Genomic DNA, 287,106 nt, shown 5'->3' with positions numbered 1-287,106 from the left:
TCCATCATTTGTTACATCTTGTCAACATGAAAACAAAGAATTCTAAGAAAAGTAGCTCATTATTTAATGATTTTAAACCAAAACTCCTTATCAAATAAAAGTAATTTTTTCAACTGACTATGACTTTTGTGGACTCACCTCAACTTCAAATCCTAATGTGAATGCCTTGACAAAATCAGCACCTTTCTGTAATGCAGCAATATCAGTTGTCTCTTTACAAGTCTGAAAACAGAAGGATACATTTTGAAAAAAGTGAACTATAGCTTACAGGTGCATATGAATCTGTAAGCCTAACAGCAACTTCTCTTAAGCATTTAGAAATTTTCATCTAACATTCATTATTCAACTGTATGTTCATATTCAGTGTATTGGTCCATCGTCATTAGAAAAGACAGATTCGCTGGAATAGAAGGCAACCGATATAGAAATACAATGTAGATATTTAGTGTACAGAAAAACCTTTAAAATCCATATATTTGGAAGCTATTCTAATGTCAATCAACAAACCTTTAATTCAACATTTCTTGTTTTTAAGTTGAATCTAATCTGCAAGTGTAGATGCTCAACTACAGGAGTAAAGATCTTCATCCAATTCTCTTTTAATGGAGTATATCTATTCGCTGGCACAGGGACGCGTCTAAAATCTGATTTTCCACTCTGAAACAAAATTTTTGTACAGTGCAATAACATTAACAAAGCATCAACAACCTTTTGCATCCAAATAGAGACTGCAAATACAATTAGGCCACTATGGACATCATGTCGTTTGTCAGGTGACAATATATGGTTGTCGAAAATACCCACAGCCATTTTGAAACCACAAATTATTTACAACACGCATATTTGTTAGGACGTTAGGTTAATACCCGCTGGCCGTCTAACGTAAGTCATCTATAATTGCAGCAATGACAACCCAGAGAATAGGCAATGTGACATGAATAAGCCATGTCACAGCTTGGAGACAGTCATAAGACCTGTGGGCTGCAGGGTTGGGAGGGGGCAGAGCAGAGGTGCATGTAGTCATAGGCGTGTGGTCTAACCTAACCAACAGTACACAGATTTTGAATTTGAAGAGTTTGTTTCTCGTGACCACATCATCAATACTGCGATCCATATCATGTACATAAACAGAACAATCATAGGACACAGGTGGGATGCAGAATTAAGAATTGCACCACCCACAAAATTTTCGTGCAACGCAAAACAACAGATCAACCATTCTGAATACACACCACGAGTTTATCGCCACTTATCGGCGGTAAAGACGGTCTTTTCATCGGGATGTCAGCTGTCTGGACATCGCCATCATCAGCTGTATCGATTTGCATCTTTCTTTTTCGAGATTTGGTATTGGCTGGCTGAAAATCTGCCTCTTTTGAGACCGATTTTTCGTCTGACGAGTCCATCCGCGTGTTATTGTCCGCCATGTTGGATTTTAAAAGGTCAATGAAGGTCAAGGTCACCATGATTTTTAAACACTCCCTTTTAAAACTGCTGCAGGCTCTAATTTGAGACGAAATAGAAAGCAGTTTGAGCCAGAATATCACTTTAGTGTGGACAGACACATCAATATGCAATTAACTTCACAAAAGCCGAGAAATCGAAGAGACAAGAAATTAAAAGGTCACAGTCGTTTCATCATTTGAATACAGGGGGCGCTAAATTCAAAATGTCGCTGTCATGCAACTTGCGAGAGGCACATTTCCATAATTTACACTCACAAAGTAACGTCTACGGACTTGCAAAAATATGTTTAAGAAATGACGTCAATAAATTACTAATTGCAACACTTCGTGGCAAAGTCATGTCCATGGAATACCATCGACAATTCAGCAGAATCACTGCTAGGGAGGTTCACTTCACCTACATCCCAGGCAAGTTTAGAATAGTCATGGGCCTGTGGTCTAAAGGTGTTTGTTCATACCCTTGTTACACCAGTCTGACCTTAGAGAGGCTATATGGGAACAAGATTTGGGGATGTTGTCCCTCGCCCAATGCTTTCCATTAACAATCGACCTTTCTAAACTTAAAGAAAATTCTATCGAGATACGGTATGGATATATCACTGTCGGTCATTTTCTCTATTCTGTACTGTTATCACTACTTAATTTATATTATTGACCATTGTCTCTTTCTTCAGGCGATGCTGAGATTGTCTCCATCGATGCTTTCAGCAGGTCACAACAGTCCAATGCAGTGGTTGTAGGAATTACTTTTGTCAAGGTACCTACTGAATGAAAGATCAAACTTTCCCAACAGTCAAAATTGCCTATAGTCTGCTGACAGGTTGTACTTGAACATGCTTGTTAGATCAGAGCTGAGTTATTGATTCAGGATGATAACTTGGTCAGTCGTGTCAGTCTAGTCCCATGCAGAAAAGAATTATAAGATATTCTGGAAAGATTACCAGGTGCTCGGCTTCAAACAGCCAAGAAATTGTAGCCTAGCCTAAGATTTCAGTGTGCCAGCATAAGAGATAAAGATCCACTTGACTTCTTAATTTCAGAACAGCAATAACAAGCCAAGTCAGTTTCTCAACATTTATTCTGATTCAGAGCCAGACGCTGAATTTAATTTGGAAAACATAGCACGTAAGTCAACATTAAAAAGATATGATTAAAATGTGAATGGTATTGGCAATTACCATCTGAGTCAAAGCTATTCAAAATTGCAACAGCAGAAATCCATGTTGAACATGTACATTCTTTTATACACTTTATGAAATTGTCTGTTTCAGAGGGCTGTTTTAATCTAGAACTCAACTTTATCCCATTTCAACTGTGCCATACTGAGTGAGTACATGCACTTTGCAATGTTTCATTCTTTATCCATACACCATGAATTCTGTTTCTGTGCAGCACAGCAATGATGAGGATGATTTGTTATGTCTTTCCATTACAACGCTGATCACTGTGCTCAGCTGGGCCTATCGTTGAAGGAGCAGGAAGTAGTTTCGTACATTTTCACACTAACAGCTCATGAAAATACACCTTCATGGTATATTTGAATGGGGGATGAAGTCCTTTAAGAGTTGAACCAACAAACATCTTTCAGGGGCTCCAGCTGTGAACCCCTCTAGCTCTGTGTAACTTACCACTGAATCTTCATCATTGTAATCAAATGGTATATACCTCCTTTATTTTCCTTTTCAGCCTAATCGTTGACGGCAATAGAGAGACAGTATTTCTCTTGAGCGGGAGTGACTGTCGTGTTCACATGTATCGAGAAGTAGGTGTCCATTTTAAATTTATAACACTTTTCTCAGATTTTGTCTGTTCTTCTTTGGGTTGGCACTCCTTAAACTGTTTTACACCCAACATTTCTTACCCCTCTATGGAAGTAATATGTTACCATTATCTCATCCCATCTTTTGAGGTTTATTGCATGTTTCACAAGTTTGATATACCTGATATTTTCAAATGAAGTAGATGATTCCATCTTTGTCCAATGCGCCATTGTGTTTTATCTTTCTTTATTCAATAATCAAAACAACCTAAAACATAAATAACAACATATAACATAAATTTCCCTCCAGGATAAAGTCCTGCATATCTTCAATCAACAGCCGAGTGAAAGAATCTTCCCCGAGTTCTGTGATTTACCAAGCCCTGTGATATGGATAGAAATCAAACATATAGATGAATATAAGAGGCGACTAACAGCTATGGGATGCCAAAGTGGATACGTGAAATTGGTGCTAGTGAAAGTAGAAAGCAGAGGTACAGTATTTATTTATAATACCTCCTTGCTAAGTTTTAATTTGCTTAATTTCTAAAATGAAATTCACTGTAATTTGTTTAACTGTAATTTTTTTTGGCTTTCAGAGGTGCTACAGACTTGGGCAGTCCAGCATGATGGTCCTGTCACATCTGTCCGATTATTCAGTCTGACCACAGATGTACCAGTTCCGAATTTCATCCAATCAGGTAACCAACAAAACTAAACTTGGGAACCTGCTCGAAGTCTTGTTTAGTGTGCGTGGGGTGTCTTTTTTTAATTACGACTTGCTGTCAAGGTGAAAAACAAATTCCAGGGTTCCAATCATTTGGACCCTTCAGTTGATTGACATCTTCAGACAACGAATTGCAAGCCAAATGGTTGCCCTTCTGGCAAAATGTGTCCATACCTGCATTGTGTGATGTGACTGGCACATGTTACAAAGATCTGCTTCAAATTAAAATGATCAAGAATAAAATTGAATTGCTGGCAATTTCATGTGCAGATTCAAATCCTTACTTACTTTAACTGACTTCATTGTTAATCTAACTATATTTCACAATTGGAGCTGACTTGATCTTTCTAGGGCACAGTGATCAGGAATCTGTTGATGAAGAGGTAACTGAGTCAGAACCAGAAAAGAAGACGACATACGACTATAATCTGTTGGTGACTGGTGCTTTAGAAATCTCGGTAGTCTACAGGTTTGCGTCCGGCTTGTTTTACTTTTCACTTATAAGTAACCTGTCTCTTGAAAGGACAGTTTGGCTTAAAATTGCTGTGATTGGTATCAGACGTGGGCTTGTACCTAGAATTACATGTAGTGGTCAAAGCATCAAGCTTCAATTGATTGAATTTACCTGTCTCACTATCCTGAAATTAAAACTTGTTTTTATTTTTAGCCAGTGGGCACTTACATGTAGAAGGCGAACACAGGTTTCTAAACCTTTCAAAGATTAAGACCGTACTCATTCTGTCCTGAGTCCTGATGACAGAGATGTCGGTTGAATTTCTAGCACATGTCTCGTATACTTTTTTTAGACAAATGGCCATCAGTGTGAATTTTCTATTCAGTTCATGATAGATGGTCCAACTGACAAAAGGAATATTGATTAATGATCATATCTGTCTGTTTATTCCAGAGATGTGCTGAAAAGTGGTTTGAGTGATCAGATGGTGCTCGGTGAAAGTGCAGACTACGACAGTGTGTTATGCAGCTGTATCACAGACATTGACTTTGACGGTGAGAACGAAATTCTTTTGGGAACTTATGGCCAGGTAAGTTGTACTTTAAAATGCTTTCAAAATGGATACACCCAACTGTCTGTGATTTTTGCTCTAGGTTTGGACTCAGGAAGTATCGACTTTTGGCGTGATCTTGATGTGTCTTTAAAACAAAAAGTGCTCCATATCAGGTTTTGTCATACCACTTATCTTGCTTAATAACAAATCTCCTTCCAGGAACTACTTGTGTACAAGCATCACCCTAAGCCTCCAACTCCCCAGGACTGCAGCCCAGAAGCTGATAAAACACCAGATACCCAAATGAAGTCCAGGCTGGGTGGTCAATATTACCTGGACTGGCAAAGGAGCTTTTCGTATCCTCTGTTAGCGATGAACAAACTTGATATCACTCATGATGGGCTCAATGAGGTGGCTGTTGTATCTCTGAATGGGCTTCATGTTTTACAGGTGAGTGGAATAGAAACCAAAGTGCCTCAGGTTTCGGTCTACATTTTAGCTCCACCCACCCGGTCATGAATTCAGTACAGTGACCTGCCAGTGAGGTGTTAATTTAACACAACCTGTTGAAATATCTGTCCCGACATCAAAACTGTTCTCAAGCCATTTTCATGATCTTTTTTTAGAAAAAAAATAGTATTTTCTGAATATTCATGAATCTTATTTCCCCGTTTTCTTGCAGCACAACTTAGAAGCTGTCTCCAAGCTCTGTCTGGAGAGAATGAAGGAATTAACAAGAGAAAGAACGAAGGAAGACGCTTTCCAACAGTTGCAGTCAGAAAATCTGGACACAGAAAATGATACGTGAAATATCATTTGGAATCTATGGACTAAGATTCTTTGATGCAAGTGATGCAAACACTGTTGTGCCAGCCTAAGGACTGCTCCCGATTGTGCTGTGCCTGGCCTTATTACATTATTGATTGTGGTGTGCCTGGCCTAAGGACATTCTTGATTGTGCTGTACCTGGGGAAGGACATCTTGATTGTGCTGTGCCTGGCCTTAGGACATTTTTGATCATTTTGCACCTGGCCTGAGGACAATCTTGATTGTGCTGTGCCTGGCCGGAGGACATTCTTCGTCGTACCTTGCCTAAGGTAATTATTGGCTGTGCCAGCTCTTATATAATGGAAAAAAGTCATTCTTTAAACAGTAAACTATGAAAGGAACAACAAGAAATATTTTCTCTGTATTATGAATTTGAGACAAGATAGGTAGTAGGTAATACAACTTTATGATGATGTTAAATCCTTTAGACATGGAACTGAAACAATGTCATGTAATGATATTAAACTATGAGTAAACATTGTTTTATAGTCATGGGTATGGTGTTTGTTTGTTGGTGGTGGTTTATCTTCAGGTGAGACAGATAAGTGGTTGTAACTTCAAACTTCCAACTCTCTGTAATCATGCAACATGTATGAGGGAACACTGGAGGTAGCTCACATTTCTCATTTCGAAGACACTGGCTGTAAGCAGTTGATGTACTTGTTACATAAGTAGGCCAGATATTTTTGAAGACGCCCAGTCCGTCAGTTGTAGACACTGGTGTGTTGAGCAAGTTCCTCTACAGTACGAACAGTGAGCAACTGTCACTATCAAGTAACCTGCAGAGAAGTGAAGTTGTGGTTTCCTGAATCACAAGGAAGACAGTTTCTGTATGAAGATGCTTATATAGTGAGGCAAATCCCATTCATGGTTTTAGTGTCTTAGATTTTGTCTTGCACAAGATCATTAAAGGATGGAGCTTAATTGTGTCAATTGCTGGCATATCTGGCAGGAAGTTCACCAGACATCAGGTGGTGACCAAGGTCCAACTCTCAATCCAAAAATAACAAGTTTGAACCCATCTTGCTACCGCTATGTCCTTCACAGGTAAAGGTCATGCATCATGCAAGTGCTGAAATAACAGCAGCAACATGATCCCCCCCTCTTCTGCAGTGACCTATAAGAGTGACAGCTGTTGTGAAGTACTTCGATACAGACCCTAGTTAATTAAAAGTGCTATAGAACAGCCATCATAAGTATCGTCGTGAGGGAATCGAAACTGCACCACCGATCTTTTAAAGTATGTGCATTCAATTATGACCATGTGCCTTTCTTCATAAAAGGGTTAATTTCCCTCAATGGGCTGCACCATTCCATCTCCATTATCACCAAGATGAACCAGATCAACACAGCAGGTGTGGGTTGACATTGGAATGTCATTATTTGTTTTAGAGAATGGGTTTTCACCTTCCTGGTTCACTGCCAAGAAAGTGGAATTCCCAGAAATGCAGCTTCTGTGCGGTACACTGACATATACATCATGGCTATATACAGCCAATTGCAATGGGAATTTCCCCATTAAAATGTTACCACTTTAATTTCAACTACGCAGAAGATACAACATAGCGATTGTTTATTAATAGTACATTTTAAAAAACAAAAGTAGGACAATTCGTAGGCCCCGGGCCATTTCTGAACTCTAAAAAGTAGAGAAGTCTGCCTCAGAAGTTTCAGCACTGGATACTTAAGGAACAAAACGTAGCTAGGTAAGATATTTTTTCCTTGTGATCTTTACTTCTTTTGACTGTTTGTGCTAGTACATGCCAATGAATGCCAGTCTCCACTTATTGACAAGTCTCGTCACCTAAACTCCCAGTTGTTTATCAGCAGTTCAAATACTAGTCTAACCAGCATAAGCACAATGTAAAGGTTCACATGCCCACTGTTCAGTAATCACCATAGAAATACCGAAAATAAGAAACATTGGGATTTTGTATTTACATGCACCATATTGTTTGAAAGTTCAGTGGAACCTCCCGTAGCAGAAAGCTCTCTGTGAAGAACACCCTCTCCATTAAGGACATCTGTAGTCTGCTTTGGTCCTAAATTCGTTATTAATCTGTCCAATTCAGACAACTCTGAAGGCCAGTACTTGGTATTCCCCCAGGTTGTCCTCAGTAGAGAGGTTCTACTGTATTGCTTGAAGACATTCAGCCAAGGAACACATTGCAACTTCAGAGCCCAATCTTCCTTCTAATCTTACACTACCTCATACAGGTTTGGCCACCTGTTCTGGTGCTTGCATAATGGCATATTATCATTTTTCTGAAGTCTCTCCATTTTCCACATTAACCATGTTTACAAGACTCACTTGAATATACGATACCAAGACAAACTTCAATTACATTTACGTTTATTCACACTTCCATCTTCTATTTACACACAATTCATTTCACCTATACTAAAGTCATTATGTTAAAACATTGGTATCGTCCGTGGCTTTCATGAAATCTCTCCTTGCTTGTGATGGCATCTGGTTCCCGTATGTGTTATTTGAAACAATCAACTGAAATATACAACCAAGAAACAAATAAGACTAACAGACTGAGGCAGATAGAGTTATGTCTACATTACAAATGTTTTGAGTGTAAAATTTTGTTGCGATAAAATAAGTTTACATGGGCATCTTTAAAATACCTCTCATGAAACTCTAAATAACAAGACTGTCTTTTCTATCTACGACACATGGTAGGACCCGATGTGTTACAATCACCATTCAAACATGTGCTATTATAACAAAATTTGATCCGACTGTACATGGAAAGGACTGGACATCTTAAGCCTCTCTCTTGCCCCTTATTCACGAGGCACCTTACAAGGGGCAAAGGAGGTAAAGTACCAAACCAATGACTTCATCAAGCCTCAGCCATAGTGTGAACCTCCTTCTTGGCTCAGACCAGAGATTGCACCTGTGGCTGTCTTGTCATCATGCAATTGAGACAAAGTAACTTCGTGGTACTGTTTACCTTATTTCCTTCAAGAACATGAGAACTTTGACTAAGGACTGCATCAATAGACTGGCGCTGACTGAACTCCACAAACCCAAAGCCTCGACTCATACCAGTCTCCTTATTCTGCAGAGTAAAAGAAACAAAACCATGTGTTAATTTCTACCAAAACAAGGTTCATATAAACATGAAAAATTAGCCTTTTCAATCACCCTTATAGAAACTTCCATGCAGACCACCGAGGCATAGACACTCCCTAAATGTTGAATAGCTTTTTTTTGTGAGAGCAGCAATTATTTGCACAATGGACACTGAACAGCCAATCACAAGGCACAACTGAAGGTTTCCACAATCAACCAATAGCTACGTCAGCAATGATCCGTGCGCAAAAATCACATGATATTGGAATGCGGACACACAAATATCGAATAGAAGTTGCATCTTAAATTCTACTAACTGTAAGTAGTGCAGTTTTTTTTCTTCACAAGGCTGCATGAAAAATGTTTTTGCCTATTGAAAGTTTGATATTGAGCAAGCAATTGTATCCATGCAGTCGATCCCCACATCTCTTTCAGGGAAAATACATTGTTTTGGAAAACAATCCGACAACCAATCTCTTTGTGCACAATAGTTACTTGTAGAAATTGCCAAGTTTAGTCCTAGTTTCACTTGACCTAGCTCCTTTTTTGAATGAACTGGATGCCCCTCCCCCAATACACATATGCCACTTGATCCAAATTATGTAACCACTTACAAAAAGGACTGTGCTTGTTCTTACATATCCAAACTTTGCAAAATAGTCTTGGAGTTCTCCTGCAATGAAAAGAAAAAAACGACACAATATAATTTGCATGGGATATACCTATGGCAGCCAAGGAGGGTAGGACAAGGAGGCAGGATAATTTCAACATCATCAATATGTCTTTCTGTTGTAGAATAAATAACTTCATACCAGATGGAGAAGACTGTTGAGAGCCAAAACAGCAGCTAACAAAAATACAGTGAGGTTGAATATTCCAAAAGACCTTGGTCAATGTTGGCGATGAGAAATGTGCCAAGCCTTGTTTCGATCACAGCGGTTCTTTATGTCCCAACCAAGGAACGCCAGCTAGCATCAATTGCTCAACACCACATGTTTTTTTGTATATCAATTACACCATCTCTCTGTAATTCTGAATCTTCTTGTATCTTATCTTGCCAAATGGTTTGAAGGGTTGACCATTGGTACCGCCATTTTGGCTAGACCTCAAAATCCTAAAGCAATTAAAACTCTTTCCAAATGAATTGAATGCTCATTTAAAACCCTAGCTGGAGGCTGTGTTCTCTGGAAAACAAAGAACAGACTCCAGCCCTTTCTGAGCATTCGCTACGTTTTGAGGAAGTTCTAATTGCTTTAGTATTTTGAGGTCTAGCCAAAATGGCGGTGCCTATGGTGAACCCTTAACTTCTTTGACTTTTACATCTATTTATAAAAAGAAACATAATTACTATCATAATTATCATTATATACTTTAGAGATTTGCTTTGGTTCTGAAAAGTGAAAGGCCACCTCCAACTACTGGTAGGTACTGTGATGTAAATTATGGTCGACTTTCATCATGAGCAACTTGATATGATAGTTAGGGGGAAACACTCTTTTTGTTACACCCTGACATACTGGCACAGTGTGCATGCATGCATGTGCAAATGCATGCAGGGCCAGAAATGACCCAAAATATCATGAACGATTCTGCGATATCTGTAGAAGTATTTGGTATGGAACTTCACATATGGAATGTTGATGAAGTGGAGAATATGATGATGTCGTCAGATAACAATTGCGTACTTTTAGAGACCGTCCAGGGAATGTTTCCCACGTACAACTTTTGAAGCGCAGATCTCGCACGTGAAGCCATTTTGACCTTTATACGACTGCGCATGCGCGAAATGGGTTTTCCCCCAGAAATATGGGGAAAACCCAACACGGAAATAGACATTGGTCAATGTTGCATTTCTTCAGTCCTTTTTGCAAAAAACAGACCACCAAGCTAATTGATCGATGCGAAACATTCGTTTTTCTAATAATAGAGAGAAAGGGAACTGCAGCTACAGCCAAATGACAGAGTGGTAAGTATGAAGTATTAGTAAGTCAAAGCATGGACTGGAGGTATAAATATAAAATAAGAAAAATCTTATTTATACCTCCATGGTCAAAGTCAGTGCAGTAACTTGTTAGTTTACTTTTTTTATGTTGATTACCTTTTCACTCTGTAATTTGCATTGTTGTATACTACTACTGTACTCTGTTATTTATGTCATGATGTGATTTCGTGCCCCTTTTTCTATTCTTTGATTGTTTGATTTTCACCGACACACATTGACATCGTGCTGCCTGTGGGGACTGTGATTGGTCTCTGGTCTTTATTCTATGATGGAGGTATAAATAAGAGGTATAAATCTTATTTATACCTCCATGATTCTATCCAGCCTCCAGAGTTGCGACAGTCACAATACTCCGCAGAGGTACTGCACTCGCCCCAGAAGAAGAAAAGCAGGTTTCTTCTCCGAGGAACATCCAACGCGGTCTGAGGCTGGCTATGGCTTTGGAGACCAGAGAAAAATCACAGGCACACAGTGCTCACACTGCAATCGGTGACAGGGTGATGCATGTGGTTAACCCCACCCTTGTCCCTTGTTCCTCGGCAACACCGCACAAAATGATAGAGGCCATATCTGTGATGCTCGGGATGGCGTGACGGGCTGATGAGGAGATAGACCTTTATTGTTGCTTAACAGTTGTAAAAGACACCACAGAGAGTTTCATTGTCTTTGTGTCATAATTGCTTTACAAAATGGATTTTGACTAATACACGGTAGTTGTAGAACTATGTTGTAGGCCTATAGAAATTTGAGTCATTTGAAAAATTAGTTGTCGACTTGCCAGGTTCCTTGTTGTAGTATGCCTGGCATATACACTTATTCGTTATCATCCTAAGTTGGCCTAGTTTGATCTGGTCGGTCATCGAAGATGACTTATCAACAGAACAGAGGTGATATTTAGATTAGCCAAACAAACACTTCACCAAACATGATCTCAAACAATGATATAAGCAAAAACAGGGTACTTCGTGGTTGCAGACTCAGGTGTTGAATGAGACTTTTATTGAATTTCATGCCTCAGATCAGATCATGACTTTAGGACAGTTAAATTGAGGTGTTACATGTTAAAACTTGCATAGCTGGAGATGTCTCAACACAGGACTGGATCCTGCATTATTAACATTATGTTGAACATGCAATTTCTCATCAGGCTTAAGGAATTGATACCAAATGAGAGGTACTAGTTGTCTCACCTAAATCGTGAGGGTGTAACTAATATGTTTGTCTAAACCAAGGTGGATACCAAGTGACTTGCATCAGGCACATTTCTTTTCCTTTTTTGTGAGTTAAAACTTTGCTATATAGTTCTAAACTGTTCATTAAACTGTTCATTATTGCTGTTTTCAGATAAGACAAGACACGGGGACCTTAAACTGAAAACCAATAAACAGCGAAGATGGTCGGGATACTTGAGGATCATCACTGGGAGTATGGATTCACTGGAAGAAGCAAGAATCTGAAAGAAGCCCAAGATGCTTGGAACAAGGAAAAGAAACAAATCTTTGGCATCTATGGCTTTAAAAGCGTTGGAAAAACACGCTTTGGAAAGGAGCTGGTGCTGAGGCAGGGAATTACTGAGGGCAATTTGTATCAACTAGATTTCAGTGGCATAACATCTCTCAATGACTTGATCATCCATGTGGTGAGTGTCTTTGGACCTGCAGAACCTCTCCATGAGCGCAATTGGATCAGTGGGATTTGTCGTTGTTTGATGAGAAGCATTGCCGAGAAAGATGTGGTTGTGTTCATAGACAATGCAGAAGATGTTGATGAAGAGGAAGTGTTGAAGTCTGCATTCATAAAGATGTGTGAAGAACTCGTAAAGGTTTCGACGTTAGTGAAAGTTGTCTTTACGTCATGCTTGAAGTTCCGCTTTGCTCGTGTGGGCATGATTTATAAGGCGATTCAGTTGCAGCAGCTTTCAGCGGATGAGTCGAGAAAATTGTTGCGTGCTGTTGTCGATGGAATGGACTTGCAAGGACAAGAGGACAAGATCATTGAATTGTGTGCAGGGCTTCCCCTTGCCCTCATGATCGCAGGTATGGTTATGTTTTAGAGTGTGATGTTTTCTAACTGTAATGATATAACTACAGTCCACACTGGCAAGCAATTCCAAACTGTGTTTGCCTTACTGTTGGTATTCAGATAGGCCTGATTCCTAACCTGATTCTCATAGAGTAAGTTTGAGTTAGGGGCATAGTAAGCCCCAGTGAAGGAACCAGCCAAGATGATGTTACATGCAACAGTTTTCCTTAAATTTGAATCGTTGCCTCAGGCACCTGAGTGTTCATGGCACAAATTTTCTGGTAAGTTTGTATTCAGTATTGCCATCTCATGATTTGCTATATTCTTCTTTTTCTGTTTCCAGGTTCTGAGCTGATGGAGGATGAGAGGCAATTATCTCCGCCAGAGTTAGTTACACTGCTTGAGCAGTCAAGGCTACAGCCGATGAGCAGAGAACATTACGGGGAAGATGAGAGGATGGGTGAGTACCTCCATCATCCGAAGCTTACTGACTTTGAGGCCCCCATAGCCTTTGAATTGGCTGAATATGAACATCTGTTCCTTTGAGAAATTTACAAGTTTGTTTGTATACATCTAGATGTAAAACCTCTCATTTGATTTACAGGTAATGTGATTGGCGGCGCAATTACACGACTGTGTGACATTCTTCAGCAGTACTACGCATCTGTCAACTTCATCCCTGGCTCCTTCAGTAAAGCAGCTGCTGCCGCAGTGATGGGTAGGTTCCATAAAATCGTTGGCAAAACACTCGCAGACTATTCTGACTTGGATGTGATTAAAACACCATGCTATGCAGTCTAATCTCTAAAATTGAGTGATAGCATCAATGACCTTCTATTTATTTTTGCGAAAACACTCGCCCTTCATTAAGGGAGAATCCCAAAATACGTTGAAGCCTAAAAAAGACAATGATTCTTCATCTGGGGGGTCATCAGTTTTAACATCCACACTTCTTTTTTTCAAATATGATTCAGCATGTCACACCGCTTCCCAACATGAGACATGGCCCATTCGCTATGATATTTCGTTCAGAAACTGGTGATGCTTTTCATGACGATCATAACTCCCCTCTGTGATACCTGTGCTGGAAACCTTTGAAAAGTGCCAGATGGTTCTGCGGTTTTTTAAAAATGTGACAAGAGTAATGACTTTACACAATGATTACACATTTCAGATTTTGACAACAATGCTCAAGCCATTGATAAAGCGATGATCCCACTTGCCAGAAGATGCCTAGTTTCCTATGATGGTCTGACGGAACGGTTTGACATCCATGACATGCAGAGAGAGTTCCTCATGAATAATATCCATATCCGGGACTTGCTAGGTCAGTTATATTCTTCATGGTGGACGACTCCAATAGCAATTAAGTGAGACAACAACTGAACTCTATGCTGCCTGTGGGGAAAGACTTCATTGAGTCTGACCTGTCTCAACTCATTCAGGATTTCTTTAAGTTCCTTGGATATCTGAAGATGTTGATTGCGTACATGTAAGATCACCCATCAAAATGTCCAACATTTGTTACATGCCCTCTCACATTTCTTCTGCCAGTAGAATGTCAGCTTACATGTATGTTCTCTCTCAACAGGAGTCAGAACAAGGTTTTGCCAGTTCTACAGCCAATGCCTCTTACAACTACAGAAAACAGTGGATTCCAAAAACTCCGGCCAAGCCCTGGTTCCCATCAACATGGACTTGAAGAACTTCAAGAAGCTTCTAGAGAAAGCTGCTCATAGTGCCGGTGATGGAACGTTTGATGTCTTCATGAAAGCTGCTACTGAAGCTAATTACCTTATACAGTTCTATATGCCAGGTAGGTAGTCATTGAGTTGTACAGCACTGCACAAACTTGCTGAACAGATTCAGACTCAATTGAGGTTGGCAACGTAGTCGATGAGACGTGGCCCAGAACAGAAATAATGCTCATTGCATCAATCCTCTGAGTAGTTGGTATTTTTTTACAGAACAAGTTGTGCCCTTCTATCAAGTGATGTTGGACACCTGTATTGATCATGGATCAGAATATGAGACGGGTGTCCTTATGTCCATCTATGGTGAGGCGGTGTCAGAAAATAAGGTAAACTGTCAGTTTTTGTATCTGATGTCCAACATACATGTACAGTCCGGGGATACAGTTGTCTTCTGTTAGTAAATAGTGCCTCTCCACTGTACTTTCAGAAATGAAAGTTATGTCAAGTACTGTACACTGTACTGTACACTGAACTGTCAGAAATGAAAGTTATGACACATATCCTGGTTGGTGAAAAGTGCTATAAAATGCCACCATTATCATCATTATTGCTACTCACATCCCACACTACATTATTATGTGATAACTGCCTCAGAAAATATATCATGTTGTTTAATTGCGCTTTGTATTCAACAGGGCGATTACAAGGGTGGCTTGGAGTGGTACTGGAAAGCTGAACAGAAGCTCCTCCCCTATGGAGACAGTCGACGTCTTGCTGAAGTCTATCAGCACATTGGCTGGCACCATTACACCAGCGGCAATGGAGATGAGGCTGTGAAGTAAGTAAGCTTTAAGACCTGATTCAACCACAGGCAATTGCAAATAAGAGCTCAATAGACCCCCCCCCCAACAGTCCCCTCGACTGACAAACACACCCCAACTGTTGTCTATGAAGGGGGGTTGTTTGTCAGTTGTTGGGGGGGGGGGCTTGGGGCTATAGAGCTTTGCCACTGCTGTCACTTCTCACCATCCATGCTAGCAGGTAATTTGAATCACCAAATAACCGCTGGGCTTGAGTGGAATAAGACTTGAATGACAAAATGTTCAGTTTGTAAGATATTTCTTGGCAAAGACTTTAGCCAGGCTGGTAGTTCAACAGATAATCAATCTTCTTAAGAATCTCGCACTTTTTAAAGAGAACAAGTATTTGGACTAATATGCATTCAGAACCTATTGCTCACTAAAACATATTTTTACATGGACATGCAAAGTTACTCACAGTCACTGATTGTTCTAATCATTTAGGCACCACAAGAAGTCCTACCGAATGCTGAAAGCATTAGGAATAGACGAAGACCTTCAGTTTGCAAGGGTCATGAACTGCCTTGGAGTTGCCTACGTATACATTGGTAAATATTGCTGTAACATAATCGTTCTCCTGTTATACTCTGTGAACAGCACTGAGTGGTCAGAGTCAGAACATCCAAGCTGCTTGCCCATATTACCTCGGACAAAAATATTCTGATTTACAAGAAGAAAATAACAGTCCTTGGAGATTTCTGATGACGATTTGTCCACCACTGCCAGATAAGGCTATGAAAGACTTTTAATAAAAATGAGGGATGTCATGGACTTTTGGAAATGTTGTTTGGAGATTGACCAACTAGGTTGCTGGCTCGGGAATGAAATCTCAAGTCCACGGCTAGGTTGAACAAACAAGGACTGAATTTCTTGAGGCACTGACTTTTCTATCATATTTTCACTTTGATTTTCTCCTACATTTCTCTTTGCAGGGAAAGCCAAAGAAGCCGAGAAGTACCATCTGAGGAGTCTGGCGATGCGCCTGAGACTTGTTGGGGAAAAACACCTTAACATTGCAATGCACTACAACAATGTCGGGCTGATGTATGAACTCAAAGAGGACTATGAAAATGCTATTATGTATTTTGAGAAGTCTTATAAGCTTAAACTAGAAATTCTGGGGCCAAGTAAAACTGTCATCATTTCCATGAGAAATTTAGGCCTACAGTGGGTTAGAGTGGGACAGTACGAGAAAGCATTAGATCTTGTGCAAGAGAATCTTGAGACATTTGATCAGGTTCCTGATGACGACCATTCGTCTAAGTCTAATATCCTAAAAGTACGAGGCGCTGCTTATCTTGGGATGGGAGAGTACAGAAAGGCTGAAAGCTACTTGAGACAGTTATTGGCCATTCAGAAAGAGGTTCTCCCTGGGCACCGCTCCTTGGTAAAGACACTGACGCAGCTTGGCCGGGCTGTGAGGAAGCAGGGTCGCCCGGAAGAAGCCAGAGTTTTCTTGCAAGAGGCATACGGCATGAAAGGTGCAGCGATAGCGTGCAGGGGGAAATTTCTGTTTGAAAACTTACAAGAATTTGCCAAGCTGTATCTCGACTTGGGTGATCAACAAAGAGCATCCGATTATTACAGGGAAGCACTGTGTGAATTACATCGAGTCGGTGACCAGCTGATTAGAGAGGATGATGCGGACAAGTCTAGAAGCATTGCTGAAGAGATGCGGAATCTCCTGCAAGAGATTGATGCTGCTCAGTGTACAGGAATGGTTGTCCTCCCTCACCCGTGCCATGAGGCACACAGCAGTTGTTGTCTGAGAACCTTTGCTGATATCGTTTATGGATGCCAATATAACAGTAGGCCTACAACAAGAGTAAGTGCTGTGTACCCCTATCCAATGCATGGGTCTAAAGAAACGGTTATTAATAGTCCGACTTCAGCTGTCAGACAACCTGCACCATGTACGGCACCAGCCTCTGTCCCCCAGTTGCCAAACACCACACCTTACTGGACCACAGGACATGTGTACCCCACATATGTCTCTCGGCCTTACGAATTAGATGGAAATGGTTCAACTGACCAAGCAAATGAGAGGCGGCCGCAGTCGAGTTCTCAGCTCAGTGAACAGGCAGATGTTTTGAATAACACCACATGTAGCAGCCAATACTATGCTGATGTTTCCAACAGTGATGAGTGTCTGCCTTCCAACTTGGATAGCTGGATCATTGAACAGCAGACAGCATTGAACACCAGTCAGGTCAGTTCTGACAGTGCCGGACGACCTTTTCTTCATGATCCCTGTCAAGCCAGAGAAGCATATTTGCCATCAGATGCTGTCACTGTGTTGGATAATCAAAAGTTTGAAGATTCTGCTCATCCATTTGAAACATGTACTACTCCCTGTGGAGAAGTAGTCAACCAGAATGTTGATGGAAGATGTGATGAAACTGGGACTTGTAGTGGTGACGACCCCCCAGATGTTTTAACAGATTCGTCATCCACTGCACTTACTGTTGGTGATCATGAATACCGAAGTGATGAGTCGGTACGTTTTCCTCCAAGACAGAGAAGATCCAGTGACACCAACACCATTCTCTCTGAAGATCTGTACCTTGGAGCAAATGAGACTGAAGAAAGCCTCATGAACTCTCTAGAACCTGAAGCTCGCGGCCAAGACAATATCGCAGCCATGGAGAGTGATGTGCATCAATGCCGAAATCCTAGTGTGCCAAGCATTGGTCATCCTCCTTTAACCAATGGGATATCATTTGGGTCATACTTCCAAGTACCAGAAACCAGTTCCTATGGCCCACCGCCGTTGAATCCATACAGGGAACCTATACAACAGCCAGAGACAACCATGCAGGGAGACAGGCAAATACAGATGCATCATTACACACCAGAAAGGCATTTGTATTCTCCTCAACCAGAATGGGGAATGGGACATAGCCAAGATTTGACAAGGACTGCAAAGCCTTTGAAGGACACCACAGTCAGACCAACATTGAGGACAAATGGTCAATCAGATTACAGTGGGCAAAATTCTCTTGGGTCCAATCATTATGTCAGTCAAAGCAACATGCAAACACAGGGGCGAATCACTGCTAGTTCTAGTACCTATTCTGACCACAACAACATGTCTCAAACTGCGGTGAAGTCACTGTATACTCCTGATGAAATGCCTCTTCAAAATGGTGGCAGAAGTCAGACGCCATCTGGTCTTTTAAGTCTGGGGAGTTTAGGGAGTTGGTTTTCTGGTCGACAGAGAAAAACTTATAAGGTTCACCACCTCTAATGACCTCTATTGGCGATGTTCAGAAACAATCCATATAACACAATGTGATGGCACCATTAGAATCGTTGTTGCAGACTGACAAGACAATTCTAATGACCTCTATTGGCGATGTTCAGAAACAATCCATATAACACAATGTGATGGCACCATTAGAATCGTTGTTGCAGACTGACAGGACAATTCTCTTGTAAAATAAACTTACATGTGCTTAGTTTAGTTACACTCTGGATGCAGTGGACCAGCTGTCCTGCTGCCCGGAGATTGTGACGTCGAAGTTTAGTCAACCAGTTTTAGCTTTTATCCATCACCACTATTATCAGGAGTAGACCTGTTTCTTATTTTTACTATTCTTCTCATCATATTTTGAAGAGCTATAATTTCCCTAGAATCTCTTGCAGGTATTGCTGTATGTTACATTACAGTTGTGCGACAAAGACAGATTTCGTCAAATACTTGGCCACCACCATTCTCCTTCTCTTTAATGTTGTCCTGGGAAATATTTAGGAAAGTAATTTCAAGACAGTGATGTCTCATCTCTGTTGAATCTCCATCATGACTTTGTATGATGTATCCATTTTATTTTACTGATTGCTTATTTGTAGAGACTACAGTGTTTTCTTGTAAAAATCACTGGTGTTGAGTCTGCCTCTTCACATGCACTTTCAACGATGATTGGTACTGTAAACTTGATTCTGAAGCAGCACCACTTATACAAAACAGAACCTCTCTATTAAGGAAACTATCAGGACTGAGAAGTGATGTCCTTAATAGAGGTGTCCTGCCAAACTAGGAAAGTAGACATTAGCCTAGGATACATGAGCAAATGTGCTGGAGCGTAGGTCACACTTGGCCCAACTTGTGTTGTTCCAAAATGCCACCATGTCACAATGAAGCCAGATTGCAGCATTTAGTAAAGAAATTTGGGTGAGATTGAATTATAGTTGTTAAAGGAATATGTAACACTGTGACAAGTCAAAATGGGTGATTAACTAAGTCGGCTTGATTGCGTTCAAATTTTGGACTGGAGTACAACTATACTTGCATGTTTCTGGCATTGTATGTGATTAATGCATGGAACAAATTATGATATCTGTTATAGCATATACATGTATTGTGTCTATCAATGGTCTATCTAAGAAATGAGAAGATGGTTGTGATATTGGTGCTGCGGCAAGCTAACTGTCCACATATCAAGATAGAATCTAACTTGCCGAGCAATTGGCCAACTAATATATGTATTTCATTTGAACATTAAATGATGCTTGTATTGTTAAAATCATTGGTCTTTTTAGTTATTTCTGAACTACGCTGTAAACAAAAGGAATTGAGGTGATTTCACCCTGTTCTTTCCATCCTCGCATGATTTAGTTTAAACATTGCGGGTCAAGATGGTTGGTATATGACATAGGAGTGAAAAAAAAATGAATCTCAGGATGGCTTTTTCATGAGGAGGCCGTCATTGTTACCACGTTTCCATATTTTGGCAGCGTTTTGATTTCAGGCTGATCACATCATCACGGATATCTGTGACATCATTTTTCTCACCCCTGTCCCTGTCTGTGTGAAAGAAATGCAGTAAAACCTCTTTATAAAGGACTGATACATGCTGTCCTTATTGAGAGTTGTCCTGATTACAGAGGTTGTGTTCAATGGAAGTGACCAATTTGGGAAAATAATGCACAGGCTGTTTTTTAATACAGAGGTGTCCGGAAAGGGAGATTAATCAGTTTAGATTATCTTAACCCCTTGTTAGCTGATAAACCATTTCACTGGTAGTCATTAGAATTTCCCGCTTTTTTAAACTTTCGATTCATGTCCATATATGGGTGTTGGAATAGGTCACGTGACCACCCACCATACTGATAACCTTGACTGATAACTAAGTATCTCATTTTTAAGGGTTACTGGAGCGATAACACACTTAAGTTGTTTAGTTCCTAGCTCAGTTTACTTTATCTAACCTCTTATATCAAAAGTGCACAATAGTATGGATGAAATTATGTGTCTTAGTGACGTTTATCGAAAGATGATATCATCACTAATTTAATGATATTGTGGGGAAAACCCAGATATTCCAAATCATCATAAAGATGCAAATTCACTCCTTGTTTCTGTTGCCTTAACGATTAAAATGTGTGTTTAAGTCCCTCTGCATCAGTTTATTGATGATACTGAGGTAAAGCACTAACTATACTGATGCGTATTACGCAATTTGTGGTTGCAAATGGTGAGTAAAAATTGAAAAACAAGCTTGTTTCATGTTGCACATTCACACAAGATATGCGTTGGTTGATTATAGGCCTAGGGTACAATTATTAATGTGCATTATTAGTAGAGTTATGTGTATCAACTATTCGTCCTATTTTTGGAGCCATATTTAAAGGAAGAGTTGATCTCTTATTTAGTTAATTATGAGCCAATTAAATAATTCACTACAGTGGAACCTCCCTTAGCGGACACCTCTCTGTTAAGGACAACCTCTCTACTAAGCAGTTCTTGTCCCAAATTGGTTGTTTCCATTCATTTTGACCTCCCTAATCAGGACAACTCTCTATTAAGGACAGCACTAATGTCAGTCCCAAGAGTGTCCTTAATAGAGAGGTTGTGCTGTATATGCCTCAAATCCCTGTTACAAAATTTACCAAATAACTGTTGTACTTGTAGAGTAATCAGTAACAGTTCATCTTTTGGAGCCTTATGGGAAGGAAGAGTTGCTCTCTTAATTAGTTAATTATGAGCACACTTTATTGATGCACTCTATGCATCAATTCCCTTTGACAAAATTTACCAAACAACTGTTGTAGAGTAACAGTTCATATTGATACCAAATTTCGGTCACATTTGGACATTTGAGAAAATTGAAAAAAAGGCCAAAGAAGCAAACATGATCCCCTGATATCCTCAGGATGGTGTAATCTGGTCTAGTCTAAGTTGAATTGCATCGTCATGTAAGTTGTTTGAAACAAAAATATCCAATGGTATCTTGCCCATGCAATACCAATCAGGTCTAATTTTCTATGCACTTTAGAGACATACCCTAATAGGCCCAATAGTCCCTACCTACAGAGACAGACATAACATTACAACACCGGATGGCAAGCCCGCATGATGAGATGAAGTTCCCCAAATCAGTCATGTTCTCTTTTTCAAAAATTCAAATGTTGTCGGGATGAAGCTATGCTTATAAAGAAAGGCATGATCATCACTTTTTGAATCTGATACTGATAGGCCTCTATTGTGTAAACATCCTGTTACTTTGACTCTTTCCCCGGGAGTGACCACGATGGATTCATGTGATAATTGGAAGGTAAACATGACAAGACTTTTATATGAATTGTATTTGTCCACTGTGAATCATTAGACATAATACAACTGATAATGTGTCTATAAGTCTCATCCTCTGGTAATATTTTGACGTTTCTCTTTTTCAGATTTGATCTGATTCAAGGACAGCCCCCCCTGACAAACGGAATCTCAAGATGGCTGAAGCTGCAGGGAATCACTGGGAATGCATCTTTGTGGGGAGGGAGGATGAACTTCATGAGCTGATCACTGCATGGAATGACGGAAAGCTGATATTTGGAATCTTTGGGAATAAATCTATTGGGAAAACGCGCTTGGTTAATGAACTACTGCGCAGATTAGGACTATCTGATGAGAACGTCTACCGGTTAGATTATAGTGGAGTCAATACACTTAATGGAATGATGGAGGAAACGAAAAGGGGACTGCATATTATGGAAGATTTGCAGGAAAGAACTTGGACAAAACGAATTGCTGTTGAGCTCAAGAAGAGAGTTGAAAGGGATCCTCATAAAGATTTAGTTGTCTTCATAAAGCACTACGGGGATGTTGATGAAATAACTGAATTGAAAAATGAGTTTGTCAAATTATGCGACATAGTGAAAGTCAATAACAAAAGAATCCGAGTTGTCTTAACATCAACGCCGAAAATACGCTTTGCTCAACTACAAACACTGTACAAATCATTGAATTTGTGGAAGAAACTGTCGGACGATGAGTCAAAGATGCTTTTGAGGAGCTTGCTACGGGATAGCCAGGTGGAATTGGGGAAATATGAAGAGACGATCATTCGCCTCTGTGAAGGGTTACCACATTCTCTTATGATTGTTGGTAAATATCTTTATCAGTTTTTGTCATGCATCAACTCTTTCCACAAGTTTTCAATGGTTTATGCTGGTTATATCTCTAAGCTGGTAGTGTACATTTAGATGTTGATAAATATCGTGAGCACATTTGAAATCTTAGACTTAAATTTTAAACTGCTATTGCTAACTGCCAATGAAGCTTAAAAATGTAATAAACGTGAAACATAGAGTTAAGGGGGTCTCTGGTGCATCAGTGACATGCAACTCGCATCGCGTTGCGTGTAACTGAAACGAAGCAGGAAGGATGTCAATTATGATTTTGACTGTACTCTCTTTCATCCCTGAATACTAACTGAACCTTACTCTCTTTGTAGCGAACGACCTGAAAGAAGAGGACGGTATGGTGGAGCCAGAGCATATCGCGTTACTGCTTCAGTTAGAAAGGCTTAATAGTCTGAGTCCGGAGCATTATGCAAAGGACGAACAAATGCGTAAGTAAGAGAGACTCGCGATGTTGCAGAAAGAATGAAACTTTATACAGAAAAATCAAATTGCCTTGGGTCTGCACCTCAATACTGATTTACTTCCAGGGCACGTTATTGGAGATGTCATCTCGAAGTTATCTGGTGGACTGGGACAGTCCTTGGCAGAACTCAATCTACTCCCTGAATCATTTGACAAAACATCTGGAAAAACAATGCTGGGTAAGTTTATGTCTGAAAGTACTATGAAGTATCCTGTCTTTCTAGACATGCACTCGTTCTTCATTATGACTCTGTCCTTGAAGAAGGGGCATATGTAGTGTTGGGGTCTATTCGACCACCTAATGTGACTGCTGCATTTCCTTCTAATCTAATAGGTGGGAATACTGCTGCTGTTAATCTTGGACACAACCATACGGTTTCTGCTTCTACGGAAAGCTGAAAAACTGTAAACTAATGATGCCTTTATAGCCTATCATACTGTATTGGTGGATGACCTTAAGTGCTATAAACATTAGGTTTTAGATTTTACTTACTTTTCAAGGTCGTCGAGGTTAAGGTAAAAGAAGGGCAACTATAACCTTTCATGTCCAATATCACATCAAACTTTCCTTTTATGTGTTTTTCATTATCATATTAATATTCATTTCAGGTGCACCGAACACTGCCATGCTAATGCACCAGTATATATTGTCACTGACCAGGCGATGCATATTGAACTACGATTCTAAGACTGGGCGCTTTTACGCTACTGGAATGCAGAGGGAGTCAGTCTCTTGTCAGTTACCCATAAGTGAAGAGAGCAGTGCAGGTAAAAATTAGTCAAGACGAAAGGAAGACTTTCTTTCCCTTAGCCACACATGTAGAAATTTTAAAAAAGCTCTTCACATTGGTCTCCCGGAAAGCTTGTATGAAAGATTCAGCTGTAGACATCCACTGGTTTCAAATCCAGTAAGTGCTGGCACATCTCTTCCCTTCACTGGGCAGGGAGCCATGTAAAGATCTTGCGACCCTTACTATTTCTGGTGGCTTCGCAGATTGAGCTCCATGCTCGTTCTCATTTTCAAGTAGAGAGTTATTTGTTTATTACAGGAAGTATTGAATGACCTTGTTCTTTCCTTCATTTAGATGTCCACGCAAGATTAGAACAGCTTTACCAAGAGCGACTTCAGAAGTTTTTGGTGTTGCCTGATGTCGTACAAACAAGCTTGAGACGCCATGCCCATATGGCTTTGCACAGCTCAGATGTATTTCCCACCTTTGTTGAAACAGCAACCGAGACCAATCATTACTGTCGAGTACATCTCTCCAGTGAGTATTAAAAGAAAACATTGCACTTTTGTATCATTGTCATCTTCATCTCACAAAAATTAACATACAGGATTAGTTACAACACAGTAAAAAATGCAATAATAAATCTTTACGAGAATATTTTGTGCAGCGAAAATGTCAGTATAAGTCATTTGCAAAATGTTTGGTTTACTTTGTATGCTTCAGTTATGATGATGTCATGACTCACGTCATTCAATAACGCTTCCTTTGTTGAAGATAAAAAAATACTCTTTAATCAAATCAACGGAATGTGGTACCCTATGTCTGTTTCAGATGATTGCGTAGATATATCTGAGGTGATGTTGGCTCAGTGTGTGCGACCAGAAGGTGCAATTGATGAGGGGATCCCACTCTCTCTGCTGGCCAAAGTTATCATTGAACAGACAGTGAGTATTGGCCCCAAATGGAGGTTTACTAGAACCACCCATTGTGGACACCTCTGTAAGAAAGACACCTCTCTATTTGGAACAGTGATTCTGGGCCCAAATAGATGTTTCTGTACAATTTGACCTCTGTCATCAGTACACCTCTCTATTAAGAACTGCATTTGTCTGCCCCAAGGTTTTCCTAAATAGAGGCTTTACTGTACACGAAGTGCCAGTATTCTCATCGGACTTCATTATGCTGCTAGTATCTGATGTGGCACTGAATATATTTTCTGTTCTTTGATGATATCAGGTCTAGATAGTAAGCAAGTAAAGGGGATCAATATACTTGAATCAATGTTGGTATAAAGACTTAACACAAGGATCTATCACAAAATGAACTTCAAATCAATCGTAAGTGAGTTTCTTTATTTTAATGCAGGGAGACGATATCGAAAGCCTTCAAGCGCTTGAACACAAGGTGGAAACTTTGTCAACTGAAGATAGCGGTACTGGTCGTTGTAGAGAATTGGCTGAGCTCTACCAAGCTATTGGCAACCGTTACGTTTTCCGTGGCAACAAAGACAAAGCACTTGTGTAAGTTTAATTTTGATGTTGATAAAAAAGCTTTGTGAATTGTTATGTTTTGGTAGCCAGGTAGCCTCGTCCACACTGTACCACCTCAACTTGGTTTAGGCATTTGCACTAAAGACTGTCTAGCAAGTCTGTATTGCGATCTGTACTTAACAAAATAAAATGTATTGTAATTCTTGCATAAAGCTTTGATGCCGTCCATCTTTTCCAGTTATCTCAAGAAGTCCCATGACCTGCTGGTAAAACATGGTTTCACAGAAGACTTCCTGTTTGCCAGAAGCTTGAATTTTATGGGATTCACAAGTGCCCTTTGTGGTGAGTTAAGTGATTTGATATATCATGTTTCTCTTGATTATTCTATTTTTTAAGAAAAGCATTTTCTCACCCTACCAAAAGTTGTACATACTGAAATGAGAGGTTGATCAATTGCTCTTAAAAAAGCAATAAAAAACCAGTAATATTTACATTTTATTCAAGGATTCAGTGGAATGCACTGTTTTCTCTTACAGGGCCCAGTCGCACAATCGGTAAAGACATGTCAGCATCAGCACAACTGAGCTTTATCAGTTTTTAGATTCAATTTATGATATCAGGACTTGATGCCATGAGATTACTGCTAACACTGGGCCTAGGAAAGCAGATCCTGGAATTCTAAACTGCCGATTTATTGATTGCATTCTCTTTATTTTCTTTCCAGGTGATTGGCTGGAAGCTTTGACATACATGCTACAGAGCGTCCAGCTGAGGGTCAATATGCTTGGAGAGAGACACATTGCTGTTGCGATTCAGTGCCATAACATTGAACTCCTGTTTCGCAAAATGAAGGAGAGCAACAGTGACTACATTCCCTTCAAGCTTGAGAAAGACTGCACTAGTGTTCCAAGTAAGATCTATGCCATGTGTTTGTATGGTTTTGCCGAACTGTTTCTTAGGGTGAATCAGCCCGAGAAAGCACTCGATGTAGCCGCAAAAGGTATCGGCATCTGCACCAAGAATGGTAAAAAGGACAAAGAGTTGATGGGAATGTTTCATGATGTCATGGCCAATTCTTATATCCGTGTAAATAAGTTTCTTGAAGCTGAGTCATATTTGAACGCCATACTGCGCCAGCAGTGTGTTGCTACACCTTGGCTGATACGAGTTCTGAATCGGCGTGGCTTTGTACTCAGACAGTTGGGGAGGCTTCAAGATGCAGCGCAGTGTCTTGTTGAGGCCTTCAAGCACAAGTCTGTCATAGATGACCCCATGTCTAGGCTATACTTAGAGACATGCCAAGAGCTTGCTCTTGTATACATTAGCCTTAATGAGCTCACACAAACAGTTCGTTTTGACAGGCTTGCTGTTAATGAGCTGCACAGGCTAGGGGACGAGCATTTCAGAGTCGGTGATATGAGGCAGCTGCAGTGTATTGCCGATGAGATTAACCAAATTATCAACAATGCACTGCAAAGGGGCCTTGAAGTGCCTTTTCCCCAGTGTTGTCAAGACCAGCATCGCGTTTGCTTCCTCAGAGCTTCTAACAATGGTGGTATGGTTTACGCAGAACATGATGCTGATGAATTAGAGAGGCAAATCATTAGGGAAATGGCAAATGAACAGAACTGTCCACCTGAAAACTTTGCTTCAGAGACAAAGCCTTGTTCAAGTGGGATCACTCAAGGTCATTCAAATGAATTCAGTCCAAGTTCAGAAAGAAACCCTCGTCATTTCGAGAGGCAAGAAAGATACGAGTCAGATTTCTCGCCTTCTAGAAGTCTGAGTGGTAGCAGGAGTTCAAATGGTTTCCCCCAGCCTGTTGTCAGGGGACAACACTGTCGCTCGGTTCCTGACAGTAGTTTGCCTCAAGAATGCCAGGCAACATCTCACACTGGTCGTCAAGGTAGTGTTGACCTTGGCAATCACAATAATACCCCTCACACCCAGGTCACACACCAGTCAAATGATGCCGAGAGGAGGCGGGGGACTTCCATGAGAGGCCAAAGTGGTTTCAATGATCAGACTTACAAGTGGTGCCCATCAACCAATGAAAACAGATCTGATTCTTCTCAAAATCGAAAGATCTCGTCTTTATCTTATCCAACATCACATGGTACTACAGCTAATGAATCTGAGACTCTGTCTCCAGTTGAGAGTAGTTGGCCCTCGGATTCTCAAAATCATTCCTCAGATTCATCCACGCATTCTTCGGTTAGTTCGGACCTTGGTCAGTTTGTTCCTAATGGACGTCTTGCTCAGAGTGAGCCTCATGGGATCCCAAGCAGTCAAATGGGATTTGGATCCATTGCAAATTCTGTGGGAACATCCGTGTTCAACCTTGGTCAGTTTGTTCCTGATGGACGTCTTGCTCAGAGTGAGCCTCATGGGATCCCAAGCAGTCGAATGGGATTTGGATCCATTGCGAATTCTGCGGGAACATCCCAGTTCAACCTTGGTCAAACACAGGCGGATCCTTCATCTAGTCCTTTCCCTTGCCTCACTTCAGATGTAGATACATGTAGGTCATTCAGCCAACGAAGTTGCGGCCAGAATCTACAGTACGTATCTTCGATAGCTTCACAAACCTTGCCCAAAGAACCAGTGTCTACAGAAGTTGCAGGTTTTCTCTGCGACAGGGTAAATTCAGACTTGCAGAATCGTCCAACTCCTGATCGGTGTTTTCATGCAATTCAGTCCCAAACTGGACAAGGTTTTCAACAACAAATGCAAGCCTCAAACCACATGCAGTCTCCTTCCAATAACATCCAGTCTAGTCCACAACAGGACAGTAGGTTTCGCCCCCAAGGTTCCTCTTCCTCTTCCTCTTCCCATTCTTGCAATTCGCCGATATCAGCATCACAATCGGGAAAGTACTTCATTGACCCTCCTTATCCCCATGAGCAAAATCCCCAAAGACAGATGCTACATGGTGAAGATAACCAGTCTTTGTATCAAAATGGCCTCAGCAATCACCAAATTAATCATGGAGGGCAGCAACGAACTAGTGGCAATTCACCGTCACAGCCATTGCTTTACTATCCACCTGATACATCATGGCACCCAACGCCCTCCCAAATGGGAGCCAGTTCTTTGGGATCCTACCAACAAAGTTTGAACTCTGCAAACACCCAAGAGGGATATGCGGGGCAATTTCTCGGTGAATATTCTGGACAGTTTAATCAGTTGGCCCTACCTCCATCTGACACTTCCAACCCATCAGTTAATTCTAGCTCTGGACCTCGGGAAATGCTTTATGCTGCCACACCAGTAGAATCGCAGTTACATCTGTCACCCCCTCCGAATGAAAGCCAGGATGTGCCATTCTCTTCTTCTGCCTCCGTGTCTCGTAAGTGGAGTATCACAGGTGTTGCAGAAGCTTTTGCAGGGTTTTTCAGTTCCAGTCTGCCCTCAAGAGTTGAACACATTTAGATGAAGAAATTTAGATTGTCTTTAACTGCAGGCAATTCAACATGCTGGCAGATGGCCACAGTTATACTACTGCCAGTGTATTGATGGGTTGTTCAGTTCACCTGCCGGATCTGATACCTTATAGTCAGTTTCAGATGGGTTCGGAAATGAACTCGATTATCATTTGTAAGAAAGTGAGTGTGAATTTGTACAGCTTATATATGTCATCATGTGTTAGAGTGTGTTGTGTCACTTCTGTTGGAATTTGCTTTTTCTTTTTGTGTTGATAGTGTGCATTTCTGTAGCCTTAGATAGTAATCTCAGTACCTCCCCATCCCCAAACTACTCAGAGTTGGTCTCGTTCAGTTCGATTAAATATAGGTAGTCGGACAACATAGTCTGTTGCATATGTGAATGTAATGGTCACTTTGATGAGAGTTGGTTTGTTGCTGAGATTGAGCCTTGTTAATGTTATTACTGTAATTAATATAAGTCAAGAAATGTAATCATATGTTTTATGCTCTGTATGGTAGAATTGTCTTATGTTGATATCGTATTAGTTATCTCTAGTCTAGGGAAATGTAGTGTCTTTGAATCATCTGTGTGCTATTAGGCAATCACTGCTGCTTGTTACGTTGCATACTTCACTGTTTTATGTTTAAAACTGAGCATTGTATTATAAAGTGAAAACCCAAGTTGACTATTACTTCATGTTACTGAAAAGAGGGTGGGGTGAAGGGGTGTAGGGGTAGGGTTCGGTGGGGAGGGGAGGGGGCATCACAGTTGTCTCATGAATTTGGGGGGGGGGGGTTATCTTGTTATCTCAATGGGTGATGTATTGTGTTATAGTTGGCATTTTTGCACCTTGAGAATTGAAGAAGGGAAGTGCTTTGAGAAGGGTAAGTGTCCCTTTAATGTCAGATTGTAAATTTTGATGTCATTGTCTATTGTTGTTTATACACATGTACTAGTATATGAATTTAATCATGCCATGCATTAATTGTTTGATAATCTTATTTTAAAGGATGAGTGCCAAGAGATAATGCTTGGCCCGCTTTTATAAAGCCTCGGACCGAATCTGAAAAAAGCTGTTTTTCATGACAATAAAAATGCTTTTGTACATTTTTGGATGTTTCCCTGTGGCGTCTGTTAAAAACCAGCGTCCTCTAAAAAACAACACTGCATCACGGAAATGCGGGACCAGCATTATCTCAAGACTCTTATCTCCTCTGACGGCTTATGCAAGTATCAATTCGTGTCTTGTACCCCCCCTCCTCAAGGGTACGACACCTTATCACCCTATAACGACATCTTAAGGCTCAAGCATCACCCTTTTTTCACCAATGCTACTTTTTCTTTCGTCAAGACATCACCATCAACAATATATCAGTTATCACCATCATATAAAGTAACCGGACTAATTTTACTGGGTAAGGCTGTATGTTCGACAAGACATCGACACATTAGCATCCTTATTCTTTCCAGCTTCGCCAAATTTTCACTAAAGGAAAAATAAATACTACTCAAGCATCGGCAAAGATTAGTGGTGATAGCTTAACTACCCTTGAGGAGGGGGGGTACAAGAAACGAATTGATACTTGCATTAGTTCCACGCACAATTTTATTGTATATTATCAAAAATTTATAAGCGAGATCACCTTACATGTTGGCTAATATACTATAACAGGAATTCTCTACACGGTGAGCACAATGGCCGCTGGCCTTTTCATTTGTTTTTGATGTTATCCATTACTTCTAAAGGTCGAGCTGAGGGTAAGGGGTTTCAGAGGAAATGAATTGCACAAGCGTTTTAATGGAAAAAATCGGTCTGTACTCTTCTAGATATTTTGTGTCCCTGTAAAATTTAACTACTTGTGTTTTGAGATACTGTTGGAGTGGCACTTTATTCATAGAGTGTGTGTGTTGAGGTGGTTTCTTGGGTGCATTAGAAATGCACGTTTTTCTTATCGTTGCGTATACATTTGCGTATACCTGTTTATATACTGACTGGCCTATTTTACATGAAAAGCTGCCTCGCGACCAGTGTTAACCCACCAGTACAGTTTCTCTGGTGGCATGCAACCTAAATAACTTTAGTGTCAGCCAGACTGTGTCACTATTTTGCAACACTCATTCTTTTAAGGCCTGCGCTGTTCATTGAAAATTTAAAATTTAAGTTTCCAATTGCAAAAAATACGTACCGTTACTGAATATGTTTTATAACATTTCTGTTGTGTTGACACTGATATACAAATACTATACATACCAAGTTTCACCAAAGTTGCATGCATGATAATTGCATGCCATTGTGTATACATTGTGTAATTGCATTTCAGTTTTCCTGTCCCACGATTAAGTACGAATGGTGTATGCCTTTAAAACAAGTAATGTTACCAAAGGCTTGGCATGCAGTGTTGTGATGATGTATTTATACCATAGGTCATTGTTTTTTGTTTGCATTAGTCAGACGTTTTAAAGAAGGGGTCACAAGTTGCTGCACATTATTATTTTTAACCGCACGGCTGCATTTATTTGCAGACAGTAGATGGCATTTATATTTTCTCAACAAGAGTCATCATGACAAATTCATCGAGCATTAGAGTAATTTCAGGCAAGCCAATGTTGATTTTGTAAAGCAGCTGCATCAGCCAGCCAACTTGAGGGAGCATGTCCAAATCATATTGAAGCCAAAAAACTAACACTGCTCCTCTTTCACAAGGCGTTGGCCTCAAATTATGTGACATGACTCCGTTAGCATAATAACTACCCCCATCCTGAGGAAATCAGGGGTAATGTTCGTCTCTCCAGTGCGGGATCCGGAGAAGCATACATTAACCCCTCGATTTCCTTAGGTTGAACTGCCCAAAAATGCCTGCATTGACAGGCTCCTAATCTAAAGTTTCTCGTGGTAGTTATTTATAAACTCGGTATTATTTAGTTCAGTAATGCAAATCTTTTTGAAAAACAACAAGATGTTTTTTCTAAAGAGTGGAACTGTGACTGTTAAAACTTGTTCCATTACGGCAAACTGCCATCGAGATTAAGCGTTGTTACATACAGAATTTTATCAGCATATCCCTATAACGGGACCAAAGCATTTTAGGGCAGAAACTTGTCCATGTTATTGTTAGTCTTGGTTAGCGGCCATGTCAAAAAAACAACAAAAATCTTTCCTACTTAAGATTATAAAATTTTACAAAAACTTCTTTACATGTATTTTGTAAATTGCTATTAGGACCCAAATAAACTTTTAAAGGTAACTGTGTTTTCTTTGTACTTCCATCTTGTCGTATTCCTCCAGCTCACCAATCATTCAACCAGGCAACCTTATAATGGGGTGACTCATTATGTTGTTCAGACCTCAGAGGAAATTTTTCAATTTCCATGCTATCGAAAGTGCATAATACCAGAGTGGTGCTACGACCACCAGAAGTCTTCTGTTGTTCAAGAAATAGATACTGAAGAAGAGGTATTGGTTGTCTCACTAAACTCAGTGAACGTGGAGAGACTTTGTCAACATGGATGACTTTGAATCATGTACTATATGACTGCATGCTCCACAAAGTCCTCAGGACAAGGAATCTGGCAAAACCTACTGGACAAACTGTGCAGACAGGATGGAAATTGAAGACATCTGATGAATATGATCGACTGCCTTGGGAGTGAATGCAGTGAGGGCACTTGTAGTGCCCAAATCCGATTCAATCAATGAAATGGTCTGATCTCCTGGCATGTTTGAGCCGGACCTGGGCCCCAAAGGAATAATTACCTGATTACTGCATTATTATTCCACAGCCAATTCACATATTTACTCTTGTATGCACCCATGGGGATGTGCTGCCAAATGATGTTTGGGACCACACTGGTCACAACACAAAAGGTATACTAGTTTGTGTGATCGGAGGTTGTTGCTGTCCTGTCCTCTTTTTAGAAAGATAAAACACATGCCTGGTTGTGACTACTTGTATTCCAAAGAAATAAGTAAATCCACTAGGACGTCAGATTGTGCTTTGATAGGATGTGACAAATATCTCTTCCTTCTGCATCCAAGATGAAAAGGAACTTTGGGTGGTGAAAGAACTGAAGACTGCATACTTCATTTTCACATCACATCAGGTTTATTCATCATTATAATGAAACGGCCAGGGGCCATTGTGCTCACCGTATACATCTTTTAGTAGGCAGGATCATGCTTAGTTTAGAGGTGAATATGGTGAACACAATCAGGCATGAAGACTTTTTTTAGATGTGTATTGATGTCAAGTAATAAGACAGGGCAGTATATATAAGTTTATGATCCAACCAATAATTGTCTATGACATCAACAAGATCAATATCGTGTGATTGCTAAGAGTCCCTGCAATAAAAAATTCATCGAAAAAAAGTCATTAATAAGCAAGATATTGCATGTCCTACTTTTTCAGTTTTGACCCCCTGGTGGCCAAATCAAGAATCAGATGAGGCCAAAATTCGGTGTCAGAGATTATCTGATGTAGGGGGTTACATGTACCAACTTTCAAGTTCATAGCTTCAGCAGTTAAGAAACGTGCCATAGTTACACTCTAATGGCCAATTTACGCCATTTGACCTCTGTGACCTAGAAAAGGAGGTCAAATCCAAAAATCGTAGGACATGTGGTGTATCCTTGCTAGAAGTCCCTGCCATAAAAATTTTATCGAAAACAATTCACTCAAATAAGCAAGATATTGCACTTCTTCCTTTTTCCATTATGGCCCCCTGGTGGCCGAATAAAGAATCAGATCAGGCCAAAATTCGGCATCAAAGGTTATCTGATGTAGGGGGTTATATGCACCAAGTTTCAAGTTCATAGCTTTACTGGTTAAGAAACGTGCCATAGTTTACACTCCAACGGCCAATTTACGCCATATGACCTCTGTGACCTTGAAAAGTAGGTCAAATTGAAAACCCGTAAGACATGTGATGTATTCTTCCTAAGAGTACCTACCATAAAAATTTTATCGAAAACAAGTCACTTATAAGCGATATATCACACTTTTTAGATATCCACTTTTGGCCCCCTGGTGGCAAAGTTGAGAATCAGATCAAACTGAAATTCAGCACCAGAGGCTATGTGATATAGGGGGTTATATGTACCAAGTTTCAAGTTCATAGCTTTAGTGGTTAAGAAACGTGCTATAGTTTACACTCTAACGGCCAATTTACGCCATATGACCTCTGTGAACTTGAAAAGTAGGTCAAATTAAAAACCCGTATGATATAAGATGTATATTTGCTATGAGTACCTACAACGCAAGTTTCATCGAAAACAAGTCACTAATAAGCGAGATATCACACTTTTTAGATATCGACATTTGGCCCCCTGGTGGCCAAGTTGAGAATCAGATCGGACCGAAATTTAGTGTCAGAGGTCACCTGACCTAGGGGGTGCTGTGTACAAAGTTTTAAGTTCATAGCCCTAGCGGTTAAGAAACGTGCCACTGTTTTTTAAATAGGATACGACGACGGACGACGGACACTGCGGTATTACATAAGACTCCCCTACGGTGAGCCAAAAATCAAGAAAATGTAAGATACAAGTCAGAAAAGACAAAAGGGAAAAGATAAAAAATAATAAAATAAAAAAATATTTTTGGCCGTCCCTGACCGGGGTTTGAACTCACGACCTTTGGATTGCCACAACACGAAAAACACAAAACATGCAATTTCGGCCATATCTGTGTCTGCGTTGTGACCTCTGTGACCTCGACAAGTAGGTCAAATTAAAAACCCATATGATATATGATGTATCCTTGCTATGAGTACCTACCACAAAAGTTTTATCGAAAACAAGTCATCAGTAAGCGAGATATCACACTTTTTAGATATCCACATTCGACCCCCTGGTGGCCAAATTGAGAATCAGATCGGACCGATATTCAGCACAAGAGGTTATCTGATATAGGGGGTTATATGTACCAAGTTTCAAGTTCATAGCTGTTGCGGTTGAGAAACGTGCCATAGTTACACTGAAACAGCCAATTTACGCCATTTGACCTCTGTGACCTTGAAAAGTAGGTCAAATTAAAAACCCGTATGATATATGATGTATCCTTGCTATGAGTACCTACCACAAAAATTTCATTCCAAACAAGTCATTAATAAGCGAGATATCACACTTTTTAGATATCTACATTCGGCCCCCTGGTGGCCAAATTAAGAATCAGATCGGATCGAAATTTAGTGTCACAGGTCATCTGACCAAGGGAGTCCTGTGTACAAAGTTACAAGTTCATAGGCTTAGCGGTTAAGAAACGTGCCACTGTTTTTGAAACAGGATACGACGACGACGGACGACGACAGACGACGACGGACGACGGACACTGCGGTATTGTAAAGACTCCCCTACGGTGAGCCAAAAAGTACATCACAAAGGTTAACATAGTACTTCATGTATCATAATCATGATTCAGACCATTTTATTTTTCATACTCTTTGGAAGACGCCTTTATCCTAGTTTAGGATGTGATGATCCCCAAGTATAGTCTCCCACAGCAGTGTAGTCCTGTCAAATCATCAGTCTTTAGCTTTCTTCTTCCCTGAAAAGAAACCTAAGTAAATTCAGCAATGCCTTATCTATTGTCATGAAGCTTTGTAATAATCTCAGCAGGCACAGGAAACTCTGGAGACCTAATCACGACAGATTGCTCAGCAAGAGTGGCTAACAATAGTCATCTTGTGTACTATCACTGATGGTTTTATCAACATGGATATCCTGATTTTAAGGGGAAAATATCATGGAAACATATGACAATCTAGTGTGAACCTCTGAAAGATAATAAGCTAGCTAGTAGACAACCCCTCCTGGCAGTCAACACCCTGATGACCCATACACGAAGTCGAATTATACTGCCAGTGCAATTAGATCTTCATCACAAAGATGACTGTCTCATTGAAAATACTTACTTTTCTCTCTCTTCCGTTTGTCACCTTTGACAGTTATCTTTCCATCTGGCATTTTTTCCCTGGAGATTTTTGCTGACTTTCCCAATTTCTCATCCTGGTGTTTACGTTTTCTGTCCCTGACCTCATCAAGGTTATCCCAGAGGTCATCCTTTTCACCACCTTCTCCATCTTCCATACCTTCTTCTGCATCTTCTGCTGTCTCGGTGATTTCCTCACCACCGGGAACAGTTTCCCAACCGTCAGATTTCATCAGGAGGCAGTTCAATCGTGATTTTAGATAAAACTGAAAAAATATGACTGTGTAATTTTAATAGATGCAAAGGAATGACATTCTGCTTTCATTCATCAAATAGGCAAGGGTCTCCCAAGATTTAAGAGATGCATACTGTTTCTTTTACATGCATACATAATTCATTTGAAAGTACATGTGGTAGGTTACAAGAACAAGGACAAGAGGTGTTTTTGAACCCTGCTGCTGACTACCTCTGAAAGCCTTCCAAGAGTTAACCAGAGTGAATGTGTCCAAACACATGTACATGTACTTCTCAGTCACCACCAGGTTAAATCTTGAAGAAAAAGTAGGCATATTGTTTATCCAACAATAAGTTCATCATTTATCCAACAATACAAGATAGTTTTACCTTGTGGAGTAACTTCTTTGTGTTTAAATCGTGTATCCGTAGAAACCTGTCCAGTCCACATGATGCTATGAGTGGCAGGGTAGGATGGCACTCTATGGATCTGATACCACCAGCAAACCCTTTGAAACAGTGAAGTAACTTCCCTGAAACAAAAGACAGGGATTAAGCACAACTAACCACAACTGTGACCATCAAAGGTCTCTGAAAAGGTACTGCTTGGTATAAGGCAGCAGCCCATGCTGCAGTACCTTTGAGCTCAACATCGTAGGGGGCAAATTCGTATCAACAAGACTGTATAAGAAACCGTAACATTTGGATTGAGAGACAGAAACGTCAATAGAGACCTCTGCCACATTGTATAACATTGAACGGCTATAGATAAACAGAAACTATGGAAACCATGGAGATGACCACCAAAGTAAACAAACAGCATTAGCCTTTAATGATAACACAGATTTATCTTATTGCTACATACCCTTGCGAAAGTCCAACAGTCCCATTTTGCCATGGGTGTTCCCAACAACAACTTGACTGAAATAGACAACAAAAGTTGTTAGAAACTAACTCTCGACCCTGTCCACAAATTCTCCTAGGTGAATGTCCCCTATGGTAAACTGAATTATTGACAAGTCTGGCAGCTGCAGAGAAATATACTTACTATTCATTTGCAACAAGTCCCATGGCCGTTAGAGGATATTCATCAAACTCCATGCTTAAGACCGGTCGTCTTTGCGCAGATGGATCATAAACTCGAACCTGAATTAGAAAGGTGCAAATATGAGGAAACATTATTTGCAACATACAAATATATCATAAGCAATTTGTGGTTGTTTTTTATTGTGTTTTACTTTTGTAACTGTTACCAGTCAGCCGGACACGCTTCAGACAGACGATTGACAAAAAATGCTGCCCCAGAGGTGAGAGGTGTTTGATACTGGTTGAAATTCTAAGGGCTGTGGTGGAGGACTACAAGAAGAGAGATTCGTAAACCATTTCTAAACTTGGGGAGCTCTGCTATCTCATTGGTGGAGAATTTAATATTACAAGCAAACTGAATTTTTGAGAAGAAACATCGGATTTTTTTTCTCTCAATCTATACATACCTGGTGATGTCCAGTGGCCATGACTACTTTTTGACTATCGGGTAAGAAAGACATGTCTAAAATCCAAACAGGCACTCGCAAGTTTAACCAATCATGTTTCACCTGCAACGGAATGGATAAAAACAAAGTTTTTATCTACACTGATTATAAACATCTTCCTCTTCAAAGAGTATTCAACAGATAAATCTCAAGTGGAGTTGGAAGTTATGTCAACACTCAAACTAAACTGAACTGATCAGTACAAGAGATTGACAGCGTCTCTCTTGAAGTCTATTTCATAAAGTGCATTTATTGCATGTTCTATTCCCCTCATACTCACATTTTTCGCTTTAAACAAAACGTCTGTCGGATTTGACAAGTCCCACACTTTTAGGTCGTTTTCTTTTCCTCCTGTGGCAACCAGGTTGGGTTTCCAGCGATTCTGCACCAGTTTGCACACATTTTCTCCAGCTTCGATTTCAGTCTGAAAAGAATCGGACACTTATTGCAAAAAATGATCACTCGTCGGTTATCATTTAATGTGATGTTATTTCAATCAGGTTAAAGTGTGCTACGTTGTACATAAAGTTCTTCTGCAGAAAATGACTATGAAAATGCTTCGGGACACCCAGTAGACTGAAAGTTCTCTTACCTTAACAGCACCAGATTCATCCCAAACTCTTAATGCTCCGGATTCCACACAGCTTATGTAGTGACTGTAAATAGATAAAGGGATGTGCGAGTCGTATGTTACAGAATAAATCAACAATAATTCAAATCAATGACAAATTGGTGGTTTGTGACAAAGTGAGGACCCTTCTTGCGTGATGAATGACCTACTTGTCATAAACTTCTAATCCTGTCAGCTTTCCCTCTCCACCAGAACACTCCAGTTCATCGTCAACATCACCAGTTTCCACATCATACGTCTTCACAGCACGATTCTTCAGCGCATAGGAAACCTGGAATAGGAAAAGATAAGACTCTGAACAATATCATTAAAAAGCCAAATAATATGCACAATGGGCATGCAATCTCAATCTCACACTTTGTATTCTTGATTGGGTCACTTCAAAGACATGTGGTACTGGGGCTTTTAAACTATTACCCGAGCACAATGATAGCCTACAATGTCGACTGTTATGAGACAAAAATATTCATGAATCTGGAAGAAACTTGTTGCACACATTGACACTGGAACTCGTCTTACTTTTGTCTCACTCTTATTTTTCCAACACATGGCACATATCTCCAGATTTCTGTCCGCATTCTTGATTTCATTAATGTTGGTGTGGAATCTTTTAACAACATTTACACCTGTAAGGAATAGGAAAAGAAAACACATACAGGATAACATGTCACACCAGGGCTGCTGCTTTGGCAAGAACATTACCGAGAACAACCTGTCCAAAGGCAAATTCCTCTTTTTTGGGCTTTGTGAAGAGAAATGAATATTGCCATGTATTGTCCAATGGTACAATCTGTGTCATTGCCCTATTGCAGTGACATACATTGAGGATGAGTAAATTAGCCGAGGACTGCTGGGCCATTTAAACCCGTTGGGATCTTCAGTGTATTCAGAGACGTATACTGCAACACGGTACTGCAGAGGGTCATGATTGCTGATGCTGTTCCTAACACACTGAAGTCATAACAATGTGAGCCTTTAAAAAACACTCAAATACAATTGTGAATGATTGTCGCATCAATTTTTAAGATGGCAATTAATTTTTGGGCGCTGTTCGACAACAAAACATGATGCAACAACTCAACGACATTACAAGAGGGAGGCTCTGCCCCATCCTACAAAACAGGCCGGACAAGCACAGACTGCAAATAAACATTCTGGGGAAGCACATCCTAGTGTTTTGTCTCTTCTGTCTCAGATGTCTTAGTTCCACATAAATACTTTAGGCGGCGCCACCATATGGCATGCACATTATGCATTGGAAGAAGCAAGACAACAACTGGGGCTTTTCTCGCTTAGCTGTGGGCTGATGATCAAATCTATGATGCTTCTAGGTCGGAAACGATTCACAGAAATCTAATGGTGGGAAAGCATTTTGTATAAATAGGCCATAATACCTTTAAAAAGGCCTGTTTCGGCACCGCAAAACACGTTGAACATGGGCGCAGCCATGTTGGAAAAATATAAAATGTGACCTCAACCAACAACATCCACCTCGATAATATTGTAGATTTCTCACTGTTCATACAACTTATATCCCTTATTAAGATTCTTGTGTAAAATTTCTGCAATGGATTTACTTTACATTCTTATATATATGCATTTGACATGTTTGAATATTCTAGACCTACTACCCATGCCTCAGTAAAAAAAAATGGCGACTGCTTACTGATTTGTTCACGAAAGACCAGATTTTCATTGGTAATTCGCCTTATTTCTTTCTCTATAATGCATATATTTAGTTTTCCAGAACATCCAGTAGTAGTCTAAGCCTGCTGGATGCTTTTTATTTGATTTGCGTGCCCCTGAAATGTTATAACTGACAATATAAAGTAATTAACGAACTACATTTTTGGTCTAGAGGTGACCTGTAGGTGGCGACACCGTGCTATTTGAAAATGAAGCCACTGGTGCTGATGGCAAGGCCTTCTGCCTTTGGCACTTTACGGCAGTTGCATCTGACTGAACAAGTGGGAATGTATTCAACATCGATCCTGATACTATCATGATATCGATCACATCGTAGGCCTCTTTTCTAGTATCTGTGAGTGTCGCATGAGAACATAAAATAAATTCACAGTAGGCTACAATACACTTTGCCAAGTTGGCCTTGGGTTACATATTACATTACAATTTCTGTACTATATTAAATTCTAGAGTAGTGATAGTATTCACTCGTTACTTTCATATTTCAGGACTATACCTCGTGGTAGTATAATTTACAGCTTGACTAAATGTTTATATTGTATAATTTACTACAGCTTGACTTAAAATTACACCAGCTACATTCTTTTTGTTCATTTTCTTCTTCCAGATCTCGAGAAGATGAATCCCCTTCGTGCAGTATGCTCAACTTCACCGACATTTGTGAAATCATTGCTGCTCATTCCAAGTAAGTTGGAGGCATCGGGTCAGTCATTCCCCTTCCAAAATGTCACCTTTTTCAAACTTATAGCATCACCCCCAAAAAAGTTGCTACCTGACATCAGTCTTGTTTCATCAGATCAGAACCTGGGGAGGGACTCCAGAGAGATGAACATATGTGAGGTATCCAGCAATTTTGACATGATCCGTTACTCACGAGGTAAATTCACGCTGAAACTCTTCTCCCTCTCTCTATTTCTAGATCATGTAAAGAGTAATCCTCTTCGTACATTTAGTTCTACAATAACAGCCTTGGTGAGGTCTCCGCTACTCATTCAGAGTAAGTCAAGAATATTTTCTTTTTGGATGTGTTTGTTGAAGTTAAATTTCAGTCATTAGTCTTGCCTTTTACCAATGGGAGGCCAATGGACTTTGCCCAGAATACAAGAGAAAATATCAAAATACTGTGTAGTATAGGATCATACATTTATAGTTTGCAGTAGCAGCACTTCCCAAGAGGAATCCATGTGAGAAACATAAACAACAAGTGACACACTCCCCAGCCAAAGACACATTCACTCAAGCATGTTGTTAAGGTTGCAAAGTACTGTGATATTAATTGTTTTTAAGAAATTTATATTTTTGTTATTCCCTGATTTCAGACCGTTCAAGACAAGTTTGTAAAATGGAGACACCTAAACGAGACTTGTCGAGATTATTGAAGGGATTCCTACAGCCCAAAGATTCGTTACTTCAAGGGACTCCGTCTGTAACTGTAGAACAACCAGTGTGTGGTATGGCTTCGCTTATGCAAATGCATCGGAACGGCCCGCCTAAAAAGAAGATGAAAGGGCTTAGGCACCCTCTTGAAGGAAATCCTCAACTCAAAGGAGTAGTATTAAAAACACTTATAAAAAAGCCAAAGAAACCGAACTCTGCTAACAGGAAATGTGTGCGTGTGAAGCTCAGTAACGGAAAGGAAGTAACTGCTTATATTCCTGGTGAAGGACATAACTTACAGGAGCATAACATTGTGTTAGTCCGAGGTGGTCGCATGCAGGACCTGCCCGGAGTAAAACTTAAATGTGTACGCGGGAAATATGATCTTGCTCATGTAAGAAAGGACAAGTAAGAAAGATTGTGTTAGGAACATTTTTATATGAGGATTTGCCTTGATATCACTTGGAAAGATTCTTTAGTTGTGTGTGCAAGAGAAGTGCCCAGCCTCCGTCAGGTTCAGAATCCACTGCAAACTTGGTTTTGTCAGACTTTATGTGAATTGATTTGAAATAAATTGTAAAAATGACATGTGCTCTTCTTGTTAGTTACCCTTCTCGAAAAAGATCTGAATGGTATACCCTATTTCTCTAATCGGACTGGCTGTGATGTCTCCTGAGGCTAACTGATTGTGGATGAGACAAACCAGTCGACCTTAACAGCATGAGTGCAGGTCTTCCATGGCTGTAGCAGGAATAGCCATGACACAGCAACAGTCAGTTGGGGCATTACACAACATCTGTCATCTGACTTGGTAGAGACTGCATGCCATTTGAATGAATGAGACGAGGTCACAACCAGGAGGGAACTTATTATCAGTAAAGTGCATCCCATGGCCTTATGGGATGTTGTGAACTTGACCTAACCTATATGAATAGGAGTTGGTGAAGAGGTATAAGACATTCTTTTGACAGAAGACATGTTTCATATCACATTCGTTCCGATCAACCCAATTTATACCCACCCAGTTTGTTTAGACCGACCGCCCATGACCAGTGGTGAACAAATGCGCGTGGGCAGATTCTAAAGCACTTTTCTGTCCCAAAAAAGATGAATTTTGTTGATTTATAAACTCTGATTGTTGATTTATAAACTCTGATTGTTGTCAGAAGAAAGTGTGCTGATGCCTAAGACCTCAAAGACGAGGGGTAATCCCAGCAAAGAGAGCTTACTCCCTTCTAAGCATATTTGTGAACGTTTGAAATCTGTTAAAAATGGTGAGCTCTTTTCTGATCCACTAGTGACTAGTGCAGTGGCACCACCATGAACTTGCATCGTCTGCTACAAACACCAACTTATGAAGAAGGGCCAATCTCTTCATTTTTTATGTTGCATGTTCTCATCATCAAAAAGCGGCGGGCCGATTTATTCATCATCCATAGCCATACGATACATGGCCAATCAATGCCATGGGGACGTTCTCATTTCAGCCGAATCCTTATAACAATGACTTCCCTTGCCAATCATAGGCCCTTTTCCAGATACGCCGGTACCACCTAGGATCGGACCAACAAACAATCTTTACAATAGATCTTCACGGTAAAAGACGCCAGGCAATGGCTCGAGAGGGATTGTCTGGCGTCATGAAAAAAAAAGGAAAAAGTTAATTGGTTGAGACAGGAGATTCAGTTACTATGTTAAAATGTTTGTCTTGACTATTGCATACTTTTGATAATGCCAGGCTCTTAACTCCAGCTAATAAAGAATACTCTTCTTTTTAGATCGACATGTGTTGGAAGATCTGGATAAAATCTGCACAGTTTTGGATGGATCCACACAGCTTATTGCTGTCAAAAGGGTAAGATTTGAGATCGAGTTCACAAAGAGCAAAACTAGCCAGTTTCTGGTCCAGACTGGGGCTACCAGTTGAGCACAAGGTCTTTCAGTTTGGCCTGGACTCGGCAAAGGGTTTACAGAGTTATAAAGTACCGGTATTAGTTTTATCATGGAGGTACCTCCATGGTTTTATGCATTTCAGCAATTAGAGTAAGAGTCCTGTATTTTTCACTTATTACAGTTGAATGCATTGTGATATGTGTTCTTCTTGCTCTTCAGGTTGGGTCCTACTTGACAGCTGCACCAAGGTGTAGCGATGTTACCCATCTCTGCATTGAAGTTGTGGTAGATCTCTATTTCAAATGTCCCACAAGCTTTCCATTGAAGAAACTCATTACAAGGTAAAATGTTAGCTTACAGCATTCTTCTTTCCTAATCTGTCTATTCAAAATTAACTCTGCACACATCTTTTTTTTAAACAAGACCACAACAATGAGTCTGTCTACGTCTTCCTAAAACTATGAAAGTAACATTGATCCTATAAACTCTTTAGGTCTTGAACCTATAACTCGTTAGGTCTTGTTTATGCTGCTGGATCTCTCATGACTTTCAGTACCAATGGCCAGTGGACCCCTGCTCCCAACAGCACCTCGACCACCAATAGTAATTCCTTTTCTCTCTAGGGAATGACTTCTATAACAATAATTTCTTTCCAGTTCCCTAAATGGAGCCAGTCCAGTCCTTCAAACTGAAATCCAGTCGATACTGACAGAGAAGTTAAAGGATGTTTCCAGTCTCGAGGATGGTCAACCTGTGGTGAAGCTGGATGTCGAAAACCTTTTGATGTTGCTAGATACTCTGTCCCAAAGTAAGTCGAATAGTAAAGTAGTAATTGCATGTTCATCAATGTATTAAGCTAGGGGTCTTGTAACAGCAAAAATATATATGGCTCTCTTTTATATATGATAGTTATGTTGTTGGACATCTGCTTTGTGGTCAGAAGGTGAAAGGTTCAAGACTTGGAGTAGCTGATATCCTGTTTGCTTAGTGATAGTATTGGCCGTAAAAGCCAAATCTGGCATTTTCAGTGGTCGTTTCAATTCTACTTATCTTGACTTTTCATTGCAGTTGAAAAGTGTTTGGAACCGATCATTGTCGAAGGTAAGTTACTATTTATGCATTTGATTTGCATCTCTCATGAATAAAATCAACTGAACATTCCTTATTTCAATTTTATCATCTGGATTTGTTGAAGATATAGTGGCTCTTACCATTTTCTTTCAGTGTTGGGTTTCCTTGCTCGTGCAGTCAGCCAGTCCTCCCAAAGGAGTAGGTATGTATGTTGTTTCCTGGCCTTGCCTCCTCTTGCTTTGCTGGGATAACATCCCTGAGGGAGCAGTCCTTCTGTTATGATTCATTGACTTCCAGAGCCAGGTAGGGGGATTGTCGTAGTAATGCAGTGACAGCCCTGTAATCATAGCATCCATTTGTCCAGGAGTCCCACTGTAGGTAAACTGTGTCTCAACTCCGCTTTTAACAGGGAGACCAACAGTCCTGTTGAGAAGAATCAGGCCATGCAGCTGTGTTTAAAATCCATCCAAACCATCAACAGGATACTACAGAAGTTTTCAATCAAGTTGACAGATCTCTTTGCGGCCGGTGAACTTTCGGATCATTTCGGGAAAATCATCAAATGCATCCAAGAAATCTTAGTATCAGGTAATGTTTCAGGTTTCAACGTTTCTGGTGAAGCTGTTTTTGGATTGTGAATAGATTTGTATGCTGTTTCTGGTTTGATAGCAAAGCTGGGCAGAATCTAATTCAGCCACCAGGGATAAACTTAACATTGCTATGAAGAGGTCAATAGTCATTATAAAGTTTCATCTGTTGTTAGTTCTAAGTTTAAAAATCAGTTTGACTAGAGTTGTGATTTCTACCCTTCAGATTACTTCCTTCTTGATTGTCAAAGTACCAGTGGAATGACGCTCCCTCTCCTGTTCAACGTCATGTATGACCAGTCAGCAATCAGCATGGTAAGTATTGGATAATCTCAATATCGATTGATGTCACAGAAAATAAATGTATTTTGCCATTTCCTAGACTTGTCCAGGTTTCGAAAGCAGGAAAAAGTTGTGAAAAAAACGAATGTTACTATACTTGAGAAGGATGTATCCTATGGAATAAGTTGCAACTTTCTAAATGAATGTGGAATTTTCAAAGATATCCTGAAGATTTTCTCCCAATTTCAGATCTATCATTTCATACTCGGAGAAGACATCCAAACATTGGTAAATGCATCATTCACCCCCGAAGGAGCAAGCTACCCTAGTCTGTGTACTAGCTCACAGATCTGTCTCCTTCATGGCCTCTCAACCGCGTTAGGCACAGGTGACCTTACCAAGGAACCTGCTGGAAGACCTGGAACCAATCTGCTGATTACCGTCATCAACAAGATCCTTCTCATTTCTGAAAGGTCTGTGGACACCAACACTAACTTTATTCGTTCACGGTGTCTTATTGCTTGGACAGCAAAAGCCTGGTAAGTTTCGTTTATCGTCTGTAGAGAAAATTTATGTGGTATTTAGCCTAAGTTATTCATTACCTATTGTCTGCTTATGAAAATAGAAACATGTGCTGTGAAGGCTAACAATCCTTTCATGTTCAAGTGAACTTTAGCCCATTTGTGTAAGACTAAACAAAATGCTGCCTTTTGATAAATAGTTCAGTGAAGGCACACAACTTTTGCTTGATTTCAAATACGCTGTACTGGACTTTTTTAAGCCTTGGGATGATACTACGCTACACTGAAATTGAGACCAAGATGTTAAAAAAAGTAAAGTCAACTTAGACTTAATAACTTGTTTGGACCAACCAGGCCAACATCACTATTATTATTAATATCCTGTCTTACTCATTTCAGCCAGTGCCTTGATGAACAGCCTGATAATGTTTGTTTGAAGGATCACCTCCGAGGCCAGCAAGACATAGCGCAGAAAATCCTCTCCTATGTTTGGACGCACTGGGAAGATCCAGTGGAGGTAAAGTCAAAGTTTGATATCTTTCAATATAAATCTAGATTGAGTGAATTTGACGTTGTTCTGTCTTGCCTTAAGGTTTGTTCATCTTTCGAATATTTAATTTACCGTTCTCACTGATGCTTTCTTCCTTTTCAGCCTGTTCGACATCAAGCAAGGATTGTTTTTGTGAACACTGTTCAGATCCATCTGAAAGCAACTGGTGAAGGTCAGCAAGTATAATTTTGCTATGTCTCTGAATACAGATCTTCCTCGCTTATAACTAATTAATTTTAGAGACAGACTCCTTATTCTCATTGTCTGCCCTTATCTGTTTTGACACAGAGCCTCGTCCTGAATACACTAAATGCAAAATCACTAATTGACTGGATGTCCTCATGATGTGTCCGTAGATATCAGGCAGAGGGATGGGTAACATGTATCAGTGTGGTCTTGACCTCCTGAGGTAATACTGTCAGCCTATTATGACCTCACTTTACTACGACTCGGCATGAAACTCATCATAATACAAAATAACAAGTTTTCGAGATATGGGTTCCCTTTGCCTTGAATTTCTTTGTACTTTGACAGTTTGTGTTTCAGATCCAAAAGACAGCAAATTTGTGGAAGAGTTAGGCGTCTCCCTCCTCGGCATTCCGTGGACGTCTAAGGGCAAGTTTGGACCCCTGTGTAGTCTAGTCGACCATCTTGGTGCTGAGAAGTTCCTTCAGATATCACCCACCCTGCCTTACCAGATTTTGAATGTCATCACTGACCATTCATATGGTAATCAGGCAAGTTTGTTCTCCAATTTTGTCTATTGATATTGTCCTCTTGATGCTATGTAGCAGATGAAGAAAGTAATCATTTCAAAGTCAAACTCATTCATATTTATCGAATCATATTTTATGATATCTATGGCTTTCTGCATTACAATGTAATAGTGAATGAATTGTGTAATTTCAGGCCGGTGAACTCTATGACAAGCTTGCATCAGTTTCTAAGGAAGAACTTGGACTAAAAGGAAAGACATCACCAGAGAAGGACCTGGTGAATTGGCAGCAGAAATGGGTCGATCCTGTGCTTCAGGTGCTGTGCCAAGGCACCAAGACTCAGAAGGGCATTGTCATGGAGGTGTGTAAGCATTTTTGTCGATTTCATTCTTGCAGATTTTGCTGTCTTTCTGGTCACTGGTGGCATTAAGCAAGTTTGAGTAGTGCTGTGGGGTTGTTACATCATGGACTACCTGACATTACCAGGCTCTCTGCATCTGAAGAATTGAGCACTGTTGCATCATTTGAAAGTAAAAGAATGTAAAATGTGTGAAAGGTTTCAACTTCTTGTTATTTTCAGTACATGTTGCCTAAATTACTGAAGGGTACCCCTGCTAGTTTGAAATACATCACAAAGAAGATGTCATCTGATCCGTCTGGTAAGTCCCTCTTAGAAAATGAAATACATCACAAAGAAGATGTCATCTGATTCGTCTGGTAAGTCCCTCTTAGAAAATGAAATACATCACAAAGAAGATGTCATCTGATCCGTCTGGTAAGTCCCTCATAGAAAATGAAATACGTCACAAAGAAGATGTCATCTGATCCGTCTGGTAAGTCCCTCATAGAAAATGAAATACATCACAAAGAAGATGTCATCTGATCCGTCTGGTAAGTCCCTCATAAAAAATGAGGTAACATGAATGTCGCATGTGTAGGCTATGTTGTAAACTACAATCATACTTTCTTCAGACTCGCAAAAAAGGATCTAGAGAGCTTGATGATGAAACTCTTCAAAGGTTGACTGTTTTTGAAAACTCTTCAATCAGATTTTGATTGGCAGTGCTGTAATTGACTGCACTCGTGTTTCTGTTTCAGGCCTATCGAGTAATAAGCTGTGTGCTCTGATGTCCTGTTTGAAGAAGGCTCGGAGCTTGGGTCATATCCACCAAAGGGATGACGTGAAGGAAGAGAATTCTATGTGGAATGAAGCAGTTCCTATGGAGGTCCTGCGAACAGCCTTAGTTCACAATGATGATCAGGTTAGTTTATTTTGGATGGATAAATTTTGTTTTTTGTTCTACTAGAAATCTGGTATTATGATTGGAATATTTCAGTCACATACATGTAGTTTGGTCCTGGAGCTGATTCTCTACTGTTCAACATTGACCATTTATTGGAGTTATGCTAATTGAAAACGGTTTTGGCTAACTGGTCTCGTTAGGAGTTATAGTTGGCAAGCTTACTCCGCCTAGTGGAAGTGCAATCAAAGATATTTTACTGATTCATTTTTCTTCAGATAAGACTAGATTCCCTTGGTCTGATTGTTGAGAATCCCAAAATCACAGAAATAATCAGTGGCCAGGATTTTGAGCTTGTCAAGTCTTTCTTGCCTTGGAATCTCAGTAGCCAGTATCCTGCATTCAGGCAGCAGCTAGTTTCTTTACTCAAAAGGGTAGGTCTGCTTTTATTAAACCGTTTCAATCACACAACTTCATGCGTTCATTTAATTGCAGTTATTTACAATTCAAACAGCCGTTTTTTTTCATTTTTGATGTCAGTTCTGACAGATACTAATTCATGTTACTGGAAAGGGCTGGAAACAAGAGGACCAAGATTCACACTGGGACCATTTTGCACCTGTATTGGCTCACTGTCAGAATTTTTATCTTTTCTCTTCTCTGGTTACAGTTTTTCTTCAGACTTCGCGAAAGTGGAGCTGTTTTGTTGAGGAACTTGTCTAATGGTGCCAAAAGGAAGCCGGATATTGGAAGGAAGAAGATGGAGACAGCCATACAGTATAATAAGGATTTCCTCAAATGGCTATGCGATCTTCTGTTCAACTCGTTATACCCTGGAGTGTGCTTCCCTCGGATGTCTACAGTACTGTCGATATTCTCGACGTTACTCACAATACTTGAAGATGAGAAAGGACCGCAACCTGGTAAGACATGGAAAAGAAAACAAAAGCTGATGGGAAATCCTCACAAGGACTACAAGGAACTTGACTTAAAGCAGTTATCTTCAAACCAGTTACCAGCTGATGATCCTCCTTAAGACTTCTTGCCCACTTATTTCACATGAAATCAATCCAAGTTGAACATGTTCACCAAAGACTTAAAAGAGGGAGGGAGAGGGGTGGCATTAAATGCTCTTTTGAACCCTGCTCTTTGAAACCAGGGACAAAAGTTTCCATGGCCAAAAATTGTATGGTTTAGGTGAATAGTTTTCTATTGAGTTGTGAATTTGAAAATGTCTCAATTTGTCTTTGGTCTTCTTTCAGAATTGTTCCATTTGCCAGACCATGTCAACCCATGTAGAGCAAGAAGTCTGATCGAATGTCTAACAGCTACATTTGAAGACAACAAGAAACATGCCTTGAATATTCTCCTACACCTGCCATCTGAAGCTATAGGATTTGATGTAAGTAAAAAAACGACAGGAACAGGCTGCTGTAAGTCTTCTCAGGCTCAAGTTTGTGATGCTCTTAGATCCGATGTAGTCACACACAGCTTGCACTTGACTTTCTTGTCTGGGAGACAAACCAAACTTTGCACAAAATCTCTGGAGTCCAGTCACAGGGAAAGGTATTTTAAGTTTCCACTTAGAAATTGGAGGTCCTCGGCCAAGTTTATCTTAAACTCTGAGCCAGCTGCTTCTGTGTCCTTTCTCTTGTGGATGCCCTCTCGAAAGTTGCAGCTAAAAATAATCTTCCTTTCTTCAGAACAAAGATACAATCAAAGAATATTATGACGTCTGCACAGAGCTTATTTGTACCACGAAACCCCAGGACTGTGGTACTGCTGCCTACCTGCTGCAGCTACTCATACACCAGGACCAGTTCTTCTCCTTACTCGCCAAGGACAAGCAATGCATTGAGAACAGTTTAGAAAGTCGAAGGCTGCTGTGTTTGAATGAACTACTTACGATATACCAGGAACAGCTTGATACTGCCAAGATTAGCCTGCTACATGCGTCTGCCACGAGACCTATGTACCCGGTGCTGCATTGTATAAGATATATTCTGGCCACGATAGACCTCAAGTAAGTCTTCTTCACTTTTTGGAAGGCAAGATTGTCACGAAGTATGAGTAGCTACTTACTCAGTCAAATTCGATGCCTTTGGTCCATGACTTTACTTTTTAGACACTATCCTTGGGTCGGAGTGTGCATGTAATTGCAAGCTAAAAACTGATATCTCAAGTAACAGTGTTGGCTATGTAATCAGCTCAAGTCCCCTGCCTAAGTCAGAAGTGTTTGGTCGTAATTGGTACCAACTTGTAAAAGGAAAATTGATGCTCACTTTTGCCTGAACGTGAATGCTGAAAGAGGAGTGAAATAAAAAAAACAAAAGCTTGAGACTGAGAGAGCTTAACCTGTGCCTTGTTTTCATTGTCACATCTTTCCCTTTCCAGATCAGTGATACTTGTAGCTGAGTGGAGAGAGTACTTGGAGCAGCTGATCCAAGCCTGCTTTGACCTGACTACTGTTGTCTCTCCTGTCATCAGTCACTCATCACCGGAGGGAAATGTACCAATTGAAACATTCCTTGGTAAGTATTTGTTACATATGATTTTAATTTCAATGATGAGACTCAGTGAAGACAAATTTTTAATGAAAAACACACTGCTGGGCTTGAAACTGAAAGCATAATGACTGGGCCTAATATATACAATGATTTGGGGAGGGGGAATAGCCTTTTGATGGAAGAAATTTCACTGGCGCCAAGGCATTTGCCTCCGTTGTCTGTCATTTCTTCCAAATTTGACCTCTGTAATCAGGACACCTCCCTATTGAGGACAGAATCTATCAGTCCAATGTGTGTCCTTAAATGTTTTGTTGTACGAGTCAAAGATAATTTGCTACTAGATTCGTTTCAACTTTCAGAGAGTGACCATGAAGCATCTAAGGATATTGAGGAGAGTGTCAAATTAGTGCAGGACATGCCACAGTATTTGATTGTGTGCTGCTGGAGGAGCATCAAGGAGATCTCGTTACTACTTGGCCAGCTCACTCTCACCGCCCCCATTCATCATGACGGAGATGAGAAGGGAATGCTGTCGTGCAAGTTGGTGAGTTGGTTTGCTGAATGTTTAGTTTTATCATAAGAAGAACAGATAGTGCAATGGTAATATCAGCTGAATTACTGTTTGCCGATCTCTGTACCGTTCAGAAATTTTCATGGTGGCGCTGGCCCTTTAAATAACTTCTCAATTTGGAGTACTATCTGATTTTGTCTAAAGTCTTTACCTTCAGCCTGTCTTGTATGATGAACCTATAAGCCCACCTCACTGCAGAAGTACGCTACACAACTAAAGAGGTCCTCGGACACTCGAAGCATCGTGTAGTTTATTTGAATCCTCTATCTTGAGATATGAGGCAACAAATGTAGTAGGCATGCTGTAAAATAAGGTTCCTTGAATGTGATGTAATGCAGTAAGATTCTTGTTGTTATAAAGTTTATCCCTCTTTGTTTGCAGTTGTGTAGTATTGGAGACTACTTTATAGACCTACTGCTGGAATCCAGGCATCGAGGTGCATTTGAACTGGCCTATGCTGGCTTTGTCGGTATGTGCCAAATGTTGTGGAGGTGAGTGTCGATTTCTCTTGTGATGATTTTGATTTACCAAAACTTTAAACATTTCAATGTCTGTGGTGATCTCATCCTAAGAAAATGTAATGGTGACAGCAAATAGAGTGTGCAGATATTGGTTTTCAATATTTCCCTTAGCATGTTCATGTTTATATCAGTCATGGTTATGCTGTGTGTTGCCATTTCGTAATAAATACTAGTGGTGGCATGTTCATTTCAATTTCAATTTTGTTGTGCATTTCAGCTGTCCTATATCCTCCTTACATGTCCTGCCAAAACAGTGGTTGAAGCAGATCATGATTGATGTGAAGGATTCTGATGCGGAGTCTTCAAGACTCTGTGCCACACGCCGGAGTGCTGGGGTGCCGTTCTACGTCCAAGCCCTTGTCTCAACTGAACCGACTTCGACTGGAAGACTGTGTTTCAAGGAGACTATGAAAATCATGATGGAATTGGCCTTGAGTGAGGATACTGAAAAAGAAAACATTCCTAAAGTAAGGATATCTTAAAGTATTTTATGTCTCTACTAAACGACCCAAAAATGAACTTGCCACTTTTGTGACTGCTACGAAATTGAGAGTTGATTGACAATATCAATTGCTGAAGAAGAAGCTTTCAAGCTTTCAGTTTGCAAAAGGTGTATCTCCTTGAGACATGTGGAGAACATTCCTCGCTATACAATCAAGATACTGTCTTAAATCGACGTTGGTATCTAAGTGAATCATTCTGTTTACAGGTTCACGCATTGAACATCCTACGGACACTCTTCAGGGATACACGATTATCTGATGATGTTTTCCCCTTCATTGCTGATGGTCTCAAAGCTGCTGTTCTTGGTTTCCTCTCTCAGGACTGGGCAGTAAGTAAGACATAATCTTTGTATGTGATAGATGCTATGCTATAATGTGAACAAAATATTGATGTTGACGTGCTCATCCTGCATTGTAGGAGCATTACCCTTTAGAGAATAACACCTCAAAAAGCTGGCTAACACAGAAGAAGAACAAGGTTATACCAATTAAACTGAAATTCAGTCAAATGGGGAAATGAACAGGCCAACAGTCGAGTTGACATACTTGAGGAAGCCAATAATCTTCAGCACCTTTTGCACTTCATGAAATGATGTGCTGTTCGTGATAACCCTATGCCACTCCTTGTCAAGAGCTACTAACTGGGGCATTGGGTGCTTTGAATCAATGCTTCTTGCTTTCTTGCATTTAGATCTCATCTCATAATATTCAAATTTTCAGATCCGCAACTCGGCAACACTCCTGTTCAGTGCCCTTATGACCAGAATATTTGGTGTTCCTAGGGGCAAGGATGCTCAAAACAAGAAAAACTGGTAAGTCATTACTCAATGAGGCTGATTGTTGTTGCATTCAATGGTATTCCTGTCTTGGTCAGCAGGCAGTGGTTTTGTATTTTGCTCAAAATCATGTTGATTCTTTACACTTTTAATACTTCGTATATGTCAGAATACGAGTGTTGATAATCTGACATTCTGAGATTAATTTGATCCCCCAAGTACCAGGAAACAGCATTTTACAGAAATCCACTTCTATTTGCAGCCTTTCTGGGAGAGTTTTCTTCCATCGCTTTCCAACAGTCTTTCCCTTTCTCCTGGAACAGCTTGAGGTGGCTACTACAAATATTGGGTAAGTTATGTTACTAATACCGTTCGTTCTTTTGAATTGACAAGCAGCCAGGAAGTTTAGGAGTCTTTTTCGAAAAGACCGGCATTTTCAAATGAGGAGTTATTGCAATTAGGGTCAATTGTACCCATACCCAACCCTCTTGAATAGTCAGTGTTGTCAGTCAACTGTAAGGCTGTCGTGGCCAGGGCTTCTCTGGTTTCAGATGCAGGTTCAAGGCCTAGTCGATACCAATACCAGTTCTTTTCAATAGCATGGTATAGTCATTATCATTATATTTCCAGTGGCAATGGCCAGTTCAGGCTCCATCCTGGTCTCTATCCTGCTCTGATGATCCTTGGCAGATTGCTGCCTTCAATCTTAGAGGGAAAAGACACCAATCTCAACCTGGGAGATTTCGTTCCTTACGTTGTCAAGTGTGCCAGCAGTCCTGTCTTCAAGACCCGCCTGATGGCATCCAGGGCCCTCCAACCCCTAGTCTTTGAAGAGCAACTGGTGACCGTAATCATGGACCTCGTCCAGCAGCTACCAATTGAAGGCAAAAAGACATCACACAACCTTATTCATGGAATTCTTCTACAGATAGATGGCCTACTCCAGAATGTCGACCAAGGTTCTTGTAAACTCATGAAACGATTGTCGGCTACGCTGCCATGTTTTGCCAAGACTGTGTGGATTGCCACAAGGTACGTATATACAATAGCTTCTTGACCATTTTCACGTTTTGGAGGAACTCTACCCTGCCCAACCACGATAATGCTGAAATTCACTGAATAGGTCTGAGACAATGTTGAATGATATCCCTCAGTCCTGGGTTTGGTGAAGTCTGAATCTGCTCTGTCACCGGTGGACAGAGGCATCGTGGCAGGCTACCAGACTCCTGTCTACATAACTTTACAGGGTCTTCGAACAGCCAAAACGTAACACTCTGTTTGTCCTTATCTACTTCAGCGCAAACCAGGACTATGTGACAAGGGCGGCCTACCTGGCAATGCTGCAAGTCTTACTCTTCCTTGACTGGCCTCAGGACAGTGTTGAGGGCAAGGTGTCTCTTGATGAGATCTGTGATACCATCTTTGAAATGCAGTCTGAACTCGATGGTGCTACTGGAAATCACCAGTTCCCTTGCTACGTGGACTTCCTCTGTGCACTCGGGAAAATGCTCCTCAGACTTAGGTAAATTGTCTGCAGCTGTAATCCAAATTCCTGCAGTGTTTGATTTCTCTAGCTTCTGATTATATCGAAGAGAGGTTGCAAGGCAAATCACCAATGTTATGACAACCGTTAATCTATGGCCACCATAATAAATATTGGGTCAATAGAACTGTGGCAAAAGCCTTAGAATCTTTATTCTTCTCATGACTTTGATGGATTGGTTCCTTGCTTTACTCAAAACTTTTTCATTCCAGTCGGAGAAATCAAGTCAAGGACACAATCGATTTGGATAATTTGTATCACAGCCTGATTTCAAATTCTTCTTATGAAGTACGTCTGCTTGGTCTCCAAGAAATGAAGACCAGTGTGACAGGGACAGACGATGACGGAGACTTTGCTTCATGTGATCCTTGTGATTTCCCTGGGGAAGAGGGCGATTTCAGATGTCAACAGACTGGTGCTATTGGGGGAAAGGAGCCAGGGATGAGGTCTTCTACTGTGATTTTAGAGAAACTTATTTGTATGGCACTCAAAGAGGAACGGCACCCAGAATGTCTGACACTTGTAAGTTGAATTATGATTCTGATTGCATAACAGTTTATCACCGGATAATTTCTGCGGTAAAACATTTAGTTTGAAATATTGAGTTGAGACCTGGGCATCAGCTTTGAGGGTTTTTTTGGAAGTTGACATTGTGAGAGAGAATCGATATTGGTAGCACATGAGGAAATGGTTCTATCTGGAATCCCTAAGTTTAACATTCAAAAATTTTCTTCATCCTGAACCTGGACTGAAAAGAATAATATAATTAACAAGAGTCAGATAGACCCTGTCGTAAAGTCTCAAGTAGTCTATTCTTTTTCAGGTCCTTGAAGTCTTGTCAGTCCATCCTGGTATTGACAAACACACGTGGAAAGTCGATGAGAAAATGTACACCGCGTCTGAAGTGCTGCAGTGGCTGATAGAACTTGCCATATCTCACCCAATGGATGAAGTCAGATGTGCTGCCCTAACGCTCTCGAAGGCTGTAGTACCGTTGGTGTATGACTCCCTTCAACTTGAAGACTCACCGAAAGATGATTTGGACATTTTAAGGCGCTGGATCACCTTACTCCTAGAAGCTAGCTCAGATCACCAAAGTCTGGATTCAAGGGTGGCTTGTATTAGAGTTATCTTCAGCAGTTATACAGCGATCTTGATTGATCGAAAGTGTGTCCTTGGTGAGCTTAAAACAGGTTTTTTCTTTGCTTTTCTTGAAAGTTTCAGTACCTCCTGTGAACTTTATTATTTAGCTTTTTTCACCATTTACTTCTTGAGGGAGGAATCAATTAGAAGTGTTCTATTTGCTGTAATCAAAACACTTTACTGATTGAATTCTGTCGGGATAGATTTTGCTCTTACTGCACAAAGGGCAAATGAAAGTACAGTATATTCTAGGGCTGGTCGTCACTATCGGATATGAAATTCCTTTGGATACAGTTTCAAAATCTCCTTCTCTTTCATGATATCCAGATGACATTCCGTTCACAGCCTGGACAGTAGTTATCAAACTCCTACAAGACGATGATGTGACAGTTAGGGAGATGGCTGCAGATGTTGTCAGCAGGGTTCTGAAAGCAGTTGGCAAAGGTATGGCCGTCGCTTTCAGATTATGGATATTTTATCCTCATTTCTGCAAAGATATAAAACAGTATTTGACATTTTGTTTATGTAATCTATCAAGTGTTGTTATAAAGTACACTTACCTGTGTGCACAACCCAGTGCATCACCATTTCCTGGAGACACAACAAAAAGTCCAACTCACCTGTGGCTTTCTTTGTTATTTACCTTATCACCAAAGTCACCTGGAGAAATTGGGTCTTTGTTAGCTGTCAAGACTTTCCTGTGTTTACATTAGTAAATTAGTCGAATTTTCATGTGCAGATCCACCTACACAACATAGTACAGCACTGAATCCAGTTTGGCCATAACAACAAGTCCAGCTTCACCTGTAGCTTCTTTGTTTTTTACCTTATCAAGAGAGCGTCACCTTTTGATAGTGTTTCTTTGTTAACTGACAAGTGTCCCATGTTTACATTGAAGCCACCTGACTAGGGACACAGCAGGTTGGCTACAGACAAAGAACAATCATCTGCTATAAGATGCAGCAGTTTCGTAGTTTTTGCCATTCTCTCTCATTATTGGCTTGGGGTATCACTTCTGTCTCAGGAGGCTCCTTTGAGTTGGAATACTAGAAAGATTATGGAGCTCGGGAGAACAATGGATATGATTTCTTTGGATCCAGACTTATCGTCCAACCTACATTAACTACTTAATTCAGAAAAATCTGGTGGTGATCTTGGATAGCTTACTTTGTGGATATTCATAAATCAGGCATGGGATTTTATTCTCATTATGAGATTATCTATGTCTGTGGTCTTGTTTTCTGAATAATGTCTCTTTGGATCCCTCTGGATTGATTGTTGGATATCATCGACTGTCCCACTATTCGTGGATATATCTTGTGATTGGCTCACACTGCGCATAAGTTTAAGGAGATAATAGCGGAATTAAGTCAGGAAATGTCACAAACACGACACGATCAGGGGTGGGGGCCAATTTCATGACATCAGACAATGAGACCCCACATCAACACTGGCGACAAAACGTGTATACCTGAAAATGAAGAGGATTACAAATAATACAAGAAATTTCAATATATTGCATTTTATAACTGCTGGATTTAAATCTCCCTTCAGAATCATCCTACCAGTCGCTTCAGCAAACGTTTGCATTGGATATCGCAATCAAGATGATGGTGCTGCTTTTCTCGTGGAGAAACTGGACTGAATGCTTCCAGACGCTGGTCTCTTGGACAACTGGCGATTGGGAAAAAACCATTGCCGGTGAACAGGTGAGAATCTTTCAGCTCTTTACACGATCGATCACAGACTGATCCTTTCTGTAGCTGCTGAGAGGTGGTGCCCTCTTTTTCTCAATGGACCAGGTGATTACCCTGGAGAGTAATAGTGAGAAGCAAGTATTGGAGTTAGGGCTTCCGTTCTACCAAGTAGTGAACTGTGGGACTCGAGTTTTTTTGTATATATTCATAAACATTCGGTCAGACATGATATTTATCCAGCTGACCAGATAATGTTGCCGTCTATTGATAATATAGAATCAGATCCAGGGTCCTGAAAATATTGAACATCACAATTCACTTTTACGTTAACCAGAAGAATACACGGTAATCTTGCTTCCACTTTCTAATATGTAGGGGAAGTTATGGCAAAGTTGGGTGAAATTAAGAGATAGTTACATGTACTTTGTTTGAAATTTAGCAATATCTGGCTGGTTTTATATAAATTATAGACTTCTGGAGCCGTAATTAAGTGAAATGATTCATCTTCTCGTGGGATTTGATATGCAAAAGACTTAACTTATAATGCCATGAGAAACTCTTAAATATTACTTGGCCATTGGTCTGCATCAAAATTCCAGATTGGAGTGTTTGTTTATTTGGTTATATCCATCCAATATTGCATATATGGCTGATTGCAAAATAGTTCATTAACTTCAATCTTGTACCATGGAAGATAAAAGTGCACCTGAAAAACTGTTCATTGGGTGCATTTTAATTTGTTCAGTGGTGAAATGCTGACTAACGAAAAATGTACTCTTTGTGCGAAATTACCCATCTGAAATATCGGATAATTAAATCAGTCATGGTGCCTCTAATTACCGTCTGTGCACTTACTATTTTCTTGTCCATTTTTTTCTCAGGACCAGGGTCTATGTTTTGAAACTGTATCTTCTGCTTTACCTTGGTGATATCATGGTGCCTGGATCTACCTATCACCCTGGACAACCTCTACCCTTTGAACAACAACAGTTTCTCTAATCTTTCATACCTTACATGATATATTGAGATCATCACGATATTGGCTTCATAGTAACCTAAATATTTAAGTGAATATTAATCATTTTGCTATGCATTTTAGGGGAAATCGAGGTATTTTAGATAGGAAGATTTCAGGTGTGATCGATCTTGTTTGATAACTTTTCATCCAAAGCAAAGCGGTTGCTTGGAAGATTATTTTAGATGATAATTTTTGATAAAACATCAATTCATCAAATCTGACAAGGCTTTGTTTACTTCTGCTTTGTTTTGATGAACTTGGATATGTTGTTGACTGTTGATATGAAGTTCCTGCCTGGGTTTTATCAGGAGAGTAAAGTGATGTATGGTAGGGGGAGGCGTGCAATAAAATTTAAACAGTTTGATGATATCCCACAGAGCAGCAATGTCTAACTTTCGTTGCCAGTGTGCAATGACATCCTTACGGCGGGTGCTTTATCCTTTGGCAACACTGCCATCCTAAGGATATACAGATTTGTGCCAGTGGTCTAATACCCAATGGACCCGTAGCTGGTGCCACAAAATTCACCATGGCATAAAATCTATCATTTTCTACAAACACTGTAAACATGTCACGAAAGTGACCCCAATAATGCCAATAAATCTGATAATGGATCATAGATGACAGCGGGAGTATGGTTTGAATTGAGTTGTTTACATTCGTTTTGTTTTTTCTTGTTCCTCTGGGACATGAAGCAGGACTTCCTTTATTTTGATTGATCTCTAATAACAGCTGCATGAAAAATATCTCAGGTCAGCATCTGCTTGCAGCAATCTAATATCTTTTCATAGTGACTTGTTAAAAAACAAATTTTCTTCCTAGAATGAGTTGTTTACAACTTCTTTGGTCTTTGAAATAGAGTGGTGCAGGATTACTCCAAGCAAAGAAATGTGTTTTTTTGTATTTATGGGTACACTAACATTTATATGAGTACACATTTTAACTTTTCTATCTTCTCATTGCATGTGCTGCAGCGTGAATTGTTATTGGCCTGACTGTGGTGATACAGGTTTTCTGCATATGCAAGTTCATTCAAGCCGACCACCGGAGTAAATCACAGTGATCCCTGGCCTTGTTAATACTGTACCAGGCAGTGACATGAGAAAGTGAATCTTAGCCTCCTCTGTTGATTGTATCAACCCATAAACTTGTAACCACTTCATTTCCTAACACAGGAAATCTCCAGGTTGACAGTCAGTTGTTGGCCTGGGAAACAGATGTCTGAGTGCGGGGTATGACCTCCAGATTATGTTTAAACATCATTACAGCAAATGAGTTGATTTGCTCATTTATTTCGCACAGGTTTGTGGTGATACTGACATCTTTGCCCAGTTACTGCTGATTTGTTCCAGGTTTGCATCCCGGATATAAGTATATGCCTACTGGCTGTAAGTCAAGATATGACATGTGTCCTCAAGAAAAAAAGTCAAGTGGCTGGGCTTCTATCTCTGTCAACACTGTGTGTATGCCGATGTCAACTGTGATTTAGCCTGTTAGGGCTATCACAAGAAAGATATGCCTTTTGTTCAAGCGCTGGGCTAAATAGCATTGACACTTGATCACCCAGCCTCATAATTTGGCACCAGATATTGTATTGTTGTTCAGTTTAGTAATTCTACTGACTTTTGAACATAACTTGTTAAGGTTGCATCATTAAATCTTTGGCAATGAAATCTTAATTTTGCCTAAAATTCTTCGATCCCAAGATGAGTGAGTACTCAGTGACCAAGCATGAAAAAAGTAGTGGAAAAGTTCATCGATGTTTTTCCTTTATTCCTTTGGTGCATAACTTTTTGTTTGATGCTTTAGGCTTATTTCATAGTAAAAATAATAATGCATCTCCTGAACCTTTACACATCAATGCACAAGCATAGTCAGTGAACTTTTTCGTCTTAAAAATTAAGACATTTTGACTCCTCTATCCATGAAATACTTCTGCAGTTTAAATAAAAATAATAATTCGACTTATGATGTTAAACTCATTAACTTGTGAGAAAACTGTCTTGAATACTAAAAGTTCATGAACTGTTTTCGTTTAAAGATTACAGGGCTTACACCTTCGTCTTACCACTTCAGACCCAGAATCCCAGACTTACCTTTAAGTAAAAACAACATCATCTCTCATTAACTTAACTCAAGTGAAAATTACTCTCAAATTACAATCAGTGTGCAGTCCACTTGTGATATTGTTCTAAATTAAGCATAATGAGTCTGATTGGCTTCTGATTAGGGTTTCATTGATCTTATCTTGGTCATTACCACAGACTCCTCCAGTCCTTGGAGACATTCCACAACAAATATAAGAACCATCACCTACTTCTCTCTGTCTATCCCATGATTGGGTTTTGTAATCTGACCAAGGCTTGTTGAGCTGTTTTTGGGTCATATGTCCTTAATGAAACACCTTCTTGATATCAAAGTTTATTTAAGTGTCGCCTCAGGAATAAAACTTGTACATTGACGTGTTTCTCATTGTTTGTAGTCTCCTTTAGATATTTTTATACTAAAGCTGATACCTGAAATGGTTAACCAGATTTGTCATTTGTAGATTGCCCCAATGAAATGTGACTCGGAAGGCTTGAAGCCAAAAGAAACAATGTCTTGGACTATCATTTTACTTGAAGGTACTCGAAGCTTGTTTCAATTAATAAGAGCTATTTTTTTGTGTGCAAATATGGAGTATATATACTGCCTATTTCTACTGCCTGTCAGATGTCTTGGGTGAATGAAAAAACAAAATGTCTGACTGCTTGGATCAGTCTCACTCCCACGATTGGATCCTTCCTCTCAAAGTCCCCATGATGAAGTCACTTCACATTATTTGTTCCTGTCTCATTCCAGGAATGCAAGGGTTTCGATGGTTTTCTGAAATGAAAGACATCCCAGATTCCTTCTGTAAATTATCAACAAAGGAAGCTTTGCAAACAGATTGGTATGATTGGTACAGTCATTGAAAATATTTCAGGGAAAAAAATCTAAATCAGGATTGCAAAAGTTTTCCCACGGACTATGAGTCATTAACTGTACCGGTACCTTGTTATCTGGTTCTTTAATTTCTTAGAATGCTCACTGCTGCAAGGCCAATTAATCACCAACTGTCCATCTCAGCATCCTCAGGGGAGCCTCATCTCCAAGCATCGACCAAAATTTGCCATTTGTCATTTTTCGCAAAATACAGACATGTATTAGACCTGAAAATGGCTCCGTTGATCAAACTAAGTCAACTTACTTTGCTGAAACCTAACAACTGCAAGCATGAGGGCATTTTGAATTTACATGTAGTTAGCCACCAAATGCGCAGTAACCTTTCGGCAAACTCGCTTGTTGCAACGACATGCAACAGGCATAAAAAAACCAATCGGTTCTAGATGACATTTGGATCCGGTGGGAGCTAAATTGGTGCATTTGCATTGACCACATTGATTATACCAACTACCGTTACTCAATGTTGGTAAAAATAATAACTTCCCCACAGCTCATACCACCAGTGACGAAACTCAACAGCGACAGACTCTTGATTAGCTCTGAAAACGGCACCTTTGGCAAACTTTCCCACAGTGAGACGCCATCAGAGTTTTTGGTTGTAATTAATGATGCATTGAGGGTTTTATCATTAGGATAGAATGTTTAACCTGCAGCGCTTTCATTTCTAACTTGTGTTGGGTTACTAGGCACCTTGATATCTCTTACTTGACTGCCCCGAGATTAGATAAAAACTTTATTTTTCCCTACTTCACAATTTACCAGGTGCTACGTTTCATTCTAACGACATTATTTCAATTTAACTCGTTGATATTGGCTGAGATTCTCTGTAAATTAATTATCAATATCTTAAATTTTCAACATATGTACCACAGGCTATCTGTCATGACGCTTTCGCTAAAGTACTTCATACAGGCGCATGAAAATTTATGGCCTGCGTCAGAAATGATAACTCATAATTGTATATCAAACACCTAGGTTAAATTTAGTAATGTTATGTGCCATGCGGTCATAAAAGTTTTATGGCAGTTGGTGACTTGATTCCGAATCCATGTCAGTCTTTGAAAATACTGGTGCATGCAACATCACCATCAAATTTATTCAAAATTATTAAGTTCTGGTGCAGGCATGCATCGCCTAACTTGATATCTACATGAAAAATTTGAATTTGAGAATGTTCCTGCGTCCATATTATCATCAAGGTAACCATGGCTATAGAAATAAAACTTTTAAGATATCTGGTGTAAATTACTTTAGCAAACATCAGTTGATTAGTAACCAGAATGATGATTGAAATATGGAGGGAAGTTAATCCCTCTGCCAGTTATTGATCCCTCAGTCTAGACTTGGGCCCTCTACCTGGTACAACCCAGGGAACCCTTGGGGAAGGATCTGCCTCTCAATCATCGGGCATCTCCCTGGCAGTTAGCTAATCCTATGTAATTCATATCACCATGATCTTATACCCTGGGGTTGGTTGCTTTGCAAATGGTGAAATACTGCAAGGCTTGGCAACTTACGGGGCACACCCTGTATTCAGCTAAAGGATTCCCTGTAACCAATCCTGATTTCTTCTCCTGGGCCTGGGGGCTTCTCTACCCCTACCGTGGTCCTCAGCCGCATGCGGAAAGCGCAGTAACAGGGAGTGGAGCGCCCCCTTGAAAAAATTCTTTGCCACTGGGAATTTAAGGATTGCTTGGGGCTGCCCTTTTCTCAGCCAGAGATTTGTGGATCTGTCAATTTGTAAAAGCAGTTTGATATATTGTCTGCCCATCTTCTTGACTTTTTGCTATCTCTCCTGCTGCCTATATGCTTCATGCAATGCCTGCATTTAGTGAAAGGCAGCTATAAACAATTTGGTTGAACTGTACCTTCAATTACTGTAAAGTAGCCATCTAATAGCAACGCATGTCAACAGATGATTTGAGCGTGTAACCAGGTCGTCAACAACCACTTTGGTGACACAAAATTAAGCCCACCCTATGGGCCAGTGTTAGCTGCTGGTATACTCTACCTGTTTACTATGCTATTCTGAAGTTAATTTCCCAGAAGTTTGTACTGACAGAGACATGTGATGAACATTAGCTTCAGGATCTGTAGTGCAAACTCTTGTAAACATGACATGGGTTATCTAAAGTTCTGATAAATGTATGATCCCTATGGGCGGTTATTTCCGCATAAATAGAGGTTGTCTCAAATAGACATTTTATGTCGTGTTATGACTCGAATAGACGTTTGGTGGCGCTCGTTTTAACGGAGACGTACCTGAAATAAACATATTGTGTCGTATCTCAAATAGACATACACTCAAATAGACGTTTGGTGGCGCTCGTATCTCAAATAAAGTGCCACCAAACGTCTATTTGAGTGTATGTCTATTTGAAAAGCGCCACCAAACGTCTATTTGAGTTATACACAAAAATCAGAAAACACGACAATATGTTTATTTGAGATACGAGCGCCACCAAACGTCTATTTGAGTGTATGTCTATTTGAAAAGCGCCACCAAACGTCTATTTGAGTTATACACACAAATCAGAAAACACGACAATATATGTTTATTTGAGATACGAGCGCCACCAAACGTCTATTTGAGTGTATGTCTATTTGAAAAGCGCCACCAAACGTCTATTCGAGTCATAACACGACATAAAATGTCTATTTGAGACAACCTCTATTTATGCGGAAATAACCGCCCATAGATCCCTGTAGGGTAGGGTTGTTAGGCGGGGTCAAACACATAGCTGTTCCCATGTGGACATCAGGCCTTTTCATTATACAGTAGAACCTTTGTAGGGTGTTCATTAGCACAAAAAAGAACAAGAGTTTGATGCAAGAACAAGAGTTGTGTTTATGAGTACGACAAGAACAGAGTAGCTTACAAGTGTTGTTACTCCGGGCAGCAGTGAGAGAGTTTTTAGCTGATGAAGGTAGCATTACTTAATGCTCTATAATTGAATTAAGGAAAGGGCCTTAGAAATATCATAAAGCCCTCTTCCCCACTGATGAAGGGTGTTATCACTTTACCTGAATACCTGCCCATTTGCCCATCATCCCCCCATTACTGCATCAGACTGGTCAGCCAGCCAGCAAGATAGACTAAGAAAACTGTTGCTAGCCAGCTAGGATTCCTCTTGATTGATGCATGCTTGATTAACTCGTTTGCATAATTGATTAGGCATTTTACATAATCGATTGATTGAGTCAATCATTTCTTCTCTTCGTCCTCTTTTTCTCGATTTCTACCAGTCCTGATCAATCGGATGGCTAGCCATCACCTTAAGATAATATTGAAAATAAACTTCATTCAGTGTATTATCAAATGATTTAACGCCAAAATGAGTTCATCTTAGGAAAATCTTGGTGGGAAAATTACCAATGAAAACATGCGAGTGTTTCTTTGGGGTTAAATGATTTTTCTGGCTTGATGGTGGGCTGTTTTTAAAAGCATTACAGTTAATATTCGACCAAATAAGGGTTTAAAAGTCTTGTTTTGAGGTTTTTGAAGGCCTCGCCTGATCTTCCAAGGCGCCAATTCAAAATTTGAAATCAAAGTTTTCAACAGTACTATTCTGCTTTATTGACACACCTTTACAGCTGTATTTACCTGCCTGTAAAACCGTTAGGGCTTCCTTAACTAATTTGGACTCTATTAGCTTTAATTGGCAGAGGCTGACAGAAGGCGATCGATGCATATTTGACTTATGAATATGAGTGTTGCATCTTGTCATTTGTTAGTTTGAATAGTTCGAGAATTGTTTAAACTCAAATAGTTCTGTATCAACTCCTTTCACATCGGGTTATTATAACCAAATATGCCTATTACCGTATCAGAAATGCATAAAATCGCCTTGTCTCTTTTTGCTATTGTTTGGTTGAGGAAGTACAGCAGATCTCTCCAACTTGTATTTTTCAGGATCAGGAAGGGAGATTATTTGACAAAGGAGAACTCAACACTTATGAGGATGACGTTACTTTTAATCGGATGGCAGTCAGTCATATGCACACATTCCTCGAGATTCCTGAAACATCTGCCGATGAAAACCAACAGATTGGCAAGAATCCGATGCTGCAAGACACTCGTAAAAGTCAATTGAGTGGATCACCTCAAACATCACCTGGCAAAGTGCCGGAGGATTTCAAATCGTCCAATCAAAGTACTGTTTGGGACATTGTTGCCAAGGCGATTCCAACTGTTGTCGGTGTAGGTAGCAATCGAAAGTTACCTTTCTCCATGTTCCCAGCAGTATCAAATGATCATATGACTGTTTATGATACTTATGGGGGACTTTCTTTACTACTGGATGATAAGCTGTCCCTCTTGACTACCGTGCAGAACCATGCCCAGGTGATAGTAGACTTTCCGAGCTATTCGCAATGGGTGACGGATACCTACAGGATTCTTACCACTCTTTTTGTGCTGCGTGGGAGTCTGGAGAAGAGTGGCAACATTGTTGCCGACTCAACGTGGGACTTTTACGATCAGACTTTGAGCAAAATGAAAGACATAGTCGACAAGTTACATTCGGGACTTCTAAAGGAGGCTTTAAGTTAAAGAAGTTAGCTGTTCACAAGTCAGGGTTGAAGTGCATTTCATTTGAAATGTATCTTGCCTGCGACTGCCAAACTACTGAAAAGACAGAAATCTTTGCTGGACAACTGTAATTTATCCAAAACATTTCCTTGAATGTCTCTCATTGTCATTGTTCAGGCATACATATTGCAGTTTTTTTAAAGTTCCGGTCGTACGAAGAGTTTAGTTTTATAGTTTGTTTTGCTTCTCCTCGATAGCCAAGTGTTTTTTGCAGAGAGACATCCTAATGATGAACACATCCAATTGGGCGGGAACTATGAGTTGAGGTAGTGCTCTCTGGGCAGAGTTGTCGAAATCAAGCTATCAGAGAGGTGGGAGGGAAAGACCATAATGAAATACAATTTGCATTCAATTATTTCTTTTTTAGTTATTTCTTTTTAGTCATGCTTGGTCCTTTTGGGGAGCTATCAATACATACAAATCATGTCCTGCTATATTCCCTTCTTTACCAAAAAAAGTCCATTAGCTCATGATGGATTGCAATCATTTAGTTTGTCCTTCTGAATAAGGATGGCGCTGAGGACAATTACACAAATGAGTTTCAATTACTGAAAAACTAACGCCATTGCAAGTCGAAGTGACATCGCTAAACTGTGATCTTTTTCACCTGCACCAAGGTGTTGTTGGTTGTGGCACAGGTAGATGAGGGCAGCACCTTGGAGGCCTGGGGCATGGGAAAACCCACCAACATGATGGATTGTTAATCAAAGAGAGGCTTTGAGTAAACATGATGGCTTCTTTCTGACATCTGGAAAAGCCAAGAAGTGCATTTTCTGTCAAAACAGTGTTTTCAATGAATACTCTACTGTAACCCATGTAGCCTAGGCATTTTTTTGGAGTTGCGCCCTTGTGACAACTTGCATCCATGGTCAATTATTACAAGGTAGCCTCCCTCCTTCCTGCCAAAACATTCTCCTGAACTGAACCTGAATCGCTGTATGTAATGTGACATGTAATGTTGAACTGCTTATCTGGCTGTCAGACTCCGATTTATGTGCAAATTTTGGCTTTGACTTGAATGGGTTAATCCCAGGGTAGTGTTTAATCGGCAGGGAGAGTTCTGGCCACTCATCACCAGGTGAGCCAATGACAAACTAATAGACAAATAGACAAATAGCGATCATAGAAATTGGCAGTGTTAGTACTTTCCCACACCACTCTGGTATCAAAACTCCTAGAACCTCTGTCAGGTATTGATGAAAGGAAAACATCATGGAGCTATCATGAAAATAAATACCATTAATCTCAAAGCTGTCATTTGGTGATAAAATGACTGCCAAATTACCTTGGTGATCAGGCAAATTATCTTTATTGTGTTCTACTGTTAAAAACTGAGGAAAAGTCTCATTATTTTTTTTCGATTTTGTTCTAACTTTTTGGCTTCCAGGCAATAGCGTCTGCTATCTCATGTTATTACTCCCTCTGATTTAATTCACCATGAGGTCCATAACTCGACATCACCCCATTGAGGAGTGAATAAGGACAATCGAACCATCCTCATACATCCATGAAACTTTGCGTCGTCTTCTAAGGGCCTTTCTTTCGGAAATAATGGTTCGGAACCTGAAGACCAAATACATGTAGCTTGTCCATTCGGCGTCTAATTTATGTCATCCTCCAATATCGGAATCCTGGAGATTCTCGTGTCTCATGTTTTGGAGGACGGTCTATTCCAAAATGGGAATCCTTAAAGGTGATTCTCGTGTCTAATATGAGAGAACAGTCTCCTTGAAGTTGGGAATCCTTCCTGAAGACACTCGTTTGTACACTTGTCTCTTGAAACGAGAGGACAGTCTCCTCCAAGGTGTTAATCCCTCCTAAAAGTACTTGTATCTAATATGGGAAGACAACACTAGGGCCCTCTGAGCGGGTGTGTCTGGCTGACACTGACCACGTTTCCTTTGCAAACTCCTCTTGAAGCATGACTTGTTTGGTAAGTAGATCTTGAAGCGATAGTTGAAGACTCATTGCTCTGTGTGGGTGTGTGCTCCATTGAAGTCTCTACCCCACCATTGGTCGTAGTGTCTTTGTCTCTCCAAGATGAGCTCGAGGTTTACATCGTTCAACCAAATGAGGTTCATCGTCTTGGATGGTTTCCTAATGACAGGACCATTCAGGACATCTTTCCCTGAACTGGTAAGACGTGGTCAAGGAGTTGTTATTGGATCTGATAATGTCATTCATTATTGGTACACATTTTCGCTGAGGTTTTGAAATTTGTCGGGCATCCCTCTTTGTGAGGTGTTATTTTACCCAGAGGCCTGTCTAATATACCCGAAGGAGACTTGCATAGTTGCTAGTTGTAACCTATGGCGAAGGCTATTAAGCCAGCAATTTTGCAGCTTTACATTTGTATCCATCCTAACATAATCGGTCATTTTCAATATACACTCCACCTCTCGATATTGTTTTGTATCAAAGTAGGAGAGTCTCAAAAACCTGATCTCAGGCATTCTGAACCATCAGAGTTAATCGGTCCGTTACCTCCCTCTAACGGAGTCTGGGCCGTAGAAGCCCGGGAAGAAAATTGGGGGTGTCCGGAGGAATTACCTGTCCGGACACCTACGGCCGCAATCAACAATCCTGGGTACTCGCATTGTTTTTGGATTGGAAGGGAATTTGGTTAGAGCAAGACTAGCATCTTCAGAACATGGTATATAGCTGGCAGCACATGCTGATATTATTGCTGTAAAAGCGGAAAGGAAACGTCGTGATGGGTACAAAGAGATACAAGCTGCAACATTGCTGGCTTGCCTAGGCAGGTTATAACTAGCAACCAAGCAAGTCCCTCGGGTATATTAGACTGGGTAATGTAACACCTCAAAAAGGAGGATGCCTGACAAATTTCAAAACCTCAAAATAAGCGAAAATGTGTGCCATACGCACTTCGTCGCCATACCGTTGTCTTGCATGGCTGATCGCAGGGAGAGGATGGAACGCCTGAAATAAAAAGGAATTTAATTATTACAAGTAGCTGGGTAGGACAGAAACAGAAACTCGACTATGAACCCTCCTTTCTACGGTGGCTGGGAAAGGACATCGAAAAAAAAAAAATCTCGGCGGGACGACTTATTATCTCGGGGGGATGACTTATTAAGTCGGGGGGACGACTTATTAAGTCGGGGGGGACGACTTATTAAGTCGGGGGGACGACTTAGTAAGTCGGGGGGGACGACTTATTATCTCGGGGGGACGACTTAGTAAGTCGGGGGACGACTTAGTAAGTCGGGGGGACGACTTATGAAAGCGAGGGCGAGGCCTGGCTGTGACTGTCTCATCTCTCTCGCCATATCAATAACTAGGCAGTGCGGCGAAGACTGATGCGGCCTGGCTGTGACTGTCTCATCACTCTCATCATGTTGTCAACACGGTGGAGCAGCCAGGACTGATTCGGCCTGGCTGTGACTTCCTCATCTCTCTCATCATGTTGTCAACACGGTGGAGCAGCCAGGACTGATTCGGCCTGGCTGTGACTTCCTCATCTCTCTCACCATGTTGACAACTTAATAATAATATTGCCCTACTGCCTTTTTCATGAATCAATTTTGAGCATTATGTTTACAACGTAGTTGACAACTTAATAATAATATTGCCCTACTGCCTTTTTCATGAATCAATTTTGAGCATTATGTTTACAACGTAGTTGACAATAATTATAGTGAGAGAGATGAGGAAGTCACAGCCAGGCCGAATCAGTCCTGGCTGCTCCACCGTGTTGACAACATGATGAGAGAGATGAGGAAGTCACAGCCAGGCCGAATCGGTCCTGGCTGCTCCACCGTGTTGACAACATGGTGAGAGAGATGAGACAGTCACAGCCACGCCTCGCCCTCGCTTTCATAAGTCGTCCCCCCGACTTACTAAGTCGTCCCCCCGACTTACTAAGTCGTCCCCCCGACTTACTAAGTCGTCCCCCCCCGACATAATAAGTCGTCCCCCCGACTTACTAAGTCGTCCCCCCCCCCGAGATAATAAGTCGTCCCCCCGACTTACTAAGTCGTCCCCCCGACATAACAAGTCGTCCCTCCGACTTACTAAGTCGTCCCCTCGAGATAATAAGTCGTCCCCCCGACTTACTAAGTCGTCCCCCCCCCCCCCCCCCCCGACATAATAAGTCGTCCCCCCCGACATAATAAGTCGTCCCGCCGATATTTTTTTTTTTTTCGATGTCCTTTCCCAGCCACCGTACCTTTCCGACTAAAAAACTAATTTTTTCAAGAAATAATATAGTTTCTGTTGCAACAGTTTAAGTAAAACCGGGCCATTTCATTGACGATCTTTTTTGGCGGGAGGAATTTGTGCGGCATTTCCACGTGGCCGGGCTGGGTTTAATGAACTAAACGGCACATCATTGGTGTCTTTAGGAAGGGAATTTCATCAGCAATCCAGTCGAATAGATTTCTAATTCTATTGAACACATTAGCCGCGCGTACACCACCTGAAAATGGACCACCAATCTTGGTTCGCGAACCAATGCCGCACCATCTAAAATCCACCAAGCGCGTACACCACCGCTGCAGCTAGTTATAAAATCCGGCAACAGATGGCGCGCAAACAATAAAAAGCGCCATTTCGAAAGCGCCGCCTGTCGCCGAACCATCTAACTAGCTGATTGCCGATCCATTAGCGCGTACACCACGACAAAGCCGAGCTTTTAACAAGCCGGGCGAATTTGTCCCGTCAAGCTTATTTGTCCCATCAAGCTTGATGGGACAAATTCGCCCGGCAATTTGTACCGGTGTAGAAGTTTAAAATGTCCTAGGTTAAAATGTCCGGGAACAAAGGATTCTATTATGCGCTTCAATCTCTGAGCTATTGACGGTCAGGGTCTCTATAGAACCATATTGCAGAATACAATAGGGCCGGACACTTTTTCCAGGGGGGACACTTTTTACTTTTACACCGGCAATGGATTTCCGAACAAATTTGTTGCGGTAATGTGGTGGTGTACGTGCAATTGGTCCACCAATATTTCGTGGTGTACGCGCAACTATCAAAACCAAAGGAAGGACATTGTCATTCGTGACGTCGTGAGCGGGCTGATCTGGTCTGGGCTCGCTGTGAGCGATGTAGTGCATCTTAGCAGCAGTGTTACACTGCTGATGTTAGTGCATCCTTGACAATCCAGAGTCAGTCGTATCCTCCTCCCCTAGCACGCGTTACTGGAAGCTCGGTCGATAGTACCGAGTGTTGGCCTGAGCTTCAGGAATATACGTGTAAAAGGTCCAACCGTGGCAGGCTACTGATTACAGGAAAGGTGGCTATGTACAATGTACTTGTCTTTTTAAAAAAAATCTACCCCCGGAACGCCGCTCGCCCAGACGATATCGGGAAGCCAGGGCATAGGGAGCTCTATGGGGGCCGGAGGTGTGCGTGAGTCGGGGGGGAGGGGGTTAATTAGGGCATTCACACATGAAGGTAGGGCAAGGACAGACAGGACTGTGTACTCATGATGACCTGTTTGAGCATCCCAGCTGAAAGCATGAATGGATTTGAAATGACGTGACGTCATGACGCATGGTGGTGAATCCATTCACAAAATCTGATTTGAATAAAATTTATGAATGGACCAGCGGAGAGCGCGTCATTCATCCGTGACGTTACTTTTCATTCATAAATTGAGGCATGACGTGGCCAAACCAAATCAGGTTTTTTTACGTTTCACACGCGAGCCGAAAAATTCCGCGAAAAATCACAAATTACCCGGTAAACGTTGGTACCTTTACCGGGGAGCTTTTATGCTAATCAACGAACCGGCCTACATAGTTTTCAGTCTGAAAGATTTAGTTTTTTACATAATACAACAAATATTACCACAAACAAAGCACTGGTCTTGGAACTCGTCAAACCTCTCCCTGTGAGTTGAGGCGCATTGCGATAGACGGCGCCACTGGGTGCAATTCATGTCGAGACTTGACCATATCCCATGATGTTAATTAATTGGACCTCTCATCTTATTTTCTTATATTTATTACCACGATATACATGATGTCGCGTTGATAAGGATAGAAAGGCCTAAATGAAAGGGTTATTATACCGGGTACGTGTGAGGGACCAATATACGGCGCCTCCCCAATCAACACCTAAATTAATTCCCTTTTGTCCAAGGCCCTTTATCAATTTGATTGTTTTGATTATGATGTTTGTGCCGCTTGGGGTGAAGATAAGCATCCCCACCTGGTCACAGTGCAAAGTGCAGAGTACACTCAAGAGCTGAAACGCAAATCAACGCAAAAGAAAACATTGGCACACCTAATGGCCCTGTGCGTAAGATGAAAGAGAATTTACGAGGGAAAAGAATAAATTCGATAATAATTTTTCATCGTGGAAGAACTCAACATCAGCGGCTGGCGTGAAGGGATGAAAAAGAAGCCAATGCAGCCAATATTCAAGGACTGAGACAGAGTATCAGACACACTCCACGACATGGTATAACCAGTGGTGTTTTAATATACTCCGCCATGCAGTTGAGAGTATAAAAAGCCTGAAACACTCTGTCATCTCTGTTGGCATCGGATGCGACCCAGGAATATTAACACCTGCACCTTCGCAAGTCATGGGGGGGGGGGGGGGTACACGGGTGGGAAGGGAGAGGGGGTAGTGTTACGATACAGATATTAGTCATTTTAATCCCGTTAATGAAATGGCTCATTAGTGTCAACCAGTCGGAGCTGTCACGTTTAAGTCCTTTTTAGTTCAGGCCTTATATTTCTCTGACGTGTCAGAATATTGTAAGATTGGATGCCGACACCGCATCTGTTATGTTACCCGCACCAGCAGGTAATTTCGCGCTTTTTTAACCTGATTTTGAATAATTTCAATGATTGGAACAAAATAATGCAGGTGGGCATATAGAAGTTAAGTTGCAATTATCAGAATTTATTTCGCACAGAAATGGCCTACTCTGTTTTCCTCTTGCCCCGCTCAGTCATAAGCCCGAGGTTCCCGCCAAAACTACTGCGCTGTTGATTTCAGATCAAAGTTTATCAGCAGCACTGCTGCATCTCACCTTTCAGTAGCAAGACCTTTCCCATGCCCTCGCACATGTGCCACTCGCGTTTCATCGCATAACCCAGTACCACTCATTAATCCTAGGTGGCAGTAGTAGTTTGAAGAAAGGCAAAATGTTTAGCCAAATCAGTCCACAAGACAGGAAAACACATCCTGGATACTGATTTTTATTTAAGTTGACCCGTCCCCACTTTTCACATCGGTGGTTTTCAATATACATGTACTCCACCTGCCGTTATTTCAAACTTTCTGTATTTACTAGACGTCAGAGTAAAACAAAGCCTGATCTCAGGATACACCTTTCTGACAGTTCAGGGTCCTTGCCGCAAAGCCATATATTTACCCGATGGCTTGGACAGTGTAGTTTAATACAAATCACTTTTTGATATCAATTTGCCAAAGGATTCCATGCTACTCTATCGGCGTTGTTCGTTGGTAACCCTCTTCCAAAATCTGGCATATGAAGGGATTATACCATGATATATATCAGGAACCCCTTGGTCTTCCAATTCGCATGTTTAAAACATCCGTCGATGAATAAACCCCGCCAGAGTGAATGTCAAACCATGTGATATTAAGATATTTTCGACGTTACGTGCTACGTAATGCTGAAACTGCTGTAAACAAGTTTGCGATGCGGTAAAAAGCGTCAATAATGCTTTTGGCGCGAAAAAAGCACGTGGTGCAGAATGGCGGGAAACTGTGGACCACGTGGGTAAACAAGGTTGGGCTCAGCTGATTGACTGACGGCGGCATGCGTTCGATTCTGACAATCCGAGCGTGGTCAGGCATTTTCCTCTGTCAAAAAATAAAATTATCATTGTAAATGACTATGATCGTGAACAGGGAGGTGCACTAAAGTATATGATGTAAACAAAAAAGAGAAAACAAAGGAGCGCTCACACTTTTGTTGGATGACTTTCATGACTAAGTATCAAAATCATGACAAGCCCGTCAATGCCAAGTGCTCAGAGCATGATTGAATGTCGTTTATGACCTTGAAAAAAATAACGGGTTGAGTTCTCTCATGACGAGCCAGGTAATTGATTGATACGTTTTATTCTAAATATTCTTTATTTAGTGACCTCTAGTGTTTGATGTCAGTCCAAAGCCTATTTCCTTCAAAAATCCTCAGCAAAATTGTCAATAATATGAGGTTGGATGGAGAAATAATCCCTTATGTGTGACATTAAAAATCCAACAAGAAAACAATTTATTTCACATCACTGAAATCAACAAAGTATATTGCAATAATCAGTTTGCCCCATGTATATAAGTTGTTTGATAGCAAAATTGATAAACGAATAAAATTTAAAAGAGGGATAAAAAGTTAATTCCTCTCTGCCATCGGTCCAAAAACACGTGTTCGTTGAAATAGAGCCACTCACTCAAGCGATTTGTTACTGTGAGCGCTGATTGGCTAAAGCTTTTAGGCTCCGCCCACCTACCCGCTATTATATTCAGCGCGCACCGCTCAGTATGACAGATTGTGAGGTGTGCTTGAGCTAAGAAGGTCGTGAATTTGGATTATTATTATCGAATTGGATTACTTCAAGCCAACCTTGTGCGCTATTTCGACATCATGTCAACTGCTTTAGTTTCTGCTTTCTATGATGTTGGTGATGTTCTTTGCCAGGTAAGCTAACTTTCACATTTTACGATGATTATGAAAGGCAACTCGATTTCGGCGGTTTTCTCCAGACCACATGGTCTGATTTCGACGGCATGATTGGTGCAGCCATGTTGTTATGACATTTGAAATTTTCAGACTCGATCGCTGTTGTTAACTGTCACTTTTCAGTGGTGTTGGTCATCATAAGTTTCTACATCTCCCTTCTAGACTTGTGTATAGCATTTTCCAGTTATACAGCTATGTTTTTGTCAGATTTTCTCACGGTTTCCTTATTTTGTCTTTTCAGAATCGCAAGAACATTGTGGGTCACGTCGGAAAGATGTCCATCAACTATGATCGTAAGGTTGTGGGAGCCCCTGTCAACAGTTTCCCAAGGGCGCGTGGATTTTCCACCAGCGCTATTCCATCTTCTCCATCAAGTTCTGGCAAAATCAGCCCTGCCAGTTCTATGAGTTCTTCAGGATCGATTGGGTCGTTTACGATGCCATTCAACGTCAATGAAATGATGATGAATCGGGATTTGGGACTTTCCAAGAAGATTGACCGCAGCATGAGCGTAAACGACGCCACTGACATCAGAAATCGGGATAACCAGAGGAATAACAACATCAATTCGAGTCGTTATAAAACTGAGCTGTGCAGACCTTTCGAGGAGAACGGACATTGCAAATACGGTGACAAATGTCAGTTTGCTCATGGCATGCATGAGCTTCGCAATTTGGCCCGCCATCCCAAGTACAAAACCGAACTGTGCCGTACCTACCACACCGTTGGTTTCTGTCCCTATGGACCAAGGTGTCACTTCATTCATAATGAAGACGAACGCAAGTTGAACCACATCAACGATTTGAAACAACCAGCGCCAATGGGTCCACCAATGCCGTGTCTGCAGTCCATCTTGGAACTCCAAAACTTGCAGCGCCAGCAGCAGCAGCAGAATCAGTGCTACCAGCCGAGCCTGCCACAACAAGTCAGCCAGCGACCAAGGGCCATTGCTTACAACCAATTGAGCTTGTCCCTTGGCTCCACTGCCGATTCTCCGCCGTCCAGCATGTCGGGCAGCCCAACTTCCAGTCCAACTTTCTTCGAGGATTATCGCCAGCAACAGCAGCAGCAGCCAACTAGCAATACGGTGAATGCCAAGTTTTCAACGTCCATTCCATCTTCAGCTCCTCCTGCTAGTGGTACTGTCTTCAATTTCACCAACATCTCCAATGAACTGACCACAATTTATGCTCCTTTGGATGTGCAAACTACCCAACAACTTGGTCTTAGTTCTAGTGCTAACCATGGCGTTTACATCATAAACCAGCGCAATAACAATGACTCAGTATACCGAGATGATGTGTTCAATTCACCACCATCGCCACCAGACTCGCTTTCTGGTGACTCTGTTTCCAGCCTACCCTCCTCATGTGGTGGCTCACCCAGGAACACGTCAGCGATTAGACTGCCCATCTTCAGAAGGATCTCTGTCGATGACAAGTAGAGAACACCACCCGAAATCCTTATAAAGGGACTTGTACTTAGGGATTATAAGTTATTTGTATATGAAGTTTTATATATTATTATATTTAAAAAGCAGTATTTTAATACAGTGACATTTACTGGGCGAAATCTTTGAGAACAAGTTGTAATATGTGTAATTTCTATTGAGAATTATTTATTTTGATACACGTGAACAACGCAAGCTTCAATTCAACAGAATTAAAGATTGCATGTTCGCCACAAAGTGGCAACTGAACTCGCTGCTGCTGAAGTTGAGCGCAGATTTTCTAACCACTTTTTGTATAGCCATGTAAATTCTGTACATATGTATAATATAGTTTTTGAAGTTTTCTTGATGACTGTGCCTTTAAAGCACACTGAAGTCCCAAATATTTGTTTGTGGGCCCAGTGCCACTGTCTTCCAATGGTTCCCAAATTGGGATTCCTGTAAAGTGTTGAAGGGGTGCCTGTAAATAATTGATGACCAAGTAGGAAACAAAAATCAACATATTTTTATAATTATAGAGTAATTAGTTATAGTTCATTAGAAATAATCTATGCAAATCACAAGTCTAATTTTCTGAAAAAATCATGTGATTAATGAGTCTAGAATAGGAATCCCTTGGTGTTAGAAATAGTATTTAGATGACAAGTTCTGTCAGTTTTCTTTGCTTCAATCTTTTGCAATTCTTTTCATATTTACCCAGTTTGAAATGGGTCAAATTCGGTTTCTTACTTAATGATTATTATTATTGTGATAGATAGATGTTATAACTGTGTTTGCCTCTGCCAAGCTCTTTCTAGAAGTCTGAGTCACTGCCAAGTAACCGTAAAATTTGTGTTGTGGATCTTTTTAACTGAGTCTTGTACTCCTATTTGAAAATCCCATGTGGGTCTACCCGTGAAGGTATTGTAACCATTTCCATTTTGTTAATAAGACTAAAAGTGTAATCAGTTGACTGTTAAGACTATTGATGTACGAATTGTGCTGATAAAATCTTGATTTGTGCAATCGCAAACTTCCATAAGTCTAACATGCTCAACTTTTCTAATGAGAACTTTAACTTCCATCAAAATGTTCAACTCTACCAAAATTCAATGCAAAATTTGGATTTTGTTTCCCACTCCCTTGTGTTCCCCATTCCAATATTTGAATAATTCATATTTTACAGGTAGTCCCATATTATTTGGACAGATTAACTTTTTAATTTTATTTATTTGAATTTGGAACTATTAAATCATTGCATTTGGTAAGTTTATATACCCAGTATTTATATGAACGCAGATAGAATAGTGTATAATATTAATATTCTTCCTTTTATGTTAAATTATGACAGAAATCACCAAAGATAATATAACATGCAGAGAAAGTGAGAGGTAGAGTGAATTAAGTTGATGGAGACCGTTCAATTGCATTTATGTTTTAATCGCATGTTTGCTATCTCACTGTGTATACCATTATATTTATATGATCATCATTTCATAAAATTGAGAAAACATTGCGAAAAGTTTGTAAAATCATGTGTTTGTCAACGTTTCTTGTCTCTTGTGCGAGATGTGAAGTTGTTTTGTGACCTTCTACAAAACCAGACAGCCAAGCCTATTGTCTGCTGTGCTATGGCCTATATTCAGCCATATCTCCCACATAGATTTCAGTCCATAGTTCATGTCTGATGGAACTATGGTCATGTCCTAAATTCATGACATATTTGACTTCAACAATCGCACAGTACAGTCTGTTCTGGTGGCAAGATGATCTGGGCCCCAACCCAGGAAGACAGCTGTGCTGCTTTGAAGAACATTGCACGAGACCAAGCGCTGGACTTGGTTTTGGAATGGAGCACATCCAGCCAGACCTGCATTACCCTCCCCCCTTGTCAAACTCGAACGTTGGACCATTTCAGATGAAGGGTGCGATATTGAACCTTTCCATTTCTTACCCTGTGAGAATATCACCAATCGGTGGGCGAAATGGAGAATTTCTATGTTGCATCTGTTATCTTGGTATGGTTCTACAAGTATGAGTTCACTTGGCAATGTCATGGAACTAGTAATATAGTATCAAAGCACACCAAGGACTGCCCAAAATGGAACTGTCCCCGCTTGCTGATGAAGAGAAACTGCTGCTAATGTCAATGAACACCCCCCTTCTTTGGTCATTAACTTGGATATGCTACTGATGTCCATGAACACAAGTCGATTTCCCCCCCCCCCCCCTTCTCTGGTCATCAACTTGGATATGCTGCTGATGTCCATGAACACCAGTTGAATAGATTACCCCCCCCCCCCCCCCCTTCTCTGGTCATCAACTTGGATAATGCAGAGACCGTTCTTCCAACATACACGTCTAACACGTGTTCCGAAATTTCTAGGCCAAAATAGTAATACAATGTAGCACTCAAGTGATCAAACGTTTTGGCACTACGCCAAGACGTCGGCGGGAAGCAAGGGTGGCTCCTGAAGGGGGCCCCGAGGGACACGTTGCAGCACAAGTCTCCCGCACAAAAATCAGTATACATTATATATATATATATATAATAAAATGTCGGGCTTTGCCACTTTTCAATGTAACATTTTGGAGAAGTATTGCCGAAATAGACTTATCCAACAGGGAAATCCCTAAAATGTTTTGGCGGAATATAAGCTAATCTATCGGGGACTAGCGAGCGCTCGGAAAATCCCCTTCAGTATCCGCAGGTGTGAGCGGAGTTTTCCCGCCAATTTCCAGCGCGGTGCGTCAAAGGATGAAGCAATGTATTGTTCGTTGATCAGTTTTAAGCATCGATTCAGCAGCTTAATACTATGGATATTTAGACACGATCCCTGGGCCCTAATATTACACTATAAAACCTTGAAATCGTGCACATTGGCTTGGTCAAAAAGGCCTATATGCTTGTTAAATAGCATGGATTCACCAAGTATGATTGTGTGAAGATATCACTCAGTAAATACAGTCGCGTTACTCAGGGAAGTGAAGCCCGTGCTGATTTATATAGACCTGTGCGTATACAAGATATTGCATAGGCCTTTAGACACACCATATCCGCCTTTAATCATGTTTTTATAGGTCACTATTGTTCATGATAAACACGTCGGGCCAATAATTGATAAAACTTGGTAAACATTTCACTGACTGATAACATTGGGGGCCTTATTTATTTTCCGCGAAAAAAGTCGGGAGCTTTTATAGATTAGTGGAGTGACGCAAGTTGTGAGTCCAGTTTTCGAAGATTGTGTACCTGTTTCTGTTTAATAATGAAATTACAAACATCTAGGCTACGTTTATGTAATATTTGTGCGTTTGACGTAGGCCTGACGCTAGCTGTATAACACTAGGTAGGTTTCGCCGAACGACGAAGTAGAGGAACTCGGACATTGCATTTCCTTTTCTTTTTTATTTACGACAACGCGCATCGGAAAGATGTTGACTAAAAACCACTGCCCCGGGAGGGTAGCTTGCCCCCAGGCGCGGCATGCTTCCTGGAAGCTAATGACGTCACGTAGTTCCTAGCAATCCGACGCAGCAGACCAGGCCACCACGTGGTTTTTGGTTGCCGTGCGGCACGAGTGGCATTCCTGGAGTTGGGGGCCAAGCAAAATAATGTTTTACCTGGGTTCCATCTGTCAGGTGTGGATAACTTTGGCACGCTTTAACATTGCGTTGCCGGCGTATAAACAGCATAAACGCCATACCGTCATTTGTTGCTGGGACATAAGAGACAATGGGCCTCCATAATAAAACAAAAACGCGTCATCCAAATGTTAGCATCAATAAGTCATGTTGTGATGATCATTCACCTATATACTGTTGCCCGTTTAGTTGACAACCTTCAAACTTCCTAATTAAACGCGCAGTGTCACCTAATGACTTCCTCAGAATGGATGAGGCGACAACAAATGAACTATGACACTGTTATATTGGATATTAAATATTTATTCATAATAGGCCTAAGTACATAACGAGAGATAAACAGACCACCCGCAGTATTCATAACACTGAGGCAGGACCCTTGGATGCCATCTCCTAATCGCGTGTACTTTCATCTGCTCAGCAGTGGCCCTGCCAGAGGACTCCGGGCGTAGGGACAGCGATCCGTTTCCACCCAGAACTGTTCAACGGTCTTAGCAGTTACTATCCGTTCCAGCTACATGTCAACTCCGTTTTCAGCTAAGAAGGAAATGGATAGGCTTACTAGGATGTAGGACCCCACCCTAAAAGGCCACTTGAAGGGCCTAACTGTACTGTAACCATGTCTTAAGTTTTAAGACTGACTATCCAGTAACTCTGGTAACCCCTGGCTGGTGAAACCTGTCCAAAGTGGGGATAAGGGACACAGGAGTTGTGGTTTGTGTCTTCAGGGCACAGTTCAGGGATTGTGGTTGTGCTGTATTGGCTAGCAGATGAGACATGTTGTAGAGACACTGATGTTGTGACTTTGTCTCTTGATTATTTGTTTTGGGTTTCTACCCGGTCTTAAACGAGGACTTCGTTGCTGTAAGATGTGACAATGGGACGCTTCACCCTGCAGGGCCATATATGTCCTTCTGATGACTGTCAGAAAATCAGGACATCCTTTCAACTGTCTTCTCACCTTCTCCCATCTTCACCGTACAGTTTTTTAAGCCATGAAGGGCAAACTATGCAAATGAATGTTTCCATTTTCATTTCCTAAGCAACAAGCTAATGCTTAACTTTCATCTTTCTAAAGACGGTACACTTGCAGATCCCCTCCCCACAACTTTGATGTTGGTGCACGTGCAAGGCGTGGGTGGAATCCAATCAGACATCCAGTTCTCTCCTCTAACTACCACTTCCTCTTGTGGTACATCAGATAAGAAAACCCTCGCCAATTTCACCAAGCATAAATATTTTCTTCCCCTTTTCGGTATCACAGGGTGCACGTGGCACTACATGAATTACATTTATTATCTTTATTCATTTGATATTGGTGTAGGTGCCACCAGACTCGGAAACACTCCTTTTCGCGGTGTTATTTCTTGTGCTGGCACTTCAAATCTCAGGAGCGCCCTAAGTATGAATCGAGCAAGGACATTTAATCATACTTCCGTGTTTTCGATCGAACTGGGGGTTATTTCCTCAAGGTCTGTATGCACAGAGCATATATGCGTGAAGTTTGTCCACCAGTATAGCCAAACAGTGTAGAAAGTAATGTCCAGACTGGGCAAACAGAGACCTGGGAAAGGCTTTTCAAACACCTATAGGACTAGACTGCACGAAAGCAATATTTGTGTGTAGGAATGTCAATGTTTTGACATCATACAATTTCTTGCATTAAGGCAGGTGTTGAAAACGAGCTTAGGTGTCCAGGTAAAGATGGACATAGTGGACAACTGCCAAAGCCTCTTCTGCCTAGTAAGTGTAGGTGATGAGGAATGTTCAGACACGAGCTGCTAATTCACCAGATCTTGAAGTTTTATCAGACTCTCCGTTTGTTTGGGAGGGGGGAGGGGGGGGGGCACAATCTACAGGCCTGTTTCAAAATAAAAAGTATGTCTTCTTATAAGTTCATTATGAGAGGGGTCAACTTGATTTTTATAGGAAATACTGTACGAAGTGAAGGGTTAAAGTTCCATGTTGTGACACTATAAAGGAAACAGAGAACCTGGTACATGTACACAACGTTGTGTTTATGATCTGTACACATCCCCTGGGCACTCAAACTATCAAATAGAGTTGACATAGTTTAATGCTTCGCTCTCAAAGTTTTCAATTTGTATGTCGGACCATTTTGAAGATGCGATACAAATCTGAAATGCTTCATTGATTTTTTTCAAAGGTTGCATTTTTGTCACCTGCAACAAAATATGGTTGACTGTGACCTAACCAAGCCGTGGCCGGATTGTCATGGCTCAATCGCAGAGACAAAAATTGCTTGTTTGCAGAAGGCTAAAAATCAAACACACTGCATAACAACCCGCCAACTAATAATCTTGATAAAAAAAGAGGGGTCCCATTCCTCAGTAACTGGTTCATATTCATTTAATAATGCCAGAACTATGCATAATTAATGATGGTTTTTCTTTCAAAGGTTGAACACACCCCCTGATGCTCCAATCTGTTTTCATAATAAATGACTGAATAGTCTCCAATGTCATGGAATCTGCAAACAATATCCTGACTTAAATCAATAGGCTCTAACTCCTCCCCCATGACAAAAGAGACCAGGCTGCTCCCCCAGAAGATAAGTATTTTCCCTATTGTGTTGCGAGTTGTCATCATTAGCATGTGGAGCTATGTAACCATTGCGTTGACAATGCGAAATCCAATGCATCTAAGAGGTACAGGTGGCCGGGCATTGCAGCATCAGCAGCCAGAGGCTCCAAATACCATCATCCTGCGCAGGAATGGCCCTGCATGGGAAAACCAAAATCTATTGAAAACGTGGCTATTTATTCTGAGCATAATGCCCAAATAAATGGGGAGTATTCATCAGTGAGCCTGGAGTTGGACAATGCTCCCTTTGGTACCCATTGTACAGTTTTAATCACCGGCTCCTTTTGTCATACAGCTACCTTGATGATTTCATGGGCCAGGGAGCCATTGTGGCATCAAAATACCACAGGAGATATTTTTGAATTGATATTTCTCGAAAGATTGGTCGCATACCCCTTTGGATGGCAGCAGTGATGCAAACAGTCTAAACAATGCACTGGATGGACCATATCAGATTTTATGACAAGTCCACATTTAGAACATCAGATTTGAATACGCCTTTTCGCAATTAATTAAGAGGAATTGTTCCTTTTTTCATTAAGTCTGTATCGCCTTAGCCGTCCACACCCATGTGTTTTGCCTAGTGATGCTGGGTGAATCAAATCAGGTCTTATAGATTTCTTGCCGAGTTTATCCAAAATTGCAACGTTGAGCAACCACTCCTCAAATCAAGTAGGCATCCAACTCAAACAGCCTCATCATGGGAATAAGTCGATTTATAATTCCAATAAACTTCGAATGGTTATCATATGATAGCTTCCTGGCAACATTACATGTACAGAAGGTACTCCGAAACAGGTCAAATATTTCAGAGGGCCGCAAACAAAATGTTCTTGACTAACCTCCAGGAGCCCTATCCACCAACACAACGGGGCAGAAGTGGGAAGAACTCGAATAGAGGGTACAGCGAGGGTACTCTACCCAACGAATTGCACCAGAATTCCACTCCAGACTACTTGAACCAACTGAGTAAACATGAAATATCTGCGAAGTACAGGACTTGGCTACTTCTGAAATGGTTGCGTTATGCAGTTTAGATCTGAATTGGTAAATACTTCAAATTGAATACCCACAGTACCGAAGCACTAAGTGTACTGATTTGTATGCAGACAAACAAACCATAGCGTTCCCCCATACATAAATCATCGGCAAAATTGGTATGTTGATGCAATTTTTAATCAACAAAATGTAAATTTTATATTGAGGCACAACAAGTGGGAGGGAAAAATCACCACAGTCATTTCCCAGATCATGTTTTGGTTGTCCTTTGTGTATAAAGTAATGAATACAATTTTTTGCATTTTAAAATTAAAAACCTTCCATGAACTGAATATCAGTTTTGGAATCGTAACACAAGGTCTGGTGGCAAAGGTGGAATAGGATCAATAAGCTTTTGCATTTGGAGGGCGAGTTGTCAGTGTAGTCCCTTCAAGAGACTTCTTAAGATGGTGCATCTCTTTTATAGGGGGACAATAGGAAGGTGCTAGGTGGTCCAGTTGATGGTCTTCCGATGACCAACATGCACGGTTAAGGGACTGGATCATGAATCAGTGATAAATAAATTCCTTGAACAAGCGTGAACAGCTTTGATGTGCTTGGGATGGAGAGTCGGTCGTCACCCTTTAAGAGGTTGAACTTGTCTGATAGCAGTGAAGCCCCTTTAAGATGTTGTCTCCCAAGGCACTGCTGTGCAAGTGAAAAGGAAGGGCAATAACAAGTGGTTCTCAAACAAAATTTAATTTTCAACAAAATATAAAGCGGTACAGATAACTGAAAATGGTGATGTCAGTTCTTCATGCTGTAAGATGTGATTGCGTGATGGGGACTGCCATGCCATTCTTGCCAGAAATACGTTACTCTAATCCTTGGAGTTTGACGCTGCCCGAGTTCGACCGGATCAAGCATCACAAGCAAAGGAAGATAGACGGCAATGGAGACTTCCTAACTTGGTTGACGACTACCCAATTTCCCTGAAACGATAAAATAAAGAACATTCCGTAAATCATCAAATAAAATCAGAAATATCAGGGGAGAACTTGGCTATACTTGGAGTCAACCTCCTCTGAAGACGATGGGATCGATATACATGTGTACCATTATTTGAAGCCATTTCCCTGAAATATGAAATTCTTTATTCAGAGCCAAACTTGGCATTGAAAAGAGTACTTTGAGTTGTTATTTTTGGGAAGGGGTATCCATGGAGAAGTAGGGCATCCACAACAATTCCTTCGATACTTGGAGAGGGCTGTTTGGACCCTGAAAAGTGTAGAGTATTATTGTTTAGACTTAGCACCAGAAGCCCTAAGCGGGAGTGTATATGGCCCCCTGACCTGTAACAGGAAATGCAAGGTTGAGCCTTTCAGGAATGAGATGGTTGAATGATGACGTAGCCTAGAGCAACAGCTATTGTCTCCAGAATGTTGTGCAGTTCGGGTCATCCAATGTTGACCCTTTCATTCAGTAGTGCAGCCAGAGCCAAGATAAGCCGACATTAGCCTCAGAATTTATTCAGCACTGAATTACAAAAGGAATAATGCATCAATTTCTGTGAAATTCTATGGGTTTCTGCATCAAATCTGTGTATCATCATGAATGGAACTGTAATGGTTTAATCTGCATGCATAAAGTGCTTGGAATAGTCAAGGGGCGGTCCTTTTTGATAATCTATATTAACCGTTACTGAAATTGTGATCAAGACCCAGACGATGATATGCCAAGACTCAACCCATCTTACATGTACTATCATAAACTTAAAGGCAGAGTACAACCATATCTTCAATGTTCATAATGACCTTGCAGCAATTAAATGAAAACTTCACATGCCCACTGTGCAGAAATGATATCAATGAAATTTTGCTATCACAGGTTGTAGGAGCCTTTTTGACATTTTTACAACTTATATAGTGACAACTGTAAGAATATTTTCTTGTGGTTGATACATCTCACTTTCAAGGGTGCACTTTTAACCAATGACATCCAAATCACCATGCCAATAGCCAAGGGTAACTGATATCCAACAAGCAATTAAGCCACCGTTAATTACATGGCAACTCAAGAGAACTGCTAGCGTTACCCAGAAAGGTTCAAATCTTCTTTTTTCTGTCAAACATTGTGGAAAGTTGCCTGTGGAGCAGGAAAAAAGCCCGCAAACACTCCCTTACAGAAGATGCAATTTATATAAGTTTCAATTGAAATTAGTTTACCTTTCAACTATTCCTACAACAACACCAATTTGATTTGTAACAATAAGCTTATAATATGTTCTCCTTAAACCTTAAATGGGACTGGGATAATTTTTGTGTGACAAATCTTAACACCAAAGGGGGTGAATGAGAGGTAGAGGGACATGAAAAGGGTCAACCCCTCCATGCATTTAAGGATTAGGATAATACAGGGATATGTAAGATTAACTGAAAGAATACATTCATTTGTAAAGAACACAGAAATTTGAGTCATAGTAATCGTTCAGGTCTCAATTGTATTAAAAACCCTTCCAACAATAATGGAAAGGGACCTTCCCAGGGGGTACTTAACCATTTGACTCATAAATAAATGCTCACAAGTATTATTCATCATGAGTGATGTCATTTTGGAATAATAACAGTGAAAGTTTTTGTCACAATTTGGCACAATCCTGGGTGAAAAATGCCAGGTTTGAAATCAAGGATTCAGAGAATCTAGCTCTTTCATTTTTATGTGTGTTTTGAGACAAAAAGTGTGAGCAGTATGTCACAACTTTCTTAGAATTCCCTGATATCAGTGCCCCCCCTCCAATTTTTTCTTTTTCAAGCAATGCACAACACGTCTATTCAACCTAAACGGATCCCATTGTTTCTAAACTGAGACTGATATTGGAATGAATACTTATCAACTATTAAGTCAACTCGGTTATAAATGGACTTTATATCATTGTTATATGCAACAGGCAAATGCACCACCAATTACCTTTCTACATACAAGCATAGCCAGTCAAACATCACTGTTGTCTTAGCCGTCTTGTGTTGTTTAAATCACAATTGGTACTTAATTTAAGTGAACATGGGAAATGTAACTGGTATCTAAACACAGGAAAGGCCTGATTGGGTGGCAGGTTGAGACAGTGATCACTATCACTATGTTAAAGGGGGTGTTATGAACACATACGAAAGTAGAAACACCCTGGCGGAAATGCTGAAAAAACATCCTCTCCTAGGTGACAACTTGGCTGATGTTTTTTATACCTGGTTGACTGGTCCAAGGAAAATATCTTAATTGATGTTTTCAAAGTGATTAATTAACTGACAAACTTGTCCAAAACAGTCTGGTGCAAGACCTCGTGGTGTAAGTTTGTCAAAGGATTTGCAAGATTCGCTGTCTATAGGCTTTATTAATCAAACTGATAGATTAATTCAATTATATACACTGAAGAAGTAGACAGAAAGATGAAACAGTCTACCACAGGGAAACAGATAAAGCGTTATATTGTCAAAACCTCCACACAGTTCTGCTATTTCCAGACTGAAATCTCAAGTCTTTATCTATAGTCTTCTTCACAAGTTCATGATTGTCTTGACCACTGTTTTTCATTTGATCAGTTATGACCTCCCAACAGATTGTTTTCATGGGATTTCATCTGATTGCTCAACTGTACAAGAAGGGAAACCAAATAAACCCAAACTTTATGACCTTTCTCTCTCATCATTTCCATCACCTATGAAAACACAACAAAAAAACATCATTTAATATTCATTAATGTCTTTATAACCAAACTGGCATACTCAACAAATTCAACAAGGGATTTCGTTAATGCCCAGATACCAAATACGGAAATCATCAAACAAACCATTGGAAATTGCATCGGTATTCAACACAATTCAATTCAATCGCCATTATAAATACTCATACATAATTAATGTGAGAACCCCACCTAGACTGGTAACTGGGTTGTGAGGAGGGTATTTGTGAGGAGGGAACTTTGCCAGAGAAGTCCATGAATGAGACGACCAAGTGCTAAACAATGTCAGGAAGAGGTGGACAAATAAAATGAACGGAAATGTCAATGATTGTTGACTTGATTTAGTTATGTATCCACAGATAGGTATGTCCATTGGTAGCAACAAGTTTGGAGTCCAAAACAAATTGAAAATGTTAGATCCGTCAATAGATTTTAGATAACACTTTACCTATTCATATTTTATGACAGAAGTGATAAGGACATAAACTTAAGGCAGGCCTCTCTGTACTCACAACAACCTCTGCTCTAATTGTGATAAGAAGGTGTATTATGTCAAACTGAACTCATGAATGACGTTGGCTGGCAAGTTTTTAAGAATTTCCCATCACTGCAACTGCTGGATGCTACAAATGATAGATACAAAATTAGAAAGACATGGGACAACCAACGACAGAACAACTGTGCCACACCCACCTTTCAACCATGGTAGAAGAAGGAAAAGAAGGGAGGTACTTGATTTAACCAAATATGGACTCATCAACAACAACAGTACCGAGAATCTTGGCCGTGTGGAAGAGAGCCGCAGACACATCTCATTATTTCGCATTGAACAGATCTTCGATCACATGACTTTTATAAATTGCAAATTGAAATTACAAAAAATTCATAAGTGTTTATGACAAACTTAGTGGAAATGTTTAACTCGGGCACCGGCCCTTGAGAAAAGGAAGAGTACATTTATGACCAAGTTCATGGAGACTTCACCATACTCAGGTCTCATGGTACGAATAGGCCATCAAAATCGCTCTCAACAGCATAATTAAACTGAAAATGTATGTAACAATAACAACTGAATGGGATAATTATAACCATTATGTGGTTAGAGCAATATATTACTCACTCTTCAGAGAAAAAAGTTGGGCGTTTTGATTCAGTGTAGAGTGAGGAGATCCAGTGTTGTATACTTCATACATGTATCATGAGAGGGGAGGCGTGTTTTATTTGTTTTTATGTGATGTATGGGGGCATCTAAGCTCCTCTGCTATGGCCCAGCCCATTGTAATATAATTTTCATTTCAGAATTTTCCAATGACATCACCAGGTCTCCATCTAAATATAGACATACACTCCGTAGAATAAAATGAGATCGAATACTAAGATCCCGGAAACGATGGACACATTTACCGCCAATTTCGACCAAACTGTGAAAAACATTTTATACCCTCAACAACATTATGAAAACAACAATATTTTGGCGGTAAAGCCGCATTGTGATGAAAACAAATGAGTAGACAAATTGACGATAACAAGTTCACACATTCATAACACTTGATCATTTCTTGCATATTTCACAGGCGTGGGTGGGAACAAATAGTATACTGTAAACCTGTTATTTTGTTGCCTTATTTTTTCCGCGAGAAGGTCATCTACTATTGAACGACCTGACTGGAATAACAGAGTTTACAATTGAGAAGGAACCTAACTACTCCTTATAGGTGTTTCGTGACAGATTTCCTTTAACGTCCACCATCAACAAGTTGATGCTACAGAAAAGTAAATAAATGATAGCTTTTGGCCCCTGAAAAGGCATTGTCAAAAGAAGTACCGAAGTCAGTGAGCTATGACAAGAAAACCATTAGAATTCTTTGACAGATTACAGCACTGTCATGCACCCATTGTTAAATTCAGGTCCTCCACTCCCAGTCATCCCAGATCTGAAACAGAAACTTGGCCACTGTCCAAATTCTCGATGGATTTAGGACATCTACGACCATTTATAATGTGATTCAGAGGTGGACAAATACAACATCATTCAATCCCCAGGACAGCCCATAAACTTTTTATAAGTTTCCAAACCTCTTTTATCCACTGATGTAAAGGCATCTCAGCGCTAATCACTGCATCAAGTAGCCTGAAATGCTCCACTGCTATTCTCAACCAGCAGAGCATCAATAGCTCAGCCTAAAACCGGATACCAGGACAATAGGGCCAGCGGATGAAAAGACCCAGAGAAGAATGGCGAGATTTAAGAGGGTTATCAATTGGAAGGTGCCCCTGTTCAGCGATGTGCAGCAGCTTAACTTCCTGTACAGAGTTAGCTATTCAGCAGGACACCCCTGCAGTCACCTTACAGATCTCATTAAAACATTGAAGACATCATGCAAACTATTATTTTTCTGGGAGAGCGCATTTGGATAATGTAGGTGGGATAATTGTTTTTGGTAAATCAATGCAACATTGCAGCACAAACTACTTTACTGCTTAGTATATAACTTAAATAGAGACCAGTCTGAAAGGGGTTACAGCATAGACCATACGAAATACTAATGTAAACCCACTGTAATGCATCTTGACATACAAGGCTTGAAGAATGTAATGTCCTCCAAGGGACAGCTTGAATTGTGATCAAGGTGGGGATAGGACTTATTGGCAAATACTCTACTGCAACACCACCAAATTCTAATGTAACACCACTGACCTCAAATAACTGTTATAGAAAAAATATGTGCCAGCTCCTGTGCACATAATTCTGAAACCTGAATCACAACACATGACAAGACCAACCCTTCATTTTCTCAGGAAATGACATAACCTATCAACAAGAAATGTCACAAAGCACATACACAAAGTGCATGTACCAATTAAGTGATGAGAGCATGTTACAAAAATATACGCAATCAGAAAGAGAGTTATGTTCTAATTCCTATGATGCCATCCCAGATGAACTGGTTTGAAAATCGTGGGGGTACCTCCGTCACCTTTTGAGGACAAGAATAGAACCTATTGCTCTTTCCATTAATATACGCAGGAGGCGGTAATTGCTAATTTGACTTTCAAGTTGCAAGGTGACACCAGAGAAGCCTTGAAGGAAGAGTCACGTAAACACGTCATCAATGTGTTCAAAACAGGAGTGGAGAGTGGAGCACACAGTACATGTTATCATCAACACTGTTTGCCCGATCGTATAAAATGGGTGTGCTCCTGCTATTTCACAATCTCCTCAAATGACGTCATTTCATCACACGACTCCGCATCTCCCCAGCATCAATAGTCAGGGGGCATGTATTGTTTTTTAGGTCACCACCCGATGAATGAATGTTTGACGTTAGTACTCCTCAGGTCAGAAGCTATCATTTACGTTAGTTCTCCTCCCACCTATCACCAAGGGTGCCACGATGTCCCAATGCTGTATTATCTCGTCGAAATCACCATATTTTGGTCTTTATAGGATACGTCACAAAGTGATGCCAATGGGTTTGAAAGCCTGGTGTGAGGGCATCGCCTGAAGCAGTGACGAGAACTTGGAGGAGGAATGGGGAAATGGTAACACTAGAAGAAGGGTTGTCAAGGACAGAATCAGTCTTAACTTCCTTATAACGTAAAGTGAATATTGAAGTCAAAGATGGGCAAGGATTTTGAAAGAAGTTTTTTTAAGTTCTTGGGGCTGTGAGTGCCAGTACAGAAATGTGAAAGAGTCAGTGTGAAGTAGCTGAGGTGGGGTCGACTTGAATGACTTGATAAACCTTATACGTACTCCAGTGGAAGATGTAATCACTTGACCAGTATTGGAGACAACTACAAACTACAGTGGTATGCCCCATGCACGAGCATGCAATGCATACATAAGAAAACAAAAGCTGTTTAAAGCCGAGGTGCACCCAGGCCCCGTTAAACTGAAAGGATTTATGATTAGATGGAAAGGTCCTTGATTGGGGCTGAAAGTGCTGAAGCGCCCACCCAGCCTGGGTGTGTGATGAGCCCTAATGATGCTTGCAAGACGTGCCCTGATTACGGATTCATTCTTTCAATTTCGCTTCCAGTCAGGAAATGACAACCAGGCGCCATTTAAATGGTCACGAAATCTTCCCATCAAAGCTCTATTTTTTCCTTCAAACAATATTCCGGGTGAATGCTTCATCCACTTAAAACCAAGTCTAAAGACAATTATATTACCCCTGAATCTCTCACACTCCAAAGGGGTCCATGTTGATGGTCCAAGTTGCGTCATACTCCACCAAAGTTACATAATCCTGGCTAATGTACCATGCTAGATCAGGTGATACCCTAAAGCGTTCTATTGTCATAGCGGCTATTTTTGCAAGATGTTTTGGTCGGCAAAGTTTTATATTACCTGCCAAAATCAAATTGCTTTTGGGTGAAACCCAGAAATGACAGTAATTGTCACAAAAATTGCCCGACTCAGGATGCATTTGGAGATGCTATTTTCGAAAGTGTTATTTTTCAAAACTTGTTTTCAGAGAAAGACCAGCCACAAGGAAACTCCTGACGTCAGCAGAAGAAAGGCTTGGAATAGGCACATGGAAGTTTGCCCAAACAAAGAAGTGTTTTCACTTTTTTTGGTTTTCTAGGACTTTGTCAAATATAGCCATTGAACCAGAATGCCAGATAAGATAAGATTTATAAGTTGTGTTGAAATATTCAATTCCAATGTATTCAATCAATATGTTTTCAAAATCAGACCTGAAATTCAATAATTCTACCCAGCATATGTGATGAAATTTCAACATTCACTTGATATAATTAATCAGCAGATAACAAAACAAGGATACTAGAATCACATACAGATATTGAATGATATTTTAACCAGTGTTGTCTGCCACAATCGAGAGACTTCCTGTCTGTAAAGATTTATAGCCATTTACAGATAATGAATATAAATATCTATCAAGATAATAACTCGGCAAATAAAAGTACAGAATCATTACAATAAGGTTCACATATTGAATAATTGACTGTACACAAAGAACGGATCACATCAGTCGTTACAAGGATATATCCTATCGGCCATCTAGTCATTGGATGTAACTATCATACTTGATTGGCAGCGATTCCTAGTATCACATTTATGATATTTTGAAATCATACCACATTGCTTGTTCATTGATTATCGGAGAGCAACAAGTGTGATGTGAAATTGATGAATAAACAGAAAGTGACACAACATGCATATATGACATTGTGACAAATGTCATTTGTGACACTGTCTTGTCCTGGGCAGTGTGACTAAAATGGGTCAAAGATAGGAGAATAACTGAATGTGATACTACAGCTATGACAGGACATGGCGTTTAATGATTTTCTGAGAGCACCTAACGTGAAATGAATTGATTAAAATGGGGAAATTGGCATTATGAGAGTTGAGACATATAGGTTGGATGTGACACTGTCTTGTTATTGCCAGTATTTATATACCATACAGATCAAAGATTGCAGAATAACTTAATTGTTCCAATAATTCAGAATATGAGAGATAAACCGATCAGTATTTGAGGCATCAAATAGGATATTGGACTCAGATGTGAAAGTCTTAGAGGAAAATAGAAGACTGGGCGGGGGTGTCTCTTGCTGGCTGAATGGAGCAAGGTGTTCTTAAAAATGGCCCTCAAAACGTTGAGTACAAATGTCCACACAGTGTGGGGAAAGCGGCTAAGTCTATGATACTAACTTTTAGACTTCTATTTCTATCCAACATTCAAGCATATAGCAGATTGATAAGGAACTGTGCTTCAACAAACAGGGCTATTCACCAACGACATAAATACCATAATAATAACCGCAAGAGAAAAAAACCCTGCTCTATAAGTTTTGAAATTATGATTATGATTGCGATGTCAAGCAGAGAGCATTGAAATTTCAAAGGGAGAAAAAATGTATGGCGCTTTTCATGGTGTTTTTAGATCTTTCCCGGTGAGACTAAGTTTAACTTTGTCATGATAATTGATGTATATTTACAGTGGGACATGAACTTAAAGTGGACAATAGCGATATCATGATATTTTGCACTTCCGATACACAATTGAGGCAACTAACCCTGTAGGAATTTGATTATTTGGTGTAGATATCACTAAAACCAGCAAGGAGGCAAGTTTTTTATTCAACTCATTGAATGATAAAAGGCATCAGAAATTTAACCAATCGAGTTTCACTGAGGCTTCATATTGGTTGGCGCATAGTTGGTGTCAACAAGAAAACTTAGTGATATGCACACGCAAACTTAGACCTCAACCACCACCACTCTACAGTGAAGTTACGGAAAACACCCTGAGGCAAATTAGATCTTTAAGAGTAAGAATTAAACAAACCCCTTCAATCAAAATGCACTTGCAAAATAATAATTATCGCACAACACATGTTAGATTGTCCCATCACACCTCCACTAAAACTGTCCACCTACAATATTTCCTGAAAATTGCAGAGTTCAACAACGCACCTGGTCATTCCAGTATAATTATGCAAATCACACATATTCCCAATTGTTCTCATTTTGCACCTTTCATTTTTTAAACACATTAGTCATTGAGATTATCATCGTAACTGCTAATGTTACTTTCATAATATGAGCAACTCTGCCTCCTCCACAATTGTATGTGTTCCCCGAAAAGCCAAAAGGATGTGTCAGAAACCAGACTACAAATCTATCCCTCTCACACCCGAGGTGAAAAAATCACCCGCCCTTACAAAGACATTTACATCTGCTTTCTTCCAGGCGACAGAACCAAACACAGATTGTCACAATCTGTCCTCAGGACAAAGTTTCAAGACATTCGTTTATACTGGCACTTTTGTTTAGGACTTATCCAGGGTGCTTGATATGTCCTCAGGAACTATTCCAGTCAACTCAAATAAATTCATGGATAAGGACTGCAATCTGAACAGAGCTTTGGGGACTAGGACAAGTCATATCCATCTGCATGGACTTCAGAAACCAAAATCAGTCCACAAGTTACATCTTTTTTGTATGAAGTTGTCTACTCCGTCATTCATCATGTTGACGCGAGGATGTGAAACATTCAAGATGCACATCTCAGTCTGATAGGAACTGCATGTTGCCAGAGACAGAGGCATCCAAACTCAAGGCACACATCTTGTTTTAGTTGCTTCAATTTTGACATGCTCCATTATTTTTACAAACCAAGTAAAAAAGACGAAGGGTAATTGCATATCACATTATTTTTTGCAATTTTGTAAAAAAACCTTGGGGTGACAAAATTTATAATTGCGTGACAGAAAATAATGTAAGGTATCGTTTTTTATCTATACTTTGCACCAAAAACGAAAACAAGAGCGAACTTGATTTTGATCTTGGACAACAATCCTTGGAGCAATCTTTTTTCGACACCGCTGTGTCGAGGCCACAAAACAAACACAAAAACGTATACTCTTCAAGACACACAACACTTTACAAACCAATTTGAGACTCGGAGCCTTGAGCTACAACTAGTGTTGATTACTTTGGCCAAGAGGTTCATGTTTGAGAAATTAAGTCGTTTGACTTTCAAAACATGAACACGTTCACCTTGATGTTATGTTGCCCACTGCTTGAAGGGTAATGAACTGACCCAGTTCTTTTATGCTAGGAAGGACTTGATGCAATGAGATGCTTTTTTCCTTCAGATGAATTTGTTATGTCCCCAAATACAGAAACTTGATACTCAGTGAACTTCGTAGTGGTCAAGTCCATTCCAGAATTTCTTTCCACCACGACCCGATGGAAAGGAAGTGTACAAATCTCTACAATAGCTGGCGCCAGTGGTGAATTCATGCATCATGCTTTACACGTTGTGTGAAACTACAACTAGTGCCACCTGTTGGCAAAGCCATACACCAGCATTTCAATTGTGCCACTCTGTAAACAATTTGACCAACAGGTCCGGCCTTTAATGATATCAAGCTCAAATGAAACCCCAGATACTTTCTACATGACTGTTGAGACATCTATCAAAGCGGGGGTCCTGATTACAATACACTGGTCATCAATACATATTTATAAGCAATCTAATAAACCAATGAACTATTGTAAATGTTCCAGGCAATAGAAACCAGAGTGCCCAATAAACGGAACGTATTATCAGACCTGTGATATGTGACGATGTTTATGACCGCCTGATAGTTGAAAACCCACTCACACATGACAATCCCGGCACAACAATACCTTAATATACCAAAGATTTCCCCTGATATCAATTTACCCAAGTATAGATTGTAGGGCAAATGTCTTCTATATTGTAATATCGTGATATATTACTTCCAGTAAGATACATATCTGCCTTTTCCAACGTCATCACTTCAAACACCATAAAACACTGAAACCGTCAAAAAATTATCATGATGCAAATCAACCCCAATTAAGAAAATTAATTAATCACTATTTGATATTTAAACCATATCAAGGGAGAACTGACCTTTTCGTTCTGCCTTTCCTGCGTGCGTCATTCTGATCTGTAGTGTCACTTCATGATTAAGAGGTTCAAGGGTGTGATCACAGTCACATCATCAGGATACTGGAGAAACAACAATAATTTCCTTGACGAGGCATGTCAATTTCAAATTTCGTGGTTTTGATTTAAAACAGTGCTATATACATTTCACCTGAATATATCAGTTATCTACCAATTTTTAAAACTCAGCTTTCATGTTGGCCTCCTTCCGAATATAAGTTTATGAAATTCAATTAAGCTATTTCTATGTTTCTATGTAGATCAATATAATTCCATCAGACCCCCATGGCCTATACCGCAAAACAGATTGATATCAACAGGCAGACAAATTCAAATGAAGTTTTGAATTTTGAATATGTTGTATGTACAATTAAGTTTCAAAATGAACAGATGCTCAAATAATAATCGATATGTAGAGTATGACAAAACATACATGATATGATTGATAGTCCGATTCAAGCAAACATCATTTTCTGCTCTGTTGACCTGGGCTAGACTATCCATCTTGTCATCTAGGGGTGTCAGGTTGTGGACACCTCCATCTACCCCATCTAGACACCCATGTGCTGGGTTAGGTATGGACTAACTTTTGGACACTTCCATCTGCATCTTCCCCTTCACGTCACCTGGGGAGGGGGGGGGGGGGTGGGGGTGTTAGGTCGAACATACTTTCAGATACCTCCATCTGCATTCAACCCCAAAAAGACTTTTAAAGAAGTTATGACCCTAACACAGCATTGTATTGTGACTTTCCGATTTTTGCAATGGGTTAATTCTGAAGAAAATCTATTGGATGTGCATTATCATTTGACATTTACTATCAGATCAGACTGAACTAAATGTCAACACAACAAAGCCTATGACTGTGAAGGTCAGACATATATTATGACCCAGATCCGGGCTGCGGGAATTCCCAATATGAATTTCTATGCAATTTATAGACAGAATAAAGGTTACAGACACCGTTGAAATGTCAAGAGTATTCTTAAAATATTAATTTGGGATTTCCCTTTCATCTGGTTTTGCCATCGGAACTCATGACAATTTCTCGGCCTTTGGCCTTTGGGCTCAGTGCCATGTCCATTCTCATTTTCAGCAAGGTGAACAAATCCATAATTTACTACAAATTCACGTTTGTTGATGAATATTTGGTAATCACTAGACACACCTACGAATTACAATAATGTGTCATCCATGACTCTTGCAAAACAATAGGATTCAGGATTGGAGAATCTTGCGACACCTCCCAAATGACTCAATCCCAGATCAGAGAGAATCCAGCATTACTATATGACACACCCTGTATTGACGCAATCACAATTAATAGGTGTGTCGCAATCCCGATGATATCGCTTTTGTGCTACCCTAAATCCCATCCCAATTCAGTCCAACTGTACAATCTTGTGCAGTTCCCTTTTCTAATGCACAGGTGCTTCAGACAAGTTTATCTGAAATGGATCGGAACCACACTGGCTTTGACTCATCGGACCGATGCACACAAGTGAGGTAAACATCGGCTGCCGCAGGATTCAAGATGGGCCGGGCTTCAGATTGAGCAAGCTGGAGTCCCTGGATCTCAATTAGCCCCATGCAAGAAACCATAATGATGTTCTTTAACCCCAACATCAGACACATCAATTTTATTTTCAAAACAATGTACATGTATATCATTTCTCTCCAAATTTCCCCCTTGATTTCAAGAGGATAAGCAAGGTCCAAAAGGGCGTTGACATTTCAAAGAAGAGGTCACAAGAATGTCATCAGCAATGTCAACATTGGGTGTAACCATTGCACCTGAGCGTCAGTTTCAGATCCCAAAGAAAGACTGCCAAAACGACAAATAACTTCACTAATCCATGCGATATTGATCTACCCTCGCCCAGACAAAACATGATCAATACAACTCAATCATCTTCATTCTATTCTAATATAATTCTAATGAAATTTACTTGCATGTCCAGGTTCGGTTCTGCCTGAGTTACCCTTTGCATAACAAGGGCAGAGCACATTTTTGTGGTCGGTAAAGGCCCTTTCAACTAGACTTTGCATGAGGGGTCACAATTGAGTGAGTCCTGCAACTTTGAAAGGATGGCTTCAATGATATGGGACTATTGTCTCTGCTATAATAGGGGGTTAGAAACCATGCAAAGGCCAGGAGGTATCAGGGAGGTTTGACAAAGTACAAAGCCACCCTGGAGGAATGCAGCGTTACCATGCTGTATCAAAACTGAAAATTACAATCATTGAATTGTGATGCCTTATTAATATTCTAAATAGAAAGGGCTTTGATAAATTGTCACCAAGAAATTTATGTATGAAAGGGGCCAAGTTGTTATCAACACTATCATTGTTGAATTTGATCACATATTGATCACTGCAGAATTCAAGCCCAAACTTGCAGTGGGAAGGTGGGAAATTATTGTACAAATTCAGAAATGGTGTACAAAGAAATTATATAGACACAAAATCACTGAATTGAGCAAATTTGTGGAAGTCAAAATGCTGATGTCGTCCCCTTGAATAAAATTTCACAGAGGACCTAATTTAGAAACTGGCTTGTGAACTTATAATGATGCCAAATAAGGTGAAAAGCCATTCTGGGCGATGGAGAACTCCAAAAGATCTCCTTGCACTTCAAAGGCACTTTTGTCGACCAAAAGAACAGAATTTGACAGTATGTGACAGCAATGCTTTCAAAGAGCCAACTCTTGTCTCAAAGTTACATTGTTGTAATACATGTCTTTCAACTTCATGCAATTCATCCTCGGAGAGTTTCCGCATCACCCATGACGCCATTCGCCTCTTAGGCAGTAACTTTCCCCGAAACAAGATTAACATCAAATACCATACGTACTTTAAAGCCACCAAAACAAACGACAAAGTTACGCCAGCTGAATCAACCAGAAAAGAAAGACTCCAGAACATTCCGTTTGGATAAGATTTCTCATCAAAAACAAACTGCCATCCTTGCCACGCATTAAAAAGTGATAAAAACAACGCTAGGAAAAAAAACTGGTGACATGAGCGCTTCACCACAGTAATTATGGAGAACTATAGCTGCAGCTCTTGTTATGATCTAAAAATAGCCCAGTGACTCATAATTCCTGGAATACGATGTAAACATGACCCAGATTCCCTTCCTGGAAAATCACCGGATTTTCCTAGGATCTCAAGTCATGGGATTCAGAGATCTTTGACAGGTCGTTTTACAAGCATTGTTCAGAATCCATCACCAGCTGCAGGGGGACTACTCATATGCAGATGGCCATATTAAGATTCTGAGAATCTCACTGAATCATGATGACGTATTGGCTTTTGCTAATGAATACTTCCCTAGCCCAGGATTCAGGATTTTATATCGAATTTGTAATTCTTAGAAAGTTGTTACCTTCTGGCTTCGATGTTTTCATTTTTTAGGATTTACTCTTCATCCTGAATCACTCAAGCAAGATCTAATAAAATTCTGGGAATGTCATCACCATCTGCGTCCAGGGCTATTTTTCTCCTTAAACAGGATTCTCAATGATTCTCATTAGCTCAAATCATGATATATTAGCCTTTAACCGTGTGAATAATTAGCAGCACTAGCTGTAATTCGTGGGTTACAAACATACAATGATGTGCATTTGTCCAGTACAAAACGAGGGATCGGTTAGCCCTCACGAACAGAGCATCAGATACTTATAAAGAGTATGTATGAGAGCAAAGGCACTCATCTTCAAAGATGTACCGTAGCTATTTCTATGAATAGAGGACCCCCACACCGGACACTGGAATGTGACTAATCTGACACATACATGTATATCTCCACTTGACTGGACCAGGCACCCAATGCCTACTCCCGGGGACACATCTTCAAAACGGACATGACCGGGCCCACATTTTGTCTCAGTAGCATCCAACAATATAGAACTTGACTTCAACCTCGAGGAACATTCAGCACCACATTTTGCGAATGTAGTCTCTATTTCGAGGTAGGATTTCCAAGAATGTCATTCCTCCCCCTTCCCTTGACTTCGGGGAAAGAGATGACATTTCTGGGAAATCCTACCTCGAAATAGGGACTACACTCGCAAAATGTGGTGCTGATTGTTTCTCGAGGGTGAACTTCATCGCTTGTGTGCTACATGTATGTACTTTAAAACTGACATTAAAGGATTAAATGAAAACACAGTTTCTTTTCTGTGAAATTCCACTTGAAACAGCATGTGTAAGAGATACAGGGAAAAGCTTGTTTTGTGGTTGCAGACATAAGAGGGGCTGCTGAGTGTAAAACAATCACATACTGACATAACCAATTGTCTCTATTTTCATTTTCACATTCTCCCATACAAGGCATTTGGAAAGTCTCTGAAATAGGAATGATACAAAGGCCTGGCTGGCTGCTACGGAAGGATACATTTTTAAGGATCAGCATCCGACAACATTGGATTGCAATCTTCACCCAGATGATTGGGAACTGAACCGTGGACCACCACACAGTGGAATACAGACTACACTGGAACCTCCCTTAGCGGACACCTCTCTATTAAGGACAGCACTGGTCAGTCCCTAATAGAGAGGTTCTACTGTATATCACCACTGCTCCACACCCATTATGCAAGATGAACAGATTTTTAATGCAGCAAAATGATTACGCCTACAGAATGTGCAGAGATCTTAGACAGACACTTCACTGGCCTAACTCACAATCACTATACTACCCACGCATTGAAATTCTTTTCTCTTTTTGTATAAGATAATCACAAACCATCAAATCATATTTAAAACAGACTTTATTGAGAGGCAACCCCTGCTTCAAATAAAGATGAGGTTTTCAGAAATTTGATTCGCGATATCTACAAGTTGCTGTGAAAAAGTCAGTCAAATTATCACACATTTCACAGTTGTGAAGCAAGCAGCATTTGAACAACACACACCAAGCGACCCGAAATCACACCGCACTGAAATGCACATAAAGGGTTAAAAGTAATTTCGATGCAATGTACAAGGTAGTACATTTAATCATTTATAATTGCACCGGCATCTAAGTGAACAATACCTTGCGCTGTAATCACCATCCTAATTGGTACGACAAAGAAAAATCATGAGAACAACCCTCATGCAATAAATTATCCCAATTAAAATCAAGTGATTTAATTGAGTAATAATGAGCGAACTTATAGCGGTCATTGGTTCTTTTTACTGCAATCTGGTAGACCAGCATGCTGCAGCGGGTTACTGGTGGTGCCAGCATCCTCAGCATCTTCTTAACGAGTCAAAAATGATGAAACAAATACTGGTCCAGGGCCGAAGTTCAGATAGACAGCATCCAATGATGAAATTAGAACTTATGATCAGCCGCTGAATAAAATTACTGATTAAAAGTGGCCAAGGAATATGATAACCCTGATCATCAATTCATCTTAAGAGATGACCCCTACCCTGGATGCAGACACAATCACACCAATTCACTTACAAGCCCTCATTACCCAAACCCTTGTCAAAAACTTTCAAATCGACTTGGGCAGACACAACAAAAAGTGATTAGTAAGGCGTCGCTTGGAGTTATTGTCATCTGGTACACCTGAAACCTCAATTTGATAATAAGTTGCAGGTATGGTTCCAAAATATCCCCATCCCTTTGTTACAAACTTCGAAAAATCTTCCAGGCAGGGAAAAGTTATTAGCCTAACTTCCAGGTTTTGCTATGCACCAGTGGTTATCTTTGTCGGGATTCGAGAATTTGATGCCCAAGAGGTACGGCAGACATTGATAAGTGATCAGCAAAATCCAGGGTCGTTCTGTACCCAGAAATGACAAGATCGTTTTGGAGTCTCGATTCCTGACAAAAGCACGAACGGCAAATATCCAAGAAACACCGCAATTCACAACGGGACATTGAGATTTATGCGTCGGACTATAGCGGCATAATAACAGGTTTCAGAATGACGGAATATTTTTAGATGATGCTGGTGCCGAAATGGCGAGTTTTTCAGCGCATTGCTTACCCAGCGTTGGTCGCTTTTATTAGTTCCTGGTTTGTGGGACGGTATTATTCGGCGAATAATGGCCAAGATGAATGTTTGACAAGGCATTGAAATTCAGCCAACAAGGGCAGCTTCACGTGAAAGAATTCGGAAAAAATTTATGTCGGGCAACGTGGGCCGACTGCATAACGTCACATCAAAAGATCGGTGTATTGATTGAGAAGGTAGATAATAAACACGCTATTCAATCGAGGGACAATTGGGAGACAAAAGCCAACGTTGGTCTGACAAGGAAGAGTAGAGGGGCCAGCCTCCACGGTGATGTATGAACGTTCCTACAGTCAACAGGTGATGCAAGAAGCAGGTCCAGTTCCATGTCAACATAGCTTGGTAAAACCTACCAGTACGTAGCCATACAGTTTGTCTCTCAAATGTACAGAATATTTCATCAAGCTCCTACAAGATCAAACTGATCCACCGCAAAGGTAAGGTGGATGAAGGAATGCAGGTGCTCCTGAGGGATGCAAAATGGCTGCTGGGGAAAACATGCGGTTTGATTCTTATTGTCCAACATCTTTTTGTTGCTTTGATTCTGTGGTGAGGGGTAGGACCCAACCGGGGTATTCCTAGACTGACCTAGTTAGAAGTAACTGTCCAGTTCAGGTGGGGGATGCAAGGGCTTTTCCAGAACTGGTTCATTTCTATTGTTCAACATCTTCCGTTAGCTTTTTGCAGAGGTGCAGGACTTGATGTTCCTGAAAGGGCTGGGTTGAGGTTACTGTCCACTTCAGATGTTCGAGCGAGGGATGCTATCTGACTCTTGGGCCAACTTTTACATTTTATACAATTTTCTGCATCTTTGTGTTGTGTTTGATTCTCTTCAGAGAACACAACCTTACAAGGCCGTCTTTTCCTCAAGTGACTCAGTCCTCATCTCTGTTTGGAATTTTTTGTATCCAGGCTAGACAGCCAGTCAGATTTTGGTAAGTCAGCTGTCCTGGAGAGGTCTGCCACAGGGCCCCAGAGTTTCATGGTCAGGATGGTGTCCTTTGGGCAGTCTTCCTCTCAATATTTCTTTAGGGAGCAGGTCTGAAGTACGTGAGCTTGAGTCTGGTCTCCAGCTCCATATTCACATTGAGGAGTTCCTTCTAAAGTGATGCTCCCCTGAATAGGCTGCTTGGGGAAACCTGTGGTTTAGTTCTGATTGTCAAAATCTTTTTATTGCTTCATACATATTTCGAAGCATGTCAAACAGAGACCCACAGGTCTATCCATCATTCAACAAGACCGCACGGCCACATTTCCCACACCTTCCTAAGAGATGACACAAACTGGAGAAAAAAGTTTTGATTTATATACAATGCTTAACAAAAATATGACCACTGACAATAAAGAAATCAATGGACTGTTCAGTCAAAAGCATTAATACTTCCAATATGGGACAGCAGACAACTTCATCTCTGTCCACCCACTCATCAGGATATAGTTTGCAAAGGTGAAACAACATTTCTCCTGGAGAAAATTTCAATGAATTCCTAGTGTCATCGCAAAGAAATGTGTTACTGAGGAAGCATCAAGGAGCTGCATAAAAGATGTTGAAAATTTTTACCACCAATCAAAAATTGTGTGTAGCTGAATAAAATAATTTAAAGGCTATTCAAGGTGAGCATGAAGGGCCTACAATCTAATCTGAATCGAAGCCTGTTTGAATTTCAAGTTACAGAACAAACAGAGTTGCATATTGGCAAACACTTCGATGTCAAGTTGGCCCGCTTTCACGCAAGAATGCAACGCGCTGATAAGAGAATATGAATAACATGACCAACAAAATAAGCGGGGATGATTGTCAAGCGATGTGCAAACAGTAAGAACCGGAAGAGCCTCTTGAATGAACTTAACACTTTTCCAACCGATCATTCCATGAAAGTATATTTGTCCACCATTCAGTTACAGGACACCACGCACAATTCAGGGTCTTGGAAAGATCCCTTCTTGCACCTGCCACCTCTCAAGGTCGCTCTTGGCAGGAATTGGAGAGGATTGCCAAAGACAGAAGACAGTGGAGGAAAGTTGTTGGCGGCCTATGCTCTCTGAGGAGCGGAGGGCTTGACTTTTGTAAGTAAGCGTACATTTGCAGGAGAGGAGGAAAAGTACTTTCACTTGACTCTGTTCCTAAACTTTCGACCCCTTCACCAGATTCTCTATGCGGCAATCATCCACATGCTACAGGTGGAAATCGAGTGCCTGCTTGAGGGGGACACTTTGCTCAACACAATGCACTCGTTCATCATTGTCAACCTTCAGTCAGGTTTGAGAGGTCCTTCACGCTGACATCTTGGAAGTAACGATCAAACATCCCAGCCACACAGAAACGTCCCCACTCTGAATGGCAGGAAAAGAAATCTTTTTTTGACACACCATGTAGAGCAGCCACATGAAAGAGTTGCGACAATCAAATATTTGAAGCTCTAAATTTCAAGCAGAAAGTAGTTTCGGGTTTCAATAGTCTGAGATTGTAGACAATGGGCCTTCGGGGTGCTTTTTATGGAAGTGACAATACTTTTATATTCAACACCCGAAACCTGTGCTTGGCATAAGAAACAGGGGACACAACACTGGACTGAGTTTTACCACTAAAGATGCAGAGACCAACCCTGGTGGCAAAACCTAGGAGACAGACCTAACTGCATACTCAATGATACGCTTCAATAAGATTTGTCACATGATTTGGTCTCCTCGACAAGAAGTCAGACATGGGATTGCAAGGGAATCTGTTTTCATTACTCAAGCTCTGTCTCCTACTTTGCCACCTGTAGATCGACAGATTTGCAAAACATTGAAAAGAAGGGTGCAATCTGCTCATCATCAAGTATCCAAGACTCATTCAAAGCGAATGCGGATATTTCGGGAGTTTCTCGAGTACTCTTGAGGTATGGTACTTGCTGCGTACAGATGGAGTAAATATGCCCAGATCTCCTCACTGGTTTGGGCTTCCTTTGTTGAAGAATTTCGAGAGGGCTACCAGAGAGGCACGGGTCATTGTTGTCGCACAGGGGGAATCGTGTCAAGAGATCGAGTGACTTGCGGAGGTTCTGAAGTCTTGTGGAGGAATGAAACACAAGTATGGACTGATTGCCAAACATGACGTCAGTCTTGCCGAATCGGCTCCTGCATCCAGGCTTGTTAAAAGGCCAAATTTGGATCTGGAGCCGAGCAGCAACTTTTGTATGAAACTTGAAGTCGCCTATGTCTGCTTTCACATCAGGTATGCAAACAAAGCTGAAGGAGCATTCCATTCTGGTCTCGATCCAAGACATTCAGACTCGATTACGTCAAGTAATGTCAACTTTTTAACTTGTCTTGCGGAGGATGGTGATGTTGTTATATATGACAGTGTCAAGCTGCAGAGGAATTTGATTAAAACATACTCGATGTGGCCTGTCCAGAATTACTCAGAATGAAGTAATGAAGTAATGAGTCACTGTGTTCAGCCTGAAGTCAGAAGGCATCCAAGGACAGTCCTGTTTCGGGTAACGAACTCCACTTGAAATAATTGTAGACCAAAAAGAAAAGAAGAAATTACCGAAAACACCTTTTTTCTGATACCAATATGAAAAGAGTCATTCAGGGGCAGGTCAGAGAATGTTTGTAAGGAAGGCAAAGGCTGTTGCATAAACTTGCAATGTGTTCTTTACTTTTATGGCCACCTGGTCGCCGTTTGATCTGAGGTCCCTTCTAAGCTTGTTTAACCATAACTGCTCATAATATCAATTCGAAAAGCTTCTCGTTGACACTAAGGGTGCCTTATCAGCTTAAGGTCTTTAACAGAACATAGTAGAATGAAAGGCCATCGAAACTCAATTGAGATGAAGTTAGTTCTTGAAGTTTGTCAGGCACATTGATTGCATGGGGTTGCAGAGCCAGGACAAATATCTTAACCACCCTTTCATAATCACAGAAGGCTTTCTTCATACCTCACTGGACCCTGGACCAAACCTTTGTGACGAGGAAGAGGGTGACCTTTTGACTCCCCTTCAGCAAGTAAGTAAGCCAACAAATTAATGTTTGGGTGTAACTTCTTGTCTTCAGGTGTTTGGTAGCGCTGTGGGTCAGAAAGGCACCAATGGACTTAACTTAGCAGTGACTCTGTCATACGACGCGACTGCTTTTCAACAAGTGGTAAGTGGGAAACCTGTTGAATAGAAGATCCTGTCAAACCTGGGCTGAGTCCCTGCTGTGTCTACCCCAGAAATTGGAGGTCTTCAGAGGACTTGCTGATATCAATGCTATCAACCCAATATAGTTGAGAAATTAACATCTCTCATGCTCAACACTGTTGAATTGCTCTGAATCTACTTATCATCAACCCATTGTTTCCACCAACGGACAACAGAATTAAGCATAATAATTCTCATGGCATGATGTCCTCATATTCCAACAACTAGTTGACTTCATAATGCAAAGGTCTACAATCATATTTGTTACTCAACAGTGCTTAGGCATATATCTGTCACTAGGGATTGGTTACAAAGCCAATCTGATTCTGATGGGGCATACTGATTGTGTAACAGGTCTATATACCCCCATGATAATTAGCAAGATGAAGAAAACTTGAGTAAATGTCTCACTTGCATTCACCAAATATGGTTTAACAAGAGTCTGTATCAATACAAAAGTACATTGGTATTGCAATGGTGTTGAATCAGTCATGCCTTGGATTTTCACCTGTGCAAACTAATTAATTGAAATATTCACCTTTACCCTTAAGCGATAATTACACTGATCAAATAATGTCCAAAGACCTGAGTCAATGACCACAATGCTAGCTAAAGGAGAACCAAGCAAAGGTGACTTTGGCTTGGTTTTCATGCCTGGGTCAGAAAATACCCTGAAGGACAATGACCTCCATATTTATACTGGTATGCACTTACAGTCCTGGTGCAATGACGTCACATCTAAGATGAACATCTTGGACCATCTCGACATCTCAAGCGTGTCAGTGGGTCAGTGGGGGTGGAGAGTGGGTGGAATCTGAAGATTTCACTCCTTACTTGTAACTCTGATGAACTCTAGAGATAGTGATGCTGAAGGTTTCAGCTCACAAGATACCCTAATGCGCCTCAGTAATCTCATAATTCCATCAAGTTTAATTTCGGGAATTTATACCCTGGCCACTTGGGGCTAGTATTGTTTGGATACGATTCCTATGAAAGGATCTTGCATGGGAAAGAGTAACAAAGTGAAGAAATGCCTGAAGGAAACGGCAACCATGCGAAAGAATTCTCAGTCTCCAGCGCTGATGGCTTTTTTTACATCATGACCACACAAAATGACGCAGAGATTGGTATCTGAAACCTTTTATGGTGTGAGGCCTATCAAGGGACTGTCTTAACTCATCTTCTTAAGCATTTGCTTATTTATGACAGTGTCAAATATTGTGGTTTCTTAATAACACAAACTGTGGCCAAGAATTCATCTGTCCTTTTTCTCAACATCTTTGCTTTAATCCTGTCCTTCAAAAAGACTCAAAAGCTTAAATCTAAGAATTTCAAAGCCATTGGCAGCTTCCCATGGTTTTTTAACTGTTACAGAAGATATCAAACAGGGGCATACTCTGCTTAAGGCCTTTTATGAGTTTGCCAACTTGCTAATTCCTAAAAAGCTTTTCCCTAACCTGCCCACCAGTGGTTAAAAGCCTCTGGCAGCTGCCTTACTGTGTGACTTATCAACAAGAGCGATGGCAGTGAAAGAGGACCTGTTGATCAGCTTTATGTCTCCTGCCTCCAGAGGTTGACCTCTGTCTTCAGGAGCATTACTCATTACCGATGGTGTACACAACTGCCTCACTTTCCCACACTTTGGTAGGTCTGACGCAGCGCACCATAAGCCAGGTTGAGGCTTTTTTGGTGTTGGACAGATTTGGTACAGGATGCATGTCTCCTATTCATATATCTTTCTGTCATTTCTGTACTTTTTCTATTGGCCTATACCTTTAAAAGTTGACAGCATATCATCTGGATCTGCTCAACTTAAGTTGACCCACTCGGAGCCACAAGCACAAGCACATGGAAATGTGAGCTTAAGTCCATATCATCAACACATAGGAACTGCATAGATACAGACATGACATATGGACCTAATTGCAGTGTCACAAAGCCGGGCTTAAAGTTCACTCTAGGTGACACCCCAAAAAGTTTGTCATTCACATGTTCATCAGGACGAATCTAGCAAACTGATCTGCATCAGACTTTTGCACTGAGAAAGGTACATTTTCTCCAGTGATGAAAAAGTATGCCAAGAGCTGGTCGTGCGACATCCCCCTTAACTAGATAGAAGGGATAAGTAGCCATTTGAAGCCTTTTTATACTCAAACATTGCTGATTTTGAACTCTTTAGCTAAAGTAACCACTGCGACAACCTTCAACATGCTCGTCCATCTTCGACACAAACGCATAAAGAAATTTATTTTGTACTATTATCTCCCAGCTGAAGTTCCGAGCAATTATAACTTCCAACTGGGGAAAAAAGTGCAAGGCCTGTCAGCAGAGGAAGCGCTTCTGGATACAATGAGCCGATGACCTAGAAACCTGACTATCTTATTCCTACGCTTTTTTTCTGGTGATCTGAACAGTTAATGAGAAGTAGGCCTGAGTCATATATAAGAAGTAGCAGGCCTTTGCTTGGTACTTTTAACCCATTTATTAGAATCATAAGTGCAACATCTTAAATCAAAGCCCACATGTGACCCATAGTTCCAAGTAAAGCAGGGTATTCCTGACCTTTTTTGGAAGGAGCGTCCTTGTACAGTTGAACTAGAATGTAGCTCAAAAGATTGAGTATTTACAATAAGAAGAACTCGTAACAAAAACATTTACAACGAAACAATGAGCAGACAGTTTATTCATAATCTATGAGTAAAAGTATACATCATATAAGCCTAATTATGAGCTTTCATCTCTTCAGCTGTACAAAAAGATGATCAAAGTCATTGGTAGCCCTTCCTTGACATGAATTTAAACCAATTTGTAGATGGCATAATAAAGTTAGGTAGAACACCAGGTTCTGCCTCCTTTTCATATATTAGTCACAAAATCAGATTATCCTGAAATGCACATGCACACTGCATGTTCATAGCAAATTCAAAGTGTTTATTCCAAGGAAAATTTTCTCATGAATATCGCACCAAGGACCCAACATCTCAACAGGTGACACAACTGGGTATGAAAATATTTAGCATCGATTAATCAATAGAAAAATATTCATTAGTCCAAGTAACAGCGATGTTCCTCATCTAGGGTCTTGCTTGGTGTTTTGTTAAGGAAGGCGAGGAATTCTGTGGTCAGATTCAAATGGGTATTCACGCTGGGATCACGCACGTCTAATGCAGAAGCGGCCCCAGAATGCACGAGCAATGTTTTGGGAAAATAGCGGCGAAATGATTGAATCCTTTTTGTGTTGTTTTTATCATAATTATATTGAAATGACTAGCATTATTTTCATGCATCAAGTGCTTTGTCATTGCTATGATGAAATGACTTGCAACCTCATTGACAATGTGCTTTACCTCTCCATTAAGGACAATGTTTTTGACTGACCATTTCAAGCCAAGCCAAGATTTTCAGAGACCTAAAGAGAAGGTTTTTGTCAACTTCATAGCAAATGACATCAAACATGTATGAGGTGATTTGATTGTTTCTTTAGAAGTCTACAGATCGTGCCAAAACATGATGTCACCAAATTTTGTCACATTTTCAAAGTATCCAACCACAGATAAAAAAGGTTTTCGCTAAAAGGTTATTAAGGAAATCTGTTCATGAATTACGCCACTTTGCCAATGAAAGGGGTAGCAAAATGAACAGCAATCATAGACGGCTAATTGGCCCATAACAACAATGGCCTAGTTCTTACTCGACATTGACAACATTGGAAAACTATGGGAAAACCTAAAGGGAATCACTCATTAGAAAGTCTGAATTAAGAAAGGATCAATTCATCTTTTGGATCCAGCTTCATGGGGTTACAAAGCAAGTTCATGATTCATCCCTTTTTGAATCCATGATTTGCAGCAGTTAACTACAAAATTCCAACCAACAGTGAAAAGATGGTGAAATTTTAGCGCATTGATGGTATAAAAACACTGCCAACATTTCAACAGAAAACAATTTACTAAAACAACAAACCTCATACAATTTTCATGCAAACTTTCCGCTAAAGGGCAACATACCGCTGGAAAATTATCATCTTCGTAACAAGTTATCGATGCCCTACCATTGTTTAGCTGACCCAGCACTGTAGGTAGCCTGAACAATTTGAGAAGCGGCGATCAAATCGATAAGGGAATCTTACGACAATGGATTGTATCAGTTATACCATTACCACTTGATTGCTCTATTAGGTTCGAAAACAAAACAATTTGCGTATGGAAGTATTCCGATCAGATAAATCAGTTAACACAGTTCCTATGCAATGAGTAACAAGCCTTTGTGGTTAATTCCGCTATGATAAACCTAATTACCAACATCAACGAACAAGAAGCACGTACCAGCAGCCCAGGTTCCCTGAGACATCAGTCTAAACTGAACCACACCCAACACCAACTCACTTAAGTCAACATAACAAAATGCCTTATGCATGCCAAAAGGTTAATTAGGCTGCATCCAAGTGCACTGTTAGCTGGCAAGGACGGCACATATTTGTCTTTTTTCAGTCCTGTTTTGATATAAGTCATGAGATCAAATTCCAAGATGCTTGCTTGACCTTATAAACCACATCAGTACAAACAAGTTGATTTTTAGTCAGGATTCCTGGTAGAGCCGTACTTCCCTATTTCTGCTTCCCAAAGCTAATTTTTTCAAAGTTAAATATGTAGATAAACTAATCAACTGGTATATTCAAGCTTTTGACACTAGCCAGATAAACCTTATAGAAAGAAGCAACAAATACTCTTGGTCTTTTGTTTTCAAGGGAACATTACATTCTGCACAAAGACAGGTATCCAACAGCGATTGCGATATTGATGAACAGAACCAGAAGTTTGAAGCATTCTTGTCACATGCCAACAAAAGGGAAATGCAACAAGTCGAAACCAAATTATTCAAACTTATCACTCATCAGCATATTAAAGCACGTCTTCTAATCAAAACAAAAAGCTTTTAATCACAAATGCACGAATGTCATCTAATCAGAAGCTGATCAACAAAAGCACCACTCGTGTCGCAACTTATTAACTACTTCCTAAGTTATCACCGCCAAAGAGAACAAAGTGTCACCATTAGCGATATATACTGGTGCCATTACGCATAAATTAGAACCATTTGAACACTATGTAACTTTTTAATAGCAGTTTTTATTTATGATCATTGATGATTGCATCAGTGGGATTTTGCAACTTCTGTTTGCATTATAGGACACATCCTGTCCCCCTCTGAAGAAATCCAGTTATTGGCAAACCAACACTGTTTTATCTTGTTAAGATGAGAGTGTCCTCTCCATCAAAACTCTGTTGGATCTCATATCCACTAACCAGCCATGTGTTGATTTCATCCCAACTTCACTCAAAGGCTTTGACACTTCTTTGCCCTTAGTCGGCCAAGCCCGGAACTTTGAGTGGAAAAACCAGCTGTTTCCGACCAAGTATGAGCATCCTTGAATATAACAGGGTCATCAAAACACAATCACCTCAACTTGCATGTTATTTACACTCGTTCTGGCAAGTAGGCCTAATACTGAGTGAAAGGCCTATGCATCCAGGTGGGAATGTTGTCAGCCTGTCTCCAACACTGCTATACACCTTACCAAAAATGGGGTGCTGAGTGTCCGAAATAGTGATGTCATAAGGGGAAACTAGGCCTTATGGTGGAGGGACAAAGGAGATAGTCATGGTTGACCAACACACTTGAATGCCTTTATTGACGGACAAGGGGGAAAAAGTTAGTTCCAATGCAAGCCACCAATTTCAGGAAGCATGTATAAGATGCTGCATGTTGTCCTTCAGGTTCATTGCTGGGAAGGTCCCAGAACAACCTTGCCCACGTTCAAAATACCTATTTCTTATCATCATAAATCCAATACTTTAGTACATATTAATAGTTCAGGGAATCTGGTATTGCCCTGACCTCCCTTCAATATAATTATCATAACTTTGAGGCCAGTGGCCTGAACTTAGCGTGCCAAAAATTGTTATATAGTATTTTCTGAAGGATGGGTCAGTGGCCGCTGACAGAATTCATTGCCAAATTGGATCAAGAACCTTCTTAGAATATTTCTTTCATTATCAGTCAATAAATAATCCAAAAAGAAGTTGCAATTGATAGTATTCTTTGTATAATAAAAGTATAAGGAGAGTTCAACATCCTGAAGAAAATTATCTTTTTCGATTTCATAGAAAGTTTGATATCCTTTGAACGATATATCTTTTGATGACATAAACCATCGGCGTACTTGAGATAACCTTCGATCAGGATGCATCATAAATCGCCACATCCCGAGACCGCAATCTCGTAGACTTCCGCAAGCAATTTCCAAGGCTAAGCCTGTTCATTGTACAGTCATAGACATAGGCCCATCATAGGCCGATGCAATTAGTTGCAAGCTCAGACGGTGATGTCATGGCAGCACCACTAATGTACATGTACAATAAAATTGATTCTCTATCTCTACATACTCATGGATTCATATATCATACTTGGATTTTTTTTACCATGTAGTCATCACCAGAGTTGATGGGGGGGGGGGCTGTAGACTGAAGCAGCAATTCTTCAGGATGGTCCGCTGGAGGTAGTTTCCTGGGATGCTGCATATAAAGAAATGATAAACAAACAGCATGAAGGACCTACTGGTGAAATAAACACATGCTGGCAATGATATTTGTTTTATTCATGCCATTCATGAGATGCAAATCACCACTCCCAACAGGTGGTTACATAAATAAAAGGAGCCTCTTTTAATAGTAAAGAGACACATTATTGTCAACGATCATGGTGATATCCTGGATCTGGGCCAACTTTTCAGAGATAAGTCATTTTTTAAAAGCTTACTACAGTTGAGTTTGACAAGGGGCTACCCAGCAATGTCTTGAAATTAATGGCTTTGATCTGGTTCGACACAGAATCAAGAAGAAACTTTCCCAGATTCCATGCACAGCATATTTAACGACGAATAAGGACATGCTGACTATCAATTTCAACATTCCATACAATCATTTAAGGACCCAAAAGCTACATCTCACATCAAGAAGTCTAATCCCCACCTTGGGCAGTCGTATAGAGCTCGTTAAAGGGACTATGCGATTTCAGAGCATAGTCTGTCACAACGACATGAATCGGCAGTGATACACACCAACAAGACCAAAACAAAACCTCTGGCACCATGCCAACTGGGACACATCTTATTTAGAATTGTGGGCTAATGAAATTCAATTCAATAATGTAAAACTTGATATTGGTGAATTTGCATCTAAATAAGGAAAGTATCATCGATGCAAATTCAATCACAGGTGTATAGCATAAAACCACCTCTATAACCTGTATTTAGAAAGTAATTTAAAAATGGTAATTTGTCAATGATATCAACAATTGCATTTTAACATGACCTAACACATGTGAAGGACTTTTCATAAAAAAGTTGTTTTGATTCAAAAGTTGTTTTGGTTAAGCGATCGAAACCAACCTTTTTCCTTAGAAATCGACATTTGATAAATAATCACTATGATGCGATCCCTACCTTCGGTACTTTTTTAACTCCTAGAGAATAATAATCGAATAAATCATACATCAACATCAACTATAAGGGTCATATACTAACACTTCATACATTCATATTCAATTAAGCATCGGCAGTTTCAGGAACAACGGGTCCTTCAATTCTGAGAATGTGTACTTATTGACCCCGTGGAACGAATTCGGACTATGATCAACGCGGATCAAGGGTGCTTCATTTCATGAGTTTTGTTAATTTCAGAGAAATCATCATGATATATGTGGCGTTTCCCAAGCTATGCAATACTCCTACCAAATACATTAGATGTCAACAATCGGGGCTATTTATAAGACAAGGTTAGAACTGTTAGCATATTTTTCAACTGAGGAGAAAATGACTAGAGTCCTGGAGAATTCCATCAGGAGTTCCAAATTGTTTACAAATTAGAACTTTATATCAGCCCTATTCAGAGTTTACAACGTCAGAAATACATTTTATAACTCTTTTATCATCAAATTTAAGCGATGTATGGTGGTTATCAACATTGTTGTAACTAGCACTCGTCCAGCATAACTGCTTCAAAATTGCCGCTATTATTTGACGATATTTTTTCTCAACATCGAACAGCCACTTCCTGCATAGCGCTATATATTGGGGCAGGAGACAATTAGCCTTAATCACTAGGCAAACTACAGACAGAACTACAGTGATTATTAACTGATGTAATAATGGGCCCCATTCCTTGGTATATCGGATAGACCGATATTAAAAACATATTGGTGGCCGGCTGTAATCGTGGCCTGCAGGTCGTTTCCTAACATATCACTTCATCCTTTGGGTCTTTACAAGGACATCACCCTACTGAATGTTGAAACCACTGCGCTACTGTAAAGTAAACCTTAAATCTAATTGGAGGCTAAATGGGCACACACTTATCCAGTGAGTCGGAGTAGCAATCTCCAGAATAGAACAATTGATGGTTACAGAAACTCTCACAAGTTATCAATCATATTTTAGCCATTTTTATATGGAGCTTTATACTGACCAAGGTCTCTGACAAAGCACCTAACGAAAATCGTCTCCATTGTAAATGTAGTTCTCTACAGCAGCACTGGGAGATTGAAGCACCTGGGTTTTGAAAAGCAGCAACTGAGCTGAGTAGTAAAGGTATACTGCGACAGCAAAAAAGGACCACCATCATATGCATGGAAAAGAGGGATTGGATCATCATATCACTGTCTTTAGATAATCCAAGGAAAAGGCAGTAGATATCACATCAAAACAATTTAAGTCAAGGTCGCAATCAGGCATTGCATACCCTGCTCCATGGCGAAGGCTCCATGCAAATCAAAGCATCTATCGACCTTGTGCCTTAACCGAAAACGATTAAGCGGGCTAAATCTGGCCGAGAATTACTGCACTAATATCAGATGATGAGAGACCTGATGAGTGTACAGCACAGATCAAAGCAAATTAGCCCAGTTTTAGATCAACAACAACGTTATTATAACCATGCCATTCATAACTCATTTCATCTGAGCTGACTGTGACCAGCTAATGGGCTTCTGCCTGTGTACAGTCACATTTTTAGTGTGGTAAACTGGGTTTTAGTCCCGTATTTGGATATGATGGCGCCATGACTGACAAACCTGCCCCATTCATTGGACCATTCCCAACGCAATGCCACTCTGCCATGCTCAGAATCCCCACAAAGCTGTCGGCGACGTAATAATTAGTACAACCTGGCTCAATTTGAAATGTTGCAATCAACCCAAAATTAAAAAATTACCCAACAAGACAGATTTGTGCTATCAGTCTACACCAAAAGTGGCAATAGTAGATAGACCACAGATAAAACTTTAATACAAGTAGGCTTAATAAAATGACCGATTGAATCTACCTTATTCAAAAAGCATAACATGATCTAACTTAATGTGCAGTAGTGGTCACTAAAGTTCAATCTTATTATTTTAAACCACTTTGCGAGGGGAGTGAGGGGGCAGGCATCGGACACTTTGGTATCAAATATCTGAACCGATCATTCAAATAGACTACAGATGGAACGAAAATATTTTCAGATGAAGGCTCAGCTATAACACAACAAGGGATAGAATGCTTTGCCAATCAAACCATTCTTCTTTGCTGCAAATAACACGTACTTTGGTGGACAGGTTTAAATCTAACCCGAAGGGCACTCGTCGTGAAAAAGGGCAAAAAGGAATTAAGTGCTAGGAAAACAGCTTTTGACCTTGAGATTGGAGATCTCAAATCTGTTGACTGCTGAGGGGGATGCAGGAACTATGGAGAAAGTTTCACTTTCGATTCACTTCCACACTTGACCTCTGAATCAAGCTCACTTCCACAACAGGAACCTGGCAGGATGCAAAGCAAATGCGTTTCAATTAAAGGCAGGCTCCATTATGTCCAATGTCTTTTGTGTGATTGTTGAGCCTAGCGGCATCATCACATCCCATCTCTGAGAATTCAGAAATTTATCTTTAAGACTATTTTCAAGATACTGGCAACGGCAATAGACGCTTGGTAACCGCATTGCTAAGGAAGCCAAGGAAGTGTCCTCTTGAACCTCGGCGTTTCCGTGGTAATGAGGATGAGAAAGGAAGGCAATATCCTAAAGTTAGTTTTAAAATATGATGAGTTTTTCATTATCAGAAGGTGTAAAGAACTGATATTGGGTAAGTTTTTGGGCAGGTTGCTCAGCTGAAGCGAGAAGACAGGTCCCTTTTCATTTGGCTGGTGCCACAGAGCAACTTCAGATGGAGCAAACAGATCTGGTTAAAGAAGAGAATTATCAGGGCATTTGTCCATGTAAAAGTGATTTGGTTAGTGCAGGTCGTATTGCAGGTTGAGCTAAATTGCTAAGATCTTAATAGACCTCGCATTGGCGACAGCCCATGCACACACACCTGCATTCCTCCAATAACGGTACTGATGAATGCCCTCTTCAGTACGAGGGTTTCTTTTCTGCAAGTTGCAAGTTGCAAGTTAAAAATGCAATTTGCAAGTTAAAAATGCAAGTTGCAAGTTGAAAATGCAAGTTGCAAGTTGCGCAAGTTACAAATATATTCTCATAGAAATGACCCAAATATCCATTTGACCCCCATCCCCAAGGTACTAAGAAATTCAGATCTGTTTATACAAGGGTTTAATTCTAGAATGGATACCACAGTATGGTTACATAATGTAAGCATTTAATTGCCAAGATCAAAATAACCCACTGGCCGATATAAACAATTAGAATGTTGTTCATTGACAAGGTTCTTCATCACTTGGTTGAGAAACTGTTTACATAAAAAAACAAACCTTTATTTGTTGTGGGCTTTAGCTGGTTGAACTTTGTGAAAGGATCCTTGTAATTTTGATGAAAATATATTTGTAACTTGCGCAACTTGCAACTTGCATTTCCTACTTGCAACTTGCATTTCGAACTTGCAACTTGCATTTCCAACTTGCAACTTGCATTTCCTACTTGCAACTTGCATTTCCTACTTGCAACTTGCAACTTGCATATTAGCAACACTCCTTCAGTACACTGCGATAGCTTGACTACAAGACTGTCTCTTCCAGTATCACCCACCTTCATTCAGGGGCTCCCAACAGGTGGATTGCCTCATTCCCTGGTCATGGCTTGGTCAAGACTTCATCACACAATCAGGTGTAATCAAAGCCACTGGAATTCCTTCCATACTGAAATTAAATAGAAATGTCAGAGATCTATTTTCAATTCATCAATATATTCAGTGAGTTTGACACACTACCGGTAATAGGTAACAAGAAATTGTATATTTCTTTGAAACAATCGACAGTCAATTCCATTCTGCTTCTTTAGCAAATGCCAACATGACATTGTTGTCGCTGTCAAAATGGCACAGTTTAGCACCTGCCATCTCTGTGTTGTGGGTGCGATTCACAGTCCCTGTTTTGAGCATATGACATCTTCTTTCAGGAAGCAGGAAGCATCCAAGATGCAGGACAGAGAAAGTTTTGTTCTTTTCGCGAAGTGAGGTAATGACACATTCAAAAGATAAGTCATATCCGCTCACATATGTTTGGTGTTTAAGGGTTATATATCATTTCATTCTGACATTGTGGTAGTGGTGATGAGGTCTTTAGATTTAAGGCATTCATCTGAGTTCACTCTGCCCACACTGCTACCTATCCGAAAAACACTGAGTCCGACTTGCAATTTGACTGAAAATCATGATTGTTATTACAAAAATTTTCCTCGCTGACCCAGAAATCTCACATTAATTGGTTCAACTATAAACTTATGAGATACATGGTAAACATACTTGTATTATATGTCTATGGTCATATCATAGGCCTATGCTGTGTGTAGAAGGCATATACTGGTGATAATTAACCCACTGGTTCAAACTATCAGGAATTGATGCGAGGACAAAACCAATCTGCATCTCTAAATGAACCCTCTTCCTCGCTAGCAATCCATTCCACGGGGTGTCTTTCTGGAGGAGGGTCACAACCAAGGACAGGTTGTGCAAGAGATGGAAAAGTTTGTCTCCGATGTCTCATCCTGTTCCAGAATCAGGCCACAAAGACACTGACTGAACAAACCATTATCAATTTGACACTTTTTGGCAGGTTGAATCCTAACGACAATTTTCTTCAAACTGACCAGTGAACCGCCTGATCAAGCATTAAACAGTGACGCACAATTTATCGCCTGGAAAAACAGTGGGAGACAGCCCCACATACCCTATCCTAATTGGTCTCTTTATCATGTTTGAAACATGAAGGATTAAAATTTCCAGAGATTTGGCTAACATACTTACAAGATCTTAGGTGACATCACATGGGATCAGCTCACACCACACATAGGCTTTTTGTCTAGACTTCACCTTTTGTCACCAAAATATTGGTCTTTCGAGTTTTTCTTTGGAGGAAGTCTGGATCAGAAGAAGGCAAACAATTGATTAGTTGAGATCAATGGTTAACTAGAGGATTAGATCAAGTTGGTCAGAATGGTTCCAGGAAGGCTTCCAGTGGCTAATGCAGTGCCTAAAAGACTAAATATGGTATTAAACTGTAAACAACTTCAGAATAAAGGCTTTTTTTGGAGAAGCTTGGTCTTATTGTATGATACATGTATTTCATAATCTTGAAGCATAATACAAGGTTGAAGTGTTTGTTCTCCTTTAACAAAGAGGAATGATTTATTAAACTGTTCACGATAATATGTGCTTTTCCCCAGTTTGTTCAGGATGATTTTTAAAATGCCACACACAACTACCACAACCACCTGTTGATGATGCTACTAAACAAATCTCCAGCAGACAAATCTTTGCATGGAGATCCTTTCAATTAACGCAAAAAAATAACAAAACGACAGAAACTATTTGGGGAAACCCCATGAAAATATCTAGCGCCTACAGACACAAATTCTTTCACAGGACAGTAAAGGCATTCAAATTGTCCACATCGCCATGATGTTGGTTTTTCATGACGCAATGAAATTCAAGTTGTTTGGACCAGAGAGGAAATATTCCATTCATTTTTTCATTGACAAGTGTAGCAAACGATTTGATCGAGAAGCAGACAACCATTGGGTTTGTTTATCTTCTCTGTTGGACTTGCCCTCGAACTCTAGTTTGGTTTTGCCGTAAGTGCTGTCTAAACACAAACCCAGGCAAGACTTCCAAGTTCTTATTTGCACAACTTGAAATGCTTTTAGGACATTTTTTTGTGAAAACATTTGCAGAATAGCCAAAACGATGATATATTACACTGTGTTATTGGGAAAGTAGAGCTTTTCTTGGTCGAATTATGGAATAGGGTTCAAGGACTGGTGATGAAAGGCTCTCATCAAGGAATAAACCCTCAAAATATATCTATCACAGTCTCAGCTGTCTAAGCAGTTGGTTTTCTTCAAATATCTCAGGCTGGATGTGTCCAGCATATCCGTACAGTAGATCTATCTGATGATTCGAGAAATTCCTTGAGTTTTAACCTGGGAAGGACTAAATTTGAGACAGTGAATGAAATAGCTTCAGCCACTATTCGTAAGGAAAGCAAAGGACTTCATTAACTCTTTACATACGCTAGACCCGCGTGCGTCATAGCGTCAAAGTCCTGAATACACAGCGTCATTATTCTGATATAGTTTCCCGGGAGCGCATCACTGACGCGGCCGTATTTCAGGTAGTGTTTACATAAGTGATATTATCTCCATTGCTGTTCATAGTACAGGACTAAAATTTTGGGGAGTAACTAAGAATTAAATTCCGCATAAACTCATGTAATTTATTTTGAATTCTAACGAAAAGTAACCGAGAACAAGGCCTGCAAACTTGGAGAGAAAAAAATTTCTACAAATCGCCGTAAACACAAAATGTTTATAATAAAAATCTAAGTCCCAGTCACTATCATCACTTCCTACCGAAACATTGATATCTGAATCTGCAAAACCTTCAAATTCTGATCCGGAGCTCGAATCAAATAAATCTATCATAAATAAACCCAGCTGGTCCCGAACAATGCGGCACGTCAATCAAAAAAAAGATTAAAGAAACGTTTAAAAATGGCCGACGAGGTCAACTTCCTGGGGAATCCCGCCAATACATCGTTATTATTCATGCCTCATGAATACTAAATTAGAACGGAGTGACCTGAATAGAAAATAGAAGCTTATCTCTTATTGGCCATTCAAATAGGGTCACCATGGAGCCAGCCAATAAGAAATTACGATACATTAAAGTTGGAGTAGCTTGTAGTCGGCTTGCCGGAGTTTCGCACTGTTTGAATGGAGCCGAGTAATGGCGGCTCCTGGGAGAACAGCGTAAGTTCTTTGCGCCGACCAGCGGCGGCTAGCGTATGTAAAGAGTTAAAGGGAGAAATGAAAAGCTGGTGATGGACTCTCCTCCTTGAAGATGGACAGGGTGACTTGGTGATTAACATGAAACCGTATTAGGGGATGCAACCAAAATATGGAGTATCAAACAAAAACGCCCCCAATTTTGTGTAATTTTTTTGATAAATGTCTTAATTTCTCTTGAGAAAGACAACATTCCTGCAGTAGATAAGTGAACGTGTTACTCTTGGCCATCCATAAAGAGGAGCCTACCAGCACCAGTGCATTTAGTATTTCAGTCATGTCATGTCCCACAGACAGACATGTAAGGAGCCACTTTAACTGTTAATAACATCAGGCGGAAAACCCAAAGGCCCTTAACTCGAGTGCATTTTCATGCCTTGGCAAACAAGTCCATAAAGCCATTCAGACAATTGATACATTGTGTCATGAACTTTGGAGAGAATGTGGACCCTCCTCACAAGAACTTTATACGACATGTATGAGTCAGAGAGTGCTGTCATGAACTGATATTGTTAGTCTCTTATGCTAACATTAGCATTTGATGGAAGCGTTTTACTCAAGGTTCCAAGCAGTTCATGAAAATAAGATTACGACTTTCAAGTTTAATACTAAATGCCAAATGAAGCAAGTGGTTTGGTATAACAACCTAACAAGCTTAATGGTTACACATGGGATCACCTAGAGGTTTAACAATACGAGAAAACAAGTGAAGAGAGGAAGAAAGCAAAAACAAAATAAGCCTTAAGATATTCTTATTTTATGACTGGCAGTAAAGAACAATTGGTCTGAGGGAACCTTCTTGCAAGACCAGTGAAACCAAGAAGACATAGGTCAATGGCCACAGCCCAAGTGACTGCAGGCCTCCCAAAGAAGATACTGTTTATACTTCTGGGTGAGAGTGATCAGTGTGTATGTGCAAGGGGAGAGAGGCAAGCCAAAAGATGCCCAACCTCTGAGTAACTGAATACAGGACATAAAAGAGGTAACACCAAAGTGTTTATGGCTGTCAACACCCCATAGAATGGCAAGGAAGACAGGGTGGCCAAATATGGCACAAACTTCTTAACAGGAAGGCCATTTGGTTTGACAATTTCATCTAATATTGCATGATGAACACAGTGCTTGATGATTGCATAACGTTACTCCACAACCACTATTAGGGACCTAAATGGCTGGCTGCTTCCACTTAGGGCTATAAAGGGTTTGAAAAGAAACCAAGATTTCATCCACGATAAAACTCCACAATTGTGGTAAGTTGATAAGGGTTTTCGAAGCCCCATGCATAGGAAGCAAGTCTGACCTCCACTAGGCCAACTATCGCTACCACTGGGGGGGGGGGGGGGGTCGGGTCGTTGTCAAATAGTTCAATAGACTGATGCAATTGTTTGGATCCATTGCAAGCCTGTAACACATATCCATTCCCTAAATCATCAGATATAGCACCTGGATATAGTAAACCCATCAAACTTAAAAATACCAACACATACTATGCTTCATTTAACAAAATTCTTTGATGGTAGTTCTTCAAAACCACAAAATCTCAAGTCCAACATGAAACCTTTATATCCCAATTAAGGCAGCACAATGAATAAAGGTAGAATTACCACAAGTTGTGAAAGGAAGCCAATGGTCTGCAAAAATACAATGGTGAAAATACCAATCAAAGTTTTGTGGTTGGAAAGGTTGGTTATCCCACTGCTAAGGCTGCCACCAAAAGAGTCCAAAGGAGAGTCAGGTGTCCGGCTTACAATGCCTTACATAACGCTACCAGTGGCTGGAGGTAATCACCATTCTTAGAGCAACAATACAAGGGAAGCCATGGGGAGATGTGAAGGACAGGGGACCTGCAGTGATGGAATGGCACAAAGCCTTCCATCCTGGTGGTGGCCTCAAATTGAGTGCAAAGCCCCACGGGTCATTTTCATTAGCACTTCAATGCTAATGGGATACCCTTTTTTGGGAATGAGAATAGCCTAATTTAATGGGTGCTATGAATAGGTTGATCAAAGAGTTGGTAATTGGATGATTTTGGATAGTGGGTCAAGTTAACTGAAACATTGACAATGTATATCTCCTTTCTCGATAATTTTGCTGTCAACTAAAAGCACTATGATCAACATACAATTCCCTGCAGCCCTCTGAAAGGGTACCTAAAGAGGGGGGGGGGGCTGGAAGAGGGGGGGGGGGGCATGTGACAGCAGGTAAAGCTGTGCCAGACTCCTAGTTCCTAAGCCATTTCTATCTGATGCAGAATTCTGACAAATCTTATTATCAGAACCCTTATAAGGTATGAAATGATAAGGAGCACAAATGATGCTAGGAAAGGGTGGCACAGGAAGCTCAAGGCAAAGCCACTGTTGCTTCAGGAACCAGAAGTGTAATGCAATTGACCGTATAAATCTCGCCGATTAAGTGGCACCCTCCTCCACTCGAGATGTGCATCCGTTTATTAGAACAATACATGGCTTGTTGATAATCATCACAGCGTACATTATGAAAATAACAGCAGGATTCAAAAATAAGTTCTAATTGATGCCGTCACTCCCAAGTATGTCCACAGACCCAATTAGAGCTTCCGGCTCTTAAAGAGTATCCTAAATAGATCTGTTGGCCTGTTTCGTAAGTTTCAAGTAATTAACCTTAATTTGTGCGGAAGTATGTGCACAATTATGATAGACACCATGCAATAACTGATGGTTGACTTAAACATGGGAATGAAATTCGGTGGCATTGAATGCGGTACTAGCCCAAGCATGCCAATGGTACAGCTGGTGATATCAACACCACTGTTACTATTTTCCCACCATACTTGCACAATAATGAAGGGATGAAGGTTAAATGGCCTTCGAAAAGTGCGAAGAAAGTCTCATTACTGATCGATTCTCACTGCCCCCAGAAATAACACTGATATATGATGATGAGGTCGGCTCCTTCCATGACCCGACATTGCATCAAGAACCCCAGGGCCTCGGTCTTGTACTGAGTACCACTGCATCAAGACTCCAAGGGTCTTGTACCAAGTACCACTACATCAAGACTCCAAGGGTCTTGTACTGAGTACCATTGCATCCAGACTCAAAGGGTCTTGTACTGAGTACCATTGCATACAGACTTCCAGGGTCTTGTACCGAGTACCATTGCATCCAGACTCCAAGGGTCTTTAACTGAGTATCATTGCATACAGACTTCCAGGGTCTTGTACTGAGTATCATTGCATACAGACTTCCAGGGTCTTGTACTGAGTACCATTGCATACAGACTCAAAGGGTCTTGTACCAGATACCAAAGATGCAGCAATGACAAAGCCTTGAGTGTCAAAATAGGTGACATCAGGCCCTCAAACTATTGTGGTCAATCTCTAATACAAACTGGTTGAGATAAAATAACTGAACAGCTATTTCTCAACGATATCTCATTAAATACCATTATGAGGCGTCACCACCAAGGTTCTGGCCCGTTATATTCTGATGGTGTAGTGTTTCATTGCCACATGCTGTACCATTGCAACACCCTGAGGACTTTCTCATGCTCCCCCAGTCGCCTCATTCAAGAAAACTATTGATTTTCACAGTTTAACTAGAGCAGATGGGTTATTAGCAGAAAGCTTTGACAATCTTTGTAACTTGACAATAGTCAACTGCAGTCAGTTTGACCTTATCTGTTGGGAAATCTACACAAAATGATATGTAAGAACACTTAGCGATTTTAATTCTTGGGTAAAGAGATATAATCACTATGATTTTACTGAATTTTTTCATCTCGTGTAAGGAATATAAGAAAAAGTTGAAAACTCTTCCATCTGGTATTAATTTCCATGAAATTTAAGTGGAAAGATGCTGCAAGTTTACATTATAATGTAGTTTGTCATTGTACAACCAAATTATAGTCTTAGGATAGCAAAGCTAAAATGAAGATGCCAGAAGACACCTACTGGATATCAAGCTTTTGATACTTCATGACATTTTTCTGGGCTTCATATTAAAGTGAGAATCCACCAATACTCTTTTCAATACTAACATAAGAAAAAAATGATGAGACCTTAACAAAGATTTGTATGCCATTTTACTATTATCAATAAAATCAACACCATAGGGATCAATTAAACTGAAATTACTTCTCCTTAAAATGTTCCCACAGTCAAATACTGTGACATATGGGTAAGACCTGCAGAAGGCAAACAGACAGCGCATTACAATACAGGCATTTGTTTAATTATGGCGCTGGTTTCCCACAACGCAGTTGCAATCATCACCTCGCCACTTAATGACTCCACTCAACTGCTGGGAGATCTTGAGTGAGTCATGAAGTCCCATACCCACCTGTTTAATAGTTCGCACCTCTACTCTGGCCACGGTGTCAGGCAGGAGTTCTGCCCGTCTTGACGGGTACTCATTCTTGCAACAATAACGAGATGGTTCGATAATGTCCAAGTACGAGAAATTCATCATATAAACTTTGACAATGAAATATGTATCCGCTTTGGAGCTATTGTAATGTGGGCGGGAGACACATGTGATTAGGAAAATTGGCGGGAATTGTCGCCAATAAGACTTGATTTTATCTCTCGATGAATTAGTGGCTAAAAATAGAATCAGGTGCGACAATGACAGCAGTCTGTTGTGAAATCGTCAAACATGAAATGGGAAAATGGGCATGTGAACTACAACATTGTAACCATTGGTGGGTCCATGCCATAGAAATAACATGATAATGATAAAGACAAAAGTGCTACACTTGGGGAAAACACAAACAAAAAGATTAATTGTACCACTGGTGAAAGGATAATGTTGTCATCAGCACTATCAGCATACTGTCTATCTTACATCAGCAGTGTGTGGCCATTCGAAAGGCATGCACAAGTACTGTAGTGTCCTGATTGTCCCTTATGTCAGAGCTAATAACCCCATTCATAACCTATGACAAACTTATCAATGAAAACCACGTCAATGACCTTGCGTTCGACTCAGGCACGATCTGGTGAGACCACCTCATGTCTGCCGACAGATAACCAAGTGACGTCTGCCCTACTGATATTTTGAAATCAGAACACTTGAAATTATAGATAGATTTAGACTTTGATAGCAGATATTAATTTTGGGTGTCGAAAGCGAGTCAAGGGCACAGGTGCTCTAATTTGGCTCATATGATCTGGGCTGTATTCACCCAACCTAATTGGTCTGGAGGAAGCAGAACACCACGTTTTATGTAGACGTCTGAGGGAGCAGTTGCCCCTCTTTTGCCCTCCTACTAAATATGACCATGGGACAGTACTTCAACATTTGATATAGTTGAAAGTGATCCATCTTTGATGAAAGCACGGTAGAACAAATGGCTATTCTGAGTAGTGAGTAGTTTGACCCACCAAAATGGGTTGATCTCTTTCAAAGGTGGCCTCCTCACCATCTGATAGATTTGTTCACAAAATATGAACTGATGAAACACACAGTTTGTTTGATGTGCCGCAGTTTCAGCAGTCACAAATATTGGTTGACAATGACGATGACATTCTCACTATGTATTGTACTTTTGTTATTTCTAATGAGAAAACACTTGAGATAGGAAAGCCCAGAAAGCCCAGGACTCTAATTAGGTTACACCTACAAACTAAATTATTGAATTGTTACCGGTACACACAATGCCAAAAACCAGTACAGCGACCCTCTTTCTCACAGATAACTTCACCAGTGCGCACAGAGACCTCATGAGCCAGTATCGACATTTTTGACAAGTGCGCAATTGGTGTGACGTGGAATACTCTGCAAGACAAAAGATCAATTGACTCTTCTTCCAGCAGGTATAGCTCTGTATGGCAGGTATAGCTCTGTATGGCTGGTATAACCAAATACGTCAGCACACAGTGAAACCTTAACCACCTTAAATCATCAATACATCCTCAACCAGGACATTACCGAGTCTGAAAATAACACAAAGAAGAAAAGGTAGACAAAAAGGTCAATATTTTCGAAAGGATAAGTTGACTTTCCAGGAACTATTTATAAATGTGTCCCACTCACGTTTTGATGTATTAGTCAGAAAGGGGTTAAGACTCCTCCAAGTTGTGTGCAAACACCTATTCAATGAAGCTACTCATGCAAGCCCTGCCAAAATATTTGCTAAGACCTCCTATGCTCCTAATGCGTGAGGTTTTCCTAATTTCTGCCTTAACTATACATTATAGGCCTGGTTATTTACCAAAGGGTATCCCGTTTATTTACAATATCTCATAAATGTGTATGAGCAAGAGGGTTTTTGGGTAAAGTCTTCAGAAACGTGACTTCAGTGACATTGTGGACTTCTAGAGCTGTGTCTATAGGCTTGAAGAAGTTACCAAATATCACCTGATACTACGGGCTTAGAACACACAATTTACAGCCAAGCTTTCGGACAAAGGATTTCTACTTAGTTCCAATCATGGCCAAAATATAACTCATCATAAGGAAGTGTGAATGTTTATTTTACAGAATAATGCTAAGAGGGTCAATTTTATTCATCTTATTCAAAGACTTAATCGAAATTCTATGTACTTGGTTCAATTCTATCAAGGAACCAATCAAGCATGGATTATTTATCATTTGGAAGTCATTCTACTGAGCCAAAGTAACATGTTCATCCATCCTGAAGCACAGGGGCTGGAAGACAAATCTGTGGTTTTGTTAAATGTTTACCTCAAAAGGACCACGCATTCTAACAGATAAGTGTATAATAACATTTAGAATGACCACTGACCCAGAACATAACCGAGGACGGTCTTTATCAAAATATTTCCCCAAACTATAAACGACCTTGCCAGAAAATGACCATCTACCAAACTGAAAACCTGCAGATATTTTACATCAGATCAAACAGTTTCTACTCCACTGCCCAAAATCTCTTACATTATGAACCATTAAGGAAATGACCAACAGACCAGACACCTTATTTTTCTCTTTATGACAAGATTTCAGAAACTTCCAAGCGTCTTTACGCAGTTACGACCTTCACGATGACATTTCAATCAAATCAAATCTTTCATATTGAACCAGTGTCAACACGAACCATCCCACTGTCTTTGCTCCTTTCCTTTATGACTGGAGACGCTTCCAGATTTTTATCTCCCAAGATAAGGAAAGACCACACCAGTATTTGTATTGTGACTGAAACTCAGAAAGGGTGATAATGAGGTGGATGATAAAACTATTGAAGCATCGACCATCAAAAATTTGATGATTAATAAGACAACCTGTTGGTTTGGTACACCTCATGGTAAATGACTGTTCATTTGAGTCACAGTTGCTTTGGGTGCTATGAAGACATGGTTTATAGTACTTTATAGACAGAACAGAGTCATGCTAAAGTGCTTTAGAACCACTATTGTCTAATCAGGTCTAATATGAGGCGCTCTTGTCTTAGGTATCAAAGAGATGGACACCACATACAGGGCATGACATCGCAAATGATTGCTTTCGACATAATGCAGTCCAAGGACAAGGGTTAAAATGCCAATTATAGGTTCTGACAGAAGTATGTGGTTAAAGTGGTCAAATTTCTGTCCCATGGTTTTTCTAATTGAATCACTGGGCCAATAAGAGCGTATGTCATTCCAACTCTGGCGTAAGCGTGTAATTTGGGTTCCATCCAGAAAACCTCTTATCGATAAGAGAACCCTGATAATAAAGTTTAATGATGACCTAGGGTGCCCTGCTTACTGACACAGACAATAGGATAGCCCACCAGGCAGGAGTAATTGCACGCTTCTTGGTGTAAAAGGAAACCTTAGGTAGTCTGAATAATATTTTTTACCATAAGATACTGCTAAGGCACCAATGGAGTGACAAGCGGGGTGACAAGTCGGCCCAGTGCCACCTAGCAGCATAGGTAGTCTCAGTGTGGTGAACCGATGATGGCCAGTGGTCTCTGACATTGCATATTTACGGTAAAGACACAAAAGAATCAGGATGCTTTGATGATGCTGATGATGATGACAATTATGATGAAGAACATTGGTTGACACTCTGACTTTGTTACTTCGTCCACGTCTGAAACATGCAGGCCAATACCTTAACAAAACTCATTATTGGGTTTCAGCGACCAATGTTTTGGTGTCAACCACAGGGGGTTAACGTATCCAATCTGATCTGATCTAACTAACTATAGGCCTATTGATCTGACGGTATTCATAAAGCAGGATTCTGATATCCTTGTTTGTTGATAAAGGCCTGATATCAAGTGATAAGAGAGCAAATACCGAGGACAATACGGCTAGACTGACCAATAACCTTCACCTTATGACCTGCCTCCACAACAGTATGACAGGAACAAATATTGGAAAACCTCTAGATTAAGAACACTATATAGTATCATGTTGTCCTTTATGGTGAGGTGTCCTAATAGATGAAGTCAGACAAATCGGAAATGAATGATAAATTTGAAATAAATGCATATGGTAGCTTTTTTTCTAAACCATGAAGGATTGGAACTTAGGCCAGAGCTCTAACATTCGTGATGTAGGAGGAAACCAAAGCACATCCGGGAGGGGGGGGGGCACCTACAACTATCAACCTCAGAGATTACAGATTCTGGGATATAAATGTCTCTGTTTCGAGTTTGATTGCCTCAACTTCGAGACAGCTAGGGTGACTACACTCAAACGTAATCTCCTGATAGACAGTGTCTTCTACGTTCACAAGGACACAGAATTCTCCCAAGGCCATCCCTTCAAGTAGAGTCAATTCTACCAAGATACCTCACAGATATCAGAGTATTGGCTGAGGCAACTGACATTGAAATGCTCAGGGTTATCCAGGATGGGACTGAGGGGACATTATGTAATCCCCATAGGCAATGTCATCTTCATTCAAGGACAGTTCACAAAACAGAACCACTCCAAGGCCATCCCTTCACAGGAAGACAACTCTACCACAAATAAGCTTCCCTGATATCAGATTCTGATGTGTTTAGCTCAAGCAACCAAACAATGAAATGTTTCAGGGTTGTCCAAGATAGGACCAAGGGGACACTTGAGACACTGGCCGATGGAGAGAAGCCCCTGGGCATTTCGTGTTGACATTTCCAATGCCTCACAGATTGTCCAGAGTGACGGGACAAACAGGTTGTCACTCTCCAGAGAAAGGACTGTCTCTTTAAGGGTAAATCTTAAGCCGGAGCTCAGTGTTGGAGAATAATTGACAGCTAGGGTGACCACAATGGAAAATAGTTGAATTGGCATGAGTCAAGTCATATCTAATGCTGGTTGGAATGAGAAGACTATGTCAGATACCAAATCTTAGCTTCATTAGAGAATGGACAATTCCTTCTTGTCCTTGGTACGACCACTTTGTGACTACCCTCTCTCTGGAGAAGCGTACAAAGGCTTGTCCAGAGTTGAGACAGAAAATGTTGTCCAACCTGTTGCAAAAACTTTCGAGTCCTCTGTTCTCATTATAAAAGTGTTGATTCAGCAGTGACAAGTGATCAAGAGAAGAATAGGAGAACAGTATCAATATCCAATGTTATACCCTGGGCATTTCAATGTTCCCCTGTCATGCCTGTTGCAGTCCAAGTATTTGCTGACCTCTGTCATCCACTCTGGTCCTCAAGAGTTTGAACACTTACTTGATGAGTGTAGAATATGAGAACCAGGAGGTAAAATCAATGTAGACAAGTAGGTTCTCCATGCACAAAGTGGCTCCACCCTCCATCGAAGTCAAGCATTCGAACAGCAGAAGAAGAAACAAGTACCTCTTGATTACAGATACCAAGTTGTTTTCTGGAGGTACATGGTGTATCTGTTTGAGAAAGAAGTTTCCAGTTTCACTATTGACACCGGTTGACTTTTTTCTAACACAGTGAAAATACTGATTCAATTTTCCGGGCTGATACGGTCAACGGTAATGGTTTCTCATTTCATCTTTGAAACTTGCAAATCAATAATGGCATTTCTTCAACCATATAAGATATCTTGTGATATGTAATCATTCTTCTGGGTCAAGAATGAGGAGTGGACAGTGAATACTGAGGAAGTTTACAAAAGAATCTGTCAATGACACATTGTCACCCAGCTTGCTGAAAAGGAATGATATCATTGACAGCATTTTATGATATGTCCCACATATTGTCTCTGACCAGCAGAACAACAGAGCAGTGAAGGATCGCTTTGATGAGTGAAACCTGTGATTTGTTCAGAGACATTGAGCTTGTCCAAATGATGCGGATATTTCCTGGGATGACCATGTCCAAGATGAAAGAGATTTGTTGGGAACAAATAGCCACAGACAGTGATCTGTCATCGGTGGGGGCATCACTGACAAGAACCCTTTGAAGAAGATCGGCAAAAGAGATAAGGGTACACGGAGTGCGTTTGCATACCCATAGGAAGCAAGCCTCAGCCAAATGTGGGATCATTGTATTTGCTCTGGCCAAAAGGTGGGATGTTGAGTTACATCGGCTTGGCACAATTGAAATCTCAAACTTGGCTCCCATACCTCCGAGATCAGTAAAAGAGATTGGCCAGGCAATCTGAATTTTGTATATTTCTAAAGAGCCTTTACCAATTGCCCATTTTGGTGACTCTAATGTCAACCACTGACAACGCACCAACCAAACATTTTGGTCAAGCCTGATAAAAATGTCGTGCAGAGTGCGAGAAAGTTGTTTCCACATCGGTCAGCAAGAATGTATTAAAAACGCTGACAACAATTTCAGTAATAACCGACAACTATTTGAAGCTCTCCGAGTGAATAAACAACACCAAAGATTTCAATCTGTGGTGAAGGTACTAAAAGGCTGATTGATCGAACCACTTGGCTGTAATAAATGGTGACTCACTGAATTCACCGTCCCCCCTAGAGTGCCTAATCAGAAAACTCCCACGAATTCAGCATTCTTTTTTAACTTCACTACTGGTGTTTCCAGACAATATCTGAATGTCAAGGCTTTTCTCCCAAAGACGATTTCAACCTAGAAGAGGAAATGGGCAGACAACACTTTTTTGATGAAAGAGTCAATTTGATGACATCTGCTGAGTATAGTACAGGTGTTCTGTAATAAAGATCATCTGTTAATTAGTGTAGTTATAATGCCATCTGCTCATTAGTGTAGTTGTTTACTGTAATGCAATCTGTTGATTAGTGACAGTGTTTACTGTAATGCCATCTGCACATTGGTGTAGGTGTTTACTGTAATGCAATCTGTTGATTAGTGACGATGTTTACTGTAATGTCATCTGCTGATTTGGTGTAGGTGTTTAATACTGTAATATCATCTGCTGATTAGTCTAGGTGTTTACTGTAATGTAATCTGCTGACTGAATTGTCAGGTTTTTCATGTCAATAAGTAGGGTCACTAAAGGTGACCACCATGTCGCCTTGCCTACTGATAAGGCGTAGGTGGTCAATATTGTAGATAACGATCGATCGCAAAGGAAGGCAATAAAGTATGAGTATTGGAAACATGACTAAGAGACAAATTTTAAAAGACGAAGGACTATGCGGGCAATGGAGGCGTTTTTAGCAATGACTCTATAGCAAACAAGAAACCAAAACAAGGATACGATCCAGTGCCCTGAACCTCTAGTGATTTAAAATGCAATGAATTATAAATCTCCCGAAGAATGATCAACAGGCTTTGAATGCGCCTAAGAATAGAAGCCACGAAAATAAAGCCTCTGGCCCAATAATGATCTTATAGGAAATATTCTAAGAAAACGCCTGGCCAACAACATTTGTGAATTCTGAAGGCGGTATTTACGCTACATGTGCACATGTCATGAATATTCATCAGTTCCAGCAAATAGGCCCGCACCATGCAATGTTCTGACCCTCCAGGGCTCGACACAAACACACTTAGCTGAATAATAGAACTTGTAGATGGACATAGAACTTGTCTGAGAGGTAAACAAGTATCTTGTTCGGAAGATGTCGGCCTATTGGATATGGAACAATAACCTCGGCCTATTAAGTCCGTGCCTGGGGTTTTTACCATGTACAGGATCACTGCAATATTGTATTTCCCTTTATGGCAATATCATGTAGGCCCTGGTCAATGTGACAGGCCATGACAATGCAATAGAATGGGATTACTTATTACATTTTGATATTCACTGCCACAATGATATTCATAGGTAATAAAGCCGTGTGTTGATATGAATGAGTTTGGCAGGCTGCCATATTAAATCTAGTCAATACAATGACTCCTCAAAGTCAGAAGGGGATTTATCACCATCACTCTGTAGTAAAATTATGCAAATACATGTACATGTATCCGCATTTTTGTGCACTTGCAAAACTTTGGAGAGCCTTTGACACAACAACCACATGTCAGAAGGCCCTGGTACAACAATACTGACACTGAAGCAACAAGTCTGCACTGTGAACTGCGTTGAGAGAAAAACTGAAAAGTTGAAAAACAACACAAAAAACTTTAAGAAACATTGACCCTTTGGACCAAGTCAACAGATTTACCACACCATTGCATTACACTTACAGGATTAAATCTAGATTTTAGACTTAAGAGAAAGACCAGAGATTCAGACCAGCTCAATGCCTACTTGCAAATCTCGTTAGAATAACTGAAAAGAACTCTACATGTTCATTTTTGTGTGGCTGCTTTATCATATGCGACTTATTGTTACTAAATAGAATTAGAAAAAGCCGAAGCAGATTATAAAGTTTAGATCATTTTGTTTTTGCTTTGATCCTTTCTTACTCCTAACATCACAGCATGGGACTATGCAGTTTGTTATGAGGGGTGGAGAATGGGAGGTCAACACAGTGTGGCATAAACAACAGAACAATGCATATCGTTTATGTTTTGTCTTTGAAAAAGAAAAGTGCCCATTGAATGAAGCAGCATGCATTTCATCACTTGCACCTGCACCACAAATCTGAGACAGGCTCATCCACAGAACAATGCAGAGTCATAAACAGGGTCATAACAAAATATAGTTTACAAAATGTTCCTGATCAGGTGAAAAACTTGCAGTGCACTGATGTTGACTATCAAATTGATACAGAGGCACATTATTTCTGTCGCGGATATCAAGAAAATGACCTCTCCTATTTATGAACCTTCCATCACAAATGCTGAAAAGTTGATTTCGTATCCACACCAAGGACAACAGCAACCCTATCTCATCATCTGCATACTGAACTCTGGTTGCTGAACCTATCAAGACTGAACCCAGAGATTGGACTGAGATTTTCAGAGGCAACCTGTTGAATAAGCTCTTGGTGCCTTAATTGTCACAGCCCCAACAAACATTTTTTTCCCTTTAAAAGTTATTTTAGACTCACCACATCAAAAAGTTTCAAACAAGAGTCACGTGGAAATTTGATGTAAATGAATCACAAGTACCGAGCACGTGGGCTGCGCCACGGCACAGTCTCTAATGATCCCACCCAAAGCTTGGGCCACCGAGCACATGGTCGAGATAACTTCAGAAGTAGGTGGCAGCACCTTTCAGACCATGTTTTTAGTCGGTGCATGGGATTTGTCAAAGAACTGTCAAAAGTTACTCAAAAAGTTTATCTGTCCAAGCATTGAAATTTTCTTTGTCCCTTTTGTTTATACACTGTACACTGTAGCCATTTTAGAAGATGAAGGACAGGAAATGTGTGAAGTGAAACAGACTGAGAGGCTGTCCAGACTGATGCAGCATGCAGGGACCATCGACATCTCAACCACACTTTGTGATACATTTGAAATCTCATCAGAAGGGATTGCAAAATGCAAAATGCAACATTGCATTACTTGGTGTAGGCAAAGTTACTTGTACATATAAATAGATGACTGTCTGATAAATGTGACAGAAGAAAGTAAATGCAGATTTACATTTTGTGGGCAGTTTTCAAAGCAATTCAATCTGATAACCTGCAATGCCTCAAATGCATCTGATGACTTCAACCAGGCAAACAAAATTATTGGAAATGACACAAAATTGAGTAGTAGCTATTAGAGGGTCTTAAAGCATTGCTTCTAGCATCAATCTGGGTCCATTATCAATACCGTAATTCATGACTTTAGGACCCTCGGGGTTGTCAACTAGAGAATGAAAAGTGCCCTGGCTATTTCAAAGGCGATTTGGATATTTAAGTTGAAATGAGATAGCATGACGAGTCTGACGAAGCTATCCGCTATTCCTATCCCCTTTGATCCGGTCCAAACCCGAGACTAGCCTGAATGGACTTTCAATTTTAATTACTATGCTGCACCACGCTGGACTCTGACATTAATCAAACATAAATCAAGCAGGCTTTTAAGGATGATTCAAGATGACAAGATAGAGTATCATCTTGGATCGCTACACCTATTGTTTGCCTCACAAACCCCTCAATACAGCATGAACAACTTTTGTCTGACCAAGATGTTTGGAGACAAAGTAACCAGTCGGGTGTGGAGACACTTCAAATCTCTTACCACTACAAACCAGACATAAACTAGGTTCTTAAACTTGTGCCCTTGGACATTTTGAAGGACACTATGTGAAGGACATTAGTGGGCCTCTTGGATGAACCTGAAACATCATTCAGTTTTGACCAGTAATGCTTCCATATCAATGCAACTCTGCTCCTTTACGACCAATTTTGAGGGAACAACTTGATTCGAAATCTAAGACGTTTATCATACAGCAAGTCTACAGACATTTCTGAAAGGCAAACTGTAGGACATACTTCAAATTATATTCTTGATAATGATTTATATATTCTTAATAGTTCAACAGTGATGGTGATCACACAGCTCATCACAAGAGACTTTGAAACAGAGTATACCATTTTAACAGTTTTTGTTCCGAAATCAGTGACTGTGAAGTCATTGGATGGAAATGATTTTATACTTACACCATGATGTAACTTAAGCCACTTTGAACCTATATAAGGCAGTCATTTAGCATAAGTTCTGGTCTGAAGCACATGAGAGGCCCACCTGGGGGTTGTGGTTTGATGAGTGTACTTAAAGAAAAAAAAATCTGACAAGCTTTTGAGAAATCATGGACTTTACCAAAGAATGGCATGAAAGAAGTCAATTAAGCACCTGCAAATTCTAAAAGTGTGTATTTGTACTTTATCATGTAATTAAGGGTACTTTCTGAAGCCTTTGGGAGTTATAATTTACAACAATATAGCCAGGGGACATTGGACACTTAGGTAGAGTTGACATAAGGATTGTCTCTTTGATGAGAGTTTGCTTTCATGGGTGTTTGTGTTTGGCTTTATGAATAATCAATCACAGAAGAAACACAAACAACAGCTAAAGATGCCTTTAACAAGTTAATCTAATTAAACCATTTCTGTAAGCTCGCCCAAGAGCTTTCATGATTTCAAAATGAAACCACTTATGGCAGGATACAGTGATGATATCAGCAACAACTTGGAAAACAAAGAACAGGACTGGCCGAAAATCAGTGAATGTTTTGCCCAAAATCAAGTTCAAACTGGCCAAGATGAGACCCATGAGACAACCTCATCATCAGTCGGCCATTCCAGCACACAGACATTCCTTTAAAAATTGCATGATACCAACCCATTAAGATGCCTGAAAAGGAGGCAGCACTTTTTTCATGTTTTGATGAATAGTCTTCTTTATATTGCACTGGTTACAGGTCAGTGACTCCATTGAGGAGGACTCACATCCAAGAGGCCATGCACAAAAACACAATGTGACTATTCCACCCAATAAGACATACCAGAATAGCACATTCGCAGTGTTGATCAAGAGGAGAATTTTCTCATGTTAAGGGTGAAACTACTTGTAAATCTTCACTGAGATTTGATAATGCATGCTATTGTGTATGACATGAATGCAGAGGATATACGCTCTGCAGCACAAGAAAATCACTTCCAAGTGAATTCTGCAGTATAAGCATCAAAATCCAGTTTCATCACATTGTCAATTGTGGCTGGCAATTTGGATTTAATTGTTTTGCCAGAGGACATTTTGATTGGGAACCTTGCATTGCGATCTGGAGACCATGACAGAATGGTCCATTTGAGATAGGAAACCACTGAATAACTCATTGGTGTGGCTCTCTCTTGGCGTGTTATTAGCCTCTAATTTGACATCTCTCAGACCATAATTATAGGATTTAGCGGCTAATGAGGGAAGCCAATGACATTCCTGAACTGAGACTTTCTGATTCCACAAGCAGGCATTCTTCACCAAGTCAATTAACGGATAAGCTAATGATCCAGGCATAGACATATTCCTCATCAATCAACAGGTTGCAAAGACTATGTCCAGAGACAAATCCTCTGTTACTTCAAAGTGAAAATGAACAGAAAATTGCAGCAATTAACAACTTCTCACCAGAATGTTGATACAACACGTTATAATGAATAGAGCAGTAGCATTGAAATTAAAACATATTAAGACACAGATTATGACAGTTTCCTTTCATTTTACGAGTAATTTTTCAACACTTTTTCAATACAAGCTTTTGAAAGAAATGTAGCTCAAGGAAAGAACAATATCTGGTATCTGGTAGAGTCACAAAAAATTTCACACAATCTTTCCTAAAGGAATTTTGAGGAGCTAATTAGGATCCTTAAGTGACCCTTACAAGGGTCCATTTGGGTCCTTTGATTCCCATAAGAATTAACACAGCTTCTGTGAATGAAAAGTCGTAAATTGTTCCACAAACACAGGAAATATGAGGTGCTAATTATGTAGTACTTCATCAGCCTTCAAGTTACTTAAGAAGTCAGAAGTGATTTCCCATGGTTTGTGCCATTCTCAAGTATGAAATCACGAAACAATTGGAAGGGAAAACAGTGTGGGAAAGGGACTGCGATTTGCGATGTCAAAAGAGGAAGTGATTGTAAAGTGAAGGTGCGTGACAATGGTGTGATGTCAGAGTTAATTACAGCCACTGTTTCATCATTTCCTGTGGAGGATGACTGCTGAAGTACATGTAATTGCAGTGAATTAGTGTGACCTTCAAATTGGATGACACGTTCATTCAATTGCTTTTCCATGAATAGGAAGGGAAAAACTATTGCCTTTGATCGTCAAGATTGAACTTCAATGAACCTAATCCTTGCCAAAGACTAACTAACTCTTGTTGAACATAGTCAGATTGCCTCAATGCCGTAAACTGAAACTCTACCTAAAATTCAGATACAAAATTTCATGCTAAAGCATTTTGCAATGGATGAGGTAGACACCGCAATCAAAAGATACCCTTTGGTGGAATTGGCAAATAAGATTTATCAGCACAGAAAAAACGAGAAGTGCTTTTATCGAGGACTAAATGCACCTCAAGTATAAACACCCCTCTGGTCGAAACCTTCGTGCTAATGGCAAATGCATCAAGGGATGCGCAATCAAATTAGCTATGAAAATAAGACCACAATGTGCTCTTAGGCGCAGAGATCTAGGGTTCAGATCTTATGACAAAACGGATGACCCATCATCAATATCGATAGGGTCGGTGTTTATCTAGACCATCTAGACACACCATCAACACAATTCATAGATCACAATCCTGACCCACAGCCATTTATAGCGTAAACAGGGCTAAAAATAACCGAGATTCTGGAACCAGCATCGTGGGAAATCACAACATCTGATGACAGTGCCAACCTGTTCTGATCAAGCTGGTCACCCACCTGTGACGGCCAAAGGGGCATCATTGTCTTGGCAATGACAATAATTCTTCATAACAAGACAGCATCATGAATTGTGTTATCTCACATATGAATTACTGCAAACCCAGTCAGGAACGGTCACAAGACAGTACCATGCACTGTGTTCTCTTCTGGTAAGCAATCACAGATGAATTACTGCAAATCCAGTCAGGAACTGTCACAAGACAATACCATGCACTGTGTTCTCTTCTGGTAAGCAATCACAGATGAATTACTGCAAACCCAGTCAGGAACTGTCACAAGACAGTACCATGTACTGTGCTAACTCTCCTTGTGTAAGCTGTCATAACCTCGGTCAGGAACTGTCCTAACTAGCAGTCACGGAAATAAAACAACAGAAATGCGACTGCCATCTAAAAGTGGTCAAGGGTTAAAAGCCCACATATCTCTCTAATAATGTGCCAAATCATGCAATCAGAATGATAACTAATTGAGGAAGTATAAATAAAGAGCAATTTGAGAGAGAGGCCATACAAATTATGAGCTGAATGACACCATGAATCTAATCACTTCTAAACACAATTGGGCACATGCAAGCACGTCGGCTGCAGATCAAACATAATTGGAGAGGATACAATCAATAGATGGAGGGGCGGAAGTAGCAGCACTTAGCGATACATTAGCTTTGTGGCTTCAAAGTTTTAGAGAGTTGTAACCTCCTCCATTTGTAGTGAGATTACAAATATCATAACGTTTGGGGAGCTATGAGCTAGGAAGGTAATTTCTGTTGAAGTCAGAGTCACTGAGCCTATATGGCACTAAGCTAGAAACCTAGAAACTTAAAGGGAACACAGAAGAAGAACTCAAAAGAGAATAAAGCAGACGGAAGAAAAGCAGGCAATTTTTACTGAGGCACATTTAGATTTCGCCAATGTCACAGCCCTCCTTGGGTTAATATGACAACATAGTAAAGAGGATGAGGAAATTTGTGATAAATATTAGCCAGCTGGTTAATCCATGAGAGTCAATACACAGGAAGGGAAAGGTCCGTAGGGTGTTTGGTCCGTCCTTGGTCATTCAATGGGAGGTGGTGCAACGTGAGGGCTGGGTTCCTGATCAACACACACAGCTGCAACAATGGACATCCGATCATCACACTGAAACCCTTTTTGATCCCTGTCAGCACATTATCACACTAATGTATGCAGCTGTCAGCTTTGTTTTGAATGATATTTGGCGCATTATTTGACTGGTTAGCTGTGTATACGGTGATAAGAGAGAAGAGCAACACTCGACAAATTTGATATTATTGTGGTCATGCACTGGTCCTTCTCTTTTTCATTGTTCACCTGAGCAACAAATAAGACATTTTCCCAACACAAGCAGTTAGAGCACCTAAACTTCTTCAGCAAAGGGTTCAAGTAAATGAAATGTAAACACAGACCAGCAAGGAGAGGGTTAAAGAACTTTCAACAGAGAATGACAGGATATGCCCCAGGTCAAATTGTCCACCTGGTTAATCTTTGGGACAACATTACAAGACATACACCCTCAGGCAAGAGCACACATCCTTGAAAGTAGCCCAATTCATGGTCATTCATTCAACCCATTACATCACCTAAGAATAAGATGGATCCCTCATAGTCATTTCTGAGGACCTTCTGGTGATTGTTCATAGATAAGCTATGAAAACAAGTAATTGATAAACATATTTAAAGTAGATAGTTCTAAATTCTTTTGTAGGTATATTTTCTTTAAGGAAGGGTGAAGCCAACTACAGGGCAGGGCAATGTATTTTGTTTCTGAATACAGTTATGGCCATATCGGTTCCATTCCGACTCTTAGGTTTTCTTGACCTTCTTCTTCATGTACCAACTTATACTTCACCAGGACGTTGGGGGGAGCGTACCAAGGGTGTAGCGATGTCAAAGCCTTTGGGATCTAGATGCAGAGGTTGATCCGTGCGATGGAATTGCTTCAACATCAAGATTGCATAACTCTCCACTAAGAATGGTAACACCAGCAACCACATCTTGCAGCACATATATCTGAAAGGGCAAGAAGCAGTAGTTTTATCACCTAGAAGTAAAGGACTCAAAAGACTGCCAGGCCATTTAAAGAGAGAAAAGTTTTAAGGGCAACAGGTTGAGACAGTAGCAGCATATTCTCAGTGAGTCTACAATAACTGCGGAGGAAAGGACAAGAAACGAACCATTTACAAAACCAATCCTCAAAACCTTTCTCAGGGCAGTAATAGTTAATTGACTTGTCAAACAAGACCCTGAGGGATTGCCTCAGCATCTTCTCGAACAATAACATTGATTTGTGTTTTTTCTTCCCAAAGCAAACTAATGACACCCAAGAAAGGCAAAAGCAACAGGCAGTTCCCCCCCATTCAGGTCTAGAGGCAGGTAGTGAGACTAGGACAATTGGACAATAGCTGGTATTATCTAACTGTGTACAGGAGGTAAACAGCCCAACCACTCCTTAGGAAATCCTCATGAAATCCTTTCAAGTTTTATGCTGATGAGATTTCTTTGCCAAGCTTTCTGAGCTTCACCTGTGTAATCAACCTGTTTGATTTATCACATTGAAAGCTAGGAAAAGAGACCAATTTGTATCGGCAAGTTCAGCCTAAGCTGACCAAAATCTGAAACACATTACGTACAGGCTCCATGTAGAATCAACATGTGGTCTTCTTCTTTAGCTTAAATATAAAAGAATGGAATCGGTCAAGATAAAGAATGAAGTACTGGTAAATAAATTAAAATCTGAGATAGAATTTGACCACAAAGCAAATAAGACTCCACTTTATCTTCAGGTAAATCTATGTAATGACTTATCCTTAGAGCCAACATTGTGTCATCAAATTAACTAATTCAAATACTAGAGAGGTCCTTTCAAAGAAGCAGTGGTCAGATAAATGAAAATGACTCAATGTCAGAAAAGATCTTGAAGATCAAAGTGACGAACAAGGATGGTTGTCTGATCAACCTCTGAATGGGACATTTGACCACCAAGAGATTGTCATATTATCCTACTGGGGGGCGTCAATGACTGAGGGGACAGCAGGGGACGAGCAACTGATGGAATAACACCACCAATAAGTGTTAAAGTACCGAATGGTCAAGTTTGACAAACATTTTTATCGATACTGACAATTTTGATATTGAACTTCCACTGAAAATGATCTTGACCAGAAAAAAGATCATGAAGTGTTCTATGTAGCCAACATGGAGATGAAGTGACCACTCATGCTCATCTATCATTTACACTATCTTGTCAATGTTTGCCTAGGACAATCAAGCCAGGCTGCCTTGGGGGCAGGTAGACATTTGATTTATGATAACCCAGGACACAGCAAAGATATGGCTTACACAATCAACATCCGGCATGGGAGGGGCCACGCCAAACACAATTTGAAAAGAATTTTATTGGCCAGCTTCTTGTGTTGACAATAAATACCACCATGTGATCGGCATAAAAAGTCAAGAGATGTGCCCCAGTGATCATGAATAAGATTTGGTTCCACAGACCTTTGAAGGTTGCAGATGAATATGATTTATTCTTTTCACATCATGCAAATATTTCTCAAAGGTACATTTTGTGGGCTGTCGAAAAATACTTCCTCGCTCGGCCTGGATGAAAAGCTTCTGTTATAATGGAATTAAGACATAACAAATCCTTCTCATCACTGAGTGTTCGTTTTGACAATATATTTGTGTTGTTTGATTCATGTCTTCCCAAATTGATCATGGGGACAAGGACGACAACCAAAGGCTGGGATAAGACCGCTTTAAGAGATTGAAAAGTCATTACATTTCTTTTTTTAGTTATCTCTCTCCCACTAGAAGAAAGATGTTGGCGGACATTGAATAAATGAATATGACATTCCACACAGGCATATTCTTTGACTTGGAAGTTGGGACTCATCACTTCCAGGATTTGAGCACGGTTCTCAAATCACTACACCACCATGCTGCCCAATAGGGGTTAATGGTGCAACAAAAAACGCCCTGGGGGTGTGAGAGTGGAGCAAATCAGAGCCATGAAACCCTATAGAAAACCAGTGAAGCGCACGAGGCATTATACTTATAATGCTACTGATGCAAGATATTCTAAAGAAATTTCTTTAAGAATTTTTACAAACAAAATACTTCATTGATTCAAGTTAAATAGCTTTGGATGCAGAGGTTTTGAATGGACAGGATGTTTGGTCTTCAAGTATAAAAGAATTTAGTTGACAAAAGGTACATAAAAGCCAAACTTTTTTGTGAGGAGGCTTTCTCTGAGAATTATCCCAGAAAATTGAAAAGGTAAGAGGAGAAAGAATAGGCAGGAGAATAGAGTAACGTTTCCAAAGCAAATTAAGCAATGTTGATTTATACTTTAGCCTTCATAGTAAATCACAATTGTTGGTCCAATTGGTGGAGTATAAATATTACAAGGATTTGTAAGGTCTAAACATTGGACATAACTTAAGTTGACACAAGAGATTTTAGTGATAAGTATATCGAAATACTTTTTGATGTGGAGATGTAACATTTCTAGTAAACACACAGAATATGTTTGTATTTTGATAAAACATTATTTGATATGGAAGAAACTTATTTCTCAGTTGGTTAAATGCTCAAATTTTACAACCATCAGCTACTATACATGTATAAGTAAATAGTAATAACCCATTTTTTTGGTGGGAAACACTAAAGTTTGCATATAAATATGACATCATCGAGTTGACTGAGACAGTACCAAAGCTCAGCAATCAAATTGACTATATTGGAGAAGTTGTCATATTCAATATTCTCACCAGCGAACCCATAATAATGTTCTAGTTGCATGGTCAGTGAATTAATGCATCATCATCATCATCATTGTCATCAATTAAGGACAAGACTCCATAAACAGCAGACCAGGTGCAGATAAGAGTGATGAGCAATGAGCAATGAAGGAAGTTCTGCTTCCCAGAATGTCTTAATCTGCCAGAATAATTTAACAGTCATATCCTGCTATTTCCTATATTGATTAGTCTCAAAGGACCAGGTGACTAATTTATTTTATGCTTGATTGCATAATGTGTGGGAGTATAGATGACTGATTGGGCATGGCCATGAAGATATAGCTTAAAATGTCATAGCGACTGTGACATCATCAACGCAATAATTTCAAGCTGGTCATAAATTTTGAAGACATTGCTACGGTAAGTTTGTAAATGATGTCATTAATCTTTGTGACATCATCACTGCAAAAATATCGAATAAGCTGTCAACAATGCACGATATCCTGAATACTGAAAAGACCCAATTGATATCTCTTCGACTGGCCCATCATCAGGATAAAGACTTCCACATGATCACTGTGCTGTCGTATAACCTCATCAAAACAAGTTGAACGGCTTCTTTTTTCATGGTCCAATGTATCTTTGGCAACTGGGTCCTCTCTTCCCAGCATCTTTCTATGGCTAGCTGTCCCCATTAAAAAGTCTCCTCCCCATAGCCCATGGGGGCAACCTTTCTCCAGTATAAAATAATACTTGCTAATTTCCCAACAACAAAAACCTCCCAGGCTAAGCTGAAGAAATTACAGTAAGATTTCACTATAAGGACAAAATAAGAGGTTTAAGCTTGGTTATTTTTGAGAATTTCCACCTCATTTGATGACATCAAAGTCCAGACAATGGTTGCCCAGTATCAGGTCCTGGCCAGAGCCTTCAATTAGGGTCGGGTTTATTTTTGAGTTGTCCACCTCATCAGCCAGCATGAATAGGAGACACCATGAAGCCTCTTGAGTCTCAGTAACTGGACAATGGGGGACACATAATACAGCAGGTTCATTGCAGGGGACCCACCCCAATTAAACATCAGGGGGTGATGACCACTCAGGTCATACTGTGGCTGTCCTGGGCAGCAACTCTTACCTGGACCCAAAGCGCTTTTTAGCTATTTCAGTTTTTTATTTGACCAGCGTCAGACCATATGAAATAGTGCCAGTAAGATAAGAATCGCAATGAAATGCATATAGTGAACTGATCATTTCTATGGGCACAAGTGCAGATTTTCGCCTGTACTGCTGCCTTGATGTGTGGGAATGTTGAACTCAACAAAGACAATTTGAATTTATTGGCAATGACCGATGCGTATATGATCAATTGACTGATAAAAGAGCATTGACCCAAATGGTCTGATGCAAACCGTGTACAAGTTTCTCCCCAGGACAATCTTCGGAGGTATTTCTGATTTGTTGTCTCACATAATTGTGTATGCAAGCACCAAGAGTAATTTATTGGCACAATCAACAGATCAGTCATGCCAAATTTGTTGATTTAATGAGACAAAAGTATGTAATAAACCAATTTTGAACATCAAAACAGAATGGTTGTCACTGTAAAAGACTGCCATGGAAAGAAAGTGAATTTGTTCCCCACTGGTTGGCGCCATACCCCTTGACCAATGGATCATCCAAGACCATGTAGTAAGGGTCTACCGGTTGTACTCAAAATCATTCTAGCTGAAGCTAGAATCAAAGGGCAATAACTGATGCAAAAAAACAGCAGAAAAAGACGAAAGACGGGTCAGGACTGTACCTGCCAGGACTGAAATAGAGGGGTTATAAGTATATATTTGGGCTTATCATAACATGTGGAAAAGCTTTTGATTAAAGACGTGGAAAGCTTTCTATTTTTTCTGGGATGCCCTGTAGCGCGGCACAGCCACAATACCATGAATACCATGTACCATGATGAGGCCAACTCGAGAGGTCGAAATAAGTGTGATGATAAATTTCAAAGAAAATCAAGTCTGCTATCTTGAATTGGAAACGATATTACCTCATTCCAAACTACAGCAGATGACGTTCACGAAAATCAGCTGACAGAATTTGCAAGTCAAATATCATGAAATATTTCTCCAACAGATGCCACTACCAATAAAAGTTTTATTGGCGGGAACCTTTGAGGATATATCAAGTTTAATAACACCAGTGCTGCCACCTGGACACATTCAATGGAACTGAACTTCTTCTGAAACAGGAGCTGGAACATTGCATGGGGAGGGGGAGGGGGGGGCTGCATGATAAGGGATGACCTCAGAAAAGAAGCCATGTGGTCCTGGTATCTTAAGTTCAAGTCTGTGTGGCACATCAAGTCGCAGTAGATGGTGCGGTGACTACACGTTCACAAGGATCTTCCTCCCTCACACTGTCGCCCATACCATCTGAGCTCAAGTGCAGTGTTTATAGCAGTGTGCTGTATGCATAAACTCAAAAATTGAGATGTAATATTGACATATGATAGATTGAAGAGGTAAATTATATCATGCAGGGTGATTTATTTTCAAAATGGGCCAGATAATTTTTTTCTGACCCAGTTTAAATCCACTCAAGGACCACTTCAAATGGTATCGATCTATGAATAGAACTGTAGTCTAAATATAGACCTCAGTCCAGAAATAGACATCCAAAAATTTTATCGCCAAAAATGTCTGGCCTCAATCTTTTGGTTCGAATGTTAGTTCATGCCGATCCCCTGTCAAGGAGGAGACTTTAGGACTGATATTCACCGTCGATAAGTCGGCATGATGTTAGTACTGCTTGTTCCAAAACCTCAGAAATACATGCAAGGGAACATGGTTGGTCAATTTGCCAGCTGCAATTAATGAAAGCGAAGAAAAATATTATCGTTTCCAGGAGAAGCAGTTAGCACAGAAATCACAGCCACCAGAGTTGGTTCCTACAAATCAAACAGACACAATGTTATCTTGGCGATCAGATTATCATGGCTCCAAGAGCAGCATGCCACGTTCCTCTCAAAGCATATTTCTGACATGACATCACCCAAGTTTTATTGCGCTATTATTGTTTAATGATAAAGTGAGATAACGGCATCCGTGCTCTGATATTTGATGATACATTGTTTTAGCTCAATTAATGAAAGTGTTTTCTTCTTTCTGTTTCAATACAACATCATTGAAAATATTCCTCAGACAACCCGTCACCTCCAGTTAAATTAACTGTATCTACTTTCTTTCTATCGTATTGTCATGGGGAGTAATAAGTGTCTTTCCAGACAACGAATGTCATTCCGAGGATATTGCTGAATTCATGCAATTGCTCTTTTCCTCGCAAACTAATGACTTAACTGATGAAACTATTGTAATTTCATTTCATCCAAGGTCAGCCCGGCATGCTGAACAGCTCATGTCTCATGATCACTTGGTTTTCAGGACTTATAATACGTAACCAGTCTGACAGTCAATGTTACAGACTGCTAACTGGCTCTTGTCTGGTCATTTAGGCTAATCATTTTCGCAATTAAAAGCACCATATCCTGTTGACAACTGTAGCAAAAATTCCGACAGACTCATCAATCATAGCCAACAAGTTAAACAATGACCTGCATGAAAATTAATGCATGATCATACAGTGATTATGTTATAGCTTGCCATAAAGAATATGCAAGTATTTTTAGCAATACTGTTTTGCCACTGTACTGTAAAACCAGTCAGGAGCGGCTGTGGCACCTCCTTCAATGCTGTGATGGACCATACCATCAAAGGAGATTTAGAAAGTTCTGACGACTTCTGACCGATGAGACCCGAACCTCGATTTTGGAAATAAAGTCTATCGTTTTGTAACTGCGTTTTAGACAAAGCTGGGCGCCTGTTAACCCTAGAAATGCAGCCAGAAAATAAGACACTCCAGAAAATAGATGGATCAATAAGAATTTTCACATTGTAAACTCAGAATAAACACACAGATAGCGTTATCAATGTATTTGTAGTCATCAGCATGGTGCAATTTATGTGCAGTGACACATTTGTTTATGTAGCACTGACCTGTTGACTACCTATGACTTTAAATATTTGTATCTCACTTGGATATTATCGGAGTTATCGAAGCTGTTTCTATGACTAGTGCAACAAGGTATGGGAATCGCGCATCGATGATGTGATGGCAGAGAACAGAAATCACTGAAGGAGGTGCCACAGGCCCGCTCCTGACTGGTTTTACAGTACAGTGGCAAAACAATATTGCTAAAAATACTTGGGGTGTTGCCCGGGTTGTCATCTTTTTGGTGACTACTCTAAATCGGACATATACCCATCATGATCACCATTTTAAAGCTTGGTGGCAAGAATGAACAGAACTGGGCCTTCGTATTTGCTATTAAGGCCCGATATACTTACTTGATTTGTTTTCTATACCACTTTTAACAAAATCTGACTAAAGTACCTGAAATGGGAAGAGGAATTTATAGGTAATCTCCATTGTTATTCCCATGTAGAATGTAATTCCTGTGTGATTGGGAAGGGGGGAGGATTCTCTGATTGATCTCTTCCTAGAAATAGCTATTTTAGGGTCCTAGTTTCCAAGTCAGCCAGGGGGCAGATGTATCTTTTTAAGGAGGCAAGTTCTTCCAAAGTTGTGACTGGCACAGCTTAGGCACAAGCATAAAGTTACAAGAAAGGAGGATTCAAGCTCAAATTGGTCAGTTAAGCCAATATTGTAGTGATATATGCATAGTCCAGCAGGTTTAAGGTATGAATTCCATCTTAACAGGAAGGGAAGAGTATCCTTACCCCAAGGCTGGTGATTATGTCAAGATAATAACTGTTCTTAACCACAGATTACCCTAATGGATTACACCCTTGATTTGATAAAGACCCAATCAAGTGGATACAAGGATTACTAAATATACTGTACATACTTGTATTACAGAGGTATTAGATCATACAGTGATCATAATCATGGGCTAAGCATCAGTTACCAAGAACACCAGCTATCTTCCTGGTCCAGCCTCATCCCTACTGCTGGCAACTACAGAGAAATCTAAGACAGTTTTTACATAATCCTATTGAGAAAATAGAAAATCAATACCAAACCCAGTAGGCCTTATTTTCACAAAATATTTTATTTGCCCAATCAAGCTGATAGGAATGGGGAGCTAGTCAGGAATTTTCATTATCGATAGCAACACAGCGGGCTTCAACCTTAAGTTTCAACAATAACTTTCACATCTCGATGGCAACTCCTTAAGAAGGAATGCTGCTGGTATCATTATTTCACAATGACTGATTCATCATTAAACCTAAATGCATCTTTGCAGCTTTCAATCTCCAAATATTCAGGTCCATTTAAGAGAATAAACAAGGTGACTGAGTGTCGTATTCTAAACAACTTCCATCGCATTCCCTTTAATGCTTTGTTTCACTTTCTTAGTAAAATTCCAAAAGTGGAACTGGTGACACAAAATCAAAAGACACGCAGCTACTAAAGCCTTTAGCCTTTGTGAAGTGGGCTAAAGTGGCTCATATTAGTTGACAAGAAAGCCAAAATCATAAAAAATTTCACCAGAAACTAAGTGATTCTTCCAAAATCAATCGCTTCAGCCAAGGCGCTTCAGCAACAGTAATGAATTAAACCAACAATCCAATTGGTTTTGCCTACTGGTGCAGCAGGTACCATGATGTTGTTGTTTCTCCAGATGAGCACGATCTAACAGTCATCATCCATACTTAATGATGTGAACAGGGCAGAAGTTTGTAAACAATTATCTGCTTATCCTGGTTGGTTTCTACCAACCTGAGGCAAGTATCAAGGTGTAATTGTGTAATAAACAAGGTGTGTACAGCCACTTTGAACCTTGAGGTATCCAACTACATTATGTCAAAATATCTAATGGACTTACAATTAATCAAGCTCGAGGAAATATTCAGCTGTTATCATACCATTGAAATAATGATGATTCATCCACACCCAATTCAAAATAAGAAAGAAGTAGTTTTGATTCATTTATGATTTCATCCAAATAGAAATTAAGGAGAGACAATTCTGGGGCACCCTGTACTGCAACTTTTGAATTTGATTATCTCCTAAGATCTTTTTTTATTGCATTGGAACTCAATATTTCCTTCATCACCTAACAGCCTTTTACTTCACTATAACTGATCAGATCATTTTTATCAAATTATTTTCCTTATTTTTTTCACACAGGAAGATTGTAGGTGTAGGTCATGTAATTGTCCAAAGAACCACATGGCTGAGTGAGTGGCCATCCATTCTGGAAGGTTACATAAGTTTCACCTGGAGGGACAGGCTCTGAGGAAGGGCAATAAAAACACAGGAAACCACAAGGCTATCCATTCCATCACCAAGGGGGTCTGTCCAACATATCAGTGACAATACTATCAACATGCCTGCTACTAATGAACATTTCTCTCAATATTGGGGGTAAGGTTATGTAAGCCCAGCCCCAGGGATGGACACTCAACACTTCCAAGCAAATAAAGGTTCCAATATAGCTTCTGATGGATATGGCACTGCTGGGCAGTAGACAGGTCTAGGAGGGAGCAGTCAGAGTGGTGTAACCCTTATACAACTCCTGTGCCATATGCTGCTGGTAATGGAGATTAATATAGCACTGTTGTTTTGCCAATAATTAAGAAACAGGTGTAGAGGAACTTGTGATATAACAGAGAGATTAACCCATTAGGGATCTATGACTACTGTTTGTCTAAATGTCTCTCACTGCATTTGCACCCTTACCCCATCTTTTTATATTTTGCAAACTCTGGACTTCAAAAGATGATTGGTTGTCAGAGGAGGAAAGGGAAGGGGCTTGCCCTTTCCGTTGATACCTACATCATAATTTGTTTCTAATATTCAAATGCAGTTTGATTAATTGAAGTGCGGACTCGAATCTTTTGCAATCCAGGATCTGTTCCGTCATAGCCATCGCCACTATCTTCTGAAAAGACAAAGACAAAGGCACAATCAGTTATTGATCAGAATCAGTGTTCTGAGAAGACGAAAGACAACAGCACAATCCGTCAAACTTGAAGGGTTTGAGACAGAGCCACCTGGAGTGAATGTTTGAAACCAAAACTAAGACAAACCAGTCAAACCTTATCATTTCAGAGACTGTTTTTAAAACTCATTTATGAGTGACATAACATTTCTGCATAAGACAATACTGCGAGTGTGGGAAAATCTCCCAACTTAGATCATCAATCAACAGATTGATGAAGATCAAAACAAACGGAGATCAATAAACTCACAGGTAAAGTCCACAATTTGTTGTCTTAACATGAAATTTATGTTAGCAGAAAGGAATTGGTGGATTAATTTATCTTGGCAGAGAGTGATTCCCAGGATTAGAGAGATGAGGAGGAAATCATTAGGTGAGGAATTGTTGGTCAAAGGTTGGGATATCCCCTGGGATTAATCCAAATATAAACCTGCAGGAAGTCTGTGGCGTGGTGGGGGAGATTCCCAGGCTTACTCCTAACCAGGTGGATACTTTAAATCAGGGGACCATCTCAGGCGTAGATTCTGAGATCACATCATGACAGCAGCCAACAGTTTTGGGCCTTCCTGAAACCTTACCTGACCTGGCAACCTATAAATGCGACAACAAGCCCCCCTTATCCCAACCCCGCCTTGAAAAAGATTTCAATTTGAAATGATCCGAATCATAAGAGTATGCCAAGGAAGGCACCTACCGATTCCTGAGATGCCCCCTGACTGTCAGGTAGGATTACTTTCACTTCAGATGACTGACAAGTATCATCATGGGAAGTATGTTTATCAAACAAGTTGTAAACGTTTTAAATAGCAAGACAAAATAAGATTAAATGGATCAAAAGAGAGTTATAATCTTTTTGTTTTTGCAGGATATTGTAATTGATAAAGTTTCTGCCTATCTGGTTTGAAAAACAAGGATTCTGTAAACTTAGAGATCTTCTCAAGCCCAGACTTTGACCATCACAAATATTAGTACCTTTTTCTACTCACTTTTGTGAAAAACCACACTCAACCACAGACTTTAACTGCATATTGTTACTTTAAATCCCAGAGGGCAAAAATCTATTTCAGTATCATTATGGCGATGGTAACCATATTTAGCATGGTCCATTTGATCACAATGTCATATCAATGACACAGCCCACCCCTGCATCATGTCCTTGAATTCTTATGGTCCCTTACGTCATTATTGTGTGGCAACCCCATCTGTCCTAACTACACTGCTGATAGGACAAATCGACCAAGTACAGTGCTGGTCAGAAGAAGCCCACCTCTGTATTAAGTCCTTGAATCTTATGGTTTGTTATGTCATCACTGTGAGGCAGTTCAGTTTACATTTGGACAAGGGTGTGTGTGAAAGTGAATATCCTGTGGAGGGTCTGCAGGAATTATGCCAGATTGAACACAGAGATCAAAGCAATAATCCAAAATATGATAACAAGTTTCTTTTTGGAGTGTGCCCTAATCCCAGGGGTCCAGAGCAGCATCCAGGTTGATTTCAAATAGGTCTCCCACTTCAAAAGGTAGCATCCTAAAACTGAGAATTACCAGAGAGGATTAGTTTTCAAAAAGATGTGCTCACTGATAAGATGGGTTTTAAAGGGATTTAATCCCTATTTCAGGAAGACCACCTAAATTTAAGTATCAAATTGATAAAGGTGTTATGATAATCTCCAATCAAGAACCACAAGATCAACATAAGCTGCTTATCTTAAAATACACACTTGACAAACAGATGTGCATGTATACATATCCCTCCACCTTTTATGCTGAATGTGACAATGCAAAACATTTCATTCAGAACTCAAAATAAAATATAGAGCTGCAATATCGTGTCAAGGTGAAAACCAGTGAATTTCGTTAAAGGGGTACACCCTTCTTATCAACTGGTGGCTCAGGAAAACAGAAGTGAAGTTAAACACAATGTCATTGTGCATGCAACTTCGCAGGAACTAGGTACTGATTTAAGTATAATTTATGAGAATCCTTTCAGTATTTTTTAAATTGCACCGCACATTGCCTGGAGTGTTGTACTATAGTCCCTTTAACACCAGCAGGACCACAGCAACCCAAGGGAAGTGATATTCTGAGAATCACACCAGCATCATATTACATAACACATCATAGCACCGCCTCATCTTATGCAACTTTATGGATGGTGTCACCAAAGTTGCATAATCACCATTACATAACTTGGTACACTCAGGTGAATGCAGCCATGGCAAACACCATCAATCTGGAGAAAGACCCACCAATAATAATTTGGACGCCATCAGCTGTTCCAAAATCAGATGTACCAGTGGAGCCATCTACACAAAATTGGAAGAACTACCATTGCTCTGCGTGATTATGTAACAATAGGCATACCTTGTTCACTACAGGGTAGCCCAAAAAAACTCAAAAGTTGTCTGCTTTGGATTTTAATTTAGGGCTAATTGGAGTGGTGCAGCAGGTCTCACTGTACTAAACATGACAGAGATGCCGACTCTCTTCAATAGCGTAGGTTTCCTCCTACATTAATTGAGCTAATGTCCCAGTTGACACTCAGCTCGCAACTGCAATATCATATTTCACCTTGCACCTATCGGCATTTTTAAAGGTTTCTGCATCCTTATTGGGGAATTCAAGGAAAATAATTAACAACATTTAGAGGAAATTCCCTGAAGGAGACCATGCAAGCTAATCCTTTTAAAGTTGAAGAACCTGTTTTGATATTTCGCCTTTATCCTATTCAAGGTCACATCCATTGTCCAATGAACCAAACAGGAGTAAGAATATCACAAAAATATCCCAGGAGGGCATAATTAATCACCATTGGCACAAAGGATTCGGCAGAATTGAGTAAGACTCGGTAAGAAAGGGCGAGGATGAGATTTAACTATCTGGAAACTGAGATGGTTGCATCTGTAACGAAACACAAGCAATACCCTTTCACTGTTTCAGTGAAGGAATTTGAAATGAATATTGTCACAAAAAGTTTGCCTACTTGGATTCTTTTCATGAAATAAGAGAGGGTTTCCCATATTTTATTATCAAACAGAAGCGTGGGTGGAAACTCTTGAAGAAAAATAATTCAATGTTGACTTGAGGTTCTTGCCAAATTGGTCAGCTGTTCGATAGTTTATGTTGTAGTTGATACTGGTGCAGTTTCTACAATTGTTTGTTTCATTTACGATGATATAAACACTTCCTTCACTTTGGGTTGAAATATGATAGATGTCATGTACATGTACCTCAAAATTGTAGTCCACATCACCATAGGAGGGATCTGCCCCACATTGGTGGTGGTGGGGGGGGGGGTCAGATGTTGTCAACAGGTCACAATAAGCTAAAGCTACATTTCATGTATCAATCAGAGCAGCTTTGAACACATCCTTTGGCAATAAATTTCTACCTGACCAAATCCTAGAAATTTCAACAGATGTCATGAAAATAAACACACCAATGTGGTCTAGTATTAAACCTCAGTAATTCAAGCCAGACTGGACTACATTGCAGAATCTTATAACATTATGATCATACACCTTACCTAAGCAGTGAACATTGCTGACCTTTATACTAGTGTCAATAAACAAGATGGTTAACAAGATATTCCATCTTTTGATCATTTTGATTCTTTATCAGCATGTGAATATCTCCAAGGCACAAGACCCTAAGAACTTGCTCTCCTGTTACTATAAATCAAGGTGAGTAGTTTTAAGAGTAACTTATAGGTTGGGTGGTAGCAGAGAAACCTATTGCTCGCCACAAGTTGTTCAAAGGGGTGATCAAAACGCCGTTATTGTCATTATACTTCAAACAGAAGCGCCACCTAGATCTTGCGCAACTACAGATGAAAACAAACCAAAACGTACAATAAATGGCTCATGTTAAACAAGTTAACGCAACCCCTGACAATTATTCCACTTCGTTCGCCTTACGAACCTTCAGTGAAGTTTGATGGAGCAGATTTTTTAATTGCCGTTTTGCGGTATGAAAGATCAAACAGACAGAACTCTATGCCGCGGACATAAACACCCACGGCAAACACAGACCAAGTATCATAAGATTCTAGTTACGAGAAAAAATTACGATCAACAACACGAATTGCTGCTATTAATAGCTTCAAATTGATGCTCATCAGGGCACTTCATGGTTATCTTTTGTTGAGAAAACAATGGGTTCGTCCAGCAACAAGCGGTGGTCATACAATATCCGAGACAATGTCGCCTTGAGTTGTTTGTCTTTGGGTCTGTTTCATTTTGAAGATGCTTTGATTGTAAATCTGAGTAATGGAATCAGCGGTGATGGAATCTTCATCTCCATCGGCACGCAATTCAACAAACACTAAGAAAAAAATCCCAAATAAATCAATGCATTCATTGTGCGTATGTTGGAATGATGAGTTTTCTGAATGGGGTCGGACAATCAGTGCTGTGGTGCGTGTCAATATTACTGTGACCTGCAGCATCCGGTGAGCACAGCACATTGTCCGCCACCTGTGAAGTGAGACACCCACCCACCTGATGGACGCATCACAAGATTCACCACAAACGCAGCAATGAATGCCGCTGCTCCGCGGGATGGCTCCAGATCTATCCAGGGATGCTTTGTCGAATTCCTTACACCTCAATGGGTGGACCTGGACATAAAATCAGAGCAATTTTTCATTGAATAGAATAATTTAGTACGGAGAATTCATCGTAAGAGATTAAACAGAACACTGAAATGAGATTCTATTGTCAGGCAAAGGATGCACGTGAGAAAATGGAGTGAAGCAAATCATATGACAGAGCCCCCACAAACTAGGAATAAGGAGACACAAAAACTAGATAAGAGGATAAGAGAAGCTTTGAATAGTGGTGCGCTAACTCGCAGTTCGTCATCAACAATGACCACACCTACTCATACTCTGAAGAACATCAACAATGGGGCATTCAAATCATCGACTTTCATCGCCAGTTTCACCAACGAATCAGAAACTGGACTTACGATCCAAAACCGGTCAAAAACCTGACCTCCTATGGCTCAGAAGTGTCAAAACAGTTCAACAAGTGTAACTCACAAGGTACTTTTCAGGCAGACAATTCCATTGTAAGATCTCAATAAATGTCACATACAACGCTTTCATCAGTTCTTAAGATGACAAACTTCAACATAAACATACACCGATGCTATAATGAGGATGACACCCAGTGTTGTCGATGAATAAAATGGTGAATTATCTTGTGATTTTTTCAAGGAACTTGGCAAGGAGCCAAGTTTGAACAATTCAACCGAGCAAACAAGACCATTTTGAGGCCAATAACTTGTTTGCCTTTCATGCTTTATTGTTGATTGAGCAATCAAAACCCATAAGTTATGGAGGGATTTTCCGCCTTGAGATTTCAGAGAAAGTAAAATCGATAACTATGAAAGGTTTCTTGTTTCATAAGAAATACCCCACAGTTTGATACACCAAGGAGAATGTATTATTTGAAGAACATCTAAAAGTGTCACTTCAAGTTTTTCAAAATTTCTTTTTTTTATCTGTGACATAGAGCACACCTAAAGCCTACATCACAACCATGGGAAAAGCACTTGCTATCTTCCCATCAAAGCTCCATCATCAAAACAAAATCTGATAATAAAACCATGTACTGATTAAAACTTGCGATAACCACCACGATGTCGAGAATCTTTTGTAGGAGGCATGGAATTCCCTCACAGCTCATTCCTTAACATCGGCTCCTACTTGGTAACCTTAATTGCCCATTCGGTTTACGCAGCATCAAGACAACCTTTTTCATGCTAATGAGTACAATGGTTGATGCTGGCGCTGTCTGTACTTCGAGATGTGGTGATTTAGTGGTCATGATGGTCCTATTCTGTGATGGCTTTTCACGCACCAGCGGAGACAGTGTCTACGAATGAAACTGCTTACAAAACAGATCAGTTGTGGTTTTGTGATGGTGCTCTGATTGTAAAGGAATGACGCACATCAGCGTAGGTCTGACTGAAAAGACGGTCATCAGATGACGTTGGTCGGATTCCGAATTTCAATCCGAAGATGACAATAACGTTTGGGAATGGTACACTTTTGAAGATAAAAAATTTCAGCGTTATATCGTGACACTTTAAAATGATAATAAATCTAAATGATTTGTTTGCCGGCCTGTTCAAAAGTGTGCTGCTCCAAAGATGACACCCTTTCATTTCAAAATATAATCCGATACATTTTGTGTATTTGAATGTGGAGCCACCTTGCGATAAAAGGCTGAAGTAGCCATGAGATGAACAGTATGTTCGAATGGAACAGATCCATTGAATGATCACAAAAAGCCTTGTCAGGAAAAGGTTCATAGATAGAGAACCGACTTTTGATTAACAGAATATAATTGTTGTCATCAAGGCTCAAATGGGTTCAGCACAAACAATTAAGATCCAAAATTTACATGAAAAGTTATGCTTGAACATCTGAACAGCATTGTTGCCAGATGTTAAAAAGGGCAGCATGAACACAGACCGCTAAAAGCCAGAAGTCAAGTTGTCAGCATGAATCTCATCGAAATGACTTACCTTCTAAAACAAGGCCACTACTTTGAATCCTGTAGATGAAGGCAGCAAATGGGGCTACAGGAGACTTGGCAATAAGAATCTGAAATCAGAAACAGCTAAATATTATAAAGCTAAATTCCAAACATTTGTCCTACCGCAGGCAAAGATTTGTATCGTGGTCATGGTCATTATCCTATACATTCAGATGATGATGATGATGATGATGATGATGATGATGACAATGATGACTTATATGATAAACTAACTTTACCTGTCTCCTTGGGCCATCAAGATACTGTACAATGAATCTCGTATTGACACAATGACTCCACGTGTTCCCCAGAGCCGCTGTGACATACCCTCCTTCACCCTCGAGGTTGACAGAAGATGTTTCATCTGGAAGAAGATAACAGTTTACTGCAGAAACTCCTTATGGAGGGGTTGGCGGGAAATCAAGCATGTCTCTAGGTGTTCTGTGTTCATTTCAGGTGTTTTATGGTATGAAAATTCAACCTCTTAAGGGCAACTTTGCAAACCAGTTCATGGGCAGGCCTCACCCTTCGTCTGGTTTTCAACAAGAAGTACTACCGATATTAATGTTTCTGTGAAGATTCTTTTATGTGTTACATCACTCAATCAATGTGAACGCATCACACAAGGCAATTTTAGTCCTGACATGCTGTAATGAACTGCTCATTTATAGAGTAGAGAATCTATGCCCAAGTGCTCCCCCTTGCCTTACCCTCAGGATTATTAAGCTTGACTTCTTTTGGCACTCCAAATCTTGTCGTAATTTGGTTGGTGACCACTATCTACAAAGATAGAAGTAAGAATACACATTATACATGAATGGAAGATACAGAAATTTGATAGAATGTATCTAGCGACTGAAAAGATAAAGTGATATGTCAGTGGTGGTGAAATTTCTTGAAAGTTTTAAGTGGTGCTATCGAATTTCAGGTGTAAGGCAAGGTGAAACATTAGGCCCATTTTTTATTGGATATCAGATGGACCACCCTGACACCTCGTCTAGCTAGGTGTTGCAAAACACATGCATTTTTACAGAAGTTCTATCATTTTTCTATCATTATTTCATCATAGCTATAACGGTTCTGCTTATATTTGTGCAGGCCACCCAAGACCTGATCCTGTGAAATGTCAGAAACCACACAATATCTTTGATGTTTCAACTAATGTTACAAGTGCTTTAACTTGGAAACATTATGATTAACTCGCCTGACGTGTGAGATATTGGTATCATTTCTTACCTTAGACCACCTCTGAGGTGAAGGTTTAAACACAACAGTTCCTGTTTCAAGCAATAATTTAATAACCACAAATGAACATAGTACAAAGTACCTCCACACCCTGATGACAGAAACTAATGGGCTGATACCATCAACAAACTCATCAACCTGGATGACGTCACTTGCTACTTAAACATGTCCACTTTCCCATGGCCTAATGACACGATGGTGCTAATTTCCCCACCATCGCATGAGTTTGACATAGCTAATAGATGACTAGTACAACCTGCACCATTGGTTCCTTTGCTTGGATACCGCTGGGCTAAGTGTTCAGACATCTGGTAGTCTTTATGGCCAGCAACAGCTGACTATGTGATTCACCCAAATGAGACATTTTCCCAAGGAAAGTCTTGATGTTCCTTGTAAAATAATATGCCTTATCAGTTGAACTAACTACATCTTTGTCCTGACACTTTGATGATTGTAAATCCCAAGATTTCAAAGAATTAAAAGCAATCTCACCCAGGTTGGCTAAAGTATTCTGCACAAAATCATGTACCAGATGCTCAGTGACATCACCATTCTTGAGGTGAAGTTGTCACTAAAGAGTTCAACATAGTGAGGACAGATCATTGATCAGTCTATAAACTATTGATTAATAAACACAACTTGACTTATATCTATAATCAGAGAGTACAAGACCTTACTCCTGATAGTGGTGCTTTTGGATTTTTTGTGAAATCAATCAGGACCCAGCTGTTAGAAAGTATGTTGGCACCAACACTGTGCTGACATGTCATTTCTTGTACATCAATGCACATGCAAAAAATCACATCAACATGATGTTTTGAGCTCACAGGCTTACTACTTACAACCTACTACTTACAATCAAAGATGGATCACCACCAGTGAAATGTCAGGAACCAGTACCAAATGAGAAGCACCAGTACCATGATTTATGTCAATTATCAACTTATAGGTTTTTAATACTTGTGACCTAATTTAGTAGATTGCATTATAAGCAATACAGGCCTTTGAATCATGACCAATCCAACTAGGGCTGCACTAGGAAACCGGAAGAGGGTGACCTGATTGATAACATCAGACAAGAACATGAACTTCCTACATAAAAACTGAATGGACCATCACCAACAAATTCCAGAAACTCATCTATTTATGCTGAAATTAATACTCCTGCAGTCAAATTTTGAAAAGAAGACAAAAGGCCAACCCAAGGTAAGTAAAAAAGTAATTGGAAGCATCGAAATTGAGGACATTAGGGGAAATGATGTCTAGAATCTCAATCCCCCCCCCACCGGTGTGCTTTTTGGTGAAGTGCAATGTGGTATGAAACCTTGGAGCCAGGATTGAGGTCCAGAAGATTTGGTTTAAAAGTGATCACATGTGGATCAAACTATTCCAATACGAGTTCAAAACTGATTGACAACCATTTTGCATTAGGTGGTTGCATCTGATGTTGATATTTCTGCATCCTTTTCAGGCATGGAAAGCATCACTGGTCCCCTCATAGCCTTGTCCAGTACATTTTCATTCGACGGAAGCCGTAAGTTCATGTCTCGTAATTGGCAGAATTCTGCATAAGCTGTAGCTAGTTTTGTTACACACTGCTCATTTTCATTAAATCTCATTGATCGTGCAACTGATTCTTGACGACAGTATACCTTCACAACCTACTGACTGTATTCCTCCATTAGAGTGCAGCCATTGACAGGGCCAAAAGACATGATGTCCTGTACCTCCATGTCAGAATAGTGACACCAAGGCATCACCCATTCAAGTGCTGCACCTTTACTGCAGATATTGCCAATCAGAATCAAAGTATCAGGAAAGATCAACACAAACACCAATGTTTCTAGAAGGGGGACCACATCAAAGGAACACCGAAATTAAATTTAAAAGAAATCATACCATATTTATGCAGCATTTTTCATTCATTCCAGGATCATATAAAATCTTTGTTGTTGTGTCATTGCCAGTATGGATCGTGACAGTCATATTTGGTAAGTCTTCATTTCGTATGGAAACTACTCGGCTCTAGAGAAGAGCAGAGAAGATGCATGCAGTTCAATCAAGCTAAGATCATGAGACCATTATGCTTTATAAGGATAACGATGATGACGACAATGACAAAGGAAATGATGAACTATTCCTTAGTACCACCAGTTACACTGCTGATAGCACAGATTATCTTGACTAATCAAAGGTTTACAGACACTCAGCGATTCAGTTTGAATTTGAATAGGCCAACCCTTTAGGAGGGGGTAATGCCCACTTATGGCAAAGTGACCAGACATTGATACTTTAAGATGCCAATGTCACATTCTCTTTTTATCTGCAGGTTCAGTCTATGTAGGTGAATGTCCAGTGCAGCCACTTTTACAAGTCTATCTAATAGTCGCAGGCTGCATTGGTATTCTGAAATGCGTCCTCAACATTATCCAATGGATGAGTTGCACCGAGCCAAGCGAAGATGGAGTGTGCATGGACTGCATGCCATTTGATTTCCTCCTCATCTTTTTCTTAGTTATATGGACTATGATTGGTAAGTCAATTTGTCAAGCTGAAACTGGATGAAAATGTTGTTATAATCATGACCACTTTCCCTGGTGCATACCGGAAGGTTACGCCCCCAAATCGAGTTCATGACGAGAGAATTGCCGTCAAGTACAAGTCTCTGTAATGGGTGAATGGACGAGACTAGTGTCTATAACTTCATCTACAGAAATGTCTCATTTTTAAATTAACCAATTTCAGGAAATTACTGGATGCAAGATGCCATCAAGAATCAAAGTTTTATGGAATCGAGTCCAGATTATTGCAACCCGGCCCTCAGTTGGTATACATTAGTCTTTGCGGTCATCTGTGACATCCTCTTTGTGTCAAAGATCGTTCTTTATTGCTGCTGGGGTACATACTGCGACTCCTGTGACTGTTGCAACAGGCTGGGTTACACGTCGATTAATCAACCCCAACCGAATGCTTGACTTATGGACAAAACTTATAAACAGAACTATAAGGTTTGGTATAATCAATAGCTATCTTTGGTGATTGGCCAACACTACTGTCAACTACCAACTTCCATTCAGATATTAGTAATAGTGATATCAAATTTTCGTTTGAATTCATTCATCCGCATGACCATAAGTTCTATCTTGAGAAATCAAAATTGTAAGCCTACTCCTGGAAAATTACATTTTTCCATCTTTCCGGAAGAGATATTCCAGATTCTCTTCCTGGTTTCAGCCAGCCTGAAAAAGTTCAAGTACGCAGTAAGAAATAGAGTAACTGGGTCAGTAGCAACAGTTAAATGACAAGATTGTCAAGTAACTCCAGATCGCTGTAGGTGTTCTAGTCGCTCAAAGTGAACTCAACCTCTCAAATTGCACAACTGATGATCACAGCTTGCATCACTTACTCTTAATGTGGCCATGACTAAAAATAGTATTCAACTGCTTGGTGCTGTGCATCAAAATTGTCACTGTGGCCAATTGTTGGAGGAAGGAGGAGTCCATTGATTATGTTATAGGGGGAGCAATTTCACCAACTAATGCAGCCAAGATAATACCTTATAGAGGGGTGAGATTTTCCAGGCGATCAGAATTGACCACCTGAGTTGACAAAATGTTGGTCAATGGATTTCTCTTCCCTGATAACAAGTGCACAATTTATATGATATTACAAGTGTACCATCGTGACAAGAGCCAACAGAACCCAAGCAAACATATTACAGGGCACAGTAGAAGGCAATCGAAGACGTGGTCGACAAAAATGGATTTGGATGGATGAGAAAAGGACCTAAGACCTGATCGGCTGTACAGAAGATAGACAACTGTGGTGTCATGTAGTCAACTGAAGAGGGTTGCCGCATCACTGCGGGAGAGATACACAGTGTCCATATGCTTACGGTAAAAAGCCTTAGGATCACAGCAAAGCTGCTGCTGAGAACAGGAGCAATATAACTGTCAACATCTAAGGACCCTGCAGCAGAAGTGTCTCAAAGGATGATAACAAGCCTCTAATCAGTTCCCAGAGCCCTTGTATCCTGGTTGTGTTTGACATCATCTTGAAACATAAGTGCCGCTGATCAACAAACCTGCATTTTATGGCTTGACCACTTAGATCCACCATCTTCCAAGTGTCACAAGAACTTTTATAAGTAGTCCCCTCCTCTCCCATAGGGGACTCTAAGAGCTCAATTGGTACTGAATAGTGGTCCAAAGATCTGTGGTTGGAATCCCATTCAAGGCAACTTCAGGCTTGTGTTCGTATTAATTTCATTCTTAACGCAAAGGCCCAATGATGATTATTTGATCAGAGTTGAGTAGCAACCTAGATCAAAGCGTCTACAACCATATTTTATTTGAAGGCAGTAAAGGCTTACCAGTAATCCATGAAAAGTACACAAAATATTAATTTTTTGAACAAATTTGTTCACCAATACAAATTCCTACGAATCTCTGCATGCTGGCCTTAACTTCACCTGAGACAATAATCGTAGTAATCGATAATGGCTATAACACTTCTGGAAAATAACTGAACAACAGACTATAACTCAACACAGAAATCACTCACCCATCTTTCAACACCCAACAACAGCTAATTGAAGAACCAGAAATTGGTGTCAATTTTCACAAACCTCCGAAAAGTATCAATTTTCACCCAAAATGACTCACATTTACTTCTATTTTTCTACAAAATGATACACATTCTTAGAAATTAATTCCTGCTTCCGGCTGGCTTTTTTCTTCTCCTGACAAGTTTGATGTTTAGAGAACCCTAGCACCAGGTGCAATATCTTGAGTTTTTTAAATGGAAAGACAAAAGCAGGTGAAGCCAAAGTTACCATCTGGAGATGTTATTGCACCTGCATGGCCCCAAAGGACCCTCAAGCCACATTTGTTTATTACACCGCCTAAATTAGCACCAGTCAAGCTAATATATTGAGTTAGAAATCAATTTGAAGAAACTTAAGAGCGATTCAGAAAATGTTTTTCGATGGGTGGCTATTTATTGAATTATCGTTTGAATGCGATCAAAAATCATTAAGTGCTGGTGCTGATACATTTGCGTATCCATGTTAAGAAAGGATACTTCAAACGCATTTTTAACATTACATTGTATTATTTTGTCAGCGTGTCTTGGCAATACATGCATTGTGTATACATGGTTCATATTACAATCATGATTTTTCATGAGAAAATTGAAGAATAAAGGGAGCTGACCCCAATGCTTAAATGATCAGGCTTTCGATCTATCAACTCATTTTACTTAATAAAAGAATGTAAAATACCAAAGTAGAGCTATTTTTCTAACCCTCAAGGTGACTTGCTTACCAATCTGCCGCCACCCTTATCACCCATAGTGTTCCTGCTGGCGACTCACACTGTTATGATAGGTGTTTGAACACCATTAACATTGTTAAATCACAGGTAACAGCACAGAAATCAATACTTCTGGTCTAGACTTTACCATGTTTTAAATTAGCAACTCATTTTATTTGTAAATGGAGCCATTAAGGTACAATTTTACAAATATTTGATTGATAGGCAGTCAGAGATCAGGGTGGGCATCAGTCAATAAAGAGGTTGGAAATCTATAGCTGGCATCATCTTCTTTTTAAAGCTGTTTTGGTGAAAGTTGATCCTTAGCTAGGTTTGTAGCAGTTGAGGGCTCACAAACTGGTTTCATATTCAAGAAATAGCTAGGAATATCTCCTTGAGGGCAATTGCTACAGCTTCAAGTCACACAGGGACCCAGGATGTGGAACCACAGGATGTTAGTCCCTCTGAATCTCTGATGTTACTCACCAAGTCTATTGATATACTAATAGTCTTCAGAACCAATATTGCACCTTAGGAGACTTGCATAATGTCTAGACCCCAGTTGGATCAGCACACCTGCAGCCCTGATAAAATCAACTCTGGACATCTCAACGAGATACCACTCCCTAACTATCAATTATCCCTCCTGGTGACAGGGCCGTGATGAAGCAGGAGGGATCTGGAAGTACTTCATCACTTTCCGTTAACTATGTTACTAGCATTTCATTGCCACTTCCATTCAATGAAGTACAGAAACCAGGATTTCCTGAAGAAAAGGCCAATACTAGAGATGAAATGTACAAGATTCTTGTAATGGAATGACATACTGTTGGTGGTGCAAGCTGAAGGAACAAACCCCTTTGTCAATAAGATAAGAAATTTGGCAAACAATGTATTAGTTCTTCAAGCAAACTCAGGCGGAAAAAAGTAACTACAACCTGTCTGGTAAAACAATGCTTGTGAAATTATCGGCGACCAGGCCAAACAAGATATACATGTGGATAACAACATGATAACCTGATTTCATTTAGATGAAATCAATGATGTCATTTGCTTTAACGACTGATGCAAACAACTTACTTGCGATTGTAAAACCAACAAGATAGTCTATTGGCATTTTTCCACAAGCTTGCCCTCTATCAATACATTCGTCTTCAGTGACATCATTCGTGAAGTGATTCTATCATCCGAGCCTGAGTTGGGGCCGAGGGGGGGGGGGGGTGAAAAGTGATATGTGTGATTCAGTCAACTTAGCTACCCACATTGACTTCTGCCTCATCAACTTCAAACAGATGCAGCCATCCTCCAAAAACCTATGAATGTCTTAAAGCCAGCATTCAGGGATTCCTAAAAAAAAATAATGGCAGGGTTTGTGCCGGTGGTCCAATCAAATTAGGCTGAATTCTGCATCCGTCTACACTTTAGAATCGAGCCAATTGGAAGGCTCTTATGAGGGGTTTGTCATTTTCTGTTCCAGAATTGGTGAATTATGGCAACATTTTACCCCATTTGAAATTTGGCAATAACAGAATATAAACCGATTGTCTCAATTAATATGGGGCCAGACAAATCAATAACGTCGGGATTGAATGCAGTTTATTCCCAATCGCTCTATTTGCGATTGGTCTGTTCAGCATGGCCTGATGTTAGCCAAAGTTCAATCACATCATCAAAACAGGAAATCCACCACAAGACACTAACCGGGTCAGTTAAGGACAAGCAATTGACCTTGTTGTATGCATCGGCCGACGTCTGTACTATACTCCAATGAGGACTTTGAAGCAGCACTGCTGTCGGCAGAAAATCAGCCGACATCTGTACTATAGGCCTTTGAATCAGTACTCTGTCTGCAATTTTAAGCTTTTGCATCTGGTTACACATGTACTGTATGCACACTAACAGCATATAGACTACAAACCAATCAAAATGTATCATTTCGTCGTTGCACAACTATTTCTGGAAAGTTCCCGAGACTAATCTACACTTACCCTGACCTTGATTTTGAGCAATTAATAAAACAATTTTTTTGACTTTGATAACTTTTGAACAACACTTGAGAGGGGGGTCAAGAAGGACTTTGATGACACTCACAATTTGCAGTGGAATTGTAGACTGTTTGCCATGCTTTTCAGTCCACAGTATAGTCAACATTGGTGATATATGACAGTACGTCATCCATGATAACATGGATAACATAGATAAGCTTGATATTACATTGATCACCACTTCAAAAACTGCAAGGTGCCAAAAAATTGGTGGTTTACAGAATTCAACAGAACCTCAATGAGTTTCTTCAGAGAAGACACCATCACAATCAAACAAGAAACGACTGAATATGAAGTACAGTGGAACCTCTATTTGCAGACTCTTGTCTATTAAGGACACCCTCTCTACTACGGACACAATTTTTGGTCCGAAGTGGCTGTTTTGCATTCAATTTGACCACCTCTCCAATATAAGGGACAGCACTTGTCTGTCCTGAGGGTGTCCTTAATAGAGAGGTTGTACTTTACAGTCTACTAGCATCAGAGACAGCTTTGAAGAAAATAAATGTGCACTTGAATTGTCCTATGACGTTTTAGGACACCCATCGGTTTCTAGGATATGCTGATAACTTCCCATTCCTAGTCACAACACTTGGAACCATGCTGTAAACGAGAGGACTAATTGGCAATTTTCGAATGCACTAAAACAAGCACAATTAGTGGAGGATAAAGGTGGCAGCACCTTATGGTCAGACTGGGTCTATGGCTCTGAGCTGCCTTTTGTGAAAATCTGAGTAAATCAATTTCTTCCATTATCTCATGGTCATTTAGGCTCCTCTTCTGTGCGACATGCCCTTAGTTTTGCTGTTATGGGTCACATATGCAAATACAATAAATGAAATCAATCGAAGGATCTTATAGTCCTATACATTAGCCTTAAAGGGAAGCATTAAAGAATTCTTTCTAAGCATTTTAATGACACCTATGAAGAAGAAGATTATGATATTTTGATCACTTCAAACAAAATAACCTTTCCTGTTTTTCTGTTAGAGCATCTTGTAACATCCCAGGTGCACCTTGAACAAAGTAATATATCAAGATTAGTATTCTTGCAAGTAAATAATGAAGTCAGATACTATTTTAACAAGATGAGTAGTACCATGACTATCTCATAGTAACGGCATAGTAGAATCGCCATAAGTGCTCAGACATTATCTACCTGGGGATATGTAACCGCATACTTCATGCTACGTAGCATATGCAATTTACTCTTATGCTGTTTTTGGCGGGAAATCATTGTTTACTCTAGCCAGAGGCAGACAGTTAGGCGGAGCTTAATCATGATTGACAGGTCGACCTGGTAATCACATGGCCTTGTTTACAACTACACCAGGCGGTAGATAAGAGATGGAGAATGTTCCCAGGAAATGAATGCATGGACTGACTCATACAATGTGATAGAAATTGCCCAACATTGTTTTGTTCAGAATCAGAAAAAAAACGCTGAAAAAGTTTCTTTACTGCATAGCCAAATTTCTAGTCGATGGATGTCACTAAATTTACCACATCGCTCAAACCTGAAGTGGTGATAGGCACAACAGTCAAGTGACGTAAATTAAAAGTAAATCAAACGAGCCATCACAGAAAACAGGAACTGATAAAACTAAATGGAACAAAATAACGTAACTAAACAAAGAGAGTGAAGTAAAAACTGGCCCATTTATACATAATGACGACATCACTGTAAATACCACTAAACAAGAAAGAAAAACATCAGATTAAGAACAGTGAACACAACCCATGACCTAGTGAACTAGGTACCAGCATGAATATAGTCCATAATTGACAATACTGAATGAAGAAGATGCAACTGTTCTTTATGGATTCCTAAATGGTAACAAATTTCAAGCAACTGGGAGAGTCCCTTCAAACTTGGCTGATCTTAAAGAGAGTGTGACTGCTAGTACGGGCTATAAAATAGTGAAATATCTCCATGAACTGGGAAAGTCTTAGAAAACTATCATCAATGCCATCCTGAAAATAGAAAATAAGTCATCAGTTCAAGAAGAGAAACAAAGGGTTAACAACAAGCAAAACAGCAAAAAAATTCAACTAGCAGCAATCAATTAGTGAACTGCGTAAGTATCAGGGTAGATTACATTGAAAGCATATTGTTCAATTTATGTCATAGTTTACCTACAGAACCACGAGCACATTGCCAGCAAAACAATAATAAGATGCATGCAAACACAATTACTTCTTAGGTAACTGTATGCTTCAGGTCACAAGTCCTCCATGCCAACACAGTTAAATCCTACCTTCCACAATAAAACACATTCATTATCTGTGTGACTAAGTAATTAAACGAGCCAGAGAAATGTATCTCAAGACTAACGTGCAGCAGTCATTGTTTAGAATCTACTAAACTGCATGACAGAGAAAGTGACAGGGTTTCCATCGGCCTTACTTTCATTTCACTCCAACAGCTTTATTTGACATAAATACAATTACAATGCTGAAAAGGAAAACTCAGAACAGTTGCAAAGAGGTTCATGAAAGCAACAACCATTAGTATCTAAATTAATAATAGATGGCAGCACCATACAGTAACAACTGGCTGCCTGCTCAAATTTCTCCAGGTCCCGTTAATTTCAACAAATATTTATCTGCTCATGTAACTTCCCTAAGGGGACAACTTTCTTAAAAGGGACACCCACTTTTGTCTTCAATTGGTAATTTCTATTCAACTTGACCTCTGTAATCAGGACAAGGGTGTCCTTAAGAAAGAGGTTCTACTGTAGACATTGAAAATCTGCTGATACTTACAGGTATCATAAACTCTTCAGCAATATATTTCAATATAGCTGCTTCTTTTGCCAAAAGGTTGGTCCTCTCGGTCATATTCTTGCTGTTCCTCCCATCAAATTCTTTCCGGACCAAAGACGCGATGGAATCTAAGACGATCAGTTTGACGTTCTTTGCAATGACATCCTCCTCCAATCTTTCAAGTCTGAAATTACAATGAATTTCATATTTTTCTATTCTTTGAAGAAAAGACATGATCTGTGACATCATCATAAAGAAATAACATGATCCTGCCGATGTTATAGATGAAGCAAAAATAGGCCTACTATTCTATTGATGACATCATCAACCCCAGGACATCGAACATGGGAATTGTTCTATAAGATAGAGAATGGAGAGGAATACTGGTTAAAGGACACCATCCTTCCACAAAGATCTGGAGCTCTTTGGCGTAACCCTCTAGGATAACCAACTTCACGGAAAACGAACTGACTGTATAGCGTGCCATACTTACCTTTTGAGTAATGTGCCACATGTTGACTCAACGCATACATGTACGTTTGAAGTTAGTCTTATTAAGCTTTCTTCTGATGAGAACAAGAATGGGTGCCTTGTCTGAGCCATTTCAACAAGCCTAGAAAAGAGAAGTAGAGCTTGTTATGTGCATCATAGATTCAGAGAAAGAGGGGACAGGCACGCACTTCAAACTCAAAATCCTGGTCAATTTCAACGATTTATTTCAATGAAATCTTTCTGAAATACCGTTAAGTGATCTGAATCATCTATGACAGACATTCTGATAATTTCATCTGATGTGTAAGATAACATTTTTCTGGTAGGACAACGAATCCTCCCCTGTACCTTTTCGAAGTTGTTTCACAACAAATTGGAGCTTGAAGGCCCAACAGGAGGACTTCAAGAATTCAATGTGGTCAAGTCAAATAAATACTAATCACAGTCCACACCTCTCAGCGCTGAAAGCTGATTCTGTATCGATATACAACACACTTCCACCGAGACCTCCCAACTCCTGAGGAAGACCAGCCAGGGCACTCAACATCATGCAGAACTGGGTCTTACCACAACCAGATGGACCTGCCACCTGAAAACACAAAAGGACATTGTTCTCAACTTATTGACATGAATAGGCAAACAGATAGAAAGCATCTTTACCTGCACTCTCTTTTCATCTTAAAACATTATGATATGCAAGTAAATGTCTCAGCATTGGTAACAGAATATGTTTCACATTTTGATCTACTGTTTCTTTGATTGTGGATGCTTTACCAGCTGAGGATGCGCTTGCTCCGCAACACAACAAAGACAAACACCTCGCAAGGATATTGCTTCTATCCTTGCTTTTCAGGCTGGCTCACACTAACCACCATGTTTCGATGCCAAAGAGATTAAAACTGGGTGGCCAATTTTGATGTGGGTTACTCACTGTCTGATGCACCCAGCACTGTTTGTGACATCATTACACCACAACGTCCCTGAAAATCATGTATACTAAGAGTGTATTTATTTTATATACCTCTGTGATAGTGCCAGCAGCAATTCCTCCCAATATCACTTCATCGAGCTTCCTCAGGGATGTTGGAAAGAACGCTCCATTTTCTATTCTTTTCTTTAGAAGATCTAAGGCCTGGAAGATAAAAGCACAAGGTCAGACTGCTGTAGACTACTCCAAAGCCTATGAAAGGCGGAACAGCCACTTTGTGTAGCATAAGTGACCAAGAGAGTCGATTGATGGATCGTATGATATGACCACCTCCTGATGAAATTTGGTAGCCTGCTGACCAGGCAGAGAAAAAATGATTGAGCAGAGTGCACCCTCAATATTTGCCGCAGTGATTGATCATGAACTTGTATTGCAAACAGAAATCGTAAACCTGGTAAATATAAGGATGAATTTGAAGTTGTCCCATCAAGTTCTTTATCAAAAGGAGACATATAACTTACACTTTGTGAGCTTGGAGCACATGCATTAGCAGACTTGATGATAATGTGGTTGATCTTAGAATAGCTCAGACCCAGAAGAGGAAGCAACTCCAGCTTGGACTTGGATAACACATCCTGCAATTAAGAAACGGAAGCATCAATCAACAGAATAATCAGTTGGAAAGAATAGATTCCTCCCAATTTCTACCGTATTGTCGTAAGTAGTAGTATTTGCCGATGACTAGATATGACTTAGGCTGTAGTGTAGGCCTACAGGCCTGTTCTCACTATGGTCTTTTACGAAGATCGGAACAACATCTACCATGTCATCTTCAGCTCCGCACTTCGTCTTCGCTACAGGATGAAACAGAAAAGGAGCCTGGCATAGAAAAGGTGCGCGGAGTGTCGCACAACAATTACAAACCGCATCCGCACGTTTGGGGAAAGTGTCTCTTCGCAAAACTTGAAAGGGGGCTAGCAGAATTGGGCACGTCGCACAACAAAGTGAGGTGCCTTTCACAACTTGAATGAAAGGGGCGTGGCAGAAGGGGGCGTGGCACAACAAACCTGGCAGGTCGTCAAACGTCTTTTTGCAAGTCGGTCTTTAATTTCATCAGAAAAACTAAGGCGTTTTAAACGTTTGTTGGCCATTATCTATTTTACAATTGTTGGACGGCTATTAAATCAATCAGACTTTTCGCAGGACAGGCATGACAGGAGAAGCTAACATTAACCCCCGACTTCCTCAGGACAAATGCAGGATGGACACATTTTTCACAATTCGACAGTGGCACCTCTATCGGGAAAACGTAGCACGTAGATGTTCAAAAGTCAAAACCAGACGGAGCCACGTGCAAGTAATAATCTCTGACCTTTATTAACTTTAAATTTACTGTTTTTAACTTTTACACAACTATAAATCTAAATTCTATTTATTATTCAAATTTTGATAGAACTACTTGAATTATAGATCGTTTTTATATCAATTTGGATTTCCTATGTACTTTGACTACAGAAAATATAAGACAGATGGTTTGAGATTAAAGCAAGTGCGTGGTCACGTTGGATGGTAACCTTTCAGAAAATCTAAAAACTCCACTTCTAACTCAAGTTTATCATAGAAAAAAACATCATGTCATCGACTCCAGTATTCTACAATATTCCTGAATGGATAGAGGAAAAGAAGGACACATTTTTACCACCTGTCTGTAACAGTATGATGTAGGTGCAGTGATTTTGTGTAGTACATCACCAACTTAATGTACACTAACTACACCAGGCCTAGTAGTAGTACTACTACTCGGGGTCACTACCCCCTACAGCTCAAGACACTGGAAAGGATCAAGGACCGAGGAGAAGGCTTTTCTCATGCTTGCCTATGCACTATGGCATATTCACAGCATTGTGTCCATACCATGAAATGTTGTTCACAAATTACCCCCTGGCCCTGTTGGGGTGCAGTTTCTCTAGCTCGAACTTCAAAGTCAAAGGGACCAAAGACGGTCTGTGACTATGACTATGACTAAGACTGGATGAAAGGGGGAGGCGAGGCCTAGTGGGCTAAACTTTAGAATCCCCGATCGGACATGACGTAGTTTGATCGCATTCAACTATAAATCCATTGAACAGTGGTGCTTGGTTAGTCAAGTCAACCGATGACCTTTTTTTGGGGTGTGATCGGGGATTGTAAACTCGTTCCGCCTAGTGTTTCATCCAGTGTCACTCTGATTATGTCGTTTTATCAAACAAACAACTTTGCTAGATTCGTCTTTCACATTTCAGGCATAATCTTGGCCAGATGAAAGCCTTTTATGTCGGGGGACCAAACCAGAGGAAAGATTACCACATCGAAGAGGGAGAAGAGGTATGGAAATGGGTGCATTTTCTCACTTTAATTTGGTTGCAGAACTTTTACCACTATCCTGATCTTATGCCATCCCTATCTTATGGCAGTGCCAGTTACAGATTCCACACGAAGCTTGTTACTGGGTGAGTAATAAAAACTAATGATTATGAAATGTTCTCTTAGAGTTAATGTTTAAGGAAGGTCGCAAAATTTCCTGGCTAAAATATTAAGTTAAAGTTCAGTTTCTCAGACTCTTACAGGTGATGTAAGGAGCAGATGGGAAAAAACTTCAGGATTAAAACCCACAACCTCTCGGTCAGGAGACAGGCACTCTAACCACTATACCACCACACTCCAAGTAGCCGACTCTTGTATTTTCAGCTTTTCTACATGTTGAAGGGTGACATGTGCTTGAAAATAGTCGAGCAGAACAAACACAGGGACATCATTATTAAAGAGGGTGAGGTAAGAGTTGTGTTACAACTTCATCAAAAAGAGAGGTACTTTTTACCATACAGTGCCATTCACAGTATTTGTTCAACGCCAGCAGGGTATATATTTAAGTAGTCTGTTGACTGCAGGCATTGCAGAGCTACAGCATCCACTTTGGTTCCCTTATATAATTTGAAAAGGTTTACAGTATGTGCAATTGGTTCAAGAGACAGCACCAGGACTATTAAAACTAAACCAGTACATTGAAGACTTCCATCAACAAGCATGCAACTGTGTTATGAAATATTGTTTACGAATGTAGGATTGTAGCATCCATTGGCCTGACTGCAGTTGTGTTCTGTAGATCCCTAACAACCATCCTTGCACTGCTACGCCTAATAAACCAAGAATAATGTTGGTAAATACTGCAATACTTTCCTTTTAAAATAACTACTAAAATACCTTGTCATCATTTTGTGCTCAGATATTCCTCTTGCCTGGTATGATTGCACACTCCCCCAACAGGGTAGCGGATACACTGGGTCTGGTGATAGAAAGGGAAAGACTGAAGGAACCATTGGAACAAGATGGACTTAGGCAAGTAAAAGTTGTGGATATTGATGCTCCTGCCTTTGACATCAGTCCTATGAATTAAACCCTGCTGTCAAGTACTTTTATGTTAAACATGGGCAATGACAAACCTTATCCTCTAGGTGCTGCTAGGTTGTCTCCTTGAAGGAGAGAGTTTTTAAGCAACTGAGGGAGTTGCCTTTGACTTATATTTTTTACCACTCGTCTGTGGCCATCTTCCGATCTTGGAATTTGGAGTATTTTAAGATATGATGTAAGAACGAATTAGATGAATTGTAGCAATTAGCTTAGGAACTATTTAGGGGTAATCACATTGAAGGAAAATGTTGATATTTCAGGTATTACTATGAAGAGAATGGAAAGCCAACCTTGAATTCTTTGTATGAGAAATGGTTCTACTGTGATGACCTTGGAACACAATTAGCACCAGTCATCAAAGGGTAAGTCTGGCTATTTGCTCCTGTGGTCCAATTCTTTTTCATGTTTATTTCAATGTTAGCATAGACAGAGTTATCAAGTAATCCCATTCAGTAGACCAAATTTGTTAAACTTTCACCGCAGATTTACAAGTCATTCTTTTGTTTTAGGTTCTTTGCCTCTGAACAGTTCAAAACGGGCAAGCCTTTGCCAGGCACGATACCAGAAAACCCTCCCATTACTCTTGACTCAAAGAGGAAACTGACAGATCCATTCTCCCTTCAAGAATGGATAAAAGCAAATAGGGAAAAGATTGACTGTGATGGCCACAAGAGTATTTTTGGCCATGATTTCCAGTTTGAGGTGAGTGAAGCTGCCAGAAAAGGAAGCCAGGTGATGGTTTATCAATGTATGGGAATATCATCTTGTTCTGGAGCAACTTCATACACATAACGTCACCCCTGTCAAGTGCTGCACTGTAACAGAGAAATACAGTCTATTGTAGTTTAACGATACTTGCATAAGTCAAGTTGTAAAGGCGACGGATACAATTTGCATGACGTAAACCTAGAATTATTGATTATCGGGTTATGGTTGACTGTTGAGTTGACACTATTACCACATTTGATTCTGGTTTTAGGTTGATATTTATGGTAAAGGAGAGAATTCTGGCCAGTGTGATACAGCCGAAATATGGATTTGGCAGTTGGTAAGTGCAGGGTTAAAGCTTTTGGTGTTTGGCTAATTTCATTGGCTATTGCTAGAATGCTACTCAGACTATTTGTTTCCCACCAGTATGGACTTGTATTTACTTATAGTTTCTGGAGACAGCAGAACTGTTTGGATGTGTTACATGTCATCAATGCAAAGAAACTTTCAAAATTTGTTTCTGTTAGATTTGAATCTTGTCTTTCAGGAGGGTTCATCATCAGTGTCTTCCTGTGGTAAGACATACGACTTGAAGAAAGATGACAGCCTGCTCATTCCTGTTGGAGAATGGTACTTCTTATATTCTTAATTTTATGTTTTGGATCTAGATTCTTATGGATCAGATACTCGGAAAAGAAAGGAAATGCCTTGAGATTACACATGGAAGTTATGTCAGGCCTCACTTCTGTAAATTGATATGCAGTCAAAAAGCTTTTGAGGTAAGGTTGAAAAGGTATAACCTTCAAATAATGCTGGGATATTTCTTTCATTACTTGGCACATCATGACTAAGCTTGGAAGTAAGGAACCGTCAGATCATAGAAATGATGTCCTGCAAGGAATTGCCGATAATGTGAAATTCATCTTGCATTTTCAGTTACACGGCAACGCGACCAGAAGGAAGTCTTGCCCTCATCTGCTACCAGGATCCAAGAAAGAAGGCACGGTCATTCAAACACCTGAACTAACTGCTCAAAGTAAATGAGAATAATGGCAGCTTTGACCTATCGAGGACATTTTTAGCATTTCAGTTTTTGTGTAGCAGGTGGTTCACAGCTTATAGCAATGACATTATCATTTGGTCGGGTCAGAATAGAGACTTGTGGAACATGGAACAAGGTTTATTGAACCATGAAATTGAGTTGATTTTAAATAATGTAAACTGTGTGTTTAGTTGGTCAATTGCAGGTGGTCTATCCACTAATATTTGGAGGCAGGATTTGCTATTAGTCTATTTGGGATAAGCCTCAATGCATGTGATGCATTTATAGGTTCATGATTATATACAATTGTTTTAACTTTTAAGTGTATTCAGAACTTCTTGTAAGTGATATCTTATAGAGGTGTAAGTCACTTATGCCGTGGTCACACTGGGGTCTTAACACGAATTGAATTCGAATTAAAACGTTGATACGTATTGGGGCGTCACACTCAATTCGGTTCATACCGATCTCAATCCGCTTTAACCAACACGGTTCTTAAACCGAATTGAATGCGAATCAGCTAATCCGAATCAACGAAACCGTATTGAGATTTCAAGTGTGACGCGCTTGATACGAATTAAGGTTTTCGATCGCACTGCGCATGCGCCCGGCGCATGGAAAGTGACCTTTGACCGCGGGAACTAGTGCTCCGAACTAGTTAACTGATGTATTTAAATGATCTCATTAACTCAAATCGTTTTTCGTTATGCCATAGAATAGGGAAAAATCAACTCCCTTGCACGTGACTTGCATTTCCATTTCCTGGCAAGGTATGTTGCCGCCGGTTCGTTGGTCAAAGGTACGCTGGTCAGCAACATCGTCGCGGCGGGGTTTTCCCCGGTTTTGGCCTCGTTTTCGAGGGCGAGGCCGGGATTCTCCGCTAATAGCGACGGTGGTGTTGACTCGCTGAGGACACTCCTCTTTGACCCGAACTTTGGCAATAGGCATGGCCGGGAGATGGAAATGGTGAAGCACCTTACGCGATTTTAACTTGTTAATAATGACTGTGTGATACTGTGATATTATATACTTATATGTTTTGTACTCGTAAATTTTATTCTCCCATATGGGAGGTTAATAAATAATAATAATAATAATAATAGATGGCGCGTCGTTAGTATGCATTGAGTGTGGCGCGTTTTAAACCAATTTGAATGCGTATTCGGGCCAGTGTGACGCGACCGTTCTGAAACTGGATTAATCAATTCGTATTCCGGAGAGCGCTCTACGGAATTCGGTTTCAATTCGCATCCAGTGTGAACACACCATTAGTGCCAAAAATATATCGTTTCTATATTTTTGTTAGTGCTTATAAAGTATATATTCAGGTACGCTCTGGCACAACTGGCTCCCTTGCTGCATGTGGCCATAGTGTCAATTCTGTAACGTTTTCTAAATGTTGCTACATGCTCATATCGTGTTTATAATAGGGAGATGTATCTGTTGAACACATAAATGTATCAGTCAGGTACAGGGTTCCCAGTGAAATACAGCTAAAATGTTTTGAAAATTTCAGAATTATCTTAGTTTATTGTTCATATATTGTATGCGATAGTCTGTCCTAGAATTGTCCAGTTATAAAGGTCCACCATGCCTCCAGACTACATAAAATATCTGTGGATAATATGCTGGTCCCTGGCTCGAGCTTATTTTTTCCATGTGGGTTGAACCTCAGCCCAGTCATGAGCTTCCAGGCTCCATCTGGTTCGTATCACTAATATCCCTAAGGAGTATACAGGGCGATGTCGTCCAAGACTTGGTGGGTCAAGAGGAACTATGAGCAACTTGTGCAGAAGCCGAGTACCAGTACAACAATACTGGCATTATACGTCTTTTTACAAAGGACACAGCTGGTGTAGTCCAATTCGTACTAGCAGTGTACTCATTGCAAGAAGACACTTGTCTCAGTCACAATGCAGTCATATGGCAAGGCTTGGCATCATCTAAAAACAGTTCCCAGTAAGTATGTATCGAGTAAAATGGCCTGATATTGTCAGGATGCAATAGCATTGGCACAGTTTCAACCAACTTGAACAGGAAACCACGTCAGAACAAACTCCTGCATGAAAAAATTAGAAGACAAACTATGCTTTAAGAACATGTCACAACCTCATTTATTGTGGTGTGTAAAACATGTCAAAATGAGACAATCAAAAGCAACAAAACCAGTTGTACATTCGCCATGCTAAACAACAGAAACTGAAGAGGATCATTCAACAAAATGTTGCAAAGTGTGACCCAATTTTGACCAAAATATCAGTTTGAATCCAATCTTGGTTTGAATCATGTAATTCTAAGGTGACAACTAGTAATATCAATGTTTGTCAAAAAAGAATCTGAGATTCTGCTTGTGGTGACAGTGTAAGATTTGAGACTAGGATACAAAGTTAGGCAGTATTCTCCTTATCGGAGATTATTGAAAAATTACAGAATTCTTTTATTGAGAATCAAATAAAATGGTTCAAACAATCGATCGTAACTTCTGACGCCATGACGTCATTTTCTGGTCTGTTGACGTCGCATAAGGTCAATCACGGGAAACCATTGCGTACATTTTTGCACAGGATTTCAACAACAGAAAACGTGCCCAATAACTGGCATCGCGCATATTTTCTGCAAAATTATCTTAAGAAACTGATAGCTCAATAGATTTAAAACAGGAAGATGCAAACGTCGCCGAAATCGGTCGAAAATAAGCGATCGTTTTCGGGTTCAGAAATAACATGATAATGCATTGGAAATGGAGAGATTTGGTATGATCGATTGCAGCGCCACGCGGCGGATAAATCGCGCCGGTTCCACATTACATGTATTGCGAATTCTTAAACACAAAGATACACAAAAACAGAACTTGAAGTTAAAGCTGTATACACCATTACATAATTCAATACCACAGCAATACACTCATGATTAAGATCCTACATGCACATGTTTAACTATAGGCAATTTATTCATGTCCCTAGAACAAATACACCTGTCAATACAAACTGGTTTATTTATACTTTGTTTCACCATGTTCATCATCTTTGCGTACTACATTTGAAGTGTCAGTTGCATGCTCCTCCCCTCGTCTGCATGTTGGCAAGTACTATATGAAAAGCCCTGAAGCTCAGGATGCATGTTATCTGATCAAATAAACATACTTAGTGTCAGAGTTCAATCCCCCAGCCCATCATGCTTTGGAACGATTGCAAAATTTGATTATGTTGACCACGATGCATGCGCTACCATGTGTTACCATGTGTCAAACTCGTTTCTTGAAAAGCATTCATTAGACTAGAGAATGTCGAGTACATAATATGACATAATGGGAGCTGCTTTTTACAATATAATACATTTTGATTTCTCATAAAATAACCATTAAACTACCCCATACCCAATGTGGAGACTATTGTGATTCAAAGTGACAATGAGCAATTTGGAAAGCACATATTTTACAAGAAATGTGCTTGAAAGGCAAAAACGACAATACAAGAAATGCACAAGTTTACAGAAGATATGAAATATTGAGGACCTCTACTAAAGTGTTGTCTACCTCCAAAAATGCACTGAATAATTATGCGGTTTACAACGGGAGCAAAAAATCACTCTCTAACATTAGAGGACTACCATCAAGAATTAATAAAAACTGGTCTTTATTGATTCTTGCCACCATGTACTCATCAAAATGTACCCCATTTTCTAAGGAAAAGTACATTTAGTATGGATAGGGATGAGAGCAAAGAGCATTGTATACATCAGTGACAAATTGACATGGGAAGTACTTTGTAAGTTCAGCCATGAGAAGTATCTAAAGGAATTGCACAGAAGCAAATACAGGGGGAGGGTTATGAGAAACTCGTCACCAAATCAAGAAAGCTTTCCAAAAATACACTCTTCATGAAAACTTTACTTACATGTATAGGAAAGTCTTGATTGTCATAATAAAATACACAATTTTCCATCTCAGAATGTTACTTTGAACATCAAACGAGACGTGCAAAAATACTTGTTTCCAGGTATTGAATTGTCAAGATTCCTCCTCATTCATTAAGAATTAACTTCAAATGGCAGTGGAGTGCAAAAATATAGATCAACAATGTACACTTTCCCAAATGCCAAATGTTATTGCTTTGAAGGGTAATGACTCTACCAGTAGACAGTCAAGTACTCCAGTTATTCTGGTTGTAACAAAAGAAAGACTTCTTAAAGCTTGTTTCTTGATGTATGATTTACATCTCCTCTATGATACAAGGCAACAAATCCACTTCAATAACACCAATCATACTGACAGAAAGAATCATGAATGGCACATGAACATCTATACAGAACCTTTAAGTCTTCTTTCCTATTGAAAGAACAGGCATTAGGACCAGGATTTTCACAACATCAAAAATTAAATTTGAAAAAAATCACACATGTAAAAGTTATGGGTTAAATATTTTTCGTAATGGACACTAGAGACTACATGGTACAGAAAGCCTCCAGTACATGACTCAGCCACAAACTCATTTCAGTATGGACTGCCATAATAGTATCTATTTTTAATAACAGTAATCTCTTATCGTTATTTTATGCACACATAGCGTGTCATTGGATACAGCCGGTTGGTAGAACTTGCAAAAAATCAATATGGCTACATGGAGTGTCGTTGCAGGGTACTAGAAAGTGAATAAACATAAAACATCAAGATTATAAGAGAAAATCAATGACCAAGGGCGAACATTACCGGTATACATCAAGGAATTGAAGAGAAAATGCATACAAATACAAGCATTAAGGACCTCACCCAAGAGATGTTTGGCGAGACGACCAATACTGGCATTGAGGTATCAATATGTACGACAAAACAATTAACTTTCATTCTGACTACTTTTTGACCACTTCCATATGTCTCACCAACCCAATTGGTTATGGTAACCTAGCCACAACTGCTGCAGTAAAAAAGTGGGCGCATAGTACATTATACATGTACACTGTATTAACTGTGGCTCATTGAAAGAATTAGACAGACACGTTACACACCCAGTTACCTTTTCTGATACAACTTCCATAATCAATGACTACAATTATCAGAACAGTTTCAAATGAACTTAAGAGACGGCTGCAGGTATGGCAGTTGGTACACAGAAGGCAGCAGTAATTACTGAAGCTACGTAATATCATACATTGTACATATACACTGTGTTCATGTAATATACCAGAGTACTCAAAACTTCTGCAATTGTGATTGTGACTTAGAATATATCTTTTAGAACTGACTTGACAAAAACATATTAATACCCAGCAATGCCAAGTATAAGATGTACTATTAGACACTTGTCCTCACTCAAATATATTAGCTACATGTACAAGACACTACCCCTCACACGGATATCATTCAAGGGGACTTATCCTCACTTGAGATCGAATACAAATGAAACTAACTACTCTTCATCTTCACTTCTCCGTTGGCACTTCGGAAATCCCCATCATCTATTGGGATATCGACGATCGGTTCCCATCGCAGCTTCAGGGTGTAGTGAATTAAAATCTTCTCCAAACCTATTGTTCCTAAATACCACATTGGAGCATACTCTAATGTTATCAGTCCCATGAAATCACCATGGAAAGAGGAGTAGTCCCAAGGACAGGCATTGAATTGTCGCAGAATAAACCCTGTAGAAAACTCCCAGCTGTAGGTCCACAAGACGTAGATCAGACCTCTCAATAGTAATGGCACTCCCCGATCTTTAAATTTAATGCTCATTTGTTCAATAACTAGGGTTGAAATACCATAGATAGGCAACGACCATACACTGCTTACTCCGGGAAACTTCCAATTGATATTGACAACAAATTCCCATGCTGCTGTGAACATGATTTCTGACACATAGCCATGGATGGCATAAATGTAAAGTCTTGAAAGAACTGAAAGAGGCTGTCCTGCGGCAGTCATTGTGGAAGCTCTCAATTGGGGACCCTCAACACAGTACTGATCAACACAAACACTCAATGACTCTTAATTTTTTCTTAGCGTTGAATCCGTCAACTACTGGCACTTCCAAGATCATTCAGATCTCAATCCTTGTTGTGGCCTGAAATATAGGAAGAGAGCATATTTGATTGAGACATCTGGAGACCGTAGGCTACAGTATACAATCACTATAATCAGGGCTCAGCCCACTCCATTAATAACCCACCTTTACTATACCACTATAGCAGTGTATGACGGCAACTCCATTGCTTTTGTGATCACTCTCCCCCCTTTTCTAACCTGGTAAATCTTATTCTTATCTCCCATTCCCTCAGTTCAGTTCATGGATCAATGCATTACCATGTATTGTAATTGTATGTGTACTGGGGTGTCACTGATGTGAAAAAAAGATGAAAGAAATTTCCGTTGGGATCGGGTAAATCAACTATGTAGCCATTCCGAGGCGGTGTTTCTTTTTTCACTATGTACTAGCAAACACATGAACGATACAAAAAAGATATACATACACCAAAACACCCAAAAATCGACAAAATATCGATATAAAAATTGTGAATTCAGGCAAAAATCAGCTGATGTTTTCTTCATGGCCTGTACCAATTCCGTCTCCGCCGCCAAGTCCTCTTGAATGCCGTTCGTGTCTCTGCACTTCGCACCTCCTTGTTCCCCCACCCCCAGGACCCATCTGGACTCTTTTGGTGTGAGGGGGGGGGGTGTGGGTGCGAAAAGAGGCCATGATCACCCTGACCTGCAGAGTCCCTTTATAAGTGAAAGAAGCATCCTTCGTAACAAGAACTCTCTTGATTTGGATGAAGTAGTCTGGCACCAATGGAAATCAAAGATTCCAAATGAGGATACCCAAGGTCACAACAAGGGATTGCAGAAAAGAAGACAACCTAGCAGCAGGTAACCTGAGCGAGTTACACTCCGGATGCAGTGGACCGACCTCGTCCTGTCGCCAGGGAAGACAGTAGGATGACACGATGGACAGTTTAAGAGTCTAGAGCCAGTAGGATCAAGCTCACACGACAGAATCTCAACTATTAGAATGAAATGGCCAGGGCCATTGTGCTCACCTCATGTGGAGGAAAGATGGATAAAGAGCATGGTCTTGTGTCATGTAGTGTTAGGTTTGATGTAGGTCCAAGCAATTACAATTTCCCCAAAATGGCCAATTTACAGTGCATTCGACCTCTGTGACCTTGAAAAGTAGGTCAAATCAAAGAAGACCCGGGTGACACATTGAATGGTTGTTAGAATTAGATGTACCTATGATATAAAATTGGTGCCAATCGGGCAAGTCATTACTAGGAATAATGGCATTTTGAAGAATTTAGGATTTGGCCCCCTCCCTGGAGGCCAAACGGCAAATCAGATCGCACCAAACTTCGGTACCTGAGATCACCTGACCAAGGGGTACATGTGTACTTAATTTGTGATCAATAGTCATTGCAGTTAAGAAACGTGCCATTGTTACGGCCTGACGCCAAATTTACGCCATTTGACCTCTGTGACCTTGACAAGAAGGTCAAATTAAAAACCTGTGTGACATATACTGTATGGTGGTTAGATGTACCCATGATATCAAATTGGTGGCAATCGGGCAAGAAGTTAAGGAATAATCACATTTTTAAGGTTTTGGGATTTTGCCCCCTGGTGGTCAAGTGGTGGATCATATTGGACCAAACTTCGGTCCCTGAGATCAGCTGACTAAGGGGTAAATGTGTACCAAATTTGGTATCAATAGTCATTGCAGTTTAGAAACGTGCCATCGTTACATCCTAACGGCCAATTTACACCATTTGACCTCTGTGACCTTGAAAAGGAGGTCAAATCAAAAACCCGGAGGATATATGATGCACCTTTGCTAGAAGTACCTACCATATTTTTTTCAAAATTTCCCGACTACTATTGAGGGAGATATTGCATATTTTCACTTTTAACGTTTGGCCCCCTGGTGGCCAAACCATGAAACGAATCGGACCGAAACTTGGTCTCCCAGGTGTCATTACATAAGGGTACATGTGTACCAAGTTTCAACTCAATAGCTCTAACAGTTACGAAACGTGCCCTGCTAACGGACGACGGACGACGACGACGACGACGACGACGCCGACGACGACGACGACGACGACGACGACGACGACGACGACGACGACGACGGACGACGGACGCCACGGTATGGGATAAGCTCACCTCTGCTAAGAGGTGAGCTAAAAATACAAGTAATGTGTGAATAATATATATCATTTATTTCTTAACTCTTTCTTTCCAGTGATATAAGTAAACACCTAACTCTAATGGAAAGCACAAATATAACAGTGATACAAACAGAAAGTAAAGAAGTAGAAAGTAGAAGGTGGGCAAATTCATGAAAGAAAAGTATAAAAGTATTCGAGATAGTCATGATAAAACTTTCAGTTTTAGAAAAAGCTAGCATGAGAAGGACACCAATGGTTGTGATTGTACAAATAATAAGATAAAACAAAAATTTTAAGATTTTTAGAAAGAATAAACTACAAAACCAATAAACAAGACTATCAAAGTAGAATAACAATTAGATGAAATACATACATAATATGAAAATACAGGATAGATTGCACCAAGCACCTCTTCGCTAACATTAAAAGTGTGGCCTCAATTATGTCCAACCACCAACTGACATCTTTGACACTCTCCTCTCGGTCACACTTGAATGGTTAGGTCTGCAGTAGCAAATGTTTTAAGGAGGAGTCTATCACAGATTAAAGAATGGGATATGATCAAGATTCCCACTAAAACTTCTCCAGCATTTACTACATCATTCCACCTCCTCTGCGCATTTGACTATCGAATTCCTCTGCTGTGAATGTCCCTTCCAATGTTTCAAAGTTCTCATTAAAAACAGAATAGGCACTTGGTCCATTTCTTGGTCCTGTCCTCAGGCTTGCATAGATCACATATAGTAGTGAGGTCACAAAGTAGACAGCTCCAAATTCAAGTTCGATGAAAAGGCACCAGAGGACGAGCCATAGAATGACCTTTAGAATCAAAGATGTGTACGGATATGTTGCTATTCTAGAAAGGTAGTAGTTTCCTGCTACAAATGTAACAAACCAAGATGGCTTATATTCTTTATGCTGCTGCTGCTGTAATGAAAAAAGCATAAGTTTCAGTCGTTCATTTCATTTATGACATACAAGCTGAAGTAAATACACTGCAAATAAAACCACATTGTATAAGTTTTCTTTATTCCAGCAACAGACTAAGTAGACAATCCTCGCATTATTCTGGCAGCAATGACAAAATTGAGGAACATGTTCACCACAGTAATGGACAATTTCGCACATCCTGCCGGAATAATAAGATTTTATTTTGGTTAGCAAACATAGATGTTGTGCTAAAATAGAACCCAATAATGGGCTGAACAAAAGACCAAGTAGTCTAGAAAGTCAAAACAACCTTGGTCAGTACTTTTACTTGATGTGTAGCCGTAGTGGTCGGTCGTAGGCGTAGGCCTATACGGCACGCAGCCAGGCCTAAAGGCGCTGAGAATGTATTATAAGACCCCCTTTAGGAGGGGCTCTTAAGATACACGTGTGTGCGGGAGTATATAATGTAAATGAAGTGAAATAAAGAGAGTAAATATTGTATATCCAACAAACAATTTTTTTTGGTTTTTCAAAATGGCGCTGAATAAATAAATCAGACCAGTTGTAGCGCTGAATTATAAATCAGAAGGTTGTAACAGGTTACGAGAACATCCAATTTAAATCTTCATGGGAATTCGCTACATATGCCTAAGAAATTGGCCAATTATATTGATATTTTTATTAGAGAAATATCCGTCATAAATAATGACAGAAAAGGTGGTTTTATATCAATTTTGTGTCGACATGGTCGAGGTCACGTGACATAAACAAAACAATCGCACACACCCGTCCAAAAAAGGCACTTAAAGAAAAACAAATACGTTTTCCCTGCTTAAAACCACACTGACGACTAAGTTATATTGGTCTACTGCCCAAATCTGAAGTATCAAATTGAATCACAAACAAGAACTAGCTCTATTCAGCTATAGTTGCGTGAAAAATTCGGGTGAGCGGCGTACATTCTGCACCCTAGCGGCCAATAATTAAACTACTTTCAGCCGGCTGCTCCGGTCTCGTTAGGGAGTTTTTCCCAAATGTACACGATGATGACGTGCCCCATTAACAGGACGTAACATCTATTTTAAGATGCGTTTCCAAAGTGAATGCATGAGGACAATCCATTTAAGTGTCGTATATCACTGGAAACGCCCGATTCCCGTGAATAAGGACAATCACAATGTATTACATTACCAAAACAAAAATGTGTCGGAAGGAACTATATGGATGGTCCCATCGCAACCCCCCCTCCAGCAGTATGACACAGAAGGGCTAGTTGACTGTCCCCCGGGGGGGGGGGGGTTTGGGGGGAGCTTCCCCCCAACGCACTGGTAAAAACCTATGTCGACGGAGGGGGGTTTGGGGGGTGTCCCCCCATTGTAACAGCTGTAGTTGTTAGAGCTTGCACTTAACATATGCTCGTAGGGGGGTTCGGGGGAGCTCCCCCGACCTAAAGGGGGGCTCACTAAGTCCTTGACTTTACATATTATGGGCATGAACACAAGTTAGGGTAAACATTAACATGCCTTTCTCTCCAAATTTGAATCAACATGAGATTCTGCAGTGTCACCAGTTTTACCATCCACAGTATAGTGTTGAGTCCTAGGAGAATTTTCATCATGTTGATGATGTTCTTCAACTTGAACTTCCTCTTTTTTTACTTTTTGGTTATTTTGGGAGATTCTCCTTAGAATATTGAAGCTCCCCAGTCCTAAACCACCACTAGAATGGTTCGAAGATCTCTCGCTTGCTTTCTTTGCTCTGTACTCAGCAAGCTGGGCCTCAACAGAACCCATATTTGGGTACAAATTGAGTTTTAGCACCAGATTTCACAAAAAAATTGCCATTTCTGCTTTGTAAGAATTGTACCATAGCAGCGGTATCAAAACTAACTCCACTCTTAAAACAGAACTGCATGTAATATAACGTTTTCTTTTAATTTAACTACTCAAACAATTTGAATAAATTTAACTTACCTTATATTCATGTTCGAACAAATTCAAATTTATATTTAGAAACAATTTTATTACAGAATTAAAGAATAACGCAGATGGAGTGCCAGCGATTTTATCTTCGGAAAACAGAAGAGTTCCGAAATGGAGCTAGAAAACAGGAAGAGGGAGGTAAAAGTCGCTTTTTATTCACCATTTTCATATATTTTAGAACATAATTTAATCTTACTTGTTGTTGGTGATTATGAGGTTATTGTTTATGTCCATGAATCTATTCTTAGAACTGTCAATTTAAGTAAAAATCAAGAGACAAAAATGGCAAAATCTGACATAAAAAATTAAAATGTACGTTCGATGTACAGCATTAGCATACTATACATAGATCATAACTTATCTTACAATGCATAATATGTAATCTCTAATGCTTTTCTGATGATATATCACTTGTAATGTAATGCGGATGCGTGATCCACTACCTGTCACATTTCCATCATGTTCTAGTGAAGCCCCAGTTACGTACGTTCGGGCTGTCGTGACAATACTGACAGTGACAATTTGTCGCGACATTCCAACCCGAGAAAAGGTTGCATTTTTTAAAGACGCAGCATCACTCAGCAACACTAAGACTAAGATTAAAGAGAACGTCTTTCGATAGGAATGAAGAATAACTGAAGGAATCAAGACCTTAGTTTTAAAGTCCTGTAGATGGAGACTACTCATCCACTATTCAGATCAAGATAATAGTAATACATGTAAGGGAACCTTCTTCCATGTGGCCAGTCTGTCAGTGTGCTCCAAGAGAGGGCAAATGATAGACAAAATCTGGCACAGCCAGAAGTTTTGTTTGGAATCCGAGTTTGGTGATTCGAAAAGTCAGTGCAAAGCTTACCTGGTTGTTGACCTTGTAGTTTTGTGGGCCAAGGTCTATGACTTGATATTCACAAACATGGGGCATCATCCATCTTTCAAATGATCTGTTTAAAGTTGATGAAATGTCTTCATGCCTTGAACGAGCTTCCTAATTGAGAGCTGAAAAGGGCCAAAATCACACAATCCTGCCCACTCAAAATTCAAATTACATTCAAGAGCACTCTCCTCGTTGAACCAAACCAACAACTGTTTATCAAAGTTAAATGCTATTTTATCACCTTTTCCTATCAATTCAAATGCCAGTGGAACAGTTGTTCTTTGTATTAAGACAGAGCAATGCAGATGTTACAGACCTGACCAGCTGGTCAATATGAAATGCTTTTGAAATGTCACACCTGGTTTAAATGTCTTCTATTCCAGTTCCTTGTTTGTTTGTGAACTGAATAAAACTTAAATGCTATAATACATGTAGTATGTCCCCATGGACAGTCATTGGTTTCATGCGATTATTATCATTTTTGTCATCTTTCATTGCTCTCTTTTTCCATCATCCTAATAAGAACAACGGAATGTCTGATGATACTTACAAATGCCTGTCAGTGTGATATCCCGATTGTAGTGGGTAATGTTATTCACACTTGCGACAGCCGGTGTCTGAACTGAAATGGCCCTCAAGCATATTTAAGCATGTTTTGTGTGTTGCACCTTTTGCTATGCAAATTCCTGATTAGGCTGATAGACCAAAGGGCGTGATCATTCCAATCGGAGATGGTGTGCATGATGTTTCTACATTCAGGGATTTGCAAGTTGAGATCATGATTTGACATAACTTGCTCCTACGCCTGTGAACAAATAGAAAAAGGACCCGGCCACAAATTGACAAAGGATTTTGAGTCAGTTTTTCCGAACTGTGCATCTGAGGTTGACAGGAATGTGCCACTGAGGAGTTTACATTTTGTCTTATTCTTCAAGTTGTCAGGCTGGGTACTGTCAGGCATCAGGACTAGGGAGTTTGTTACTCATCATTATTGCATCTTCAAATCATGATCTGCTCGAAAAAAAAGTCTTTTAGAGTCGAGCCTCTCCCTCTGGTACATGTATCTCCGGCTCCAAATCCATGTTCTTCGTCTGCAGCACCAGATGGGGTAAGATTTCTCAAATTTGATTGGTTAAAAATTGTATACAAAAGAATAAAGTCAAAATTGGAGAATTCATTAACTCCTGCTTTTGATAGAAAATGATTTTCACTATTCAGGGAATGCATTGATTGATTTAAAGATGGATGTCTGTTAACCCATTGTTCTCAAACTGGTCACCAGTATGCTTTTTAATGCGTCTTTCAAATATTTTGGTGGAAATCTGATTAGAGATGATCTTGGCGAGCTGTTGTTTTGTTTACTTTGGTATTTATTGAGTGACATAGGCGTACTTGTTTGCCTTCAAGGGTTTTACTTAATAGTAGGCTTACGTGTTCCAGGCAATTTATTTACGTTTTGTGCAAGTCCTAATGTGCAATGAGTGTACTCGTGTGTAGAAAATTCTTGGAAAATGTCAGACGGTAACAAAGTACTTAGAATATCCTTCAGAATGCAATAACACAGGTCGAGGAGTCCGTTTAACCACCACCTAATATATATATATATCTTTAAAGAATAACCCAATTTCTCTCATGGAAGTCACCAAATCCCTTCTGGTAGGTTCATGTCTTGTCCCCATCTGTTCTTATCCAAAGAAAATGTTTTTTGATTCAGTCGCAGTTTTTGCCATTATGGCCTAGCGAATTTGGCTGAAGACTTGTTTTGCAGTTCTGGTTACATCTAATGTATCCAACTCTGTTATTGGTTTGACTGTCTGTTCAGTTTCTTGTCTACTGATATATTGGTTACAACCAAGTTCTCCAACTTATTCAGGATTCTTCGTTTTCTGTTGTAGGAGTTGGACTATCCTCCGGACCACGCTGACCTGGCAGAACCTCAAAATGTGGACCTTGCATGCAGCCAGGATACAGATATGTTGATGGGTAAGTCTCTTGGAAACACGACGGTAAACAGAGGAACCTCCCATGGTCAATCAGTCTTTTGAATTTTCCCTTGCTTTTTAGCTCACCTCTTAGCAGAGGTGAGCTTATCCCATACCGTGGCGTCCGTCGTCCGTCGTCGTCGTCGTCGTCGTCGTCGTCGTCGTCGTCGTCGTCGTCGTCGTCGTCGTCGTCGTCGTCGTCGTCGTCGTCGTCGTCCGTCGTCCGTTAGCAGGGCACGTTTCGTAACTGTTAGAGCTATTGAGTTGAAACTTGGTACACATTTACCCTTATGTAATGACACCTGGGAGACCAAGTTTCGGTCCGATTCGTTTCATGGTTTGGCCACCAGGGGGCCAAACATTAAAAGTGAAAATATGCAATATCTCCCTTAATAGTAGTCGGGAAATTGTGAAAAAAATATGGTAGGTATTTCTAGCAAAGGTGCATCATATATCCTCCGGGTTTTTGATTTGACCTCCTTTTCAAGGTCACAGAGGTCAAATGGTGTAAATTGGCCGTTAGGATGTAACGATGGCACGTTTCTAAACTGCAATGACTATTGATACCAAATTTGGTACACATTTACCCCTTAGTCAGGTGATCTCAGGGACCGAAGTTTGGTCCAATATGATTCACCACTTGACCACCAGGGGGCAAAATCCAAAAACCTTAAAAATGTGATTATTCCTTAACTTCTTGCCCGATTGCCACCAATTTGATATCATGGGTACGTCTAACCACCATACAGTATATGTCACACAGGTTTTTAATTTGACCTTCTTGTCAAGGTCACAGAGGTCAAATGACGTAAATTCGCCGTCAGGACGTAACTATGGCACGTTTCTTAACTGCAATGACTATTGATCACAAATTAAGTACACATGTACCCCTTGGTCAGGTGATCTCAGGTACCGAAGTTTGGTGCCATCTGATTTGCCGTTTGGCCTCCAGGGAGGGGGCCAAATCCTAAATTCATCAAAATGCCATTATTCCTAGTAATGACTTGCCCGATTGGCACCAATTTTATATCATAGGTACATCTAATTCTAACAACCATTCAATGTATCACCCGGGTCTTCTTTGATTTGACCTACTTTTCAAGGTCACAGAGGTCGAATGTACTGTAAATTGGCCATTTTGGGGAAATTGTAATTGCTTGGACCTACATCAAACCTAACACTACATGACACAATACCATGCTCTTTATCCATCTTTCCTCCACATGAGGTGAGCACAATGGCCCTGGCCATTTCATAATTTGAATATGTTATCTGTCATCCCCCTGTGTGGGCAGTGGTTGGTAAGACTGTAATACATCAGATGTAGAGGGAACTATTCAATTGTAAAACAAACAAACCTCAAAACCATTTCGAGAAAACTGACGCAGACATAAGTTTGTTCACTTTACACTCAAGTGCAATGAATCAGTCACTCTTATCGAGTTGTTGACATACCCGATTGTCCTGTCCTTACAAATTTCAATAGATACCAAACAATGTCCGTTTTTGACAGCAATTTCCTTTAGAGGAGCCTCACTTGTTTGACATGTTTGATATCCCGAAATGTGATGACATCATCGCTTTGAATATCTTCCACGATTTTCTGGTCAAAATATAGTTTTTTGTCAATCTTTCAGCATCCACTGCCACAGCAATGATGAGAGGTCGATGTAAGTGTGCCCTCAATTTCTCTTGCTTTCTTGTTAAAATCTTCACACAAAGTGTTTTTGCTGTGTACACCAGACTCACACTGCCAAGATTGTGATCTCAATACTGTCCTGAAGAACCAGCTTCGTAATAAGACCGGCAAAGATGTTTTTGCAGTATCAGGGATCCCACGCACAGATTTATAATCTCCTCTACTTGCTCTTGAAAATCCACTGAACCCTCTCCCTTCTATGAGATAAGGAGTATGAAGATTCCCAAGGAGTTACACATACTATGATAATATCATAATAGTTATGGTCTTTTCCAGCTTTAGAGATGTGCATCTACCTGATGGACAAGACAGGGTTGCAATTTGTGGTTGAAGATGGCAGACGTTCGAAGGCTGAGGAGCTGCAAGAAATGGTCATACAGGACATTGGCATATCCGAGGAGGCGAGAGAAATCTTCTCGTTGTGGCTTATGTCACCTTTGTTAGGTTTGTACAGTCTAGAGTCTGTTGTTTTGATCCTTAGATGTGCCCAGTAATTTATTCTTTGAAAACAGAAATTCAGGGCAAAATGTTGCTAGGCCTGTTTGCTCATTCCGCATTAGCAATAAAATTGATGTTAAGCCCTAATGCTACATTTACTGAAGAAAACAATGCCTAGTTGAGCTAACACTGGGGTTAGTCTCTAACTCTGATCGAGCAACTAGGCCCTGCCCCTTAGTTATAAGGCGACTGAACCAACTGGACACGCTTCGGTGGATGCTTTCAGGATCCCTTTAAACGAAAAAAAATATTTTTCAGAGATCCAGCTGAAGCCCCATCACTGTCCATTCAAGATCACATGTCAGTGGGACGAGCTTCTCATGAAATTCACCAATGCAACTGAAGAGCAGGTAGAGAGAGATGAGCCCATCTTGATGTTGAGGAGGCAGGTTTTCGTGCCGAGAGAAAGAGAAAAATATGTATGTTTCTTTCACTATTTCTCAAACCTTTATGGTTACCTTAAGATTCTTGATCTCAGCTGGGATTGCCATTACAAATACAATTAATTGCCGATTATAGTTTTAGAGGAAATCATCCAAAGGGCTCCATCGTTTTAAGGGATTGTCCAACTTGCAACCTTCATCGGTGGGTATTTGACTTCTCACATCAAGAATTGCAAACTGAATTAGAGTCGTTTCCATACTTTTCATTGACCTACACACAAAATAAATGACCTACATAAAACTTTGTTTTTATTTTTCTAGATTTCAGACCCGGAGATTGTGCGTCTGCTTTATTCTGAAGCATGTACGAATATCGTTGAGGGACGATATCCCGTGGAACCGAGAGACTACCACAGGTTTGCAGGAATGCAGGCTTGTATACAGTTCGGAATGTACAATCAAGCTGTGCATACAACAAAGTTTTATAAGTGAGTCAAAAGTGTTTGTTTTTTAGTAATCAGGTGTTTAGGGTGTTCAGACTACAGCAATATTGAAGGATGTGGGTCTGAGGTACTTGTCCTTAATCAACCAGTCGTTTTGGCCTGTTCAGAGCAGCATATGATAGAATCGAGAACCATCCCCCATCAAGCAGTGTTTTCATATGAGTTCCACTATTCAAGTTGAATTTTATTTTCAGAGACAATGTGGAAGACTTCTATCCCGACCATGTGTGTAAAAAGTCTTGGTCCATTCCCGGGATGAGACACAAACGATCGACAGTCGAGGCATGGGCACATGAACACCGCGAAATATCTATGGCATATACTGGTGAAAGACCAGAAGAAAAACAAGCGATACGACTCATGTACCTGCAGGACTGTCAGAAATTACCATATTATGGGTATGATGATTATTTTGGTGTATTAGCTTGCTTGTAATCGTCTCGTACTGATATGCTGGTGTGTCAGGTCTTTAGTGATTCCTTCAGCTCAAATGTCCTTCAGTTCCTTTATAAATTCACCAAATATTTTGTCTTGGATAGTCAACACTCCATTCTGTATTCTTCAATTCTTATTTACAAAGTAATAAAAAACGTTTTTCAGAGGTGCCATATTCCACGGCCAAGTCGAGAAGCCGTCTGGTGCATTAGGAAAGGTCACGGGATCACATGACTTACATGTGAATGTTGCAATAAACAGAGACGGAGTTTTTGTAATCGACAAAGAAAAAGTGGTAAGTTTAGTGGTCAAATGGGTTCCTTTGTAAATGACATCATAGACTTGATCAGTCAGGAACAGTATTTGAAACACATGGATGATTTGTCATCAGCATGTCATTGTCAAAAAGTAATCAAAGTCTAACGCTTCATTGCATCAATATTGTATGACCTCATGTCTTGACATCTATCCTGAAACCTTATCACAAATATCTTGTCACTCCTATGAGCATATTGGTGCTTCAGGAAATTCACTGAGTTTTGGATGGCTTAAGAAGTGAACCTATCAGAAGAGACCTGCTTTGATGAATATCCTTGAAGTGAACTTATCAGTTTTACAGAGTCTTGATTGTCCTGAAACTTCAATTGTGATCTTTTTCAGACCTCACTGCTTGGTTTGCTCTATAAAGACTTATCATGGGACTATGCAGAACCAGAAGATGCAACGAACAGGGATCGTCTGCCGTGTTTATTCCTACAGTTCAAAGGCGACGAGCCGGCAGATGAGAAAGCGTCGCTTGTTTTACAAGTCTTCTCGCGTCAGGTACGACCAAACTGGCATTCGTTTAGGATGGAAGTTCAAGTCAACAGAGCAATCTCCGGGCCCTCCTGAAAGTGTAATGATAAATAGCAAAGGCTGTGTTTGAGGGGAGTTGAGTGCATAAAATGGTTGCTGTCAGCCCTATAAACCTAAGGTGTACTCACTGTGTGAAGAATTTAGAACTTATGACACTAAGCACTGTCAGGGGCCCTGAATATTTTTCATAACCATTATTTGACAACAGCCAGAATTAAATTAGGCAGCTTATTACGTAGCTGTTGTTAAACTTGGCAGTATTTTGTTTTGGGTATCCCTCTTAACCTAACAGCTTCTCTGACGTGCCTAACCGATCGTCAGGTATATTCTATTTCAGTTGTGGAAAGTCATTCAGTGATACGCCCTGGCCTTATAAAAATCTTGCTAATTTTCTCCTCTCTTCCACTAGGCTGTGATGATGGATGCATTGATTGAAGCATGTGTAAGGGCTATTATGGAGCAACAGCAGCGGGAGGCTGGCAGCAGAGATCATGTGGATGGTCCGGCGTCTGCTGCACCTCTTCAGGGTAAATACAGAAAAGCTATTGGGATTTTGAGTCGAAGATTTCGAGGAGACCTTTGGTTCAAGTGATAATTGTTGTGAAATACACATGGACTGGGTCTCAATATGCTTCTTAGTGTACAAAAAGCAGCATTCACGAAAAAAGTAGTAATAGTGCTAAAAGCTGACTAAAGTAGGTTACCTGAGTTTCACCATGTGTGTTTGCACTTGTTTATAGAGACACATTCATTGAACTTTGGCTGTATTAGCTGCACTCATAGTTATGATTCCATCCACACGGTCATATTTACACTGTGATCACTTGCCTACACAGATAGTGCACATAACCCAACAACCTTGCTAACTGTAGTCAGATACACGAGTCTTTGTTTCCTGAAATCGTGACTGTTCCATAATGTTGTAACTCTATTGTAAACATTCTTGTATATTAACTATCATTTTGTCCTTTGTCGCTTTCTCAACTTGATCCATGTTATCATTTGTAACAAAGTGAAATATTTCTCCTTGCTTTATTCCTGTAAATAACCACCGTCGCTATTTTTGATTTTGGTTTCTTAACCTGACCAAACCTGATAGATAAATTCCAAATTTGATATAAAGTCATGTAGTTTTTTGACGATATTAAGAAGTTTGACCGAGCTCAACTCTTCTGACATTAGATTATGAGGAGCTATTTGGAATTTATCTACAGCTGCATTAAAACGATTTGAATAATTTCGTCACCACTTTTGTTAATTTAGCTCACCCGTTTTACCCTGCACTTGTTACAGCCCCATTCAGGTCATTCGTACGACTCGGATCATTTTTTAGCAAAAACGTGGGCTCAGACCCAGAAGAGTGAGTTATTGATAAACACCCTATATGCATCACAGTCCTTCACCTTCCTTCCTAACTCTGGGGTAGAGCGGTCAGGAAACTCTCTTGACCCAAATACCCAACCTGGCAGTGCCAAGGCTTTCTAACTGAAATGAAACTTGCAATTTGTAAACATTTTGAAGACTTGCCTCACATGGCTTGTGACGGCCGAGCTGCAGTCAGTCGTATGTGTAAGACCACATGCTAAAAACAATGATAGAAATCATAATATTGTGATTGGTCTCAACAACTGTCTATGTGACACAAGGTTTTGAATTGTATGAATGAGGGACTTGCTTTATCCAGATATGGCAAATCTCGCACAGTGTTGGTACAGTTTATATCAATGCCTTTACAGAAACCTTGGCACTTCTACCCATGCACATCATACCTTACTAACAACATCATGCAACATCATTTTTCCGTCCATATTTTCTTTTGGATTTGACATATTGTGCCTCTTATTTATTAAGTGCCCTATATCACACTTGTTTGCACAGTCTTCTTTACTGTGTTGCAGCCTGTAGTACTGAATTGCAGGTAAAGTCAGTGTGAGATTGTTTGATATTTTAAAAACGTTGATATAGAAGTGGCTAGATTTTTTTGCCGACAACTAATTTTTTTACCCTTGCTGTAATATGTGCATGTGGGCATGTGGTGATCATGAGCTTGTCTCTGCATAGACGTACCATATATTTTGCCAGTGCATAATTTTTCAGTTTGACTGAAATAAAAGTGTTTTAACTAAAAACGGGGCATGAGACTGACCTAGCGTGAGTAATGACCCCCAGAAAAGAGTATTTTACTTACAAGCGATTTATAAGCTATCTTTAAGTCATGCAGTGTGTGCATGCTGACGAAGTTCCTCCTGTTCTTTTTTAGTTGACATGATCTGTCTGTAGATTGCAGGAAATGTGCATGTGTATGCTTCTTTGCTTGAAATTGTGAATCTGACCTTCAATAAAGCATGTCTCTGTATAATCGTTTATACTCGTCATCATGTGATGCATGATAGTGGAAAAGTGTCTTCAGAGAATAATGCAAATTAACCAAAATATTGTCATGTTCGTTATGCAGTAGTTCTTTAAGACTTTCCACCAACTCCACAGTTGGCAGATTTTGTATCCAGTTTTGCATGTCCATCGACAAGTAACCTGGGTAACCAAAGAGTAACAAAGGTATACTTATTTATTTGCAAGCATATACAAAATTGGATACAGAATCTGAAAGTTTTGTTCTGCATTATGGCGACTGCAAGGCTGATTCAGTGTCCTCAAAGGAGTAGAGTATTGTCCACAATCTTTCTATCATTGCATTCTGAACCATTCCATTCCATTCAATCATTCCATTTCCATCTCTTCTTTTGCAGAGCAAATAGCGGCCAAACTGAAATCAAACACGAACACGTGCATGTCCAATAAACTCAAGCGGCTTTGCCTGTCTACAGTCAATGCTCAAGGTATGGCCCGAAAGTGGAGAAGCAAGGCACAGGCTTCCGTTTCTGTCGTGACGTAGACTTTAGAAAACTTTTCTGTTCAGGCTGCTCTTTCAAGGACTGAGGGTAATTCTTTGGTCGTGCGATGGAATTTTATGGCATTATTTGTCTTATAATGCGATTGGGTTTTTGTCTTGGTACTGAAGAAACTGCAAAATATCTTTGATAAAATGACCCATAACAGCTCAGCTAATTGAATCAATGCATTATTTCAAGTCCTTGAGTCACCCTCAGTCCTTGGTATTATCCATCCGTCTTCATGTAGCACCACAGTCACAAAACTTCCTTTGTATAAAACGGATTGAAAATGTAAATATTTCTATGTGTCCACTGAGCTTGTTCACCGTGGCAAATCACTATTTGTTAGTAATTGAAACAGACTGAATTAAATGTGCCAAAGTGTGTTCGTGGTGTTACATCTTAAGATCATTTCTGTTGTAAGCATATCATCTCTTCAAGGACTTCTGCTTAATTCATCATAGCGAATCATGTGTGCTGTTTTTCACCATCAGAAGAGAGAAGCTTGGGGCGGGAGAGAATTGGTAGATTTTGCCAGCTGGTGAAGTGACTGAAAATGGGGCCTGAGCTACATTTTGCTCATCAAACCGATGAGTAGAATACGCTGAAATATTCACCTTTGTCAAATCTGTCTTAAATTTTCAAGCAAAGGAAAAATTTGCAATATTGGGTTCAGGGTGTAATGTAAGAGGATTGGGGTTTTTGAAACAAATATTTGAAGTCCTTAAGGGTAAGAGAGTTCATCCTGTTTCATCTTCTGAAGTTTTCGCTTAATTTAGTCTTTCTTTGGCTTGCTTGGGACTTGCGGTTTATCATTACTTAAGTAATTGCTATGCACGACGTCATCATGAAAAATTTGAATTGGATGATCATTATGTGTTGTTGTCCTCCAAAATATACTCGGCAGATGTTGTTTGTAATGTATCATTTAGCAAATCCTATCACTTCATGTGAGTAGCCTAGACACTATAACATGGTTGTCTCTTGCTAGATATCATTTTAAGATAGGACCTAAAATAATTAGGTGCTCCACCTATTTGTTGTAACAGTATGTAAATGTGTCACAACTTCTGATTGTCAAAATCTTGATTTGAAATGCTGTGGGAAAATTGAAAAAGTACCTTGGACACTGCACGTCAAAACTTTCACTTCCCCAGAGAATCAGCACCACCTTTCGCAATCATCTGAACACCGATTCTGTTGTATGATTGAAGAAACGCAACTGAACTGAACTACTGACGCCTTCGCTGGATTCTGTTGTAATCGCCCTTTAGCTTGGCGCATCTTTCTTAGGTTAGAGTGATGGGTGTTGTGGCGATTTGTTTGTACTTTTATGCCGTCTTCTCTTGCTTACACTTTCTAGTTCAGATTACCATGACACTTGCAGTGATTTGCTGATTTCGACACCAGTGGTTTTCAACTTTGTTTGGATGTTGTCACACTTGGTATGGTACGGTTAGGATGCCACCTTTAGCGGATAGAAAGCCGCTGTTAACCCTTTTGCTGCATATGGATATAGGTCAGGTACAGAACACCACATATTTTTGGACACTTCCTTCAGGTGGATCCAAGCATACATTTTCAGAAAGTCAAAATGTTAAAAAGATGAGCTTACACCAAAGGTCCTTTCTCCCTGGGGTCTTAAAACACACCTGACCATGAATGGAGGGAGGTTTAAGTGAAATTGACCCAATGTTGCAGATGTATGCAATTGCAGCTAGTTCCGTGCAGCAAAGGGGTTAGGTGGAGGATGCAGGTAAGAATGTACGAGCAGGGTCGCACAGCCAGAGACAACAGATAAAACAATTACTTGTTTGCTGGTTTAATTGCAATCCAGTTGGTCCAATATATATCGTACCTTGCAACGATGATCGATTCTGGTCACTGGCACTTGCAGACAAATGCAGACAAAGCAATTTTCATCACCAGCAATAATTATTGTCACTGTTATAAAGATTGCCTGCATTTTGCTTCAGATCAGTGATTTATTAATAATGAGACCTATTGTGAAAGGAACACATTATAATAGATATATTCAGGATACTTTGGTCAGCAATGCCTTGCTCAATTTATATATTTTGTTATAAAATATATCCTTGCTTATTTTATTTAGAGACAGGCTTTCAGCCCTTATATTATTTGTAGGAATTGTCTTTCAAATCATGATTCGTTTTGATCCCACCGATATGATCACTGTTTGAATTTACATTGATCTCACATTAGTGTTTATGTAGTAATTCATCTTGTGTTGATCTTGTAAACATGTTGTATCTAAACCTTGTCACCCCAGCAGTAGTGTTCGATGCTTTGATTGAATTACGGTACAGTGGTGGTGCAGATGACATCATAAAAACAGCATTTTGGACATCAAATCACGTGGCTCACTTTGCCTGCAGGATCAAGCATAGGATTGACATTAAAATTAGGGGCCGAAATGATGTCATTGCAAAGCTTCCGTACACAACTTTGAATACAGGTGATCCAGTGTCAGCTTGGCTTGAGAATTGTCTTGCTGTTAAGCCTTAACAGTATATGTTGTTCTCTGATTGATCTAAAACTGATGCTGTTTTTGTATTTTCCATTTCCAGGAGATAGACTAAAGTAAACTGAATTCGCCAATGGATTCTAAGTATTTAATCTACTTGGCCTAGATATTGTACTTTAGCCAGAGTGTTCGTTATCTACCTCCATCATAGTGATAATGAAATATATCAGACGTTAGTCAAACTAATATCATGAAAATAGAATAGCTTGTAAAAGTAATTGATGTAATATAATTATAGATATGTGTGAAATGTTTACGAAATTGTTTGTTTAATGTACAGATTGCTTTATAAATTAATAAATGTTAAAAGAAGAAATCGGAAATTTGCATTTATAATTTATGAGGTTGTTGTGAATCCAAGGATAGACACATCAGATGATTCAAAAACTTGAACTGTCAGGAGATTAGTGGCATAAGGGTTAGTGGTTTGGGTGATACACTTATGATCAGGAGGTTGGGAGTTCAACTCTTGAAAGATCATCGCTGTTTCCATGCCCTTGAGCAAGACACCTGACCCTACATTTTTTCATCCTTTGATACTCGTAAAACCAGGGTTCCTTGTCTCTGCTACCCGCAGTTAGATGGTTGATGGTGCCTATACCATGACAAACAGAACACCCAATTCAAGTGGACAGTAACATGAGGCAATAATCCATGGGGCGCAATTTCCATAGGCAGAGACACTCGAGGAGAAGATGGCAAAAAGATATCCCATTTTGTTGGCATTCCAACAGAATACTGAATCACATAATTTGGAGACCTCGATTGCTTTCAATCATCTCAGCACATTGGTGACTGGGTGGCAACGCCGTCAGCCGACTCACTGGACAACTCTACAAAGTGTGTTGTAAGGTCAAAAACTGAAGAGCTTACAGCTTGTTGAGACAGGGCACAACAGCGAGATATAAGCAAGCATGTCTCCCTGACTTTACAGTGAGAACAGAATGAAAAGTCAAACAAGCAAATGAGAAATACAGATTTATTGCTAAAATCAAATAACATCTCAACTGAAAACATTTCAAAGGAAACAAAGTCTTTAGTAAAATTGCTATGGGAACATGAACTGAGTTTCCATAGACTATTGCAAACAGTGAAAATATATGGCACATAGTGATACATTGTGTGAACATCTTCATGTCGATAGGTATTGATAATCCTCGAATGTGTCTGCGATCATGATCGTAACACCTGTCGCATGGTATTCTGCAGACAAGTGATTTTGATCGCAGGTACCTGTGACGTAGCGAAAACGTGACGTCAAATGCCAAGATGTTGATCGCAGATCCCTCTGAGTCTGATGCAAACGTGCAAAATTGCAAAAGTATCAAATCTTGGAAAAATAACAAAACGTGATGCATTGAAAACTCCTACAAAACTGAATAAACAAACCTGTTGTTTGTAATTATCACAGACAAGCTATCACAGTCCCATTATACCTATGACGATTGTTCAAAATTTGATTTGAAATATTTCAATTATGTAAATTTACACTGAATATCAATTTTAACACTACATGCAACGAACATCAATTATGACATCTCAAACCAACTTGAAGTAGGCCTACTATGAAAGATCAACAAACTGTTTCCTAGAAATTTAGGAATACTTGAAACTGATACTTCCGTGTTGCCATTGCATGACCAAAACAGTGAGCAATGAAGAAAAACAATCCAATAATCAGTGATGTATAAATGTGACACAAAGAAGAGCAATGTACAGGTAGGTTTGAATATCTCTGCTTTAAACATACATAAAGACCTTTTAAAATGGAAAGTTGCGAGTATAGACAATCTAACCTAAGGTAACTATCGTTTTTAATGCAATTTACTGGCAAGCACATATTACTGTGACATGAAGTTCGCTGACACAAATTTTACACCAGAGTTGTATTGCCCAAATACTTCAAGCAGATAGAGATCACTACCTTGATCTAAAGCTGGCTTTCTCTAATCAGCAGGCAGTCCCTTATAATTGTTAATACAAAGCTAGTATTTGTTTCAAGTAGATGAGACGCTATCTTTATCCGATGCTAGCTCTCTCTGGTCAGCAGGCAGTCCCTCATAAGTTTTACGAAGCTAGCTTTTGTTGACAATGGCCAGCAGGCAGTCCTTGAAATCCCCACTTGTCTCACTCCTGACAGCATCAACAAGAGATTTGCCATATTTCTCCTTATATTGCTTCTTAATTGCACCAAGGTCAACCTGAAAATGAAGTCAACTACTTTTAATGACAAGACGAGTAATCAGAATACAGGTACAGACGCAGGGTCCCCCCCCCACACACACACTTATTAGAGAGAAAAAATGCATATTGACTATGAATTTTGGAAAATTAATGAAAGTATCATTTGTCTCTTAAATTATAATGACACACAGCTGAACAATTGTAAACAGTGCAAGACCTTTACACAAGCTACATGTATATTTATGCAAAACCCTACCTCTGATCTTGAAACTATGATTCTGATCAAAGGTCGTTCATCCGTTCCAAAGCCATCAAAACTGTTCTGGATCAACTGCACGAAATGCGAGGGGGCATCTTTCAGAGATTCACCTGGAAGAAAACACAATAGACTATACACTACATCAGAATCTGAACCTAATCTGCGCCTCTGGGTTGAGTCCAACATCTTCCTTTGGGCCAAATTCCAAGGTTGTTCCTGACTGGGATAATTGGCTATAGAAAACCAAAGATGGCACCTGCATCTTTCATGCAGGCACCTCCAGATCTGAGCAAGGTCTCTAGTATTTGGCACTCACCGAGTTTGTCCAATTTCTCTTTTCCGGATTCATCTGCTGAAGAATCTTTCAACAATGCTAGCATCATATTCTTGAAATCACCATTGCCTCGTTCCTTTAGGTCATCTACCAGTTCAATGTTGTGAGCTGCGAAAAAGGAGGAAGGGTTTGGCTGAGAGGGAACATGTATCTGGATTTTTTCAATCATTTTGATCCTGGGCGGCTGCAAGGAGCTAAGCACAGAGCATGTTGTTGAACAGACAGGTCTATCCCTTCAGAATAACTAACTGACTTGCAACATGAGTATACAAAAGGCTTCAGGCAAAAGTATGTGTTGCGATGTGGTGATGTCAAAATCAGCAGATTGATCCAATCGAAAAGTTACAATATCTCAATCATGGTCTAGAGATTGTACTTTGGAAACATCAATGAAATATCGAGAATACTGAGTTGGATTATTACAACTTACCCCTTTTATACTCCTTCTTCATATTTTCAATCTCCTTGCTGCCGATGCTGTGTATTATGCTAATGAGGGCGTCTGCTTCCATCTCGGCTTCTGATATGTCATGATGGAGGGAATGTGCCAGGTACTCAGTGGGTGCCATCATTAAACTCAGGATCAGCTCCTCATAATTGCCACTTAGTTCTGATTTCAGGTCGCTGATCAATTTCTGAAATAAATATTGCACTGATAGTTAGTATTAACATTAAAAAAAGAATTTTGTATCTAAGGATAAATAGAGAGTCGAAAATCAGAGGCCTATGGCCAGTGGCTGGTATCTTTTAAAGCATGCCTTTGGGCTTATGAGGGGTTCGACTGAAAAATGGGGGGTCTATTTGCCCTGCGTGGGTCTCGTTTTGCCAACCAAAAAACACCCCATCACTCCTTTGTGGTACAAGGATGCTGTACACATGTCTTCGGGAGTGAACCCCCCTCCCAGGGGTAGAACTCCACAACCAGATGGATGCACCACCATCTTTGTTTTAGTCCTTAAGAAAGCCACTTTACTGCAACTGACCAGTTTTCACCATGATACGTACATCAAAGATTACCCTTTAAAACATCGCTTGACACCAGACAATGAAGGATACTGAATTTGAGGACCAAATCTTCCCTGGTACTTTGCAATTGACCAAAATTCGGAAAGTTATGCCCACCTTGTCATATAAGTCAGCATATTTGTCTCTAATCTTCTGTCTTTGTTTATTCGTCCGCTGAGCTAGAATATCGGTGATGACATCCTCATCTGTCCCGAAACCGCACATGGCTTCATAAAGATGCTCGCAGTCATCATTCGTGGATGATTCTTCTGCGATCTTCTGTATTGGTTGCGAGCCCTGCTGGTCAGGTCTGTCCTCACTTTCTGTACTTCCACTTGCTACAAAATTTGAAATGGACATTAAAATTACAAAGGACAACATTTAAAAAGAACATTAGAATTGATCACACATTTGGGAACACCACTGTCCTTGATAAAACTGGTCAAAGGGTACAAACATCATGAAGGCCTCCTCACATCAGCCACAAAAAGATAGGTGTGAGGTATTCCAATGGCAAGTTTGATGTTGATACTGATGTACAATACTTTTTTAAGGTTTTGGACCCTCTTCCTCAATCTCAAACAGGATAACCTACCAGAATCATCCCATCTCACAGCCTTTTTATTAGCCTTCTCCTCAGTCAGTTTTGTAGGCGACAGCAGAGGTGAAGTCTGTTTCTTAGGTGAGAGAGGAGGTGAAGGAGTCAAAGGTGGACTATCTCGCTGGGGCTCCTCGAATACCTTCTTTGAACTAAAATTTGTCGTAAACCTCTTTTGCTTCACTGGCAAGGGAAAGGAGGTGGCATCCTTGGTTTTTACCTGAAGCGTGTAAGACATTGTTGAAATTAGAGTACGATATGAAATTATGTGGATAAGTCACAGGGGCTACACGTGGAGTTGACAACCCACAGGATGGACTCATGACTAGATGATTGTGTTAACTCAGCTAGCGACCCCATCTTTGGCAAGAGGGGAGGAGTCCTTAACAAGCTACTGTTCATTGTCTTCGGTGGCAATTAGTAGCTAATTGGTATGGACTTTAGAATAAATGGTAAACTAGAATTTGAGAGCATGTTTTTGATGGAGGTTTAATTGTTTAATGAATTGAAGGATGTTCCATGACAGAGTAGCAAGGTGTAATTTTTTCAGCAGCAACAAGCGGGATGCTGAGAGCTCATTAGTTACACTACAATTTTCCAACTTACCTTAGCTTTTGGGGGAGGACGCTTTTCACACAAAGCAAGGAGTAGCTTGAGCTGTTCACCCCTGTACTTATTCCTGATGTCATTCTCCAACTCAATACCATACTTCTCCTTGTATGCATCCTTGATTGCGCTCAGGTCTGAACCCTAAGGACAAAAAAGTTTCTTGAGGTTTTTTTAAGTCAGGTTAGAAAAACCTTCAAATCTCTATGTTAGTTTTATGGAAAAAGAATTGCAATTCAAAATTAACATAGTGACTCTGCCTCTGCTGAAGTCCTTCATTTGCTCCCCAAGCAGAATCATCTTCATAAGGCAGAGAGGCTGACTCTATCTAACAATGCAGGTTTCACCTGCGGTCTCTGGTTTCCTCCTACATTTCAAACTGGCCAGTATTTTTATGGCTATAATGTCCTAGTTGGCATGACATGTACAAATTCTCAAAGAATGGACTAAAAGTTCCACATCAAATCAAGTTTCATCAAAATTGAAGCACCAGGTCCACAGATATAGCAAGCCTCTTTTCTCGCTTAGACTTACATCAGACACAACTACCATCAGCTTGATGAACTTGTCTGGGTTTTTCATTGATAGACGAAGTTGGGACGCAGATACACCCTCCTTATCTACCATCATATTGCCTGAAAGATCAGAATTTTAACAATATAAATAGCTCATTTGGCTCTAAGAAATTTAAAACCAAGATTCTCACTGGGGGCAATTTTCTTCCATGCAAGCCCCATCTCAATATGGCCCTGTTCTTCCTGAGAGTGAATGCAAAAGAGGATGAACTGCACACTTGTTTCAAACAGACCATTGTGTAAATTCTTTACCGTATGTCGTGTCAACTTCACTTCACCTTTCGGAGAAGGCAACACGGTAGGTTCTAGAATTGCATCAATACAAAGTGATGCTCACCAAATGCTTTGATAGCCTTCGAATACTCTGATGAACACTCAATGTCTTCTTCAGCAGCTTCCCCCAGAGGTCTGCCAGCAACCTGAAGTTGAGAAACTTGAATAAGCATATGACAGAGTTGATATTCATATGAGCCAATCAAACTAATAATAGACCAATGTGGTCATTATTCATCGCGTCGGTTGTATCCTTTGATTTGAATTTGTTGGTCATCTAGGATTACAACTATACTGTGGAACCTCCCTTCATGGACACTATCTCTTCCAGACAACCTTTCCCTTTAGGAGATCTTCTCTAAATAGAGGACATCTTCTCTACATAGAGAAGATGTCCTAAATATTGAGGACACTAGTCTTTGTCCCAAATTGATGGTTTCCATTCAATTTGACCTCTCTAATCAGGACACCTCTCTCTTGAGGACAGCAGCTGTCAGTCCCTAGGATGTACCTAATAAAGAGGTTCTATGGTACCTCTTATTGTCCCCGAGTAAAGCTTGCATATAATCAGCCCAACTCATCAGATAAATGTATATGATTCCAAGTACCTACCCCTCTAAATCCAGTCATGGTGGCACTAATTTGTGGATAACTTCTCGTTGACACAATTTTCAAAAAGGCACCATCTTCATCTGTCCACTTGCCTTTACCAGACTAAAAACAAAGGTCCATGATATACTTCATTATGGTTGTCAATTTATCTGCATCAAATGTACTGAGTCATTATCAAATGTACTGAGTCATTATCAAATGTACTGAGTCATTATCCAATGTACTGAGTCATTATCGAAGATACTGAGTCATAATCAAATGTACGGAGTCATTGGCAAATATATAGGCCTCACTCACCATGTAAAGTTTTCTAGCATCAGTTTTTGCAAGGACATCATCACTGGGATAATCGTGTCTGCCATCTTTCCTTAGCAACAATAACAACAGCGTATGCACGTCTGGGTCTGTGATGACTTCTGTCAGGGCAGTGTCGACGGTCTTTTTGTATTCTGAAAAAGGAGGAAGACATTTCTGCTGGGAAAGAAATTAATATTGATTTGATAGCAACAAAACATTGCATTTAGCACTACAAACAATGTAATGCATGACTAATCAATAGATATTTTAATATTAAAAGTTAAAATGGTAGGCCTTATCAGTCTAGTGGATTATTGAATAGTTTAAAAGTTCTGGTTTGCTACTTACTACTTTTGTATGAATTCTGCAGCGAGTTCAAACTGGACTTGCTCCTGCTACAGAACAAGTGGATCAACCGAGGGACGCTTCCGCTCTAGATGAAAATAACAATGAAAGCTGACACCACAATATCGAAGAGATTATAGTTGATGCAGTAAAATTTTCGCGCTGATACAATTACTGGTGAAGGAAACAAAAAGTCTTACAGGTTAAATGATGGATTGCACAATTCCATGGTTTAAAGAAGGACTTGTGCAGTTTCAGTTTCAGTTTCAGTGCTCCAATTACTGAAAGAATAACTCGGAGTGAAACTTACTGATAAAGCTGCCTGCAGTTCTTCAGCATCATCAAGGCCTCCTCTGGCAGTCAGCAGCGCAGTGATGAATGGATGCACAGTGGGTTTGGTGACTTTCTTCAGCTCGTCTTCAAGACTCTGGAAACAAAACAAATCAACGCCATGAAATGAAATCTCCCTCACATGGATGATAATCGAGCACATGAACTCTCTTTTTAACTCAAAGGGCTTTCAGGGTAATGTCACGCATTTATATAGCGCTCCTCAGTAATGGAACTGTTAAAGTGCTGTGGGATATCACATTATTACCCCGGTCTCCACAGAAATCAATCAGGGGATTCAAAGAGCAACCAGAAGGCGCTCACTTGAACTCAACCAGTCGGGGAACCAAGCAGTGACTCGGCCGGGAGTCGAACCCACGACCTCCTGATCATGAGGTCGACTCTCTCCAACTGCACTACCGCTGCCCCTCTAATGCTAGCATGCGAGGCTGTGGGATTCATATTAACATAATGATACTCTCTGGATAAGACCAATGATCACAAAAACCTGTATAAAACCCCATTTATCACCTGTTACTTACCAGATCAAATAACTCTGTGTATTTCTCTTTTATTTTCGCCCGGTGCTGAGGTGTCCTCTTCAATAATGCTCCATGGCCTTTAGTGAGAGTTTCTTCAAAATTACCTAAAATTGTAAAAGATTTCCCATACAACACTTTCAAAATGATTATAAGATAAGATGAGTACAAGATGTTCAAAGACCTGGCACTCAGACACATTTGAGGTAACGAAAATTAAGTTTAGAACAAGAGACCCAACTCAGCTTATATTTGAAATGTCAAATATTTGCATTAAGCATGTTTCTGGCACAAGCTCATTCAGACGAGTGGATGGTTCTGATATCCTGAGTTGGAAAGTGCAAAGTGGTTGGATGAAACTTAACTTACCCGCACTGTTGAATTTGCAAGCCCTAAATAAAGCTCGAGCATCCATTTCATGCTGGTGTTGGACATTTCCAAAGTAGTCCTAAAATGAAGTGTATGAATTTATTACAACTTAAGTGCTCATTTTGATGACATGATTTGCATCATCCACTGACAGGAGGCAGTCTATAGCAGATTTGGGGGTAACATCATTACATGGGATCATCACCACAACTTGATTGTGACCAAGTCTCTTCTCTACTTCAAACTGAATTAATGGCCAAGGACAACATCTGTAGGCCTCTATGACACTTACTCTTCTGTTTTCAATTTTGGGCAGTTTCACCGGTTGACCATCGGCATTCTTCAATTGGGGTTGGGGCTGGTTCTTTTTCTTCATCCATTTCTCCTCTGGCATCTGTAAAAGTCATAGGAAATGGTCAATATGAATGTTCCTTAGAGTTTAACTAAGAATAGGTTCAGGCTAAAATCACTAAGGAAGCCTTGTTGGCCTATCACCAAATGATGTGGCTATAACTTCCCGAGCATTTGAGTGGGGTGGGGTCTAAGTTTTTAGCCTGTTGCTGTGTTGTTGGTTCAAACTCCGGCATGCACTGCCCGTGCTCGATTGCAATCATGAGAAAGTTGTATTACTTCAATTGCTTCATCCTTAAATACTCAAAGCAAGCTGTAAGATTGAGGTTCCTTGCAGCTTAGTGTCTTTCTAAGGGCAAGCAAATGACCCCATCCAAATGGACAGTACTGTAACTTGCGATAGACTCCTTAACTTTACGAGTCATTGGGTCAATAATCCCAACTGGGTTGACGACGGCAAAAAATGGCATCCGTATTAAAATGGTTAAGAATAGAACAAACCAAATAAAAATTGTAATTTGTTAATCAACTTACCTCATCGTCATCATCGCTGTAAAGATAAGCATAATCAGATGGCCTCAGCCCATCTTCTCCGACTTCATCATCATCATCATCTGGTTGCCTTGGCTTTCCCTCGCCATCATCATCATCCAAGCCAGTATTATCATCATCTCCATAGTCAAAGTATACCTAAAAAGATAAGGTGAGGCAAAATATCAGGGATGTTGAGTCAACTAGAGGCCTGTCAGCCAGGATAACTACACTGATGCAAATTTGATTATTAGTGCAGCCCAAAATATCTTCTCTTCTCTTCCAATCGAAACATAGTAAGCCTACCAAATATCAATCAAGTGAAGTGACAACCAATGACTTGTTGACAATATTCTCAACACTGACACCAATCGAAAGCTTAAATTTGCGACTAAAATTTGACGTACGTCTTCTGACCCATCAAGTGATCTGCTTCTTCGCCGGACATGCACGAAGTTATCCCTCTCTTCTCTCTCATTGCTGTACTCTGGATACATCTTTGTTGAGTCTGTCCTAAGTTTCCTGTACTCCTTGTGCTTCCTGAAGTCTTCTTCCTGGAATCAGACATGAAATCTAGTTCTAAACCTTTTGGATAACCCTGGCATTGACTGCCAACCACCAACCTACATAAATAGAGTAAGATGTTATCTTCAAAGTGAGCATTATACCAATATTATAAGGAATCGTTTGACATATGACATCTTTTCCGTAAGTGGCTGAATAATTTTTGTTTGCAGTCATGGGACTTTGAGCTATAGTACAGCTGGTCACTGACCACAAGAGAACTTTAGCCAGATTCTTTTACTTAACAGCCCGCTATCAGCAACAAACCCGTGCTTCGGCCAAGGCTGTCTATCTTTAAAATTCTAAAGTCTCGCCGATATCATTGAACGGTTGAATGGTTGAAAAATTTCATATCATGCATGAAAGGAGTTGTGTTCCAAATGAGTTATAAAGAGAAGTCAATTTGTATAGTGAATGTCCCAGTTCCTGTCTATCGAAGGAAGAATTGATCGTGAAAAGTCTACTTGCACAAGCTTGCATTATACCACACGAGAAATAACATTGACTGATAACATTATAATATACCCTGGCTTCCTCTTTAAGCAAAAAGGAAAGACATGGCTCTAACGCAAAATCTGGGGAAATGTCCTAGAACAGCCTTAAAGGTAAAATATTGTCTCTAAGGTAAAATGCTCTCCTTAACCTGATTTGGTCTTTGTTTTGCACAGCATGGAATGAAAACTGCTGCTTTTCATAGAGTTCCCATGGGTGTTGAAGCAAGCCAGAATGGCCAATAACGTGATTCCCGCTCTTCAGCTGAAGTTGTCAGTCATCAGATTCCAATATCGTTTTAGCCACTCATAAATCCATCAGTTTCAATCAAGGGTTTAATTGATTTCTGACAGGTATTGTGAGCAAATTCAATCGACTGCAACCTTGATATACCGGTGAATGGTCAAGACTATAGCCAGAGCACAGTCAATAGCAGAGGTCAGAACTGGGGTTAGCTTTTAAAGTGAATGCTGCATGCAAAAGTTCCAGCTGGACATTACTATGCAATAGTTATAGAGTTGCTGTATAGAGGGTGCTTCTATTGTAGAATGCATAAAAAATGGACCAAGCAATGATTATTGCCAATTCTTACTTGTTCTCTTGAATTGATGACAGGCTTAATGCTCTCCAATCTCCGAGCTATGGCTTGGTTAGATTTGTAGATTCTCTCCGCTTCCTTCTCCCGCTTACGAAGGTTCAAACTAAAATACATGCCTTGATATTAAAATGCACATCAAGGGAGAATGGGGGGGATAATTTTCATGGCACAATCAAATCATCTCATAGACAGAACGACTATTTCACTGCCACAAGATTCCATAACATACACATTTGGCAACCTCAGGAGATCTCTTAGGGATGAGATATGGCGTGAGATGAGAATAGGCATGAGATTTGGTTTTAAAACCATGGAATTGCATACAAAAAAGTTAATCGCATGATTATCTGCTGTCAGTTTTGATTCGAACTGGAGAAATTCTATCAATGAGATGTCCTTGACAACCCATTACAACTGGGTTGCTAAGTAATGTAAGTGGTAAAACTCCACTGAACAAATACAAGATGAAAATCAATATTGGTGAATAAATAAAAGTGAAATGGACATACACAAAGCCAGCGTTTCAGCTGTAAAAAGTATGACCGTGCATACACACTGAAACAGCTTGTCATATTGGATCACTGGGAAATGGTTTGACGCATTTATGATGGTACTCTGACTGCAGTTTGTGATACTGCCAACTTCACTTTTCTATTGATCCTAACCTGTCCTTACCTTCGAGCATAGCTGTCCTGCTGTGAATCAACGGAGGCCCTGCGCCCCATTATCCCGGTCAGCCTCTGAACCAAAATCTGGTTCTGGTAATGCACCTCGGCTAACTTTTCCTCCTCTTTCTGAAAACAGTGAGAGAACAACTTGACAAACAGGCCCCAAGATCGCAAAGTCCCTTTTTACGGCCAAAGAGTGCCTGACGGAAAGGTGGGGTTGGACTTATTGGGGTGAGATGGGAGAAGGGTTTGATTGATGACAAAAGAGTTGCACAGTTCAGTGTCTGAAGCCCATGACTGGTAGAAGTGAACCAACATCCTCTTTCCTGGTGTCGACAGAGAAATGTCAACTAATTGATGACAAAAGGGCTCCAGTATTCTCACAAACCAGGGTGCTCCTCCGCCTACCAACCAAGGGCACTCATAGTCTTCCAACTGAACTAATATTGACTCTGAGAATGAATGCAGAAGAACAGTTTCCTGAAAGCGGCTTTCCAATACTCACAGAGATTATTTCAGTTGATATCATAAAAGCTATCATAAAAGTAATGTGCAATTAACTGATAACTGTTGATTTCTCACCAGTAATCTTAGGCGCAATAAAGCCAATTATTGACTTTATATTGATATGATTGGCAATATCAGAGTGAAAGGTTTCCCTTAACTGATTCTCAATAATCTCACTTAAAAACGAATCAGACAGTTGAACCCAAACTACTGAAGGATAGAATATCATGCCTAGGAGCTTCAAATCATTTTCAATTACTTTCTTTGATCCTACACATACTGCCTTTGAAATGAAAGATTGCAAAAGGCCTTATTTACACCCAGCAAATACAGGTTATTGGTAAGACACAGCCTTGGTCCTTTAGGGAAGTAATGAGAAAATCTCACAACCTCTCAGAAATAGGTTTCATACACTTTTATGCTACTCAATATCATTTTTTCTTAAAGTTATCCACCAGATCGACTGATTAATCCATGTGTAGCAGAGTACACAGACCATGATGTTGAATAATTCAGCGAGTTTATTGATTGATATGCCAGAGATTACAATGCTGTATTTAACTTGTTGGTCCTGGGAGCAACAGGCTCTCTTGGAGAGGGGGGAGAACACCTCTTTTTGTACTAAATCTGACTGAAAAACATGTTTTTCAGGGATGTCTGGGGAATATGCCCCCTTCCACAAACACGAAAAAAGGGAACTAAATTCAGGGGACAATTATTGGGACTTCTAAATACAGTGATGAGCTGCTTCTAAACTTTTGTTTGGTTTGATTGTTGGTAAGGGGACATGGCGTGATCAACCCCAACAGAAACGTCAAATATTAAGTGTAGCTGTGGCATACAACAGGAGTAAGAGTTGATAGCAACTCTGCTGATACATATTCTCACAAGAACACATTCAGGGCACCTTACTCTAAACACCACAGAGCTACACAACAGCAGTTAGGACTCCAAATCAAATTTTGCCGGGGAGAGGGCTGTTCTAAGTTTCTAAATGCAGATACAATGTACAGGTTTCTTTTCTGATAACTGGGTACTATACAGTAACTCTTATTTGTATAGAAAGACTGAGTAATATTTCATTAAGTTGTGTCAGCCAAACAAGAGGCTGTCCTAATGATCACAGAAAATCAAGGCTACAGTAAACCTGTGTAAGCGTCATGCGTCATTATTATTTTAATTTGTTAAAATTTCTCCTAAATATATTTGTCATTGGGTTTTTTCTTTTTCTCTTATTTTTGCAAATCAAGGTTGTTGGTGCAAACAAAATGCCTGCTGAAATATGATTTTTGACAGTAATTTCTTACCTTGATCTTCGTGGTCTTAATCTGAAGATGAGGGAATCGCCGCGGAGGTTTGCTGTCCACGCCTCCTTTGGCTGCCTGTATCTGCAAGATAGAAGAAAGCAAACCTCAAAAATGAGGCAAAAAAGGAGGCTTACATGACCCTTATGTGCCCTCTGAACATTGTATTGTCAGTTAAATGATATTAGATGTTAACATTAAAGGACCTTAACAACCAATGAGGCGATTTATCAAAAATGTTAATGACACATGCATTAATTATTCAAGCAGCAACTCACATCTGGTTATTCAAATGTTCTATCAAATGATTCTATACAAAAAAAAACATATTAAAAGCTGGGTTTCTTTCTACTCTTTAGTGGCATTGTTCTCAAATTGTAGTATTCAAACTTATCATAAGTTTTGTTTGAACAAAGCAATAGCCAACTATTCGACATCAATCAAAGAGTTACATGCTACAGCTTGAGGGAATGTAATGCAGAATCTGCAAACCCAACACAAAAGCTATTAAAAAGGGATTCTCGGTATATTCGATCATACTGGTTTTGACAAACTAAGCAGGTTTACCAGTACAGTGGTACCTCACTTAGCCGACACCGCTCTATCAAGGATAACTTCTCTATTAAGCACACTAGTTTTGGTCCCAAATTGGTTGCTTCCATTCAATTTGACCTCTGTAATCAGGACACATCTCTTATAAGGACAGCATATGTCAGTCCCAAGGGTGTCCTTGATGGAGAGGTTTTACTGTATTATGAGCATGAGAATATTCCAATATTCATTGTTTTTATGTTAAATTTTGAAACTTCATGCTCAATAAGATTTGAAAAAAACCCAGTGTTTCACTATGATATTCTTAGTTTGAAACCAGCGTTCTAACTAAGCAACTGAACCTAAGATATTCTGTTTCAATTGAAACCTAAAGGATATTCCTTTAGGGCTTCAACTAATCTAAGCAAATCCTTCTAGTTTCATAATATAATGAAATACAAAGTATATTCTCTTGGTGGAAATGTACTGAGGCTTATATGAAGCTTTTTTTCTCTTTGTTGAAATGTACTGAGGCTTATATGAAGCTTTTTTACATGTTAACTAAAAAAACTTTGCCATAAGATGATAAGTAATATCTTTTGCATCCCCAGTGGCCACAATAGGGAGAGGGATGGATATAGTTGGAAAAACTGCACCTATCATTTCAAGTTATAAACAATGTCTGCCACATGAAAGCCACAAGCAAGGGAAATAATATGACAAAAAAGAGAGGAACCAGTTACTGTCAATGGCTTAACCCATGCTGTCTCAGTGTCTCACTCATGCTCAACCCGTTTTTGGTTACTGGTATTTCAGTCCACTGTACATACCATTGCAATATACAGTAGAACCTCTTTATTTAGGACACCCGGGACTGACTACTGCTGTCTTTAATAGAGAGGTGTCCAGATTAGAGAAATTAAATTGAATGGAAACAACCAATTTGGGACCAAAACTAGTGTCCTTAATAGAGAGGTTGTCCATATTATTGGAGTGGTGGGAGGTCCCACTGTATTATCAAATCATCTGTCACCTACGGTGGCCCATTAGGGACATCATGTTTTTTTTTAGATTCAAATACGATTTTTTTTTCTCGAATTTTCTCCACGGAATTAAGTATTTTCTCCGCGGAAATAACATTTATCTCCACGGAAATAACATTTATCTCCGCGGAAATAAATACTTTTCTCCACGGAATTAAGTATTTTCTCCGCGGAAATAACATTTATCTCCACGGAAATAACATTTATCTCCGCGGAAATAAATACTTTTCTCCACGGAATTAAGTATTTTCTCCGCGGAAATAACATTTATCTCCACGGAAATAACATTTATCTCCGCGGAAATAAATACTTTTCTCCACGGAATTAAGTATTTTCTCCGCGGAAATAACATTTATCTCCACGGAAATAACATTTATCTCCGCGGAAATAAATACTTTTCTCCACGGAATTAAGTATTTTCTCCGCGGAAATAACATTTATCTCCGCGGAAATAAATACTTTTCTCCACGGAATTAAGTATTTTCTCCGCGGAAATAACATTTATCTCCACGGAAATAACATTTATCTCCGCGGAAATAAATACTTTTCTCCACGGAATTAAGTATTTTCTCCGCGGAAATAACATTTATCTCCACGGAAATAACATTTATCTCCGCGGAAATAAATACTTTTCTCCACGGAATTAAGTATTTTCTCCGCGGAAATAACATTTATCTCCACGGAAATAACATTTATCTCCGCGGAAATAAATACTTTTCTCCACGGAATTAAGTATTTTCTCCGCGGAAATAACATTTATCTCCGCGGAAATAAATACTTTTCTCCACGGAATTAAGTATTTTCTCCGCGGAAATAACATTTATCTCCACGGAAATAACATTTATCTCCGCGGAAATAAATACTTTTCTCCACGGAATTAAGTATTTTCTCCGCGGAAATAAATAATTGATTCCGCTGATATGATTGGTCCTGCATTTTAGAGGACGAGGTCAAGGTGAAACTATTAACCCTTAAACCCCAACCTTGCGGTAGGCTCGGGAACCAAGCTGTACAGGCGCTGCCCGCTGGAACACGAGGCCGCTTGTCAATCCCGTTTGACATTGTCAGATCTGACTATACGTGTATAGTGTTGGCATGAAGACTGTGGAAGATGTAAGTAACACGATGATTGTCAGATTTGACAATGTCAAACGGGATTGACAAGCGGCCTCGTGTTCCAGCGGGCAGCGCCTGTACAGCTTGGTTCCCGAGCCTACCGCAAGGTTGGGGTTTAAGGGTTAATAGTTTCACCTTGACCTCGTCCTCTAAAATGCAGGACCAATCATATCAGCGGAATCAATTATTTATTTCCGCGGAGAAAATACTTAATTCCGTGGAGAAAAGTATTTATTTCCGCGGAGATAAATGTTATTTCCGTGGAGATAAATGTTATTTCCGCGGAGAAAATACTTAATTCCGTGGAGAAAAGTATTTATTTCCGCGGAGATAAATGTTATTTCCGTGGAGATAAATGTTATTTCCGCGGAGAAAATACTTAATTCCGTGGAGAAAAGTATTTATTTCCGCGGAGATAAATGTTATTTCCGCGGAGAAAATACTTAATTCCGTGGAGAAAAGTATTTATTTCCGCGGAGATAAATGTTATTTCCGTGGAGATAAATGTTATTTCCGCGGAGAAAATACTTAATTCCGTGGAGAAAAGTATTTATTTCCGCGGAGATAAATGTTATTTCCGTGGAGATAAATGTTATTTCCGCGGAGAAAATACTTAATTCCGTGGAGAAAAGTATTTATTTCCGCGGAGATAAATGTTATTTCCGCGGAGAAAATACTTAATTCCGTGGAGAAAAGTATTTATTTCCGCGGAGATAAATGTTATTTCCGTGGAGATAAATGTTATTTCCGCGGAGAAAATACTTAATTCCGTGGAGAAAAGTATTTATTTCCGCGGAGATAAATGTTATTTCCGTGGAGATAAATGTTATTTCCGCGGAGAAAATACTTAATTCCGTGGAGAAAAGTATTTATTTCCGCGGAGATAAATGTTATTTCCGTGGAGATAAATGTTATTTCCGCGGAGAAAATACTTAATTCCGTGGAGAAAAGTATTTATTTCCGCGGAGATAAATGTTATTTCCGTGGAGATAAATGTTATTTCCGCGGAGAAAATACTTAATTCCGTGGAGAAAAGTATTTATTTCCGCGGAGATAAATGTTATTTCCGCGGAGAAAATACTTAATTCCGTGGAGAAAAGTATTTATTTCCGCGGAGATAAATGTTATTTCCGTGGAGATAAATGTTATTTCCGCGGAGAAAATACTTAATTCCGTGGAGAAAAGTATTTATTTCCGCGGAGATAAATGTTATTTCCGTGGAGATAAATGTTATTTCCGCGGAGAAAATACTTAATTCCGTGGAGAAAAGTATTTATTTCCGCGGAGATAAATGTTATTTCCGCGGAGAAAATACTTAATTCCGTGGAGAAAAGTATTTATTTCCGCGGAGATAAATGTTATTTCCGTGGAGATAAATGTTATTTCCGCGGAGAAAATACTTAATTCCGTGGAGAAAAGTATTTATTTCCGCGGAGATAAATGTTATTTCCGTGGAGATAAATGTTATTTCCGCGGAGAAAATACTTAATTCCGTGGAGAAAAGTATTTATTTCCGCGGAGATAAATGTTATTTCCGTGGAGATAAATGTTATTTCCGCGGAGAAAATACTTAATTCCGTGGAGAAAAGTATTTATTTCCGCGGAGATAAATGTTATTTCCGTGGAGATAAATGTTATTTCCGCGGAGAAAATACTTAATTCCGTGGAGAAAATTCGAGAAAAAAAAATCGTATTTGAATCTAAAAAAAAACATGATGTCCCTAATGGGCCACCGTAGTCACCTAACCTCAAGGCTGTTTTCTTTTCACTCAAATGTCAATATCTTTAATCCTCAGACAAACTTTCCATGCTTTTCCAAGTTACAGAGTTACATGTATAGCCAACTAATTATTTGCATTTACCTTAAACAATCATCTGAACCACAGGGACTTGGTATTTATATGTGATATCATAGTTTGATACAAGATTGCAATAAAAGTACATTTGAATCTTGTATCAAACCAGGTTAAAAAACGTGCCACAGGATACGACGACGGACGACGACGACGGACGACGGACACAGCGGTATTGTATAGACTCCCCGAACGGTGAGCCAAAAATGAAAGCATAAATGAATTTATCATTATCACCACCACGGATCCTTTTTTTCTTCGGAGATGAATATATTACACCATTGTAATTTGGTAACTCGAATGGGTCTAGTCAGTATTAAACAAACCACTGGAACGCCATTAGGAAACCCCATATAGGGACACTGGATTAATTAAATGGGATATGGAAGCAGGCCTTACATGTTATCCTAACATCAGACCTCTACTGGACCCAGTTACTGGAAATCCCACTGGATTGGTATAAGGTTAATGAAATGCCACTGGAACCTACCTTTTGCATGTGCTGTTGATAAGCCCGTTCTTCCCATTTCTTCTTCAGTAGCTTACTCATCCTTAAGATGTTCTTGCCCCTGATATTTTTGAAATGAAGCTAATAATCTCTTCTCCAAAGTATATATATTATCCAAAGGTAATAAGATTATTCACATTAATTATCCGAGGATATCAGCTAAAAGTGTCCCACCTAACAGAATATCCTACTGCTTACAACCGGTAAATGTCATAGAACGCATAACTTGTGCTTTCAGTGTCCACTATACGGATGACCGAACCCCAATATAGCAGACGGTTTTAGCACGTGCTCTAGCTAGTATATCACAACCCCCATTGACAATCGATAAGCCTCGTCGCCTAGTTACGCCACAACGATCCATAGTAGTACACATATCATTATAGGGGTTTGTGTATCTTTATAACATATCTGTTTTGTATATTGCGCGAGAATTTTCATTTTGGCGCTCTTTTCGAACTAGGTTCCCTGAGGGTCATCAAAGTTACTCGGTCCGTTACCTCCCCATAGTCCGGTCGGCGGAGTGGATCCAAGGCTTGAGGGTCAAGATGTTAGCGGTTCTACTCATTCCATTTTCCATCCTGAGATTCAGGGTTATTCTCACTGAAAGAGAGGCGGTGTATGTCAAAAACCACCAGTGATATGTATGATAGCAGGATGAACTCAAGTAAGTACAAAAAGTAGAACCTCTCTATTAAGGACACCCACAGAACTGACAAGTGCTGTCCTTAATAGAGAGGTGTCCTGATTAGAGAGGTCAAATTGAATGGAAACAACCAATTTGGGATCAAAAGTAGTGTCCTTAATAGAGTTGTCCTTTATAGAGAGGTGTCCGCCAAGGGAGGTTCCACTGTATTTGATTTGGGAAGGCATATGTCTTGTATGGCTCCCTGTAGAGACCATGTCACAACCAATCTGATGACAGTAGCTGCTACAATGTCCAAGATCTGAATAGTAGTTACCAGCCGGTGTAACAGTAACAAATGCCCCCCTGGAAAAAGTGTCCGGCCCTATTGTATTCTGAAAAATGGTTCTATAGAGACCCTGACCGTCAATAGCTCAGAGATTGAAGCGCATAATAGAATCCTTTGTTTCCCGGGCATTCTATCCTAGGACATTTTAAACTTCTACAGCGGCTTCACTCGTCCTAGACACTCATCGTCCAGTCATATTTCTCTCAGACTTCAGTTAATCAGTAAATCACTCTCAGTGGGGCATAGTATTTCCAGTCATACAGAAAACAGTATGTCGTTGTAAAATATGGTAAGTCGCCAGCACGAGAACACTAATAGAGCAGCAACAACAGAGGTTGTGCTATTCGTCCGGGACACGCCCATTCGCGGACGGATAGGTGATGACTCCACCTATAGATGGCGCGGTAGTGTAGAACGAAATTTACAGTTGAAGAAAACATCCTGCATAAATTCCAAATATTTATGATTCCTCTTGTTAGGTATGTTTATTGATTACATTGGGATGATAGTTAGATATATAGGTACGTTGCTTGGCACGTTGGACCGCGTTCAAGACCTGTGGTATTGTTGTAAACAGCAGTAGATTGTGTGAAGATCTAATTTCGGACAGTTTATTAGGATTCATCGTTGCTGCCAAAGTTCAATTCAAGTTGTCCGAGAATCAGTTTATCATGTATGACACACTACAAAACAAAGACAGTAGGCCTAATTGTTGGCCTGTGAGGATTTGGTCATCTGGTGTGTGATGTGAAAGGGTAAATACTTAGCTAGATTAGTACACATTGACACATGATAGTATTGATACATTGACTGGCCGTGTGCTGCATGCCAGGCAGTATACATGTCCACCAGACCTACCCGTACCGCCCCGGCATGTGGTAAATATCAATTTCCAAAGTCCCTCGATGGACAATACACAAACGTCAAAACGCCGGTAGATTGGCATGTCTGTATAAATCTTTTACAGCCATTTTCGTTACAGTATTCAGGGTCCCTCTGCTCTGCGACTTGCATTCTGACCTGATCGTCTATTCATCAATAATCATCTTTCCATTGACTCGTGCAAAATTGAAGGAACAAGTAGTGGCCAAAAGAGGTATACCCTTAGGGGATAGCTAAATTCATCAAACTAGTCGGAGGACCCTGTCGAAGCCAAAACAAACCAGTTGATTGGACTTACTCCCCCTCTTAAGATTCTAGTATTGTAATCATTTACCATTAGGATCACCCACAAAGTCTCACTGCCACCCCTCTAAGCATTCCCACCAAAGTTATTAAAAAATTTTAAAACTTCCCATTTCCTACCCTCATATGGAAAATTCCATGGAGATCACCGGAATTGCATGCGATACAATTTCCACACCTTTTTCCAGAACATGATTAGATAACCCAACCAAACGGACGTCATAACAATGAAGAGAACTGCATATCCACCCGCTAATGGTAAGTGCTAGCAGTTTATTATTTTCACTCAGACAAACCTAGTTGAACCTTAGACAAGCTACTGTCGCTTGTAAAAGCCTTAAAAGGTATTAAGCTAAATGTGACAATGGACTCTGGTAATTGTATTGCATCCATCCCTACAAAGTGAGAGACCTGGAGAGTGAATTAACACTGTGTACGCATTACATGAACGTCAATAAAGTCGTAATTGAGTTGCCTGGACACACCAGAAAACCCTGTTTATATTTCCATGGTAATGAGAAAACAGACTGGATCATTGATTGAGCTGTTATTTTGGACAAAAGACCTGATCACTATTGTCATGTTACCATTTTAGAACAATGCATGATAGCCAAGATGACGCTGGAGACTGAAATGAGAAACACAGCCATGAGCTGCGGCAGGATATAATTTACCGCATAAAGCCATGCCGAGATTGCACTGTCTCACTTGAATGGTTCAATGTTGCTTTCTTGACAAGATGACTAAAGAATATTCTGTTTGTGTGCCAAGACAAAAGTTAACATGCTGGAGTCAATCTTCAATTGTCTGCCTTTGAAATAAGAGACTCTTGAGTCTTGTCTCAAGAAAGATTATCTTTGCAGAGAAAACTCTTAAAAATAACAACTCGTGCAAATATTTGGGACAAATTTACATTACAACAATCACGTCCGTGTACTATGCTGTGCTCACAAACCAAATTTCTTTGCCAAACATGCTGAAACTCGGTGTTTTATTCATAGCGTTCTTTATAAAAATACTGTGTGAATGGTGCTTTCAAGTGGCGGTACCCCACCTCGTACGATGAAAGCGAAATGATGGAACTCATTATACATGTTGTGTAACCAATTACATCTCAACTTGTTGTCAATCAATATAACCTAATATTCTGCCACTGCTATTACCGGGACCGCAGCTAGTGCTCTTTGCCGCTATCGAGTCATGCATATTGGACCAATGAGATTGTGCTAACAAACATTACAGTACCATACGTTGCTCGCCTACTCTCTGTGGAATAACAATTATTACAGTCGCAATTTGATTTTAATCACGCCTTTTGGATTTAGATAAGTGTAATCATCACATAAACCCAGGTTTGTACATCATTTTTCTTGCGATTGGTATTAAGGTAAGGAAAGGTGGTACAATTAAAGCGCCGGTTTTACATTGGACAGGTTCCAGCAACTCACTGAAAACCTGACAATTGCATCTACTCTCTTGACAGTGAATGTAATTTATACATCATTCTATCACGTTTAGCATGTTGCCAGGAGTATTGACGGCTAAATGGCATTGCTGTTGTAATAATTGCTATCAGATTGCTGTCGACAACTGTAAATGAGAGTTGCTGATGTGGAATGTTGAAGGAGACATTTAGTTGTATTTTTGTGGCAAGTGCATGTTGGCTGTTGAATGAATGAATGAATATAAGAATTTATAGCGCCTGAATTAAAAGAAAAACTTAAATTCTCAGGCGCTTTACAAAGCAAAACACTCCCTGAAAAGGTGTTGCTTCAGGAGAGTTTTGAAAATGTCTATGGAACCAGCAAGCCTGTTGGCTGATGCACATAACAATACTGTCAGCTCTCTACTCCTGCAAATGCCAAGTATCATAGAAGAACCGAAGAAAAGTCTTCAGAACATATTTGTTTGGCAAGATGAAGCTACGTGTACAGAGTAGTAAATTAAGTTATATCTACCGATTTGAAGACATTGCTGCTACAGAGCAAAACTGAAGCCATTTTAGAGCAATAACACTGCTGAGTTGCCAAAGAAGAATAAGACTTCCAGAATAGAAGTTAAAAAAAAAAAAAAAACCACTACGAGTCCAAAGAAACCAAAGAATAGTTATAAACATTCCTGAATTGAAGTCGTAGACTAGACCAGCAAACACTGGCACTGCATAGTTGATGTGAACACAAAACAAACGCTAGTCTGAAATGAAGACAGAGAGAAAATAAAACATTACTGATGTGACTCAAACTTTGTCAAAGTTGAACTCAAAGAGCATATGAACATGTTGCAAATGAAGCATGATGATAAAATAAAATCAACCCAAATGAGACAGAAAACCAAGTTGATAGTGATACCATAATGCACCTATTTGAACTATTCCATTTTGGAGTCATCATATGTAGTGCGGCTGGTCTATGCAGAGGCGGGAAGAACTTGTTGTCGCTGTTGAAATCCTATATTGATATTGATGCCGAAATTTGTTATTGAATTGCAGGCAGTTACTTGGGAGAGCTGTCTGTGTCTGGAGGAGCTGGCGCACTGCCATCGTATGTAAGTATTTGATTTACACATGTATCATCAATGTTTATCGTGCATGTATGTGCCTAGTAGAACCTGTCTATTAGGGATACCCTGTGGACTAACACGTGATGTCCTTAATAGAGAGGTGTCCTGATTAGCGAAGTCAAATTGAAGGCAAATGACCAATTTGGGACCAAATCTAGTGTCATTTATGTTGAGGTTGTCCTCAATAGATAGGTGTCCGCTAAGGGAGGTTCCACTGTTTGTGTGGTGTCATTGTTTTGATCCTGATAGCTTGCGTTAATTTGATATTTGAGGCGTATACATTATGCATGACTCTGACGATTTTTTTGTGGTATGTCTCATCAGTGTCCAGTGTTCATTATATAGACAATATCAAATTTGTGTCCATGGTGTCGCTAATGAGAATTAAATATTAAAGGTGTGATTTGTTCATGTACATTGTCAACATGTGTCCCGCTGGTAAATTAGGCAAAACGACATAGTTTAGTTAAATGCATGCTAATGTGATGAAACTTGGCATTCATGTATTTGTATATTGGTTTTTCGTAACAGTACTATAGAAATTTGTATTCAATATAATCTTCATAATTGAAAATTAGCAAATTCACTTTCGAAATCTGAACCAATGAATGGCCTCTAAGAAAAATGTCTGGCATGTTATTGTCTTTCACAGTAGGTCCATATAAACATTGGGTTAAGGGAAACACGCCATTCTTAAAAGCATGAATAAATTCTTTCACTTCCAATTTGTTGAAAGAGTGTTGTATTCAATATGAACACTGCTCGGGGTTATCTTTTCACAAATTGATATCTAGGATTATTATTGGCTATTTTATGAAGAAAACAGTGTCAAATAGACAATCGGTGAACCACTTGGGTCGAACACATATCATTCAGGCTTGAGTGCATCCTTCCAAAACCAAACAGGACTGTTCGAGTTGGTCTCATATGTAGTAAAAGTAGATGCACATCATGAGATGTTGTATTTCAAGACATTCGTATGTGACAAGGACTTGGCCTTAATCTGGTAGTCCAAAATATAATTAGCAATATGTTTCGAGGTATTTATGAATTGCTTACAGATGTATTTGTAAGTATGAACTCCATTATTGAGTTTGCTCGCTGTATTTTTCTCGGCTTAAATCATTGTCCGTCACTTAATCAAATGCCCGAAGGTTCGTTGTCAAATCCTTCTTCGATGTCTAATGCAATCTTTTCATCAATCTTTTGGTCAATACGCTGTTCAAGTGTTGGCTATGCGGTTATCCATCACTTACTCGTGTATGATACTGTCGTGATTTGGAAGGGTAGCTCATTTCAGTCGCAGAGATTTTTGCCAATTTCACTTCACACATTCAATGTGATTGGGTTTCATCAAAACGCAAAAGTTTGCTTTTTACATCTCCTCCAGATTTGAAAAGGACCTGTATCCACCCTAAGAGGAATTGTCATAGCAAGGGAATACTGTTTAGTTGCATGTCTATCCGATGGCAGAAGTTTGTTTTTGTTGTTTACTGATGCAGTTGCATCCAATTCATCAGCTCAATTCACAGATGCAGTCATCAAACTGAAATATTCCCTTGGTTCAAGTAGTTCATAGCCGTATTGTGATACTTGAATTTAAGTATTACTATGGGAGTTCATGTATATGTAGGTCATAAAAATGAATAAATATTGTGATATGAGTACCCAGACTCTCCTCTGAACCAATTAGATATAATAACGACACTTCTGGCGATCTGATGGAGGTTTCACCGATAGTGCTCCGCATCTAAATACTGCATGCGATGTTATCTGTATCAACTCCATGATGTTCACCTCTGGAAAAAAATGATACATTTGGAATTCTATACACCATGCTCTTATTTCAATTCAAATAAAAGGTAGGTGGTGTTTCACCCTTTGTTACCGATTCATTCTTGTGCTCAGTCGTTCTATGGTATTGGTACGAGTTGGGAGTTGATAGGATTTTCGGGAAAGAACCAACAGTCAAAATGGCGTAGTGGTTGGAGTGCAGGAATTCTGACCAAGAGTTCTTTGGTTCAAACCAATTCCCAGCCACTTTGTTCTCTCGCCTCTATGTTAGAAAGATCACTCTGGTTTGCTGAAGCACTTGAGTTGGGTTGACTTGGAAAAGCAACCGGCTGAACTTTAACTTTTACAGTGGAACCTCCCTTAGCGGACACCTTTATATTAAGGACAACCTCTCTATAAAGGACACTACTTTTGGTCCGGAATTGGGTGTTTCTATTCAATTTGACCTCTCTTATCATGACACCTCTCTATTAAGGACAGCACTTGTCAGTCCCAAGGGTGTCCTTAATAGAGAGGTTCTACTGTATTTTCTTTAACAAGAATGCTCCACTTCTCCTTTATAATATATTGCCTGTCATCCTAAGTTTTTTTCTTTTTGACAACAATCATTCGTCCTGATGGAAATGCCTATTATTCCTTAGAGGTATGCCCACATATTGATTCTGAGTTGGACATGCCAAATGCTTACAAACACAGTTGCCGTATCCATAAAAACATCCAAATCAATGTTTTTCATTTAAGCGATCTTTCAACTCCACTATTTATATTGGGCCCCGGACAAGGTAAGCTACTTAAAGTTAAGAAATACACTACCTTAGTCCGTGGTTATATCAAGTGAAACGTTGGTGTGAGCGTAATTATTCATCATGATTCCAAGTCTAACAAGACGTCTATTGATCTGCTTGCCTCTACCATATAAATGGCATTTTGAGAGTACTTAAGACAGCAGTTCTGTGATTGTCTTGCTAAACTCGGTAGCTCGAGTGCCGGCAGACCTATTTCTGAGGAAGTATCAGACTTATAGCTAGGTTGTTTGCTTTTGCGAGGACATTTGGCTGAAGGTAGGTTCAGTCTTGTAGAGTTTTACAGTTCAGTAGATTCTTTTTCTTTTATGATAAGTTAATACAGAAGTTTACTTCTTATGTTATCTCGTTCCTCTAGATTTTGCTTCAAGTGTTTATTGCTTCTCTGTTTTGAGTGGTCGTTGCTTGCCACTATCGAGCGCTCTGCAAACAGGCAATTTAAATGGCTGCAGTCATGCAAAAATGCTTGTATGTGGTAGTTATCGCTGCTTGCGACAAGCATCGTTATGGCTGCAAATGCAATCAGTATCAAACCCAGTGGGTACCGGTTTGATCCGCGGACAAAACATCTTCTTGTCGCATATTGCAGGGATTGTAATTACAGGTGGCAGCAACAAAAGTTCCGTGTTTGCACGGTGCTTAAGAATGATTTCTATCTTCAGGTAAATTATTGTAGGTTGAGTAATATAGTCTGTCTGCTATCATGATGTCACATGTTAGCAGTGAAAGGAGGTCACAGCAGCCATTTCTTGCTTGTGCTGTGATCCCAGCTACAAAAGTTGAAATGCCACCGTTGATTTAAACTGGAGTCTCTATTTACATTTCTAGGTGCCAGCCTCCAAGCAAGTTCTCCACGACTTCCCACATCATACGAGGGTCGATCCAGCCATGGGTCGTCGCGGTGCCGTCGTCAACAATAGGACGCTCTACATCGTCTTGGCTATCCTCGTCTTCGGCATAATGCTAACATTACTCAATGTCTACGAACTCCGCCACATGCAGTTTCAGCACTTCCGGATAAACCATGGGGATGGTGGTCCATATGAGGGTAACCCAGAGGGTGGAGGTGCTAGGAATATATATTGGGTAGATGCAAAAAATGTGAGTATCTACAGTATCAAAACAATCAATGATGTACGGCTCTAAGTTAGCTGTCTTGTCCATGTACTGGTTGTCTAATCATACCCTCTTGGGTAGAGGGTTTCAAGGGACATAATTTGATGTCTACCCGAGCGATCTTGATCAGACAATCAATGACCTACAGCAAGGTATTGAATTTCTAGTCTAAAAGGGCTCAAAGTTAACAATCGGCATCAAAACCAAGCTGTCCTTGGTTGTGACAAGAAGGACTGCTGCGATCCAAACTAGGCTTAACATATTTTCCAATACAATCATTGATATCATGTGGCCAAGGCCTTGTAAAGGTTATCTTTTAAGGGACATCAGCAATTCTGTTAGTTCTTTGGCAAATATACACTTCCTAATCCTAATCCTAGCCTCATACTCAAAGTCATAGTTAATGGTTTCAAGAAAACTCTGCCGTTTCGTAATCTGTTAAAGAAATTTCCTTCCATTTCATTTCAGACCAACTCTGGCTATCTAAAGCATGTATTTAGAGTGCTCGAGAGTGTGGGATACAGGGTGGGTGACATGCATTCACAGTGGACACTCATGTGGTCACACGAGTACCCGTTCGGACGACCCGAGTTCAATAAATTGTTCGAAAACCTAAAACCGCATCAGAGGGTAAGCCTGTTTTCTCATTATAGTCAACTTTTGGAGCAGATTTAACATCATCTCTTCTGTGAAAACTTAAAAGTGCAAAGTGGCCCCATGCTGTAATTTTTGTCTATTATTTACAGCACCACTGATTTGTAGCTTAGCTTGCTCTCTCTTTTGGTGGAAGTGGGTAGATGTATCGCTGTCATTGAAATTTTAGTCAATTCCTCAATATAATGAAAAGGTATTGGATCTTTTTTCACCATTTTCTCAACTTCATTTACAGATAAACAAATTTCCTAGTTCGGGCTCAATCACGAACAAGAACAATCTGGCCACTTCAGCTTTAAAAAACATTCCAATCGCATTCAAATTGCCTGGCGACAAGAATAAGTTCTTAGATCATGTAAGTGCTAGTAAAGATAGTAGGGATACTATGATAACGCTGCTCATATATTGATTTACATTGTCTCCTTTGACCTCACTTTTACATTATTTTACTTTCTTTTTTGTTTCATTGTATGGACATGGATATAAATGGGTCAAGTTGTCTTAAAAGGCCTTCGTATTTAATCGTGGGTCAGAAAAATAGAAGTGCAGTTATACACAATGTCGTTGTGCATTTATTATGCATGCAAATTTGCTGAAACTTGGGATGTATAGTATTTGGATATCTGTCTGCAAAACAGCAAATGGCTCCTGACTTTAAGATGATGGTCTAGGACAAGTAAAGTGACCTGCTCAAGATTTGAACTACACAGTGCAGGGTAGGTGTTGACTGCCAAGCTGAGAAGTATTGAGAACCAATGCCCTATGTTAACTCTATGTTTAATTGATAACAGCAAGATCTTTGTGTTCCAGGCCAAGGAACATCCTTCAAAACTATGGGTCCAAAAAAGCAATGGACATCGCGGGATCAAGATAAAAAGTCTAAAAAGTAAGAGGAGAGTTACTAAAAAGTTTGAGATGAAGTAACGACACTGACTGCAACTCACTTTTGTGGCTGAGTAACAGACAGTTGGACCAAGTGCAGTGTCCTATATAGAGCAAGTGTCCTTAGTAGAGAGGTGTCTGCTAGGGGAGGTTCCACTGTAATTCAAAAGATGAGTCCGGTGGGAGTCATAATGTTCATCTTAACCTCTCTAATTGTGATCAGTCCTCTTCTTTCCCGAACACTGCCCCACTCGTGGCCCCTCTAAGACGAAATGAAATGTAGTAGCAGGACATACCACTGAATAATAATTGACTTGGATTCTCTTAAATGAAATATGAAATGGTTGTACAGCTCTGCCACCACTTGTGACTTGAATCAACATGTCTTGTGCTTCTCGGGAGAGTGCAATCAATATTTTCTTCTTTTAGTAGTGATTTTGTGGCCATGTTTCTGGTGGTTTCGCATGAAGTACCATTTCCCTATTCATTGAATTCTGGTAACAATTCAAAAGTCCTTGACAGAATCAATACTGTACTCCTACTTAAATGTGGGAACAAAAAGTGATATTTGTATATCTTGTCCTCGGTACTCAATCAACTCAAATGTCAGTGGTAGCTCAACTACTGGTAACCATAAACTCTTAGTAGATGTCCTTCAGTAAATTCCATTTATAGAAGTAGCATTTGGACATTATTGCTAATGTCGCTGGAGCAACCTGGCCCTGAATCAAAAAGCATCATCATTTCTTTTCTTCCTCTGAAGTGATCTTACTTCAATTCAAATTCATGATTTCTCGTTTCAGATTTAGATCTGACAAAATCCAGTACATTTGTTCAAGAGTACATAGCCAATCCCTACCTAATCGACGGGAGAAAATTTGACATCGGTTTATACGTTACCATGACATCGGTAGATCCGCTGAGAGTTTACGTTTATGATGGTGATTTCCTTATAAGGTTTGTAACATATCTTGGTCTACATCCCCATCACAGGGAACTGACTGGATCATCATTGTGGGATAAGACTTGACTATTTGACCTTGTCTTCCTCGATGCAACAGTACAACCTTGGTCAGCTTCAGGGCCATTCCAAAAGACATTCCTCTCTCTCTCTCTCTCTCTCTCTCTCTCAAGTACCTGATGTCCAGGACACTGATCATGCAAGCATGGCTTGCACTAGCTTCGTCAAGGTCTCTGCCTACACCTGCAGTTGCCGCGTTCCAAAGGAGTTGTATTTTAAGCCTCCGCCTTCTGAGTTACATATTGACTGGTTACTTTTCCCTTCAGGTTCTGCCCAAAAGATTACCATCCATTCAATGCAGGTGATGTGGACAAATATGTTGTTGGCGATGACTACACACCAACCTGGGAGGTAAATAAGATAGATAAATAAATTGATTTCATCAAACAGCGTTAGAACCAGCAGGTTCTACACTGGACTAATTCCTCAGTGGCCTGTGGTTACCAGAGTAGACCAAATCCGAAGTGATAAGTGATGAAAAGAAGAATAAGAATGTGCGGTTAGAAAAAATGAAACCATCCCTACCTTAGTTTAGGAGGGGATAGTTTCTCTGCAGCTGCATGGCTCTCTGTGAGACTGGGAGAAGGGCCAGTGCATCGGCCAGTTCCTTTACTCCTCTTGCATCAGAAGAAATTACACCATCCCTACCTTAGTTGAGGGAGGGATAGTTTCTCTGCAGCTGCATGGCTCTCTGTGTGACTGGGAGAAGGGCCAGTGCATCAGCCAGTTCCTTTACTCCTTTTGCATCAGCAGACAACCAACCAAAGCTTCTCAGTTCAAGGAGTTTCAGTCTTTGATATAGAGATCTATACAAAAGTCAGATCTAATTTGTTTATTTTCTTCAGATTCCATCACTGAAGAAGTACTATGATGAAATGAAGTACACATTCAAGGAGACATTTAGAGCTCATGTAAAGAGCAAAGGTAAAGATCTTTTTCTATATTTCTGAAATTCACCAGTCAACCAGTCTTAATTTGAGTCACTGCATTTTGGTACTGCCACATCTGATGCTCGCTGGGACTCGTACCCTAGCCATGCTTGGTCTAATCTCCTGTTCTTGTCCTTGTTTTCCAGGTGAGGACTTTGAGAAAGTCATGAAGGAGATGTATGACACTATCAGGGATGTTTATGTACAAAAAGAAAAACACTTTATAGAAGCTATGGAACATTTCAAATCAAAAGAGTAAGTTTATGCTCGTCCTATTCAGCAGTGTTCTTCACACTTGTAATAATTATGAGACTTTATAGTGCTAAATCCAACTGGTTTCAGTCGTGCAAAGCGCTTCACATTAGCCACTTCAGGTCTGGCATTGTGATTGGCTTAAAAATGGCATTGACATGCACTCTATTACCTTATGCAAAATGTAAGGAAAGGAACTTCAGCCCCGGATATGATCCTTAAAAAAATCCAAAAAAATTGGGACCCTTGGTCTGTGGTCAGTGATATAGTAAGAAAACCGAACAGCGGCACCAAACTGATAGCGATTTTGGCGAATCAAAGAATCGGGCCTGAAGAAGATGTTACGTAAATATATGGCATGATGTAATTTCTGAAACAGCCATAGCAAGTGCGTACATCATATGGGCCCTTAGATCACACCTGCTGAAACTCCCTATTGATAAAACTTGATGATATTTTTGTGTTTCTATCTTCCAGAAACTTTTTTGAGATGGTGCGGTTTGACTTTGTGCTCGACGATAAGCTCAATGTTTATCTTATGGAGGTGAACATGTCGCCAAATCTCTCTTCCAACCATTTCAAACCAAATGCTCTCCTTTATGAGCAAGTACTGCTGAATCTGTTTAGTGTCGTTGGTCTTGCCAAGTCGATATCTACACATTTTGACAATAGGTAAGGACGTTTTGAGGCCTTTCCTTCAAAAGTAAATCGAATATCTTTATATAGTGCTTTATAATGTACAACATTCTCAAAGTGCTTTACATTTATTACCTGTTCCAAACTGAAACCTTTCAGTCGACCTCAGATGAGCTGCTTAATCAGAACTACAACCTGAGTATTTCCGACAGGTACCAATTTCTACACCTGGGTGGAATCGGGCATGTAAGGAAAAGAGACCTGCCTAGAGCCTCATGCCGACAGTGGAGATCAAGTGACTGCTAGTCTGAGACATAAGCCACTTCACCACAGTGGCTCTCATCAAAGAGCGTGACTAAATCAAAGAGTGAAAAACATGTCCACTGTCCCTGATGACATCATAAAGGCGTGTTTCTGATTGTTTATTGGGTAATTTTTTTATTTTTCAGTGATTCCAATGAAATGGATATGAGCGTGTCTGAACGTGACATCCAAGTTCTTGAGGATATGTGCGCCAGTAAACAATGTTATCCAAAATGCACATCGCAAGTAAGTACAGGTTGAATACAGTTATTATCAAATTGTTTTCATCATTATACATTCTTGCAGCCAAGCATTCTTGCTGACACATAATCAGAGTTCCCTGTAGTCTTGCGAATGTATCTCTGATTACCTGTGGGAAGATGCGTTAATCATCGACATGCACAGAGTGACACTTGGTCAGTCTAACATGAAATATGTTATTATTGTCTGTAATGACCTATTGTTGGTTGTATCCAGTTGCCATGGAAACCCATAACAATCTTTGACATGCATTCTTGTACTTGGTATTTGTTAATTCTTGCTGACACATATGATGTGAACTGCCAGTAATGAGAATGGATATTGACCTCTAGGTAACTGATACAGCAATTGCAAGATAAAAATTAGAGTTAAAGGGACAATGAGGTGTTGTTGTATATGTTAAGTGATGATTGAATGTGTAAAAGAGACATCATCAGCATGTGGCCACCTACAATGCTGTGCACTGACTTAAGGAGGCAACCTCAAATTGGCAATTTCGGATTTGAAATGGAGTCGTTATTTCATTGTCTTCATTCTGTTCCAGGAGTGTGCCTTTTGTCACAAGTGTCTAACCAGTCCTCATAGATACACAATCAAAAAAGCTTTCCTAGAACACGTGAACAAGCAGAGTATGAAACGTCTCTTCCCTCCGGCCATGGTAAGGTTTTCCTGTCAGGACTTGCTTTCATCCAAACCAATCAGTCCTTGCAGAGTGGTTCTGTTTATGGTAACTCTGAACTTTGCCTTAAAGTTGATTACAAGTTAACATGTATTTCACCATCGGACCAGCCTTGTTATCGACTCCGAATATTGAATTCAAGTGCCTCAAATCATTTTTGCTCTTGACCAAATGCTACCTTTATGAAGCAATGCCTTCACACTTTGACGCCGCTAAAAACTTCTTTTACTGTAAAATTGACCAAGATTGGTTGTTCTGTTCAAAGTGACATTACTTGCCTTGTATTGGAATGTGCTGTGTTGACAGGTTTATGCCAGTTGTGCAGCGCCTGTACAATTTGCTCATTTTACCTGTCAACAGGATGCTTCTCAAGCAGCCTAAAGCTGTTGACGCAGTATTATTGCACTAGAAATGCCACAGGATTATGCTCGTTCTATTTTACATTTGATACAGACACAAGAAGAAGCCAAAAGGTGGTCTCCCCTCAAGAACAAAGGTTACCTGAAATACAACGCAGCTAACAAAATGATGTATCAATGGTTTAGAGGAAAGTGCCTGCAGAACATTGCTTGGTGCCAGTGATGGATTGAATGATCAATTTAGCTCAGTTTTTGCTCAGTTTGCTTTCATCATCATGACAACAGCTCAAATGGTCAGTTGAAATTGCTTGTGTTAATAGTCTCCAATGCCTGCCCATGCAGGTGAGGTCGTCACAGCAGAAGATGCCCATTTTAGACTTCATTTGCATTCAAAAGCATTATTTTTTACATCATTGACCCGTCTGCACAACAATGCATTATTAAAGTGTTCCACTTGTGGCATACTTTGTTTGTGATGTCAGCATGGCCAAGGGCTTGAATTGACATCCACGCTCTGTAGTTGGGTGAAGGAATGTGGGGTTTTAAGAAGTGAGAATGTACATGTATCCTTGATAAAAACACATTTTAGAGACATTAGGCTCTCTATCCTTATGTAACAGGGAAGTCTATTGAAGCAGTGAAAAGAAGAAACTCTGTATAAACAAACCAGATAAGGAAGTACATGAACAGGGCCGTTTGAAATGCTGACATTCGTAAATTACTTTGGATATAGATTTTCAATCATGTTGATAATGTATGGATTTTAATGTACATGTATAAGATATTGTTTTACATGCCTTGTCCTATATTGTGCAATAATTCTGAATATTTTTAGGCCTTTGGAAGAAGGGCATATTTACTTAGATTTACAAAGATTTTTCGTACTGGTACCTGAAACTCGCTTTAATTTACTTGCAGTGTTGGAATTCCTTATTGAAATTATGAGTCCCTGTACTTACTAGCAGTCCTTGGTTGTCTAATCATGACTGCTCCGGTAGACAAATATGCAAATCAAAATCTAAGGCATCACCCAAGGGTTCTGAAGATAATTTGAGGTCTATCTGAGCGGCCTTGATTAGACAACCAATGACCTTCAGCAAGTATTATTTTCTATCCTAAAAGGGCTCAAAGTAAACATTTGCTATCAAATGTAAACCTAGCAGTCCTTGGTTGTGCTAGCAAGGACCACTGCAGTCAAAACAAGGCTTAGCATATTTTCCATCGCAATCATCGTTATCCTAGCCAAGACTTCATCTTCAGAATTCTAAATCTTAGTCAGGATGTGGTTTACACTGTGTGTTTTCTTACCAGATGTGTACACATTTTATTTGCACATACCATTAATGTAACTTGTTAATCAGTTGTACATTGTAGTAACAATGTGTATAATCATTGTCTTGCCATGTCCCTCAGTTCAACCTGGGTAACTACTTAAAAACTCTCTTCCCTGGTTCTTGAATTAAACAAAAACGTAAAGTTCATCCGTCCTTGTGTTATACTTCCATAATATGCTGTTTATCAAAACTACTTAAATTTTCCATCAAATTATTTTGAACAATGCCCACCGGCCGTTTTTACATTAAGTAAGGTAATTATGTGTCCCGTATGTATATATTACATTGGATTTTGTACTTAATTTTCTTGCTGACAGTATTGTGGCATTGTTATATCGTGTCGGTTTGAATAAAAGCATTTTCATACACATCTGTTTTTCCTTTGACCAAAACGACGCTTAAGGGGCCATCACTTCATTGACCGATCTGTGAAGTCTATCTTGAATTTCACCCATCCTGTAGGCCAATGTTTGCCCCACCCTCACAGTCTAGTTGGCCAAAGTGACATACTTTTTGGTCCAAGAACATGTCACCATCTGGGCCAACTGAATCAGATTCATGATTTGGAAATGATTATAATCTTCCGCTGACTGCTTTGTGGGGAAACTCCAGTGTCTTGGCAAAAGATACGAAAGACAGGGGACTATTCCTCCTGCTACACCTGCCACAAGTTCTGAAAGACGAGGGACATACCTCCTGTTGCACCAGTCTATATTCCTCCTGCTGGACCAGCCGAAATAAGAAGACCAGGAACTATTCCTCCTGCTACATCAGCTGCAGGTTGGGAAAGACTCCTGCTACACCAGCCACCTGCCACTTCCTGCTCCACCAGCTGTGAAAGACTAGAGACTATATTGCTTCTTACAACAGCCACAAGATGGAAAAGACAGGGGACTATTCCTCCTGCTACACCAGTCACAGGTCGGGAGAGACAGGGGATCAGGCTGTGAAAGACAGGGAACTTTTTCTCCTGCTACAACAGCAGACTCTCTCTGTTACACCAGTCACCAGGTCTGAATGACCTGGACCATGTCCCTCCTGCTACACCAGCTAAAATACCAGAGATAGGGAACTGTTCTACTTGCTTCACCACATCCTGGCAATGAAAGACAGGGGACTTCGACACCAGCTACAGGTTGTAAGAGACAGGGAAACATGTTGTGAAAAGCAAGGGACAATTCCCCCTGCTACTCAAGCAACAATTTGGGAGAGACATGAAACCAGGTTGTGTATGAGACAGGAGAACATTCCTCTTGCTAAACAGGCCACAGGTTGGGAATTAGGGGGACTATTCCTCCTGCAACATCAGCCTCAAGTAAAAACAGGCGACGATTTCTCCTGCTTTACCAGCCACACGTTGCGATAGACATGGGACTATTCCTCCTGCTACACCGACCACAAATTGTGAAAGACAGGCGACGATTTCTCCTGCTTCACTAGCTGCTGGTTGTGAAAGACAAGGGCCGGTTCTTCCTGCTATACCAGCCACATGTTGTGAAAGATAGGGGACTTTTCCTCCTGCTACACAAGCTGCAGGTTGTAAAGGACCGTGGACTACTCCCGCTGCCACACAGGCCATAAGTTGGAGAGACATGAAACCAAGTTGTGAAAGACAGGAGACCATTCCTGCTGCTACACAAGCCACGCGTTGGAAATGAAAGGGGACTATTCCACCTGTCACATCAGCCACAAGTTGTGAAAGACAGGCAGCGATTTCTCCTGCTTCACCAGCCATAGGTTGTGAAAAACTGTTACGGTTACCTCCAGTTATACCAGCCACCAGCCACACGTTGTGAAAAGCAAAGGCCTATGCCTCTTGCTGCACCAGCCACCGGTTGTGAAAATCAGGGGACTGCATCACAAGCCACAGGCTGCAAAAGACAGGGGCCAATTTGTTGAACAGGACAATATTCCTCCTGCTATACCAGCCACAAGTGGCTGGTGTAGCAGGAGAATCCGACACCTTTCTTTCACAGCTTACAGATGGTGAAGATGTCGCCTGTCTTTCACAACTTGTGGCTGATGTCTTTAACAACCTTTTACTGGTGTAGCAGGAGTAATTATAGTCCCCTTTCATTTCCAACTAATGGCATGTGTAGCAGGAGGAACCGACCACTTTCTTCACAACCTACAGTTGGTGAAGCAGGAGATGTCGTGACCTGTCACTAACAACCAGTGGCTGATGTGGCAGGAGGAATTGTCTCCTGTCTTTTACCTTTAACTGGTGTAGCAGGAGAAATAGTCCCTTGTCTTTCACAACCTACAGCTAGTGAAGTATGAGACGTTGTCGCCTGTCTTTCACAACTTATGGCTGATGTGACAGGAGGAGTCAACCGCTGTCTTACCTTTATTTGGTGGAGCATGCAGGAGAAATAGTAATAGAAATAATTTCCAACTTATGGCTTGTGTAGCAGGAGGAACCAACCTACAGCTGGTGAAGGAAAAGAGGTCGTCGCCTATACTCTGTCACAACTTGTGGCTGATGTGGCAGGATGAGTAGTCCTCTATATTTTATAACCTGTTACTGGTGTACACTCCAAAAATTAAATAGTAAATCATTTAGCATTTGAAGTTGTTAACGATACGTTTAACAATAAGTAGTTAACATAACTATTTTCATAGTTAGAGTAACTACTTGAAATCCAAACAGCATGTCTTTCACAACTTGTGGCTGATGTGGCAGGACGAGTAGTCCCTTGGTTTCCAATCTTTAACTGGTGTAGTAGGAGAAATAGTCCCCTGGCTTTCACAAGCTACGGGTGGAGAAGCAGGAGAGGTCGTCGCCTGTCTTACACAACTTGTGGCTGATGCGGCAGGACGAGTAGTCCCTTTGCTTCCAATCTTTAACTGGTGTAGTAGGAGAAATAGTCCCCTGGCTTTCACAAGCTATGCGTGGAGAAGCGGGACAGGTCGTCGCCTGTCTTTCACAACTTGTGGCCGATGTGGCAGGCCGAGTAATCCCTTTGCTTCCAATCTTTAACTGGTGTAGGAGGAGAAATAGTCCCCTGGCTTTCACAAGCTATGCATGGAGAAGCGGGACAGGTCGTCGCCTGTCTTTCACAACTTGTGGCTGATGTGGCAGGACGAGTAGTCCCTTGGTTTCTAATCTTTAACTAGTGTAGTAGGAGAAATAGTCCCGTGGCATTCACATGCTGCGGGTGGAGAAGCAGGAGAGGTCGTCGCCTGTCTTTCACAACTTGTGGCTGATGTGGCAGGATGAGTAGTCCCTTGTCTTCCAACACCTATCTGGTGTAGCAGGAGAAATAGTCCCCTGGCTTTCACAAGCTATGCGTGGAGAAGCGGGACAGGTCGTCGCCTGTCTTTCACATCTTGTGGCTGATGTGGCAGGACGACGAGTAGTCCCTTGGTTTCTAATCTTTAACTGGTGTAGTAGGAGAAATAGTCCCGTGGCATTCACATGCTGCGGGTGGAAAAGCAGGAGAGGTCGTCGCCTGTCTTTCACAACTTGAGCTGATGTGGCAGGACGAGTGGTCCCTTGGCTTCCAATCTTTAACTAGTGTAGTAGGAGAAATAGTCCTCTGGCATTCACAAGCCACGGGTGGAGAAGCAGGAGAGGTCGTCGCCTGTCTTTCATAACTTGTGGTCGATGTGGCAGGACGAGTAGTCCCTTTGCTTTCAATATCTAACTGGTGTAATAGGAGAAATAGTCCCCTGGGTTTCACAAGCTACGGGTGGAGAACAAGGAGAGGTCGTCGCCTGTCTTTCACAACTTGTGGCTGATGTGGCAGGACGAGTAGTCCCTTTGCTTTCAATATCTAACTGGTGTAGTAGGAGAAATAGTCCCCTGGCTTACACAAGCTACGGGTGGAGAAGCAGGACAGGTCGTCGCCTGTCTTTCACAACCTCTGGCTGATGTGGCAGGCCGACAATCCCTTGTCTTCCAACCCCTAACTGGTGTAGTAGGAAAAATAGTCCTCTGGCTTTCACAAGCTACGGGTGGAGAAGCAGGAGAGGTCGTCGCCTTTCTTTCACAACTTGTGGCGGATGTGGCAGGACGAATAGTCCCTTGTCTTCCAATCTTCAACTGGTGTAGTAGGAGAAATAGTCCCGTGGCTTTCACAAGTTACGGGTGGAGAAGCAGGAGAGGTCGTCGCCTGTCTTTCACAACATGTGGCTGATGTGGCAGTACGAATAGTCCCCTGTCTTTTACAACCTGTTACTGGTGTAGCAGGAGAAAAAGTCCCCTTGCTTTCACAAGCTACGGGTGGAAAAGCAGGAGAGGTCGTCGCCTGTCTTTCACAACTTGTGGCTGATGTGGCAGTACGAGTAGTCCCTTGGTTTCCAATCTTTAACTGGTGTAGTAGGAGAAATAGTCCCCTGGCTTTCACAAGCTACGCGTATAGAAGCAGGAGAGGTCGTCGCCTGTCTTTCACAACTTGTGGCCGATGTGGCAGGCCGAGTAAACCCTTTGCTTTCAATATTTAACTGGTGTAGTAGGAGAAATAGTCCCCTGGCTTACACAAGCTACGGGTATAGAAGCAGGAGAGGTTGTCGCCTGTCTTTCACAACTTGTGGCTGATGTGGGAGGACGAGTAGTCCCTTTGCTTTCAATCTTTAACTGGTGTAGTAGGAGAAATAGTCCCCTCGCTTTCACAAGCTATGCGTGGAGAAGCGGGACAGGTCGTTGCCTGTCTTTCACAACTTGTGGCTGATATGGCAGGACGAGTAGTCCCTTGGTTTCTAATCTTTAACTGGTGAAGTAGGAGAAATAGTCCCGTGGCATTCACATGCTGCCGGTGGAGAAGCAGGAGTGGTCGTCGCCTGTCTTTCACAACTTGTGACTGATGTGGCAGGACGACGACTAGTCCCTTGGTTTCCAATCTTTAACTGGTGTAGTAGAAGAAATAGTCCCGTGGCATTCTCATGCTGCGGGTGGAAAAGCAGGAGAGGTCGTCGCCTGTCTTTCACAACTTGTGGCTGATGTGGCAGGACGAGTAGTCCCTTGGCTTCAAATCTTTAACTGGTGTAGTAGGAGAAATAGTCCCCTGGCTTACACAAGCCACGGGTGGAGAAGCAGGAGAGGTCGTCGCCTGTCTTTCACAACTTTTGGCTGATGTGGCAGGACGAGTAGTCCCTTTGCTTCCAATCTTTAACTGGTGTAGTAGGAGAAATAGTCCCCTGGCTTTCACAAGCTATGCGTGGAGAAGCGGGAGAGGTCGTCGCCTGTCTTTCACAACTTGTGGCTGATATGGCAGGACGAGTAGTCCCTTGGTTTCTAATCTTTAACTGGTGAAGTAGGAGAAATAGTCCCGTGGCATTCACATGCTGCGGGTGGAGAAGCAGGAGTGGTCGTCGCCTGTCTTTCACAACTTGTGACTGATGTGGCAGGACGACGACTAGTCCCTTGGTTTCCAATCTTTAACTGGTGTAGTAGGAAAAATAGTCCCGTGGCATTCTCATGCTGCGGGTGGAAAAGCAGGAGAGGTCGTCGCCTGTCTTTCACAACATGTGGCTGATGTGGCAGTACGAATAGTCCCCTGTCTTTTACAACCTGTTACTGGTGTAGCAGGAGAAAAAGTCCCCTGGCTTTCACAAGCTACGGGTGGAAAAGCAGGAGAGGTCGTCGCCTGTCTTTCACAACTTGTGGCTGATGTGGCAGTACGAGTAGTCCCTTGGTTTCCAATCTTTAACTGGTGTAGTAGGAGAAATAGTCCCCTGGCTTTCACAAGCTACGCGTATAGAAGCAGGAGAGGTCGTCGCCTGTCTTTCACAACTTGTGGCCGATGTGGCAGGCCGAGTAAACCCTTTGCTTTCAATATTTAACTGGTGTAGTAGGAGAAATAGTCCCCTGGCTTACACAAGCTACGGGTATAGAAGCAGGAGAGGTTGTCGCCTGTCTTTCACAACTTGTGGCTGATGTGGGAGGACGAGTAGTCCCTTTGCTTCCAATCTTTAACTGGTGTAGTAGGAGAAATAGTCCCCTCGCTTTCACAAGCTATGCGTGGAGAAGCGGGACAGGTCGTCGCCTGTCTTTCACAACTTGTGGCTGATATGGCAGGACGAGTAGTCCCTTGGTTTCTAATCTTTAACTGGTGAAGTAGGAGAAATAGTCCCGTGGCATTCACATGCTGCGGGTGGAGAAGCAGGAGTGGTCGTCGCCTGTCTTTCACAACTTGTGACTGATGTGGCAGGACGACGACTAGTCCCTTGGCTTCCAATCTTTAACTGATGTAGTAGGAGAAATAGTCCTCTGGCATTCACAAGCTACGGGTGGAGAAGCAGGAGAGGTCGTCGCCTGTCTTTCACAACTTGTGGTCGATGCGGCAGGACGAGTAGTCCCTTTGCTTTCAATATCTAACTGGTGTAGTTGGAGAAATAGTCCCCTGGCTTACACAAGCCACGGGTGGAGAAGCAGGACATGTCGTCGCCTGTCTTTCACAATCTGTGGCTGATGTGGCAGGACGAGTAGTCCCTTGTCTTCCAACACATATCTGGTGAAGTAGGAGAAATAGTCTCCTGACTTTCACAAGCTATTGTTGGAGAAGCGGGACAGGTCATCGCCTGTCTTTCACAACTTGTGGCTGATGTGGCAGGACGAGTAGTCCCTTTGCTTTCAATATCTAACAGGTGTAGTAGGAGAAATAGTCCCCTGGCTTACACAAGCTACGGGTGGAGAAGCAGGACAGGTCGTCGCCTGTCTTTCACAACCTCTGGCTGATGTGGCAGGCCGACTAGTCCCTTGTCTTCCAACCCCTAACTGGTGTAGTAGGAGAAATAGTCCCCTGGCTTTCACAAGCTATGCGTGGAGAAGCGGGACAGGTCGTCGCCTGTCTTTCACAACTTGTGGCTGATATGGCAGGACGAGTGGTCCCTTGGTTTCTAATCTTTAACTGGTGAAGTAGGAGAAATAGTCCCGTGGCATTCACATGCTGCGGGTGGAAAAGCAGGAGTGGTCGTCGCCTGTCTTTCACAACTTGTGACTGATGTGGCAGGACGACGACTAGTCCCTTGGTTTCCAATCTTTAACTGGTGTAGTAGGAGAAATAGTCCTGTGGCATTCTCATGCTGCGGGTGGAGAAGCAGGAGTGGTCGTCGCCTGTCTTTCACAACTTGTGACTGATGTGGCAGGACGACGACCAGTCCCTTGGTTTCCAATCTTTAACTGGTGTAGTAGAAGAAATAGTCCCGTGGCATTCTCATGCTGCGGGTGGAAAAGCAGGAGAGGTCGTCGCCTGTCTTTCACAACTTGTGGCTGATATGGCAGGACGAGTAGTCCCTTGGTTTCTAATCTTTAACTGGTGAAGTAGGAGAAATAGTCCCGTGGCATTCACATGCTGCGGGTGGAGAAGCAGGAGAGGTCGTCGCTTGTGGCTGATGTGGCAGGACGAGTAGTCCCTTGGCTTCCAATCTTTAACTGATGTAGTAGGAGAAATAGTCCTCTGGTATTCACAAGCTACGGGTGGAGAAGCAGGAGAGGTTGTCGCCTGTCTTTCACAACTTGTGGTCGATGTGGCAGGACGAGTAGTCCCTTTGCTTTCAATATCTAACTGGTGTAGTTGGAGAAATAGTCCCCTGACTTTCACAAGCTACCATTGGAGAAGCGGGACAGGTCGTCGCCTGTCTTTCACAACTTGTGGCTGATGTGGCAGGACGAGTAGTCCCTTGGTTTCTAATCTTTAACTGGTGTAGTAGGAGAAATAGTCACCTGGCTTTCACAAGCTACGGGTGGAGAAGCAGGAGTGGTTGTCGCCTGTCTTTCACAACTTGTGGCTGATGTGGCAGGACGAGTAGTCCCTTGGTTTCTAATCTTTAACTGGTGTAGTAGGAGAAATAGTCCTCTGGCATTTACAAGCTACGGGTGGAGAAGCAGGAGAGGTCGTCGCCTGTCTTTCACAACTTGTGGGTGATGTGGCAGGACGAGTAGTCCCTTGACTTCCAATCTTTAACTGGTGTAGTAGGAGAAATAGTCCCCTGGCTTACACAAGCTACGGGTGGAGAAGCAGGAGAGGTCGTCGCCTGTCTTTCACAACTTGTGGCTGACGTGGCAGGAGGAGTAGTCCTTTGTCTTCCAACCTTTTACTGGTGTAGTAGGAGAAATAGTCCCCTGTTTTTTTGCAATTTGTGGCCCTGTTGCAGGAGGAAGGGTTGTGAGAAACGGCTCACCTTGATAGAAAATAACAAAGAAATTATGCATTTTGAACAAATTCACTTCATTATACAAATATTTAACAAGTATTACAAAGTACATGTAATACCATTGTTCATCCAACGATCGACAAGCTACCAACATTGACAATGATGACAAGCAAATGGTGATGGAGGAGCCTAGACAGGACTAATATGATGAACCAAGTTCTTGAGATTAATGATAATTTTACACAGCCGTACATACTTTATGCAAGTGCGATTGCAGTACATGGGCACAGGATTATACATTTTTCAATGACACTGGCAAAAGCAACATGTATCTATATTCGCCACGAAATGCTAGGAAGACGGTAGAAAGGCATTTGTTTTAATTTGCACAATGCTGAATGAACAGTTCAGCCTCACAGGAAAAGTTGCAGATACATGTATTGGTTATGTACAATCAAGAACGTTGCAGAGTTGTTTTTTTCCTCACATTCAGGCATAAACTCTGGCTCATTTCAGGACAAATCTGAATCAAACATACACAGTCTGTTTATTATCATGAGATCTAGACAAGCATATGTTAAAATAAGCACCACTCAGCATCAAAAGGAGGATAAAGGTAGGAGTTGAATAGGTTTTTCAATGAAACCCAACCCCCGTTGGACTTCTGGTACACCTATGGTACAACCTATGCTATGGTACACCGGGGAGGACCTCCATACAGGCTACCTTCTTCGGTGCATATCATAGAGACCTGGCCTATATTCCCCCTTTAACATAGCACAAATTTAATGATAAACAGATGTTTATTGGAATTCATGACACATGTTAATTTGTTCTCATAAATCACAGATCTAAATATTCCATTCAATTCATTCTGTTCTCAAGGCTGTCGCTATTTTTACAATGTACATGAGTCCTTTATGGATTTCCTTTACCAAACTGGCTATTTTTACGTGCGTCCTCATTTCAGTTTTGACAAATAATCTTTCCCATACCTCTAACCCTTCCCTGAATACCTTACCCAACCCTCCATTCCTGATTCTTGTTGCTAATAACGACTCACATGAGAGAGTCACGTAAGAATAACCTGGGTTTACACAGCAGCAGAAACATGTATATACATTTCGTTGTGCACAGACCAGAGTCATTGATAGTCATCAGACAGCCTGGGATTCTCATAAAGGAGCAATGGCTTGGTTAGCCTCTAACTGGTCCAGGTACCTGAAATGAGGATAGAATGATAAGTCAGATAACTACATTTCTGGTCATTGCATAAAAGGCATTTGATTACCTTTTTGATCATCTAGTCATGTATGGGCTTAAGATTGCAGCAATGAAGACCAGAGCCCATTTGTAGTGGCGTGAAAGTTCTTTACTACATGGGCAGAACCAGGATTGTACCTTCAAATTCAATTGGAAGACATTTTCGAAGTTCTATTAATTTCCCTGTCAAAATCAAGAAATAATACAAACAGAGGAAGGGTTTTGTCTACCATCCCCCAGCCCATTCAAATTTACTCCTATGATTAACTGAGCTTACCTTGGATTGTACTGTTCTACGCGTCCTCTCATGATATTTGCCCCCAGAAACGAACTCAGTTGATTCAAACATTGACTACTAGCACTTGAAGTCAGTGCGTTATCACAAGACTGCAAAAAGAAAATTACTTTTCAATGTACATTTGTGGGTTTCTGAAAGCCAAAAAGTTGGGTTAAGGGGATTGTCCAATCAAAAGTGCTGAGTTCTGCATTCCACTTTGCTCATCAGAATTTTGATTCTAGGAAAATGGGTGAAAGCTGTACTCTGTTCTGGGAATCATTTGCGGCTATGAGTATACTATTTGTTGAATTCACAACCTTACAAGCTTACTGAGGAAAATGCGTCAAAAATTACAAAATACTCACCAAACTATAAAATATGGCATCAAAAAACAGCTCCACATACATCTTAAAGGGTCGCTTGCCAAGACTTTTGGCAATCACAGGGAGCTGGAACGAAAGATTGAAATTTAAACCAATCCTCTCACGGTACATCCTCACATATCAGTGTCAAGTGCATGCTCCTTCTCTGCCCGCATCACGTGGTGAATGGCCCTGAAGCTCAGGATGCTGTTGGTCTTAAGTCTTTCTGGCTACACTAATTATTTCCTCTTGTCTGGTGGCAATTTATGTTAATAATACATTCTAACAAGGCTGTGAAAAGCTAATACCTTATGCTTAATCTGTTAGAGCAAATTTGAAATTTGTCCATTTCACTCACCTGTTTACAAAGTGACTCTAGAAAATGCACATGGTTTGTATAGTGCTGGTGCGCTGTGGCTTTGGCTAGGAGGGGTAAATGTTTGGACACATTCTGCACTTCTGATGGGAGGGAGGAGAGCTCAGCCAGGAGGTAGACACAGCTGTAAAATGGAAATTAGTGGTGCTCAAAATAATATTATTTGTAAATCAAGGGAAGGAACAGAATGCACATATACATGTACATGATATATATTGTTAATTTGCTATCACTGAGAAATTCCTCTTTAGTGGAAGCAAAATCTTTTTGTGCAGAACTTACGGCTGCAACTTTTATTGGGTCTACAGTATACTTACCCATCAGCAAGTTCCCACGGCTCTGACGGCCTCCTGAACATATGATCCATACATCCACCTTCTCTTTTACCTCGATTCATCTTTGGAGCTAACGAACCACAGGAGTACATCTACAAGACAATTAATGAGTAATATGTTACAACACCATCATATGTTTTATGATTGAGTTACGTTGGGTAAAATTATTTTTACCAGTACACAGCATATTCCTATAACCAAGGGCAGGCAGTTCTTCATGATGCTTACACTTTCGTTGAACCTGCCCAGGCTAAAATGGGCCATGTTCGATGTTCGATGTCATTAATTCAGCTTTCAAACAAGTGATTCCTTACCGTTTGATTTGAATGCAAGTCCACGTCATTATCCCTGGCCTTCTTGACCACGCCAAACACAGCCGGGTTCTTGTCTAGACCACCGTACTTATCAGAATCCTTGGCTTGTTTTTCAACACCGCTGAAGCCTTCGATCACCTTTTCGTAAACCTTAGAGGTAGCTTCTGACCCTACACATGAGTTAAAGAAGTTTTTCAGAGCAGTACACAGATCAGGTCTTAATATGAATCTGGTAAGTTGTGGCAGCACTTCTCTCAATCAGTTTCCACTTCAGGGATATTGGGGAAATTATACTGCTGTCACAGGCATTTGATTAATTTCTATGCGAGTTATTGGCTTGGCAATTGTACCTGACCACAATGCCTGTGAAACCAGCCTACTGGAATGAGTTTGAAATAAAGTGGAATTGTTCGTACAAGCGATGGAAGGAATGCACTTACCGTAAGCTTTGCATACATTAGCTAATGCCACTGCACCGCCTTGCCGCACTGATGGAATGTTGTCTTGAAGATTCTCGAAGAAAAGTGGGTACATTGTGTCCATCATACCCCTGGAACAAAAGAGGCCATGTTTCAATTGATATGGTTTTTAGGCAAGTTACTTACATTCACCAGTATCAGTACCAAATGGAGGTTAGCAAGTTAGTTTTTAACCACCAGAAATCAACTCTCCGCTGTTTATTGGCAAAGATTATCAAACATTTTTAGAAATTCCCTCCTCCAGGATTCTTTAGGGAACATTTTTAGATTTTGAACGTCTAGGAATCCATGAATTCTCAATCAATTGGAAATCAATTAAACCTACCTTGCCTCCTCTGGAAAACACAGGATGAAGTTTCCACATGCCACACAGGATGCTGAAGATAAAAGAGAATTTACTTTATCACATTCTGGAAACCTAAGGTACTGGTTGGCTCACCAAACACCACGAGCACAGAGCCAAGACATAGACCAAAACCTGCCTAGTGACAAATCCACCCCAGAAGTCTTTGGTGAGACAACCAAAAGTGACAGTGAGGTATCAATTTCTATTCTGAAACACCTCAAAATAAAGACAAAAAATGAACTCACCATCTCTGACTGGCCAGCTGTCATCTTTGAAGCAGACAATGAGGGCATCTAACAATGAGGGTACATAGGGGCGAACAACATCACAATCAATCTGCAAGAAAAACAGCGAGTTTACTTTAAAGACCAGTCATGCAACGTTTAATTTTCTAGACTCTCTTTTCCCCAAATTTCTTGCATTGCCCTTCACATTACAAGTGACTGGTCCTCTCCCCTCTAGCATTTTGAGTAGATCTATGATTGCCCTTGGCGTGACATGGCCCATCAGTAGTTGTTTCTTTTTCTTCCTTGGTTGGTCCCGGAATTGATTTTTGCCTCCTTGGCTCAATACAATGTCTCTATCCAGGAGTTAACAGCTCAAACCAAGATGGTGCTTGCTCTGTTGGCAAGGCCCAGCCCTCCTCCCAACGTCTGGTAGAGTTATAATTTCATTTCGTCACGTCCTATCTTCGTTGCTATCTTTGACCCCACTGTACGGATGTCAATTTCAAAGAATTATGTTGTGGCCAGCTTGAATGGTTTGATTGGGACATGTTTACCTTTGACCCGAGCTCTGCTATACAAGCACAGGCTGCTTCCCTCACAGCGTGGTTATCTGCCTCTGTTTGCGATATGTAGTACTCAACCTAGAAGGACAAAAATACCAAATAAGATTTCTCCTGCATTTAATGCCCCTGTTGACAGTCAGCTTGCAACTCAATATTTCATCAAGATATGACCAAAGATGAAACAAGCCAGCACTAATATTGTCCCCATATGCTCCTGAGGAAAGAAATCACCTGCCATGGTCACAATACTGCCCAAATCCCCGATGATAAGGATGAAACCGCAGGTGACACTGAGCAAGCAGTTATATTGTCATGAATGATTGAGCAAGCAGTAATATTGATTGAATAGCTTTCCTACCACTGATTGGATGTGCTGTTCCACCAAATGCCTGCCCTCCCCACCAGTGATCTGTCTCCAAGTTTCTTGGGAGTAAATTCTCACTCCTTCTGCAACATAGTACCTGGAAGGGGAAAACATTCGATGATTTGATACCGACTGAGTCTCAAAATCCCCACTTTGATGCGTACATACTTTATGGATAGTCCATAACACTACCTATGAGTATGACAGGTGGTGTAATATGACAAGATAATGACTTCATTTATCCGATAACAACTCTTCACACTTTCTGTTGATTGACTTTGTCAGACTAATGTATCATGTTCCATCTGTTGGGGACATTTATCTGCGTGTAAGGATGGTTTCTAAGTCTCCATGTAAAAAAGCCTCAGAATATCTTTTTCCAAGATGAGTAATCACAGGATGCGTAACGTTCTCCTTAATTAGATTTCATACATGTAAGAGGAGTAATTTGGTATTCCCGTGATAGCCTTATCATAAGATGATCAGCTTGGCTAGCCTTTTTGATTATGGTTATTATGATCTCAACAAGGAAGCTAAAGTAATTTAAAAAGATGTCTTTCTGATTGCGATACCGTACCTATTGAGACACATTCTTGGCAATAAATCTGCATAGAACTTGGCTCTTGATCCATCATCGGGTAAACTCTGCAGGAACTTCCTGGTCGCGACCGAGGCAGCTAATCGAACCTGAAATTTGAAAACGTCTTTTATGCCTTTGATGATTTTACCAGTGAGATTTCATACAAAACTTTGACTTAAAGCATGAATAAAGTGAGATCAAATATTCTCACAAAGGCCAATTATACAGTCTTTGACAACTGTGAATAAGGTATTGCCTAGAATAGGACCTCTCAGTCTCATTTCTTCCCTAAAGTAAAATGCCATGGCCTTTTGCTTAAGACCCTTCCTCAATGCCTGCCTTTGAATCCAAGGAACCTCAATTACCAAGCTCAGGGGGTGCAAATGAACCATAGTTTACCTCCGTATTAAATGTCTATGTTGACTTTGTTCTATATACTTCCGTGTTAATAGTCTATGTTGACCTTTGATTGACCAAGGAAGACCCTTAATCTGACACCGCTGTAGGCTAAAAGACAGAGCCAGGCTATAAGACCAGACAACACTTCCAAGAACCATATCTATTGCAGACAAGAGAATAAATAATTGATGACCATATGTAAAAGACGTGAGGCTTAATTACCCAATGTACTGTAATGTCATCGGGTGAGATCATGAGTTCTGCATGGCAAAGCTGTGCGGTAGGCTTGCCTCACAATTGGCATTGCACTTAATATCTGTGTTTGTCAATAATATTGTTTTCATCAATGGTAACTTGTTATTGATTTAGTCTCTCATGACATTTTTTTCTATCACAACATTTCGAACTGCTCCTCGGATTGTTCTCAAGTGAATATTTCTCCCTTCCAGGCAGAACATCTTCATGCATAGTACAAATCTGAGCCAGGTGGTCCATGACTGATCCGAGTCTAAATAATCAACCGTTACATGTACATCTCGCCAGTAGGCACTACTTGGACTGCTTGTATGGCAAATTGTTTTGTCGATCAGACGTTGCTCCTTTTGAAGGATAAGCCAATCAAAAGGCAACTCCCTGTATTCTAAAATTACCCCTATTTGGACATCAATCAGCCTTTGAAGTTGGATAAATAGAACAGACAAGAAATATTGAGTACGATGGAGGCATTCTTAAGAGGGCATGAGCCGTGCCCAGACTTTCATAAGACGACAAAATGGATTTCTCACTAAAGCGCCCCAAAATAAGTACGCTATGTGATCTGCGATGCAACAATATCAATGATCATTCATGCATGAGCATTATCCGCTGGCCTTAGGTCTCTGCCGGACAATGACTTTAGCTGAAATGTTTTGTAGGCGAACTGTCTTGTTCCCGAAAGCATCGCAGACTGCTGTCCTCTATTTTCTGTGGGAGGCAGGAAGAATTACAAGATTCACAAACTGAAAGCTTATCTGAGGGTCAGTAGGGCAAAGGTTGATAATAACGACCCCACATGAAATGTGTTTTATGGGGGTCTGCCCGACATAAGCTAGCAATGACAAATAAACATACTGACTTCCACCACCAAGTTTATTGCTTGTTTAGACCTACAGATCCGTTAGGAGCATCTCTCCATGAAATAGACATGTTCTCATTAAAGTAGCAGTACCGGATAACCTTTGCTTCAAGCCCAACATCAATCACTCTTTGTCAGGGGCTCATGTTACAGTTTATGTCTCCAACACGAAGATCTGACACGATAAGGTCTTTACGTGGAAAAGGTGCCGAGAGTGCTGACACTGATGTAAGAGACACTCACCATGCTTATTGATCGTTCAGACACCAATATCTGATGAAGTCAGATATTGTACATTACATGTACCGTATCTGGCAACTATAATTTTCCTCCAAGTCATCAGTCAACTGCCCTGGACGTGTTGAGACCACAGAGCATTTTGGAGGAAGATGACCATCCAAGGGCAATAAATGTTTCTTCTTACCTGACTCCAGTTATCCGATAAACCTTTCGCGAGTTCTTCAGAGAACTTCTCCCCATGACGATACACTGCATTGTCTTCCTTTAAAATGGACGCATCCTCTGCAACATATGAGACGGACATGACGTTGGTACCTGTCAATAAATGGGGTATTGGGTACTCGACCAAGCACGGTTATGCCAATAACTATGGTCATGTTAGTAAGCAATATCAGTTGACAATATTTGGTATGGTACATTTGTAGCTGGAGGTTCATGGTGTACGGTAAGGACTTTAGGATGATTAATGAAACCCTCATCTGCCTACTCTTACATGACTGTCTAGAAATGAAATTGGTAGCTTGCATCTTTTCCCTCTTATGCTTTTTTTACGATGTCAAGAAGGGCTCTCATTTGAACCTTTAAGGAATGAGTGCAGAGTGAGACCAGACTACTCACCATTTTCAGCAGCACAGCCCACGATTGCGCCACAGACCTGGAATCCCGTCTCACGCACAAACCTGTTGGTGTGCGCCAGGGCCGAGAATATGAGATCTAGGAGCTCTTGGTCGATATGACGATTGAACCCTTGGCCACATCCCTCGACTACAAACTGCAGGCACCTGAAGAAAAAAATGCTTGAAAAATACATATTTGAAGAAAATGTACTTTCAAAGCAACTCTGCATCGACACATTCTGCTAGTCTAATTTTAATGATGCGTTACTGTCTCATCATCTGATACTAACAGTGTAAGATTTGTACTGAAGGGGTTAACATCATTTCTATCAGGGGAAACATCTGCTGATTACTTTCAAGCAGATTTGTTTTCTTCTTTATTGAATTTCTCCCTCGGCAAATCCCCTTCTCCCTGAGGAACCCAATTCTTGTGTGCTTATAAACAGCGGATCGGGCATGGGAGCTGTACAGCAGCGCTAGTGTAATCACAGCTCAATTTTATCTTTTGATCTTCTCAAGGAGTGAGGAAAATTTACTACTTCAATATGTTAGTTCTTCTCAAACTTTTCATGCTACATGTTTTCACCCCGGGTCGGACTATATCTCACCCAGATAACATGACGCTATCGTCCATTGCAAGTGCCGTCTCATTAACGGTGTTAAATCACTTATCTCAGAAACTACAGAACACATCTAGCTTCCCGGCTAATTTACTTTACGCTCAAGACACACAGTAAGGGAAGATGGTACAATCATAGACACGGAAAAAATTATACCCAGCGTGCATACGCTACCAGCTCTTTTCAGCACTGTCGGGGCGATAATTGTACTAGGGCTATTATTGCGCCACTTTACCTTATACAAGGCACGCAAGTTCAAGGTTTATTTGGTTGACGGGACACGATATGACAGGTGCTAATCAATTTTCCATTTCATAACGTGTTCATGAAGAACGGCAACTCAAAGCCTTGGGCATGTTGGGTGCAGAGAAGTCTTTCTATTGGTGACTTTTAATATTGAGCTGCTTGTCGAGTCAGGTAAGCTACGCGTAAACCGCAGCTTTTTGAGGTGACCTCCGACTTTTCAATATGTTCTGCCGAGCAGGAGGAAGCTGGTAATGAAATGGACATGGCAGGGCAAATGGACATAGCATGACAATCGGATTTCCTCCGCAATCACGCCAACGGATGGCAAGGAAACAATTTGAAGAGTACTGTAAACTGCCAACATTTTGCACCAATTTTCATTTTGGTTTTTCAAATCAAAAACACGATAATCATAATAATATTTTGGCGATTTTTATCATCGTGATTTGATATTACTTCTTAAAGAAAAGCTGTACAGTAAACCTCCCTTAGCTGACATCTCTGTTCGCAGGACACCCTCTTCATTGAGGATGCTAGTTTGGTCCCAATTGGTTGTTTCTATTCAATCGGAACTCTCTAATCAGGATCCCTCTTTATCAAGGTCAGCACTTCATTTAAAGAACAGTCCCAAGGATGTCCTTAATGGAGTATTTTTGGTCCCAAAGTGGTTGTTTCCATTCAATTTGACCTCTCTAATTACACTCCACAATAGTCAGTCCAAAGGGCGTCCTTAATAAAGAGGTTTCTGCAATATTTCAAAATCAGAGGATGTAAGGATTGACTCACTTCATCCAAGTCTCTAGAGATTTCCACCCCGCGGTGTCATGGAAGATATCCTCAGCCAATGCAGCTCTCTGCAATGAGAAAACATCATATGGTCATAGCAACAGCATCATGACAAACGAGTCTTTGAGATGGCATTGCCTGTCGACTGCTCACTCTCTTGCAGCTGATATTCCTTCTCATATGCAGTTTGACTGGGGGTTTGTTACCAGAGAAGACCGCGATTCCCCAGGGTTTACCAGGCAAAGCTAATTCAATCTCCTCAGTGTATATCCTGGCAGCTGATCTCTTGTCACCAGGCCAGTCTCCGGAGCAAGGAGACAACCCGTAGGAAAATCAACTCAAGCAAGGAGTGGCATAATAATGCGCAAAATAATCTCCGGTTTATCAGAAAAGAAGACTGTATTTGGAAATTACCATAGCAACTGCAGAATGATGCAAGAGTTTTTGTCTTATAAAGGTGTAGACAAGCTGACAATGTGTTTCAAGTCCAGGCACAAGTTACTTTACAAGAAAACAGCTCAGCTATGGAGATGTCATGACGATTACTCTTTGACTTTAGGGCTGAGGGATTGTGTATTTATTTTTCCCAAAAGTTTTGCCATATCATGAAATAAGCTTGAAAGGAAGTCAATCAAACCAACAGCTCCTGACCGGAAACCACATCGAGGAACCCCTCCATCAACAACCTGTCACATCTCCAGCTGTGATTAGTGTCGCTAATCTGCTACATGCATCCTCATGACTTCTGACATGACAACAAACCAAGCTAACCCCAAGAGGAGGAAAAAAAATCATTACAGATTATAGATAGGGGAAACAGGCAACTAATTGCAGGTTATGTTTATGTCTTGTGGTAAAGAGGAGTGGGAGAACTGGTTGAGGAAACAACAAGAGGTCCAAGGACCGGATGCTCAGCTGGATCTAGCTGTGGTGATGGCTTTCGGCAGAATTCAGTCAATTTCTGGGTTACAATATCTCAGAGATTTACATCTCATTTTATGTGTCTTGATAGTCATTTATGGCAACTGCATGGCTCAGTGTGACTGAAAACAAACTGAAACTAAATCTTTACCTTTTCCTCTGAGTTGGATCGAACCAACTTCTTGACAAGTCTTTCTGTGTCCTGCTGCTCCTCGAGACTAGCCTCAGTTTGGGGACGGCGCTCGAGGTTCACACGAATACCATTCAAAATGGCTTTCTTGGTATTGGCATATATTTCGTCACCATTTCTTTTACACAGGGCACCAAGGGTTTCACCTAAAAGATACAATGAAAGAGAAACTTATGGATGGGGAGCACAGCCCCACAGTGGAAGAAGAGAGTTCCACTTGTGAAAGGAAGGTCATGGATTCGAGGCCATGAACTTTCTACAGAAAGTTTTTTGGTTACATACATGTAGGCTCTTGTTGGGGAATAAACTAAAAGAGCTTTGAGACGGTCTCACAATGTCGACCCACAGTATTATAAGAGTTTTTGCATGCAACTGGGCACCAATTGGATTGATTGGTGTTGTGACTGTCATCAAATGGAAAAAACAAAACAAATATTTGTCACACAAAGGGTTAAAGAATACATTACACTCCTCACAAAAACAACAAACAACAAACAAACGCTGCATTTTCTTACATAGCTAATCACAATTAGCTGCAAAAAAATCAGGGCAAGCCTTGTCAGACTGTCTTGTCCAATCAGTCATTTCTAGCGAATGCCATTTACTCATCCCAGTGATGAAAACACTGATAACATTAGAATAGATCCAGGCTGATTCCAGGGATGGAATGCACTTTTATGCTCACACGATCCAGGAACCTTTAATCTTGAAGCTATTAACTGCACCTTTGTGTTTTTATTTTCATGCAGTCACTAGTATCAGGGAAATAACATAATACTATCAATTATCAATTGAAACTCCCACACATGAGGGATTTCTCACCCCTTTAAAAGAGGGTTAAGATTTTTTTTAATAAACATGCAAGGAATCTTGAAACTAAATCTGAAACTGCCCCTTTTTAACTTTTCTTAGTCAATACAGCAGTTATTTGCTACATATGAAAACACAACTAGAAACATGATTTTAAAATTTTTCTAAATGCATAGAATATCATCAGGCAATTTCAACATATTTTTAGACAATTTCCTTTTGACAAACTGAGCTCAGCTCGTTTTACAACTCTGAAATCCATTTTGCATATTTCTTATCAAAGACGACAGAGGCTACGAATAGGAATGAATGTAGCTGGGAAAGTGCATTGTAACATCCCTGGATATTGATTTAACGGAAGTAGGTTCTGGGAACTGATGGCTGTAGATGACCAGATTCCCATTAACACTTTCTTTGAGCATTCATAATTAACAGAACTTCTCAAGCAGCACTTATTGGCCAAGATGCTCATGATATTGTAGTTATACAATCTAGAACGGCTGGTCTGGTCTGGACTCAACACTCTCCAAACCATAAATTTCTCAAGTCGTGAATATGATTTGTGTATGATTTTGCATTGACAGCGTTCCAAATTGATGTGTATTCACAGTCATGACTGCGATCAGGACTGTATTCAGAGAGGGGGTCAAGTGCCCCCCCCCCCCCCCCCAACATACATTTGATGGAAATATGGCAAAAAAAGGTGTTCAGCCCCCCCCCCCCCCAAGAGACGTTTGCATCCTCACCAGCCAGACCTGCAATCCTCCCGAAGTCCCAATCAATGATGCTCATCTAGCCAACTGAATTAGTTCCTCCAGACCACCTGCCCATAGTTGACATGTTTGATCAGACTGGCTAGTGGAAGTGGATGTTGGAGTGGCGAAGTGGAAACATAATCGGCTGTGACCACTCAGGTCCCGGGTTTGATTCCCGGTCAATCCGTTACACTCATGTGATAGAGAGGACGACTCTTGACAGCTTAGGTTTCCCTGGAGTCTCCGGTTTCCTCCTACCTATATAACTGTAACAATTTCATAATAGAGCTAATAATATACTAGTTGACGCTCAGCTATCAACTCAATCTTTTTTAAAGGAGGCTTTGAATTGCTAATTTACTTTTTAGGGCCCTATGGCTATAGTATAGAAATACTACATGTAGCCCCCCCCCCCCCCACCTCTCTTTCAGTATTAGGCTTTTAACCTCAAAGTTTATTCTATTTCTAATGTCTCCTACCTGGAGAAGGTATACCCTCCTTTAGGATCAACAATTTTATGTCCAGTCCTCCTTGGGCTTATCAAGGATACTGAACAAAGGAAAATTAAACATACATAGTCAAATACATCATCATGTCACTTGCTAAAAAAGTGATATTTGACAGTTCAACGCAATGATGGGCCCAGTGGAACACAGGAATATGATGTAGGTGGCTCATAATGACCGAGTGGCTCCGACTGAATCAGTCATTTAAGAAGTTTACTGTGTTCAGTGAAGTGAAGTGACTTGCCCAAGGATGAGGTTGCGCAACACATGCAGTGACCCTTTAGTCCTTGGCAAATGGATCACAAATCCAGGCTGAAAAATGTATGTTCTTTATCATGTGTGTACAAACAATTAGATGAAACTCACCAGCTGCCATGCGAATTCTGTACTCATTATCCTCAAGGAGCCTCACTGCAAAGGGCAGAATCTTGACAGCAAAATCTTCAGTTGAGTGCTCGTGAACCAAAACCAGTTTTGCAGAGCCCAGCGCTCCAATCGTTGTTTCCCACGGCGCCGAGTCATCTTGGAGTAAAGCAAAGATTCTATCTTCAAGCTCTGTCAAACCTTGAACTTCTACATCCTTTAGGACGCGTTGAAGTTGTACTAAACCGCGATCACGTTCGATTTTTGCAGAGCTGCAAAGTAGTTTGAAAATTTCGTCCGCCATGCTTTTTGTTTACGGAGACACGTTGTTGTCGCTACACACTGATAAACTCGAGTGAGTCATTCTGTGCTACCGCGCAGCTCACCCGAAGACAATTACGAAGACTAACGATCGATTTCAACACTATTTTATACACGCCCCTTTGGCCTGCCTGCTAAGTCACGGCATTGTAAATTTCCTTAGAGTAACAAGAGAGACTGTTTGAGTCCCAAGTATTTATTTCATGACAACCACCCCGACTATAGAGCTCCAAACCTTCTCGTCTCCTCTTGTCTCCCTCGAAGACGACAGTTTCAGTTTTTCACCTCAACGGCAGACTGCGACACTGATGAAATATGGTATTCTGATCTCGTCCAATAATTAATCAAGCCTAGTCTTAATCAATTCTTGCATCTTTTTATTCTTTAATCTTTATGTTCGCCTACTTTAACTTACTTTAACAGAAACGCCAGGTTAAATTAGTGAACATCGGCGAAACCTCGATGCAGTCTATAGTTTCCCCATAACATTTTAATTTGGAAAAAAAGGTGCTGACTGATTTTAGATAGTCAATTTCTACATCGGGCTATTGAAAGTAAGGAGCCATCCCGTCGTAACCAGCAGGTCGACTGACGCCAGAATTCCCACGCGACTGATCCATTTGTCATTTGTCTCTCATCATCTACTTCACCCTAGCCCATCTGTTCCCTGCCAGCCTCCGCCTCGAGTACCATTTCCCAAAACATTTGACCCTCAAAACAGATCAACAAATCAATTGAAATTACCCGCGGTGATTTAGTGCGAAAATTTAAACATAAAGAGTCAAACCTCTTAATTTTCACGGTGTTGTTAGCATGGTGAATGAACCTATTGATGGATTCCTGGTCACAATCTGGCGTAAGGTACCTGTCTGGACCACAGGTCTTGAGAAGGGCGCTCTGTCCCCACTCAAGAGACCAGGCCCCAGGTCTCGCATCACGGCGGGAGACTGGCGTATTGTTCATGCCACCAGCAACCCATTAACGGTTAGGAACGACCCTCGACTTCAGTGTCATGACACTATAGGGGTTATACCTTGAAAACATAATAAAGCTAATTTTCATTTTGTGTAACGAGGAATTGTTTATTAAGGATTTTCGAACCGTGCAATTAAAAAGTCAATTATCAAAATCCTTAAAATATAAAGAGGTTGTAATTTTGATGACATGAACTGTGACCCGAGGCGAAATCGTCTTCCCTTGCAATACACACAAAAACTTGTCTCGCTGTCCCTTTCGAGAGCAGTCTCCGCCAGAGATATGCTAGCTGAGATTGAGAGTATCAGGGTATGGTCATATACATGTATAGGCCAATTTTAAAAACGAAAGCCTTGAAGAGATGATAATTCCGAATGACAAATATCCAAATAATAAAAAATTAACCTTTCATAAAATTTGAAACTTAAACGATGCTGTCAAGCGACTTCAACAAAAACGACCCACGCGCAAAGCCCTTGTCGCGCAGTCGATTCATCGACGGATCTGACAACTCTCATCGGCAGCGGACGCGGCATGGTCTTCCATCTTCTTCCAAAGGTATATTTAAAGGGTCGGCGAAGTCAATTGAAATTTATTCAATCTCAGGGTATGGACCGTGTAATTAAATTCGAATAAGTGTGACGCGACTGAGTAATCTGATCGTCATGCTGGGCCAGTGTCTTCCAAACTTGTCGTCATTCAGGGATGACAACATCAGAATTAGATTCGGCTTTGGTTTGAGATGTGCCCGCGGCGCGGTGCAGCACATTTGGACTCCCCTCTCCATCTGTTGTGTTTATACTGATGATCACATGTCAAAACTACCGCACAAAAAGACCTTGGTCGCGGGAGACAAAAGGAGATTTCTGCGGGACGACGTGAGCCTTCGAACATTCAGCAAAGAACATTTCGTTTTTCGTATTTCGTCAAAATGCACCTGCACCAACAGCGTGGGAACAAACATATGAAAACTACTGCACAGACAATCGTCGTACTGATATTGTCAAATCGTACTTATTAAATTAAAACATATACACGTACAGAAGTTGTGTCGGTGTCGTGAAAGTTGCGACCGCTCCTGGCCGCTTTTACAGTACGGAACGAGGATGTGAACAGCAGCATAAAATGCAACTTCTTTGATCTGACTCTGAAATGATTTTGCTAGCCACTGGTTACACTGGGTGTTCCCTTACAAACGAATTGTTGGTTACTGCGACATATGATCCTTGTTAATATCTCTTCAGAGGTTTGAAACGGGATATTGAGGGACAAAGACTAAGTGTAATCGGACCGCCAGTCCCGACCTTAATGGGAGAAACGTCGCTTCCTTCGGGCGGGAAAATATAGAATATCTTAAAGATTTTAGCCCCAGACTACAGTATACCCGCAAATCTGTAGACACTCTAATATTAAACACGGCCCATCAACATTGCTAATTATAGTCAGGACCAACCGCTTAACCATTCTCTTAAACTCGTCCAATCGGCTAAGCACAGCCATTGACGTATCGCGTGACGTGTAATTCTGATTGACACTGTCGTTTGACATAGGGTGTTCGTCATAAATTGTCCTCAACACTTGCTCTTTATTCACCCTAATGTCATTACACCCGGATGTGACACCTAGTCATAAAGGTACTGCACTTTTCATTTTCGGCCGCCTCCCGAATCTTAACGGATTCAGTTACATATCATTACCACCACCGCACGGACAGCAAGCCATCCCCACCCACATTGTTGGGGCGTCAACTCGTCATTATCCGTCTCTTATCATTACCTATCTAATTAACCAACGAGTATAGAGGAAACTGTTTGAATTCAGCTAATTAATTACTGAAAAGACACAATAACTTAAACGTTGACAACTTTGATGATTTAGGTATCTGAGTTTCCTTATGCCCTACACCTGTCTTTCGCACCAAATATTATGTCAGTGTGATCAGAATACCTGGCGTATGATCATCACACAACCGAGAATATTAATGGCAGTCACGTGGAGAGCAATACTTGATTCAAAACTTATCATCAACCACCGCTATGAATAATCGATGAAAAGTGACAATTACTATTTTTTCCGAGGTTTGTGCTTGTTTCCGACACCTAAGGGTAATTTGTGACTATTCTAAACGCACTTAATCAGTCATTACGAGCAGGTACAATGTTTTTCCGCTGCAAGGCAGATTTTTCCGCGATATCAAATTTATGGAACTTTTTTTTCTTTTTCTTAGCAACTGGTGTAGCCGCCATTGACTGCTGTTCAATAGCACCCTTTTAGCACATTTTGCCACCTTGGGGTGCTACAGACAAATTTTTCAGTGACATATCAAAATATAACATATGTATGGTGCCCTATTGATTCCTCTTTGGATTGCCATGGTTTGATACAAAATAGAATGTCTGCATATACCAAAGGGAGCACGTTTGAAGCGACATTTCTATGGCACTCCTGACATATTAGGGTGCCACATAGATGACCGCGATTTGTCGCACCCGTGGCATTGAATGTAACACGTCTCGCAATATTGGTATGCGCTTGAAAGATCGACCAAGGCAATATACATTTGGCTAAGGATGTATGATAAGTTAATAGCTAAAGAAACGAAAATGTAGTCTCTTCCATTCAAGTGTTTCTGATGAATAGCTATCCATCGCCTGGGGCAGGAGACACCATTTCTCATAGTCAGGGAGACCTATTGAAATCTGCAACTATCACCGCTCAACAAACAAGCGAAGAGTTTCATGAAAAATTGAATTATGGCGCTATTGGTTCGCTTGAGGAAAAGTTCTGTTGTTTTATAAATAGAGCAGAAAAAGAAACCTTCCGCGCGGATAGCCAAGCAATGTTGGCCAAGCAACAATAAACACGTGAGAAGTGAAACAATCTTGATAATTGTCTCATGAATGGAATTTGATTGTCTTAGTCTATATTTTGTCTCAGACAATTTTTTGTTTTTTTTGTTTGGAGGTAATGAATGGAACACGACACATTGGGCCCTAGGGGACCAAATTGTCTTCGGGGTGCTGTGTCTTCCAAATGATCCCGCACTGTTCCTTTTACCTAAGATAAGCAATTATTGGCATTTTGATAATTTTGGACGACTTACGATTTGGCAGCGTAGGTGCTTTTTATTGGTTATCGCGGCCTTTTTATCGTTTATTGCATTATCGTCGATCTGCTCGCTTGTCTGCACGAATCAAACCGAGCGATTGCGATAAAACGATAAAAAGCCACGTTTTACCTGCGATGATTATCTCTTTTTAAAGGACAATACCAGGATACAACGGCTACTTTTACATTAATGGGAGACCTTATTTTTTACCGGGTCGTTCAAAACTCTCCATCTTCGTAAGCGTTTCGTGACAGCTTTCCTTTTTAATCTCATCATCTCGTGATCTTTGCCTTTGATTCACCACATTGTTACTAATAGACCCATAACACATCAGCAGCCCCGGGGGGCAACGAGGCGCTTTTGTGCTCACCACGTCGCCAACGTGCCCGAATCTATTAATGAATAGCCGTCAAAAGCGACTATCATGTTGCTTAAGTGAGGTTTCTGAACATTTATCAAGTTTAATCTTCTCTTGCATAAGCCCTGGGCAGTAGTCTATTCAAGATAAATATTGTGTCTGGGGTGGTGACAATGGAAAAAGCGCATCCTTCCCGCTGAAAGGGCTCGTTGATGACGATATCATTCGATGTGTAATGAATTATAATGTCATGCCAATAGTTTAGTCTCGAGATTTTGAGGACAAAATATATGATAGTTTGCCCAGCGAAGCCCACATTCATCGACATGTGATGTCAATACCAAAGACAAGATGGGGATAGCTGGTAGAGCAGCAACTCAAAACAATATCAGAATTTTTGTCATAAAAGGAAATGTAATTGACAGCCTTTTCCATTGGCATATTAACTCATTTCTATCGAAATTAATAACCAATTGTAATTTCATAAAATGATCATGGCACATGACGAACAAAGTCATGATAACTCTTGGCGCAATAACAAATATCACTGAAGAATCGTTTGAAATACGATCGGGACATCCTCGAGTAATATGAAATGTTGTCGCATTCGATGATTCTCATTTCCTAAAGTTTCATAATTAGATGACACTATGGAATGATAGGCACCATGTAAAAGGAGGAGGGACGCCGCCGCGTTGTTTATGAAGATGCTACCAATTAATTAGTGTCTTCTCCGCGGGGAAGTCCTTTGAAGGGTTGATTGGAGTAGTAAGGACATTAGATCACATTTTGGAACCTGATTGATTTGATATTTCCTAGCATCCTCGATACCAGGGTCCTTCACATGACTTCTCGCCATGTTCGATATATATTAAACAACACGATTGAGGGACACTGGTATCCAGGATGATATTCCGGTTCCTCACATCGATTGCCTATTCTCCGGTCACGTCTTGACATGCGGAACTCCGGTCGGGTGATCGTGTGACAGAAATTATTAAAAATATATACAGGGGTGACCAAAAAATGCAACACATGAAAATGTCAATACATTTGATTATTACTAGCGAGGTTTCAACTCCAGATTTTTTTGGCACATTATCTTCGACACAAAGTTTAAGCCAGTATGGGGGATCTAGCATCCTTTCTGTTATGATATTTCGAAGAAAAATGGTCAAAATTTCAATGTCACGAACAATATTGTACGCATCTGGCTCATGTGCCAAAACTTAAATCGTTTGGATTACCTTCTGCAAAATATCTAGGAAGACAACCGCCAAGCAATAGGATACCTGAAGAGAGCAATATGGGGAAAGGTCACCAAAAAACGTTAACCCCTGACGTCTCACAGACAGACCAGAAACTACAGGCCTATTTCTTTTCCCTGCATCATAATTGTTTTACGTAAGTTGATAACCTTCCATGACCAGGGGTGGGGACAAATCGTTGCCCGTTCAGCTAACGGGGAAGGTGTCCGCCAAGAAGGCAGGGATGATTTTTCCAAGGATATAGGCAGTCCCTTTGATTACCTCTTAATAGCATATCATTAGCTAACAGGTTGGTTTTTATGTAGGACTAATAAGTGAAAGTAAATCTCGCGCCCGTCCGCGTGCTGCTAACGCTATAGCAACGTCAGCTTGGCCCAGGGCCACTTCCGTAGCTGTTCCTCATAATCCACCCAAACCATTTTACTAAGGGAAGAGAGCAAGCAGCCCCGTGGGGGAAGCGGTCGCCAAAGGTAACCGGAGAGGGGACCCGACTTGTATATAGACCGGTGGTCACACTTGCAGTTTTTGTTTAAGGTATTACTGGCCAATCGGTTTAACCAAGAACAAATGGTTTTACCTGATCGGTTAACCTTACAAGTTAACACACACTTTAATCGGAGATGAGTAGAATGATAAACCGCATTTACGATAGCAAATAAATGTTACCTATCGACTTGTCATGGAACGATACCAATCGCGTGATGAATCTTTGGCTAAAGTCATCTGACGGTGTTAAGGAACTGCTACAAAACACCGTGAAAACGGCCCCTCGTCGTTGTTTCAGGCGAATTGTGAGACAACCAATAAGGACGGTGATTAGGTATCAATTTCTATTCTAAAATACCTCAAACTGAATAGGCCTACTGAAATGCGATTTTGATGGCTTATCCATGTTTTTCAGCAATCTATTAAGCCACAAACGTGATTTACCAAACTCTACTGAACGAAATTCGGAAGTCTATAGACACTACAATAAACAAACCAAGTTCATGTCACGTAAAAGTTTATTTCGCATGATTTTATGGAAGAAGTCTATGTTTTGATAAAAAAAAACAATGCAAACGATGAATCCATTGTGAATTCTTGATGATGATCATCTTTTCACGTATATTTTGTAATGCAATTATTCGGTCATTAAATTCGGATAGCTCGCGGCCATTGATAGACACGTGATCACGAGTCTGGTCATACCTGGTGACAATAGTCACAATATTTCACCAAGATGGCGTTAAGAAAACAGTTTTATAGTCAATGTATTGGAATCAATCTGCTATTCAGTTTGTTCATTAGCCATGAAATCCAGCATCTTTACCCAGATGATTTTTTCTGTATCTTTCCTTGGACGGCGATTCTCACAACTCTTGAATTCTTCCCCACTGAGTTTCCCTGCCGACCAGTTTGTCTCAGGTGCAGCAATAGCAACTTAATGCGCATGCCCCGTAGGGAGTCTGCAGGGGGCGCGTACTGCGCACGCTCACTATTTACCAATATCAGATCAGCTAATTACGAATAGTCAACATACCTCATTGTCATAAGCTAGCGTCCGCTCCAGTAGGAGTTCGCTATATAAAAGGGAAACTTTGATGGGGGTGCCATATTTGAAAAGTCAATCTGACAGAACGTGCGGGCTGCCTTCTGAAACCTTCATGCAATCACCAATGAACTTTTTTTACCTATGACAATATCACTCAACGTGCAATTGACATTGCTCAAATTATGCTGACTTAGATTAAGAATAATTTAAAATTCATTCAAACTTTCAAATTGCAACGATGTTCCAAGGTGGTCAGAACTTGTTCCTTCCGAATCTTTACTACTTATACGCGGCAAATATGCCTTTTTCGAACGAAAGCGGTATTTCAGTTTGGCCGACAAGCTCCAATCTGGTTGCAGAAGACTTGTCAACAAGGAGTAAACACCAAGTGAGGTGTCGTCTGAACCTCATGGACACCTTCTCAATGAAGAACCAGCAACGCAATTCGCCAAAACCTGCCAAAACTGGTTTCTCGATTGCGGACATTTTGAAAAAGGATTCGGAAACGGTCGACATGGAAACTGATGGAGAAATGATGAAGAAGATTTACCACCGAATTGACGAGGAAAGACTTTGTAATTCTTTGGCAGATTTCTCCCAGGAGGATGGCGACTTCTCTTGGCTCCAGTGCACGAGGTATAAACCACCAAAACTGCCACGTAAGTCAAGTTTAATTAATTCATTACTTTGTTGATTTGATCATTGCATTCGTAGCAAAACTTTCCAGCAGATTTTAGGGTAAGAGATTTTGGGCTGGGGAAAGCGATGAACTGCATGGTCCAGCCGATGTTTCAGTATCCATTGATTCCATTGGTGTTTTCTTAAATAATACAGAATTGACTAGAACAGTAAAATTGACCGATATCAAAAATATTATTTTCAGTTTGAAAATAATTTTTTACAAGGCCCATTGGTCTGAAAAGCTGAAAATGTTCGTCTCTTTACTTGTTTTTGATAATTTTGATCTGACTTCTGTCTCCATCGACCAATGCAGCTTTTTCAATGGTTTGGTGAGACCAATAGATATAATGAATACATGTATGCTCCCAAAAGTTGACCCACAGAGACGGGCTGCAAGTAACGATGTGGCCATATCACTCTGATACGAACAAAGATTAAGATTATTTCAAAGTTGGTAAAAAACCTGTTGCAATGGGGGAACTATTATGAAACGCTAAGGCCCTGCTTTCCGCCATATTCGTACCTGGCGAATGTTACTACTGATTCTGCTACAAAACGGGCACCCGCCTCAATTCGTTACAAAGCAAATGCGTTTTTACCGTTTAAGTGACATTGGCTGAAATTCTCTCCTATAGCAAATATACGCGTATGCGCTGAAATTCGTTTCGTGAAAAAATACAAGTACCCTCTTTAACGATGGCAATCACAAGCTCACGCTCAGGCTTAAATTCGTTCTCTCAGACTGTTTTTTATACTTGATATCGTTACAAGAACACACTCCGAAATTCGTCATCGAATATTTTGGTGCCGTATTACGAGCGTATTACACCGAAAACAGGGAATGTAGCGAATATATTGTATCAAGCGCATTACGCTAAAATTCGTTTTTGTAAAGCGTACTCTGAAATTCGTTACTGGCGAACTATTTGTTAGTACTTGATATCAAATAATGTATTGTTGACAAGACTGCGAACAAAAAGTTATCACTGGTTCTCAATCCTCATCAACATTAAGCAAAAGACGGAGAAAGACGGATCTATAAACCTTGCCACGAATCATCATAAAAGGAAATAACAATGGGGTCGGCCATTTATCAGAAGTCATCACTTGAAGTAATTAAACGACAATATGTGATGATCATGTCTCCGTTGAATCTGATCTTTTTCTTTCCAAGTGTTCTTTCGCTTAGAGTATCGGTTGCAGATCAAAGAGAACAACGCGTATACCAATTGCCTCAGCGATTTCGCTGATTCCGATATTTCCGGTATTTCCGTCACGACATCCGGCTGCGTGACGGAGCCGTCAAATTTCAGCCCATCTTAAGTTTATCTCAGTACTTGGTGAATAGAGATGTACAGTGTTCTTCAAAATACAGTGTAAATGATAAATTTCGCCTGCCTTTGGTGAATTCAAGTTTGAGATATGTTTTGATTATACTTTTTGTCCTCACGTGAACATTTTGTTCGATGGAGAATGCAGACTTTTGGTTTGGTGAATTGGAATCAGTGTTTCTTTAAAGTCAAGTACTAAACTCAGGCTACTAAGTCAAGTTAAAAAATGTCACCAGGTTACGAGAAAAAAGCTCGCATCAAAGCCATCAGACCCAGCACCCAACCACTTCGCGTCACAACGGAAACCTGTTTGCATACGTTGCCAGTCACCTCGAGATCCGGCAACATTTGATAGCAGTTAACCAACCATGCAAAATTATCTTAACCCAGGCTATGATTAAGTCAAAATATCAAGATTTAAGGTGTATTCAAGGTAACAAGAAAACTTCTGCATCATTTGCTATGTTTGTCTATCAATACGCTCAGAATGATAATCCATTAGATTTCCTCTTTGGCTATTATGGTTGCTTAATCAGCAGAATGGTCATTTTTGGCCACAGCCGGCAGTCAGGATTGAAATTGACCTAATGAAGGGTGCTGGACAATGGTGTCTTTGGCGGCGCGATCAGAGAGTGGGAGGGGAAGGTTGGGTCAACACGGATCAGCACTGGTCATTATTGTTCATATCTCACGTCAGAATGCGACCAAGTGAGGGGTATTACCGGCGATGATGATGCTAAAGGAGGTAGCTGACGAGGCGTGAAAGTGAGGCATCAAGGGAGCCGAGCACACGCCGAGGCGGGTATCACCCCTGCGGACAGCTCCCTGGTCGCCATCATGACCATCGGTAAAATCTGATTCGATGAGAGACATCTGCGAAAGGGAGTAAGTTTAGAAATCAACCCCAGGGAACTATATAATGAGACTTGGACTTCACGACCGAATTGAATGAGAAATTATGCCCTCGCCTGTTTTAGTACTAATGAATTTGACGCCAGGCGATAAGTAGAGGGCAGGTCAAATTCGAACTGGACGCGCATGCAGTTATCTCATCCCTTGATGACAGAGCTTCTAATCACCACAGATAAAAACAGATACGAACCATAAATTATCATAGATAATCTTCAAAACATCTTCAAGGGATATTGATTGCTTGATATATTCCCAAATATAGATATAAGACCATTAGCCCATCTTTAGTATCTTGTGGTTTTCCCTATATGTTCCATTAGCAGACGACAGCCCATTGTTGATTATTGCTTAAATTATCTTTGATCTCCAGATCCATATTTATTGAAAAGTTCCGAGCTCAACTTTCATTTTTGTTTCTACGGATTGCCTAAGGCAAAATAATGTCATTCTTCCATTATTATCATTATTCATGATGTCGTCTGCTGTCACGCATCATTCCTTGACAGCCCTCATCTATCGTCCGCTATCATCAGAATCTGAACCCATGGCAGAAATCTCGTTTTGTTTAATAAACGCAGCTTTGGTTTCAAAAAGACCCCTCTTTATAAAATACTGACTCAGTAATTCATTATTTTTCTAAGTTTATTTTCTCATTATGTGCGCTTGTGTTTTTCTCGCTCATCTGTTGTTTCTTCCGATCTTCTCCATTAGTTCCATTAGCCGTTGACATCTGCATTCTGACTTGCGCTTTGAACTCAAAGTAATTGTAAATTGAAAAGTATTCAAGAAATTAAGCATTGGTTTGAGTTTCGATTAATGTAACGTCGTATAACTTAAAACATAAGAATTTTTTTATTCAGTTAGATACTGGTTTAAAACACCTAAAAGCAACTAATTTCCTGTGTAAATATTTTAACTTGTAAATTGTAACTTGTTGTAACTTGTAAATTTGATTAAACAATCTTGAACACTCCTAACTTTTATCACTATCATACGGTCATGTGATCTTTTTCACAAATCAATTTCTGATTATAATTTATTGCTGGTGTAGGCCCTCCATACAAATATTGTGGTTGTTGATTGGCTGTTGTAAAGATGACGTCATCCAGACTATACCTGACTGCGATATCAAATCCTAAAGTTCAAAAAGTTTTTTCTGAACCCGATATTATGTTACTAACGATACTTTATCTTTCTTTTCATTCAGGTCTCAAGAAGAAGGAGGGCGTGAAGAAAAGGAAGCTAGGTCGTAATCCTCGGGTACCCTTCACTCAGCATCAAGTCAACACGCTGGAGCAAAAGTTCCGGCGGACCCATTACCTTAGTAGTCTTGATGTGGCGGAACTCTCAAGTGCCCTAAATCTTACGGAGACAAGGGTAAGGTTAGGAATAGTATAGAGTAGGCCCAAATTTTACCATCGACACGTTTTTGCCTTCCGCCATAACCAGACCAAAATAAAGGAAACATAATAGTCGGCATCGTCGAGCTATTTTGGCGCCGAGGAGAATGGAGACAGCGGGTATGGAACACGGTTGTGACTTTGTCGTCGGGACTATTTTGCTATGAATTGGTTTGAACAGCAAATCCTAGGTTGCACTGCTTCTATTGAAAGTAATTGAAAAACGTAAAGGTTACATGTATTTCTTTTTGTCACAATTAAAACGTGACTAGTTCATTGTAAATTTTCTTGCTCGGGCGCGGGTGTGCATGTGTTGAATATTCAAAAACAAACATTGTGCAGCCGAGTACATGTATATTTAACATCGTGATCATTATTAAAAACCTGATTAATCTCCGTGAGTTATCAGCCTTATGATTGGTTAGCCCGAGGGCCCACTTCTTCCTCCTTACCTCTCCATCAGCATCTCAGCTTGCACTTACTTCATCAGGGAACGCATCAATTAGAGTGTTTTGTTCCATAATTCCATTAACAGCCATAAAGCAATATGATCGGACACTCTTCTACTCTTCGTGTTGCGTTTTATAATGTAAAGCATTTTCTCTGGAGTATTTTTGCGCTAATTATTTTTGTACTTATTAGCAATCAATTAGCATTATTAAGGAAGATTAAATTTAATCCATACTTTGCATTATTGACTGATGATGTGATAGAAGTTAGTTGGTGAGGAATGCTGGTTAATAACCGAAGGAATGGTATCATATAGAAGTCCAGGGATTACAGTCGATAGAATTGTCGAATATAACAAAGTTATTCGAGTGAGGCAAGGGTTTCGAGATGGCTCATTATTTCTAATTTCTATGTAAAATCTCACAATCATATGCCAAAGGTGTCCATCAGAGTATACACAAATGGAACATAATCACTAGGGGAAGGTAATATTGCAACCGCAATATGAAATTAACTGGTAAACAATAATGGCTTATAACTGTTTAGAGGATGTGATATTACAATCTCATCTTCATGACTATGAAACAAATTGGTGAAAAAGAATGGTACCGTAATACATTATAATTGTTGAGAGAGCGAATATCACAATCACATGTCGATGATATTGAAACGAAGCGGTAAACAAAATGGCACATAATTGTGATGTTATTCACTGCCTTAACAGGAACAAATGTGGTATGAATGTGAACGTTGGAATTTAGTTAGTTTGCCGCTGATAGAAAAAGAGTGTCTTATGCAAAGATTGAGCTCTGATATGATGGAGCTGTTGTTGGGAAACAGCCTATTCAAAGACTTAGACAGACAATTAGTCGGGAGAAGCTTCGAATTTATTGCTTCGGGCAAGAGTTCTAATAAATGCATGAAAATCAAATAAAGAGAATCAGATTTTGTACCACAAGGCAATCGCAGTTCTTACGTGGTATTTTCGTATTGTCAGCTTATTTATTTCCTCGGGCATGTAGGAAGCGTTATTTGGTAAGCATACTTTGGGTAAATCAAACTAGCAGAATTATCAATCTAGAAACACGTTCTTTTTGACTAAAGAGAATTTGCCACAAGAAATAGTTGTCCTTTTATGAGCGTTATACCTGCCTGCATTCATGAAATTAAAGGAAAAATATGAAAAATATGCCTCTTTGACTAATCTAACTTGTGTGGAGAGTATAGTATCTCAAAGTCTTCCCTGAGAAAAGTCCTTACATGTAAACTATACATGAATAATTTAAAAGAGGTGATGAAATGGAATAAGTCGGAATACAACAAAGTGAAAACTAATTGATTATGTGATTATAAACAATGTAACAAGGATATTCTGGTCCACCCTTGGTTCCAGCAATGATTGATGTTCATAAGCGAATTGTGGTGCCGTCCTTCCACCTGATGACTGCTCTCCACTTTCTTTTCAATGGGTGCCTATCAAATGTCCTGTCATTCGCTTGATTGCATTCATTAGGCGCATTCACAACAAGCTTTTAAATGGCGCTCATGGCCGCAGGCAGACGACACCCAGCGTCATCGTCTGCTTTACAAATTGTCCATTGTGCGGGGCCTCCATCAGCGCTTCTTTAGATTTCTGCATTTTCTCATCATCTACCAATATCAATAGTAAAGACTTGGGAAGCAACGGTGAGTGTTTTTCCGGCCTCATATGTGGTACTTAGCACACCTGATTATAAATGATGCGTTTTCTCTCCTTTGTCCTAATTGTTTCGAAGAAAATGACAGAGCTAGCTACAGGATATTCGTGGTTTGCCGATCGTATGCGAATGTACTTTTATGTCTAGGAATTTCGAAGAATAGCAAGCTATATGGTGATAATAGGAAAATAACATTTTATTTGTCTTATGGCCCGAGTCCCTGGTTTTTCGTAATCTACCAGAACAATTAGAAGAATGGTATTCCTACAGTTATAATAATGAGAACTAAAGAGAAACTAAAAAATAACGATTTTCTAAGCGTTTTCTTGGCGGTTTGTTTGCAGACACTAACTTGCAAGTCCAAACAGGATCTCAAAGAATATACCTTTCTTTCGCTGATGTAATGTGGCTAAGTAATTTTTTTACTTAAATGTATGATGAATAAAAAATAGCGTTATACGTGTTAATGGTATGAGGTTCACCCGAGAGGTGCTTTCATCAACAAACGATTTATCAACTCTACAAAATAGAAGACCCCTTAGGCATGTACATGGATATTTCGGCGACAGTGCTAAGAAAGCATTGAAAACCTTCTCAGGAGAGGACGAAAAAACCCAGAACGGGTGATAAAAATCACACGCGATTTGACAACTACTAAACGAGATGAAAACTGTTTGCATCGCAAACAATGTCAATTTACTCTTTTTACACAATAATTAACAATACCATGTATATAGGGCTGTGGATTTTTGTTGACGAACTTAGAAGTGTTGGCATAAAGGCAACTCTTCATACTTGTACATGTAGCGCATCACTTGCTTTGTCCACCGGAATCTGAATTTCGAAGTAGCAATTATTTTGACACATTAGTCATTTTATTTTTGTTCCTTGTTTATTAAGAATATGAGTATTTTGAATTTACCATGTCGAATTTCTTGCCTTCAGAATTCGTAACTGCTGATGATGCTGGTACAGAGTTCTAAGTGATGTGCCTTATGTCGTTGGTACAAAATGTGGTTAAGTCGGGACATGCAATATTGCCAAGAAATGGTAACTACAGTCCTTTTCTTTGGCTCTGACTAACAGCGCATCACACCGCACCTCTCCACCAACTTTTTGTTTTCTTCTTAGAAAGCAGCGAAATAATATATAAAGCCTAATCACGGTTCTTTTTGTGTATTTGCAGGTTAAGATCTGGTTCCAGAACAGGCGAGCAAGAGAGAGACGAGAGAGGGATGGAAAAGGTACATCGGTCGCCAAGTCAGCCTCATTCTCCAAGAACAGCGAAAACAGCAACACTGACGACTGCAGCAGTGCATCGAGTAGCGATGGAAATGGTAAGGGGGAGGATGGTGGAAGGCTATCTTGGTACACCCCCATTCCCCCACCAACCAGTGCCATGGCACAGTTCAACAACGCAGTACAGAACGGAACATCAGCATTCTCACCAGTCAGCTTGACCATGACGTAGGAGAAAGAGGAGCTTGTTCAACAGCGGGACCATAGTCATCCTGAGATCAGTTTTTTCACTCTATGTCGTATACATTTGAAATATCGAGAGGTGGAGTATATTGAAAACAACTGGTGCCAGGATGGACCATAGTACACCGGTGCGTTGCATCTCAGCTTAGAGTAAAGTTGGTTACTCTAGATGTCAGTGACACTTGAATTATGCGTACAGGTCAACCTCGTCGGACGAAATATGTACTGTAACATCGGACTTCATTCTACAAACAACTGACTTTTCATGTGTGGTTTCCGGTTTTCAATCTCGGTTCTCATTAGACTTACAACGCTGTTATCTAACAACTTCATGATAGAATTGTTACTAGTGAATTTTTGTACCATTAGGAAATTACTTTGTTGTTACTGTGCGCTTGCATATATTTGCTATACTCCTTTGAGATATTTGAATCAGCGCCATCACGATCATCGGTTTGGCTGCCAGTTGTCCTTTCATCTGGACACTATAGCGCCGCTGAATTCGCACCTCGCAAAGCTGAATTTCGTAAATATTTGTCACAGCGCGAGTTTTGTTGTGAAACTGGAACCGTATCATATCATTACAGATCTATCATTGTCATGTAGTTATTTTACTATAATTCAGTTATTTCTTTCTTGTGGGATGCTTAGTAGTTATTTATGAAGACACTGCGTTTTGATGTAAGATTCGCGTTGTTTTTCATCTCGATCCTGTATTATTACATCTCCTGTATACATGTATTTATTTCTTTTGAGAAGTGTATTTCTTTAATACTTACATCATTTCAAGACCCAACGTTTTGATGTCATGTTCTACGCGTAATTACCTGTTTTCTGATTATGTGCTTAATCATTTACGGATTGCATCTTCACCCAAAGAACAATACCACCTATTTTAAACCCGTCTTATTTTCCTATAGAGATACGTTAGTTTCACATATCTAAGACCAATTGATTATTTCCTACAAAATCGAAATAAAGGCCACGATGTCCCTACGAATTCTAAATGAAGGCCATGATGCACGGAATGACGTCATGACCGTATGGACAACATGGGTCAGTGACGGCGCAACCGGATTTGTCCTTCTAATTGAACATGTTGAGATGTGCATATCAAAGCCTTGGACTGAAATATTCAAAAAAGGTCTTAGATAGGTGAAACTATGTTTCTAACAGAATTTAGTCATTTCTTTGTGCGTATCAGTGTAGAAATTGTATAAATGAACATAGTATATTTTGGTAGCTAGAGACTGTTTTCTGTCGTTAATTTATTAGACTATAATGTAGATAGGAGAGCAAATTGCTTTAAGAAATCGGTATTGTTCATAATGAATAGCCGTCTGTATACATTTTAAGCATCATGAAAAACAATGGTTAGCAATGAAAGTAAATACGGCGTTTGCTTTGTGATGAAAATCGAGACAAAACATCCGTCAAGGAGAAAGGCCAGGAGAACGTGACATCAGAACACCCCCCCCCCCCCCGCCCCCAGAAAACACCGGTTCTTTCATGAACATTCCCGCTGATCCTCATGAGAATTCGTTGGAGTTGCTCCTGTCCATATCTCGGAGACCCGAGGTCAAGACACGTGACCTGTGTTTTCATCGTCTGTTTACCTTACCGTTACAAACGCGACAATTGGCGACGACATGCGAAGAAAGATTTTAGCAATTTGAAACCAGGTCCCAAAGGTTATTTCTAGTGACTCTCTAACGCGGCTAGAAATGAATGGACGTGGGTAAAAGCATGTTTTAATGAGAGAAACAGCAGGATGAAATGACGAATGAAATCGACTGCCGATGGGCTGACGAGTGGGCTAGACTTCAAATGTTGCTTTAATGGGACATTGGGAACTCTACGGAGGTCGTTGTTCCCGGGTGTACGTTGAACCTTAGTTCCTCACGGCACCCCAGGTGCACCGCACCTGACTTCGTCGGAACGAACTTTCCAATAGACTGAGACTGTCCTGTCCTCCGTCCGATCAGATGGAGATTGTACTCATCATGAGCTCTCCATAAGACGGAGACTGTCCTCGGAACAAATTCTCCTTCGGATTGAGATTGTCCTCACCGAATTCGCTATCAAATGAATATTCTTATGGACGCAATTTCTCTATCAGATAAAGATTGTCATCAGAACGAATTAACCATCAGATTGAAACTGACATCGGATCGAAATCTCCATCAGATTCAGACTTTCCTCTAAAAGGATTCGCCCTCAGATGGAAATTGTCGTTAGAACGAATTCGCCATCAGATGGAAATTGTTCTCGGGACGAATTCGTCATCAGTTGGCGATTGTCAAGGAAACAATTTTTCCTTTAGATGACGACTGTCCTCGGAACGAATCCACCATCAGATCAGATTGTCCCTTGAACGAATTCTCCTTCGGACGGAGATTGCCCGCAACGAATTCGCCATCAGATGAAGATTGTACTGGGAACAGTGTCTCCATCAGATGTAGATTCTAAACCAAGCTCCATCTCATCGGGTGTTTGTGTCGGTCCCCGGAATGCATCTGACGGTCCGGGGTTCTCCATTCCGATTCCGTACACTAAGAAGTCGTACGGCCGAGATTGTGGGCGCGTGCCCCGTGCTGCGCTTGGCCTGACACGTTTCATTGGAGGCAGCTTCGCGGGCCTAGGTTGCATAATGTTGCAAATGCTGGTGGTTTCACCTCCTCCCGGACTTCGATTGTAATGGTTGTTGTGCTGGTACTAGCTAAGGGGTTAGGTCCCCTTATAGGAAATCCTTCGGAGTCCACACTTGGAATCCTCGAACAACTTGACCGAGCCGAGCAGCAGTGCTGCCAGCCCTGGAATTGCAACTTCGCTCAAACTCCTTCTCAAGCTCAATTTTGGCTATTTTCTCCTCTCTACTGGAGCAAGACTCCTCGCTCCCCCTCCTGCTTTAATTCGGGTCTTTCAACGGCTTTACTTTTGTTTGCTTACATCCCATTTTCGCAAAATAAGAAGTGCGCAAGATGAAAACAAGTTTCGTTCGCGAGAACTTTGATTTGTTTTTGCCTTGGCAACGTCACCACGTCGCAATGCCTGAAGACGTCATAGACCCTGGGAAGTGTGATGACGTCACTTTGCTGCCTCCAATGTGCAGAACGTTGTGGACACATAGTCTTTTCCAACAGAATAAGCTAATAGTCACTCTCACCTAATGTTTACCTGGCATGAAGACCTCACTCAATACATTTCGACGATAATGACCATGATTTCAGGATTTGGGGCCAGCCATTTAAATTTGTTTGGTCCATTTTGCCTCAATCTCTGGGCGGACTCGGAGAGAATTAATCATATAAATCAAGAACGAGCGCCATTCGTAGCAAAAGCAGTCAAATTTTTGAATGGACAAGGCTTAGGCCTGTCATGAAAGACAATGTCACAACCTTCGTCCCGCTATTCATTAATGAATGACGGTGAAAGACGCTCTCAAAATATTTTCAGAATATCCTGAATTCGGAAAGGTGACAGAGAAAAATTGCCAGGGAAAGAAATTTTATTTACGGTCTCAGTAATACACAGGATTTTTTTTAATTGCCGCCGCAAAATTGCTCCGCATGTTCGCCCGATTCACCTGATGATAATGACCAATCTCCCGGTCTTCGGTCCGTCTTTCGAATTTTACATGCACCGCTTCTCACACACTCCGTAGGTCGAGTGAGGCTGTGCAACGATGATCATTCTTGACAACGCTTGGAGAATGGATGACGTAATCACTCGATCGTCTGACCCACGTGCGTTCATGTTTCGAAAAATTCTCCGTTTAATTATCTGATTTCACCTCTATTTCGTCCATAAAGACAACTTTTGGATGGTAAGTTCATAGATTAGGTATCTTAGCTCATCCATATTCCGATGTTTTTGCGTTTCTTGCGTTATCGGGGCAATGATAAAGGAATTTTGTGCGGTTGGCCAAAATTTTGATGGCGGCGTTCCGGCCGCACGTGCGCGGCGTTTTTTTTCATAAAAAAACATACGATTCTGTGTCCTATGATACTCACCAAAGTGCGGGAAACAGGTATTCTTGTTCTGTGTGTAATTCTACATCTGGTAAACTGAATTAATTGGAGATTTTTACCATTTTTGATGGTGAAAATCATGTTGAAACTGACCAGTCCATTGCGGTTTCGGAGTCCATTTTGCATGCACTGCATCCCCGTGTTTGCTGTGTGCATGAACAACATGCATTGACTTTGTGGATGTGTGACATTTGATTTTTGTGGGAATACATTAATAGGGCCTTGCAGAGGAGAATGGGGAAAAAGAACAGATTCTAGCGGTTGGGGGACTGCAGACGCTACAGAAAGTGTTTTTTCTCTATAGGTTTGAGATAAAAAGCTGTGTTCTAACCCCGAGTTTCCAGCATGTCTATGGGGTTTAGGTACAAGGTAGGCCAGGGAAACAGACAACCTGCAAAAATAAATTGCGGCCATTTTGAAAAGACCCTGTTCACAGGCAAGGTAGCCTATGTTTACCTTGGCATAAAAGTACAAATATTCATGCTTATTCAAGCTGTCCATGTCTTCCAATGTTCATGATATTTTGAATGCTTTTGTTGATTTAAAACATGACTTTCATGTCATTCATGGTAAACTTGCGCTGCCTGTGAAAACTCCTTTTCAAAATGGACGAAAATTATTTTCGCATGCTGTCTATTATTTGTGGGACACTCGATCATCCTGCTGGAACATTCCTCTATATTTGATGGAACTGCTCATTCCTTTGAACCACAATTTTCTCCAAAAAACTTTCCCACCATGGGGAGATTTTCCAAACATTTGCACACAACTTTTCTATGTCAGAGGGAAAGTGTCCTTGACATCTTCACTAGAACTCTGTGGCATCCACACAAGTGTTGAGGGGCTTAAAGTTGGTTGTGATTTTGTGACATTGATATTGTGATAATTTTTGCCTGCATAACAGGGATGTTAGTCAAAAAGTGTGCTGTCCAAGGGGGGGGGTACCTATCAATGTGGCATCCACAAGGAGGTGTTCTGGTTTCTGGTTCCCACTGTGGACAGGTCGATGTCAAGACCACAAAGATCTTGAAGACAGGCGAACTTAACCACCACAAATATATCTCGGTGTTCAGATGAGTCCCTCCTGGACAGGTTAGTGTTACTGTGATGTAATAATGTGGCTGAACATCACATAACTTTCTGAACCTCTCTAATGTGTTTGTCCATTTGCACTTGGTGCACCATTTTTCCAGGGTTCAGTGGAATTTTCCCGCCATGGGTCATCGAGGTGTTGGTCAGATTTGTTTGTAAAAAAAATTGTAGGTCATTTCTATGGTTACGCATGAGCATCTTCACTTAAAAGATAATTGATGCAATTAGCTCCTAATTGACCTAAATTGTTATTGGCTAAAAAGTAGTACGTGTGATGTCTTCATTTAATCAACCAATCACGGTAGACTTTAGTCACGCCCTACCACTTTTTCTAAATGTTGTTCTTCTTCATGAGAGAATAGCCTGTCGGTGTCAGGCCAAAAGGCCGCTGGAGTTTTCTCTTGTCATTGTAAATACTTAAACTTGTTTGTATGCGATGCATCATACATACATGGAACCATGCAGTGTAAGAAGAAAAGGATGTTCCAACCAGCATCTTTTCAAATATAACATTACAACCCTAAGATATGTTCTTTGAATTCAGCGTTTGCTCTGGACTTAAGGAGGGTTTATTCTCCAGAAAGTATTCCATCTTCCTACATTCAAGGGAGGTGCTGAATTTTTTAGTGCCCCACCAATTGGATTTATTGTCCTAGTGACTCCATCTTTGGCCATCTGGCTTCTGGATGTGATTGGTCAGATACATTTTAATATTCACTTTATAATTTTGAATTGTTTTATTGCAGACTGCGTCATCAGAAATGGTTTTCCTTGTGTAGCGAAAAGTGCTGAGCTATGGATTCACTTCACCTCAATGCCATCCCCAATTTCTAGGAAAGATCAATTCATATTGTGAACTTATAGAGGTAAAAATTTTAAGTGTCTGTTTCCTCGTTGAAATACTCCACAGTCCTGAATTTCTGTGGGCTGTGAAAATGTACTCCCTACTTCAATGTTCATTCAATAATGGCCAAGGCTGTGAGTTCCAGCCTCGTTCCCATCTTCTGTCTGCAGATGCCTTAACTATCTCACAAAGGACGATATGAATTTGAATTGTATTCTTTTTGATAGGACAGATTCCAAGCAGACCATGAAATCTGTGTTTTGTCCAAGGAGACTGAAAGAAGCATTTGCTTTTCAGTTGCAATTGCAGAATGGGAAGAGACTGGGAGACGAACAAGAGAGGATCACATCCGTGGCCAAACTAAGATGGTCAGTTGGTATGCGAGATTTTATTTGCATACTAATAGGACATGTACACAGCCCTTTGCTGGGCTATTACCCTATGGGACCCACCCCTGTCGCAGAAAATTATATTGTCCTATTCCTTTTATCAACAAAGTGGTTTACTTCTGCAGGATCAACAAGAAAACAAACAGGCAACAGAGATAAAGTCAGCGACTGGCCAGGATGGTGCTGGCAAGCTGCGACAACGAGTACAACTGTTAGGGGAGAAACTGGAGCCAAGCATATATGGTATGGTATTGCATAGGTTTTCATTGCCAACTCAGTTAACTTTGTGAACCATATGACATGAATGTCTTCACCCAAGTTTATGGAAAGACCATGCTCCTCATCCATTGTGGAACATAAGGTCACAATGCATCTTCATTTGTTTTGTCTGTTGCCGACTGCCAAAAATACCAATGTTTCTCCTTTCCCATATGATTCTTGGGACCCCGTAGTAACTGCTTCAGGGGCAGTCCTGGGGATGCTGCTCCCTCAATTCAAAAGACTTTCTTCAATCCAGGTTCTCTGTGCATAACCATGTACCAGTAAGATGTTTGGGAGTCGCAACTTTGAGGGAATTTAGATCTTTACCTGTCGCGAAATTCCGCCAACTTTTATATAATGAGAAATGCACTCCTTTTCCAGGCCGTGCTGTAGACCATGATCCAGACAATGTATATTTGACCAGAGGGACGCGTAATGACGTTTCGGAGCAGGAGCTGCAAGATTGGGGCAAGAGATGGTGTGATAACCAAGGACAGCCCCAAAGGGAGACGTAATAATGACAGAGTGAGGACAGTAGATACATCTACCACCATTCTGACAACAGACTTGCGCAAGGGTACGGCTGTCTTGTGAGCACCGTTTGCAGAGGTCTGGAAAAACTATTGCTCACTAGGATGCAATCGCATCTGGAACACCTGCTGTGAAGGAGGGCTGGGAACGCACCAAGATAGATAGCTTCTCTTTTCAGCCATATTTCCAGCGCCACAAAGGACAGAACTGAAGTTGGTTCCAGTTCAAATATGAACTTAAATTATCAGAAGCTGTCGAAGAGATCCTCTGTACCCTACAGTTAAAGGACGAAGCAGCTTGGTTTGACCTGGGGAAATATACACTGACTAGGTGCTAACATAATAGGGGGCACTGATAATTAGATGCCCAATTTGCCTCCTTTGCAGGTCGTAGCATGTTTGTTGTTTCGTGAGAAATACACTGCGCTGTGAAAATGATTCCTTTTGCCTGTAATCTGAGCCTGTGCGAGACAATGATATAAGAACTCAGTGAGACGGTGACATCTGGTTAGGAAGAAGACTCGTCAATGCAATTGTTTTATAAAATTCAGAATTGGCTGCAGTCGAGACGTCCTTGCAGTGAAAAGCTTGAGGTGTTACAAATTCAGGTATTCTAATAGTTTGAGTTATTTTTCAGCCTGCATGGTTTCAAGGAAGATGAGATGGAGAGATAGAACATATATCGAGAAACCTGTGTCCGTATCATAAAGGTCTGTGTGTGTATCCTGAAGAGGGATTCAGTTGACTTTTGAAGGAACAAATATTTCGGGTAAGAAAGTTGTTCTTCATATTCCATCAACTAGTCGAAAAGCTGTCAAAAGCATTGAAGTTTCTTACCCTTCATTCAGGCAAGAGAAGTATGCAGTCTCATACAGTGAAGTAAAATTCATGTCTCTGAACCTGGTTGACATAGATTGAATCTTGATTCCTGCCCAAATAATGAACAAAAATCTGCTCAACATCAAATCGTCTCGGACAGCGGACTCGGCTGATTATCTGGAGATGGTGTTTAGTATTTCATCACATTGATACACCATCCAAGGCATATTGTGATGAAAATAAGCAGGAGTTCCCTGTGTGGACTGAAGGTAGGTTGGCCTAAACAAGGCATAAGAAACTTGACAACAACGCAGACAATTCTCAACATTTTATCTAGCTGAATGTGTGTAACAAGTTACTGACAACTATTCACAGAGTCTGTCAGCAAACGTGATGGTTGTCAGTTGCACTTCAGACCAGTGATCTGCCTTTGGCAGGTAATGGCATTTGTTTCTAAAACAGCTTCGTATTTGCCCGAGTGTCTTCATATTTGGCAGATGATTATCTAGGTGTGGAAAAGCCAGGGGACCGTTCCGCGTCATTGTTTATTTTGTTTAGAAAATTTTATTAATGAAAACTGTGGTCCTTTCCAGCTCGTCCATCTGATGGCACAGACTGGAAAAGAGAAAAGCTACCGCACCATCGTTCTCCTGGTAATCAAGCCAAGATCAGTCCACATGCTGAGGGTTGCAACTCAAACACCACTAACAAGATTTCACTTTGACTAGCTGACTTACAAAATCTGACTGGAGAAAATGATGAAGGAATCTAAAATGTTGTTGCACGGACAAGCAATCTTAGAATATAAGGTTGGTGTGCAATGTGAATCTGTGCAGGATAGATGTACAGTAGCTTGCCTGCCGGATAACTTATCAGATAGCAAGTATGCCCAGAACGACGAGAATAACAGGTCAAAATGTTTATAACATGTTTTAGTCATAACACTTGTCAAGTGCTGTTCCTGGCGGATAAGGTTCCAGAGTGAACTGCAATCACTGTAACATGTCCTTGTGCATTTGATAACCCTCTCTTAGTAAGCAAGAGGCCTTTCATGGAGCTGTTTCTAAATACTCTGTCTTTGTAGAAGAAGTCATTAAAATCTAAAGAACTATTGTCTTATTTTCAGCACCTCAACGGGAAAACCACTGGTAATTGAAGCTGGTGGAGCGCCGTGACATCTCTCGTAAACAAGCTGCCGTTTATGGACAAGGATCACGTCAACGTTGCTACACTCCTAAAGCTGTGGCTGTCTTCAGGTCTTTTCTGCCTCGTGGGCAAATCTGCATGCCAGTGATTATATGCATACTTACTTAAGTTTTGCTTTGAAGCAATATCAGTGCTACTGACTTGTGAAGCAGTGGCAGTGTTCAGGTCTTGTCTGCCTTGCTGACATATCTGCATACCAGTAGTTATGGGCAGACTTGGCTCTTTCTTTGGAGCAGTACAGTTGTAAGATAAATCCTGTTTGTAACTTTATAAATGAGTTGCTCATTAAGGGCTTACGAAGGTTTTGATGCCTTGCTGGCATATCTGCATACCAGTAAATATGTGCAGATTCATTTCTTGCTTTGAAGCAATATTGTTGCTACACTCCTAAAGCAGTGGCAATTGTCAGGTCTTTTCTGCCTCGCGGGCAAATCTGCATACCAGTAATTATGTGCAGACTTGGCTCTTCCAGAGATTGTACTTGTAGAACTGGGTCCATTGAATGTAACAAAAATAATCGATGCCTATTTACAAATGAAATGAAGAGTCTGCATTTTGGTGTAACTCCATATAACTGTCAGGTGATTTCGCTCTGAACTTGTGACACTCTGATCGGTCTGAAATAATCATTATCCCGCCCCTCTGGGAAAAATTTGCAGCCCCATTGCCCTGTTCTGTTACTGTCTGAGAGATGGCGATGTCAGAGGGGAATGGCGGTCGGCAAACCTATTGCGAATGGGCAGCACAATTTTGGTGTAGGATATTCCGAAACCATTGCACACTCCTGAATCTGCGGTGGGTTGGTACCCCACGCTACGTAAGGAGTAGGTTTTTGGGTAAGCCTTGGTCCACGTGAATAGGTCGTGCCTTAAAAAGATGAGAAGTTGCGAATTGACGCCCTGTGAAGTGTCCTTCGACCAGCTAGTGCTAATCCGGTCACTGTCTCCAGGTCACCATGCCTCGGTCAATGAGCGGGCGAAGCACCCAATGGCTCCATCAGGAGTACATCGTCAACTTCAGCCCGTAGTCAAACCGGTACGCGCACAAATATCTTAGTTGAGAGTGGGGGACATCAGTTGCTTCTCATCGGGGTAATACAGTATTGACCCCATTTTTTGTTGGATTCATTTCCACTGAGGAGTGGTCGATAATGAGAATTTCAAGCCAGTCTGATTATCACCAGTACAGAGGGCAATTATCTAATAGTTATGTGGCTTTCCCTCAAACTGTGTACTCTTTCATGTCAATTGTAAATTAGTGTTGCTTGGTAGTGTTCAGGATCTTTTTGTCGAACAGGCACATCTGCATACCAAGAATTATGTGCAAACATAATTTTTGCTTTGAAGCAATGTCGTTGCTACACTCCTAAAGCAGTGGCTGTCTTCAGGTCTTTTCTGCCTCGCGGGCAAATCTGCATACCAGTGATCATATGCGTACTTAAGTTTTGCTTTGAAGCAATATCAGTGCTACACTTGTGAAGCATTGGCAGTGTTCAGGTCTTGTCTGCCTCACTGACATATCTGCATACCAGAAGTTATGGGCAGACTTGGCTCTTTCTTTTGAGCAGTACAGTTGTAAGATAAATCCTGTTTGTAACTTTATAAATGAGTTGCTCATTAAGGGCTTACGAAGGTTTTGATGCCTTGCTGGCATATCTGCATACCAGTAAATATGTGCAGATTCATTTCTTGCTTTGAAGCAATATTGTTGCTACACTCCTAAAGCAGTGGCAATTGTCAGGTCTTTTCTGCCTCGCGGGCAAATCTGCATACCAGTAATTATGTGCAGACTTGGCTCTTCCAGAGATTGTAGGACTGGGTCCATTGAATGTAACAAAAATAATCGATGCCTATTTACAAATGAAATGAAGAGTCTGCATTTTGGTGTAACTCCATATAACTGTCAGGTGATTTCGCTCTGAACTTGTGACACTCTGATCGGTCTGAAATAATCATTATCCCACCCCTCTGGGAAAAATTTGCAGCCCCATTGCCCCGTTCTGTTACTGTCTGAGAGATGGCGATGTCAGAGGGGAATGGCGGTCGGCAAACCTATTGCGAATGGGCAGCACAATTTGGTGTAGGATATTCCGAAACCATTGCACACTCCTGAATCTGCGGTGGGTTGGTACCCCACGCTACGTAAGGAGTAGGTTTTTGGGTAAGCCTTGGTCCACGTGAATAGGTCGTGCCTTAAAAAGATGAGAAGTTGCGAATTGACGCCCTGTGAAGTGTCCTTCGACCAGCTAGTGCTAATCCGGTCACTGTCTCCAGGTCACCATGCCTCGGTCAATGAGCGGGCGAAGCACCCAATGGCTCCGTCAGGAGTACATCGTCAACTTCAGCCCGTAGTCAAACCGGTACGCGCACAAATATCTTAGTTGAGAGTGGGGGACATCAGTTGCTTCTCATCGGGGTAATACAGTATTGACCCCATTTTTTGTTGGATTCATTTCCGCTGAGGAGTGGTCGATAATGAGAATTTCAAGCCAGTCTGATTATCACCAGTACAGAGGGCAATTATCTAATAGTTATGTGGCTTTCCCTCAAACTGTGTACTCTTTCATGTCAATTGTAAATTAGTGTTGCTTGGTAGTGTTCAGGATCTTTTTGTCGAACAGGCACATCTGCATACCAAGAATTATGTGCAAACATAATTTTTGCTTTGAAGCAATGTCGTTGCTACACTCCTAAAGCAGTGGCTGTCTTCAGGTCTTTTCTGCCTCGCGGGCAAATCTGCATACCAGTGATCATATGCGTACTTAAGTTTTGCTTTGAAGCAATATCAGTGCTACACTTGTGAAGCAGTGGCAGTGTTCAGGTCTTGTCTGCCTCACTGACATATCTGCATACCAGTAGTTATGGGCAGACTTGGCTCTTTCTTTGGAGCAGTACAGTTGTAAGATAAATCCTGTTTGTAACTTTATAAATGAGTTGCTCATTAAGGGCTTACGAAGGTTTTGATGCCTTGCTGGCATATCTGCATACCAGTAAATATGTGCAGATTCATTTCTTGCTTTGAAGCAATATTGTTGCTACACTCCTAAAGCAGTGGCAATTGTCAGGTCTTTTCTGCCTCGCGGGCAAATCTGCATACCAGTAATTATGTGCAGACTTGGCTCTTCCAGAGATTGTACTTGTAGAACTGGGTCCATTGAATGTAACAAAAATAATCGATGCCTATTTACAAATGAAATGAAGAGTCTGCATTTTGGTGTAACTCCATATAACTGTCAGGTGATTTCGCTCTGAACTTGTGACACTCTGATCGGTCTGAAATAATCATTATCCCGCCCCTCTGGGAAAAATTTGCAGCCCCATTGCCCTGTTCTGTTACTGTCTGAGAGATGGCGATGTCAGAGGGGAATGGCGGTCGGCAAACCTATTGCGAATGGGCAGCACAATTTTGGTGTAGGATATTCCGAAACCATTGCACACTCCTGAATCTGCGGTGGGTTGGTACCCCACGCTACGTAAGGAGTAGGTTTTTGGGTAAGCCTTGGTCCACGTGAATAGGTCGTGCCTTAAAAAGATGAGAAGTTGCGAATTGACGCCCTGTGAAGTGTCCTTCGACCAGCTAGTGCTAATCCGGTCACTGTCTCCAGGTCACCATGCCTCGGTCAATGAGCGGGCGAAGCACCCAATGGCTCCGTCAGGAGTACATCGTCAACTTCAGCCCGTAGTCAAACCGGTACGCGCACAAATATCTTAGTTGAGAGTGGGGGACATCAGTTGCTTCTCATCGGGGTAATACAGTATTGACCCCATTTTTTGTTGGATTCATTTCCGCTGAGGAGTGGTCGATAATGAGAATTTCAAGCCAGTCTGATTATCACCAGTACAGAGGGCAATTATCTAATAGTTATGTGGCTTTCCCTCAAACTGTGTACTCTTTCATGTCAATTGTAAATTAGTGTTGCTTGGTAGTGTTCAGGATCTTTTTGTCGAACAGGCACATCTGCATACCAAGAATTATGTGCAAACATAATTTTTGCTTTGAAGCAATGTCGTTGCTACACTCCTAAAGCAGTGGCTGTCTTCAGGTCTTTTCTGCCTCGCGGGCAAATCTGCATACCAGTGATCATATGCGTACTTAAGTTTTGCTTTGAAGCAATATCAGTGCTACACTTGTGAAGCAGTGGCAGTGTTCAGGTCTTGTCTGCCTCACTGACATATCTGCATACCAGTAGTTATGGGCAGACTTGGCTCTTTCTTTGGAGCAGTACAGTTGTAAGATAAATCCTGTTTGTAACTTTATAAATGAGTTGCTCATTAAGGGCTTACGAAGGTTTTGATGCCTTGCTGGCATATCTGCATACCAGTAAATATGTGCAGATTCATTTCTTGCTTTGAAGCAATATTGTTGCTACACTCCTAAAGCAGTGGCAATTGTCAGGTCTTTTCTGCCTCGCGGGCAAATCTGCATACCAGTAATTATGTGCAGACTTGGCTCTTCCAGAGATTGTACTTGTAGAACTGGGTCCATTGAATGTAACAAAAATAATCGATGCCTATTTACAAATGAAATGAAGAGTCTGCATTTTGGTGTAACTCCATATAACTGTCAGGTGATTTCGCTCTGAACTTGTGACACTCTGATCGGTCTGAAATAATCATTATCCCGCCCCTCTGGGAAAAATTTGCAGCCCCATTGCCCTGTTCTGTTACTGTCTGAGAGATGGCGATGTCAGAGGGGAATGGCGGTCGGCAAACCTATTGCGAATGGGCAGCACAATTTTGGTGTAGGATATTCCGAAACCATTGCACACTCCTGAATCTGCGGTGGGTTGGTACCCCACGCTACGTAAGGAGTAGGTTTTTGGGTAAGCCTTGGTCCACGTGAATAGGTCGTGCCTTAAAAAGATGAGAAGTTGCGAATTGACGCCCTGTGAAGTGTCCTTCGACCAGCTAGTGCTAATCCGGTCACTGTCTCCAGGTCACCATGCCTCGGTCAATGAGCGGGCGAAGCACCCAATGGCTCCGTCAGGAGTACATCGTCAACTTCAGCCCGTAGTCAAACCGGTACGCGCACAAATATCTTAGTTGAGAGTGGGGGACATCAGTTGCTTCTCATCGGGGTAATACAGTATTGACCCCATTTTTTGTTGGATTCATTTCCACTGAGGAGTGGTCGATAATGAGAATTTCAAGCCAGTCTGATTATCACCAGTACAGAGGGCAATTATCTAATAGTTATGTGGCTTTCCCTCAAACTGTGTACTCTTTCATGTCAATTGTAAATTAGTGTTGCTTGGTAGTGTTCAGGATCTTTTTGTCGAACAGGCACATCTGCATACCAAGAATTATGTGCAAACATAATTTTTGCTTTGAAGCAATGTCGTTGCTACACTCCTAAAGCAGTGGCTGTCTTCAGGTCTTTTCTGCCTCGCGGGCAAATCTGCATACCAGTGATCATATGCGTACTTAAGTTTTGCTTTGAAGCAATATCAGTGCTACACTTGTGAAGCAGTGGCAGTGTTCAGGTCTTGTCTGCCTCACTGACATATCTGCATACCAGTAGTTATGGGCAGACTTGGCTCTTTCTTTTGAGCAGTACAGTTGTAAGATAAATCCTGTTTGTAACTTTATAAATGAGTTGCTCATTAAGGGCTTACGAAGGTTTTGATGCCTTGCTGGCATATCTGCATACCAGTAAATATGTGCAGATTCATTTCTTGCTTTGAAGCAATATTGTTGCTACACTCCTAAAGCAGTGGCAATTGTCAGGTCTTTTCTGCCTCGCGGGCAAATCTGCATACCAGTAATTATGTGCAGACTTGGCTCTTCCAGAGATTGTACTTGTAGAACTGGGTCCATTGAATGTAACAAAAATAATCGATGCCTATTTACAAATGAAATGAAGAGTCTGCATTTTGGTGTAACTCCATATAACTGTCAGGTGATTTCGCTCTGAACTTGTGACACTCTGATCGGTCTGAAATAATCATTATCCCACCCCTCTGGGAAAAATTTGCAGCCCCATTGCCCCGTTCTGTTACTGTCTGAGAGATGGCGATGTCAGAGGGGAATGGCGGTCGGCAAACCTATTGCGAATGGGCAGCACAATTTGGTGTAGGATATTCCGAAACCATTGCACACTCCTGAATCTGCGGTGGGTTGGTACCCCACGCTACGTAAGGAGTAGGTTTTTGGGTAAGCCTTGGTCCACGTGAATAGGTCGTGCCTTAAAAAGATGAGAAGTTGCGAATTGACGCCCTGTGAAGTGTCCTTCGACCAGCTAGTGCTAATCCGGTCACTGTCTCCAGGTCACCATGCCTCGGTCAATGAGCGGGCGAAGCACCCAATGGCTCCGTCAGGAGTACATCGTCAACTTCAGCCCGTAGTCAAACCGGTACGCGCACAAATATCTTAGTTGAGAGTGGGGGACATCAGTTGCTTCTCATCGGGGTAATACAGTATTGACCCCATTTTTTGTTGGATTCATTTCCACTGAGGAGTGGTCGATAATGAGAATTTAAGGCCAGTCTGATTATCACCAGTACAGAGGGCGATTACCTGATTGTTATGTGGCATTTCATCAAACGGTTAACTCTTTCACATCCTTTGTAAATTAGTGTTGCTTGTTACATGTGACATTCAATGGCTCATTTGAGGATAGTTTCTGTGATTCTACTTGACCATGAGCCGGCCCCTTCTGGCCTATAACTCTGCAGTTTGTGCTCTGTAGCATGTGATTTGAAAAGTTGTCAATCTGGTTATTGCAGTAAAGATTGTACAATGGAATATCCACATCTGGTATTCCAGTAACTGTAACTTAGCTTAGTGACCTGTTTGTTTTCACTTTTAAAAGGCTTTGTGATTTTTCACTGTCTCCAGGTCACCATGCCTTGGTCAATGAGCAGGCTCCGTCAGGAGTACATCGTCAACTTCAGCCTGTAGCCCAACCAGTATGCACAAATATCTTAGTTGAGTGTGGGGGACATAAGTAAAGTGCTTCTCATCGGGGTAATACAGTACCACTGTATACAGTGACCCCATTTTAGTTGGATTTTTTCACTGAGGAGTGGTCAGTAATGAGAACATCAGGCCAGTCTCATTGTCAGCAGTCCAGATGGAAAATACGTGATAGTGATGTGGCATTCCTTCAAACTGTTTACTCTTTCGTGTCATTTATAAATTAGCGTTGCTTGTTTTACCTCGCATCTCATGGACAGAAAGAACAGTCGGGTGGAGTCCTGATGCTCCCTGATGTTGGTCTTTGACTGGAGATCATAATCACTGGTCAGTTCCGTGATTCCTTTTTATTACGAGCAGGTCCATTTAGGCCTACAACTTGTCATTGTAAATTTCAATTAAGAATAAAATTGTCAACTATGCAAGTGTCATTTTGTTTGCTTTAGTGTTTATGGTGTTACATTGTTAGATTAGAGCTGCAGAAGCATGCTTTTCTCTGGAAAAACTTGTAATGCTCTAAAAAAATAGCATTTCAAGAATCTACAGGGATGTGAGCTCAAGTGTTGTTTCTCTCATGCCAGGAAAATGTGGTCCTGTATTGTTCCTGCATTGGTGTCTTTGAATTTCCGAAGTGACCACTTGAAAGTTGGGTGTGATCTGATGGCACGACTGGGACCATGTCACATCCTGTAATGGACACTAACATGACTAATGAATCCGATTTGGAGTTTGGGGTGTGATGTGAAGATTTGCACAGTGTATAAAACAGTGTGGTATACGCCACAGGGACAATGCCACAACCGGTGATTAGGCCCTAGCTGTCTGACAGTGTCCAAGGTGAATTTCAATCTTGGCTCCCCCCGCAGAATGCACATAATAAATAAGTAGCCCTCTGTTCACCATGCTGCGAACAGGTTGATAGGGACAATGTCACAACCTGTGGTTAGCCCATGCTCAAGCTGGTGTTGAGCAGGTTGTGTCATCGTCCCTTATAGGGAAATGAAGCATAGAGGAAGGACAATCAGGATGACGAAAGGGACTGTATTGGAGTACCTAGCCTTGTTTGACTTTGGATTGGCAAGTACAGCAATGGATTGGGGTACAAAAATAAAGGAATACAGTAGAACCGCTCCATCAAGGACACTCTTGCGACTGACAAGTGCTGTCCTAGAGGTGTCCTGATTAGAGAGGTAAAATTTAATGGAAACTACAACTTTGGGACTAAAACTAGTGTTCTTAATAGTGAGGTGTTTGCTGAGGTAGGTTCCACTGTCAAAAAGTCTTACCGCAATTTCTTGGAGGTAGGCCTAGGTTCCAGTCCATCATCATAACCGTCATCAAAAGTTTTAAAATCTTTGTCCAAGAAATGAAGAAAATGAATAAAAATGGTATGTAGATCTGTCGAGGTTAATTGCAAGACAGGTACATGCAAATACAGCTAAAGGGCCCCACCCTGTGTCTTATATCATTGGCAATAACAACAAATCTACTCATGCAAAAGGCCTCAAAACATGCTCAATTTCATGGGAGTGACTTAAGCGACAGTAGTGCTATCTAGCGGTAGAAAGTGGAACTGAGAGTTTTGGACAAAGATTTCAGTTCTATTTTCTGCCGCGAGACAGCGCCGCTGTCGCCTAAGCCAATTTCATACTGTGGGTCCTGCAATTGATTGGTTTTCATGCTTTGGAAGGTAATCAGTATCAAAGTAAGGGAATTTGATGGAGATAATGACTTGCTTTAGTTGTCAAAACAGGTTCTACACAGCCACAAGCCATCTTCCTACACAAACGACAGTAGATATGATTCTCTGGTGGGATCAATGACGGCTGACGAGAGTTCCACCAGTGGCAGGCTCAGGGGCTTGTTCGGCGTACCCCTCTATTGACCTGGTCAGTTGCTCAATATAGGGGGTACCCTCTGAATAAACAAAGGTGCAGTCACTGATCTTCAAACCTTTAGATTTAACAACATAAGTATTTTCAATCAACTTACACCTACATTCGATGCGGCCGGTTGGTTAGCCGCCAGCTAGTTAAATATAGGCTACAAACTGACTTCTCGCCAGGCGCCTGGCATTAGAGATAGGAGTTTGGTAGTAAAGAGTGTCTCAAAAGCCAAAAGCTGGCTGGCCCTTTCATGAGGGGTGACACTGTAATAAACAAAATTTACTTTACTTTACTTTGTTTAAAGTTTTCCTTTGCTGCCAAATTGAGTTCATGTCTTATCGGGCATCATTATAAAACTAACATTATATTGGTTATATTGCGATGTTTTGTTGCTGCTGTACCGGAATGAGGACATCCATCTGTATGCCTATCACCATGATGGAACTGATGATTCTTGCCACTCTCCTTCATCGTGACGAAACCATCCACAAGGTCGAAGAGAACCATGGCCTAGAAGAGAACACTTAGCGTAGACAGGAAGCCAGAGTGGACGAG

General features: G+C 40.5%; 18 protein-coding genes and 1 long non-coding RNA gene across 34 annotated transcripts in view; 12 read left to right on the top strand and 7 right to left on the bottom strand.

Moving 5' to 3' along the window:
- The window catches only part of LOC135484154 (RNA-binding protein PNO1-like), a 2,588-nt gene extending 1,133 nt beyond the window's left edge, over positions 1 to 1,455 (bottom strand). Inside the window, exons 1-3 of the mRNA XM_064765326.1 lie at positions 1,233 to 1,455; positions 508 to 657; positions 139 to 222 (exon numbers count right to left, since the gene is read on the bottom strand). Of these exons, the coding sequence (XP_064621396.1) occupies positions 139 to 222; positions 508 to 657; positions 1,233 to 1,427 (429 nt within the window). The 5' untranslated portion in view covers positions 1,428 to 1,455. The remainder of the gene's footprint in view (positions 1 to 138; positions 223 to 507; positions 658 to 1,232) is intronic.
- Positions 1,456 to 1,522: 67 nt separating this feature from the next.
- LOC135484153 (KICSTOR complex protein kaptin-like) lies at positions 1,523 to 6,275 on the top strand. The gene is made up of 11 exons (XM_064765325.1): positions 1,523 to 1,874; positions 2,141 to 2,223; positions 2,507 to 2,591; positions 2,738 to 2,792; positions 3,153 to 3,228; positions 3,536 to 3,719; positions 3,825 to 3,926; positions 4,304 to 4,421; positions 4,860 to 4,995; positions 5,179 to 5,409; positions 5,642 to 6,275. The coding sequence occupies exons 1-11, from the start codon at positions 1,670 to 1,672 to the stop codon at positions 5,765 to 5,767; spliced, it is 1,401 nt and encodes a 466-aa protein (XP_064621395.1). The 5' UTR covers positions 1,523 to 1,669; the 3' UTR covers positions 5,768 to 6,275.
- Positions 6,276 to 8,123: 1,848 nt separating this feature from the next.
- On the bottom strand, positions 8,124 to 10,636 carry LOC135485048 (SRA stem-loop-interacting RNA-binding protein, mitochondrial-like). Its single transcript, XM_064766776.1, has 4 exons — positions 10,561 to 10,636; positions 9,490 to 9,548; positions 8,754 to 8,861; positions 8,124 to 8,293 (listed from the first exon to the last, which is right to left on the bottom strand). The coding sequence occupies exons 1-4, from the start codon at positions 10,628 to 10,630 to the stop codon at positions 8,198 to 8,200; spliced, it is 333 nt and encodes a 110-aa protein (XP_064622846.1). The 5' UTR covers positions 10,631 to 10,636; the 3' UTR covers positions 8,124 to 8,197.
- Positions 10,637 to 10,698: 62 nt separating this feature from the next.
- Positions 10,699 to 19,976, top strand: LOC135484152 (uncharacterized). Of its 2 annotated transcripts, none has more exons than XM_064765323.1 (10): positions 10,699 to 10,841; positions 12,222 to 12,913; positions 13,243 to 13,359; positions 13,504 to 13,617; positions 14,074 to 14,226; positions 14,491 to 14,715; positions 14,867 to 14,979; positions 15,289 to 15,431; positions 15,898 to 16,001; positions 16,386 to 19,976. In XM_064765323.1, exons 2-10 carry the CDS (start codon positions 12,271 to 12,273, stop codon positions 18,698 to 18,700), a joined length of 3,927 nt encoding a protein of 1,308 aa, XP_064621393.1. In that variant the 5' UTR covers positions 10,699 to 10,841; positions 12,222 to 12,270; the 3' UTR covers positions 18,701 to 19,976. The 2 variants fall into 2 exon arrangements, with proteins under 2 accessions (XP_064621393.1, XP_064621394.1); XM_064765324.1 differs by lacking the exon at positions 10,699 to 10,841 and adding an exon at positions 11,835 to 12,051.
- Positions 19,977 to 20,626: 650 nt separating this feature from the next.
- Positions 20,627 to 29,688, top strand: LOC135484151 (uncharacterized). Its single transcript, XM_064765322.1, has 10 exons — positions 20,627 to 20,927; positions 22,132 to 22,834; positions 23,184 to 23,300; positions 23,400 to 23,513; positions 23,944 to 24,102; positions 24,420 to 24,602; positions 24,897 to 25,009; positions 25,431 to 25,585; positions 25,794 to 25,897; positions 26,280 to 29,688. Exons 2-10 carry the CDS (start codon positions 22,180 to 22,182, stop codon positions 28,985 to 28,987), a joined length of 4,308 nt encoding a protein of 1,435 aa, XP_064621392.1. The 5' UTR covers positions 20,627 to 20,927; positions 22,132 to 22,179; the 3' UTR covers positions 28,988 to 29,688.
- Positions 29,689 to 33,113: 3,425 nt separating this feature from the next.
- Positions 33,114 to 39,758, bottom strand: LOC135484150 (WD repeat-containing protein 74-like). 2 transcript variants are annotated; one of them, XM_064765320.1, is made up of 11 exons: positions 39,699 to 39,758; positions 38,824 to 38,930; positions 38,454 to 38,575; positions 38,266 to 38,329; positions 37,954 to 38,097; positions 37,635 to 37,736; positions 37,190 to 37,287; positions 37,007 to 37,062; positions 36,532 to 36,674; positions 35,891 to 36,173; positions 33,114 to 35,523 (listed from the first exon to the last, which is right to left on the bottom strand). In XM_064765320.1, exons 1-11 carry the CDS (start codon positions 39,751 to 39,753, stop codon positions 35,501 to 35,503), a joined length of 1,197 nt encoding a protein of 398 aa, XP_064621390.1. In that variant the 5' UTR covers positions 39,754 to 39,758; the 3' UTR covers positions 33,114 to 35,500. The 2 variants fall into 2 exon arrangements, with proteins under 2 accessions (XP_064621390.1, XP_064621391.1); XM_064765321.1 differs by lacking the exon at positions 39,699 to 39,758 and adding an exon at positions 39,395 to 39,503.
- A 188-nt stretch (positions 39,759 to 39,946) lies between these two features.
- Positions 39,947 to 41,971, top strand: LOC135485047 (small ribosomal subunit protein uS12m-like). The gene is made up of 4 exons (XM_064766775.1): positions 39,947 to 40,002; positions 40,616 to 40,693; positions 40,928 to 41,005; positions 41,328 to 41,971. Exons 2-4 carry the CDS (start codon positions 40,627 to 40,629, stop codon positions 41,795 to 41,797), a joined length of 615 nt encoding a protein of 204 aa, XP_064622845.1. The 5' UTR covers positions 39,947 to 40,002; positions 40,616 to 40,626; the 3' UTR covers positions 41,798 to 41,971.
- A 482-nt stretch (positions 41,972 to 42,453) lies between these two features.
- On the top strand, positions 42,454 to 66,453 carry LOC135484149 (tRNA (32-2'-O)-methyltransferase regulator THADA-like). Of its 2 annotated transcripts, none has more exons than XM_064765318.1 (33): positions 42,454 to 42,590; positions 43,164 to 43,240; positions 43,498 to 43,619; positions 43,935 to 44,086; positions 44,347 to 44,379; positions 44,503 to 44,551; positions 44,759 to 44,937; positions 45,163 to 45,251; positions 45,468 to 45,757; positions 46,139 to 46,256; positions 46,392 to 46,461; positions 46,836 to 47,026; positions 47,199 to 47,366; positions 47,586 to 47,664; positions 48,104 to 48,267; positions 48,525 to 48,680; positions 48,917 to 49,169; positions 49,509 to 49,648; positions 49,950 to 50,269; positions 50,641 to 50,777; positions 51,113 to 51,297; positions 51,706 to 51,815; positions 52,063 to 52,312; positions 52,555 to 52,677; positions 53,069 to 53,160; positions 53,387 to 53,473; positions 53,755 to 54,156; positions 54,422 to 54,646; positions 54,880 to 55,189; positions 55,491 to 55,845; positions 56,138 to 56,254; positions 57,365 to 57,519; positions 65,424 to 66,453. In XM_064765318.1, exons 1-33 carry the CDS (start codon positions 42,566 to 42,568, stop codon positions 66,060 to 66,062), a joined length of 5,862 nt encoding a protein of 1,953 aa, XP_064621388.1. In that variant the 5' UTR covers positions 42,454 to 42,565; the 3' UTR covers positions 66,063 to 66,453. The 2 variants fall into 2 exon arrangements, with proteins under 2 accessions (XP_064621388.1, XP_064621387.1); XM_064765317.1 differs by having other exon boundaries at positions 42,454 to 42,659.
- An 8,154-nt stretch (positions 66,454 to 74,607) lies between these two features.
- LOC135484148 (mRNA decay activator protein ZFP36L2-like) lies at positions 74,608 to 77,751 on the top strand. Its single transcript, XM_064765316.1, has 2 exons — positions 74,608 to 74,748; positions 75,032 to 77,751. The coding sequence occupies exons 1-2, from the start codon at positions 74,695 to 74,697 to the stop codon at positions 76,232 to 76,234; spliced, it is 1,257 nt and encodes a 418-aa protein (XP_064621386.1). The 5' UTR covers positions 74,608 to 74,694; the 3' UTR covers positions 76,235 to 77,751.
- A 6,438-nt stretch (positions 77,752 to 84,189) lies between these two features.
- On the bottom strand, positions 84,190 to 170,138 carry LOC135484146 (DNA repair protein RAD51 homolog 2-like). 6 transcript variants are annotated; one of them, XM_064765312.1, is made up of 17 exons: positions 169,918 to 170,138; positions 169,372 to 169,485; positions 168,944 to 169,054; positions 168,375 to 168,511; positions 167,924 to 168,043; positions 167,431 to 167,614; positions 156,773 to 156,842; positions 156,302 to 156,426; positions 156,052 to 156,130; positions 149,353 to 149,458; positions 146,898 to 146,943; positions 140,384 to 140,422; positions 139,625 to 139,763; positions 118,119 to 118,232; positions 116,903 to 117,012; positions 95,606 to 95,704; positions 84,190 to 84,438 (listed from the first exon to the last, which is right to left on the bottom strand). In XM_064765312.1, exons 1-10 carry the CDS (start codon positions 169,999 to 170,001, stop codon positions 149,367 to 149,369), a joined length of 1,116 nt encoding a protein of 371 aa, XP_064621382.1. In that variant the 5' UTR covers positions 170,002 to 170,138; the 3' UTR covers positions 84,190 to 84,438; positions 95,606 to 95,704; positions 116,903 to 117,012; positions 118,119 to 118,232; positions 139,625 to 139,763; positions 140,384 to 140,422; positions 146,898 to 146,943; positions 149,353 to 149,366. The 6 variants fall into 6 exon arrangements, with proteins under 6 accessions (XP_064621382.1, XP_064621378.1, XP_064621384.1 ...); XM_064765308.1 differs by lacking the exon at positions 95,606 to 95,704; XM_064765314.1 differs by lacking the exons at positions 95,606 to 95,704; positions 169,918 to 170,138 and adding an exon at positions 169,775 to 169,796.
- LOC135484147 (transmembrane protein 272-like) lies at positions 158,303 to 162,800 on the top strand. The gene is made up of 5 exons (XM_064765315.1): positions 158,303 to 158,513; positions 158,779 to 158,841; positions 159,239 to 159,298; positions 159,637 to 159,840; positions 160,053 to 162,800. The coding sequence occupies exons 2-5, from the start codon at positions 158,781 to 158,783 to the stop codon at positions 160,280 to 160,282; spliced, it is 555 nt and encodes a 184-aa protein (XP_064621385.1). The 5' UTR covers positions 158,303 to 158,513; positions 158,779 to 158,780; the 3' UTR covers positions 160,283 to 162,800.
- A 276-nt stretch (positions 170,139 to 170,414) lies between the features above and the next one.
- On the top strand, positions 170,415 to 175,535 carry LOC135485046 (3-hydroxyanthranilate 3,4-dioxygenase-like). Its single transcript, XM_064766774.1, has 9 exons — positions 170,415 to 170,571; positions 171,133 to 171,214; positions 171,578 to 171,661; positions 172,113 to 172,225; positions 172,558 to 172,659; positions 172,807 to 172,999; positions 173,277 to 173,345; positions 173,553 to 173,635; positions 173,942 to 175,535. The coding sequence occupies exons 1-9, from the start codon at positions 170,483 to 170,485 to the stop codon at positions 174,030 to 174,032; spliced, it is 906 nt and encodes a 301-aa protein (XP_064622844.1). The 5' UTR covers positions 170,415 to 170,482; the 3' UTR covers positions 174,033 to 175,535.
- A 6,147-nt stretch (positions 175,536 to 181,682) lies between these two features.
- On the bottom strand, positions 181,683 to 185,111 carry LOC135484145 (uncharacterized). Of its 2 annotated transcripts, none has more exons than XM_064765307.1 (2): positions 184,655 to 185,111; positions 181,683 to 183,125 (listed from the first exon to the last, which is right to left on the bottom strand). In XM_064765307.1, exons 1-2 carry the CDS (start codon positions 184,922 to 184,924, stop codon positions 182,796 to 182,798), a joined length of 600 nt encoding a protein of 199 aa, XP_064621377.1. In that variant the 5' UTR covers positions 184,925 to 185,111; the 3' UTR covers positions 181,683 to 182,795. The 2 variants fall into 2 exon arrangements, with proteins under 2 accessions (XP_064621377.1, XP_064621376.1); XM_064765306.1 differs by having other exon boundaries at positions 182,225 to 183,128.
- Positions 185,112 to 185,147: 36 nt separating this feature from the next.
- On the top strand, positions 185,148 to 198,094 carry LOC135484143 (putative FERM domain-containing protein FRMD8P1). Of its 3 annotated transcripts, XM_064765304.1 has the most exons (12): positions 185,148 to 185,251; positions 187,883 to 187,970; positions 189,607 to 189,639; positions 189,945 to 190,112; positions 190,425 to 190,585; positions 190,871 to 191,037; positions 191,247 to 191,450; positions 191,653 to 191,782; positions 192,148 to 192,309; positions 192,752 to 192,869; positions 195,090 to 195,179; positions 197,822 to 198,094. In XM_064765304.1, exons 1-12 carry the CDS (start codon positions 185,225 to 185,227, stop codon positions 197,836 to 197,838), a joined length of 1,365 nt encoding a protein of 454 aa, XP_064621374.1. In that variant the 5' UTR covers positions 185,148 to 185,224; the 3' UTR covers positions 197,839 to 198,094. The 3 variants fall into 3 exon arrangements, with proteins under 3 accessions (XP_064621374.1, XP_064621373.1, XP_064621375.1); XM_064765303.1 differs by having other exon boundaries at positions 195,090 to 198,094; XM_064765305.1 differs by lacking the exons at positions 195,090 to 195,179; positions 197,822 to 198,094 and adding an exon at positions 193,636 to 195,082.
- A 656-nt stretch (positions 198,095 to 198,750) lies between these two features.
- LOC135484142 (annexin A6-like) lies at positions 198,751 to 216,460 on the bottom strand. The gene is made up of 22 exons (XM_064765302.1): positions 216,153 to 216,460; positions 211,123 to 211,203; positions 209,316 to 209,434; positions 208,635 to 208,743; positions 207,394 to 207,540; positions 206,990 to 207,145; positions 206,397 to 206,498; positions 206,105 to 206,183; positions 205,739 to 205,842; positions 205,177 to 205,293; positions 204,870 to 204,954; positions 204,522 to 204,673; positions 204,225 to 204,326; positions 203,677 to 203,758; positions 203,299 to 203,399; positions 202,765 to 202,908; positions 202,156 to 202,378; positions 201,678 to 201,898; positions 200,986 to 201,190; positions 200,538 to 200,663; positions 200,219 to 200,331; positions 198,751 to 199,979 (listed from the first exon to the last, which is right to left on the bottom strand). Exons 1-22 carry the CDS (start codon positions 216,210 to 216,212, stop codon positions 199,854 to 199,856), a joined length of 2,754 nt encoding a protein of 917 aa, XP_064621372.1. The 5' UTR covers positions 216,213 to 216,460; the 3' UTR covers positions 198,751 to 199,853.
- Positions 216,461 to 217,542: 1,082 nt separating this feature from the next.
- LOC135484141 (probable tubulin polyglutamylase ttll-15) lies at positions 217,543 to 232,279 on the top strand. Of its 5 annotated transcripts, none has more exons than XM_064765297.1 (15): positions 217,543 to 217,623; positions 218,518 to 218,587; positions 220,818 to 220,873; positions 224,314 to 224,586; positions 225,070 to 225,231; positions 225,491 to 225,610; positions 226,066 to 226,141; positions 226,941 to 227,094; positions 227,425 to 227,509; positions 228,004 to 228,082; positions 228,234 to 228,342; positions 228,817 to 229,011; positions 229,425 to 229,524; positions 230,084 to 230,197; positions 230,672 to 232,279. In XM_064765297.1, exons 2-15 carry the CDS (start codon positions 218,557 to 218,559, stop codon positions 230,798 to 230,800), a joined length of 1,683 nt encoding a protein of 560 aa, XP_064621367.1. In that variant the 5' UTR covers positions 217,543 to 217,623; positions 218,518 to 218,556; the 3' UTR covers positions 230,801 to 232,279. The 5 variants fall into 5 exon arrangements, with proteins under 5 accessions (XP_064621367.1, XP_064621368.1, XP_064621370.1 ...); XM_064765298.1 differs by lacking the exon at positions 217,543 to 217,623 and adding an exon at positions 218,127 to 218,240; XM_064765300.1 differs by lacking the exons at positions 217,543 to 217,623; positions 218,518 to 218,587 and adding an exon at positions 223,424 to 223,464.
- Positions 232,280 to 240,081: 7,802 nt separating this feature from the next.
- On the bottom strand, positions 240,082 to 253,370 carry LOC135485045 (uncharacterized). Its single transcript, XM_064766773.1, has 17 exons — positions 253,065 to 253,370; positions 250,589 to 250,773; positions 249,517 to 249,584; positions 247,866 to 248,029; positions 247,432 to 247,529; positions 245,492 to 245,601; positions 244,909 to 245,011; positions 244,542 to 244,628; positions 244,006 to 244,096; positions 243,740 to 243,791; positions 243,376 to 243,485; positions 242,936 to 243,105; positions 242,604 to 242,713; positions 242,269 to 242,410; positions 241,914 to 241,997; positions 241,549 to 241,658; positions 240,082 to 241,229 (listed from the first exon to the last, which is right to left on the bottom strand). The coding sequence occupies exons 1-17, from the start codon at positions 253,363 to 253,365 to the stop codon at positions 241,184 to 241,186; spliced, it is 2,031 nt and encodes a 676-aa protein (XP_064622843.1). The 5' UTR covers positions 253,366 to 253,370; the 3' UTR covers positions 240,082 to 241,183.
- Positions 253,371 to 260,717: 7,347 nt separating this feature from the next.
- On the top strand, positions 260,718 to 269,953 carry LOC135485044 (paired mesoderm homeobox protein 2B-like). The gene is made up of 3 exons (XM_064766772.1): positions 260,718 to 261,285; positions 264,758 to 264,927; positions 268,284 to 269,953. The coding sequence occupies exons 1-3, from the start codon at positions 260,865 to 260,867 to the stop codon at positions 268,566 to 268,568; spliced, it is 876 nt and encodes a 291-aa protein (XP_064622842.1). The 5' UTR covers positions 260,718 to 260,864; the 3' UTR covers positions 268,569 to 269,953.
- A 6,349-nt stretch (positions 269,954 to 276,302) lies between these two features.
- Positions 276,303 to 277,837, top strand: LOC135485733 (uncharacterized). The gene is made up of 3 exons (XR_010446615.1): positions 276,303 to 276,495; positions 277,139 to 277,354; positions 277,672 to 277,837. It is a non-coding gene; the product is annotated as an uncharacterized LOC135485733 (long non-coding RNA).
- The last annotated feature ends 9,269 nt before the right edge of the window (positions 277,838 to 287,106 follow it).

This window comes from Lineus longissimus, chromosome 3, assembly GCF_910592395.1.
Source record: "Lineus longissimus chromosome 3, tnLinLong1.2, whole genome shotgun sequence".
NCBI classification, from domain to species: Eukaryota; Metazoa; Nemertea; class Pilidiophora; order Heteronemertea; family Lineidae; genus Lineus; species Lineus longissimus.
This window is presented reverse-complemented; position numbering and strand designations above follow the sequence as displayed.

What these genes read in the sequence shown, in the direction of transcription:
- LOC135484153 (XM_064765325.1), top strand. Translation starts at nt 1,670, where the DNA reads ATGTCGCTGTCATGCAACTTGCGAGAGGCACATTTCCATAATTTACAC. An exon ending in TAGGAATTACTTTTGTCAAG is followed by an intron (nt 2,224 to 2,506) that starts GTACCTACTGAA and finishes TCTTAATTTCAG; the next exon opens with AACAGCAATAACAAGCCAAG. An exon ending in TAATTTGGAAAACATAGCAC is followed by an intron (nt 2,592 to 2,737) that starts GTAAGTCAACAT and finishes TGTCTGTTTCAG; the next exon opens with AGGGCTGTTTTAATCTAGAA.
- LOC135485048 (XM_064766776.1), bottom strand. Translation starts at nt 10,630, where the DNA reads ATGGCTTCACGTGCGAGATCTGCGCTTCAAAAGTTGTACGTGGGAAAC. An exon ending in TCCCTGGACGGTCTCTAAAA is followed by an intron (nt 9,549 to 10,560) that starts GTACGCAATTGT and finishes TTTTCATTGCAG; the next exon opens with GAGAACTCCAAGACTATTTT. An exon ending in ATGTTCTTGAAGGAAATAAG is followed by an intron (nt 8,294 to 8,753) that starts GTAAACAGTACC and finishes TGTATATTTCAG; the next exon opens with TTGATTGTTTCAAATAACAC.
- LOC135484152 (XM_064765323.1), top strand. Translation starts at nt 12,271, where the DNA reads ATGGTCGGGATACTTGAGGATCATCACTGGGAGTATGGATTCACTGGA. An exon ending in AGCTGCTGCCGCAGTGATGG is followed by an intron (nt 13,618 to 14,073) that starts GTAGGTTCCATA and finishes TACACATTTCAG; the next exon opens with ATTTTGACAACAATGCTCAA. An exon ending in TATACAGTTCTATATGCCAG is followed by an intron (nt 14,716 to 14,866) that starts GTAGGTAGTCAT and finishes ATTTTTTTACAG; the next exon opens with AACAAGTTGTGCCCTTCTAT.
- LOC135484151 (XM_064765322.1), top strand. Translation starts at nt 22,180, where the DNA reads ATGGCTGAAGCTGCAGGGAATCACTGGGAATGCATCTTTGTGGGGAGG. An exon ending in AAGTTATCATTGAACAGACA is followed by an intron (nt 25,010 to 25,430) that starts GTGAGTATTGGC and finishes ATTTTAATGCAG; the next exon opens with GGAGACGATATCGAAAGCCT. An exon ending in ATTCACAAGTGCCCTTTGTG is followed by an intron (nt 25,898 to 26,279) that starts GTGAGTTAAGTG and finishes TTTTCTTTCCAG; the next exon opens with GTGATTGGCTGGAAGCTTTG.
- LOC135484150 (XM_064765320.1), bottom strand. Translation starts at nt 39,753, where the DNA reads ATGGCTGCGCCCATGTTCAACGTGTTTTGCGGTGCCGAAACAGGCCTT. An exon ending in TGGCCACTGGACATCACCAG is followed by an intron (nt 37,288 to 37,634) that starts GTATGTATAGAT and finishes TTTCTAATTCAG; the next exon opens with GTTCGAGTTTATGATCCATC. An exon ending in CAAAGAAGTTACTCCACAAG is followed by an intron (nt 36,174 to 36,531) that starts GTAAAACTATCT and finishes ATATTTTTTCAG; the next exon opens with TTTTATCTAAAATCACGATT.
- LOC135485047 (XM_064766775.1), top strand. Translation starts at nt 40,627, where the DNA reads ATGAATCCCCTTCGTGCAGTATGCTCAACTTCACCGACATTTGTGAAA. An exon ending in ATCATTGCTGCTCATTCCAA is followed by an intron (nt 40,694 to 40,927) that starts GTAAGTTGGAGG and finishes CTCTATTTCTAG; the next exon opens with ATCATGTAAAGAGTAATCCT. An exon ending in GTCTCCGCTACTCATTCAGA is followed by an intron (nt 41,006 to 41,327) that starts GTAAGTCAAGAA and finishes CCCTGATTTCAG; the next exon opens with ACCGTTCAAGACAAGTTTGT.
- LOC135484149 (XM_064765317.1), top strand. Translation starts at nt 42,566, where the DNA reads ATGCCTAAGACCTCAAAGACGAGGGGTAATCCCAGCAAAGAGAGCTTA. An exon ending in ACTGGGAAGATCCAGTGGAG is followed by an intron (nt 46,257 to 46,391) that starts GTAAAGTCAAAG and finishes CTTCCTTTTCAG; the next exon opens with CCTGTTCGACATCAAGCAAG. An exon ending in ACCATTCATATGGTAATCAG is followed by an intron (nt 47,027 to 47,198) that starts GCAAGTTTGTTC and finishes GTGTAATTTCAG; the next exon opens with GCCGGTGAACTCTATGACAA.
- LOC135484148 (XM_064765316.1), top strand. Translation starts at nt 74,695, where the DNA reads ATGTCAACTGCTTTAGTTTCTGCTTTCTATGATGTTGGTGATGTTCTT. An exon ending in TTGGTGATGTTCTTTGCCAG is followed by an intron (nt 74,749 to 75,031) that starts GTAAGCTAACTT and finishes TTGTCTTTTCAG; the next exon opens with AATCGCAAGAACATTGTGGG.
- LOC135484147 (XM_064765315.1), top strand. Translation starts at nt 158,781, where the DNA reads ATGGAAAGCATCACTGGTCCCCTCATAGCCTTGTCCAGTACATTTTCA. An exon ending in ATTTTCATTCGACGGAAGCC is followed by an intron (nt 158,842 to 159,238) that starts GTAAGTTCATGT and finishes CATTCATTCCAG; the next exon opens with GATCATATAAAATCTTTGTT. An exon ending in AGTTATATGGACTATGATTG is followed by an intron (nt 159,841 to 160,052) that starts GTAAGTCAATTT and finishes AACCAATTTCAG; the next exon opens with GAAATTACTGGATGCAAGAT.
- LOC135484146 (XM_064765312.1), bottom strand. Translation starts at nt 170,001, where the DNA reads ATGGCCAACAAACGTTTAAAACGCCTTAGTTTTTCTGATGAAATTAAA. An exon ending in TCAGCTTTCAGCGCTGAGAG is followed by an intron (nt 168,044 to 168,374) that starts GTGTGGACTGTG and finishes TCTCTTTTCTAG; the next exon opens with GCTTGTTGAAATGGCTCAGA. An exon ending in TTGATGGCCCAAGGAGACAG is followed by an intron (nt 156,131 to 156,301) that starts GTAAAGTTAGTT and finishes TTCTGATTTCAG; the next exon opens with ATTCTTATTGCCAAGTCTCC.
- LOC135485046 (XM_064766774.1), top strand. Translation starts at nt 170,483, where the DNA reads ATGTCATCGACTCCAGTATTCTACAATATTCCTGAATGGATAGAGGAA. An exon ending in TTGGAACAAGATGGACTTAG is followed by an intron (nt 172,226 to 172,557) that starts GCAAGTAAAAGT and finishes TTGATATTTCAG; the next exon opens with GTATTACTATGAAGAGAATG. An exon ending in AAATATGGATTTGGCAGTTG is followed by an intron (nt 173,346 to 173,552) that starts GTAAGTGCAGGG and finishes CTTGTCTTTCAG; the next exon opens with GAGGGTTCATCATCAGTGTC.
- LOC135484145 (XM_064765306.1), bottom strand. Translation starts at nt 184,924, where the DNA reads ATGGGTTCTGTTGAGGCCCAGCTTGCTGAGTACAGAGCAAAGAAAGCA. An exon ending in ATTCAAATTTGGAGAGAAAG is followed by an intron (nt 183,129 to 184,654) that starts GCATGTTAATGT and finishes TTTTCATTACAG; the next exon opens with CAGCAGCAGCATAAAGAATA.
- LOC135484143 (XM_064765303.1), top strand. Translation starts at nt 185,225, where the DNA reads ATGGAGCTAGAAAACAGGAAGAGGGAG. An exon ending in TAGAAAACAGGAAGAGGGAG is followed by an intron (nt 185,252 to 187,882) that starts GTAAAAGTCGCT and finishes TTTCTGTTGTAG; the next exon opens with GAGTTGGACTATCCTCCGGA. An exon ending in CGAGAGAAAGAGAAAAATAT is followed by an intron (nt 190,586 to 190,870) that starts GTATGTTTCTTT and finishes TTATTTTTCTAG; the next exon opens with ATTTCAGACCCGGAGATTGT.
- LOC135484142 (XM_064765302.1), bottom strand. Translation starts at nt 216,212, where the DNA reads ATGAGTAAGCTACTGAAGAAGAAATGGGAAGAACGGGCTTATCAACAG. An exon ending in GTCCTCCCCCAAAAGCTAAG is followed by an intron (nt 202,379 to 202,764) that starts GTAAGTTGGAAA and finishes TACACGCTTCAG; the next exon opens with GTAAAAACCAAGGATGCCAC. An exon ending in GAAGAAGGAGTATAAAAGGG is followed by an intron (nt 200,664 to 200,985) that starts GTAAGTTGTAAT and finishes CCTTTTTCGCAG; the next exon opens with CTCACAACATTGAACTGGTA.
- LOC135484141 (XM_064765297.1), top strand. Translation starts at nt 218,557, where the DNA reads ATGAAGAGAACTGCATATCCACCCGCTAATG. An exon ending in CTGGCGCACTGCCATCGTAT is followed by an intron (nt 220,874 to 224,313) that starts GTAAGTATTTGA and finishes TTACATTTCTAG; the next exon opens with GTGCCAGCCTCCAAGCAAGT. An exon ending in GTCTCTTCCCTCCGGCCATG is followed by an intron (nt 230,198 to 230,671) that starts GTAAGGTTTTCC and finishes CATTTGATACAG; the next exon opens with ACACAAGAAGAAGCCAAAAG.
- LOC135485045 (XM_064766773.1), bottom strand. Translation starts at nt 253,365, where the DNA reads ATGGCGGACGAAATTTTCAAACTACTTTGCAGCTCTGCAAAAATCGAA. An exon ending in GATCCAACTCAGAGGAAAAG is followed by an intron (nt 249,585 to 250,588) that starts GTAAAGATTTAG and finishes TTCTCATTGCAG; the next exon opens with AGAGCTGCATTGGCTGAGGA. An exon ending in TAGAGTCACTTTGTAAACAG is followed by an intron (nt 241,998 to 242,268) that starts GTGAGTGAAATG and finishes CTTTCGTTCCAG; the next exon opens with CTCCCTGTGATTGCCAAAAG.
- LOC135485044 (XM_064766772.1), top strand. Translation starts at nt 260,865, where the DNA reads ATGTTCCAAGGTGGTCAGAACTTGTTCCTTCCGAATCTTTACTACTTA. An exon ending in TAAACCACCAAAACTGCCAC is followed by an intron (nt 261,286 to 264,757) that starts GTAAGTCAAGTT and finishes CTTTTCATTCAG; the next exon opens with GTCTCAAGAAGAAGGAGGGC. An exon ending in TAAATCTTACGGAGACAAGG is followed by an intron (nt 264,928 to 268,283) that starts GTAAGGTTAGGA and finishes GTGTATTTGCAG; the next exon opens with GTTAAGATCTGGTTCCAGAA.